Below are 223,774 nucleotides of genomic sequence, written 5' to 3'. Positions count from 1 at the left end.
CGTGTCGGAGCGGTCCCGTTCAGCCCGAGCCCCGCCCGCCGCCGCTCCCCCCCCCCCCCCCGAGCCTCGGTCGCTGCAGACTCACCGTGGCCGTGGCGGCACCGCGGCGGGGAGGGGAGGGGAGCGGCGGAGGCGCGGAGCTGGTGCCGGTGCCGGTGCCGATGGCGCGGTTCTGCGGGTCCCGTGGAGGGGCTGGAGGGGGGGTGAGAACCGGAGCGGGTCCCGGGGGAAGGGCAGGGAGCGGATTCACCGCGGGGCCGCACCGGGACAAGGGCGCACCCGGATGAACCCCGCGGGAAGGGCCGGGCCGCAGCCGGGGAGCCCTGGGGGCAGCCGGGCTCCGGAGCCGGGAGCGGAGGGAGGGAGCCCTGGCTGGTGCCGGTGTCAGTGCCTTTGCCTATGTCAGTGCCTTGTACCGGTGCTTGTGTCCGTGTCAGAGGCAGCGCTGCAGCCTCCAAGATGCTCTGCAGAATTCACCCTCATCCCCAGCACGGGCTGACCACGGGACCAAGGTTTGGTTTGACGCCATGCCAAGCTTGTCACACAGCAGGAAGCTGTCAGTTTAAAGATAGGGCGTTTATTAAAACACTCATGAATAGAGCAGTTTGCGTGTCTGAGTCAGGCATGGTACAGTTAGGACTCATCTGGCATCACAGGTGAGAATTCCCCATCGCAAATTCACAAGAGGCAGAATTTAATTGAGCCTTATTCAAGCCGCAGTCACAAATTAAATAACACTTAGTCCTCTGTAATTGAAGGATCTTGCAGAAGGGTGTAAATCATCTTGCAGACCCAGCAGAGCTCCTGCCCCTCTTTGCCAGGAGGGAAGCAGAAACCCGTGGAGCTTGAAACGCTTCTAAACAGAAAATCCACTCATCTGGGAGGCCTGTGAAGGGCTTTTCCAGGCAGCTACCACAGTTTCCACTAATGCCCCACAGAGCTGGAGGTGCTTGGCACTGCTCGGTGGGGGCATGGTCAGGAGACTCCCAGAAGTTACGGCGTAGCTCAAGCTTGACCTCCAGCCAGGTCCCTGCTTGAAGACATCAGCTTACGCTGCTGCTGGGTTTTCATTTCACTGCTTTTGTTGGTACTTGTTCTGCATGGAGTGATCACAACATGTCTCATCCTGGCTGCAGCTGGAGCGCAGAAATGAGCTTTTAATCCTGCTGCTGTACAGGAGTGGATATAAATAAATGCACCACCAAAAATCTTGCCAGGGTTAAACTTATCCCAGGGTAAATTGTCCTGTTTGCACTGCCATGTCCCCTAAATGGCTGACTTAATGGGACGACCCTCTCCGCCCATCAGGACGGGAAATGCCTTGGTCTCTGCTGCGCCCTGCCCTGCTCTTTCACTGCAATAAGAGCCCTCTCCCAGAGTGGTTTTTAGCCACAGAGATTTACTGCTGGGGGGAAGCTGCTGCACACACAATAAGGCGGAGGAGTGATCTTTGTGCTGCCTGCAGTGGTCAGCAGAGATTGCTGGGCCCGACCCTGGGCCCTATCGGTGGTGGGCTCAGGCAATGGTTGGCAGCTGTGCCTCTGTGGCAGAGGGAAATGACTTTAATCTCACCAGTACAGGGTGCAGTGCAGGAAGCTGTGGTCACCCAGCCCTGCTGTGCCTACAAGCCTGTGACCAAGCTGCCACCCTGGGCTGGGGTCTACATCACTCTGCCTTCTGGCTGTGTTACGGGGGTACCAAGGAGAGCCTTCGGTCCCCAGGAACAGCAGCGTCTGCCACACCGAGGAAGGGAAAGGAAACCAGAGCGACTTCTCCACAGCATCCTATGGTAGGATGCAGGCACACGCACCCCGACAACAGGATTGGCCTGGTTTTGGCTCCTGGGTAGTTGCTGAGGAGAGTCACGCTGCAGGGAGCTGACCTGCATGGCCCGACGGCTGCACGAGCCAGCAGCTGACTGCACATCACCTGCCCCCAGGTAATGGAGTTAGCTGGAAGCTGGGTATGTCACAGCATGAGTCTGCACCGACAGCGGCCTCAGGCTCTGCTGCTCAGCACTCTGTGCATTTGGGTGACTGTTGAAAACGGGATGATCACCACACTGGGTTCTTCACCTAAGAGGTTTGGGGAAGCAGCACTGGTAGCTCCTGGCAAGGTGCAGGGCCAGCATGGAATGCACGTGCTTCATTTCACCCAACACATGGCATGCAAATCAGTTAGGGCTCTCATAATTTACCTGTCCTTTATTAGAAAATAAGGATACTGGGTCCAGTTACCCCAAACTTCTGAAGAAATAAGAGATTAGGAAATAACAGTACGACTGTTTTTCTGCAAAGCCCTCCAAAACCATGTCTCCAGCATCTGGGATGGACTGAGCAAGGGTGTCCCAGGGCATCCCTCCAGTTTCCTGTCTGCTCCAGTTTATCTGCAGGTCCCCAGGGTCACCTTGCCGCATCCTGAGCCGATGCTGCTCCTCCATCCTGTCACAAGTTTTTCCCCAAACCCAGGGAGCCCAACCTCAGTCATTGCTCCTGGTGATGCTTGGGTCACACAGGGAACTGCTGAGCCATGATTTCACAGCCGTGGCCCTGCATGTCCTGGGGGCATGGGTCTGCAGCAGCTGAGGTACTCACAGTGCCTGCAGACCACAATCCCTTTGAGCCACGTGGCTTGATGCCTTAGTGTGAGTTGTGTGCTCGTGCTGGGGCTGGGAGGAGCAGTTAGTGAAGAAGTGCGTTTGTGATGAATGGAGACAGACCTTAAACACGTGCTCTGCACAAAAGAATAGAGAACAGGAAAATGAAATGTGCAGAAGCTGCTCTTTCTCCTTCCCCCAAAGGACACCCTGTCCTGGCCACCCCCATTCTACTATGAGGCCTCAGGGCACTAAGACCTGGGGATGTGCTCAGAAACCCTGACACCCACCCAGCCCTGGTGAAGGGGACTGGGAGGTGCCACCAATAACCCACATCTCCAGCGTGCCTCCGCTCCCCAGGTTCCTATTTTCATGGTGCCAATCTCTTGGGATGGATTTGCCTGGGAGCTCCTGCCTGAAGTTGGTTTTCTGTGTCCTAGATTGAGAAAAGGCAACATATGCAGTTTACATCATTAAAAATCCTCATTACTGTTCTTTGTGAGCAGCTCTGGCCCCTTGAGTGGCGGCACCAGAGACAGGAGGTGTGGATGTGCGTGCTGTGGGTGTCAGCTCTTCCTCTACTCATTCTTCTCAAAATTCACTTAAACTGGTCAAAACTACTACCCCTGAGGAATCTCATTGGAGTCTTGCTGTAGTTTAGTGTCCAGAGGAAGGTCCGGCAGCAATGGTCCCCAGCATGGCCTCTCCCATCACCCTGCTTCGCCAGAGATGCCCAAGGATAGATGCTGATCGTGCCCATGGGACAATCACAGCCCTCCAGTCCCAAGAAGCCTCCTTATGCCAGCAGCAGATGACCACAGCCTGCATGGCACCCAAAGGTTCAGGGGAAAGACAGGGACCTGGCTCACCAGCCTTCCCCAGCAGCTGTGCCCCGGGAGCAGGCAGCAGGCAGGCTTCAACCCAGAGGATGCAGCCTCAGGCCTGGATTTGCCAGAGGCCCTGAGCGTGGCTTTCCAGCATTGAAGGAGCATGGAGGAGTTTACCTCCAGCAAACAACCCTGGGGTCACTCTGAGAATGACCACAACGAGAATGGCCAGGAGGTGACCTCACCGGAAAGTAATCCACGTGTTCTATTTACGGAAGGACCCATTTTCCAGAGATGAATGCGGTGCAGTCATTTCGTGGTTTGCTACAACAAAAAAATGGACTTGCTTCTATCTTTAGAATTTGGGTCACCAGCAGCTTTCTGCCAGGAAACACCAAAACATCTCCTGAACACAGGCTTGCAGCCAGGCTTGCAGCCAGGCAGCGGTGTCCCATTGGGAAGGCTGCCCAGCGAGGCTGATACTTGGGGGGGGGGAGTCAGCAGGGGAGGAGCTGGCCACCTTCCACAGCAGCACCCAGCCGCGGTGGGGTGTCCCTCGCAGCCGGGCACGCTGCAGAGAGCCCCATTGCCACCAGCAGCCCTGCGTGACGCGAGCCCGGGAGCTCTCTGACTCACGGCGCCCTTTGACTGACACGGTCTTGTTTTCCACAGGCTCCTCGCTTGGCTTTGGGACAGAAGGAAATAGCAGCGGGGAGATGAGCCCGGTAATGTAACCCAGGGCGATTTTGGGGTGCGCGTCCCAGCGAGCAGGAACCTTGCCGGCCGGGGTGCAGGCAGCCAGGGGCTGGCACAGGACCACGCACGTCACCTCCCCGGCAGCCTCAGCTCCCCTCCAGAGCCCCACAGTGGGTGCAGGCAGCTTTCAAGGGTAAGGACAGCAGCGAAGGTTTGCCCTCTCCCCGCCTGCACTGTAGGAAAAGGGAGTGGGGAGCCTGCATGCTGTCCCATTAAGAGGCATTGGCCATGGGTCATCTCATCCTTAGTGGTATCTCGGCAATGGGTCCCCTCAAATGTGGCTGTGCCTGTGGTTTCCAGCATCAGCAATCACTTCGAAGCTCTCCCCCCAGCCTCATCCCCATATGGGTGGTGTGCTCTCCATAGTGGGCAGAGGACCTCTTTAGGGCTTCTTTAAGGTCAGGGTTAAATTCTGCCTAAACTGACCCTGGGCCAGTGGAAGATCAAGCCTGCTCCCACCCAAACTGCACAGCCAAAGCCTCATCATGGCTTCATCTTTATCCCAGGAGGTCTGAGTAAAGTGAGGAAAAGTGAACCCATCACCTCCTGCTCCTGAGTTTTCTATCCTGCAGTTTGGTTTTGTCCTAATGCGGAGAGAAAGGGCTCCCCAGAGCATCTAGGAAGGGGCCAGAAGCCTTGTGCCAGCAGCGGCTGGTGGGAGCATCTTTGGGATGGCCACGCCAGGTCACCAGCACCAACTCTGCTCTACTTTCTCTCCTCACCAGTAAGCTCTCTACAGCCTAAGGAGTTTGTGCTGGAGCAGGATCTCCAGGACAAGGATGTGTTTATCCAGCACCCGGTGTGACCCTCAGCCTTAAATAACAGCCTCGGAGGACCTGTTCCAGGCAGTGTCTCAGCCATGCTGGTGGTTGTCCTTGCACTGAGGCACTTCAAAGCTTTTTATGGTGTCTTCAGACTGCAGCGTGCAGGCCAGGAGAGAGGGCAGCTCCCACCACAGTGTCACAGCCCCCAGCTCCTTGCCTGGGGGGTTAGAGGGCAGCCAGGCAGGGACCTGCTCTCTGCAGCTGCCCTGGGGTGAGAAGGGACCTTGCTGCTGCTGCTGCAGCCCCAAGCCCTGGCTGTGCTCTCCCCGGCCCACTGGCTGCCTGCAGTTTCTCCCAGGTGCTGCCCATGGTCTGGTCCATGATGCTGGCATGGTCCCTGCCCCTCCGGGATCCCACTGTCCTTCCCTGGAGAGTCCCTTGCTCTCGGGACGCTGTTGAACAGCTCTTTATCTGCCTCTTGAAGCAAGGTTGTAAACCCAAGTGTGAAAAAGGGAGAAGAGGGACCCAGGGAGCTGAACCCCAGGAGAGCTCCCGATAAGGGAGGTCAGCTATAAATGTCCTGCCTTGGGCAGGTTCTGCTATATCGAGGGGAGGAAGGGAACACTAAAGTCTTCTCTTAATCCCCAGTCTGGTTTTGTGCTGAGACAAGGGGAACAGATCCCCGGCTATCACACTGAAGGGTGCCCACCCTCAGCTTTAATGTCAGTGCGGGTGCCCATGCATTCACACCCCTGCACGCACCGTGCCTCGTGCTCCCCAGCACCACTCCAGTGACCTGAAACATAGAATGCTGCCGAGGTTAAAATTAACTTCAGGCTATATTCAGCCAGGCCACAAACACTGCCTGGGGGCAACACCAGTGGCATGGCTGGATGAAGGCTGGGGAAGGAGCACACATGAGCAATGTGGAACCTGGGAGCATGGCTCAAGACAGCCAGGCTCTGGGAGAGAGGGGCTAAAAACATCCATGCTCCATGTTAACAGAATCCCAGCCTGGTTTGGGTTGAAGGGACCTTAAAGCTCATTCAGCTCCAACCCCTGCCATGGGCAGGGACCCCTTCCACTAGAGCAGGTTGCTCCAAGCCCCTGTGTCCAACCTGGCCTTGAGCACTGCCAGGGATGGGGCAGCCACAGCTTCTCTGGGCACCCTGTGCCAGCGCCTCAGCACCCTCACAGGGAAGAGCTTCTGCCTAAGAGCTCATCTCAGTCTCCCCTCTGGCAGGTTAAAGCCATTCCCCTTGGACTGTCCCTGCAGGCCCTTGTCCCAAGCCCCTCTCCAGGTTTGTTTTAGAAATTATTCTTGTAGATTTTCTGCGCTCCTGAGCACATTTAAAGTCTCTGATGGATCCCTTGGGCTGAGCTACATGGGAACATGAGCCACAGCCAAGGGCATGGGACCAGGGCGGGCAGCACTGCAGCACACTGCCTCTTTAGGGACATTGTGGAGAAACCTCTCACCCCACCACTGTGCATTTGGTGCCTGACACAAGGTGAGTTGCCTGATAGGCATCAGTGCCTATAGGACCCAGATGAACTGGGACAAGGGCAGAACGTTCAGGACGAGCAGAAGGGCTGAGTTCTGGTCCCATCCTGGGTCACGTTGTGGCTCTGCTGACACTGTTTGGGAGCTGCAGGACTGAGGTCACCCAAAGCCAGAGGAGAGATGGCAGCTGTGCCTTTCCCTGAGCCCTGGGCTGACCCCGTGCAGCCAGTCTGACCTCACGCAGGCTGGGATGGTGATAAACAGCGCAGAGCTCAGTGACAGAGGGCTGAAAGCCTCAGTGGCATTTAGACAATCCTCCCCCAGACGAGTGGTGCAAGGCAGCATCTCGCTATGTGTTCCTTGGCACTCTCCTGAAGGAGCATGGCACCCTCCCTGGAGCCAGGAGAGGAGGCAGGATCACGGTGACATTGGAGATAGGGCTCCAGATTGGAGAGGACGAGAGGACAAGGGAAGTTTTCCCTTTGCTCTTTGGGCATCATCCCAAGACCTTTGTCAGGTACAGGAGGTTTAAAATGCATACAATCCCTGGTCACCCCAAGCCTCTGGGTTGCACTGTTTGGATCCTGGCTGTGGATCAAGCACAGGGTGCGGTGGGATACACAGGAACACACAGCTCTGCAGCACGTGCCCTTCCTGGATCAAACCTGGGCTGGTTTGACTTGCAGGAACGCTGGCTGTGCCTGACCTGACTTCAAAGCGTGGTGCCTCCACTCCCCATGGCCTCAGGAGTGGAGCTGCTTTTGGAAGCCTTAGAGAGAGCTCTGACATAACAGGGAAGCAAAGCTCCCCCAACACATTGCTCCGGCCATCACTGGAGGAGAGAGATGTCCCCATACAGCAGTCCAGGGACACATGTCCCTGTCAGTTTGCTCCTTGGATGGTGGCCTGCCCAAGCACGGTGCTTTCCAAGGAGGTGACCTTAAAAAGAGCAATCACAGCCTGTGTTAAAGGTTCCTGCTCCCAGGCGTTTCCATTGGGTCTGAGCAGGCACCCTGGTCCTGCTGGCCAAGTGCTCTCACAGAGCCCGGACGCAGCACCCTTATATGGACCCACCACTGAAACTGCTCTCAGCCCCCTCAATGATCCACACGGAGATGAAACCTTCAAACCCACCCAAGGCACCTTATCTCCTTCTCTCGCACATGAAGCCCAGGTTTCTGATCTCCTGAAGGTCTCACTGGAAGGCAAAGGCCTTTCATGGCTTCCAGGCTGAGCTGCTCCATCAAAATCCTTAAAAAATAATTTTCTCACCTCTTTTGGAACAATAAATAACCCAAACTCCAATTTTTGCAATAATAAAGAATCCAAAAAGCCCATTTGCTTGCCTTCTTCTCAACCCCCTTCCAAACATTTGTGTGTAAGAAAATCCCAAACCCAGAAAGGCTTTGAACCTGTGATAGAGCTGAGCAGAAGAGCAAAAAGGGGCCCTAAGTCAGCATATAGCCCAAAAATAGAATAAGAGGGTTATCTGAAAAATGCACTAAATATAGACAAAAACGTTTCGGGCCCCAGCTGCAGCTCTGGCCAAGCAGGCACACAGCAAAGTGCCACTTGCAGACAGACAGGCTTTTTAAAGGTCCACATCTGTCCCAGCTGATGTGCTCAGAGGAGGTTCATGTCATACCTCGGCTGGATACAGCCCCATGTAGCTCTCGGAGCTCAGAAAGTGGGTGACCAAGATTATCATCACTGCAGAAGCATCCCACCCAAGGAAAGCCTCAGGGATGTCCCCTATGCAAGAGGTACCCATAGGGGATCTGCAGTGGCTTTCTGAAGGCAGAGGCACTGGGTGATCCTGCTGGGATGGTACCAACCAGGCTCTGCTGCTGCCACCACAGTGTGACAGCCGTTTGCACAAGCATCCTCTCCTCTGGCCACCAGATTGCTCAGATCACCCTGAACTTCAGCAATGGCTTTGCTGTTGGTTTAACCCAGGGGGAAGGGTGCAGGCAGGGGCTCCTTTCATCCGAGGCAGGTCATGCTGCTCCGTTTACAACACAGAGTGGGAAACCTTCCAGTTTCCCAGTCCTTCACAGCCCTATAAAGGCCTAACCCTGCCCTCTGCCTTGCACAGCATGGAACAAAGACATACTGCAAAAGCTTTTGGGGTGGGGGGGGCAGCAGCATCCCTGAACCCAGCAGCATCCCTTAACGCAGCAGCATCCCTCAGCCAGAGCCAGCACTGTTGCCTTCAGCCCTTTGCAGTTGAGTTGTCCCCAGTGGGTCTCCTCTTGCCCTGGTTGGGGCTTTAATACCAGACCCAGGGGGTGGCATCCCCCTGCAGCCTGCCAGACCCCTGCCGACTCCCCAGCCTCAGAAATACGCTGCTTCCCCATCTCGTCTCCCATTGAAGTGCACATAAGTTGCAGAGGAGGACGAGCATGGCCAAGGGGAATAGGGGTGAACACCAGTGGGCAGAAGGAGGGGAGGAAGGGAATTTTGCCCTTACAGCTCTGCATGTTTCTGAGATGCAGTGATTCCTGGTCTCTTGTGATTAAAAAACCCCGTCCCCTGAGCATGAGGACCAAGACAAAGGCAGAAGGAAGCTCATCAGATGTGTCTGGCAGGGCCAAGCCTCGCTGCCTTTTGGAAATGAGATAGCAAAGTCTCATTGAAAGAGGTCCAAGATTCTTTGAAGTCCTCACAGTTCATTAACTGCAGCCTGAGCCAACAGCAGATCCAAGCTGCCAAGAAGCAGCCTCACCTGCGGCAGCGGGGTCTCCTCTGGGAACAGAGTCATGTTGGAGCACGAGGCTTCATCACCTGATGCTCGGAGATGCTTTTTAGCCATGGAGTTTTAGGCAAACCCACACTTTGCCAGGCAAGCCTGACACAACCAGCTCAGCTCATGGGGCACGGGAAGAGGCGCCGCTCCCCACGGCACTGCCCTCGGGAGCTAAGGTGTTTTGGGGAGCTAAGGCCACTCCTGCTCCCAGCACTCATCGGCCCTTCCTGACCTCCCGGTTTCAGCCACTGAGGAAGCTGGTTTTGCAGACTCAGGAACACAAACACGCCTCCGAGCTCTGGGAGCAGATCTGCATCAATGTCCCGGACCTTCGTAAGGGCTTCTCTCACGAAAACTGTGTCATGGTGTGGTACAGATAAGCTCTCACAAACAGTGTCAGGCGTTCCCGTCCTCGCCTGTCCGTCACGGGACCGTGACAACCCATCATTATAGTTGAGACCAGGAAGGGGATGGAGAGGCGAGGTCACCCCGGGGCATGCAGGGCTGGTGGCTAAAGGAGAGCACCAAACACGGAGAGGGAACCCAGGCCATCCACAGGAGCTTTATTTCAATAAGCTCTTTCCCTGGTCTCATCCGAATGAGAGCAATGACACCAGGGCAGCAGCAGAGGAGCATGTTTAGGAGCACCACTGCTTTTCTGGCTGCAAATCCTCTTTGAACCAACACAAACTTAGATGAAAGGCTCCTGAGGAGCTGCTTCTCCTGCAACCCCCCCTGTGCCCAGCTGGATAAGTTGTGTTTGTGTATGTGTGTGTGTAACCTGGGCTGTTCAAAAGGCAACAATAGCTTTTTACTTCCTGCTCTTCAGGACCTCAAGGCCACCAGTGAGGTGATGCAAGAGGTGGCCGTGATTACAGAGCCACCAGCGCCAGCGCTGCTCTCCTGCCCTGGCTACACAGGGTGCTGTGCAAGAGGGGATTTAGTGACCTGGTGTGAAGGTAAAGCTGGAGGCAGAGCCAGCTGTTGGGCCTGGCCTCCCCTGCGCAGGGGGGAGGATGGGGAAAGGCAACAGAGAGGACAGAAGTTGTGTTATAAAGTATTAGATGTGCCTGGTTCAGCATTCCAGACACTGCCATTGGGATGGAGCTGGAGTATCATCATTCCACCCTTGGGGCTGGCATCAGTGGGGCAGGTTCAAGAGGTTGCCATTATAAAGGAGCACTTACAGGTATGCTCCAGTTCAGGAAGATGCTTCTCTGGTCAGTGGGACTCCACCTGATCCTGTGCTGCCCTAAGAGCAGGAAGCAAAACATGGTGTTTTCATCACCACCTCTTTCCGTCAGGGATCTGAAGAAACAAAGCTGGAGTGGAATGAAGATGAATACAACTGACACACCGAGGATGGTGGCACATCCCCTGCCCTGCCTCCCTGAGCTCCAGTGCCAGCAGACGTGAGTGAACAGGAACTCAAGCCTGGATCCCCTCTGTGCCCAGGGTGACACCGCACGGTGCCGCTCGGGCTGTGTCAGGGCCACCAGCACCATGGCCATTGAACCCAGCACCCTGCAGCAAAGCAAGAGGTGTAGTGGAGGGGGAAGCAGAGAGGGGACCTCCAGGGTCTGCCTGTCCTCCCAGCCACGTCACCCAGCACCACACTGACCTGCTGGGTGCCATGATGATGGGGGCAGTGTCCTCACCCTCCCTTGGGCTGCCATAAACCACCATGGTCACCATGGCAGATACACCAGTGGTCTCTGGAACACGGCACAGAGGCAACAGAGGTGCCAGGGTGGCATTGACACAGCTTGGAACAAGCAGGGAGGGATGTGAGCCGTGGCCCCATGGGAGCCGATGCTCTTCTTCCCCCTGCACCCTGAGTCCCTCCCCATGAGGACAGGAATAGCCATCAAGGGTGGAGGTGGGCAGAGGGTGCACCTCATTGACAGGGTCCATCCCAGGGGGATATGGGGGGAGCATGCCTGTAAGTGCTCCTCTATAATGGCAATCTCTTGAGCCTGCCCCACTGATGCCAGCCCCAAGGGTGGAATGATGATATTCTGGCTTCCTCCCAATGGCAGTGTTTGGGAGGCTGAACCAGCACCCAGAGCAGAATTGAGGGGCATGGCAGCTCTGGCTGCCAGGGTGCTCCAGCATGGCAGCAATGGGGAGAACATGGTTTTCCAGATGTTGGCCATAAACACCCCATTGCTTCCAACACAATGGCAGCATCAAAACCTTCTGCCTTGCTGAGCACCCCATGCTCTGCACCCATTGCCCAGCCGTGGGGTGAGGAGACCATGGGGCTTGGTCGGCAGCTCAGGCAACGCGTGACGGGCACGAGGGAAGGGTCCCTGGGGCAGCACTGGCCGAGTCAGGCACCACAGGACAGGCTGGGTGTGACTTCAAAGAGCCAGCTCCCACAGGACAAAGCAGCAGCGTGGTGACTCCTCTCGGGGAGCCGGTCACAAGGGTGAGCACCCAGCAACCACGCTGAGCATCCAGAGCAGAGACAGGCGCAACAGGCGAGTTATACATCAGGGAGGCTTCGAGCATGACCACGAATAGCCCCAGGTTCAGGCGGGAGGACCACAGGTCACTGGCTGAGTCACCGGGAGGTCTGAGCGCCATGGTCCTCAGCACCAGCCACCGGCTCCCCTCCCGCCCAGCTCCCCAGAGCATCCTGCCAGCACCATCCCACCTTGACCAAGCCTCTGCCCTCTCCCTGGGAAGGCTTGACTCCTCCTTTTCACCCTGACACCCCCCCATCTGTGACAGGAGGCTCCGCACTGGTGCCATGGGGACAACCCCAGGGTTGGGGTGCCCTGTGCCCCAAGGAGCCAGCCCTCAGTGCTCACCCGGCTGGCTCCAGGAGAGGAAACTGGGAGCCCTCTGCTCTCAGCACCCAACTCACCACGCTGCAGCCTCCCTGTCCCAGCCCACCCAGCAGCCCCATGCAGTGCGGCAGTGCTGCCGTGACACACGGTGGTGCAGGTACCTCCTGCCCCGGCTCGGGCAGTGGAACGGGCTGTGCTGGGCAAAACCTTCCCATGTGGCTCCCTGAGCTGGTTTGCTCATGGCCACCACCTCGCAGCGGAGCTGGAGGAGGGCAGAGATCCCTTTTATTAACCCTGTCTTTCCACTGGCATCCCATAGAAGAAAAGATGGGCAATAAAAGAGAGGGTGATACAGAGCTGCTTTCATAACTCACTTTGCCTTTCCAGCCCCTCTTTGCTCCAGCTGTTACAGACCTGCCTGGCTTTCTTTTGCTTGAAAAGGAGGAAGGAAACGGGGCTGCAGGCTGTGAATGCTCAGCCTGTGTCCTCGGTGTCCTGGATTTGACCCAACCTTTTGCTATAAGGGACTTGAAAGCCAATATTCTACTCGATCAGAACAAACCCCATGTGTTTGTTATAAAGGAGTGAATCTAGAAGGTCCACAAGTCTATTCAATTGCAAAAATACTGCCTGGAATACTGCAGACCTGGCTGTAAATTTGCTGCCACATTAAAAATACTATTAAGCCCTTTGATATATTAAAATGAAAGAGACAGGCAGAAGGCAAAGTGCTGAATGTACTTAGCAGAGCAAACACCAACTGCACTCCGCAAGGAGAGGGGAGGGAATCGATAGCAACGTTTCATTACCGTTTCATCAGCCAGGTTAATCTGCCACCAGGATGCAATCGATGTCACGTCCAAACGCATGATCCCATTGTCTGGGAAAGCATGGACGGCTTCAGGGCTTATCTAGATACGACTGGAGCAGCAACCCAAGAAATGCTGCAGTGACAGTTAATAATGAAATCTGTGAGCCCCAGAGAGCTCCTGAAAGGTCTCGGTCTGACCAAGACTGGCTCAGTCACTGCAGCGCTTCTGGCTCTGAGATCTAGGGACCTCTGGTGATGGACAAGGGGCAGGGGTTGCTGAGATTTTCCAGCAGTCTCATTGCTGTCTCCCAGCCACCTCCATCCACAGCACTCATACTCCTTTTATCCTCTTTTAAATATCTGGTTTTCCTTTGGTTTTTAATGACAACAAGTTGTGTATCTAAAGGCAGCTCCTTGCTCCTCGCTCCTCTCTCAATGCGCAGTTCTAGCCAGGATTTGTCTTAAATCTCAAAGGAAAAGGTTTGAGCTGTCCTTGGCTAAACTACTCTGAACTTCAAGCTCCTGATGGCATGTGGCAGTTGTGTTTGGACTAATCCCTCTATATCAAGTGCTTCAGTCAGTCCCAGCTCCAGGTTGCTATTATGGCAATGACATACGAACCTGATCTGTTGACCGGTGAGTAGGTGACCTGGATTCACATCAGTAACTGGCGGGCAGCTGGAGGTGGGAAAGCTTCATACAAGGGGTGTTACATTCCTAGTGTTTTCATGCAAAGAAGGGGAGACAATTCTGTTCCACAGGTGGGTTTCTCACTGCTGACCATTCTCCCACAGCCTGGACAATGTGAACATCTTAATAATGTGGTGCCTTTGCCCACTGAAATTCCTGACTAAAGAAATGCCCATCTTTTTCCCTGAGCCACGAGGTTGCTGGGGAATGCTCTGTACCCCACTGCTGTTTTAGAAGGTCCTGTTACCTTCCTGTAGGCTTCAATATTGAGGTTGAGGTGAAATGAAAGGTTTGAGAGATGCTATGCAAAATGGCCCCCTGCATAGCGAGCCCTTTGCTAGGGAAGGGACGGGATTTGTGCACTTTTCCCCTGGTTCCCCTGACCTTTTAATTCCTGGGATTTCTGTGCAAATGCAATTGTTTGAAGGCCTCTGCTTCGTGCTACTCTGGAGTTGCAGTACTACAGGCTGTATGTAGATACCTATTGCTCAAGGCCTTGGATGGCCCTGCACAAAGCAGAGGATGTGACGCTGCTCCAGACAAGCAGCCCAGGAGCAGGCAGCCAGCTGCTCTGGACTCCCTCCAGTGCATCGCTCTCTATAACAGCTCACGTGCTGTCCCCTGCCTCTGCAACAGGTCACTGCGAAGTGCCCGGCTCTCGGGCAGCTTTCCATGACAGCCCCTCTTGAGGAAGGCAGAGCTCCAGTGTCCCTGGCATAAGCCCCCATCGCACTGGTTGACGTCGCAGACATCCCATTGCAGCAGAGAGCCAGACTTTAAACACTTGCGTTCTCTTTCCCAGCACTTAACGATTTCCTTCTGGCTGGACCATTCCCAAAGCTGAAAAGAGGCAGAACAGCTACAAATAATTCATCCAAATCGTGCTGACAACAGCAAACACCCAGCCTGTGATTCACTGCTGCAGTGGGGAATTCTGCGCCCCAGCATATGGCTTCTGCTGGAAGAGGTGGACTTGGTACCAGGGGTAAAAACACTGCTCCTGCAACTACCAATGGACTCTGGAAGTGATCAGGTGAAACCAGAGGAGGAGTCTTGGTAATGCTCAGATAGATTCCTTTTCACTTCTTTCCCATCTGATTGTAGGACAGATCCCAGATGGAGACAAACGAGTTGGGTTAGACCTAACTGGGAAAAAGCTGACAAGCTTCCAGGTGCACAGCATGTTCTCCAAGTTCCCTCCTCAGCCTGTTCCCACTCCCCTTGTTGAGTGAGCAAGGCAAAGGAAGGAGGACATTTCGTTTTAACAGTTGCCTTTCCAGCCATCACACCCTGTTGGCTTCGTGTCTGAGCTCCTCACAAATGGAGAAAATCATGTTGATTTGGAAATCAGTATTGTCAGCTTGGCATTGCGAACATCCGAATGCTCCCTCCTCCCCTTTCTGCTGCTTCTTTTCTTTATCCCAGCTGGCAAACACACTTCTATGACACTGGGGGTCTCTGCACATGGGTCTGTGGCCTTGGTAAGCACAGTACGTGTCATAGATCATAACATAGGTTGTTACTACCTGTACGTAGCCCTTAGCTGCTCATCCAGTGGGTGCTGCAGAGTGTCCTCAAACCCTGTGAATGAGCAATACTGTACCAAAGCAAAGCACTGCTGAAATCCTGGGACAGAAATACTCCGAACTGTTAAACCAGTGACTCATGAACGCACCACACCTGCAGTGCTCCTCATTGTATTAAAAAGACCCAAACCACCCACTGCTCTGCAAGTTCATATTTACCCACTGGTCTTTGCTCAGAACTGCCAGGTAAGGCAGCTACAAGGATGAGAAGTGAAACCAACAGTGAATCCATAAACCTTCACGAGCGTGATACAAACCATCACGGCTACCCAGCACGGGATGCAAGGCAGGGACCTTCCCAGCAGAAGGGGGGCAGGTCCATCACGATGTTGTTATCGGGAGCTCATCACACACCCAGGTTGTGCAGCCCTGAGTAAGCTGAGTGGAATGATGGCAAAGTCAACGCCAGCTGATGAGACAGCCTGCTTTAAGCTGCTGCTGTCAAGCTGAGTGGTTTGTAACGCTCTGTTTCGACAATGTCCAAAGGCCAAACAGCGCTGTTTGTCAGAGGCTTTAGATTCATCTTGCCTAACTTCAGCTGTCCAGAGTTTCGGTGTGCAGTTCATGTAATCAGCTTGGCCCTTCTCCACCCAGGAGAGGTGTCTGAAGTAAGTCTGCAGCCCTCTGGACAAGCCCATCTCTCCTTCACGTACACGATGAGCTTCCACTAGCTGCCTGTTGGCATAAGTAGCCAGTGGGAATTACAGCTTTCCTCTGTGGGCATTTTCATTTCCTTAACATGCCTTTTAAAAGTCAAATGTAAAACGTTCAATGTGGCACCAGAAATGGTCTCTGGGGGCTGAGAAAAGCTGATTTCCTTTCTCACAAGAGGAGCTGCCTTTCACGTAAAGGAAGTTCCTGGCATATGAAGCCACACAGAGAAACCTGAAGTGGAATTTATCCACTCCTCTCTCTGAAGCCAAAGAAGAGCTGATCACACAGGCTCCATTTTTGATACAGATGGCTGCTAACCTCCATAAAAGACCACACAGCTCATGCTGTCTGTTGTCAACCAGCAGCAGGAAGACTGGAAGGTAGCTGCACTACTGCTACTGCAGCCTACCCGGAAAATCTGCTGTTTTCCAAGCTGGTAAATAAAAGGCAAGCACTTTTCTCCCAGCAATTTATAAAACCAGCATCACCCTGCAATTTACAGCAGCTTTAATGCAAGAATGCTGAAGAAAAGGAATAATGAGAACTCATGGAACCCAAACAAACTAAACGCATACGAATTGAGAGGTGGGTATTTTTTCATTGTCAGAACAAAAAGCTGGCGGGTGAGGCACTGGAATGGGTTGCCCAGGGAGGTTGTGAATGCTCCATCCCTGGTGGTGTTCAAGGCCAGGCTGGATGAAGCCTTGGGTGGCAGGGTTTAGTGGGAGGTTTCCCTGCCCATGGAAGGGGGGTGGAACTGGATGATGGCAAGGTCCTTTCCAACCCGAACTATTCTAAGATTCTATGTAGCCAATGAACTCCAACAGCAGACAACGTGGAAAAGAAGAGGCAAAACCAAATGAAGTATTTTATCAATAAAGGACCCTGGTACGTATGAGTACATTAAAGTGGACTTCATGGGAAAACCAAACCCACCAAAGGACAGCAATGACGACACCGTGACTATGGCTGTGTGAGGTCTGTGGTAGGAAAGGCAGAAGAAGAGAACATAGTGTAGCACTGAAGTGGTTGACCATAAGGAAATGAAACACGACAGCTTGTCCAAAATAAATGTTGGGTGAAAACCATCCCTTTGGGACATGGGGGTGGAGCAGAAGAGATCCCACGGGAAGAGGAAGCATCTCTGAGCTATGAACGCTGTTGCATAGGGCCCTGATGAGATCTCAGTTAGAATAATAGTTGTGCTCCTCCAAGAGCAAAAAGATGGAATTCGAGTGGAAGAGCTGCCAGGAAGGATTGTAGTGTTCCTGAGGAACCAGCATGCCTTTTGTACAGCGAAGCTAGAAAAGGAGTGGCTTGTTTACCCAGAAAAATGTCACCATTGCGTAATTCCAGCAGGGCACACAAAGAGTGCCCAAACCAGCATCTGTTTGCACGAACAAAGATGAATCATCCCTGGATTGGCTCAGTCTTAAACAGTGTTTTATGAAAGTTCTGTGATGCAACGTCACCAGGTTGTATTCATCATCCAAATTATCAGCGTGGGTGCCTCACATAAGCCGTGCAATCAATGGAGCAAAGAAGCTTCCAACAGCAGCTCTCAGTTGACTTTTGGGCTCCATCTAGATCTGCACTTTTGTGTTAGGCAACAAACACTGGAAGCTTTAGGGTAGGCAGGGAGAACAGACCCCTTCCAAGCTGCATTTGCTGTTGGACCAGAGATCACTTCATTGTCCTGCTGAAGGACTGCTGATGGTGCCACAATAGGAGATGCTCAAACTTCAGATGCTTAAACCACTCCACTTCAGTATACCAAATCCTCTGTGCGTTAGTACCAACTCATATGCATAGCAAGGAATTTTAGGAAGAAAGGATAGCACATCAAAGCCCTGATGCTGCAAAAGCTACCATGTCTGGGGTAACCACAAGGACATGGGAGATCAGGTTTATCTCTCTGCTGAAAACCCCCAAATATGGACTGAGCGAGCCCTTTTTACTGAGTTTTGTGGTTTTCTGTGTGCTGGCTTTGAGCTTCACACCACTGCTCAGCCGCACAGTACATGCTGCCAGGTGATGTGATGGCTTTCCCTAAACCCACAGCAGTCTGGGTCTCTTTAATCTCTTCCTGATTTTCACAAAGCTTGTAGGAACCCTGAGGTTTTTAGAGGGCTGCTCCTGTGTCATTTGGCCAACAGCGGGTTCAGAAGTTACTGCCAAAGGCACATGGTGTGTGTGTGCCTATTGCAACTCCTTACAGTCACAGGTTAACACCCTGAGTCAGTGTCACTCTGAAGACAGATTCCAAGACTCTAGCACCTAACCCACTCACATTTGCCTTACAGATTTGATGCTTTGAGAGGGCTGAACATGTGAACTTTGTTTATGAACCTCAATCCATTGCTGGCCTCAGGATCCCCTGTTGGAGACACATGTGAGCAAACCTCTGCTCCAGAAACAATCACTGCATTTGTCATGCATTATTCTTTTGACCTTTCTTTTCAGTTGCCTTCTGCACTCCAGTTGAACACAGAACAACTGCAGTGGCACGATTTCACGTCTGATTCCAGGCGCTCTCAGAGGCTATCTGAATTTCCCCAGGGCTTCTATTTCCCTGCGCTGCATCAGATGGTGCTGGCAAGCACATGGCACAGCTCAGACAGCAAAATCAGCATCTCAGAGCAGTGCGGCTTTAACCACACAACTGCGTTCCATTTGTTCAGCAGAGCAGCACTCTCAGGCAACCGCTGTCAGCTGGATCAGAACTGTCACTTGGAAAGCAATCAGTGCTGGGGGAAAAAAGCACATTTCACATCAGAAAGCTCACGAGAGTTCTGTTCACAGCTGCAAAGAAGAGTCAGCATTTCTAGCTCCTTTCTTACAGGTTCCTGCACAAATAAATTAACTTGGATAAATCCAGTCTGATTGATCAGAGGATGTGCCAAGCCCCATCAGTCCTGGGGCCATCAAGCCCCGTGGCCAGCTACAGCGCCCATGCCGAAAGGAAATCAGTTCTTACCCCCATAACCAGCACCTTCATAAAAGGTTGAACTTGATGATCTTAAAGGTCTTTTCCAACCTAGCTGATTCTGTGCTAGTGCTGAAAGCAGAAGAGTTGGACACTGAAGCTTCCCTTGCTGCTTCAGGACCAGATTTGCTGTCCTGTGGCAGTGATTAGAACACAATAGAGGAAAGCCCTGCTAAAGGCAGCAGCTGAACAGATGCTTCCCCACCCCAGCAAGGGCGTGAGCACAGTAGGAAACACTCCTTAGCCCATCTGAAGCCGGTTTCGAAGGACAGAGGGATTAGCGCGGTCCCAAACGCTGCTCCCGGTCCCGCTGCGCTCGCCGTAGCTCCGAGCCGTGCCGGGAAGCAGCGGCGCGGCGCGGGGGCTGCTGGGACATGTGGTCCTCCCGCCGGGCCGGCGCATTGGCGCCTCGTTCTCCGGCGCGGCCCGGGAACTACAGCCGGCGGCTGCCGGGGTGCGCCCGCGAGGATGGCGGCTCCTCTGGTGCTCGTGGTGCTGGTGGCCGTGACGGTCCGCGCCGCGCTCTACCGCTCCAGCCTCGCCGCCTTCATCTCCGAGCGGGTGGAGGTGTCGTCCCCGCTGAACGCCTGGAAGCGAGGTGAGGCCCGGCGGGTCCCCGGAGCGGCTGCAAGGGCCTAGGCCCGGGCGGGGGATGCCTGCAGCCTGTCAGGTGCGGTGAGGAGGGCGCCGGGCGGCAGTGCCGGACCCCTCCGCACCCGGGCGCGGCCAGAAGCCTTCGGGGTTGTCCGGGGAAGAGCGAGCGCTCGGCTGGTGCCGGGGAGTGGAAGGGACCTTGCGGAGGCGGGAGGACGGGGTTTATGCCGTGTGTCGGCTGTCCTGCCATGCTGGTTGTGTCAGAGGTGGGCATCCGGGGGGAGAATGAGAGACGTGGTTTTGGCAGCACTGATTGAGTCATAGGGTTATAGAATCCCAGCCTGGTTTGGGTTGAAGGGACCTTAAAGCTCATTCAGCTCCAACCTCTGCCACGGGCAGGGACCCCTTCCACTGGAGCAGCTTGCTCCAAGCCCCTGTGTCCAACCTGGCCTTGAACACTGCCAGGGATGGGGCAGCCACAGCTTCTCTGGGCACCCTGTGCCAGCGCCTCAGCACCCTCACAGGGAAGAGCTTCTGCCTAAGAGCTCATCTCAGTCTCCCCTCTGGCAGGTTAAAGCCATTCCCCTTGGCCTGTCCCTACAGGCCCTTGTCCAAAGCCCCTTTCCAGGTTTAAGCCCCTTTAGGCATTGGAAGCTGCTGTATGGTCTTCCCAGAGCCTTCAGTTGTGTCCATCACACTGTACCTGCACACGCGTGGGAGTTTTTGTAGAGCTGTTCACAGTTTCATCTTCCTCGTTCAGTTTGTGCCCCACACGTTGTTACCAACGTGATTCCCGTTCTTATCTGAAGTCTGAGGTACAGTTTAACTGGGGCTTTTTGGTGGCATCCATCTCTATAGCAGTTAAGACTGTGCGGAACCTTCATTTATTTTAAAGACATCCCCCTGGGAAAGTAATATCTAGTTATTATGCAGGAAAAACATATTTGCAGTTTTAGGGTGGAAAACAGTGGCACAGAGTAATAAAGGTCAAAAGCTTGAATGCATGTCATGACCTGAGGCCTCTGCTCCGCAGTGCACCGCTTCACACTCCATAGTGTCAAAATACAGCTCCCAAGCATCCCCTTGCAGCAGAAGATGCTTTGTAAGTCTTGTCTTAGAGCATCAAGGTAGGCATGGAGGTAGGGAGGAGCACAGGATCACCTGGAAAAGCTGGGCTGCCGTCATACAGGGAGTCTGTGGCAGAGATGGGGTCTTCTCCTCCAGCGTATTGCTGAACCCAGACCCTCCTGTTGCTTCCTGCAGTCTCCTGCCTTTTGCCTCTGAACAAATGGACTCATTTCCCGTAGCTCCTTTCAGTGCACAGCCCCCAGGGAACCTCTGTGTTCAGTGAGGTGGAGAGCCTGTGGAAAAGCCTGTGCATGCATTGCACTACAGGCTGTAATGACATGATCACAAAGGATCTGGATGAAAGCTGTGAAATGTCAGCAATTTTCAGGACCAGATAAAGCTTTTAGCTTTGCCTGGTAATCTCTATTCATTTCTGCTCTTTTGTGTCAGTTTTGGATGTTTCAAGTCTCTTTACATCTAATTAGGCAAAACAGTTCAAATTCTCTATTATGTCATGATTTGTCCTCTTAGAATTAAGTACTTTTTTCAGCATAGATACCGTGTGTCACAGCAATGGTGACTTAAAATCAGTCAGTATCATACATGTGATTTATAAATAGTGAAGTGCAAAACACTTCGGCGATAACATTTTTAGCTGAAAGAAATTACAGCTGCCCATTCAGTTCCTGAAGAGCTTTGTACAGCAGAAGGAAGGAGGCAGTCAGTCAGTTGCAGCTGGCTGTTGGCTTTGTGAGGTTTTGTGTCACCCACTGAGATGGCGATTCAGTGCGAGACTCTTTCAAGTGTGGGTGTAGTTTTACCATCATGAGATCTTGCTCTTCGCACCTTTCAGGATTCTAATGCAGGCATTTTGTATGTTTCAGTGGTTGAAGGACTAGCTCTGCTGGATTTAGGGGTCTCGCCATACTCTGGAGCTGTCTTCCATGAGGTCAGTATGCATGCTTCATTTTGAATGTGATATTCAAGTGGCACGTTTCTCAGTCTTGCTGCTCGCAGCTTGGCAAAGGCTTGTCCCAAAGACTTCAGAGAAATTGGACTCGTATAGTTGTCTGTGCAGTAGTTGTATGTGTAGTGACTAGTACAATGAGGAAACACAGTTCATCACAGAATAACTGTGCAGGTGATAGACATTGTAAGATTCCTTACTCTGTAAGGAGAGACTGAAATAGGGGAAATCTGGAATAAGGAAAATACTCTGTTCACATCCAGGTGTTTCTGTGAGCAGAAGCCAGAGCAGGGAGAGGCAGTGTCATTGTGAATCTGAACACAGTTTTACTGGCTAGCAGCATCATGAGTTTGTGTGTTTGCTGAAATACTGACATTAGCACAGGCAAGCAGTACATTTACCCCTCATCTTGAGAGCACCTTGTGCCTCCAAACACTTCAGCACCTGTGGGGTTTTGTGCCCTTAGGTCGTCTGGTTGATAGGAAGTTACATTCATACCCGTACCTCTGAAAACTTGCATCCCTTCCACAAGTTCTCCTCCTTTACACAGTGTTTTCTCTCCAGTGTTTTCCCTTGCTTATTTACACCATCACATCATTTTAAAAGTGTTTCAAAAGAAACCTGTTTGCTCACAGTGAATTTACACCATGTCAATGTAGTACTTCCAGATGAAGCTTTTCTGTCATAGGGGTAATTCAGGAACATGCTCTTCCTCCTACCCTTGAAGGGAAAAGCTGTGGGAGTGAGAGGATGGTAGGACTGTAGTCCCACTGCTTTGTGTTTTTAACATGCTTTCTTCTTTTTGCTTTATAAAAGGCTCATCTGAACAAGAGGCTCAACAGTGAAAGCAGCTTTCGAAAGTACCTGTGAACAACCTGAAAAAGGATAGATTCTTTAGGAAAAACCTACTTTCTAAAGCTGTTCTTTATATGCTTTCTACTGTAACTCTACCACTAGACTAGCAGAACTGAAAAGTTGGAAGGGAATATGATTTTCAAAGTTGATTGTGTCTTTTATAAAGCGTACTGAGAGCTTTGCAAGAGAAAAGACGAGTACATGTGCTTTGATTAATCACTTTACTCTGAAGTACCTGTGTTGTAGAAGAGGCCAAGGAAAATTACCTTTCACAGTGTTTCATAGTGCTACTCCATTGTTCTCATCACATTTCCAGCTGCTTTATCTGGACAGTATTTGACATGGGTTTCCCTTCTGCTCTTTTTTAGACCCCGCTGATTATATATCTCTTTCACTTCCTGATTGAGTATGCTGAATTGGTGTTCATGGTAAGTGCCTCTGGAAAGCTGCTCTCGAAAGGTCCCTTTCTGTGAAATGCTGAGTATGACTTTTACTCCTGCAAGTATCAGGGACCTTCAGCCTCTCTGTAGCTCAGGTTCCTGCTGAGTTCACAGTTTCATTAGAAAGGCAGCTTTGCCTGTACAAACCCACGTTCAGGCTTTTCCTTTTTCTGTACCTATTCCTTCTTTTTTGTGAGCTCTTGGTTAGGAAAGTGTCCCCAAAGAGGGGCAGGAAGCTGGCATTTGGCTTCCATTTCAGAAGTTACCTCTTCCAGGCCAGAATATTTTGTCCCCTCAGCCTAATCCCTACACTGCAGTGTTTCTCACTGAAACCTGCTGCCAAACCCCAGGCCTGCAGAGAGCACAGGTGGGTTTGTCCTCCACGTGTCTCTTTTAAACTGTTCTCTGACCTCTGCATAATTCAGAAGGACAGAAGTACAACTGGCTGCATGTGACACCAGATCCCTGCTGGGCAGGTCCTGTGCAGACCTAAGAGCCATCTGCCTTGTGCTAGGGCTGCTGACTGTACTGTTGCCTGGTAAGCCTGGGACAGCTCGAGGCAGTATCACACTGCATTAATGGACAGGTGCATTTAGGCAGCTGGGCACTGCCTCAGTGTTGCCTTGTGCTCTAATTAGACCCATGATTCTCTCTATTACCCTCACATCTTTCCATGAACAGTCTGTTTCCCCTTAATTCCCCATTCTCTCATTCTGTAAGTATTAATATCTTTGATACAGCTCGTGGCTTCAGGGTTAAGCGATGAGGTGTGAATACAGTGTCCAAATCAGCAATGCAGTGTTTTTAAAGCTTGTTTTTTCTTCTGATGAGCTGGGTCAGATCAGAGCCCTTATTCAGCATTGCAGTACTGTCCAGTATATTATTTTTCCATTCCTTGATTTTGCTCACAGTCAGTTTGTCTGTGCCTTGCTTTTTTAGATAACTGACGTGCTCACTGCTGTTGCCCTTTACTTGGCCATCCAGGAATTCAACAAAGTCGTGGTAAGCTGATTTGCCAGTGTTGTTGGTCCTCTTCTCCAAGCAAGTATAATTATCTTGTACCAAAAAAAACACATGCCAGAGGATGCAGTGCCAGTCAGTCCTTGTGGTAGTAAATCTGATCATATCTGGATGATCAATAAACATGGGGACTGAATGTGATAAACAGCTGAGGTATTGTAAGTATTGCTGTGGCAGTATTAAAGTGTGAAACAAACAGTGTCTACCATGCTGCACTTGAATGATGATCACAACACCATTTGATGTGAAAGAAGTATAAGGAGTTTGAGGAATTAGTGAGGATGCAATAGCCAGTGAAATGATAGGGCTGAGGGTCACAGCACAAGAGGAGATGTGAGATTTTCGAACGTGTGCTGAAACCCCTCCTTCAGTTGTTGTGGCAGTTTGCAGTACACAAAGGTTGATTACTGGACTGTGGATTTGGCAAGACTTGGGCTTTCCCTTTTCCCTTCCTGGAATGTTTTACCTTTAGCAGGGTTTGTGTTTGCACACAGCATGAGTTAATACGTAGACTGGAAATTTGTAAAGGAAGGAACAAAACCTTCCAAGGGTGCTGAGGTGACATAAGTCATTCTAATGAGCAAGATGAAGGTCTGACCCCAAGTATGACTTGTTCCACTCAAATTGTAAGTACACCGACTTGGAGGTCAGTGATTCCTCCCAGCTCTCTCTCATAAGTAGCTCGTAGAACGTTTTGTGTAAGCAATGCTGTGCTGCCCCAGAGGGGCAGTGGTTCAGTATCAACATGAACAGGGAGGCTGCATCTTCTACAGCATCTGTGGGGTCTTCCATCTAGCTGTGTGCTTGTTCCTTGTCCTCTGACTTTGAGGTTGAAGAAATAACTTGTGATAGAACTGCAGACACATAAAATTCCTGTGTTTGAGGTACTTTGCTCTTTGAGACTTTATTACAGCATCTCTCCCCTCCTGACTTAGCATGGCATAGCTCAGTAGGTTCAAAATTCTCTTTTGTCTCCATAGAGAGGCCCATACGAGACAGATTAAAGGGAGAGACCCTTTAAGAAAGTTCAAATAAGTAGAGGTTATCTGTTTCCTCTTGACTTCCACTTCAGTTGTGGAAGAGAGGGGTTGTTTTTTGTTCTGTGTGTGCAACACCTCACATAACGTGAGTTTTGGCTCGTGCCTGAGGACCATGTATGTTCTATAGTAATGGAAATCCCAAGTAATAAGAAATAATGACTTTCCTCATCTGACAGTCTTTGGTCATTCTCCTTTGTTCAGTTCAAAAAGCAAAAGCTCCTGATAGAACTGGATAAATATGCACCGGATGTGGCTGAACTCATCCAGACACCCATGGAAATGCACTACATCCCTCTCAAGGTAGCACTATTGTAAGTATTGCAGTAGGCTGCTTTGGTTCATCAGCTCCTCTTGGGCTTTATTTGATTTTGGGCTCCAGTATTTGTTGAAGATTTTTTCCCCCCAGAAAGTCTGAATTTCCTGTTACAGGTAAAATTCCCCTCGGCCCTGAATACTTCGCAGCATCTCCTTTCCTCCATTGTGATCCCTGTGGCTGCTGCCCAAGGCCACAATCCAAAGATCTGGGGTTTGCTTCAGACTGGAAACCTGTTAATTTGATGATGATAAGATCCCATCAATTATAAATAGACAGAAAGAAATGGCAAAGTGCATCTGTTCTTCCTTTGAACATCTCTTATTAGATGCTGTCTCCTTTGAATGTAACTCAAGCTCTTCTCTTTTTCAGCTATCTCTTAAACCCCTACACTGTGATGTCTTGTGTGGCAAAGTCCACCTGCGCCATCAACAATACTGTCATCGCATTCTTCATTTTAGCCACAATAAAAGGTAACACAGTGAAGAAAAAATGGTTCTTTATAATTTTCTATGGAGGTTACAAAAGCAGCAGAAATTAAATCAAGGTAGAACTTCACAGATCCGCTTGCTACAAAGACCTCAGTGAAACGCTGCAGAAATGAGACTGGAGCAAGGTCCAAATTCTGCCTGAAATCATGAGATCAAGAGAATTTAGATTCGAGTTTCAACTTACTTTCACCTCAGTGTACCTAGGAGTTTCATCTCTAAAACTGACTCCTTTTCCTGGATGACTTCAAGTAGTTTTCTGTTTACGAAGAAATGCGTGTCTGTGTGTAGGAGGACGTAATGCTCTGATGCTCTTTCTTTTGTATGTGAATATGCACTTAAAGTGTTGTATACAATTTAATTTCAAAGTGTATCTTTGAACTTCTGTTCAAAAGCAAGCAGTTGCCTGCAGCTGTTACTTGGCTTTCACTCACAGTTGTAAACTGGGTTCAAAATGAGCTAATTGAGCTTTGAGGAAGCAGAAACAGTAACCGAAGACCCACACCAGCCCAGCTGAATAGATTTTGACAGAATAGCTGTTCCATTCATTTTGTATGTAATGGCAGGCTTCTATTTCGTATCTCACTCCCCAGCTTAGAGTCTTTTAGCATGTGTGATTTGTATGAGTCACATAAGACTTAGGAGTTCTCTGCTGGATCAGACTAAAAATCAATCTGATTTCCTGTCTCCAGCAGTGCCCAGACCCAGACATTGCAGAGAAAGCTGATACAGATCTAGTGCTTCCAAAAGGAAATTTTCCTCCACTTATTGTCAGATTGAGGCAGGAGGGGCTTTGATTTAAAAGCATTTGCAAAAGCAAATGATTGTGGTCTGTAAACAGACCGCAGTCAGTTAAACTGATTTGAAACTGTTCACTGGTAGCATAAGATGAATAGTTCAGTCATAGACAAATCTGTGCTGTTCTCCCTGGCTAGTAGGGGGCAGCCTCTAGGTTTTAAAGTGGGCAAAGAGGATATCAGATTATGATTATGATTTTTGGGTACCAGTTTTGTAGATGGGTGCAGAACGGAACACTTGACAAATAGAGGACAGGGACATTTCTGTATAGGAGAAGGCAATTGAAGACTGGGCTTGTATTTTTATTGTTTAGCCTGGGACCTTTTGGACTCTCTTTCTGGTGTGGTAATCAGACAGTGTGAGTACTTGGCACTTAGCTCAACCTGAGATACCTCAAATAAAGCTTCCTCAATCTAGGCATTCGTATTTTTAAGACCACTTGGAAAAGCTGTGTTAATCCTTTCTATGCCTCAGCTTTGGTATCTGTAAAGTAGGGCTAATGCTACTCCATTCCTTCAGCTGCAGACTTCTGCTTGCTGTCTTCACAGAGCTTTGCTGAGGGACCTGACACATTTTGGTGACGAGGTTCTCACCCAGTATGTGTATAACAGCTGCTTCATGCGGATGTGACTCGAGTGAATGCTTTCCCATGCATAAACAGCAGCCAGCATGGTCTGTATATAGACTGAATTACACAAATCTTTCTGCATGTGAATGAGAGGAGATAGAAACCAGTCAGTGGTTCTTTCTTATGGGATAATCACCTTGGTATGAGTCATTCTCTGTTCAAAATTAGTAGTTAAGAAAATGACACTCTTCAGGACACATTCTGCTAAACCTTTAAGTGGTGGTCTGATAACTGTAAAGCCCCTGCAGAGGGTTATGCATTTCTTTCCCTGTGGAGTTCCTGTCTTTAAGGCTGTTTGTATTAAATGTTCCTTATAACTGAACATCTTTTCTTTCTTTGCAGGTAGTGCCTTCCTCAGTACTCTGTTCCTGGCCTTAGCAACATACCAGTCACTCTACCCTCTCACACTGTTTGCTCCAGCACTCCTTTACCTTCTACAGGTAGATAATTTCTAACTGTTGTTACCCAGCTGATCTGAGTTCTTGCCATAGAAGGCGGCAGCACAGTATCGCAGCCATCTAAGATAAGATATAAGTGCAGCTGTGAGGAGATGGGTGTAATTCTTACATTGAGTGCATGAGAAATGACCAGCTTAGCTACTGTATTTTCAGGCACGGTTTTGGAAGTCCGTGCAGTGTGTGTGGCTGAATTGGCCAGAGTGAAGAACATCAGGCAAGCTGTGCTTGAGAGCTGGTCCTTCCAGTGCCACAGTGCCACTGTTTGGTGCTTTCTTTCATGGATTTAAAATGATGTTCTGAACACTCAGGCTTTCTTGTGGCTTTCCACCTGATGAGGGCTATCTGCCTGCTTGTATTTCATTTCCAGCGTCAGTTCATACCAGTCAAACTGAAAAGCAAAAGCTTCCAGCTCTACACCATGCAGTATGGGGCCCTGTACCTGTGCAACCTGGGGGTGATCATCTGCCTCTCCTTCTTCCTCCTCAACTCCTGGGATTTTATCCCATCTGTTTACGGGTTTATGTAAGTATTCAGATCCTTACTGGCTTTTCTGTCCAGCCCCTGCTGTGCTGTTTCTCATACATCACACACAGATGCCCCACTCCCTGTGCTAAGAAAGAAAGTGTGTGATCTGTGAGTTTACTGTCAGTGCAAGAAAAGAGAGTGTGGAGGAGAGCAGCGTTAGCCAGCTTCTGTTAGTTAACAGCAAGAATTAGAGAAGGCAGGAGATGCTTTCCACTGAGTTGGTCAGAAATGGATTTGATTGTTGAGCTACCATGGCTGTGAAATTTTTGTCTCTGAAGAAATGTCTGCTTGGGAATGGTTTGAATCCTGCTGGAGCATAGGGAAGTCCCTTTTCTCTCCAGGTTTTCACCCCTTTGGCATCCCTTCCAGGGATTTAAAATACAGGTCCTCCATGCACCACATAAGGATTAATTAATGTAACAGAAGGATTAATTAATGTAAGTGATAAGGTCAGTGAAAAACAACCATTTAAAAATGTTACCTTGACTTTTCTTTTCAAATTTCAGCCTTTCTGTTCCAGATCTGACACCCAATATTGGCCTTTTCTGGTACTTCTTTGCAGAGATGTTTGAACACTTTAGTCTTTTCTTCGTATGCGTGTTTCAAATCAATGTGTTCTTCTACACCATTCCCTTGGCGATAAAGCTAAAGTAAGTATGCTTCTCTGCTAGTTTTGTTCTGTTCTCAGTTGTCTGGTGGAGGTTTATAAGTCTGGTTTCAGATGTCTGGATCTACACCTGAAGAAGATTTTTAATAGGTCCTGTCCTCCTCATTTCCCAGTTTCAATCTGTTCCTCTGAAATCCTTGTCCTGCTTCTCTGCAGAGCTGCTCAGTCTATCCCATCCAGCATTCAGAGGCTCGTTTAAAGAGAACAAGGGACAAGAGCCTCTTCAAGCCTATCCACAGTGCATTTGTGCCCCTTAGGATATTTATTTCCCATTTCCAGACTCTACTGCATCCTCTTATCCTTTGTGTCTGTTTCCTTCTAGGGAGCACCCTGTGTTCTTCATGTTTGTCCAGATCGCAATCATTTCCATCTTCAAGTCCTATCCCACTGTGGGAGATGTTGCACTGTACATGGCCTTCCTTCCCGTCTGGAACCACCTTTACAGATGTAAGTTCTTTGTCTTTGATTTTTTCTTTAGCTGGGATGAGAAAGGGCCTGTCCAATAATCATCGCCACTAAACCAAAGCAGGCCCATGTCTGCGAGCTCTTGTGGCCTCCTTGGGCTGTCTGAAAGGAGGTTTCTTTTAAATGGTGATGTAGTCTCCAACATGTCTTTAGGGTCAGGGTTGAAATTGGTTTAGGAGGGAATTTTCACTTGTACCTTTACCTTCCAGGTTGTTCTGAAGATCAGCTCTTTTGTAAGAACCTTTTAGAGTCCTGCACAAGGGATGTGGCTTATTTAAAGTACATCCATGGTTCAGAGCTTCACTGCCATTGAAGGCTGTGTAATCTGAACACTGCTCCTGCAACTGGGGAGTCCCCAGCAGTGAAACCCTGCACCTTGCAGTAGTTCTTTGTTTTGCATCTGCTTGTTTGCTTAGGGGGACAGGAACTGAATTACTCTGAGCAATTGTCTGGTTTTTCTTTAATGCTTCATAAAGAATCTCTTTAGCTCTGTAAGTCACCAGAGAGCTTCCTAATGATTTTCAGCCTCACTCTAGAACCCACTACATTGGGGGGGATTTGGAAACTCTGTGTTTTTCCTCAGTGTTCTTAAGTAACTGCTTTTGACCTGCCAAAGGACAGCAGAAACAGTTCACAGATGCCAAAATCTCTTCTGGCCTGGCAGTTACTGGCTCTTTTAGACAAAGTTGTGCTTGTTTTCTCTCCATCTGACACATACTCACACAGACTGATGGATTCTCTTCATGCTCAGTTGCACCTCCCGAGGTTGTGTGTCAGTGCATTTGGCCTGGATGAGTTTCCTCCTTTTATGGTGCTTTCATTTCCTTACTACCTCCCAGGAAAGTCTCTTTTCCTATGGCTCACAGGGTTGGGTTTTTCCCTTGATGAGGCTAGGGAATGGCATGCTCTCCTCTCTGAATTGTGATGCTGGTGAAACGCCCTTCTCAAAACTGTTACTGTAGTGTAGGCACTAAAAAGCCAAAGTCTTCTGAGGAGGAGCGTTTGAAAGCAGGACCTGGAAGGACAATGCCACCACTGACTTCACACTCAAGCAAAGGCACAAATATTTATTTCAAAGGGAAGTATAGTGGGTTTCTTATAAAACACTAGCCAGGGGCAGGACATTATTAAAGCAGACTATGAGAGATGAGTGGAGAGAAGTGTGTGCTGGCAAGTGCCCCTGCCCCATTGCACATCGCCTAAATCCCATTGCTGGTTGTGTGAGCATGGCTGCTCAGCAATGCATCATTTTAACAGCTTGGTTTTGTTTTGCAGTCCTCCGGAACACCTTCATCCTGTCCTGTGTGCTCATTGTCTGCTCCCTCCTGTTCCCTGTTCTGTGGCATCTATGGATTTATGCAGGAAGTGCCAACTCCAATTTTTATTACGCCATCACGCTGACTTTCAACGTAGGGCAGGTCAGTAGAGCGAGGAGGTAAAACAAGGCTGCACTTTGGGTAGGTCACTGCATCGGGTGCCTGTCAGCAACAGGGAATTCTGCAGGATGTGCCTGGCTCTTTGCATCCTGTGTAGTTTGTGCGTGGCAGCTTCTTGCCTCTCCTTGCTCCTGCTGAAATCTCACCTCACGTTCTGGCACACTAATGGGAAGGAGTTCTTGCAGTATTTGAGCTATAGCCTAACAATCCAATTTATGGAGCTGCTGTCTCCTTAGTGGACATGCCTGTGACAACATGGTGGTAGTGCAACAAATAGGTTAGTTAAAGTCTTCCTTGGCTTAACAGTGCAAGGCAGTGGACAAGGAGTGTTCATAGATTCAATGTCTCCTCTCACAAAGTGTGCTGAACAGCCCAAGAACGTCTTAAACCCCATCAGGGTCCATCACAAATGCATTCCCTTTTTACCCCTGGTTCTGGAGCATCACTGATGTGTCTGAACATCTTGCTTCTGCAGATCCTGCTCGTCTCCGACTATTTCTATGCCTTCCTCCGGCGGGAATACTACCTCACTCATGGACTCCATTTGACGAGGCCAGATGGGACAGAAGCCATGCTTGTTTTGAAGTAAGGATTGTGCCCACCATTCCCAGGACATGGACCACTCTAAGGAACATGCAAAGCTTGGGATGTGTGGGGTGGGTGGGGAAGGTTCCCTGAATGAGGTCTAACTTTGGGAATGATGCCTGCTGAGAGAAAGGGCTGAGGTTCTTCTGGGAATACCCTCCTGAGCTATGGGCTCAGTGCAGAGACTAAGAGCTACAAGTAGGAGCTGCAGTGCCTCCATTGGAGCATCTCCCTTCTTCCCTAAGCTGTGCTTTTCACGACGACCTCAGCCATCACCTCGGGGCAGTCCAGCAGGAACTGGAGAAAGCATCTGAGCTCAAACCAGGGCTGCATCTCTGGTCCGGAAAGAGCTCAGACCATAAACTGTTCACTTCACTGTCACTGCTTCTGGAGATGTTTGCTTCTCCAGGAAATTTCCCCTTCACTGCTTTGACCACTAACGCTCCTGCTTGGCACAAGGCAATCTCTGGGTACCTGGTTCCTAAGCTCTGGCTGCAGGAGCCATTTGTTGGTTCTACTGCAGTGGGATCTGGAAGAATGATGTGTGCTCAGGTGCAGTGGGTGAAACAAATGGGTGACCAAGGCTGACTGAGCTGTCAGAAGGAGGATGGCTGGAGCTGCGGCCACAGGTAATAATCTTGGTGCTCAGACCCTGCTAAGAACTGGAACTGGGGTGGAAGGCAGGGTGGGCACGAGGTAACTGCTGTATCCTGTTGGAGCAACAGCCACCTTCATCTCAGGAGCTGCAGACAGGAGCATTACAGGGTCCCAAAGAAGGCACTACTGCGCAGACAGAATCCTGCTGCTCCTCCTCTCTGTAAGGTAGATAGCCTGGCGGTGCAGGGCTCACACTGCACCTTTGTGATTGCCTGGATGTGGAGAGCACAAACTGCCTGCCCCAGCTAAGGACCAGGAGCTGCCAGCATTTCCCGAGGTCCCCAGACCAAATCCAGGAGCCTCAGCCACTGCTGTTGTGCAGTAGTTGGGCTCCAGGTTTTCCACAGCCACTTAATACTACGGGATACACACTACCCTGTGTTACCCTCTTGCAAGCAGAGCAGTGGTGTCTGCTGGCTGTGCGTGAAGGCCTCCACTGAAGCACCCCTTGGTTTCCCCATGGCTCCCATCTGTCTGCACTCAGGCCTCCTGCTCCTGCTGCCCCCATGAATGTGAACCTCAGGCACGTCCCTGCTCTGCTCATTGCGTGGTGGCACTGAGAAGCAGTAACTGCAGGGTGAAAGCCTCTTGCTGGCATAGGGGCAGCAGGCAGGCAGCTTCCTACTGACCCTAAGGGCTGGCAATGTGACAATATCAAACCATGGCTGGTACAGAGCACCTGAGAGATGGAACTGTCCCTTATGTGAACACATCTCCTTTCTTTCTGGACAGTGAAAACTTCTGCCTTACTGCACTGCTACTGGCGCTTTGGGGGGTGTTAATCCAAGGCCAGCTCAGCCCCTGCGCTTGGCCCCTCTGGCTGTGTAAGAGGAGCATAATAAACTGCAGTTTTAGACACCTCCTGTGCTCAGTGTTTGGGGGGGGAGATGGGGCTCTAGGAGATGGGGAGAGGCACATGGAGAGGTCATGAGGGGGTCTGGAAGCAAACACAGGGGTGGGAAGGGCAAACAAGTGGCCTTGGGGCTGAAGGGTGTCAGGAGCTGCTGCCTCCTCCAGCCCAGGATGTTCCTGCCCCACTGCTGGAGCTCCTCAGGGGAACACAGCCTCAATCTGCCCGGCCCCCTGCCCACATCCCAGCTCTCTTGCCCCCCGAGCACCACACACACACCAGCAGGTCCAGCTTAAAGTCTGCCTGTGAACAACACTCACAGACACCCAGTCTGGGGGTGACACAGCCACTCATCCCCCCAGGAGCATCCCACCTGCTCCAGGAGCTGCCACCACAGGCTGCGTACCTGCATCCCAGTCTGATCCAGTGCTGGCTCCAAACCCACGCCGGCCTCTGCAGCAGTGATCTGAGGTGATCAGGTTGATCAAGCAGGACTTCACTTTCCCTTCTCCCCCTACACAACAGCTGGAGCAGGGCCTAAAGCCAGCCTGGGCACTGGAGGATGGAGGCAGCTGCACTGTCTCCACTGCTGGTACCATTCCCATAGGATCAGAAACCACCTCAAGACCTGCACTGCCACAGTGCAGCGCTTGTCCTATAGAAATAAATGGGGGCTGTTTGTAACTATTAAAACAGTCTTAAGCACACAAAGTCCACACGCTGCGAATCCTTAAAAGAATAATAAAATCACTGTTTATAAATCTAATCTCAGTCCACAGAGGCTCAGATTAACATGTTAGAGAAAAAGAAATGCAAAACTTAAGTATGAATTTCTGCTTAAACGTAAGCAAAAGATATTTCCCAAGTATAAAGTGCACCTTTTACAACAGATTCAAAACAAACCCAAGCAACAGTAACAAAATTACATTGTGCTGAACAATACTTGATTTTATGCAGATAAGGGAGACAAATGCCTTTATGATGTTCGTTCTTGAAGCATAATAAGTTCTTTACAAGCCTTTACAGAGGTCCTGCCGCCTTCCAGTAGCTACCTGGTACACCTGCAGATGTGAAATACTGTTGAGGATGAACAGCAGAGGCTGCATGGCACCCATCACCTTTAGACATTAGCTCAGGTACAGCAGAGCACAAACCAACGTCTGGTTATTGAAACAAACAAAACCCGAGTTGAGCACATGGATGCTCATCCTCCCTCTGCCCAACGGCTACCAGTTCCCGTGATAAGAAGGGCAAAGGCAATGCAATGATCTGAAGGGAGCTCAGAGGTTCTCTCACGGGGACTTCCCTTTGTGTTAGTTTGCAGAAACTAACCCTGCAGAACAGAGCGCTGATCGCTGCCTTCCCCACACCCCAAAAGCCAAAGCTTGTTCCAGTTCCTGAGCGTTGCTGAACCTTTTCATTTGCCATTTCAGGTTTGAGGGTGGGCTTTTTCGAGCTTCTAGCTTTTTCTTTACTGAAAGCAGCCTCCCTCTTCGACCTGAGTAAAAGGTGAGAGGGAAAAGGTCTTCGTCGCTCACTTTTCCAACTGGACGGACACTTGGCAATACTCACAGGAGAACTGCCAGTAAGGTCAAAATGGAAAAACCCTTATAGTTCTACAAGGGAGAGAAAAATGACACAGGAACAGCAATCAGAGAGGCAGGGGACAAAGGAAGGGACGCAAGAATGGAAGAATACCTGAAGAGCCTGCCGAGCATAATGCAGAACTGGAGCAAGGACGAGCAGCACCAGTGCAGCATCCTGCTGGGATGCACTGACCGCGTCCAGGACACATGGCTGGCTGCCCTGACAAGCATCCAGGTAGCTCTGCTCTCCTGCAGGCACTCAAACAATGGACGGTTTGAGCAGCTTCTGCAGTTCAGTGAGAAAAATATAACATTCAATGTATCAAAAATACCCTATAAAAGAACAAAAGGCTGCATGTCACTGCAATGCATTGTTACTTCCATAGGAACTGTGTCACACTTAGAGCAAGACGCCTGCATCTTCATCAGCTTTTGGAATACCAGAAAAGTAATCTTTGGTTATTAAAAAGATTCTCTTCTTCCTTCCTTTTATGTTCTTCTTTATGAAGAAATTGGTTTTACTATTCGTGAAGATGCCATTTAAGGTTACGTCAATGTTCTGCCACGGCACCGGGGTTTCAGACCATATTTACTCCTCTCTTCTTCAGGTATTGCAGAACAAAACCCAAACAACCCAAAAAAACCCACCCCTGAGCTGGGAGCTTTTCTGCCTGTTCATGCAGTATCACAATCATCTTAAGGAGCGATGGGGACTGGCAGGAACAGTAACGTGCAGTCAGCACTTCTTGTACTAACAATGAATTGCAGTGTTTGAAGTTACTCTCGCTACACAGTGCTAATACATTCAAAAATAAACGAGGATTGAGTCTGCTGTAATAGGTAGTTGGTTTTTTAAAAGTTCATTTGGAATATGCACTTTAAATACCCATGTTAAAACACACTGTATGGTAAAATGCATTTCTGCATTGTGCAACCGATTCTTACAGTCCATCCAACCGGCTTTGAAAAGAGCTGCTGATCACGTTTACTCATCTTCTGAAGAGGCAGACTGAATAGTGCTAAAAGGACAAGGGTTACTTATCAAAAGGAAGCTTCTGTTCACAGCTGGGTTCTGGAGTTGGCCTGTGTCCATCATCCCTTGCATTATTCCAGCTTTCTTTCATTTGGAATTAGATGAGGGGCAACCACATCACTATCCTGTTATTGAAAGTCAGAAAACATTAATGATAGCACATCCACTTTTGCCTTCTATCCTAAAGCAGGGGAAAGGAAGCTCAGCATCAGACTTACTAATAAACAAGTAAATAAAATCCCTGGTCCTAGAAGCATTGTAAATCAACCAACACTGAAGGCTGCATCCTGAAGATGCAGTGGTACCATTCAGTGGTGGGGAATAACATTTGGTGGGGAGAAAACAACCAAACCCTATGAGAGAATCCTTCACCATTAACAGATCTCTTCTTCCTGCATTGTTAGTAGCAAATCTAGGAGCGCTGGCAAGCTGGCAGTTTGGGCATTGGTACATGAATCAGAGACATTACTATACATGTTTTCTCTGAATTTGCCACAGTTCCTCATTTAAAAGTGCTGCCACCCATCAGTCCCAGGTGCATACACATATATATGTGTGTGTGTATATATATATATATATATACACATATATATATATATAAAAGAAGCACTCAGGCAAACACAGACAAGAGAATATGCTTTCTAAGCTTAGAAATAAGCTGGTGAGATGCGTGTTGTGATAACCTGCAACATGCCAAGGCCTTCAGGATGGATATGCCTGAAGTAGAACACGCTTACAGGACACAACTGTACTCTACAAGCCACAAGCAGAGAATGCCTGTTGCTCGATGCATTTGCAAAAAGCCCTTCTGAATTTAACTGCTCTCAAAAGACTGATGCCAAAAGTATGTCATAAGATAACTCACACATGTAGTGGAGTGGCTCCAGGAGCATTTTCTACTGAAGAAAAGCTTACCTGATGTAACTGTAAGTGCTTCCCTACAGGGATGGTTATACTGGAACTATCAGTGAATGGTAATTGTTTTTAGATGAAGGTGTCCACCTTCTTGTAATGAAGGGGGATGTAATGGGGATGCTGTATCACACATCACCAGTTTACAGCCACTACTGGTACAGCCTTCTCCACCTCCTTTGGCAGGAGGAATGCAAAGCAAGATGCGTGGACTCAGGATGCATGGACACCCTGAGTGTGTGCTTTAGAGTCTCCATTTCACTTGCCAGGGCAGCTCTGAGGCTCTTTCCCAACACAAAATGAAACAAACCTTAAGATGAGCTGTAACAGACCCTCTTCCTCCCTCACAGCTGGAAACTTGTATGTTGGGAGTTGACAGAAAAGGGCAATGCAGAGAACAGCTGAGGCCTTGCAGTCAACTCGGACTACAGACTAGCTGCCCAGAGAGCAGAAGTTTGCAATCTTGTTCCCACAGGTATTTTCCACTCAGAGCAAAGAGACTGACCATGAATCTGCTGGAGGAGCAGTGAGTTAAATCAATGCAAATCTATCACTATTTCAGTGAAACCGAAGCACATCCCTGACACGAGCCACAATAAAACCAGAAGCTAGGTTAGTGAGGAGTGGCTCTGCCACAAAGACAAAGCCAACAGACAATAAGCTTTAAGAACAATAAAAATAACAAGTGAATTTGTTACCGGTGGTTTGGTGAAATTCTTCTTCATGCACCACTGAATAAAATACTGTTTTGCAGCTGAAATAATAACTGGATCCTGACTTCTACAATAAACCCGGATAACCTGCTCAGCAAACGTCTTGGGTAACAGCTTTGAAACCTTTGGAATGAAAGAAAAAAAAACACTTTAACATTTCTTGGAATTTAGAGACCACTGAACTTCAATGTTTCCATCTGAAAACAAACTGAAAGCAGCAGAAGACATCCCACTACAATCCACGAGCTTTATCCAAATCTATTTGTCCCGGATTCCCAGTGTATCCAAGTTAAACACTGTTCATATGCAAAGGCTGTCAGGATTCCAGATTATCTTAGCACAACGCACACCAAAGACGTGATGGCAGCAAGTACAGCCCTTGGTGGTAGCTCTTGCAGGGGTTGTGGGGAGGTTGTGGAATCCTCACAAGCTGCAAAGATGTCCTTTAGAAGCCAGTTGAGATAAATTAAAAGACTACCTGCTCTTTACTGATCTTGACTGCCTTGGAAGGATCAGCCTTGCAATAGAAGAGAACGTTATCAATGGGATTCTGTTCTTTCATTCCATAATCCATATTGATAACCTTGCATGTAAAACAAAGAAAATGGCACTTGTTAATGTTTGTCTTTAGCTTTCTCACAATACCTATGAAAGGATATACGATATACTTCTGTAAATGACACTAATGAAACAGGACAATAATAATGCATTGAAACATAACTCCAGTTTTCACTATGGCACACAAGGCCTCTGTCACTGAGAAGTTTTGACTCTGAACCTGCTCCAAGAGATACTTACATCAACTACAAAATCTTCAGCCTTCAGTTCCACATCTGGAGGATCCTTTTCTGGCTTGGATTTAGCAATGCTTTCTGCCAGGCTATTGTTCTGAAAAATGAAGACAGTAACGCAGGTTACATTTATGCACTATCAGGTCTAGACCAAGGCAACAAAGAGCATGACAGAACGTGTCACTAGACTAAAGCTTTCATTTCTTCCTAGCCTGACAGACTCTTCTCGCAGCAACCTGATTGCTTGAACCCTTTCATACCTTAGCCACAAATGTTCTAGCCACAAAAGCTTCAAATGCAGCACAGAGCACCCAGGTCCAGAAGGGAAGGAATTTTTTATGTCCATTGCAAAGACATTATTTGTCCATTGCAAAGAAAGGGAGACTGCTCTGAAGAGCAGGGTATCACACACATTGCCAAGCTGAGGTACGTGTGTGATCTGTTGTGACTCAAGAAGCCAAGAAAAGGTTTAGACTGAGAGCAAACCTAGAGGAAAGAACTGCCAGGAGGCAAGAGGCAGGAGGCAGCTTGTTTGTAAGCTGTTCTATTTCTACTCTGAATCAGAATGTGTCATAGAATCATAGAATCACAGAATAGTTTGGGTTGAAAAGGACCTTAAGATCATCTAGTTCCAACCCCCCTGCCATGGGCAGGGACACCTCACACTAAACCGTATCACCCAAGGCCTCGTCCAACCTGGTCTTGAACACTGCCAGGGACAGAGCATTCACAACCTCCATGTCATGCTAACTTTCTCCTTTTTCTTTGCTACTGTTTGGTTGTCCTTTCCTGAAAGTTACCTCTTCCAGTATGCATTAACAGGAAACCCAGCTCTGAACTTAAGAATTCTGTACCTGGGATGTTCCCCTGGCTCTGGCCAGGCTTGAGGACCACAAAACCAGACAGGGCTGTGAGCAACCTCACCTAGTGGAAGATGTCCCTGCTCACTGCAGGGGGTTGGATTAGGTGGCCTTTAAGGGTCCATTGCAACTCAAACTGTTCTGATTCTAAACATAATGGCATTATGGTCTCTTAAGAAGCAGGACAGACACTACGTCCTATTGGAGGAAGTTGAGCCTCCAATACTACTGAAACAGGCAACTATCCTGAACAGGCTTGCTATCCTGATCCCCTCCTTCACATAAGGGCAGAAACTTGACTATCAATGTACAACCATTTCATGTTTCCCTTCCTCTTATTTCCTCCTACTTTTTTAAATACAGAATCTCTTAACACTACTGCTTAGCTGAAAGAACACAAGCAAACCTCTTCGAACAAAAGGAGGAGCAGAGCAGTAAGACATCGGGTGGTCATTCTCTAACCTTATTCTTTGAGAAAGAAAACCCCAAACCAAACCCACACAGAGATGAGATAAAAAGGTGGTCAGCGACTTCGAGAACATTTTTACAGAGACAGAATCCAGGCTCTTTCAGCAATGGACATTACCTGTACAACTTCACTCCTTGTTTCAGGCTGAGTCTCTCCTAAGAACTTGTATAATTCACGTCGTTCTATTTTACGCAGGATCTCTTGGGCCTCCTTCAGCTCTGGAGAGCTTGAGTGCAGAATTTCCAGGTAGATGTTATCTGCCAAAGTTGCATTGATTGTTAAGTGTGCCACAGCAAAACGTGTGTACAGGGACAAAGGTTAAAGCAACAAGAAACACTGCTGGTTCCGGAAACACACTCGCTTTCAGAGAGTGACTGAACACGGAGTCTGACAACTGACGAGTCACAGCATCACCAGAGTCATAATAGCTGGCAATAAAACCAGCTCAATTCTCCCCCCTGCAATGAGTTTTATCACTGAACCTGCTTCCAGTTTTTATTTAGCCAGTCTTGTTCAGTAGAATATTCTGAGCCCCAGCACTACCTGGCTTCTGGACAGGGTGCTCTATCTTGTAAAAGAATAAAGTACTTCCATTAAACCTTCCGGATTTCTCAGACTTCAGCTGCTAGCATCAAAGTCCCCCTCCTGTCTCCACATGACAGTGAAGTACTCAGTGTGTTTCCCACCATCAAGAGGAGCAGCAAGACACAGGTCTCTTTTGATGTGGCTTCAGAGCAGAGAAGTTATTTTTGGCTGTCATAAGAGACTGCTGCTGTCAGGATGCTGCTGCTGTCAGGATGCCTCTCACAACCAACACAGCTGCACCCGTGTCTATTCACACTCCCAGCCAAAAATACCCTAGGCAGCGTTGACGCGTGCTGCAACATCCTGCCTAGGACCACAACTGGCTTAAGAAGCAACCAACACACTCCAGAAGCAAGTTATGAACCATGTACCCAACACCTTTAACTGAAGGTTGGTTCTATGGACAAGGCTGATCAAAGCCAGGTACTTCTCCATGAGAAATGACTGACTGACAGAGGACACAACACAGCTCAAGCCAGTTTCTGTGACTAAGAATTAAGTAAGTTCTCTGTGTTTCCTCTTCACAGCACTGACCCAGACCTTGAGAAATGGGAAAACATCACAAGTCTCAGCTCGTGTTCGCTTCTCTCTGTAATCACACTGGAGTTCCTCCGCTTGTCTTCAAGCAGGCTGCTGCTCCATGTACTTACCCTACAAGAGCCATTCTCACAAGTTCTTACCTGAGCAACCAGAGCAATAAACTAAGATGTTCATATATTGTTTTCTCCTGTTACATTTGCAACCAGGCTAGCCATGTCTCAAGCAAATCAAATTGGACCCCATCAGAGCCCTTTGAAACCTGGGGTTAGTTTCAACTAACTACATGTAGTTATCACTGACGTACATCCCATGTGTGACAAGTACTCAGGACACAAACAGGATTACTCCTGACAGCACTGCCTGTAATACTCTGAATGTGTGCAGAACATAGGAAATTGGTGCTTTTCTCTCTCTCAACATAGAAGTAATTTAAACTAGAAGGTCTTGCTCTCCCAGCAAGATGTGAATGCTCAGAGACTGGATGGTCCAGATCTGCCCCACCATCTGTGCACAAAAGCAGTGTTTTAGAGTCCTAGGTGTGGGCAATGACCCACTGTGCCAACAGCTGTCAAAACAGCATTTTAATGGGTACTCATGTTGTTTTACTCAAACACAAAAGAATTCTGAGAGCCCATACCAGTTAACTTAGTGTAGGCCTCCATGTCCTCCATTGCTGTGGAAATCTGGTACTGTTTCCCTCCAGAGCCTTCTATTTTAAAAAACTTGTCTGCTTTTTGAAGGGCTTCTGTAATCCTGGTTTGAGACAAAAGTAAGACTTAAGGATAGCACCATTTTGAAACACCTTACTGCTCAAGAGTCAACAGAGAAATGGTTTAGTACATTATAAATATGACAGATGAAACTGCATCCCAAGCACACAGCAGTCCCTGACGCACTGCAACGTGTCCTATCTCCATGCTGTCACTGCACATTTCAACAGAGTATTTCCAGTTACTGAAAACAGGTTCAGATCAGACCTTCACCTTCTGTCAATGAATGAGTGCTTTGCTCTGCTGCAGACTGTGTTTAACATTGCTTAGATGATTACAGAACCTTGCAAGACAGTGACACGGTCCCCGCAGCTGCAATGAGGCTGCCTCACAGATGACCATAGCCTTTTACAGACTCCAGAAGTTAACAGAGAAAACACAAAGCATTGTAAAGGTGAAGCATCATGAACACATGGTATGTTACAGGTGGGAAACACTGCTGTTTCAAAGATCAAGTTCTTCCACAGCTCCCTGTACTCCGTTGTCATTTCCAGCTCCTACACTCATTTGGATAGGCTGCTGGAACTATGGTAAGCCAAGAAATACATTTCTTGGCTGTTTTACTCCTGACATGTTGCTACTGTCCGACCTTGACAGTTTTAGTCTTTTAGAGGATCTCTAAACCAGGAGCTGAAGTTTATGAAACTAAAGCAGTCATGAATCACTCTTGTACTGTGTAATCCTCTGTGTTCTTTTGTTCCAGACTCAGCAGAGGGTAACTAGGCAGCCAAGATCCCAATGAAAATATCTTTGGGGATGTTAAGCTTTCTGCCTTTGAGTAAAAAAATTCTGCAGGCATCAGTAAGAGAGGTACAAATGCAGGTAGCCAGAACAATTCCTGCTGTGGCATAACACAGACACAATGTCAGGCCTCAGCTGAGCTGCGTTAAGCTTACTCCTTACTTTACTCTGTTAGTAAGCAGCCAGTTTGAGCTAAGCACACTCTGACTTGAAGCTAAAGATTTGACCTGCAGCTATCTGCAGTTAGAACAGCATAAGCACACCCTGGCTCTACAACCAAGTGGCTTATTTTCTATGTCACACTTTACTGAGGATCTCAGTATTCCAAACAGATACACAGTTACAGGAATCCAAAGATAAACAGAATGCAAGAAAAGGGAAGTATAATACTTGCATTATTTCAATGATGTTGCCAATCTTATGCTGGTACGCTCGCCGGTGCAGGCAATTCCGTGTGTGGAACATATCATACAAATTTCCAACTTCCTGAATCAAAAAAAAAACCAACCACCTTTTACTTCTGACATCACCTTAACTGGAAAACTACCACAATCAAGGAACCAAATGAGTTGTCTCCTTCCACTTGCTGCATAGAGCAGAACAGTTATCTTTCACAGTGCCTGACAGTGAGCCAGGCAGCTCAAAGAAGAGGGCCTCCCCCTTCTGCAGCCCCTAAGTCACATTTTCCTCTTGCTCAGAAGACTTGGAGCAGGATCATGCCCAGCTGATGCTTTTCCAAAGTCTCCCCTGGAATGATATGCCACAAACCCTTTCAAACAGAGGCTTGCTCTGTCCCTCCCTTCCTTAAACCAGTTGTTTCCTTAAACCAGTTGTGAGAACACTTTTCAGAGCAGCAACTCTATCTTCCACTCCTGGGCTAAAAAAGCATCCAGCAGACAACCCCTGCACCCCCTGCAATACAGTGTACAGCCGTAGCACGCTGCCCAGCCAGGCTCTGCCATGCCCCATACGTTCTCAGTGTCCTGCTCTACCTCACACACATTTTGCTGCTGAGCATCCCCTCTGTTCACACTCACCTTGTCACGGGTACAGATGTGCCTCTGGTTTTTTACTTCACAGACCCGAATGAATTTAAGTAACCGCTTATAATCAAAATTATTCTGGATTCCTAGGTGATGGCAATCCCTAGAAATATCCCACAGAGAGTGTTTAACAAGGAGGTCACATTTGTACATACAGGAGCATGATTTCAGTGGGAATTCATAACAAATGTGGAAGGATTTGTACCTGGCAAAATAATCCCATTTGTCAACGTCAATGCCATTTTTCTTGTTAGCTACTACCTCATACAGGAAACTTTTCTCCTTTGGTCGACCACGGTAGGGCCACTAAGAGAGGAGCCAAGAAGGAAAAAGAACAATCAGAAACAATAAGAAATTAAAGGGTGCAAACAATGCCAGAGCTATTTTTAAAGATCAGGGGAACACATTTTGATTTTGCCTGTGATAAACATCCAACACTGAGGTAGCAAAGATAATAAAGTTCACATTTAAACAACGGGTTCAAACTGAAACAGGGCAAGTTTAGATTGGATATAAGGAGGAAGTTCTTTGCTGTTAGGGTGGTGAGGGCACTGGAATGGGTTGCCCAGGGATGCTGTGAATGCTCCATCCCTGGCGGTGTTCAAGGCCAGGTCGGACAGAGCCTTGGGTGACATGGTCTAGTGTGAGGTGTCCCTGCCCATGGCAGGGGGGTTGGAACTGGATGATCTTAAGGTCCTTTCCAACCCGAACTATTCCAGGATTCTACGAAAAGTGCTTTCAGAAGCTGTCTGGCATTAGAAATCCACAACCAGGGCTTAAGCATCTGACATCCCAGAATACCAGCAAGAATAAAAACCATGTACACAAGTACTTCACTTCCCGTTCCACTAAAGTAACAAAGAGGGGAAAAGGCTGGAATCATTTAATCCCCAGGGAACTAGGTAAACCCATAAACATGTCACTGTCTTGCAGTCTTCTGCAATCAACTACCCAACCTTATAGATCAGTTTTAAAACAACTACTGAGATGTTTTAAACAAAAATTGTTTCAACAGTCGGCTACTTAAACTCCCAGCCCACCAGGGATAACTCTGCCATGAGGCAAACAGGAAATCAATGCCAAAATAACAAGATACAAGTTGCACAGAAACATTACTTCCTTGAAAATGTCATGATTCTCTTGTATATAAGCAGATAAATGGCTGTCATGTTATCTGTGTTACAGAACTATTCAAATTGATATGAGTAACAATGGAAATGTGCAAGCAGCGGGAAGAAAGCGCATCACAGCTAAAACCATCCTGTACTGATCACAAAATGCTCTGCTACTGGGACGATGGTCAGGACATCACCTATGTGCAACACATAAGAATGGCTGCCAGTGGAAGACCCTGCAGCCCCACAGCAGGAGGGTGGCAAGAAGGTTGCCATGTATCTTATCTGACACTCCTTTTCATCCTCCTGGAAAACACACACAGAATCCAACCAAGGAAAAGCAGACATAGGGTAGGAACCAGGCACGAGATCAGTGGAAGTGGCAGGCAGCAAGATGTGTGTGTAAATGAGCAGGAGTGGGTAAACATTAACTTGCAACCTCTGTAAATGAATATCCTCTTCCTGTAAGATCTCAGAATGAATTCTATTATGTCAAGCGCCCCGTGTTTGTCATCCGATAGCTGGAGTACACATGGTTGAACTGCACGCTACTGCAGCAGAAAATGATGGGTAAGCGCTAACATTTGTGGGTTATTCATCTGGGACAACACACAGATTCTGATTAGGACCAGACTGTCATGACACACCTCCCACTGATGGGTTCTTAATTCTGGTAGCAACTGAATGGGTGCCCCTGAAGAGATGACAAGAGCTGTAAAGTGAGGAGAAAGGACTTAATCCTTGCAACTCTATGAATGAATTAATAATCATGATCTCTTCTGCCTTGCCCCTTGAGGCAACACATTTGCCAAGTCTTAACCCCGCCTCTGTGGTTGTTACTGCAATGAATCCAAGCATTTTGCTACTGATGTGGCTCTGCCACTTGGGCCATGCTTTGGATTGCTCATTGCCTAATCTCTGCCAGTTCTCAGTTTTGTTATCTATTATCAGCTCGTCCCCCTAAACTACCTCCACGTTTTCTTCATACGGCCACCTGAAAACACGACCTGCCATCACCACCTTCAGGTTCCAGTAAACAGGCTGTTATCCTGATCTGGTCATTTAAGATTTTGGTTAAAAATGCAGTTCTACCAATCTAGCTACTCAAGTAACATTCTTAAGCTGTCCTCTAATCTGAAGATTTGGAGGTAAGAGCTTCTCAAGAAGAGCTAGGCCAAGTAACACAGTGAGGCTCTCAGCTCCTACCAACATGATAAGAAATAATCATTACACTTCCCCAACATCTCTTGTGCCAGGATACTCATGGGGCTAAATACAGAAGCAGAAATTATCTACTCTTTCAGTAAAATTAAAGACATTCACTGGGATAACCACAGGACCAGTACGCTGACCCACCAGTATCTCACATGCGGCTTCATCTGTAGGTCCTCCTATTTGTTCCTTAATGAAGGCCATATCTTCTTCCAGGACAAGACCATACGACTCCATGACTTCTTCTAGTTTATTGGAAGCAATCAGGTGCTCAAACATTTTAACAGAAGCAGTTTCATGCTGTGAAAAGAACCCAAACCAACACCTAAAAGTTGCATCACAAAGCTTAAGCATCTTTCCTGCAGTGTCACAGCTTTCTCCTAAGCCAGCAGCAGTGCCTGGCAGGGCACCTGGGCATGGTGGGGTCCAAGTGCAGCACCTGGGTTATTTTCTGTTCATTTGCTATGGAAACAACCAGGACACACACTGTTCAGCATAGAGCTGTTACTTCTGTATTCTAACAAACAGCAGTAAGACAGTTACAATGCTGAAAGACAAAATAACCAATTCTACTGTGCAGAAGATTAACAAGTTTACTCAGCTGATTCTGCTTAGTAATTGCAAGGCGTGAAAGGCCCTTCATTCACAGCAAAGAACCCTTGAAACCCTTCAAAGTTTCTGAAAGGTTGAATTCTAAACACTGTATTAAATATCCTTGAACTAAAAACTGGAAACAAGCTCCCTGTTGGTATTTTGCATTTGTAAAATGTATTCAGGGTAAAGCTCACAAGATGCATTTAAAGGCCCAATGCTGGCTTGAAATCAGTGTAGCCCTAACGCACGCTGCTGCCTCGTCAGAGTCACCCTACAGGCACTGATAAGACCAGGATTTCATTTCTCCCCCGTGTCACCCAGCATGACATCTGCAGGAAGAGGACGTGTGCACAAGGAGGTCTCATGAAAGCACACAGGAGCTCAAGAGCATCTGTACTTCCAGGGAAGGGATGCTGGTGACAAGCGCCTGCCCTCTTTTCCTTCGCCCAGCACCTCCTTCTGTGCTGCTAGTAAGGCTGCATCTGCTCATGGCCATGCTGGAGGGGGCTGATGCTCCCCAAAGAAACAGGGAACAAGGGCATCACCACATGATGAGAAGACAACACTCTGGGTTATAATTATGCCATCAAAACGATGCAGTAAGAAAAGCCTAGATGACACCTATATTCTCAGAAGCACTGGCAGTTTTTAAAGATTAATTATTCTCCCTTAAAAAAAAAATCAGTTTTCTACTTTAATAATGAAAAGCCCACCTTCCACTTCCAATCTGGACGAGTGAGTGGAATAAATCTTCCATCAAACATGTGTGAAAATGGCCCATGACCTTAAAAGTAAAGATGACACAGGTTTAATCTGAGGCATGGCTGTCAGTAAAAATATTTTGAGCAAGTTAAGGATCTGGACTCCCTCATATTTGACTTGATCTGGACATACAGAATCACAGACTGGTTAAAGCTCATCCAGTTCCAACCCCTGCCACGGGCAGGGACACCTTCCACTAGAGCAGGTCACTCCAAGCCCCTGTGTCCAACCTGGCCTTGAACACTGCCAGGGATGGGGCAGCCACGGCTTCTCTGGGCACCCTGTGCCAGCGCCTCAGCACTCTCACAGGGAAGTACTTCTTCCTTGTATCTAATCTAAATCTCCCCTCTGCCAGTTTAAAGCCATTCCCTCCTCATGCTAGCACTACAGGCCCCTGTATAAAGCCCCTCTCCAGCTTTCTTGTCTGTCCCCTTTAGGCACTGGAAGCTGCTCTAAGGTCTCCACAGAGCCTTCTCCACACTGATCAACCCCAGCTCTCTCAGCCTGTCTCCATAGGAGATGCTCCAGGAACAGATAAATCCTCTCCTGCAATAGGGTCACGCACTGAGCAGCCCAAAAGAGCTGTCTCAGTCTGATCTCAAAGACAGCTTTTGATCCCGGTTAGCTTTCAAAGAGCAACAATCCATCTCAAACGTAACTCACCCAAATCATGACAAAGCCCAGCAATTTCCACACAGAGGATGTCTCGCTGGGTTATATCCAGTTCTGGTTGTCTCTCCTTCAGTGCACGAACCAGACATCCTGCTAAATAGCCCACCCTGTTGCAGAAGAAGAAAAATTAAGTCCTTTAAGTCACAGCTCTTGTCTAACAGGTAGCATACAACAAAAACTCTAACCTGCAAGAAAGTCACAAAGTATTTCCTGCAGTAGAATGTTAGTCAGGAGTAATACATTTGAAAGCAAGAAAGCATGAGATACCATGCCCCAATCATGGCAACAACAGTAACTGTGTAAGCATTACCAACAGCACACATCCTGAAGCACTACATTTTACACATCATCCCTCGACTTCTAGTCAGGGCAACTGCAAAGGTTCACAACAGTCACCAAAGCATTTTGCTCTTCTTTCAAATTGCTGTTTTAACGGTAGCTTATGACAACTCTTTCCCTTCCTGCCACTCCTTTTATATCTGGTACTTAATTACACAGAATAAGACACACTGTTCCCATGATAGGAACTCCTATAACCTGTTCACAAGCTCTACCCAGCTTCCTTTTCCACCTGCCCCAATCTTGCAGAACACCTTAAAGCAAGGCAAGGTTTCATGTGACAGGGCAGTATCATTGATTAGACCTCCTTTTACTGTTTGGTGGTTTTTCACTAGACCAATAGGGACACAGAGCTTGAGAACTGTCCAAGTTTAATTCCATGAATTGAACAGTTTAAAAGGAAAGGTTGTTGATACCACTGGAGTTTGCAGATTTTTCTTGTGAAATCTTTGTTTCTATCCCTCACATTTTTGTCTTTTCAGGTTTACCAGATACAACCACTTTCAGCCTCACTGATCCAGCCCTCTTGCACCAGACATTTGCATCTTTTTCAGTGTCACGGAGCAGGAGTATACTCCACACTTACTCCACAATATCTCAGCATTAATAGAAGCAAATTTAGGCTGGCCAGACCTCTTGAAAAAACAAACACTGACTAGTTCAATTTTGTTGCACCTTGGGGTTACACCTTTAAAACAAGCTTAGATTTGTCATTAATCAGCTTCTTTGTGGAGTGCAAATGACCTAGAGCAATCTGGGAATCCTTGGGTCCATCATCTGCTTCTGTTTACCGTACAGCTAACAGCCTGACAACCTGCCATCAATTGCGCAAAGCACACACAACTGCAAAGGCAAACACTGCTGATCAAATGGAGTTTAGCTGTGCTGAACAACATAAGGGGAATACAACTGTCTGGCAAGTCATTTATAATAGCTCTGGTACCTTCCCAGGTCTGTGCTTTAAAACTCAAGTTCTGACCAAGGAGAACATAAACCACTCACAGCTAACATTATTCTTACAAGAAGTGGTGGGAAAGGAAACCTAACACTGATCCATCTTGTGGGTTTCTTTGCCTGTCTGTGGTAAAAAAAGTTCAAGAGAACAGCCCATAATCACACAGCACATCCAGAAACATTAGTGAGACCATAACTGCCACCACAGCAGTATTCACCAGTGCTCAAAGACAGCATCCCCCCTTGGCTGGCACTCCACAATGGAACCAGGTTAACAGACTCCTCAGAGGAATGCAAATGCAAGACATCACCACCTTACCCTATAGAGTGTTCAAAGCGGTTGTGAGAGGCTCCTGGAAAAACAAAGTAAGTGCCACCAAGCTGCTTAATGTATCTGAGGCGCTGAAACTGCGGCGTGTCGATGATGCGGACAAGAAGGGGATGTATTTCAATGTGCCCATGAATTGGATCGTTAAAAACCTACAAAAGCCAAACAAAAGTGTAATTAACATTTAACATTTGACTTTGAAAGAAATAGGCACCAAGGTAAAAGATAACTACAATGGTCAGGCTCCTTGTTTTGTTTTCTCTACTAAAGACTTAACACTTGAAAGAACGATGATCAGTAAAGATAAAGTAAATACAAGGCTGTGACAGCCAGTTAGCAGTGTCTGGTTTGACACTGGGCTCTTTAAAATCAAGTGAAATTTTGCAGTGGGGAAATTATGATTCTTACTTTTTTTTGCCATAAACCAAAATGCAAACCCCAAGACAACTGCAATACAAAAGGCATACTCCTTGCTCACCCCTAAGCACGGGTTTTAAGAGACATCTGAATAACTACAGCGACTCACCAAAGAAGATAAACACACACCTTGCCTCAAAACAGCAGATAAAACCAGTTCATCACACAATCAGGTGTTCCTGTGCTCTCTCTGCTCTTGGTCACTGAGCAGACAAGGCTCTAGCAGATAGAGACTACCAAAGAACACATGCAGCCCTGGCCTGAGTTAAACCAACATACACCACTGTGAGAGACTGCTGGAAGCCAGGAGTCTGTTAACCCAAGCCTGGGGCTAAGCTAACAGAAAAACACAAGGAGAGGCTCTACACAAAGAAATGTGAAAGGGGAGCTCCTCTACACACTTCAAACAGCTCATCTGCTCACTCTGTCTCTCACAACCGCCAGGTGCCCACATAAAGCTCTTTGCTGATGATTTTAACAGTACTTCTGGTTAATGTGGTTTCTGTAAGACTGCTCACTACCAAGGGAAAGGCACAACCACAGCTCCAGCCAAAACCAAGCCAAAAGGAGAGAGGCAGAGAAACAGGCATGAGGATAATGCTGTGAAGCCCTGGAAGTGTCCCCCAACACAATGTGACAAGGCACTTGGGCTACCTTCATCGTATCCATGTGTTGCTGTTGCAGTTTGTCCAGGCAGGCCAAAACTTTCAGTCTCTCAGCTGGAAGGCTAGAAAGGAAAAAAAAAGGACCTTGAAAGCAAAGTTTCCAATGCATTTCCCTTTACAATTTGCAGTACATATGGAATTACTTGTGCAAGTTCATCTTAACTCTGATATTCCTTGCCTCGTTTAGGGAAATAGGTATTTCTGCAGCTTTTTCAGGAAAACATTGAACATACTTATCCTTCCAAAGTCAAGTATAGAGGGAAGAGAACAAAGAGCTACAGAAATTGTCTGTAAAGCAGTGTAGGAGCTTCTCCCACTTACACAGAATCAAGAAATAGAACCACCAGGAAGTACACATCTTTTACATCAATTACTTTAAGGAAAAGTCACATCTGGGGATAAATCCTTTAACTTCATGGGAACGACAACGTGCAGTGCCTGAATAACTGACAGCTTGGAAAAAATCCTTAAACTAAAACGTCAAAGTCCCAATAAATGATTCTCATAAAAATTTCTTTCAGTTTGTCAACTCTGTGTTAAAAATTTCATAAAGATACCTTGCTACCATTGTTAGTAAATTATTAAGGGTCCCCTTCACAACACACACATAAATGTCCAGCACAGGTACTCTCTTGTAGCCATGGCAGTCTAAGAGCACAGGCAGGACAAGTCTGGAGGGAGACACGATACACACCCTATTGCACCCATTGCAAGCATGTCCTTGAAACCAAGCAAAGCGTTTTCAACTCAATTTGACAGCAAACACCTTATCGCAAGGAAGTACGATTTGTACCTTTTACACTCCTCAGCAGTTAACCATCTTGAAACCAGTTTTACACCAGCTTTTCAATTTAAACTTTAACAGAAGCAATACAATAAAGGTCAACACATACTGCTCAATGCAGTACCACGTTTTCACCTGAATCATCTAAAAATTCACAACCCATCAACTACTGAACACATGTGGTGTCTGAGCTGCTGCTGAGCCCTTCTTGTCTTAACTGCTCAGCATCCCTCCCCCAGCAAGGTGCTCTTGGGCTGCAGCCTCTGCTCACAGACTGTGTCGAGCCTTCAGCTGTTGCCACTCAGGCTGACGATGAAAAGCACCAGTGGTGATGCTCAGACCAATGTGCTACTTCACATCCTGAGCAGCTCAGTCTGCAGGAGCAGTCACAAACCCCCAGATACATTCCTGACAGAGCCCACTATTCACAGAGCAGTAGGAAGTAGCTGAGGGCACAAAAGGAAAGCAACCTGCATCTGCCCATTCTTCTTGCTCTCCTAAGGAGATGAACTTCAGCATTTGAACCTTGGAAAAGCCAAGGAACCCTTCTGTGGCCAGCAAACCAGGAGTTTGTACACACCTATGCTTACACTCCCAGGAAAAGCAATCACAGCTGCTCTTTGAGGTCCATGCTGAAAATGGGACCAAGAACACTCAACTTTACGAAGAGAGCAGCCTTCCTGACCACAGGTATGGCTATCTCGGGCAGGACCAGTCCTTAGGCTGGTAACCAAGCACCTTCATCACAACCCTCAAAAACAGTTCAGGGACAACAAAGTCAGAAGCAATCTGCTTCCAGCCATCCACATTCATCTTCTGTGGAGGAGTTCTCTCTCGAAACACGTAGTTAACATGCAGAACCACACCTGGACCAGAGCACCTTTGCTCCAGCAGACTTGAAAAATTAACACCCAAACTTGATGTGCAGAGATGACCCCTACATTAATTACAACTGAGGTCTGTGGATGGGTTTTTAGCAAAGAATGGCCACGTTCCCAAGTCACCAAGTGCCTATGTGGAGCTTGACATGAACCGAGGATGAAGAAGCACATGGGTAAGGAAGCAAAAGTAACAGTGCAAGCAAGATAAGAAGAAACTGGAATGTGCTAAGATACAAACCAGTGAACTGTTAGCAAGTTTTAAAGGCTAGGTTCCCATGCGCATATTTGATTAATTGTTACTAGTTGCTGTGTGCTAAAAGAGTATGTATGCAATCTTAATACAGCAAGCTATTGAATATGTATCCAATCTTAATACAGCAAGTTATTGTATATGTATCCAATTATAATACAGCAAGCTATTGTAAGCAGACGCAGACAACAGTATAAAAAGGATAGATGCTTTGTAATAAATGGCTTTTGTCTGATCACACTGATCTCTGACTGAGTCCATTTTCTGCACCAGAGGTCCTCACTGGATACAACCAAAGAGAGAGAAATAAAACCCAAAAAACGTTAAGTGATGCTCCAAACATTTGCTCACCACCCACTGACATGCCCAGATCATCCCTGAGCAGTGATCAGACCCCTTCAGCCAACTCCCCACAGCTTCCATACTGACCATGATGTTCTGTGGAACATAATATCCCTTTGGGTAGTTTGGGTCAGATGTCTGTCCCGTCTCTGCTCACTCCCGGTTTCTTGTGCCCTTCCTCACTGGCAAAGCATAAGACACTGAGAAGTCCCTAATTGGGTAAGTGCTACTAAACAGCAATTAAAACATTGTTGTGTTATCAACATCATTGTCACACTAAATCCAAAACACAGCACTGCACCAGCTACTAGGAAGAAATTAACTCTACCCCAGCCAAAACCAGGACAGGAGATTAAACGTCAACACACGTGCTTTTGAACAAGCTGTAATGCTGCAGGAGGTACAGCAGCACCATCATATAGTCACACAACAGACCTCAGGGAACAACTGCCCCAATATACTCCTGGTCACACACAGTACACAAGGTGTACATTTTTGAGCAGGTAAGATGGTGCAAAGCTCACCTAGCATTAAATGAGGGACAGAGCTGCTGACTACAGAGCACAACTTGCTGGCTTAAAGCACTTGATTATACTTTCACATCCCACAAAATTTCAGGAGAGAGGAGAACATAACTGGAAAATAGGCAGGTACATAAGAGGAAGGCATGCGGGTGCCTACAAGCATGAGAAATTACCAATGACTGCAAGCAGAACAGCAGAGAAAGGACAGTTATGTACTACTGACAGTAGTTTACTCTGCAACTACCTGTGCAAACACTGCCCACAGAGAGCACAGCCTGATCATAGAATCACAGAACAGTTAGGGTTGGAAAGGACCTTAAAACCATCCAGTTCCAACCCCCCTGCCATGGGCAGGGACACCTCACACTAAACAATGTGATATGCTGCTTTGCTCCAGAAACTCACCTCCAGCAGGGCTGAATGAAGCGGTGCTAGTGCAGCTCTCGGCAGGGTACAACACATCTACTGGCGTCACACCTGGGACAGGTCGATGCTGTGCATGGGTCAGAGCAGTAAAGGGAATAAATAGGTCCAGACAGGGAAGTCCCTGCCTGACACACCATGTCAGTGACTTATATGTCTTATCATCCTGCCCTGTCTCCAGGAACACAAACCCTGTAGCAGCTCTGGATGACAAAGAATGCTGTCAGTCCAGTCGTGGTGTGACAGGAATCACCTGAACACCAAGAGTTCTCTGTCCTCCAGACAGAAAGCAACAGCAGGGGATTTTTTACTGCTACATGTGGCAAGACTGCTTCAATCAGGACATTACATACAAATCATGTGTCAGCACCGTGGTTTCCAGGTCTCTGCATGCAGCATTGCTGTAACAACCAAAGAAGCAATACTGCTGGCTGTCTTTCAAAGGGTGAGGACAAGGGTGAGGACCAATACTTCCCCATCCATCCCTCTCTGCTTTGCCCACACCCTCCCTCACGCCACAGAAGACAATGGCAGGAAAATCCCTTTTCTGCACCCATTAGGAACTTAACTGTTCCAGAGATCAGTAAGACAGCCCTACTCATCAGTCGTACTTAGCGTGCAGCATGCTGTGCTTCACACAAAACATCTGCTTCCAGGAACATGAGAATGGGTGGGAAACCCACAGCACTGCCTCCAGGCCCCTGCCATTCTGAGGTTTCCCCACTGCAAGCTCAGGAATGTCAGGGAACCAAATATCAGCATTCATTACCAGCCTGTCACAGAGAAATGATGAAAGTTACTGGAGGACACAGCGTATGGTGGGAAAACGCATGCGAAGGGCTCATTCCTAAGTGCAGAGTTGAGATGACTTAAAAAAGCAGAAGGCTCCAGCAATTTCTTATCCAACTCACAGCGTTTTCAGCACAACAGAAACAAGATGTCAGACCTCACCAAAGGAAACACCTTAGAAAAGGAAACCCACAAGTATGCCCCCAGCACCACCTACCCTTCACATCAACCAAGTGCTCTTCTCAGCCATTCAGTTCCATGGCCTATATCACATACTGCCCCATCCTGCTTGCCTACATCAGCGAGTGTGTCTGAGCCTTCAAATGGGCACATGATGCCCAGACAAACAGCAAGGCATTGAAAGACCCCCCCCGCACCCCCCCTCCCCCCGGGAAGGATGGGGAGGAGAATCGAAAGAATGTTAACTCCACTGGTTGAGATAAGCACAGCCCAGTAACTGAAGTACTGTACACACTACTACTAATAATAGTAACAATAAGGGAAGTAACAAGGAGAGAGAATAGAAAATTAAAAGGGGAAAGATAAAAAGCAATAAACCTAAATGATGCACAGTACAATTGCTCACCATCTGCTGACTGATACCCAGCCCAACCCAAGCAGTGATCAGTCACTTCTGGGTAACATCCCCCAGTTTCGATACTGGGGGTGACATGCTCTGGTATGGAATACCCTTTGGCTAGTCTGGGTCAGCTATCCCATCTCGGCTTCCTCCAGGCTTCTTGTGCCCCTCCTCACTGGCATAGCATGAGACTGAAAAGTCCTTGATCAGGGTAAGTGCTACTGAGCAACAACTAAAACACTGATGTGTTATTAGCATCATTTTCACACTAAATCCAAAACACAGCACTGCCAGCTATTAGGAAGAAAAGATAACTGTTGCAGCTGAACCCAGGACAACCCCCAGAAAAGTTACAAGGTTTTTGGGACCAACCATCTCCATCACTCCTGAGAGGGACCCTGGCAGGTGCTTTAGGCCAGCAGCATTCAGTTCTCCTCTGCTCTTGGCAGGTGCCTGCTGTAAGGCTTTGCCAAGTGCCATGGCCACTGAACTCCACCACGGACCCGCATCCTGTCAGGGCACACATCCAAATCTCTTCTCCTGTGACAGTCCACCCTATTGCAGCAGGCACAACAAAGAGCAAAGTCCCAGCAGCTGCTGCAAGATTAAGATCCCAAAGCTCAGGTCTTATCTCAGGGAGGTGGTGAACCTCAGCCTGTACGGAGCAGCCCCGCTCCTTAAAAACCGTTACTGCTGTCGGTACTGGAATGGAGCAACATTAACTTGAGCCAAGAAGACAGTTCTCATCAACCCCCTGGGGTTTATAATGGTCCTATGATCACTTGATAGGTCACTGCGTTGGTGGCAGTTTCGTTAAAGCTTTTTAGATGATGTTTTTAGTTACCGGGCACAAGCTTCCACACTCTGTATGGCACTGGCTGCGCTGGGGTCAGCAGGGGAAGCGGCAAACCGGGGCTGAGGACCCCCAATCATCCGCACCGGGCTCGCTCCACCATAAACACCCGCTCACGGCCGAGCTCTTGGGCAGCCGGCTCGGAAGCGGGTCAGGACCCGGGGAGGCGAGGACCCCCCTGCAGGGCCTCACCGCCGCGCAGCCCCTCGCGAACGCGCTGCACGGTGTCAGCGGAGCGGCTGCTCCGGAGCGCGGCGGGCCCATAGGCCGGGCAGCACCGGGAGCTCCAAAGGGCCTCAGTCCCTCCTCCCCCTTCCCTCCCTCCCTTCAGCCCGAGGCCTCCCGGGCGCGGCTCTCACCAGACACGCGTGGCCTCGAAGGCGCCGGCGGGCAGGTCCAGCAGCATGCTCGCGGTGACTCCGTGCTCTGCGGGGAGTGAACACAGCGTCAGCGGCGGGGCGGGGAGGGGCGGCCCGAGCTGCTCCCCCGGCGCCAGGCCCCGTGTCCCGCCGTTAACCTCGGAAGCGGCGGAGGAGGCCGGGCTCGCCCAACCCGCACCGCGCCAGGTGCCGGCACAGCCGCTCCGTGTCCCAGCGCCGCGGCTCGCTCCCGTCACCCTCCGCCTCAGGGCCGCGCCACTCCCCCCGCCGCGCGCGCTTGGCGGCAGCCGCGCCCCAGCCGCCCCCCGCCGGGCTCCCCATCCCCGCTCACGGCCGCGCACGCGCAGAGCGGCGCGGCGGGGGGAACCTGGCGCCGCGGTGACGTCACGGCCAGCGCTGCGCACACACACACACACACACACACACACCCCCCACCAAAGGCGGGAACCGCCGTACCGGGACGGGTCAGGCCCCGCGGCGCTGGTGCGGGGCGATGCGGGGTCCCCGTTCCCCCCACCGGACCCGCACCTGCCGCCATACCGGGGAGCGGGGCACAGACACGGCCCGAGGCAGCGGCAACGCCGGCGGCTGCCTCCGCGCTGTGCCCGGCCCCGCCCCGCCCCGGGGCCCTGCGGCACACGCCAGTTATCAGCGCTGACTGAGCTCACAGACACCCGTTCCTGCAGAGGCCACCGCGCTCGCAGCCTGGGCAAGAGGAGGCTTTGTGCAGCCAGCCGCAGGGGATGCCCGTGGAGCTGCGGAACGGGCAGAGCTGCTGCAGCGAGGTAAGCAGTGCTCCCCACGACGGCAGGTCGCCGTGAGGGGTCCAGATGTGAACACCTGGAAGCCAGCACCAGCGAGGCCCGGTCACCATCCTAGCTCAGCCTCCACGACGGCGCTCCCAAAAGATGTGATGCCACAGCGTTATTGCCCTCAAACAGTGCTGCTGAAGATACCCAAAGCCAACCTTCTCAAGATGACAGGCAATGAAAATACATGCACCCAGCTGCCAGACTCGGACAGCAATGAGCACCAGAGATGAAGCATCACAAACTGAACCCAACAACCATCCCCGTGTGCCACTGCAGAGATAGAAAAGTCAAGTGTGAAACTGAGCTTAGGAAGAAGAGGAGATGGGAGGAAGGTGTCATTATCCTACTCTATTTTTAATTGGCAATAAAATAATCTTCCCCAATTCCAGTCTTCTTTCTGTGCTGGTAGGTGGGGAATAATCTCCCTGTCCTTATCCCAACCCATGAACTTTTTCATTGTATTGTGTCCCCCTGTCCTGCTGAGGAGGGGGAGTGAGAGAACAGCTGGGTGGGCACCTCACAGCCAGCCAAGGTCAACCCACATGTCTGGAATTGCTGTGTTCTCATCACAACTTCCCCACCACAGTTGAGACATGAGGGGGGGGGTGGTCTGGGGAAAGAAATCCTTGCCTTAGCAAAACACCCTTTCTTCAGGTTTTCCACGAGGTTTTGGTGTGGAACAAAGCTCACATTCTACTGCCATGCTACAGTAATTTGCTTCTCTAAGCACATATTCAGCTTCCTCACTTCCCAGCTCTTGTTAGGCAAGTGCACTTCAGGGCTGCTGCCTGGTTTTCATTTGGCTCAGTCTCCACATCCCCTCTGGGTTTGTCTGAGATTTTTGTCAGCCCTTACCATCTGAAATGAAACTGGCTGAGAGCTGGTTCCACCCATGAAAGGAAATGCTCCTTTTCTGGGAAGGGAACTGTAAAACAAGAACAGGCCAAATCCCTTAAGGAACACAAGCATTTAAAATCACCTTCTACCTTCTCCATTTCCCCTCTCCCACAAAACTGACCCAAATGGCACTGGTGCATGTCCTTCTAAGGAATAATTCATCACCTGCCCATTCTGTACTTCTACCAGTGTCAAAACCTGCCCTATGTAGCTCAATACTCACATTACCTACCTAAAGGTACCTAAAGAGGTTTTAGGGGAAAGCAAGGAGTTAGATACGTATCTACCCACAGGCCAAATGCATCTGGAGTGCTCGTAAAAATAAAATCATCAAGAGGAATCTCATTGCATTCATAGCCTTATAACGGCAGGGAAGGAATACCCCAAACCAGCAGGACATCCTTCACTGATCAGTGCAAAACCTGCTGATATTGCAACACCACATGCACACACGGTGTAGCAAGAGTGGATGATTACCCCATTTCACCCTCACTAGTAGGAAGAAAAAGAAAATACTACACTAAGCTGGGCGTTGTTCTGCACAAATCTTGGCAACCAAGCAAAGCACGTGGAAAAGGAAAGGAGGAAAAAGTATTTGTTTAGCTTCATGCTTGTTTCTGTGCAGTGAAGGTTGCTGAAGGCCCTTTCAGTTCTCCTCACTGCTGAGCAAGCAGGGAAACCTGGTTTAGCTCTGGGCATGCAGCTCAGCACAGAAACCCAAAATGGATCCAACAGGATCCCCTGCGATGGCAGAAAAAAATGCAAGGGAATGGTGAAAGCCAGGATGGAGAGGGATTATTCTGTTTAGGGTCTCATTTTGGTTTTTTCACTTTACAGGTTTCTGGTAGCACGTTCCTGGTGATGCTGGACTCTCTGAAGCAGCACTGCCAAGAAACTGAAGAGCTTACAGCAAAGCCATCTGTGACTTGGCACCAGTTCCTTCCACAACCTCACTGCTTGACCCCATATCTAGACATTAACTAGCTGAAATTTCTGCAACTTAACTCTTGCAAAGCTTTTTTTCTGTTACTGGGCACTGTGATGGATAACATGTAAGAGAAAGCAGAGGGGATGCCTGCAGTACAGATACCACAGCTTAAGTTCAGCGTGCCTCAGCTGAGAAGCAGCTCCCCGTCTGGGAGAGGAGTGCACATGCAGGGTCAATTGGGCTCCCTGAAACCAAAGGATCTCCGTTACTCAGGTGTATTGACCTTCAAGATGAGGCACTACGTGAGCTTGGTGCCCATCAGCTCTGCCCAGCTTTCTAGCCCAGATGGACCTGGACAGCCATGAGCCCTGGCCAGGAGCAGGTTGGGAACCACAGGAGTAATACACCTCACTCACGTGGCATCTAATAGGCTTCTGGTCACTTGAGGAAGATGAAAAGTTTTATGAGTTTGGCACCCTGTTCATCTGACACCTGTTTGTCAAGAACTGCTACTTGGGTGATGAGTTACATGCTTCTTGTAAACTACAGAGGTTACAGTAAACTCAGATTCTTTAGACTTGAGGCAGATTTAGACATGTTAGCTTCCTTCATCTGAGATCCCAGCCCTTCTTACACCCTTGCAGCTCCTTCACAGCACCTCCTTTTGTGTCCCCAGTTTCAGCTCCTCAGGCATCAAGTAACAGAGAAACCCAAATAAACAAGAACACACCCTCCATGAGTCACAAGATAGAAATAGAAGAGTATTTCCTAACAGGAAACTAAATGGAAAATCAGTTTCGATTCCTCACACTGCTTATATGCACTTTAACCACAAATTTTCTTGGAAGCCACATCTTAGTGCAGCGCTTGGGATGTGGCAACCTAACATTAACATACTGCTTACATGTGAACTGCTAGTAAGTTTATGCCTATTATATATGTATAGAGGGTATTCTCCCTAGTGGTGTCAACCTTTGAACTGACTCAAAACTGACCTGTAGCAGATGTGGAAGCTCTGAATCCACTTCCAGCAGGGTTAAGGAGGTGATATTCTCAGTTGGGGAAAAGGCTGCAGTATGCAAGTCTGGCAAACAGTAGCCTCATTTCTCACTTCCTGCTGCTGCCCATGACATTTTCCCCTCAGTGCCACTCTTGCCTGCAAGAGGAAGTTTACAAAGAGAAGAGTCAGCCACGTTTTCACAACTCTGCCCCTCAACATCCTCCTTTAGGCTGGTAACTACAGTTGAAGTCTTTTGAAAACCGAGATGTAAGCAGCTTTGCCTCCCTGGCAGCTTCATGCCTCTCTGTAGTGACAAACACAGCACGAAACCAGGTGGAACAACTCTGAATCTGTCTGAACCCAGTTTCAAACACCGTTGGCACACCCAGGAAGAAGGCAGCCAGGACAGTGCAGTGCTGAGGGTCAGGAACCAGGAACCATAGAATCAACTAAATTAGAAAAGACCTTTAAGATCAAGTCTAACCACTACCCCAGGACTGCCAAGACCACCACTAAACCATAGCACTGAGAGCCTCACCTACACAACATACAGGAGCTCACAAGTGTGATGCTCGCCCATGCTAGGGGCACAGCTCCTGTGGTGGGCACACTACCTATCACTGCAGGATCTTCTTTTCAGTGCTTTTTGGTTATTTCAAGTAAGGTATTATCTTCTCCTCCCCAAACCCACATCTGACTGAAGCACAAACAGTACAGAAACCTCAGGAGGAGGCTTTAGAAATATCATGTGAAACACTAATTTAAACTGAATAAAAGAAATCCCAAAGAAATTTGAGGGAGAAAAACCTGAGGTCTTTGACATTACAGACAATGAAGGCAGAAGGCACTGTTTAACGATCACCACAGAAAGACCACAACAAATACAGCAACACAGGTTAAAATGCTTTTTAATTGTTTATTATAAAATATGTATTTAGATGTAAAGGCACTTTGAAACCGTTACAAGATTTCTGCCTAAGCTATTGGTTGAGCTGTCCAACAGGTCCAAAAAGAGGTTTTCTAACACCTAAAAAGGTGGAAAGAAAATCTGGACTGCATCCAGTTGTAGCACATTCCTTTCTCTAACACAGAAACACTTCACTGCCCAAAGCTGAATCAATTCCTCACCTCCCCCACCACAGAGGAGGAGTTTAGGGACCTAGCTGTATCCACTGAACAGCACTGAGGAGCAGATCAAGACAGAAAGGTTGTGTCTTTTGTACTTCTTATCTCAAGATCTGAAGACAAATACTAAAAACTGAGTAAAAGGAACTGAACAGACCAATCTACATGAAACCTTGTCCACTGAGTGGCCATCTCCTCGTACTGCAGCTCTCTGCAGTCAAACCTATTAGAAATAAGCACCTTTTCTGATAGTTTAAAGAAAGATTAAGTAGTTAATAATTCAAGAACAAGTTACAGAGTTTGTGAGCTTCCTGCTCACTGCTGAGTAGGATCCCTGCACACGTACACCTTTAAGTACATTTTTCCTCCATCGTTGCTGGCCAGATTCAGTAGCTGAATCTGCTTGAAATCATGGCAGCATCCTTCCCTGGAGCTGTGGTCCAGCAGACCATGCAGCACATACTAAACCAACCAAGCAGTGAAGTGAACAGAGCTCTTTAAACAAGTCCTATGTAATCGTTCATTTTTTCTTCACAGAAAATACTGAACAGCTGATGTTCAATATACACAAACTGAAAAATACAGCGCGGAGAACTCTCTCCATGGCTCTAATCTTAAATGTAATTATGAAATAAGATCAAGGTACTGATGCGCAGTAATGGATAAACCTTGACTTTTCTCCATTTTGGTTAAACAAACCCTACCAAATTCCTCAGCATAAAAAAACTTAGTTGTAAGAATTAGATGCTGGCATTTCCAATGAATCAAAGCCTTCAATAGCTATAAAACCCCCACCCCCAAGTATATACAAACCTGCCTTATCTTATGGGCTTACATTCAGTGTAGATACTACACAAGAGGCTACGATCTTCAGGAAAAAGTAAAATGAAGAGACAACTTGTTAGATGAATTTGTGCATTTGGACAGGTTCACAGGAAGCTGCAATACACACGAACAGCTTCTACGGCAAGGCTGCTCCTAGGCTTCCAACAGGAAAAGAGCAGCTCCATGGCAGCCTTCCCTGACTCCAGAGAAAGGCAATTCAGGCTCACTGAACCGTATCACAGTGCTTTACCAGATGGCAGTGTCCAATCTAAGTCACTGCTACTTGTACTAATTCCTGCCTTTGTTACTGCAGAAGCTGTCCCATCCATGTCACAACATACACTTCTGCTGATGTCGTGGCAGGAGATAGAGCACAGCACAAATCATGCATCAGTTCAAAACTGCTCAGCTCTTCCTGAGGCTAAGTGACGAATTTTTCTCCACTCCAGTTACTCCAGAGTAGAATAATGCATAAAATTCTACATTATTTAAAAATAAGGCACTTTCAAAGTTTCTTCCTCAAATACCAAAAGCTTGAGGAAACTTAACACTCGCTTCCTCATCATTCTTACTTAAAAAAAAACCTAAATCAAAATGGTATTCCTAGAAGCTGAGTTACACTCAGAACTCACAAAACTCCACAACTAGGCTTGAGAACATCCCAGTATGGCTTTCTACACCTCACTCTTCTGCTAAAACAGGTCAGAGTAACCTGGAGCACTGCTGCCCTTTGGGAATGAAGATCACCATCATCTGCCATTCTCTGGCATTCACTACTTAACCCTTGCTTTTTGCATCCTGTGGAAGTCCGGTACAAGTGCAAAGTTAAAGAAACTTGGCAGTTGTCTGTATACAAAAGCAAGAAGTAAATAGCATGACAGCTGTATCTGACTCCATAGCTTTTAGATCCTGCAGAAAACCAGGTTTAGTGATTTGCTCTTTCACTGACAACATCTTGGAGACGTTTGAGTAGAACATCATCGTTCTCCTGGCAGAGTCGCTTCGTAGGAGATTCAGTGTCACTGTCAATCGTTATTGCTCGCTTCTTACTCCTGTGTTCACCTTGTTTTATCATATTGTTGATGTCCTTCAAACTCTGCAACCAGGATTAAAAAAAAACCCATGAGTTACTACAACTCCATTTCAAACTTATTCTGCTTTTCAGTTATCTGAGAACAAAGAGTTCTTCTGAACCTCTTTGCTGACTGAGTGATGGATCCTACCAAAAGAATTCTACCTTTCACTGCAAACTGAGAGCCTCATTAAAGAAAAATCCCTGTGTTAGAACATATCCTATCCTAACTAGGAGATTAATTAACCCTCCCTCAGATTGACTCTTTTCAACCTTTTTGCTCTCTACCTTGGAAGGGCTCCCACTAAATTTATACAGGAGTGCAGATCGAGGTGTCAAGCAGGCGCCGTTCTTGTGGGGTGAAACATAAACTGCATGCTGCTGAGAGATGCGGCGAGGAGACACTGTCTGCTGCCTGATGCTGGGGAATGGAGACAAAGGAGGCGCTTCCATCTGCAAGAGAGGACAAATCTGGTAAGAGCTGAATCTGAAAATATTTAAGAGCAGTAATTTCACAGAAGGAAAGATTAATGAAATTTCAGGTCTTCTTTAGAACATTTTAGCCTGTAACAGTGAAAGAACAGATCAAATTTGGTTTCCAGATGCATTAACAGAAATACAACACAGGCACTTGAGCAAATGGGTATTGCATCAATATAAAGAAGCTGACAGCAGGTTGTAAACAATGCTGCATCTGCATTTGTCCTCTTGAAATGCTGCTTAGGCAGCTCCTCATACCACAGTTTCATAACCACACCATGTGAATAACAGAGAAAAAAGACTGACATGTTTAGCTGTCAGGAATTATTGTGTCTTATCATTTGACAGAGCAAAATTCCAAAATGCTTTACTTACTACATGGTCCTGGTTTGTGATACCGTACTTCAGGGCAAATGATTTCACTCTTTCTACATAGACTGCATTGTAAAACTTGATGAGATCTCCTCTCTCCTCTGTTCCCGACTCACTGGAGCTCTCTTCTGCGGATCGTCCCAAGGAACTGCCAGTTTTCACAGACAAGTCTGACAATAAGAGAGTGCTTCAGATTTCAGATACGGCATCAGCAAACTGGGTGCTTCACATTCAAATTTACATTATCCAACTGACAAGAACTCATCCATAAATACACTAGTTAATGTGGTGAATTAGAGGTGTGCTTCAGGCAGGAGGCAGGGTGTGCTGCATGTGGTTATGAACATTTGGAGCTGTACCAAAAATGGTAGCACAATGGGCCCTTTTTCCCACTTTTATTCTGGGGAGTGGTACAAAGCCATTTGTTGCTCTCAAAACTGACTTCTAAGCAGTCTGGTGACTCCCAGCTTTTAGCTTCTGTGAAAGTTTTTTGTGATCAGTTGGCAAAGAACAGCTTCATGCTCAACTTGGGTCAGCTGCAAGGAAGCCACGGCATCATTAGTTCAGATGTGTTACGAAATAGCTGTTTGGTGGGAAAAGCTGCAGCCACACAGCAAGTGTATTCACATTAATGTTCTCTCTCCCCTAACTAAGTCAGAATACAACCTTCTGTCTTCAGTCCTCTGTACTCTTTACTGCCAAGCAAAAAAAAGGGCAACACAGAATAAAGCCTCTTGCAACCAGTGCGTTATGAAACAGACATCAAAAGCTTCAGCTGATACCCGTACGTGTAACTCCTTAGTGTGTCTGCCTTGTGTCACAACACAAGAGTATGTTCCTGTAAACTGGTGTCAGAAGAGTGGGAGTTTATACTAGATGAAGGAGACACAAATCCATTAACTGAAGAGAAAGTCTGGCAGGAAAAGCAACTCAAGAACTTTGTAACCAAGTACCTTTGTCTGACAAAGCACCAGAGCCCAGTGCCACTTTAGATGCTCTATGACATCCAAGAACTGTGGAGCTGCTGAACCTACAGGAGCTCAGCACTTTCCTGGACCATGGTGAAACCCTCAAAAGGCATTTAAAAAATGGTTCTAATACTTGTTCAAGCAGATGAATCCCAGCCACAAGTGGGTATTCACTGCCTGGAACAGTCTTCTACATTTCAGCATGTGCCCTGGCTGCAGATCTGCTCTGCTCACGGACTCACACATGGGCTTGTGACTTTCCAGGTTCCTGACACATCACTAAAAACAAGCAAGGCACAATTTTCATGCTTTTCTCAAATGTTCTTGTCCCTTTTCTCCTCTAACCGAGAGCAAAAAAACTATCACCTGTTTAAAAGAAACCTGAATATAAGAAAATGGTGGTCTGAGAGAGTCACCATTTCTATTTTCTGAAACAAGTTCTCCCTATTTAAGCCTTCAGGATAGATGAGGTTAAGAAAAAAAACCCTGTCATAGTATTCCAGTTGCTCTTAATTTCCATTAAACATTTGCTGTCCAGAAAGACTCAGGGAATGGTTTGGGTTGGAAAAGACCTCAAAGATCATCTATTCCCAGTTAGATTCAAGAACAACTGCAGTGTCACTGACACAAGGGAAACATTTCAACCAAACATTTCAACCAAACATTTCAACCAAACTTAAGGAAACAAAATGAGCTCATTTTCCAAGTAGGAAGTGTATCTTATGTACCTAACACACAGGAGAGCTACTGACAAGATGGTTTCTCTTCAAACAATACATTTGCTTTTCTTTAATACATTCAAAACTGTAAAACTTGCTTCACTTTTCCTTATTGACAGTTTGGTTCTTTAAAAGCGCACAGGTGTACTTTAAGAAGCACAGATGACTTTGCTGTACCTACCTTCTGTCATCTCCGCATCTTGGTTTGTATTTTTCTCCAACGGGCCATCAGCAGAAATATTTCTCAACAAGACACTCCTATAAACCTGCAGGACATCAGGGAAAAACACTCTGGTCAAGGAAAACAAGGAAGCCAGAAAATCAGGTGAAATCCATCTGAATGACAATGGATATAACACTGAAGGGGACTGACTTTTCCCTTAACAGCAGCATCATCTGAAAAGTCACATCTGAGCTTTCTACAAGGAAAGGCAATACTATTTCCTTACATGGCTGTTTGCTTGGGGCTGATTTCTGTAACTTTTCATGATGTCCTGAAACGTTCGTTCCTCTTTGGTTACCTGGAAAAGAAGAGTCTGTTGAACATCAAGTGCAGCAGCAAGTTTGGTTCAGTCTACTCAATTCACTTCCCTCTGTACAGGTTTTCCTGAGGATTAAATACATAATTTTAAAACTTAGTACTGGTGGTGAGAATATGAAAAAACAACTATTTTTCTTGTTTAGGTATTCCTTGTTAGCTACAAAAGCTTTTTGCTGCTTATGATGCTTAGGAATTACTCATTTTCTGACTTTATATTAGTGACACTACAAAATAAAGTAATAAGCTGTAATGGGGTTTTCAGTTCAGACTACATAGATCATGAAGGTGACAAAGAGGACAGAAAACACAAATATGGGGGGAATGAGACCACACACCACTTGTGTTGCCCAGTGCTCAGGAAAAATAAAATCCTCTCTTAACCAACTGGCTGGTTGATGGGAACTTTTAAAGATTTATCCAAGACAAGGAAAAAAATACACTGGGATTCATCCACTTCTTGGAAGGATTTTTCTCTTCCCTCCAGTAATGTGACACAAAAAAAACTATCAGAACTGTAAACTGGGAAAACAATTCACATTTTCAATTGACATAAAATACCCCGAATTTCTTAGAACGACATGTCACCTTTGCCATGATGTAAAAGGCACAGAGGAGGAGCTGGTCCAAATGTCTGTCCTTCATGAGATCAGCACAGTGGACCAATGTGAATTCAAAGCACGTCCATATCTTCCTGCGCAGGTCATTGGAAACATCCAGTTTTAAGCACAGGTCACGCAAGCGCACACTTGCCAGATGATAAACCTGGAAGACACACAGAAACAAGTGAAGCCAAAACAGCTTAACCTCGCCTGCAAAAGTGATGTCCTCAAAGCAGAGCTGTTCTATATTTGCATAGTCATTTCTGCAAAACTTCTCTCCCTTGCCCAAGACAATGTCTTCAAAGACTAAGGTGTCACCTCTGTTCAGATGTTGGATCTCTAATGCTCACAGGAAACCTGCTTAAAACCATTTTGACTATAGTTTCTACACCTCGCTCACTGCAACGGAACACTTTGAACAAGCACAAAGAAGGGGCACACTTTAATTAAATATAATCTTAGATTAGCAAGATGATGGAATTTTTTCTTCCCCTTTTGATTACCAAAGATCTGTCTCAAACCCCAAGATAAATGTCAAGTGCAACATAAGCCTCTTCTATGTACTTCAGAAGTTCTTGCTTCATGGACAGAAATTAGGCACATTCTTTATGTCAGAAAGCAGAAAGAGTTCATTTCCTTTTCACTTGCTGTACTGAACAGGATCAAGAAAGGAAAGTAGGGAAGAACTATCATTTTGAATATGATGATCACTGTAAAGAAGTCAACATTTAAAGACCAATTTAAGTGAAGATTTTAGTCCTCCTTCTGAGAGGATTATGTTGCCTACCACATGGCTGGTAAAACACAGGGCTACAGCTGAAGTACTCCCCAGCTGAGAGTAAAGTTAATCCATTTTTAATCCATTCTCAGAGAGATACTGTCACTATCAGCATTAAAGAACCAATGGTTCAGACACTGGATGTGGCTTACAAGTGTTTCCAGGAATCAGTTTCTGTATTAAAATTTGCCTTAAAGACTGTTCAATGTAGAATTCTCTAGGGTGACAACACAGATGCCCTAAAAGGGGGAAAACTTCTAAAAATACCTTCTCCAGTAAGAACATAACAGCAAAAAATAGGTTTTCTAATATTTTTGAGAGATTAATGTAGGTGCATATTCTTTTCAGGCATTTAGGCAGCTACCTCTGCCTCCTCCAAAGGGCCCTCGCACACTCCACGCTGGAAATGAAAGAAACTAGAAACAAGTTTCTCTTGTTTCACACCCAGTTCTTACCTTGCCCCTTAAATCCTTCATAATCCTTCTAGAAACTTCTGGACAGTGTGCAATTCACCACTGCTTTCTGAGGCCACATACCAGCAGGATCAGCACTACTGGGGAGGCCTCAGAAAACTGCAAATGAGAGTCTCCAGATGCAGGATTTGAAACAGTGTGGTTTTGAATGAGCAAGACGCAGGAGAATAATCTCATTTCTGATAAGTCTACCCCTTTAAAGTGTGAGAGTTAGTAAAAACAAACAAGAGAAGTAAAAACCACTGGTATTTCTTAGGTAATTACTTATAAAAGCTGTTAATTCAACAAAAAAAAAGAACCCAAACCACAGAACGTGTCATGGGCAGGGGAAGGGGGAAAACTGAATTCTCTGTAACACTTGACAACATCTTTTCCCTTCTCCCAGGTATCTAAGAACTGCTCACGCCAAAGGAAAAGCACATGAAGACTGAAAGGTCATGAAAACTGCACAAGGAGGCAAATTTCAGCACAGCCACAAGCAGCAGCAAAATGTGAATTCCTCATGAAGACACCTACCTTTCTGTAGAACAGTGCCAAGGATCCCGTTCTCTTTGGTTTGTTTCCTGATGACGGATGCACTTCATGTGCTTGGTTCCCCTGAGGGTGGCAGGGAGCTTGTGCCTCTGTCTTACATGGCTGACCTAAATTCATCAAAATGGGTATCAATGTGATCCCACCCATTTCATTTGCAATACCTGGAGATGATACATCCAGAAATAAACCATTTGCTGTCCTCATGCTGCAGAGTTAAACTGCAAATCATTTATTCCTGCACGAACACTTCATACACAAGACACCTCATCCTTCTCTACTGGATGCTAAAAAGACTCTTTGCCCTTTAAGAGTCTTCAGAAATGATTAAAACTTATATGTCTGGTAATGGTTAAAGGAAGAATATGAATGTGAAAAATCATTTCTAAAACTATCGGGAAGTACAAAGTTGACAAGAATTGACAATTTCTCTAGCCACTCTTTTAGGGAAGGTGGGCATTCCCTTTCGTTTTTTTGGCATTATCCTGCAAACCTGACAGCACACGCTATAGTGCGAGGTGTAACTGGAAGAAGCAAGAACTCCATAGCTTTGTTCACAAGGAAGATGCTTGTCAGGTATCAGAAGTCTCCACGGGAAGACATGTCAGTATGAGCTTGAGCTTTTTTTTGGATAAAGTGATACATGTTCTTTTAAAACGAATAAGCAATACATGTACAAGATACACGGTCGGTCTAAGCAGATCTTAAGAGCGAGCATAATACAGAACCACAGAATCATTATGGTTGGAAGGGACCTTAAAGACCATCTAGTTCAAACCCCCTGCCATGGGCCACCTTCCACAAGACCCAGTTACTCAAAGCCCCATCCAACCTGGCCTTGAACACTTAATCTAGTAGAGATTAAAACACTTAATCTAGATTTAAACTAATATCTAGTAGAGAAGACAAGTGGGAAGAACTCGTACCGTGCAGTGGGATGGTGATCTTCTGTCCTGTTTTTCCTGGGACTGTAGCTGTGGTCATGGTCAGCACTGTTTGGCCAGGAGAAGCTGACACATTTTCAGCAGCAATGCTTGATGCTGGAGCAATTGTCAACTTAGTTCCTTCAGTTAAAACTTTTTCCATCTGCATTTCTTTGGGGGTGTCATCTCCAAAGAGCCTTCTTTTTGCACTTCCAGCCATGGGAGAGCTGTAGCGCTCATGAACAGATATTGGGGACAATGGCTGCATGTCTGGTACACAGAGGAGAAACAAAAAACAAAAGGGCAGCAGCTTCATGTGAATGCTTATCCACAGGAGGAGGAAAGTTTAACCTTCAAACTGCTTCTAGTAATTGATCTCCCAGTTCACTATTCCTGGGTGATATAAACAAGACCTATAGTTTAACTGTCTCCTTTTACTTCATGGCTGCCCCAGACAGCTCAGTTTCACAATCAGGTGCCACATGGAAGACAAGAGTAACCAAGCTAGCTTGCAGAAGAAACTGAGGAACACACAGGATTACAGACACTCCAGTCTGCTTAGGAGATAAGTAATATTTGCAAGTGCTATTCCTCTGAACACATACAGTTAGGCTTTCCCTTGATCAAAGAGGCTTCACAATTTTGACTGCTTAATTCAGATTCAAGATGGCTTTTTGCAATTATAAAGAGGTCTAAACCTCCTCTCCTCAAATTCACACATTCAAATTGTATCAGAAACCTTGAACATACCCCGCCTTAGACTCCCACCAAGATCTGTCCGAACCTCTTTTACCCGAGGATGAATTATAGGAGATACTGGCATCATAGGCAAATGCCCAAATCCGGTTCCTCCATTGCTTGCTTCAAAATTACTGGGAAATATTACCTGAGAAAGAAGAAATGTTAATGTCAGTGTTAAGACAACAAATAGATTTCTCTTCTTTGTGCTAATCTATTCATGGAAGGTTTTTCTGCAGCAATTGTCTCATTTGAACAGTTCTCAGTATAAAACAACAGTAAGAAAAAGAGCATGAATTTCCTAATTAAAAAAAAAGAGGTAACATACTTCTTCACAGGTTGGGACCTTGTTATCTGATGCCTGGAGGGCATCCCAGAGCGCTGAGTCCTGAGTCCAGGCAAGGCTCTCAAGAATTTGTTCCTCAATGCTGTTGAGGTGCTTCACCATGTCCCTGGAAAGTCCTTCCTCAGACCGAATCAGAACTTCAATTACCTAATGGTAATAAGACACATGAAAGTCATAGTATTCATGATTAACACTCAGATCCTTATTTTTTTCTGCATTCTGTTTCAAACTTCTCTTCAATGAATGCTCCAGCCTCCTCCTCACATTTTAATCTTCCCCAACCCTCTTCTGATGGTTTTAAACCCTTCCCCAAAAGCAATCAAAGGGTTGGAAGTAGACAGCAAACATCTCATCAATGCAGAACAACCCACTCCCAGGGATTTACTTAAGGCACTGTCTCAAACTGCTAAACATGTACAAAACAAAAGCAGTAAGAACCTGCTTTGCTCACCCAACATGTGCAGCAGACCTAGGATGATACAAGCAGGTATATCCCCTTAGGCTGGAGGATATACCCCAATATTTAAGCTTTCCTTCCGTTCAGACAAGCAGCCCACAGCAAAAAGGGTTGAAAACCAGCATCTTGCAGTCCTAAGGCAGTATTTATTTACCTTATAGAAATAGAATGGCCTGAGGTCAAGAACTTCAATGATCCAGGGGAAGGTCCGAGGTGAGCTATATGCAAAAAGCACAATCTCCAAGCAGCATGCCATGAGAGAGCGGTGAAAGACATCTTGTTCCAAGAGAGCCTGAGGAGATTACAGAAGATGTCAGTGATTTGAGGTTTGGGAAACGGGAGTTTGAGCTTTGTGGCACTAATACTACAGAGCTTATAGCTGGAGAGAGGAGCTACTTCTTTCTCCTACGTTCCACAAACTCCTCATTTTACAGGGAAGTTCAGAACGGTAAAGACTGTAAGAAGACCAACAGCACCAAAATAATCACATTTTTCAGATTATAACCAAATGATCTGGCCTCCTTATTGTGAGTCACAAAGCAGAGCAAAAGCATTTCTATCTAATGATAAGTACATTAGGTAGAAGGAATAAAAGTTATCTCTCCATAAAGTCACAATTCCAGAAGGCAACACAAACTAAGATGGTTATGCCAGAACTATACCATTTTTAATAGCAATAAAAACTGCCTTTAGGCACCTCCCATATGTTCCTCCTTTTTTAACAGTAACAATGCACACAAATTGCTTTCCTGCAGGCTATTCTGTTCTGGAACTGTCTGAAGAAAACCCTCCCAGAGAGGGTTACAAAAAGTGTTGTCCTCTTTTGCCAGTTCTTCACTTACAGTCAAATCTTTCCCATGCAGTCTTCGTATTTCTTGCACCATTATAGTCTCCAAGATTTTATAGTATAAGATCTCTGCCAGCATTAATCTGTTTACAGCAAAATCTGAAATTTAAAACCAAAAGAGATGAAGCCCAATACTGTTTGCAAAAGCAGTCTTAGACTAAATTGACCTTCTGTTTGTCCTTCTGTGAGAAAATAGTGCACGTGTGTATGTACAGACTGCAACTCAAAAAAGTATGGTTAGTAGTCCACTGGTGACAAGAATAGCATGAAACTCTCAAAGTGTTTTGAAGGATTATGTATTTTAATATTTCTAGTGATATAACTTTGCAGACAGTTGCAATTAGAATTTTCCTATTCATGTTCCATTCCCTTTAAATTCTAATCCAAGAAGAAAGCAAGTTTACAATGTTTAGGAGCGGCTAAAGTTTCAGTTATCCCATTCTGATCTTCAGCCTTGGATTTTCTCTGTAGTACATTTTTATTCTTTCAAGTGTTCTGTTTGACAGCAACAGTTTTCTGTTTGGATATGTTCTGGGTTAAAAATAGCTCCACAGTATTATATACTTTAGTGACAGTATATGTATGCATGTCATTTGCCTTGATTTAATATTCAGAAACATCCCAATGCATTTCATGTCCATACCTATATGTGATCCTGGCTGTTCATCTGTTGACTGAGTGTAGCTGCAGCAGAACTTCTCACCTATTTCTTTCACTCTGCTCATAATGCTTTCCATAGGGCTGCGTGCACAAGACCTGCAGCAGAACACAAAGAGAAAAGCCTTGCTTGTATAAACAAACGTCAAGTTTCAAACAAGCCTCAAAACCCAACAACAACAAAAAATACCACCCAAATAAAAAGAAGCAAAGCTGCTTATACTGAGCTTTCCCATGGAGAACAGAGGAAAACACAAAACATACAGGAATATTGTTCCCTTTTTAACTTTCCTAATAGAGTTGAGAGGCTATGCAGATTTTGGAACAAATGCAGAAGCAAGCAAGAGCTCAGGAGAAAAAAAAAAATGTATCTGCTAGGAGCAAGGTGGTAGGAAGGATGCTACAACAGGCAAGCACATATATCCCAACTCTTTAAGTGAAAGACTTAAAGGCTTGCTAACTAACATTACCTTCCACCCGGAAAACCTCTGCCAACAGTTACCGTATCTTTTAATTGAGCCATACTTGTTTTAAGTTTAAGCAAACAAAAAAGCATTTGGCTTTCAAGCAAGCAGCTAAATTAACATTAGCAAAAGCTGAAAGTACATTAATACATTAGTGGTAACAAACTGGAGTGGGTGTGTGTGTTCAGCTCTCCTCCAGAAGATGAGATCATCTATAAAACAGAAGACTGCTCAACAAGAAGCAATACAGAAACACAGACAAAAACATTCTGCACCACACAAAAGTCAAATTTGAGCAAGAAAGCAGTCACAGGAGTGAAAAGATGAGTTTCCCTTTCCATGAGAGCAGCTGCAGTGGATGTACTTACTCAAAAATAGCTATGAGTTGTTCACTCGGTGCATTTTTCAATCCAGCCACAATGCTCTGCAACCGGCTCACACTTTGTGTTGCTGAAGCAACAGGGGTGATGACAGCTTCCTTTTCTCGTAGGTATCTTCTTCCAGTCAGGGGAGTTGAAGGGGCAAATGACCTTTTCTGTCAGAGAAAATAATAACTAAAAATCAGGCAAAAGAACTGTTTCAAAAACCTTTCCAATGAGCATCTCATTATTATGCTACCTGAAGGCTGACATCAAAACTGATCTCAAAACCGACTCACAATTAGCTCAGGTTTTCCCAGGATTCCATCAATAGAAAAAATCCCAAATCTCCTGGCAGACTGAAATTAACTCAGAGGGGTTTTGTCTGGGTTTTCTTTAAGTAAAATATAAGAAAATGAGACTTTAAATCTTAACACCTGTAAATTCAACAATGGCACAGGGTGCCCAGAGAAGCTGTGGCTGCCCCATCCCTGGCAGCGTTCAAGGCCAGGTTGGACGGGGCTTGGAGCAACCTGCTCTAGTACAAGGTGTCCCTGCCCATGGCAGGGGGTTGGAACTGGATGACCTTTAGGGTCCCTTCCAACACAAACCGTTCTATGATTCTCTGATCCTGTTTAAGGAATAGTTATTTACTGAATTTCACAGGAAAGCAGACTGAAGCCTGTGAATAGCATTCATCATCTTCCTCTCGGGAACGAGAAATTCAAAGTCCCCTCAAAGATTCAAATAGCATACAAGGATAAAAATACTTGAAGGAGTACTTCCAGTGAGATCAACAGGTTAAACAAATCACCTTTTCAAAATGCTGCTGGAGATGACTCTCCACATGAGCTCTTGCTGCTGTTTTCCCTACTGGTATATCTACAGGGAATTTTCGAGGTGTGCCAATTTCTTCTTCAGCATCAGCGCCGAGGAAAACCCTCTCGTCGAAGTCACCCACTGTCAGAACATACTCCTCATACTCTTTATTCAGGGCTTTGCTGAAAGAGAAGTCCAGGGTTTACATCAAAGGTTAAACTGCTGAAAATAAAAAGATGCCAGTGGAGACAAGGTACAAAATGGAAACCAAGGTGTGTTCAAAGCACTGATTACTTTCAGCAGCAGTGAACAACAAAACTTCATTACCCCAAGCAAACTGCATGCAAACCAAGTTTGGACAAAGAAACAGAAAGGCTTCCATGCTTCCTTTAGACATCAAGCTACTTAGGAAAGAATAGGGACTACTCATATGCTTCCACATCACAGTATTATTGAAGTAATGCTATTAATTTTTAAGTAGAAATACTGAAAGTTTCACTGCTTCAAACAGATCACAGCAAAAACACTTTATATCTACATTTGAGTGTTATCTACATTGTTAAAATAATGGAGTCTTCACTCAAAATTCTCAAAGCAAACCAGCACTCACCTTGAAAAAACAACTTACTGGGTATTTTTGGAAAAGGAGGAAAAAAAAAACCCACCTTTAAGGGATGCAGAAAAAGCAGCCGTTGTTCGTATTTTGCATTTAAATTAGTTTTCAGAAGTGAATTTAAAATGTTTCTGAAACAATTACACTCCCCGCAGAAAAGCTCTACCTCTTTTTTGTGGTTTTGCAATTGTTGCTTCCTTTTCTTTTGAGTACATTAGTTACATTCACAGATTTATACACACAGCTGGAGACTGACACAGGAATCTAGACTTCCCTACTTAGGTACAATATTTGATGGTGTGTATAGAAACATATCCACGAACTTCAGAGGCAAGGTTCTGATTTGCACTAGATTACTCAAAGGTTACACGTGCCAGAAAATAAGGGCAAGCACCATAAAACCTGACACTAAGGAAGAAACTCCATAGCTGACATTTGACACGTCAGATCCAGAAATAATTTCAGCCAGATAACAGCTTTGACTGTCAAATAATTAAAAACGATTAGTTACGCTAAGGTAAAGGAACAGGAAAACCTGCATTACAGAAATCCCAGACTGGTTTGGGTTGGAAAGGACCTCAAAGTTCCAACCCCCCGCCACAGGCAGGGACACCTTCCATTAGAGCAGGTTGCTCCAAGCCCCATCCAACCTGGCCTTGAACACTGCCAGGGATGGGGCAGCCACAGCTTCTCTGGGCAGCCTGTGTCAGCGTCTCAGCATCCTCATGGTAAAGAATATCCTCCTAATATCTAATCTAAATCTACCTCAAGATTCAGAACATAAGCTGTAACTTACCTATTTTCAGTGAAATTGTAAAGATCCAACAGACATTCTCCTTTTAAAATCTAAGAATAAAAAGCAGAAATATTTTACATAATGAAATGAAAACTGTTCCAACTGTCACAGGGCATGATGGTTTTAGCCAAAAAGAAAATAAAACTTAGGAGCATAACTGGACCTTTTTTTTTTTTGCCTAGACCAAAGGACTACAATACCATTAGGAAGACAAATAGATGAGGACAAAGCCCAGTTCTAACCAAGCTATTGATAAACTCAGTCTTCACAGTGATGCTTTTAACTTCTGCTCCATTGGAAGGTTCGGGACTGCACTGATGAGTGACTACACTAAAACTTCCACAGAGCTTGGAAAAAACTGTCAGGGCCAAAACCAGAGAGAATAAACTGTCCACCTGCAACCTCAACCTCTTCCTGCCAAAGCATTTTGCTGAATGCAAGCAGGAGGACCCACACTATAGTGGCAGTTATTCCACACAATAATTTCACAATGAGATTACATTTTTGCCTGAACAAATCATTATTGACCACAAGTCAGTTTCCCACTGCCAAGAAAGGAAATCAAAGATTCTCTGCTGACAGAAAAAGGCAAAACACAGAGAACTTTATGGCACACATCATTAAGAGTAAAGAGTAAATTCTGCTTCTGCTAAAATACATGCAAAGAAAACCTAGCCCAGCCTCAGTCCACTTGCCTATTAGTACATTTTCCTGCAGGACCCATAGGAGTTGTTTTGAGCATCTGAGCACTACAGTGCATTCTTAAAACTACTGAGATGTACCTTCCTATCAAACAGTTTTGAAATGTATGGCTTAAAGTAGTGTTCCTTTATTCCTTTTGCTTCTACTAAAAGCCCATCATGCAGCTCGCAGAGTGTGGCAATGATGCAAGGAGGATCTTCAGAGGCTTTGATCTCTGTCATCCGGAAGCCCGCTGGTAAACCTGAGAAAAAGGAGGAAGGTGAAGAAAGACTCCCTTTAACTTCATTTGAAAAGCACTAAGAGAACAAAGCATATTTGATTTTAAATTATCTGTCCCCACTATACCTTTGAATGATGGATTTAGCAAATCTCTTCTATTTGGACACAATAGGGCATTTGCAAAAATCAGGTCCAAGCAGCACAGAAGCAAATGATAGGAATTTACTAAATCATCTCCAATCATACGGAAATTACCTTTAAGAGACAGCACATCATGTCAAGCAACACAAGAGCAGTTCATAACTCGGAAGGTGTACAAACCATGCAGCTAAGAAAAGCAGGCCCTACCCTTGGTGTACACAAAGAGAGTCCAGCAGAAGTTGAAGAGATCTTTAACATTGCAGGGCATCCGCCTGTCAAGGAGGAAGAGTGGGGAGAAGTCAGTCTTCAGTTCCAGGAAGCTGGAACCTGTTTTACAGTAAGAATTTCATTCCATTTCCTTGCTCAAAAAACACAGCTGCTGTCTTACCTTCATTTTGCACCAGGTGCATCACAATCTAAGCTACATGTCCTTATTGCAGCTTCCACTGACTGACAGTCTCTTACCTCACTCCATGGAGCATTTTGCATCCCCAACCTTCTGGCCCTTTCCTGAGCTAATGGCTGCCACAGGCCTGTGACCCCAAACACATCATTTTGCTGCTGCCACACTTCTAACAGAGCCCTCCCACGGCCGATTTGGAACTTTACATCACTTTTTAAAGCACAATCATAGAATCCCAGACTGGTTTGGGCTGAAGGGACCATAAAGCTCAACCACGGGCAGGGACACCTTCCACTGGAGCAGGATGCCCATCCAACCTGTCCTTGAACACTGCCAGGGATGGAGAAGCCACGGCTTCTCCGGGCACCCTGTGCCAGCGCCTCAGCACCCTCAAAGGGAAGAGCTTCGCCTAAGAGCTCATCTCAATCAACCCTCAGTTTAAAGCCATTCCCCTTGTCCTGTCCCTACAGGCCCTTGTAAAAAGACTCTCTCCAGACTTTCACATTAAGTATAGCCCTTTACAAAGAAAAGTCACATGAAACCTCAAAAAATACCTCTGTTTCCTGCTTCGCTGTGGTTTTGAAGTTTCTTCGTAAGGGTTTTGAAATACATCCAAAAATATTGGTTCAAATTTTTTGAAAATCACAGTTGACACTTCAAAATTCCTCTCCAGCCTCTCCACTCGCTCTCGGAATTCCTGTGGTAGATTTGACATGTCCATCCACTTCTTCATTTTGCTAAAAAACTGAATTAGACTTAAAAGAAAGAAGGAAAGTCTGCTTTATTTTGAGCTTTATCTCGCTTCCTTTAGTCTAGTTAAAGAAAAAGAAAAGGCCAAAATACAATATATTTGCTCCTTAACAACTAATCTGATCAACATATAGGTTTACTGTTTATTTGAATAGACTCCTAAGCTGCATGTATTGTAAGCTTTTCACCTCCTGTTGTGCTTTTCTCCCTGACCCTTCATGGCACATGCATGGAATCACTGATTGTATCTGAAGGCTGCAAGCACAGCCGTGTCAGGTATAGTAGGGCTGGAAGGGAAAGGCGGCCTCAAGTGTGCGGAGGGGGAAGCAGTGAAACCACAAACACGGGTTCGTGCCTGTTACCTACACAAAACCCATTAGCTGTAGGTGTACGCTGGCAACTCAAGTCTGGATCGCTAATGGGACAGCCAGGTCTTGTTTGTGCTTCAATTAACTACAAAAAGGAAAAGAAATAATTGACGTGGGTGGAACAACTGCTGCGCTGACACGGGTGGTTCTTCAAAGGCCTGAAGTTGAAAGGCAAGGATTTGCATCTTGTTTCCCTTTCCAACAAGAAGATTTATTGCTTTTACACCAGTACCTCAGGACACGCGTTCTGCAGCGCTCGGGGCTGTGGGAACAGCAGCGGGTTCCCGAGCTGGTAGGAACCTTATCACGGAATCCCAGACTGGTTTGGGTTGGAAGGAACTTTAAAGCTCATCCAGTTCCAACCCACTGCCACGGGCAGGGACACCTTCCACTGGAGCAGCTTGCTCCAAGCCCCTGTGTCCAACCTGGCCTTGAACACTGCCAGGGATGGGGCAGCCACAGCTTCTCTGGGCACCCTGTGCCAGCGCCTCAGCACCCTCACAGGGAAGAATTCCTTCCTAGTATCTAATGTCGGCCGTTCACTGCCCGGAGAGCCCTTAGCGGAGCAGGGAGGGGCTCACCTGAGCCTGGCGGAGCGCAGGATCCTGGTCAGCGACACGGCGTTCCCCTCCATCAGGCCGCTGCCCACGGTGGGCACCCGGCTCTTGCGGCAGGCGACGTAGAGGGCACAGGCCAGCCAGTGCAGCGGCTCACCCTGCGGGACACGGACGGCGCGATGCGGGGAGGTGCGGGAGGGGGCCGCGCCCCGCCCCTGACAGGACCCGGCCCCGCCCGCCCCACTCCGCTCCCTGACAGGACGCGGCCCCGCCGCCCGGCCCGCCCGCCCTCACCTCCAGGCTGTAGGTGCCCCGCAGCGCCGTGAAGTCGCGCAGGGCCTCGGCGGCGCTGGCCGCGTCCAGGTTGAGCTCCTGGCAGAGCCGCTCGATGGCGGCGCCGGGCTCGGCGGGCGGCGGCTCCGGGCGGGACATGGCGGGCGCGGCCCTGCCCGGCTCGCGCGCCAAAACTGCTTCGGCGGAAGGGAGCGGCGGCTTCCGCCGTGAGGGGAGAGGGGCGGGGCTTGGGGAGAGGGGCGGGGCCTCGCCCCTGTGGCGCGGTGTCCCTGTCGTGGGTGTCGCCTGTCGTGGGGTGTCGCCGGTGTCGCGGAGCGGCCCCGCGGGTGCTCGCGCTCTGCCGTCGCGCACGCTTGTGTTGGCTCGGCCGGGAGCTCGCTCCGAGGCATCGCGAGGGGCGGATCTCGCGGCATCAGGCCCGGCCTAAGGGCGTCCACGCGGTGCTGGTGGCGGGAGCGCTTCGAGAGCGCCGAGGTTGTGCCTGGAACGCGTGTGGGCACCGTCCCCACGGGCCGGGGCAGCTCCTGCAGCCCCTCGAAGAGGCTGTGAGAGCCGGGGCCCACAGCGCAGGCAGGGGAGGTGGTTCCAGCCTGACCACAGAGCCTGGTTTGGGTTGGAAGGGACCTTAAAGCTCACCCAGTTCCGACCCCTGCCACGGGCAGGGACACCTTCCGCTAGAGCAGCTTGCTCCAAGCCCCATCCAGCGTGTCTTAGAGGGCACTTCAACCACCACCTAATGGTTCTGTTTGGGTCAGGTGCTGCTGCTGCGGGTGTTCCACCTTCTCTCAGCTGTTGGAAGGTGGTGGGGCAGAAACATGGCAGAGCAAGCCCCACGCATAGTTACTCCTTCAGGAACAAAGATGTGCACTCCTTGGAGGGACTCAAGCTTTGTTTTTTGTGCATCTGCTCCCCCGTGAAAGATCGGTGTCCATAAAGAGAATGACAGATTCTGCCTAAATATGGGATGATACTTGCCTGCGTCCTGAGATGAAAATCAGGGACAGGAGTGCAGAGATGAGCAGCTCCAGGATGTTTCAGTCACTCACGTTAAAGGCACCTCTATCCTGCAAAACAAAACCCAGAGCGAGCTGTGCCCACCATGCCCGTCCTCCACCACCAGGTCCACTCACCTCCTACTAGAAAGTGGGCAACACACTCCTCTGATGAGACACAGCACATCAACACCAGCACAACTGCTCCTCTGTACCTGGGGCTGCAGATCCATCGAGCAGATAGCCTGCATTCCCGATGCTGGGGGGGAAGGCTGCAGTGAACTTAAAGGGAGTCTGAGGAACTGGAGAGTTCACACCATCGTTTTGCCTCCTCTGTCCCCATCCAAGATGTCTCTTCTGCCAGTACTTTCCTGCTCCTCCGTCCAAATAAAAGCAGCAGCAAAATGCCAGAACAAGGTATTCAGGCAAGGGCAGGAGGAGCAAGCAAAGACCCTTGTTTTTCCCTCTGTGCCTTTTTTCCTGGAGCTTAAAGCTTTTCCTGTGCATGCATTTATTCATCTCAAAACCCGAATTAACACCTACTCTTCTAGAGCACGAGATCCTTGCTTATGACAAGCATTTATTTGGCACCTCTTAGGATTTTACAAGGCATGGAGGAACTGAGCACCTCTTCTGCTGCGAGGTGCCACCTAAGTGCCAGGACTAACTGGCATGGGGAGGAGTCTCATGCCTGGTCCCTGGTCCTCTGCCCATCATCCAGATGAAGCAGGTCAGTAGAGCTGTTGTGCTCCGTGGTGGAGCTTGTGCTGCTCCATTGGTCAAACAGCCCACGGGGGGCAGTGACTGACCCCACACACATTGAGTTAACCCCCCCAGTGCTGGGTGAGTGAGTGCTGCTGGCCGCAGAAGGAGATTATCCCCGTATAACCTCATTCCATGGCAGGGAAAGCCATGAGCCAGCTGCAAACAGCCCTTCCCTGGAGCAAATCACATCTCACATGCACGAGAATGGAAGAATTCCACTGGGTTCAACAGCTGCTCAATGGATTCGTGCTGAGAAAAAGGCAAGTCACGTTTATCACTGAGTCAGGTGAATTAAACATTCACATATATTTGCTGGAAAAAAGATTATATACATCTGTAGCAAGGCTCTGCCAAGTCTGACAGATAAGCATCATCTAGTCACTAAATTAAAAAAATAAAAATCTGACTTTTAAACCTTGTTTTTTTTCTCTTTTTATCCATGTTCAAGAGCACAGACAGTTTATTTTGTTAGCACATTTGGTGAAGGATGTTATGTTTTGTGTGAGTAGCCATGAAAACCGGTGAGGATTTGGCATTTGGTTTTGGAAATGATGGAAAAGAAGAAGAAGCCACTTAGGCCTTACAGTCTAAATAATCCACAGAGTATATCAGGTTGCGAAAGGGTCACAAAGCAGCAGTCAAAGAGAAGCCTGAACACCCAGAGACGTAGCATACATGTCTGATAAGGAAGAACAAGGTATAGAGCATGCTGGCTAATTAAATAAATGTCACTTTAAACCCTGTTCCTTAACGCGTGTAACCCTGGGAAAACCATCCCGTAACAAGAAATGGACTCTGAAGAGATTGCTGTATCCATTCACAGTAAGGCTTTGAAGATATATGAAGTTTTATAGCATTTGTATTTTAAGGATTTAGGGCAAGTACATGTTCTTCTACTGAATAAAAAGAAAGTTAGTACTTAAAAGGTTCAAAAATATATCAATTGTGATTATTTTTTTTTACATAAATAAATTATATTGATTTTGGATTTAACAGCTGAAAAAACCCTTTCTGCTTCCACTGGAGGCAAAACTGAACAAAATGTTAGTTAAATAGAGATAGCAGCATTTCTAAGAAATCTGTCGATAGTGATACAGTATCTATGCTACAAGGATGTTATTAAATAGAACACATTTAATTATCAGGGGGGTGTGGGGGGGTTGCATTATGATTGGTTACATACTTAAAATCATCCAATCCAGAAAACTGGGAATAAATTCCGTGAAAATAGAAACCAAATGCTTTTTAGACCATGGGTAACAGACTTCTTTGAGATGCTAATTTTAACATGTACATAATTTATAATCCCAAATGTATAAAAGACAATGACAAAAAGCATCATAAATAAATAATGCAAACTGAAATAGTTATGTCAAAACATTTGGACCATCTGATAAATTAGCAAAACTGTAACAGAAAATAAGTAAAAAATACAGTAAATTGTGACAACCAAGTGTGGAACCGATTACTAGCACACTCCCAACTCCCTCACCAGCCTGCCTTTCATCTCACGCTGCACCACTGCGGCTTTGTTTCAAGTCTCAAACCATGAGCTGCAAATAGGAACAAGCCCAAGTGAAAGAAGAACTACACGAGGAGTGAAGGGGAAGGAGAAGTTGCTTGTGGCAGAGTCTCAGTACCCAGAGCTGCGGGGGGCTGACGGCATTAAAATCTGTCCGTTTAAAATGCAGACATAATCATTTGCCAGTGGAGGGCGGGGGGACTAGGAAATACTGTTCAACAGCAAACGGAATGGAAAGAAGAAGCCAAGGTCATCTCTTCACAGTCTAATGCTAGAAAAGAAGAAACTTGAGCTATGGAAGTCTCGACAGTCCTTAGAGGACTCCCCACAGAGGAAAGCTGGCCTACAGCCTGCTCCTCGTCTGCTGAAGGGACGTTGCTTCTAGGGTAAGGAGTGGGAAATATAAAAACTCAGAAAGCCTCCACCAACGTATATATAATGTTCATATACGAGCATTAAAATCAGTGTGGCCTGTTCACGGCTGGAAAAAAAACACCTTTACAGCACTTCTAATGCCATAGATGAGAACTAACGCCATAGAGGAGAACTGAAGACGAGCAGAACGATGAAGAAACCGGTAGCTACAGGTACAGTAATCCCAAAAAAGTCATGCAAGATGTGCAAAACCTTTCCAGCTCAAGCTGAAAAGTTCTTGGAGCTCTCGAGGAAAGGGCAACTAAACTCCACTTAATGCAAAACCAAACTTTGGTTTTAAGAAGTACAAAAGAATGTCTAGGTCATTATTTTCACTCGCTGCAGTTTGTCTCCAAACCTTTGAGGTGGGGGCATGATAAAGAAATTAGATCACTACCAGTTATGCTTATTTTTTTTCCTTTCAAAGAAATGAATATATGCATTTTCAATCATTAGTTATATACTTCTGTCTATACTACTATTCTAGTAACCATGATAAAATAGGGAAATACTTTAAATCAAAAAAATACACATTAGCACTTACTATAGCTGTGCTTTTTACCCCCAAATACAGGCTTTTTCGTTCAGTGTCGCTGTAGACAGAAATACCCTTGTCTGCGTGTAGACCAAGAGGTAAAGACTTTTCTTTTGCTGCTTTTTCTTCTCAAAGGAGTGAGCAATTTCGGGGGGAAGGGGGGGGGCTGTGTGTGACCGAGTACTGGATTTGCTATCGTCGGCTGGGATGAACGACTGGAAAAACAGAATGAGAATTCGGTGCCTCCCATACTAGCTAGACAACACTGTTTATCTAATAAAGTGGCAAGACCCTGCAACTATTAACATGTAGTATGTCACCAGAGGTTTCTTTTTTTCTGACAGGGAATTAGGTAGATAATATTACTCATGGAAACACAGGTTTATGAAGGTGGGGCGGGAGGGGAAGTAACAAAGAGTTTATGGGATAAGAAACTCACAAGCCACAATCTTTTTGTGTTTTTTTTTCATTGAGAAACAAAAAGTTCTAATTGGGATCGCGAGCCGCTTCGCGCTCCGGCTCCGCTGGTCCCTCCTGCTCCTTCTCTGCCGAGGACGGTGGTGTCTGCTCCGTACAGTTTTGACTGTTTGCAGCTTCCTTTTCCGGCAGTGGGACAGTCTCTGGCTCTGGGTTTGCCGTCTCCCCTTTCGCTTTCTTTCTCTTCCGTTTCTGGCTTTCCAGGTTGGCTGCCTCCGAGTGCCTGGTCTGCTGTATGCCGGGCAGCGCCATGCCGATGCCAGGGGAAAGAAACATCGAGGGATAGATCAGTCCAGGAGACATCCCTGGGATAAGGAACGGGTTAAAAGCTACAGGACTACTGGTAGTTATTGCGGATTCTGTCTGATTAGAAAACGAACTAGGACCAGGCTTCTCTTCCGAGAGAGTTTCTTTTTTCACATCCTGGCTACTCGGTTTATCCTCAGAAGCTTTCTCTGCGTTGGCTGTACCACTTTTCGTTGTGCTTGTTAACGAAGTCGGAGCGGTCGCAGTACAAGTAGTTGTCATGGGGGGGTTGAGGAGTCCTCCAACGCCAAACATCTGGGGCACAGTAGCCATGCCCGGCAGCATCATGGGCAACATACTCAGGGTGCTCTTCACGTCCTCGCCGGCAGGCACTGCTGCAAATCCAGCAGGAAACCCAACCAGCCCAGTCAGGGGGATCCCTTGCATGTTTCTCATGTTCTGAAGTCCTACCAGATCCATCCCAGCAATCAGTCCGTTCATGAACAATGGTCCCATTCCAGAGGAAGAATCTGCTACGACGCCAGGGCCTTTAATGAGGTCGCTTCGGGGCCTTCTCCCCCTGCGGCGGGGCCCCGTGTCCCGGAGCACAGGCTCGGTCAGGATGCGATTGAACTTGCTTTCCGGCAAGTAGCCCTGAGAACGAAACACACACAACAGAAAAGACCTGATGGTTATTACGGCACCAAAGGAAGCCTGGCTTCTCTGTGCTTGCATCTGCACCCCAGATGGTGTCAGCACAGAAGTATTTGCCTACATGACATGGAATTTGAGAGGCACACACAACTTTACCCCAAGGGATGCTGCCAAATGCTGCAAAACACCCTCGCTCTGCCCTGGTGTGATACTGCACCATTAAAGTGCACAGGGAGGAAAGGAGGAAGCACATTTGTACCCTGTATTTTCAGCCGAGGCCTCAGCATCAGCTGCTTGCAGCATGAGAAGTGCCGGGGCAGCTTAGCTCCCTTCCCAGCTTTAATCAGGGCTTCAGCAACAGGTCAACAATCCTGTCTTTTAGATGTGAAGGGCCAAATTTTCAATGCTCTGCAGTACAGCAAAGCTGCATGGGATGACTCGCAGAGAGGCGTCATGCTGTCTGAGGAGGTCCCAGCCAGAGATTGCCTGAGACACCAGGAAGGTTATTCTGAGCATTCAGAGGCAGCAACAAAACCCAGCGGCCACAACCAGGCGAGACTGTCCAGTAACACAGAGCAGCTTCAAACTCCATTTTCAGCATTCTTATCACACACATTTAGACATTTCCCTTTGTGGCTCCCTTGAGTTTCAACACTGCCGTTCTTTGAGCCATTTCCAATAATAGATTTAGGTAGGAAAAGTAGTTCCCATTGACACCTGCAGTGCAGAGCCTGGAATCGGATGACCCTGCAGGCTGCACGTCTACTGCCCAAAGAGGGAGAATCTTCTGCTCTGCTCCCACTGGCACATGGGAGAACCAGCATGTGGCCACCACTGTGCCTGGGCTCCATGGGGCAGCCAACCCCATGCTCCTGCCTGCCCAAGCATCCAGAGCAGCCGGATGTCCCTCTGCATGCATGTGCCGGGATGGATGCACACTGCACTCGCCCGAAGCAAAGTGCGGATGGGGCTCAGGGGTGCGAATGCTCACGGGCATGCAGCGGGTGCCCGGGGTGGTGGCCAGGCACACAGCTATTCCTATCAGCAAACAGACCATTCCCTGTGAATGAGGGTGAGGAAGAGCTGCCAGCTCACACAAGTCCGGCTGCCTGGACGGGGAGCTGTTCCCTGGGGAGTGGGACAGACCATGCCAAATCTCCAGCGCTAATTAAAAGTGATTTTGAGAGCAGTACAAACCTCGTAAGCCAATTGATTCCCCTTCCATCCCCCTGCAAGGGCATCACACAAACCACGGCAGCCCCAAAACCAGGGAACAGGAGAGAGGGAGCACAGGGAAAAGTCTGGGTAAGGCCAGCCCGCAGGGTGGGGAAGGGAGATCCAGCAACAGCCATGTGCCGGAGGGGACAGCTCTCCTCTTCCTCCTCTGCCACACACTGGGGCAGGGACTGGCGTGACAAACAGCGTGAATGAACGCGGCGAGGCTCATCTCCATCCTGCCCCTCTCCCTGCCAATGCCTGAGCCTTCAGGCCTGGTGACCAGGCCCAGGGCTGCACAGGCAGTTTGCAGGAGCTGGTGAAAAGCCTTTGCTGAGGGTAGTTTTGAAAATTTGACCCATGAGGATGTGTTTTGTCCACTCCCTGACATCCAGCACCCGCATTACTGCTCCTGGGGCATTTCTATTGCCCCTGCTATTGCTAAGCATCCCGAGCCTTTCTGGACAGCCACCCTGTGGTGCTGAGCCCCGTTCCCAGGGCATTGAACCCCTGCTCTCCTCCATCCTCTGGCCACGCTGTTGAGCTGCGGCAAGTGCCCAACCTCCCTCTCTGCCATGCGAGTGGTCCCGGTGCTGCCGGCCCTGCAGCTCTCCCCTCCCAGCTCCCAGCTCCTCACTGGAGAAAGGTTGTGGGGATGGGGAGGGGAAAGAAAAGATGACATGATACAGATTTCTCCAAAAGCTCTAACTTACTGAAAGCTTAACAATGTCAGCCCAGTCAGCTGCAACAGCATACTCCAAGTTTGCATCAAGCCACCTTGGCAATTCCTTCAATGCTGGTGCCGTGGCTCCCCCTAACTATAAAACACAGCACAAGGATGACCTCTATTGCAGAAAGAGTTATGTAAAATAATACAAGAAATATGATTACACTTCCCCTAGCTCCTTGTTTTGGGCTGCAATTTGGCTGGGGGAGAGGCTCTTCCCTTGCTACACATCTTTGCAGGACTCGGTATGCGCCTGCTGCCTCCAGACACACTGTTCAAGGGAGAGAGGGCAAGTTCAGCCTCTGTGGCCCATCCCATCGTCCTCCCCATGAGCAAGTGATGGGGGCAGAGCTTCTCTAAAAGACACGCTCAGAGCCAGACAAACCCACCCATTCACCCAGGTCTCCAACGGCCATTATGGGTGTAACAGAGGGGAACACAGACATGGCTGGAACAGCCTCTTTCTGCCTCACTCTTTAGTTTTGGGTTTAGATGTGATTAACGTCACATCACCTTCTGACCTACTGCAGTCCTGGGCGTGTTTAAGAACTAAATTTGGTGGAAAGTATCCCTGAACATCCCTTCTCATTCAGAGAGGCGAGCATCAGTGCACTGGGGAGTAAACGGCAGACAAGTAAATCCATGCTCTTTGCTCAGTAAGCAAGAAAAAGCCCTTTAAACCCTCCACTTCCTGCATGTGCAGCCCTTGGGTGGGTATTGGTGTGCTCTGCCTGCACCTCGTAAGGAGGAACAAACTAAAGACATCTGCATGGCAGTATTACAATTTGTAGCGTACTGCAGTGAATCCAAGGGGAACAATCAAATCTGGAACACAAAGCACCAGCACACACCAGGGCTGTGCTGATGGTGGCTTTAAAGCCAAAGGCTGAATCCCTTTGCCACTGCGGGGTCTGTGTGCCCTGGCAAGGGTGAACGCTCAAGACTTCCCTTTACACAGAAAGTCACTCATTGTTCAGGTTTGTGTCCCCTTGGGCACACACATCACAGGACAGTGTAGATCAGTGACGTGCTTGTCCTTTCCATAGGCTCCTCTGGATTAATCTCCCCCAGGTGAGCTCAGGGTGTGCTAAGCATCGCAAGTTACCAAGGGCAGAGCACAGAACAGGCCTTCGCTTACCCGCCGTCCGGTACCCTTATGTACCACAGGCACCCGCTCCTCTCCCGAGAGTGAGCTAATGTCCAATTTGCTGGGGTCCTTGCAGCGTTGCCTCCTCTGCTTGGGCTTGTCTGAAAAACTCTGGAGTGCAAACAAGACAACGTTAATGAGACTGGATGGCTTCATGAGCCTGGGCGGCCACAAGCCCTGCAGGACTGCAGCATGGATGAGCTCCTGAGGGACAGAGGGTCCCTGCAGCCTTGGCCGGGAGCAGCGGAAGCGGCACAGGCTGGTCTCTGCCACAGGGCCAGCTCCCAAATGAGCACTATGGATTTTTGTACATGTAAAGGGGTTTTTGTGTACCCCACTTGGACTGCTCCAGCCCTTTCTAATTCCCCTCCAGTCCTACAACTGCCAATTGATATATGTGCATCTGTAAACACAGCGCTAACCACAGCTAGGAAAGAAAGAGAGAATAGGTCTGCGTGTGCCATCTCGTGTCAGTCTGACATCTGCTCATCTGTTCTTTGGTTTACTCCTATTTCAGCTGTTCCCACAGCAGAGAGGCTGCACCGTGTCTCTTTGGGATCAGAGCCCTTCAGGACCACAATGTACAGAGTTAGAGCTGAGTTGTTGCATATCCCCTACCTACACTGAGTCCCAGCATCAACGCGCCTGTGGGAATGAGGCATTATAATGAACTACTGCAGGCTCTCATTCCTGAGAGTCAAAGAAAAGCCCCCGAGCGTGGTCTGTCCTTCAACAAGCTGAGCTGCTGCAGTGCCCCAGAGCAGCTTCCAATCAATCCCACCTGGAGAGACGACACTGAGGCCTTGCTGGGGACAAGAGGTTCACCAGTAGCACAGCCAGACTGGGTGAGCTCCACTAAGTCCCCATGGAAGGCAGGATGATGGAAATGCACCACCACCATCTGACTCCTCCTTGCAGTGCTCCTGGGAGCCTGGCCTTGGGCACAGAGCTGCCCATGTCTCCAGACTTTGAAAAGCAAGGGCCATTCTGCCCGAGCAAACACTGGTCTCCTCATCTCTTATCTCTAATGAGCTCCAAATCACTACAGGCTTGCATGTACTCCAAGCTTCAGGGAATCCCTGCCTCAGGCATACAATCCTCCAGGACCAAGATGCAGTCTTTTATGTATTATTACAGTTCCTACTCTGTTTTACAGCGTGTACTCTGCCTACCACATGGTCTAATAGGCTAAATAAGCTGAAACCTGGAGCAAACCAACCTATAAAACCAAGAGGCAGATGCTTATGAAACAATAAGAAGAACCAGACAGACTTTGCACCCCACTTTCTTACAGCACCCACAGCCATGCAACCTTTGCAGCCAGCAACACAGCCACTCAGTCCAGTTTTTAATATGAAGAAGTTTCCTTTTGTCTGGGAACCTTGTTTAATACAACAGCACTGCCTAAAATGAGGCAGAGGGAGCAACGCCGACAGACCTTGAGCATCCCAAATCTCTCTTGCCATTTTTCTCCCCACCTTGGCACTTCTGGAAGACACTGGCCTAATAGTGTATTAGGCAGATGGATGCATTGGAGGTGGGGCAGAATAATGCAGCTCAGCAAGTGCCTTTCACTGCAGTAAAGTCCTGCAGACAGCCCTGATGAACACCACGAGCCACGGTATAGGGAAAAAGCCCTGAACTTAGGACAACCACAGAAGAGCTAACGCACAGGGCAGCACACAGGACAGACACACACACACGTGCCACCGAGGGCCACCCTTACTGTGCCAAAGCCAGGAACTTCGAGTGTGTAGTCGGACTGCTGACGGAGCCAGTCGAGGAGACTCTTATTCGGGACAGCCTTCTCTGCTTGGCTGCCTGCAGCTGGGACTGGCTGTGGAGTTGAGGTAGCAGCAACCGGCCCATCGGGGAGGGGACTGTTCTGAGGGGGCTGCGGCTGGTCTTCCTGAACATCCTGGTGTGGAGGGAAGAGCAGAGGGAGCCCATCAGCAGCATGTGGTGATGCACACAGACCCAATAAGAAGAGATCTGCTCCTGTCACATAGATTAATCCACATATTCCCCAGCACCTGTTCCTTCAAGCATCACCACCACATTACACTTGCGCTCTGTCCCCAGCACTGGTGGCATGAAAGGCAAAGAGAACTGGGAGATGCTTCTGAACTCACCTTGAAACACCCTAATCACCAGGAAGACCAACCAGATCACTTATAAAATTGGTCTAGAGGGACTGGTCTTGCACCCAGAGCCCCATTCTTCTTTGAGCGGATCCCAGAGTAGAAGGGGAAAGGACACAGCAGGCTCTTGGCCATATGTCCAATGCAGTCAAGGACCCTTCCTCATGTTCTCTAATCCTAGACACTCCCTGAAGTGGGGCAGCTGCTTTTGGTAACACTTAGCAGGACTCAAACACTCCAGAGTGCTGCAAGGCAGAAGGAAAACTTCCCTTCCTCCCTGAACTGATATCTGCTCTTGCCTGCTCCAGCACAAGCCAAGCTGTCCTGGAGGAAGTCCTGCACTGTTGTGGGCAGCAGAGCTTGTAGGGGAGCACTGGACTATGAGACAAATCGTGCTGAATCCACGTGAGAAGGGGGGAGCATCAACCCACCTGCAGCCTGGTTGGAAGAGGCCTCTCCTTCAAGAAGATGAGGTCCATCCCTTCTACATTTTTTCTCCTGCCCCGTCTCCTCCTCATGGCAGCATCATCTCTCCGGAGGCTGCCATTCACTATTTGTCCCGTGACAGGATGGATTAACCCTGCCTGGAGGATGCCAGACAAGTCCATGCCCAGGGAACCCTGAAGGGTGTTCACAGTCCCCAGCTTGGTCATGTTTGTATTCAGGGGGAAAGGAGAGGAGTTCCCCGGGGACCCGTCAGAGGCTCTGGACAAGTCCACTGCTGTGTCGCGCCAGCCGTTCAGCACAATGGGTGGATGAACATGGGCTGCTGTCAGCTGCTCCAAGCTCCTCTGTTTGGCATCTCTCTCCATCTCAAATTCATAGGGCCTCCTGTGCTTCCGCTCATCCTTTGCAAAGGCAGGGGTCAGGAAGCCTTCCTGTGTGTATCAAAGCCACAAAGATGGTTACAGCTGCTCACACACTGCCCAGGGATCACAGCTCTTAACACTGAGCTAAGTCAGGCTCTTCTGCCTCTGCAGAAACCCTGAAGGATGCCCTTCCCTGGGCACATCAACCTCTCTTTCCCTCTGTGGGGATGGTGCAGGAACACCCTCACATACACTTTGATCCCCTACAGTGCTGGAACCCTGGGTGCTCCAGGCTGGGTTCCAGGCCAGCAGCTTCTCTTTTCATGGTGTCCAACAGCAAGAGGAGATGGGAGCTGGTGATTAATGTGGCAGTGCCTTCTTGTGCACCTACTGTTTTGGGACACCAGGGCAGTGTCTCCTTTTTCCCCTGATCATGCTGTGGGCTCTGGCACTGACTCTGGAAGCACTTCTACAGCTACAGAACAGCTGTCTTCCCAGGAGGGAAGCAGGGCTCACAGGGGACTGAGAGCACAGGAAGCTTACCAGGAGCTCCCAATGAAGAGGACCAAGTGGCTCAAGCCACGTGTTATACAGCGCAAGTGGCACCAAAAGGCAGGGAGAACCCAGATCCCTCTTGGAAAACTCTTGACCATTTCTAGGCAATTCTTCACCCCAAAGTCCCAAGCCTGTCCCTGCCCAATGCCCCCCCCATACCTTTTGTACCTGTGAGATTAACACCCCATTATTGAAGCTGGGGTCAGAGGCTTCTGACTCAGCAAAACTGTTCCTGCTGCCGGCATTGCTGGGTACCGCTGGAGCTGTCAGCAGGGTCGGTGTTTCAAACTGCTGGCTGGAGGAAGGCCACTTGCCCTTCAGGATGGCATGGCAGATGTTGTCTATGCGGTTGATGATCACACGGTCCTGCAAACAGAATTGGATGGTGGCAGGCTAGGATCTGAATGAGTGACTCAGGATTAAAGACAAACTCAGTTGACATGACCTCAGCCTGGCAGAAAACTGCTTTGGGGAAGGCATGTCCCAAATGGGTTCTTGGGAAGAGCACCCCTGTTAGAGCATCCATGGGGAGACATATGGGGAGGACCAGGAGGCAGAGCTGGAGGTGTGTGAGCTACTGCTGGCCAGGACCACGCAGTAACACTTGCAATACACACAGTGTTGATTTTAAACTCACTTTAGGCCACTCAGAGAAGGAGTAAAGTGTCTTCTCCTGCAGCAGCTGGGCTATGGTCGGTGCCCGGGCATCCTGAAGGTCATCAATCTCCCCGGGCAGGACAGAAGCAGAACTCTTGCTCTCTTCCTCCATGTACTTCTCTGAACCATCTGAGGGACCAACAGAGAACAGAGATCATCACCACCCTGCCTCTCTTGCCCTACTGAGGCAAGAGCAACTCTTCACCCTTTCCCACCCCAGCACCCAGCTGGTTCCACAAGGGTCCCTTTTCCCAGCCAGCCACCAAGAAATGCATCAGCCCTGGCTCATGGCAGGCAGCCCGCACTGCTCAGGAAGGGCAAACATTCCCGTGGGCTGAGTCTGGGAGGACTCTGCTGCAGTGGCCACCATCCCCATACCACAGGCTCCCACAGGCAGCTTTCTTTTCTGAAAGCAAGTGCTTTCAGGCACTGTCCTGTGCCAGGAAGGGAAGGGTGTCCTACGGTCCATGGGATGCTCATGGCAGAGGGGCTGCTGGGGCTAACAGTGGGTGGCTGTGGCAAACACAGCCACAACCCTTTGTTCCCCAGTCACACCAGCTAGAGTGAGCCCCTGGGGGCTCAGCACCCCCAAGGCTGTGGCTCTGCTGGGAGGTCAGCAGGTCCCTCCCACCCCAGAGGTGACTGATTAACAGAGGGAGCTCTTAGGAGCATACCTTGACTCTGGCTGCTGCTGGCTTTCTCCCCATCATGCTCTTCTTGCTTCACCCCCTGGGGCTCAGGGTGCAGGGCATCTCTGTAGCCTGCCTGCCCCTCAGCCCCTCGGCCCCAGGCTTCCACCCCAGCACGGGGGTGCTCTGCCCCTGGGCGCCCCAGCATTGGGGCAGGCAGGCTGAAAGCCTGGCCATGAGCCTGTCCCGGTGAGTGCTGCAGGGTGCTCTCCTCATCCAAGCCATGCTCCTCCCGGCCTTCTGTCCCGGGCTCCCCCAGCCCTTCGGGTGTCCCCAGCCCCAGGGACTCTCTCTCGCCATTCACATCTTCTGGGCAAGTGTCCTCGGGTGTGCGGAGGCCAGAGCTCTGCTCCTCACCCCCCAGTTCATTGGCCTCAGGGTCACAGCCAGCCCTGGTTCTGGGAGCACTCAAGATTTCTACAGCATCTGCTGCTGCCTCAGAGTTGTCATCATCCTCCTCTTCCTCCTCATCTTCCTCGCTGTGGCTCTGACTTGGCCCTGACTTTGCCTCCATTCCTTTCTCCTGCAGCAGATTGATGAACCTCTGCTCAGGAGGAACCTTGATTTCATAGTTACGAAGAGTGGGACTGTAGAGCCCCATGCTTATGACCCCTTCCATGGCAGCGTGCTCAGGCAGCACTGACGCAGGGCTGGTGAGGTCTCCCTTCTGCTGCAGGGCTTCACAGAGCTCTGCTGGGATGCTCTGTGAAGGGTCGCTTTCGGGGGTAGAAGGTGAAGGCTCAGCTTCCTCGTTCTGACTGTCCATTCGGTCACAGCCCACCTGCAAACCCTCTAGGAAGGGAGTCTCTCTCATGGCATCAGCATCGTAGCTGGATGGATCCTCGTCCCCCTCCAGCTTGCCCTCAGAGAGTTTAGCAACGCTGCTTCCAACATCTGGGCAACTTGGGCTGTCTCGAGCAAGGGAGCTTTGCTCACTGTTACAGGCCTTCTCGTCGTACATCATGCACACCAACGAGTCCGGCAAAGAGCTCTCGTCATAGTTACTGGACATGATGTCCTGGACTTTAGACATGAAGGTTTCACAGTTTGCATCCAGCGGACTGCCCCCAGCCTGGGACATTGTATTGTCTACAGCTTCCAGCTTCATCTGACCCTCGGCTTCATTCTCCAGGGACTCACAGGTCCGGTCCACCTGGCTGTACAGAGGGGAACTGTAGAGTTTGGAGTTAGTCTGGTAAAGGCAGCACAGGGTTTCTGGGGCTGGGAGCCCCGTTCTTTTGTTCTGGGCATAGTTCCTGTACGCATCTAAAAAAGACAGCTGGGGGTCATTCATGATGTAGTAGTCGGTGCGATTCAGGCCGTGCTTGGCGGTGCCGATGAGCAGGTCCCGGTCGTGTTTGCCACACTCCCACCACACAGGCAGGTAGAGGCTGGGCCGGCACAGCTTGAGCCGCTCGTGGAGCTGCGGACACTTGAGCACTTGCTCGCGCACCTTCCGCAGCAGCTCGATGCGATACAGGGTCCTGGCAGCACGCTCCTCCGTGATGGGCTCCACGTAGATGTCGGGGTCTGGGGGACCTACAGCAGGGATAGAAAAGCCAAGGCCACGTTATACACATCGATGAGAGGTACTCGGAGCAAGGGGAGTGTTTGCAGTTGAGGCTTCTTTTCCCAGCCTCAGCACCTTCCATTCATTTGCCACCAAATGGACGTGTGGGTGTAAACTGCCTTGACTTTAGCAGCTGGACCAGGAGCAGCACTCGACTGCCTCCAACTGTCCCTGAAACCCTTCCCTTGCTCTCCTGCTCCACAAGAGCAGTGGGACCATTTCTGACCTATGGCCATGTGGACCTACTGTTACCCCTCCACAGACCACGAAATTTCCACTCACCATCCTCTTTCCACAGCGGGAGACCACAGACGTTCTTGCACATGGCCACAAAGCTGTAGAAGTACTTCTCCAGGCTTTCATCTGTCTTCTTCTCCAGTCGAGAGATGGCTCGGAACTGAGTCCAGTCAAAGATCTTTTTCTCCTGGTCATAGATAACCCCAAAGGAGGAGACGGTGCGGTAGAAATCTGCCTGCTCCCTCCTGGTCCACCTGTGGGGTATGGAGGAGACATGAACACCACTGAGATACATTCTGGTCCCAGCGTGGGCAAGGCACCAGGCAGAGGCTCAGAGAGGACTATCTAGTTACTGCCTATCGGTTTTGGAGCAGCTGCCAGGAGAATCACACTAGGAATTAGAAAGGAAGGTCCTGCAGACACAGCTCTCATCCAGAGGGAAACTGGGACTGGGGTTCATTGCTGTAAGGGTCGCAGTATCCACACATTCTGCTGACCCCTGTGGACTCCTGGAGTGGGTGCCAGCCCCTCCCCACTGAAGGAAAGCAACCACGCTGCTTTCAGGGGGGCTCAGTTACAGCACTGTTAGAGCCCAACTTTCACTCTGGTTTGGACCCTGTGAGCTTCCACCTCGTGCGAATCTCTCCAAGGAATGATCCAGGACAGGGATGGTGAAGAGTATCCTGGACAAATGCAGCCCTGGGGCAAACAGGCCACGGAGAACAGAGCAGGGTGCAAACTGCAGGACAAGAGCAGGAACAGGTCATGGCAGGGAAAGGTGAGTGCCAGGAGGGTCCCACCATCTTTTCATTTACTGGGATACAAACAGAATGAGAGCAGAGCACCACCAGGATATGCCATGGGGCTCCCAAGGCCATGAGCAAGAGCCTAATTCAGTGGTGTGAGAGACACGAGGGTCAAAAAGGCTGCACACACAGGCTGTGACAGTGCTTGTGTGTCACTCCTCAGCCACAGTGTGTCCCAAGCACACAACCCTGCTCAGCAGCACTGTTCTGCTGGGGCTGGAGGTGATCCCTGGCCCAGCAAATGCTGGATTTGATCCTGGGGAGCTGTCTCCTTGCTTCCTTTCACCATGTCACCAGTACCATGAAGGCTGATCCCCAGCTAGCCTGGCTGCTGGAGCCACCAGGCTCCCTTGTGCATGGGAACAGCTTTCCCTGCCCAGCAAGGACCCCCATGCCAGCCGTGGTGACATCTACCTGGGCGCAAGGATTTCGACTGGCCTCAATCAGCTCTGGAAAGGACATTCTGCTGCGTTACCTTTTCTGCATTTCTTTGTTCACAGAGTCCATCTCGGAGGCTCTCCGGAACATCTCGTCCTGCAGCCAGTATCCATGGTTACCAGGCATGAGCATCTCAGCACGCGGAGGCAGCTCTTTGCGGTTGCAGCGCTGGTAGACGGTGACAAGCCTCCGCAGTCTGGCTGTGAGAGCAGATGAGACAGGCCAGCAGGATCTGTCTGAGTCGGAGCCATCCTGGGCTTCAAACATCAGCAAGGACATTAGTATTTAATGCACACTCAAAGCCATGGGGTCCCGCATCCCTCCAGCCCAGCTCTGAGAGCTCCCTCCTGCCTCTGCCCTCCCACAGGGGATGCCGAGAATCAGTCATAACTGGGGGACTGTGGTGACCATCCCTGGGCCTCTGCACCCCAAAAGCTGCTGTCTCACAGCCTCACCATATCTCAGCTTCCTTCAGAGAGGCAGAGATCAGGGTAGGAATGACAACTCCAGGCCAGGCTGTGCATGGGAGAGGACTGCAGATGCCTGCTCAGCAGCAGAGCCAGCCAGCCCATGCTATCTTCCAGCAATGCTGAGACCAGCATGCTCATCTCACACAGGCAACTGCATGGACAAGGGCAGGCGAATGGCTTTGGGTCACCCCTGACTGGCTTTGGTTGGGACCACCTATTCAGGAGCCTGGCTGCCCTGCCATAGACATGGGTCAGACATGACTCCTCCTGCCCAGGTTAAGCTACCTCACCCATTATCACTAACACAGAGCAGTGTCCCCCCAGCCCAGCAGTGCCCGTCTCAGTGCCCCGGCTGTGCCGTGCCAGCCCTGGGAAGCCCTGCACGATGCTGCAGGAGACACGGCCTCACCTGCCGCTGGCTCGTCCCGCTTCTCACTGGCTTCACCCACCCCAGCGGCCACGATGTCCTGCAGAAGGAAACCATGAGAGAGGGCTGCCAGCCCCGCACACAGCACCCCGTACCCACAGCCACCCAGGTTGAGGGTGACAGGACAGGCAGAGCTGCGTGTCCTGGGCCCTAGGGCTGCGGTTAGGCTGCCCTCAGCACACACAGGGGAGGTGACAGCTCACAGGGGCAGTTCTATCCGTTTTAAGCTTGGAGGGGAGGTCCACCACCATGACACAGGCTGCAGAGCCACTGCCCAGGACAGTTAAAGTGCACAGCTTCTGCTGCCCAAATGAACTCCACACCCTCCTGTGCTGCCTTGTTCACTGCTCTTCCTCTTTCCCCATGGCCATTCCTTTTAGGACACCACCAACTCCTCTGCCAGGGCCCCACGTGGCTCCTGAAGCTGAGTATTGAGATCCAGCCCCCCTTGGCCATTCCCAGCCAATCCCCCTCAGCTGCCCACAAGGGAGATGCTGCCCAGGTCTGCAGGAAACACACAGAGGCAACAACAGAAGCTGAGATGACACAGACTGCAGGGCAGAGCCCACGTATGGCACAGCAAAGCCGGCACAGGGCTGGGTCACCTCCAGTGGAGGTTCCCCAGTGCCTCACAGCAGAGCTGATGGAGCCAAGCCTGCAGCACAGGGCAGGAGGGAAGGCCTGGCGGCAGCAGATGTTCACTGATCACTGTGAATCCCACTCACCTCCTGCTTTGGCAGCCCTTCCAGCTTTTCTCCACTGCCCTCTTCCTTCTCCATGCAGCCCCTGGGTAAGAGAATGAATTAGTCCCTGGCAGCAGCAGCACAGCACCTCTGGCTGTGCCACTCGTTGGCAGGAGGGAGGAGAGAGTGGTGCTCATGTTTCATACTCCCCCTGCTTTCTGCCTTGCCCGTTGTGCTCTGATGCAGTCTGCTTCCTTCCTCCCCCCTGCACACAGCCCTCCCCACTGCCAGCACAGCCCCAGGAGTGACCCAGGCAGCCCCCAAGAGCTCTGCTCCATCCCTGCCCACCTTTCGGCAGTGTCCTGAGCCCCGTCGCTGACACCCTGCTCCGCAGAGAGCAGCTTCTCATCCGGCATTCCCACCTTCTCCAGGAAGCACAGCGCCGGGTCCGCCCGCATGGCGTTGTACCGCTCGTAACCTGCCAACCAGCGCGGCCCATTAGCAAGGAGACAGACAGCACAAAGCCAGGCCTGAGCCTGGTTCAGGAGAACCTCCTGCTCTGTGGGACACAGCTCCCCATGTGGCTCTCACTCTCTGGGCTGCTATGAAAGCAATTCTCACCCTCAGAAATTCAGAACACTTTCCCCAAAGCTGCTAATTGCTCCACAGCCCCTGGGCAGCAGGCAAAGAGAAAGGGCAGCCTCTCCATCCCCCACTGCAGAGCAGTGCCTGGAGCTGTGCATAGCACCCAAAGCAGGTTGTAGCCAAGAGAAAGCAGCCCTGTGGCTCTTGGAAGCCAAAGGGGGACTTCAAGACAAGGCTGGGGATGCCAGGAGAGGCTCTGTGCCTTCCTCCTTGTCCTCACGTGGCAACTGCATGCTGCTCCTGGAAAACCAGGAGCCTGCTATGAGACCAGGTATGGCCCTGGTGGGCACTGCAGTGTGCCTGCCCCACCATCTAAACAAGGCAGCTGTTGGTGCCTGGGAGAGCTCCCATTGGCCCTGTGTGGCTGTGGTGTGTGGCTACAGCTCTGCCCCTTCACACTGATGTGATGTCCCCTCCAGGTGCTCCACTTGGGTCCCCCTCATGCACTGGCACCCACCAGACAAGCTGGGTACACACCGTGCTTGAAGACACCGATGAGCAGGGATTTATCGGCTTCAGCGTTCCACCAGTCCACTGGGATCTCCACATAGTCAATGTCCGGCAGCAGCACGTCCAGCTCCCTGTGGCAGACAAGGTAGGAACACCCCTCTATGAGCCTCACAGAGCTCACTGGGCACTGCTGGGCATGGGCAGCAGGAGACAGGAGCCATCACTTGCTGGCTGGGGGACAGCTAATGCAGGCAAGGCTGTCCTGGGCCCCACATGGCCTGGTGTGCACATCACATCTCCCTGGGCTCAGAGAGCTGCAGCCTTGGCTCCACCACCACCCACTGCCATCCCCATCCTCTGCAGAGATAGGGAGGCTGCACAGCCCCTCTCCTCTCCTCTCCCACCCAAGCAACACCAAAAGACTGGAGATCCTGTCTGATGTCAACAGCATCTCCTGGGGGAAACCACTTCAAAGCCTCAGCCCCAGAGGAACAGCATGTCTGGTGGGGGTGGGCTGCAATGTCCCCTCCACAGACTGGTGATGATGCACCTGTGCTGGGGAAGGCAGCAGCCCCTCTTCTAGTAAATTAAGCCCAGCATATCACACTTCTCTCCAAAGCAAGGAGAGCTGAGTCTTTGCAGGAAGGACAGGAGCAGGCAAGCTGCAGGTTCAGTGGCACTAACAGAGCCTGTTGGCCCCTTATCCTCAGTGCTGGGAAGGGTCTGCAGGCCACAGCGATGGGGCAAGCTCTGCTCCAAGGCCTGGCCATGGCAGCCCTGTTGAGGTCCCTGCTCAGGCAGAGCTGCCCTCTAAGGATGAAGCTTTGTCTGAACACGACGTGGGGATTTGACCACAGGATCTGAACCACCCGGAGCTGCAGTGAGCACAGATGTGCTGGCCCAGATGGCTGCAGCAGTGCTTGAGAACTGCCAAACCCTACCCAAGAAGTACCACAGGGGTTCACTGTAAGGTACCAACCTGGCAGGGGTGCCCTCGAAGGCTTTGTCCGCAGCCTCCCCCAGCACTTCAGCCTTCAGGTAGTAGAGCATTCGCACCCGCAGCAGAACCCTGTGCAGGAGCAGCAGAGAGGAACACACGTTAGCATGCAGGTGCTCAGATGCCAGCCTAGGGCCTGGTCCAACAGCCCTCACCAGAGTGTTTGCAGGGGATGCTCTGAGGGTCAGCAAGGCCAGGGAAACCTGCTTGACACCACATTTCCCTGCACGGGAGGACCTACTATCTCACAGCAGGATGGGCACCAGCCACGTGGTCACACCACAGTGCCCAGCCCTGTGATCTGCTGGGGCTCTGCAGCCAGAGGTGTGCTGCTCAGGATACAGCTCCTTTTAGCTTGGAGGAGCATCTGAGAGCAGTCCAGCAGCTGGAGCACAATGAACCTGCATGGGCTGTGAGCCCTTCACAGCTCCTTCCCACCCTCCCCATGCTAAAAGCCCTCAAGCCCATGGTTTCCACAAGCTGGCTCCTGCACTCACTTGTTGCAGTGCTGTTTGAGGTGCTTCTTGTAGCTGTCATCATGCAGGACAACCTCGGGGTTGCAGGTGGCAAGCCAGTCTGCATTCTTTATCTCGGGAAGAAGCATCTGGTTCTTTGTCTTCTTCCCCTTCCTGCCTCTGGGCACTGGTGCTGACAAGCCTGTAACAGCAAGTGGCAGTCAGTGAGCACTATGGGCCAGGCCAGGCACCACTGCCATGGCAGGAGGGCTGGAACCAGATGATTTTTAAGGTCCTTTCCAACCCAAGTCATTCTATGATCATACAAAAGCATGGAAGGGACCTTGGTCCTGGGCACAGCTCTTAGAGCCTTACCCAGACACTACAGCCAGCTCTGAAGTTCACCCTATTGGACAACACAGTGATCTGAACAAGAGGTCAGACAAGAGGGGGCCAAACGATCAAAGACCAGAAGTCAGTCCTGATGATCCGATCTCTTAAGGGTTGTTTCCTATTCAGGAGGAGGGCTGCAGGATCACTGCAGGGGGCATTTACACTTGGCAAAGACAGCGAGGGGAAAAGGAGCACAGTCCCATCAGGCTGACAAAGATAAAATGAGATCGGGTGGCTGGAGCTGAAAATTAAACACATTTTCAACCTTGAAATAAGATGCAATTTCACAGCAGAACATGGAAACAACTCCTGGTTGATGCCTCCCTGGGCAGCTGCTTCTGAGGCAGGGGCTTGTACATGTCCTCTCCTGCCTATGTGTGTAAAGATGGACAAGGGCTCCAGCCTGCTGGGGCTCTGCAATGAGCACCAGGGCAGCTGTCTCCAGCACTGAATTGGCCTGATGACCTCTGGTCAAACTCAGCCTGTTCTGGGATAGAAGGCAGGATGGGGCTGGATCAGAGCAGAGCTCAGAGCCTGTGCGCTGTGCTTGCCCTTCACAGTCACTCAGATAAAGATTGAGAAGGAATGGCCCCAGGATGCATGAGCACAGGCTGGAGGTTGCTGTTGCTTCCTGCACATCAGGGAAGCCTGGATCCTGGTCATCTCTCTGCAAACACGATTGGTACCTCAGTCTTCTTTGTGAGCCACAGCACAGAGATCACAAGCACCCAATGAGCAGCACAGAGCTGTGGAGCTCTGACCACTCTGAGGAAGGGCCATGGCCTCCCCCAGCCGGCTCTCCCAGCGCAGGCCACAGCCCTCCAGCTGATCCAAGGAGCCAGCACCAGCTTCATATCATTAAAGAAAAGCCACTGTGGCTGCATGATGCTGTTTGTATGGTGGGCTCTATTTGCTGTACTGCTCCAGCCCCAAGGGATGCCTACAGAGAACAGACGCTGCACTGAAGGCAGAGAAAACTCAGCAGTGCTCACTTGAGAGCGGGATGGCATCTCTGCTCCCACCACAAAGGCCCTCTCTGCACCATCCATGGCACTGGGAGGCAGGAAACAGCCTTCCCCACCCAGTCAACCCCTGCTGCTGGCTCTGAGGGTCAGCGTGGAGGTCAGTCCCATGGCAGCCGCCTCCTCTGTGAGGTGCAGAGAGAGTTGTGGTGCTCAAGCACAACTGTTTGCTGGCTGCTTCAATCAGCTCTGAATTCTTCAGCCTCGGTCCTACAGGCTGGCACAGCGGCAACGGGTAGAGGTGCAACAGCAGAGAGAACAGGCAATACCTGAGTGATTCTGCAGAGCCTGGTTCTGCCCGTCCTTCGTTGGCGTGATGAGATCCCAGATAAAACTTTTGATCTTCTCATCCCCCTTGTAGTGTTTGACGCAATAGACCAGCAAGGCCCGACAGATCATCTCCATGTCCTTCTCATTCAAGTGCCACTTGAACCGCCCATGGGTCAGGATATCTTTCCAGCGTCCCCAGCTGGAAACAGCAGGAATAGAGAGAGCGTAAATACACCTGTGCAGCTAGAGACCTTTCCAGCATCTCCCTGCAGGAGCTGCCTAGTGGGGGTGAGACTCACCCGAATATGAGCAGGTTCTTCTCCACACGGAAGCACTCAGCCCGCAGGTACCGGCGTGTCTTCTCATTGAAGCGCCGTGAGCGTGTGGGTCTCTCATCCGAGTCACTGTCCAGCTCGGAGAACTCCATCAGCTCATCCTCTTCAAAGGAGTTGTAGTGTTTGGTTTGCTTCCGCACCCGGGGCCTGTCGATGACCAGGCTCTCCTGTGAGGTTCACAGAGGAGAACGCACTCAGGTATGGGCAGAAATACCTGCCTCCCATCAGGGCACAGCATGTCTTCTCCTCCACGCTACCGCTCTGCTCTGCTTACGCCTCTGTTTCCCAGCCCTGTGGCTAGTCATCACCTTCCCAATAGATACCTGCTCCAAATTACCTGTGTGAGACAATTCCTGGCCAACCCAAACTTCAGTCTGAACAATGGCAGGGTGAAAATCATGCCTTCTGGATTCAAACTGCTGACAACCAGCAGCTGATTCAGCTCTGAATCATAGTCCTGGCCCTCCCAGCACTGCCTGCACAGAACGCTGTGCTGGAGGCTGTGTCATTTCTGTGCTGGGGGAATAGGTGGGCTGGAAGAGGAAAGGTGGCTTCCAAGAAGGTGCAGGAGGCAGCAGTATGAAATTAGACAGCATGTGCCTGCCTCCTCTCATACCCCTGCTCTGCAGAATGATCCGTGTCATTTAGATCTGCCTGGATTTCAAACACAAGAGAAACACACACACCCTCTCCCATTCTCCCCGCTATAGTGGTGAGCTCTGCAGAGCTGCATGGCCTCCCTCTTGCTGCTAATATCATCTCTATGGGCACTGCTGCCTCAGCTGGGAGAGCTGGGGCACCCAGCACGCTTCACCACCTCTTTAGCCATGGAGACCTGCAACGGTGGGAGATGGGGCTGCAGTGCAAAGAAATGTGCCCAGCACTGCAACCTCCAGGGCTCAAAGGGTTGGAGCAACAAACTCAGGTCAGCAAATGAGGCCTTCTCCAGTGCTGCCAGGACAAATGCTCCCTTCTGCCCCGGGTGCCAGGGCTCACATGGACTTTGGTTTGGCCTGAGCCCAAGGGTTTTTCCCTGAGCCCAGTGGAAGCACACAGCTCCTGCCTGAAGACCACACCACGCAGTTTCAGATCAGCTGTGGGGCACACAGGCCATGAACTGGATCCTACCTTTTCATTCTTGGCATCTGTATCGAGCTCTGCTATCTTGGCCCACTTTTGCCAGAAGTTGGGGTCATCTAAGGAAATGTCAGTTCTGTTTCCTGATGCAACGAAGCTGGCCTGGGAGTGGAAGAAGATGAATGAATAGGGTGCAACTCACCATCCAGATATGCCTTCCCCCATACAGCCATCCCCAACACACCTGCAGCACACAACCTGGCTGCCACAGGGTGTTACACCCCATGTTGACACATGCCCCCAGTGGACACCAGTCGCAAGTGTGGCATGGAGCTGGCTCCTTGAGCATTCTCCTGTAGGGATGTCAGGGCCACACAGTGCACAGCTTCCCATGGCACAGCAGTGCCCAGCTTCGGGAAGCAGAACAGGCAGGAGAGCTTGGCCTCCATGCAGATGTATCTCAACACACAGGTGAGAAGACGTCAACCCACCACGTCCCCCACCACCTTGAGGGAATCCCCCTTCCCTTCCAGTGGAGCACAGCTCACCTTGGCAAAGGTGGAGCCCTTCCCCTCGGTCTGGATCGTGATGGTCTGTGTCCTGCGCTGGAGGATCTGATCAATGTCTTCCTCACAGAACTTCGATCCTTCATCCTCCTCATCCATGAGGGCGCCATAGGCACCCTTCCGCAGCAGGTCCTCCACCTCCATCTTTGAGAGCTGCTGAACCTGCCCAAAACATGGGGGCATCACCAACCTGGCCAGCTGCCCTGGGGCACAGCCCTCCCTCTGCCCCAAGCCAACCCAGACCTCCTGCTGCTACAGCAGAGGACTCTTCAAAATGCTGCCTGAGGGACTATCAAGAATGTCAGTCCATGTCACCCAAACACAGCACCACTTGCGTCCCAGGCCAAACAACAGCAATGCCACTGTATGGAAACAGGCCTTCCCTTCCACAAAGCCTGCCCAAGTCTCTGCTCCAGCCTGGCAGTGTCTTGCAGGGAAAGGACGAGAGCTCTCTCACAGCACCTCCCGCTTGGTTCCACTCCATCCAGCAGCCAACCTACCCCGTTGGTGCTGCCCTTGCGGTTGATGTCCTGCAGCACAGCCTTATCCAGGCCCAGCTTCAGGCTGGCCTTGTCGAACATCTCCCTCTCATAGGAGTTCCTGGTGATGAGGCGATAGACCTTCACTGCCTTGCTCTGCCCGATCCGGTGGCAGCGAGCTTGAGCCTGGGAGGGCAGGAGGCACAGCATCAAGCAGTGAGCCCAGCAGCATGGGGACTGTGCACCAGGACCCACCACTCACCCATCTGAGCGACAGTCAGCTCCCACCCACCAGAGCACCCTCACCCAGTGCCTGTGGCCAATCTGGCAGGGCTCCTGGAGCAGGGATCAGAGACCCCTGCACCCCTGGGAAAAGACTCAGGGCTCAGAGTGGAGCCCTGGGTCTCTGCAGATGCAGGGCACCCATCACTTCACCCCCTCCAAAACCACGTATGGTCACAATATTGCCTGGTCTGTGGCCCACCAGTGCTTTTAGAGCCACAGTGTCATCTCCCCATGACATGTCCCCTCTGCCTGCACTCCTGCCAGCTCTCCCAGCAGGACAACCCATCCCATTACAGCCGGAGGCGGCCGCCCTTCCATCCCTGCTGCAATGACAGGCAGGAGCTGTGCTGCAGGATCTCCTGGCTGCCTGTCCCGTTACCTGCAGGTCGTTCTGTGGGTTCCAGTCCGAATCAAAGATGATGCAGGTGTCGGCAGCAGTGAGGTTGATGCCCAGCCCGCCCGCCCGCGTGCACAGGAGGAACACGAAGCGGTCGGAGTCGGGCTTGCAGAAGCGGTCGATGGCAGCTTGGCGCAGGTTACCGCGCACCCGCCCGTCGATGCGCTCATAGGTGTACCTGCTCCGGGAGAGGAGAGAGCAGGATCACAGCAGGGCCTCAACGTGGCTTACAAACCCCTTCCTGCTCCCTCCCCCAGGCTCTGTGTTGGTACACAGGCAGCTGGGATTCACTGGCAGGACCTGTGCACAAGCGGAGGCTCAGGCCCCATCAGCCTGTGTGCACTGTAGTTGTTCCTCAAAGTTGTTCCTCTTAGAAAGGCAAAATCATCAGGACCTCATGCATGGTGCATGGATATGGGAACCAGGACCAAAGGAAGGGCCTATTTCTGCTTGGTCACTCCTAGGACTAGCCCTGGGCAATGCAAAACGGAGAGGTCAGAGCTCTGGGGTCTCTGCACCCACCAGCAGTAGCCTGTAGCTTGGATCCTTTGATACGTGGGCACAGAATGGCCAAATCCCCACCCTGGGCTGTTGCCCCTCTTGTCTCTACAAGTGCAGGATGGAGGTGATGTGGAGGAGCTGTGGTGAATGCTGAAGCCTGTACTAACCGCCTCTGAATGAGATAGTCTTCCAGGATGTCGAGGCAGCGCACCATCTGGGAGAAGATGAGCACCTTGTGCCCACCAGCAATCAGCTTGGGAAGCAGCTTATCAATGAGCACCAGCTTCCCGGCGGCCTGGATCATCGCCTGCAGCTGGAAGTCTGGCGCCTCTGGGCTGTGTGTTTTACGGAAGTCTTCCAGGATCTTCTCCTCTGCCCCTGCCAGGTGAGAAGGGACGAGAGCTCTTGGTGAGGCTGGCACTGCAGCTGCCCCAGCCTCCCATCCAGGGCAATAGTAAGCCACCACATGAGGAACAGGACCCATGCAGTCGATCAGATCAAGGGAGGTTGGCTAGAGACCACCAAGAAGCCCCTCCACTGCTGTTACTCTACTCCTTCTTCAGAGCTTGGCAGAACAAGCCAGACTGGGAACACCCCCAAACACAGCAAGCTTCTAAGACCATAATGTGTCCACCAGTACTTGTGGGGAGTTGGGCTGCCTGTGGGGGCAATAAGGCAGATCACTGCATCCTGTGTGGGGCCTGGATGTACAACCACAACCAGCAGCAGGTGGCATGAGGACCTGAGCTGGCTGCCAAGCTAGGTGAACACTGCAAGTAGGGACCAGGAAATGCTGCAGTAATATCTGTGCCCCCAACACCTCCTGTGCACAGCCCTCACCGTTGATGAGATACGGGTGATTGCAGCACTTCCGCAGCTCCATCATGGTGTTGATGAGGTTGGGCATATTGTGCTGGTTGGCACCCTTGGAGAGGAAGGAGAAGTTCTTCTCCAGGATGGCCCTGTAGTATTTCTTCTGGATATTGGTCAGCTCCACCTCAATGATGGTCTCTTGTTTGGGTGCCAGATTCTTCTCTACATCATCCTTCAGCCGTCTCAGCATCATGGGCTTCAGGATGGACTGCAGCTTCTTCACCTGCCGGAGCAACAACAGAGATTCACTGCCTTTCCTGCATGGCAAGCACACGGTGACAACAGCAGAGGGGCCTGCAATGCTAGAGCCTCCCCACACTGGAAACCCACTACAGATAACCCTGAAGCAGCTGGGACAGAGCAGGTGGGAAAGCCGGGTGAGCTCTGCTGCCCAGGCATGCAAAGGCAGTAGGGAGCCAGGCAGGGAGCAGACCTCTGCCTTGGCACAGGATGGTCTCCTCTCTCCAAGGCTGTGTCGAGGGCTCTGTCACACTTTGTTCTCCCAGCATTCAGAGTCCTATTCACTTCCATGAAGCACATGTCTGACAGTGTGCCTGGCTTGGTGAACATGGGTCCCAGTGGCCTGCACTAACAGTCACCAGCATCACTCTTCCAGGTACCTGCTCCTCTGTCTTCAGGTCTCCAAACTCCTCCAGGAAGGCTGTCTCTGAGGGAAACTGCTGTGGCTCCAGGAAATTCAGGAGGCTGAAGAGCTCCTCCACCGAGTTCTGCAGCGGGGTCCCTGTCAGCAGCACCTTGTGCTCCTGGGTACACAAAGAAAACAGGTTGAGAGCTCACACCTACTGGCTGGGTCTGAGGGGTCCCAGAGCACAATGCTCCTTGTCTTCCTGCCTCAGGAGCACTCTGTGAGTGCTGCACAGAGCTGAACTGGGACACATCTAAGGGAGTGTCCTGGGAGCAACGACAGCTGAATCCAAGAATCCCACATTGCTCCCTGGCACAAGACCCACAGGCAGAGCTGTGCTGGCACTGATGGGGACACTTGGCAGAGCCCAAGATTCTGTGTACCTGGGGCAGGATGTCCCTCTTCAGAGCTCAGGGAGAACAAAAGGGAACACGGCACAAGGCACACCATGACCAGAGGATGCTGTGCACGGCTGGTCAGCCACTGCTTCCATGTGCTACAGCAGCCTAAGCTGCACTGCAAGGCCAGGCAGTGCTCTGCCTGGCAGTGCACACAGATGGGAAGGCACAGAGCAGAAAGGAGTTTGTGATGGCTACAGGGCACCAGTGCCCCATCAATCAAAGGACCCCCCCCATCACTGGCACTGCTTCAGCAACCTGATGGGTCCTGGATGTTTTTCCCTCTGACAGGGAGCTCTCAGCCCTGACACTGGGTCTGAGCAGTACATGGCAATGGCACCTGACAGCTCGGCATGGCCATCTCTGTCCCACCCTGCTCCCACATGAACCGGTGCAGGACATGCTCACCAGGGCCATGAGCTTCAGCCCCTCCAGGAGTTTGCAGTTCCTGTTCTTCAGGCGATGTGCCTCGTCAATGACCACGCAGCGCCACTGGATCTTCTTCAGCTCCGGGCAGTCAGCAAGGATCATCTCAAAGGTGGTGATAACCACCTGGAACTTGAAGATCCCAGGGAGAGGGTTCCCCTGCAGAGACATAAACCATATGCAGCACTTGACTCCTGCAGGGTGGCAGGATACTATCAGACATACCGTATGACAGTATCAGTGTTAGCATCTGGCTCCTAGCTGGGATTTCCCCAGATTCATCTCTCCCAAGCAGCAGGCAGGTTCCTGCAAGCCTCCTTGTTGGCCACAGGCTACATCTCTCCAAACCAGACACTGCTTCAGGGCAGCAAACAGGCCTGGACAAGAACTGCAGTGGGAGCTCTGCTGCTTTTTCCCCTTTCTGCATGAGTTGGGCCTGTTCTTCACTCATACACAGTGCACCCTGAGCCCTTGACAGCCAAGGGGTCTTAAAAGATCACCTGTCCCTCTTCAGGTGAACCAAAAGCTCCACATGGTTCACAAGTAAAGAAAGCCAGGGCTGGGGAATGCATCCTGGGTGTGCTCTGTGTGTCAATCACCTGTGTGTCCCTGTACACCATCTCGTACTGCTGGATCATCTGCCGGCTGATCTGGCTGCCGTGGTACACGATGGCGTTCATCTCCGTCCAGGTGCGGAACTCCCTCTCCCAGTTGGTGATGGTGGAGAGAGGAGCGATGATGAGGAAAGGGCCATGGATGCCCATGAGGAATATCTCTGAGAGGAAGGTAATTGACTGGATTGTCTTCCCCAGCCCCATCTCATCAGCCAGGATGCAGTTTTTCCTGCAGAGATGGACACAGGCGGTTGAACGTGGCTCTGAGAGGCAGGAGCCACCCTGTCTTGATGGGATGTCACCTACTCCCACACCTCTCTGACCCTGCAGTATGAAGGGTGGGGGGACATTGGTACAGTGGCTCAAACTGGTGTGGGTAAGCCAGACCATCCAACTTCCTGCAAGATGATGGACTCAGTGTGAAGATGCTGTCCTTTGGGGGCACACTAGCCGGTAAACCATGCATCTAATGGCCTACTGCAGCTGAGAATATGCATATCCTGCACTCCTGCCACAGGAATGGGTCACTAGTAGCCTGGCCAATACCAAACCTCAGGTGTATCTTACACCCATAGCTAAGCCCTACTATCTCCAAGACTCATCAGCATTTACGAGGGAGAAACATTCCAGAAGACTCAGTTGCAAAGCTAAAACAAACACAGACTTCCTGGCAGCTGCCTGCCAGCTCCAGCACCGGAAGATCCCGGTGGCTGCTCTGTCAGCCCGTGTTTGTCAGCTCTTCTCCCCCAGCTCATGACTGCACACACCAGGGCCCTACTGCCAGCAGGACATCCCACGGGAGCACAGGGTGCCAGCCCCTCCTCACCTGTTATACCAGTTAAAGAGCAGCCAGTTCATTCCCTCCAGCTGATATTCCCGCAGCTGGTTGCTGTTCTTATACTCCCGGGACCTCTCCAGTTTCTGCCAGGACTCAGATGCTGGGCGCTCCTAGGAGGAGAGAGCAGGACCAAGGTCCATGGAGAGGAAGAAGCTAACGCTCAGTGAGGCCAGACCCTGCTTCTGGGGCTGAGCATCAGGACCACGCTTCAGAACAGTCATTGACAGCTGATTCACAGCAAGGTCCTGGCCTCCAGATCCCACCCTCAGGTCCTGCTAACTAACCCATCTGGAGGGGAGGACACAGGGCTTGCACTGCAGCAGCAGGGACAAGAAGGTCAGCACTGCTGGACCTTGGCAAGACACAGACAGTCCCTGCCTGCCCAGGGCAGCGAGCTGCCAGCCGGGTACGTTACCTCTGGGTACGTTACCATGTGCTTGATTTCTGGAGGGATTTGGAGGGCTTCAAACTCTTTAATCTTCCCTGGGTCGACATCCTCCTCCAGCTCCCAGGTGCTCTCCTCGTAGGGCAGGGAGCACCACTTCACCAGGTAATGAGTCACCTCCTGCAGCACAGACGCAGGCTCAGAGACAGGGCAGGGCTCACAGCTCAGCCCCAGCATGCAGGAGTCACAGGACAGTCAGCAGCCCCCATTCAGCCCTGTGCCAAGGGGTCTTCTGGGGACAAGACTCACTTTGTGCAAGGCTGGGAAGGCCTCAGGGAGCTCTGAGATGACACATGCTGCACATCCTGAGTCTGGGGCTCCTGCCAAGCCTCCCTCCCTCCATGGGGCAAGAGATGCTGCCACTCACCTCCCCAGTGTCAGGGTCCTTCGTGTGAGCCACCTCCAGAATTCGATCTACCTCCACATAGTCTGGGTTGAACAAATCCTCATCAGGCTGTGACAGCAAACAGTAAAAAGAGGGAAGTTCAAGGTGATTCCAGGGTTAAACAGATGGTGGGCAGCAGTAAACAGCTGCGGGGCATCTGTCCCCAGGATGCTGCTGGCTGTGTGCAGCACACCAAGTGCCCTGGACGCAGGTACATGACATCTGTCTCTAGGCAGGGAGGATAGAGAAGGCAAAGCTCTTTCTTTAGTGCGGTAGCGAGCTCCACATTGCCCTTGCTGGGAGGCAGGAATGTTCTCTCCAGCCCATATGGCCCCAAGGTACACAGCCCTGAGCTGCATGCTGCTCATGCACAGCATCCAGAGAGCCACACACAGCACCCGAAGAACTCCACTCCTCTGCAAGGGATGACACCTTGTCCTCTGTCTCTGCCTCTCTTTCAGCAGCCACCAGCAGCAACTGTTCATAAGGCAAAAGCTCATCCTCCTGCCAGGAACACCATGGGAGGAGTGGGCTTCAGACTAGCAGTGGTCCTCAGAGAGACACACTGTCTAGGGCTTGGGAAGGAGAAAAAACAGGCTTTGATGTTCACAGCTCCCCAAGCCCCAGTTCATCACAGGAAAGAGCATTTGCTCCTTGCTAAGCTGTTAGTGGTACAATGTGTTCCAACACTTGCCTTTTCTTTGCACCCTGGGAAAGACCCCAAACAGTCTTGGGAGTGAGAAACTTGACACACACCCCCAGCTTTCAACTACATCCATAGAGAAATGTTCACAGCCTACTGGCCTCGTTTACACTTGTAAGGGGCAGTTTGAGGGGATCCAACAACTATCTCTGAAGCAGCAAGATAAATTATAGAACACCTTTCATATTAAACAAGATTAATTTGCTTGTAGAGCAGAGCAGGCAGGTATAAGCCCAGGTATTTACAGCTCCCTCTCCCACAGCACCTCTGCTCCACCACATAAGCACCTCCAGCACTCCACGCTGCCCTCCCTCCCATTGAGCAACGCTTCCAGCGTTGCAAGTGACATTTGTCACCCTGCCCATATCTCTGCCAGTGACACCATGGGTGTTCAGGGTGCTGTCATGGCCCCTTGGCTCCAGGATCCCCACCCGCTCATCTTCTTGTGCTGGTTCAATCCAGCCTGAAAGCTCGAGGAGGTGCCATGCTGCTGCCTGTCAGCAAGAGCACACAGGCAGGGCTCTGGACAGCGCCCAGGATCCCTGAGCTACACCCAGCCCTGCATTTTGGACCTGGAGCTGGCCTGCTGGGGCAGGGAGGTACCAGAGGCATCGCTCAGCCCAGGCTGGGTGTGCTGGGGGTGAACACAGCTCCTTGCTGTGCTCAGCTCTCACCTCTGTAAAAATATGCTTCATCTGAGCCTGCTTGTTGCGGAAGCGTTTTATCTTCTGGGAGATCCTGGGGTCCTTCTCCAGCTCCTCCAGAGTTGCCCATTTACAATGGAGGTAGGAGCTACAGAGGGAAAAAAACAGTATCAATGAAACATGACCAATCCCATCCACCACCCAGACCAGCAGGGATCTCCCAGTGACCCAGAGAACACCCAGCCTATGCCTCCCCATGTGAAACCCCAAACTGGAGGAAGCCATGGCCGAGGTCCAGGCCAAGAGTGAGCACTGCGGCCACAGCAGCTTTCCTGCTTCCCACTGCTGGGGCCTGCTCCAGAGGACAGCAGTAGTGAGACAGGGATGCTGGGGATGGGACAGAGGTAGGAGCACCCAGCCCTTGCTCCTGCACGCACAGTGCACGTGCCACAGCACAGAGCATCACAACGCTGCACGTACAAGTTCCGGTACTTGACGTAGAACTCCTCCATCTCAAACGCCAGGCCCCCAGGATGAGTCTGAAACCAAGGGAAGGAGAATCAGTGACAGTAAGAGCCTGTGCAGGAGCTGGGGGTATCTTCCGTGGCCTGGGAGCAGGCAGGCATCCCCTGCCCGGCCACGGGCTCCAGGCAGGCTGAGCACCACACATGGTGAGGATGGCCAGGCCCTCAGTGTGCTGCTGCCCTGGAGGCTTGGTGGCCCTGGGGAATGTGCTGTGAGGCCACCCTTGAGCAAGGGGGACTCAAACACCTCCATGTTACGAGCACAAGCCCGACCCGTCTCCAGAGGCTTTCTGGTGCCCAGGACAGGAGAGGCACCATAGTCATCCCCAACCCGTACCACAGCATCACCCTGAGAAGAGCAAGTGCAAGGAATGGCACAGCAGCACCAACTGCTGCTCCATCTCAGGTCCCTGCTGCACAAAGCAGCCAGGTCCCATCTCTCCTCTGCCCAGGGACCTCCAGCCCCACTGACATCTTTGCCACTCACCTCCTTCTGCACCATCCTCGAGGCAAGGATCTTCTCAATGATATTGGCATCATCCTCAGGAGGCTCCTGGGGACAGGAGAGCAGAGCTGTTTTCCCTGCTCATCGCATGGCCTCCAGCACCCTCCTCTCACTCCTCTCCCAGCCCAGGAGCCAGGCAGGCAGAGCTGGGAGAGCTGTGCTTGGAGAACCCTTCCTGGGTGTGAGGGTGCAGATGCTACCAGTCTGCCTACACCCACCCTCTGCCATGTGCAACCCAGGCCACCAAGGCCACAGCACTGTCATATTTAGCTGTGTGGGTCCTTCCAGCTAAACCAGGGCAGCCAGCGAGGGTGCAAGTGTCCCAGAAAAGTCTGCACCCCTCAGCTGCAGTCCTGTGGCCCAGAAGGGGATTTCTGCCCTATTTGGGCAGCTCTGCCCCACACCAGGGTAACACCACCAAGGGGAACAGGCAGAGATGCTCCCGCTGCAGCCGCTGTGTTTCCCCATGCCCAGGCATCCACCCTGGTGCTGCTGAGCTCCAGCTTGACCATGGCCACAAAGGGTTTGTGTGAACACAGCCAGGAGCACAGTGCTGCCATCGCAGCCACCTGCAGCATCCCATGGCTGGGAGCTGACCCAGGCTGCATGGCTTACATAGGTCCAATGCTCACTGCTGGCAGGCTGACAGAGGAGCACTGCACCACCTCAGAGCTGCTGAGGAACGTGGCCAGGATACAGGGGGAAAAGCTGCAAGTCCAGGCCATGGGGCCAGCTCTGAGGCCTCAGCACTCCCACTGTGACCTGCTGGGTCAGTCCTGACCCTGGAAGCAGCCACAGCCAGGCCTAGCCAAGCCTGCTGGCAGGAGCCAGAGCAGCAACAGAGAACCTCGCTGCCATCAGACACCAGCCTTAATAATTCATCTGGAGCAGGACACAATGAGGTGGAAGCCCAGGACTGAGTCCATGCTGCAGCGTGGCAGCACAGACACATGCTAAAGGCAACCCATTCCCACCTGTTTCTTTGGAAACTTCACTTAGAAAGATCACTGCCTGAAGCCCAGCTGGGACACGGCTGTGGGCAGCAGCACTGTAGGCACCTCCCCAAAGCTTAGTGAAAAGGGGACTAGAGAGGGACACAGGAACACTATGAAGACAATCAGTGATCATTATTACTATCTGTCAGCTTTGTTGGTGACCAGAGACAACGAACAAGCTGTAGGATCCAACACAGAGACCAGCAGAAAGGAGCTGCCAGCATCCACCAGGGGCCAGGGCTGAACCAGTGAGAAGAGAAGGCCCAAACTGCAGTGACTATGGCTGGTCCCTGCCATGCTGCCCAGATGCCTGCCACACTCCCTGCAGATCAGCCTGGCTGATGGTGTCAGGCTGTGCACCTCTGCACTCTAAGGCACTGATGGAAAGCAGCAGCATGGGCTGAAAACAATGACCTGGTACTGACAAAGCCCTCAGCTGACAGACTAACCTCATGCACAGGAGCTAGAGACAGGAGCCAAAGGTGGGTATGACCGGTCTTCAGGGACAAGTCCAGCTACACAACATGTTCCAGAGGCCTTAGTCTCCAAGCAGGAGGGTGACAGCTGGACCTACATGCCTCCTGCCCATCCCTTGTGCATTCACAGTGTTGCAAATCCAGCCTGCACCCTCTCAGACAGGCACATTCTCTCCTCATTTTCATGCTGGGATCCCCCACTTCCTCAGACCTTGGCACTGACACCCTTGGAAGACCCCGCAGGAGGCCCCACCACCCAGCCCCACATCCAGCCCTACCTCTGCCTGCCACGCCAGAGTGGAGGCTGAGAGTGCAGAGGTTCGCCCAGCTCCCAGCACAGCTATTGTCTCGCCATCGTCATCCACCACCTTGAAATCCAGGTCCTCGTTGTACTTCCTCCTTTTCACTTGCCGTCCTGAGCGGCGTTTCTGTGTGTGGGATGAAGAAGGCACTCATGGGGGAGATGGGCACACCAAGTACCTCTTCCTTGCTTGAGCAGAGCGAGCCCCAAGGCTGCTGATCTCTAGCCCAGCCAGTGGGATGGAGGTGGTGGAATAGGCAGCCCTTGGAGGTAAACCCATTGCTGTGGTACTGAGGTCTCCATCAGCGCCTGACCCACATAGCCTCATAGAAACCTGAGGCAGAGGAGCCCTACAGAGACATGTGCAGCTCCCCAGCCCTGTGGGGCTGACCTGCCTCCCCACACCATGCTGGGAAAGGGGAGCTGCCAGGAGCAATGAAGGAGCCAGCTGAGGGCTTTGGCCATACCTGGCTGTCGGCTGACTCCGCAGACTCCTCTGGGCTCTGCACAGATGGGCTCAGGAGATCCTGATCCAAATCCAAACTGTCCACCGGTATCTCATTTTTCCTCTTTCCTTTCTTCTTCTTCTCCACAGGGGTGTCCTTGCTGCCAAGACAGGCTGACAGTTAGATCCTTACCCTCAGCAAGGAACACTTGAGGGAAAGATTTCAAAGACCTAGTGCCTGCTCCTGGGCTTCCCCACTCACAGCCCTGCAACCCATCCCTTCCACACCCCAGACCTGCACAGGAACAGCTGGTTTCAAAGCTGTGTTGAGGTTTTACCCCCATTTCATGACAAAATTGCCTGGGAGCAGCCATACCCAAGCAGTTAAAACTCTCTTCCCTGGCCATGCAACTGCGCTTTAGCCCTGCGAACACACCGCTTCCAACCGAGCAATAACTCCCAAGATATTGATTCCTAAGTCACAATTAACAACTGCTTCATTCATGAGCCAGTAGTTAGCTATGATTAGAAATAATTTAGAAGAAATTATGTCACCATTATCTGCCACTTAGAGGACTCCCAGCAATCATTTCATCTGCACGGAGCACTCGCCCTGCCTGCTGCTTGCCTCTTCCTCAGGTCCTGACCCCAGCACACAGGGCAGGACAAGGAAAGGCCAAGACTCTCTGGTCCTCTTTTCAATCTGGGGCCTCATCCCCAAAAGGACACCCCCCTGTTCCCGTCTCTGCATGGCCAGAGAGCTCATCCTGGCCTCCCAATCAGTGCATCCAGCCTTCACCAGGAGGCACCTGGGCACCCTGCAACAGGGTGGCCTCAGCTGAAGCTCTTGTGAGCCCACAGCCCCATCCACAGCAGGCACAGAGACAAGGCCACACCACCACCCACCTGCTCTTCTTGGCTCTTGCTCTGGAGCCAGGCTCAGAGCCGTTCTTCTTATCTTTAGGCTCCTTGGGGGCTTTGGGTTCCCGAGGTTTCCGGGGTTTCTTGGCCACCTCCCTCTGCTTGGGCTCCTTCGGCTTCTTGGGCTCTTTAGCCTTTTTTGGCTCTTTTGGTTCTTTAGGCTCTCTCCTCCTCTTTGGTTTCACCTCCACAGCTGCTTTTTCTCCCCCATCCTGCTCTCCCAGATCCTTTTTCTTCCGTTTCTTCTTCACCGTGCCCCCACCCCCAGCGTCCTGCATCCCATTCTGGGTGCTCGTCCGCTTCTGGGAAGCCCCATCGGGCTCCTCCTCCGGGCACTGGCACTGGCCTCCCGTGGCCGTGGCCGTCACCGTCACCTGGTGGGACACCTCATCCTGCTCCTCGCTGCTGGCAAAGGGGTCCTGTGCCTTGCACTCCCAGGCATCCGACATTGGGGAGCGGCTCAGCGCTTTTAAGCTTGGTGGCTGCAGAGAGGGCAGAAAGGCAGCGTGTGAAGCAAATGCCACAGACAGAAACAGCTCTGGGGGGAGCTGCAGCCCCAGCGAGGCTCCAACCACCCAGTGCAGTGGGAGCAGTGTCCCTCAGTGTGGCTATGGCTACCACATGCAGATGCAGCTCAAAGGGAAGGATCTCCCCTTCCCTGCCTGACAGAGGCCCACAGGTTGGAGAGGCCTTTTGGTTCCTTACCAGCACACACAGGTCCAGAGCAGAAGTGGCTGTCCCCTCTGCTGTGCCCCCAAGCAGAGCCCTGCCTTGGGTTGCACACTCCACATCCCCCTCTGCTGAGACCAAGAGTAACCCATGTGCCCAGGCCACCTCCTGCCCATTACCCACAGGGCACTGTGTATGCTTTGATTTCTGATCTGGATTAGATGGAAGCGCTAAATGAAACACACTGCAAAGGGAAAGAGCCTCATTGCCCCTGCAGCCACCCATGAGCAGGGCTGCAGGCACCTCTGGCATCAGCCACCTCCAGTGCTCTGCCCCAGTCCCTGCTGCTGGTCTGATCCAGAGAGCTGGCACGGAGGAGAGCTGCCGTCCCGTCACCCAGACAAACCATCAACGTGCGCCCAAGCAACGAAGAGGAACCCATTGTGGGCCAGGAGAAAATCAGCACTCTAGACGCTGCCTCTGAGCCCACAGGGTGAGCAGCAGGATCAGTCCCAGCCTTTGCATTCCTCAGATCTTGCAAGCTGGGGATCATCTGGAACAATTTACTGGATTAGCTACAAAGCTCATAGACTCCCAAGAGCCTGGACCTCCTTTTGGTTCTGTGCTGAACAGCAGCCAAGTGCAGATACCAGACGGAAAGCAAATCGTCAGCATCCTTGCACAGCAGGAGGGTGAACTATTCCTTCCCAGCCACAGTTTGTAGCCCTGAGTCTCACAAGGGCCTGCCCGCTTCCAGGCAGACCACCAACAGGCAACAGGTCTGGATATCATGATTCTGGTACACCCAAGAGCAGGTCATGTCACCTGTCCTGATGGAGAGGGGCTCCCAGCTCACAGGACTGGGCTGGGGTTGGTGCTGAGCACCCGGGGCAGCTCTGAACCCAACCGCCTGTGCCTGGGGGAGCTGAGCCGCCATGGCCATGCAGGGGTTACAGGTCCCCATCACTGTGTGCATCAGCAATTCCCAGCAAAGCAGCGTGGAGGAGGGACTGCCAAAACTGGCTCATGGTTTCCACTGCTGCAAACCAGTCAAGTGGTCCAAAGCTCTCCCCTACCCCATGTGCTGCCTCACCTACAGCTCCAGCCCAGGCTATGCAGCACAAGCAGGTCTCACTCACCATCAGCACATCCACTGCCTGGCAGGACCCTCAGGCTCCATCGCATGGGACAGGCTGATAAAGCTGTCAGGAGAGCAGGGCTCAAACCATGACCTAGTGAGTGGGTTCTGCCTTCTCTTTGTGTTGTGCTGCTCAGGCAAATCAGAGAGGGCCTTCCTGTGACTGCTGATGAAGACATCCCAGCCTGCCACAAGCCCTGCTGCCATAGGAAGTTAAATGCTTTATACAACCAACCCCGAGCTGTTGGAACGTGTGTGAAAACACAACCAATCCCTCTGCTCCTCCTGCATCCCCTCTGGGCTGCCAACAGCCCCTCCAGCCTCTAGGCAAGCCCATTACGGTGGGAGCACAGATGTGTCCACACCAGCACACCTCCAAGGCAGCCACCGGATCCAGCAGTGACCACACTGTGCCATGGAATGCTCTGCGGGCATCCAACACCATGGCCTGCTGTGTCCAGAAAGCAGTGTGGGGACCAGTCAGCAGTGCCTGCAGCACCCAGAAGCTTCTGGCACAGTCCCTACCATCAAAGGACCATCAGACACCAGCCTGTGGGTCCGAGCAGCTCGTGGCCAGTGCTTGCATAGGCAGCAGAAGCACAGAGGGGCAGGGAAACCAGGATGCTCCACACTGACTGCAGGCGAGGTACTGCCAGCCCAGAAACCTTCTGCACCCAAGGCTGCTTGGTTTGTCTTGAGGAGAAAAAACTCACCATGTTATCTCCTACAAGCCCATGGCAAGCTCCTGCCATCCGCACAGGACTGTGCTGCTGGGTACAAATCTGCAGGTTTATAGATTATACCTACACAGAGCTCGGCACGCTGCTGCAAGCCAGGGAAAGGGCTTTTCCTACTTCTCTTCCATGAGGTTCAGTTTATCCTGGCTTCTCGTCAACAGGAAAAGCCTGAGAAGGCAGTGCCAGTGTTATCTGTGCTCCTGTGTGGTTTCAAAGCACACTTGCAGCTTGCCTGCGGCAGCCCAGCCAGTTCATTATGGCAGGCAGGAACACACTGTCCCCATGGAGCCACAGGGAACCACCACCTCTGCTTCCAAAGGGTGAGGAGCTGAAGCACCGCGGGCGTTGAGCACTATGAACTGGTAAGGGATGGGAAAACCCCTCAGATTTTGTTTAAATCACACTGGCCTCCAAAGCAGCTTCCTGTTCTCAAGGTGTGAGAGTAGAGAGGCGCATTTCCATGTCACCTGCTCTCTCCCATCCACTGTTCTGCCATCCTCCATCACATCCTTCCCCTGCAGAGCTCTCCTGGAGCAGCTAAGGTACAGGTACCCTGTCCCCTCAGGCAGGCTGGGCCAGCTCTCAGACCATCTGCCTTATCCTCTGCTCCACACAGCAGCAGGAGGGTTTCAGCTCTGTTCCTTCTCCCTTTCCAAACCACTGAACACGCCTCTGGGGCAACCTGCAGGCAGATGCCAAACTCTGCCAGCGTTTTACAGGCTCCTTCAGGAGCAGAGACAGCCCTGAGTGAAGATACACACAAGGCTGGTTCCCCATATGCATTACTTGGCACATCTTAAGAGTTTTCTTAACTCTTCAGACTGTTTCCATTTCAGCATCTCAGACGCAGGAATCAGCTGGCACCTTCTCCCTGCTCCACATGGTGAAAGCAAAGATGTTTTTCCTGCACTTTGCTTCCAATTCTTCAACCAGGCACTAAATTATAGACAACTCTCATGAGGACAATGCTTAACCTCTTCAAAAGCAACTCAACAGTTGTTTGGGAGCCCAAACCCAGCTCACCCCCATGGTCTGGCTGGCAGATTGCAAGGATTAGCTTTGCTTCCCAAAACCCACCCTGCCTATTCATCAGTCTACTGCTTTCATAAAGGAAGCATTTAGTACAGTTCCTAACGATTTACACAATACCCAAGTAAACCTATGGGTCTTTGATGTCACATTTACCTCACCTCCCCTTCCATGGACATGGCCCTGATGGGCGACAGCCCTCAATTCCCAACGTCTCATCAGGCTCCTTTGCAATTCCAGAAGAAATAACACCAAAGTGTAGGGGCTTGTGTTACTTTGCTCCAAAATGTCTTTATCAAACCCTTTAAGGGCAACTCATGCCCCTGGCATCAGGGATGGCTCTGGGTTCAAAGCCTTCTGGACCGAGATGCTCTGCTCCATCCCCACGAGCACTCACTTGACTCCTCAATCACTTCTTTACCCTGTGACTCCTCTAAAAGGCCTTTTAGTGCTTAGATATTTGGGGAAAACATTCTTAGGCTCTGTGTCCTTAGCAAGTGGTTCCTAAAAACCTTTTCATTCCTGCCTTGTTACAGGCGCAGTTTTAAATTCCCAGAATGTCTCCTTTTTCTTACTCTAACCCTTTTAAACGGAATTTGACACTGAACAGCCTCTCCCCCCTGTTTCTTACATGCAGGTTGGTTGCTTCTGGGCTATTTTGGAGATTGGGGGTAAGTAAAGATGATGTCTCCCAGATTTTGAAAGGTGATGCCCATCTCTAAGCAACCCTCTGGTCCAGACCCAAGCAGTCTCCATGCACCCACCTTGCTTTTTATTCTTAAAGCTGTGCCTTTGCACTGGCTCTCAGCTGGCAGGTTTTTGGTGATGGTTGTAAAGATTTCACATTTTCAGAATACATTTTTATGTAACCTTTGTACATTTCTTTATTCCCAAAGGAATCTTCTATAAATTACATTTCATACAGGAAATCAAGTCCCTTAGCAGCAGCTGCAGCACAAAGTCTTGTCCATGCTGTCAAAGAGAAGGTCGGAGGGGGAAAAACTGTTTAAAGCTTCCCCAGAGAGCCATGAAGGCCAAGAGAGAGCACTTATAATTGCATGACCCCCAGTAGAGGGCAAAGCCAAGGTTAGGGTGGGCCTTAATGATGTGTTCCCTTAACTTAAAATGGTTTCATTTCATTTATAGTCCCAATTTGACTCCACTTCCCTGTTTTTATCCAGGACTCAGAGGAAAAGCAGATACTGCACCAGCACTGCTGGGTGTTGGAGCCTCCTCACTCACCTGCCAGCATCATAACCCAATCCCTACCCAAACCCTGCAGTACAAAGGTTTGGGAGTGGGAAGGGGAGAGGAGCAACAGCCTCATGCCCACCCCACTGCCCATCCTGTGCCTCAGGGCTCTTTCCTGAACCTTACAGGCTTTTCCCCATAGCAGCACAGTGTTCCCAGCAGGGCAAAGCTCTGCCACTGCCTCAGGTTGGAACAGCAGCTCCGTCCTACAAGGAGGCCATGACTGAGCTCTCCTCATGGTCACTGCAAGAGCAAAGCCAGCTCCCCTGGCCACCCAGCTCAGACAACATCCACACACCACGCAATTGCCAAGCCAAATGTCATCTTGCACTCAAGTACCAGCACCATTCAACCCTGTCCACTGCCTGGATTTGGGTCTAGAGCACGGCTCAAACCCTGCAGAGATCTGTTCTATACACGGAGTGTTCATGGGGACCCTACTGCAGCGGTCATCACAAGTTTCCATCATTTTGAGATAGCGGCTGATGTCCGGGGGATGGTGCCCAGCACCCCACAACTTGGTGTCCTCCAAACAGCCCTGACCAAAGCCCCAGCCAGGCTGCCACCAGCCCATAGCTCTGCCTGCAAAGCGGTCACACTGACAGCCACCAGCCCGCTCTATCTGCACAGCCCCATGACGAAAGGCAGCCTGCTCCATACAGAACGCTTTAGCAGGCTGCGGAGCCAGCCTCCCCACCAGCTGCAGTCCCCACTGGTGGGGTGCACAGCATGGGCTGTTGTCCTCTGGTCGCTGGGTGTCCACACCTCTCGTTCCCAGCTCTTAATGCAATGCAGCAGAAGCTAAAAATACACAAGTGCCACCCTCTGTCGTGTCTCTGAGCAGGCTCCGCAGTCGCCATGGGATGTGCGTGATGGAGGTGGGGCCTGGCTCCCTTCCCGAGACGCTCCACCAACAACCACAGTCGGGAAGCTCCGTCCTGTGACGGAGCCAGCCCCAGCAGCGGGCACCACGTCCTCACCGCCCTGGCACAGGGCATGGCAGGGGCAGAGGGCAGCGCTGCTGCTGACCAGGCTGTGCTCCCGCTCAGGTAGGGTGGGAAAGAAAGCAGGGAAAGAACATGAAAAGAGGAGGGCCTGTGCAGCAGTGTGCTGCCATGAGCAGCAGCAGGGCAAGGAGCCCTCAGGACCGTGCAGGAAGATGCTGTTCCTGGCTGCAGGTGCGCTCTGAAGCTCCCCACTCCCCTGCCCTCCATCCTGCTCATAGTGTGTGTGTCCACATGGCGCTCGGTAGAGCAGAACTGCTCCATGCACTCAGCACTGAGGTCATTGCATGTGACAGACCCAGCCCCTGACCTGACAAAGACAGCCCAAGATGTGCCAGGAGCCCACGGACACAGCAGGGACAGAGCCTCGAGTGCCCTCAGGCTGGGGAGCCCTCATTCCCCTCCCACTGTGTTGAGGCTGCTCCAGCCCCAGGGAGCTGAGCACCAGGAGACATCAAGGCTCACGTTTCACTTTACCAGACACTCAGAAGAGACTTCACCGCCCAGGGAGGAGCAGGACACAGACGGGAGATGCAGCCCAGGGAGCGATGGAGCTCCTGAAGCCCTCAAAGACAACCCATCGCTTGCCACTGCTCCGGGGGGCAGCCAGGTCCCCTGTCCCACCTCCACCGGCAGACAAGGCGCCCTGGCAGGAAGCCTCCAAGTCACAAGGGCAGTGAGAAGTTTCCGAGTTAGTCACAGCCTGGTGGCAAACGCACCAGATTCTCACGCATTACTAAGGAACAAGAGTCACATCAACAGAGCCCCGGCCTGCGCCTGCAGCCCCTCACCTGCTGCACCAGTTGGCTCCACAGTGCGATCCCAATCCGTGCAGGAAGGGTGGCACTGCTGCACGGGAACCAAGGGGGCTCAGAGAGGAGCTGCTCCCAGGACAGGCTGCTGCAAGACCCCAGGCTTTGTAATCCACATGGGCAGGACCAGGCACTTCCTCAGGGCAGCCACAGACTTGGGAAAGGAGAGAGCACATCTATAACCTATTCCCAAAGGAAGCCGACAGCAATCCTGCCATCCCTCACCAACGTGAAGGGTACCAGCATTTGCCAGCCTTTGTACCCAGGGGCCTGAACCTACACCTATGTGACAATCAAGATGGAACTTGTGCAGATGAGAGACTGGCAGGGGACACAAAGGGAAACAGGAAAGCACTGGGAACCACACATCTCATCTTCTCCAGAGAGACTGTTCAATGGGCTTTTGAAGGCAATGGCCCTCCTTGGTGTCATGAGGAGCCCGTTAATGCGGTGTGGGAGCTCCTGGGGACACGGAATGGCACCTCTCTTGCTGGTTTTACCTCCAATGCAGGATGGAGCCACCAACCTCCAGGAGTAACCACCCCCTTCACCACATTGACCAGGCACCCAGAGTACCCCGGAGCCCTGCTTGGGCTCTCTTCCACACACTGACCTCACAGCAGCATCCCCAACTGCTGCCCAGACGCTCCAGGGACACCCCAGCAGAGCTGGTGGCCCCAGGAAGGCTGCAGCATGCCATGCTCTACGGGATGTCCTACACTGCTGCTGACTCAGAGTTCAGGAGATCAGCAGCTCAACCCCTGCCCCTCCTTGCTCACACTGGCATGCGTTTATCTCCCTCCCAGACTACATCTGCAGGGGCTGTTACACAAAACACATTGGCAGCTGAGCCCTCTACAATCTCCAAATGGTGGGGGAGGATGGTTTGGCTGTGCTTAAACCCCACGTCATTTCAGCAATCCCATTTCCAGAGCAATCCCATTTCCACCCAAACCTGCTGTATTAGTCCAGTGGAGTGGCGGTCATTTCTCACCTGAGTTTCTCTGCCAGAGGGGAGAGGTCACTCACCTGTGCCCCAGAGCATCCTGCTCTGCCCCAGGCCTTCCCCCTGCCCCACACCAGGAGTGACCCAGCACTGCTCCTCACCTTGAGCCTGGCTCTGCATCTTCACAGCATCTTTAGGACGCACGGATAAACTCACTGCTTCCTACAGCCTCCGTGCTCTGTACACACAGCACTTGGCTTGCTGCAAGCTCAGAGCAGCACACTCGCCTTTTCCAAACCCTCCCTTCCTCCTCCCCATTAACCTGCCATGACGGCATGATCTGCAGTTGCCCTGAGCAGCATGAAGACGCTGCTTCAGAGCTGGCTAGAAATGGCACCAGCTCACGCTCTCGAACAGATTTATCCCTAGCTCAGTGTTCACTTTAATGGTTTCCCATTAAAAGCAGCACAGACACAAATCAGCTCAGGGTGGACCGGTTTGTTTTATACCTCCGGCCATATTTCACCCCAGCAGGCAGAGCCAGTCTCCATGCGTGTAACAGGTCCTTTCCCCTTCTCAGAGCGCCGATGGTCTGGTTCTTCCTCTGCACAGGGTTAATACAAAGACCACTGGCTCATAAATCTCCTCTGGGAGCAGCAGGTAGTTATGATCCGATGCGGCAATTCAGAAATGGCAGCTTGGTGGGATGGGATTATTCCTGAGCAGGGGAAGATTCCCTGGCCAAGCCCTCACAGTCCTGCAGATGTGATCTTCCCCAGCCTCCCCGCTGCTGTTAGTCCTGGAGCATCATGTTATTAGCAGCAATCACAGCAATCATGCAGTTTTGTAACAAATATATGCAATGAGATTCAAACAAGAACCAATACTACGGACTTTGAGGGAAAGGAAGGGTTGCTCCTCCACAGGGAACAGAACCAAATCAAGAGCATTCCCATTACTGAAGATAAACCCCACCTTGTTTGATTGCCCACATCAGACTCATCTGCTCCAGGCTGCAGCTCAGGTCAGATTTAGCCATGGTGAGCTGCAGCCCTGTTTGGAAATGAAACACAACACACACGCACCCCCCCCAACCCCTTCCCACCACACATCAACTGCACCAATCCACACACAGGACATGGTCCCCAGGCCTCGCCAGCTGACTTGGGAGAAGGAGAGAGAGGGTCACAAACCTGCTTTTCTTTTTTCTGTATTTTCATTATCATCAAATCTGGGACGAATGTTATTTCTGCAAGACACAACACAAAGAGAAATTCACAATAAAGAGAGTGGTGAAGCCCAGGTACTCCATCCTTCCCCATCACCTCGCCAGGAGGCTGAGCCAGCCCCGGTGCTACTCGGAGTAATGGAGCTGCAGGAGTGAAATGCTCTCAGGGACGTTGCTCTGCTGAGCCATGGCAGGGAGCCCAACCACAGCTCTCCTGACAGCTTGGTGGTACCTGAGCCCCACCGTGTTAGACCAGCCTCGCAGTCGTAGTCCCAGCATGGAGCAGCGCACCCAGGGCTAGCAGAGACGCAGTGCACCTTGCCCCAAACCCACCCCAGGAACCCCTGAGAGACGTGTCGGATGCTGCCAGCCCTGCAGCAGCAGAGGGAAGCAGTAAACAAACCAGCCTCTGCCAAGCAGCGATGACAGCAGAAAGAGATGAAGAGAGGATGCAGGAGCTTGAGGCAGGCTGCAAGCCCTAATACCAAGGAAGAGCTGCCACGGGGACAAGGACAGGTCCAACAAGAAGGGGGAAGAGCCACGCTGGCAGGCACCATCTCCCCAGCAAGCCCCCCCCCAGGCCTGGCAAGAGGGGCTGCAGTTGTGAGTCCAGCTCTTAGCAGTACCCAAGTGCCAGAGGCAGAACTGCCTCTGCTACCAGGTCCCCACCAGAGGAGGGGAACGTTGAGGGATCTGTGCCCTCTGGACACAGCTCCCTGCAGGAACACAACACCCAGAACCCTCCACAATTGCCATGCACCCTCAGATGGGGCAGATACACACTTGCCCAGGCCCAAATTCCCTGGGGACTGGGCACAGGTTGGACACCACCAGAGGCAGGAGGAAGCCAGGCTCACTGCTCCCCTGCTGTGTCATTAGAAAGGCCAGGAGCAGCCCCTCCGTGGTAGTCTGCCCATTCCCAATACCTGTTTTTCCCAGGGAGTGCACAAGGACACACACACTGCCCATGAACAAGTTCTCCAGGTTAAAGTTAGCATCAGGGCAAGACTTCCACAGTCCCCTGAGCACAGCAGGGTGCACAACACCCCTGGCTTTAGGGCTGTGCAAGAGGCATGGCACAAACCCAGCCGCTGGGCTGGCCAAGCAGCACTGGCACGCAACCGTGCAGGAGCTCTTGGCCAGCCTCTGGCACACTCTGAATGAGCACAGGGACGAGGGAACAAGGGCACAGGTTCAAGGAAGGCCATGGGAGAGCAGAGCCCATGGGGAGGTTTCTCCGTTGACTGAAGCAGAGCAGTCACTTCTTGGCATACACCCTTGTTCCTGCCCAGACTCACACCCACGGCACAGACTGCCCAGGGTCCTCACTGCAGGCCACAGCCCCGGATACACTGTGCCCAGAAAGTGTTTGGCACAGGCCACAGCCAGCAAGGGACAGGCAGGAACAGAGCAGGCAGACCCTGCCCTCACCCAGCTCAGATGTCTCATCCTGAAGGAGACATCCACAGGTCTTCCTTCTTCTGTCTGTCCCCACATCCAGCAGCTTGAACACGCCAAGCTCTACAGAGGCATCACCCGCTGTGCTGTGTTCACATCCCATCGGTGGCAGAGCCCATGTGCTCAGCACAGTGAGCAGTGCCAAGGCCAGGGCAGTCCCATGCTCAGCACTGGTCTCAAACATCAGCAGACAGCTCTTTTCTAGGCTCCAACCTCTTGTTCCAGCTGGTGACAGGCACAAAACAGTATCACCCCTACCATACACACATGTATTTCCATAGCACTGAACCCAGTGTGTGCATCTGTCTTGATAAAACAAGGCTGGGATACCAGTTAAGACCCAGAGGAGATGGTTTAACATGGATACCTGCTCAGACCATGTGCAAAGTCATCTGAATGCAAGGAGAGGCCCAGCAAAGTCATTGCAGAGCACTTGGTCTCTTGTTCACACACAGGGCTAGCTGCAGTGAGGTCCTCACAGGGCCCTGCAGCAGCTCCTGGGATAACATGTCATCCTGGTTTGTGGAATGTTGCAGTAAACTGCTGGCCAGGGACCAGTGGCCACTTGTGAATCCAGACACCAGGAACCTGGGCCATTTACACACCGTACTGCTCATAATCCCATGGAGCAAGCATGTGTTGCCATCACCTCTTAGGGGACAAGCTGGAGAGGACGAAAGGGACACGTTCATGTTTGCATGGTGCTGTGGTCTGCTTTGCCTGCTGCATCCAAAGCATCTTGCCTGGCCTCAGAGCCAGGAACTTTTCCAGCATCCTGAATGGAAACACACCGCCTGGTAGGGAGCACTGCCACACTGGCATACAGATATATACATTGAGAACCCCATTTAACCACCAATTTCCACGCTAATTAAGTATTTGTAGATTAAAGAGAAACTCTAATCTCAAATGAGACAGCCCAATTTCCTAAATGAGCTTATAGTTTTCATATGGAGATCAACACGTTCCCACCAGCACATCATGCAAGTGCCCCAGGCTGCTGGATTCAGCTTTACTGCCACTGCCACAAGTGGGGAGGTTTTATTCTCCTTTTTTATGCCTTTTTAACCCCAGGTAACTGATGCACGTCTCCCACCAGCCTGCAACACCCCAGCACCAGGCAGTCAGCAGCGCTTATGGCTGCCACAGCCAAAGGCAAGTCCACCTTCATGTCATCGTGGCACCACACACGAGCAGTGAGCACGCCAACGTGGCACATGGCGCTGGCAGGCTGACCACACACTCCAGGGCTGTCTTGTTGCATCTCAAGAGACGAGCAAAGCAGTGCTGAAAGCTGTTTTGTCCCTCTACATGAGCAGATCAACGCGCTGCGGCACGGCCCTCTACAAAGTATCTCCTGCTTGCAATGACATTGCCAGTTACACAATCTGGGGCACATCAGGTTACTACCCTGGTCCCTTGGATTTGTTTTTGCTGTTCTGAAAGCACAAGACATCCCTACACCAGACCAAGTCCACATCATGCCAGTATTTCCTGTGGCTCCTGCCTGGGCTCCTCCAGGAGCTGCAGCATCTGTGCACAAGCCAAAACCAGGATCAGGAACTCCACATCTGAGCTAACGCCAACGCAATACCAAGCAGTGACCATGTGCTCTTCCCCTTGTACCCACACGAGCAGCCAAGCTCTCCTCTGCAGCTGGAGGAGTGATTTTCCCAGGTTAGAGGCTGAGGCTCACTAACATGTGGCTCATGTTCTCCCAGAATCCAGCAGGCACGCACAGCATTCCTGCCATGTAACTCCAACACCGGTCCTGCAAGCACAAATACAGACAGTGCTATGTGAAAGCAACTGCAGCTCACTGCAGGGAGCAATCATCTATTTATGACAGTAACATCTACCCATTCAAACCTGGCCTTGAACACGTCAGTGCATGTGTTCAAGGCCAGGCTGGATGGGGCTTGGAGCAAGCTGCTCTAGTGGAAGGTGTCCCTGCCCGTGGCAGCGGGATGGAACTGGATGAGCTTTAAGGTCCCTTCCAAGCCAAACCAGTCTGTGGTTCTATCTCATTTTACACACACAGCTCCCCCAGTGCACATCCCCGTGGAGTGGTTCATTCTCAGAGGAGAGGTTTTCCCTCAAAAACAGAAGATTTTCTCAAGATGATCTTCAGCTGGAGAAGAAAAAGGGGTGCTGAAAATAAGCTGAGAACATAGGCAAGGAGAAGCCACAGTGGCCCAGACAAGACAATCTGGAAAGAGACAGATCTTCTCCAGGGCTACAGTCCTTTAACACGCATTCCACAAACACGCCAGCCAAGTTTGGGGAATGAGGTCAATGTATGAAGGAAAAGGAATAAAGCTCTATAGATAGCAGCGACAGGGATACACCCAAAAGAATGTGTGAGGTAGTCTGTCTTGGCCTGGATCAGGCACAGCACATGGCTGTGGCGTGCCACCCAGCACCCATTCAGCACGTTAACACCTTCATGTCAGCAGAGACAAAGGAGAACAAGCTTTGAGGCCACAGCACTGGGGGGAGGCTGTGCGCTAGGACTGCCTTTCAGCACCATCACAGACAGCCCCCAGCATGCCCAGGGCTTGCTGAGGATAAACCATCACAGATGGGCCACAGCTGAGGCCGAGGATGCATTTCAGGATCGTACCTGATGGAAAGACAGACTGCACGTTGCCTACATCCTCTGGCATGTCAGAAGGAGAGGAGGGCCCTGGCACAAAAGCCAAAGTGCCTTTCCAAACTTGCCACCATACAACATGTCTCCACACCAGAGCATCCAGTTTCTTGCTTGCTCAACACCATCTGCTGACAATCCAGCTCCGAGCAAGCAAAATGCGCATTTGTGCACTCACCACTGAGTGCAGTCCATGACTGATGCCTGAACTGGGCAACGTAAGCCGAGCACAAAGGACTCCATGTGTACATGCATCTCTACACCACCACTGGACCAGGAAACGTGCACTCCTGCAAAGAGCCACGCAGGAGAATGAGAAGCATCTTGACAAAGCAGAGCCAGGAGATGCTCTAGAGCAGCATGTACACCCTTCTGTACATGGCAGGAGTGGGTACCAAGCGTACAGTGGTCCCCAGGGCAGAGTGCGCGTCTGGAAACACAACGGTGAGCTCAGGGTGTTCAGGGCACAGTCTCCCACATGCCAGGCAAGGGTTTTACAGCTATGCAGGCAACACATCCTTCCTGGCTCATAAAACACACTGAAGCATGGAAATGCAGTGGTAGGTGCTCAGACAGTCCCTTGACAGGATCAAACCACCTCGGAGAGGCAAGTTCACATTGGCTGCAGTTCCCCCTGCGCCTTCCTCCATGATTTTAAACCACCACATTCCCTGAAATTCACTGCCCAGCTGACATTCCAGCCTGGGTGCGTGCTCCCTCTTCCCAGACATCTTCCAACAGCCAAGCTATGGCAATGTTCAACATTAATGCTCCTGTTGATGCCATCCATACACCACACAGCATGTCGCTGCGGCTCTGTGCTGCGGGGAGCCTCCTCTTGCAGCTCTCCCCCAAGCTCCCATAAGGGCCAGTGCTGGAAGGGGAAGTCTGGCTTTCTGCATCTATCCTGCTTCTCTCTCCTTATTATTTTATATTATATTTATATCCTGTACAGGGGGCTAAAACGAGCAGGAGGAATGCTGCTGGAGCCCGGCACTCTGTCGCTGCTCCGCATGCCGGGGGCTGTGCTTTGGGGAAGGCCGGCCCCGAGTCACTGAGGACCAAAGCTGAAAATAATACAGCAGTCACCCTTCCTGCACTCAACCCCTGGAAAATCCAAGACAAAACTCTGCTTGGGGTGACCACCAATTTCATGGCATATCCAATGCTTGCAAGAGCTCCTCTCTGGAGCTGCCTGTCCAGCCTAGGAGATGCTGGGACCCTGCCCAGCATGCCACCAAAACCAGCTCCCAGCCTTTTTTCTCCAACCATCCTCAGCCACCAGCAGGAAGCCATCCCTGTCTCTTCCATTAGGCCTCCAGAAGCACATCCCCAGCCATGCTGTGACCCAGAGCAGCCTCTCTGCAAGTCTGACCTACCCAGAGGAGTTAACTGCGAGGTCAGGCTGACCTGGCAGACTTTGTTCTCGTCACACCTCCACCCAAAGAGCTGAATGTACACCAAATATCACCGCTACTGTCCAACCTGGGACTCCTCGGGCCAGCAGCAGGGCTCAGTGACAGGCATCTGTGGCAGAACCCTCTGAGTATGCCCCCATGATGCCATGAGGGGCCTGCGGAGGAGCCCTGAAACACAGCTGCGGCTGCAGAAGTGTTGCAAGGGACAGTGGTGGAAGCAGGAAATCCAGAAGACAAACTGCCACAGGACACCAAAGAATTCCTCATACGTGGTTTGCAAAAATAGTTGCCTGCAACTGGTAAACAGGGCTTAAACAAGCAGCTCTTCAGGGTCCCCCTTTACCGACCAAACAGATCTCAGATAGCCACAGACACATCCCACAATCAGGACCCAATGAAGTCCCCCTAAATGGGGGGGGGGATAAGCACAGTTTTGGCCAGGTTCTGAAACTTTAAAGATAACAAAGTCCCAAACAGAGTTCTGCAATACTAATTTCGTTTATATACAGCACAGCTCAAGGTCTGCAACCACAGCAAGCAGCGATGCTCTGCTGCTTCGGTCTGTCTGGGAAGATGCTTCCCACAACACACACCGAGTCTTCACATGAAAAGCAACCAGAAGGGAAATGCTGATGCAGCTGCTGATGCACGAAGCTCCCAGACACATACTCCCCATGTGTCACCCCCCATAACCTTGCTTCCAGAAGTGATGGTGCTTAATATTACCACAGAAGAACATACGATTTGTGATACTCATCACCTTGACAGCGAGCTCCATGTGAAGTTCATTCATACATCTAGCCCACTGGGGAACTGCGGGTGTTCAGGTAGCACGGATGAGTGTATGCATGTGGCAATGCGAGCTGCCACTATGGGCACCACTGGTTGTCCCAGCTACACTTCCAGAACCCAGCCTGGGTTTCGGGATACACAGCTCCCATCCCAGACCCCTGCCCAGCCCAGCTGCTGGCTCCCAGAATAGCTCAGATCAGCTGCAGAGGATCAAATAATTGCCCCAGGGATGGGAAGCACCAACTATTTTCAGCTTCCTGGGAGCACTGCTGGGCTAGGGCAGAGCAGTGATAGCGGAGGCAGATTGTGAGCACCCAGCCCAGGAGGACACAGAACTCCCGGCTTGTTGTGCTCTTTGAAGGTCTTGTTTTTCCCCAGGGAAGGGAAGGGTTTCAAAGGGTTTAAACCTCAGACTTGCTTTTTGGGAACAAATTCCAGAGCACTGAAGACCATGCGCTGAGCAGGCAGCCTGGGGCAGAGCGGGCCTCACTGCCTGCACCTCTCATCACAGGCACTCAGCAACCTGCTGTCGGCTCCTTTTCCATGCAATGGCTGCAGATCACCTTTGACAGCCACATGAGAGCCCTAAAAGCTACTTTACAGGCTGCAAAATCAGTTGTGCCCATAAAGATGTTCTTTTACAGCAGCATGCTATGCCAGCTCCACAGCACCTACTGCCCACCCAGAGACCAGCACCTCTCCCCTTGTCTACAGGAGCCTGGGGTGCTCCTGGGCTTTGACTGCATTTCAACCAGAACACATCTCAAGAGCATGTTTAAAGGACACCAGTGGAACCACTCGAAAGCCTGAAAATGCTATAATGAATGCTGCCCAAGCACAACTCAACTGAACTTCTCTAGGCGCTGATTGCTAGCAGCAACATCAGAATCCAACTCCAAATCCAAGTCTGGCTCCAAAGCTGGGCAGAAGCAGTCTGTCTGTGCTAGCATCCGCATCTCCATCAGCCCTGCAGACAGGAGGCACAGCTCCTGTGCCATCCCCTGAGAGTATCTGAAAAGGAATCACAGAATCATAGAGCAGTCTGGGTTGGAAAGGACCTTAAGATCATCTAGTTCCAAACCCCCTGTCACGGGCAGGGGCACCTCACACTAAACCATGTCACCCAAGGGAAAGGGAAGGGGGAAACGGGAAGAGAGATGATGTTGCACAATCCCTGCTTGACTTCAAAACAGCAGTTTTCTGACCTTGAAAAAATAAAATCCAGATATTTGCATATAAAATGTTAAGGTCTGGGAGAGGAAGCCCAGCTAACATCAACTCTACTCTGTTACACAGCAAATCCATGGAATGGGATCTCTGGGTGCAGAGGCCAGCCAGGGAAGTGGGGCTGTAAAAGCATTGCCAAAGCAAAGTGGGAGCTGCCAAAACATCTGGATGGGAGAAGCCTCCTCTGGCAGCTCTTCCCTGGGGTTCAGATGTACAGTTAAGGTTAGGGTTGAGAGAAAGACAAAAGCTGCAGTTCAAGAGGGGCTGGAAAGAGCTCATTAAAAGAAAGTTGGGGGCTGCCAAAGACCTGGGCTTGCAGCAACCTTCCACAGGGATGACTTTGTCCAGCGTTCAGCTGTAAGATATGGGCTGGGATGATGCTGAGACAAATGAAGTCCAGAGCTGCAGCTGGAGCGGAGCTGGAAAAGGGCTGTAAAAGTACCTGGCAGCTGCTGGGAGAAATCACTGGTCCAGGCAATTGGCATTAGACCTTTCTATGGCTTCCCAGGAAAATCAGGGTTACAGCTAAGAAAACAGAGGTGCAGCAGCAGCAGGGTGAAGCAGGGGCTGCAGAAGGCCTCACCTGGGAGGAAGGCTTCATCATGGAAACTGCTGGGTGCTTGGCTGAGGCTCAGCTGGAAAACCAGGGTTAGGGTTCAGAGAAAATCTAGAGCTTATGTGGGGCTGGAGAGGGGCTGCCAAAAGGAAGAGGGGCTGCCAAGAGGGCTGGGAAATGGCTCAGAGGCTCAGCTGGAAAACAGCTCCTAGGGTCAGGGTCTGGATGGAAAGGAAAGGTTACAGGGGCTACTGAGACCTGCGCTGCATCCCCGTTTTCATGGGGGCAATGGCTGTGGGGCCTTTGTTGTTCTGTGAGAAAATGAGAGATAAGAGCCAGGGTTAAGTTAGGGCTGAGGGAGCCTGAAAGCCCAGAGCTGCTGCTGGACTCCGGTTGCCAAGAGACCTGGGCTGGGAGAACACTTTCATCTCAGTTTCCACATCTAAGGCTCAGATGGGAAGTGAGAACTTGGGTTAAGGCTGACAGAAAGCGAAAGCCCAGGGTTCCAGCTGGGACAGGGCTAGAAATGGGCTGCCAAATATTATTTTAGATGGCCAAGAGACTTTGGCTGGGAATCATCTTTTGTACAGCAAGTCTTGTCAGAAGGTCCAGCTATAAAATCAGGGTTAGGGTAACACTGACAGAAAGAGAAAGCCTAGAGGTGCAATTGGAGCAGGGATGGATATGGGCTGCCAAAGGCCTGCAAAGAGACTGGGGCTTAGAGAGATCTGAGGTTTGGAAAATGGCTCAGCAGCCCCTGAGAAGGTGGAGTTTGTGTTCAGAGAAAGCCTGGAGCTGCAGGCAGAGTGGGGCTGGAAAGGGGATGCCACAAGGAAACAGTCAGGAGACCTGCACCAGAAGCCTCATGGTTTTGGGGCCATGCCTACCCATTCCCAAGCAAATGAAGGCCAGGGATAGGACTGAAGGATGAGAGCTGCCATTGGAGTGGGGCTGGAAGGCAGCTGCCAAGAAAGACACTTGGGATGGGAGAAATCTTCACCCATGCGATGCCTGGGGCTCCTTGTCTAAGGCTCAGCAGGAAAAGGAGAACTAGGTTTGAGAGACAAACACATTCTCCATTTAAGGTAACACAGAGCCAGCCGTGGTACCAGGCTTCTGCCCTATGCTCAGGTACAAAGGGAACAGAGCACAGTAACAAACAGCACTTCTAAAAACCAACTGTTTGCTTTCAGAGGCTGCTGTTGTGCTGAGGCTGGCTGAATTGTTATAAGGACAGGTAAAAGATCAAATTTTCCCTTTTTCTGTAACCTCCTCCTCAAAACCAACATCTGTTCTCGTTGAAACCTTACCAAAACAAGGCAGCCTGAGGCACTGCAAAGATCTGCACTGCAAAACAGCGAGAGCCAGACAAGGATTACTCCGACTGCACAGAGGAGCTCCATCACAGACAGCACCAACACCACCTGAGAGAGAGCTGCATTAAAACATATCTTGCGGGAAGGAGCCGTAATTAGACTGGCCACAAGTCTGACGGCTTCCCCAGCCAACGAGCTGAAGGTGCAGCATGTGTTAACAAGCAACAGAGGACTGTGCCCACGGGTTACATATTCCAGGAGCAGGCGGCAGGACGAGGCTGCACCATCCAAGTCATTCTCAGTCGAAGCTTTATTTGCACTTTAGATTGCGCTGGGGGGTTCTCACACCCAAAAGTCCAGCTGATTTTGCCATGCATCCCCCCCTCAGAAAAGGCTGGGCTGATGTAAGCTCATTGATCATCAAGATACACGGCAAGATGTCCTTCATGTAATGCAACGCATACACAGATGAGAGTGAGCTAAACAGCTGGTTCTCGGGGCCCCAGCGGGACATGTGCTCTGGTGGAATGGTGCAGGGGATGAAGCTTTGCTTCAGTTCTGGGCCCCACACTATAAGAAAGACACTGAGGTGCTAGAGTGGGTCCAGAGAAGGGCAACAAAGGTGGGGAAGGATCTGGAGCACAAGTGTGATGAGAAGCAGCTGAGTGAACTGGGGTTGTTTAGTTTGGAGAAGACTTGGGGGGACCTTATAGCTCTCTACACCTACCTGAAAAGAGGGTGCAGTGAGGTGGGGTCAGTCTCTTCTCCCAAATAACCTGTGATAGGACAAGGGGAAAGGGGCCCAAGTTGTACCAGGAGAGATTTAGATTAAATATTAGGAACTGCACTGCACTGCAACAGGCTGCTCAGGGCAGTGGTGGAATCACCATCCCTGGAGGGATTTAAAAGATGAGCAGATGCAGCACTTAGGGACATGGTTTAACACTGGATTTGGCAGCATTAGGATTACAGTTAGACGCCACTATCTTGAGGTTCTTTTCCAACCTAAATGATTCTATGGCTCACAAAAACTGGGAACAGTCCCCAAAAGCAGTAAGGTACATGGCAAGTGAAGGGCTACCCCTGTCTTTCCCTTGGGGACATACCCAGCCTTAGCCTCATCCCTTCTCCCTCCCCAAGATACCTACACAATCACCACCAAGGACAGGCCCCACAGATGACTATAGACATGCAAGGTACAATTTCTGCATCCAGGCTGGCACTCCCCCATTGCAGACTTCCAGCACCATCCCTTCAAGCATTTTGCATCCCAATAGGAACAGATGCTCCAACAGCCACTCAGTCACAGACACACCAAGGCACTTCAGAAAGAAAGTTTTATTCACAGCCTTTATGCAAAGAACAACTTTTCATTTCCTGCAGGGGAATCGCATCTGCAGCGTGGCGAGGAAGGTGGGAGGCAGCAGCTCTGAACGCAGCCCTGCCTTTGCTTTGCCTCATGTCCAAGCTCTCTCCAAGCCCTGCACTCCCCTCTTGGACCCGGGGTGCTTCCCTGCACACCCCCCCCCAAGCCCCATCACACAGCTTACCCCAGGCCAGCCCAGCCCTGCTTGTCCACAGGCTGGTCACCAACAGTCAGTAGCACTGCGAACGCAGACAAAGGAGACCAGCATCTGCAGAAACTGATGGCATTTGCCCAAGAAAGCTCCTTATTCAGCACGGCAGAGGCTGTTTTTACTTTATTAGAGCACATCCCTGCAGTACAGTGCCATGTTCAGCTGCCTGTGAGAGGCAGGTGGCTTCCTTCTTCAAAAGGGAAAAAAGAACAGGTTTTATCTGTAGGAATAAGCTGCAGCCAGGAAACAATGTGTGCAGTTAAAACAAACACCACCCAACCATCAGGTGCTTAAAGACTGCAAACCCTCTTCAGAAGGAGGAACAAAAGGGACATGTGGCTTTCTCCAAGGGAAGAAGGAAACACAACAGGAGCTGGGATTCAATGAGCAAGCAATGCTCACAAGCTACCGCTCCAAGGACAAGGGGCACCCGGGGGCACCTGTAAGCATGCCCACCCATGTGCCAGGAACACTGGTGATAACACACACACAAAACCTGCACTCTTTCTTCTCACTTTCCAAGCGGGAATTCTGCACCAAAGCCCCTCCAAAGCTGCTGCAGCAAGGAGCAGAAACAGGCAGCACCCTTGAGATGCAGCCGCAGGCACCACAAACAGTCACTTGCAAGTGGACATGCGCCACTACACGACACCTTTCAATTCTGACTTTCAGACCGTAGCCATGGCAAACACTTGCTGACACAATCAAGCCACTGTGCACCTATGCATGCACACCACATCGCCATGAAGTGATGCTTTTCCAACATGGAGAATGGAAGATGAACTCATTCTGTGTTTCAGAGACATTCAAGAGCAATAGGAGCCCCACATCTCAGGCTGGAGGCCCCTCTGCTTACTGCAAACCAGAGAAGTATCTAGAACTCTCCTCCCTCCTACAGTTTTGATTACAGAAAGGCATCCCTTGAAAATACAGATCCCAAACAAGTACAGCACTTTGCATGCAGCCCCAAAGGGAAGGTAGGCAGATAAGGAAGAGAACTGCACAGCCAGACCATGAAGTTACTGCTTTTCAGACACGCAGGTCTGCTTTGCTGGAACTCCTCACAAGTGCTGTGTCTCCTCAGCATTTGGGAACAGCTTGAAGTGATAAAGATCAGTCGGGGTGATGGGTCCAAACCTGCTGCCCAGGCCTGCAGGCCAGCAGCAAGACAGGCTCATGCACTGCAGCTAGCCCAAGTAGAGCCAGGCTCTGGTACCACAGCTGTGCTAACCTGCCCTATGAGGGCTGGCAGAGGTCAAAGAACAGACTGATGAGAAGACTCAGACCTCTCTAGAGCAGAAGCCAGCAGCTCCAGAGCCATAGCACAGCACAAGGGCCCTGCTCAGCCCCTCCATGCACAAGGCAGCAGCAAAGAGCACCAGGCAATGGCGCAATCACAAGCTTTCAGAAGACAACCTCACAGGTAAAGGGTCCTGGTCTTTCTTTTGCCCCACATCACCAGCCAGTGTCAGCAGCTATCCTTGCGTGCACACCATTCTGGGGGGACATCCCCACTGCCCCACACAGGCTGCAGGAGCAGCCCTTTGGGGGGAATAGGTGCTGCTCCAGTCTTGGCAGCTCAAGAGCTGCTCTGCTCCCCAGTGCTGTCATCAGGGCAGCAGCCCTTGGCTCAAGCATGGAGGAGCAGTGTCTCATGCCTGACATCAAACCTTACAGCCTTAAGAGGAAAGCAGTCAGTAGTCATTCCCTACCATGCAGAGATGACACCAAGCTACATCATTTTCGTACCAGGGTCAAGCTTTGCAGAGCTGAGGCACTCATACTGCTGCTCCAGCAGGAACTCCCAGACTCCTGGTACTTGGCACTGGTCAGAGGCACAGGGACAGCATCAATGTCTCACAGCAGGCCCCATCCCACAGCCTGGAGAGTCTCTTGCATCAGCACACTGACCAGAATCGTGTGGGGTCAGGCTGGATCAGTGTGCTGGGGTAAGGGACCAGCCTTGGCAAGCAAACAGAGATTGTTTCCAAAGGAGCAAGGGTGCCTGTGTGCCTGAGGACAGCTGCGAGAATAAGAACTGGCCATTGCTCCCAAGAGCTTGGCTGCATTCCCTGCTACTCCTGCCCTGAGCACTAGGAGCACTAGGAGCAGCAGACGACAGGCCAGGACTGATGGGCTCTGGCAGGCTCCTCCAGGCAAGCTGGAGCAGTGGTCCCCAGGGCCTGGCAGCGCCTGCCCATCAGATGGGCCTTCAGAGCACTCTCCACCCTCAGCAGCTTTGCTGTTGGCAAGGCACACAGCAAGCCCGAGGACAACCAAGCATCAGCCACCCTCCCTACCTGATGCATCCACAGATGAGCAGCAGGAGAGGACCCAGGGGTCCGGCTGGGACAGACCGAGAGCAGAACTCGGAGCCTGCACTGTCCTTCATCCACTTGGCTCGACCAACACCCTTCTCCAAGGCCCCAAACAGCAGAGACACGCAGATATCTGCAGTCCCCTGGTGCTGTTTGGTTCTTGCTACCTTATCAATTCCTGTTTCCAGGCAGGGCTGCACAAACACATCTCAGCCGGCAGAGCTACTGGAGCTTGAAGCACTGAGTATCTGTGGTGCAATCCAGAGGGACTCTGGCAGCTACACTCCTGTGGGCTGCACGGAGAAGGGGCTCTGCAGAGACATCACCTTGCCACTGGATTTAGAGAGGTGCTCTGCTCACTCTCAGTGATCCAGGCAGGGGAGACGAGCACCGACAAGACAGCTGCCTGCAAAACACTGAGGGGGCAGAGCTAGGGGAGGGAGAAGAGAAATACAGCACAAGAGTGACAGTGTCTCCCTGGCTCCTCCCAACAAGCTGAATTAGGGAGGGCTGCGTGGCCCAGCAAAGCCTCCTCCACTGGGCAAAACAGCAACCCAGCCGGCTCCCCCACAACCCGCTCCATCACCCCAGAGCTTCTCTGCGGGATGCTCTTTGAAGGAGGCATCCAGCCCTCGTCCACAGGCTGTCACGCAAGCAGCCTGGCAGCCCGGAGCCCGGCTCCTTCCCCGCCGCCTGCTGCAGCAGGATTTGTTTATGTGTCTGCAGCTGCTCCCTGCATCCGCCATGGGAATCCAGGCTGGAACTCCAGCCGTGTGGAGCGGGGAAGCGGCCTCCCCCTCCGCGCAGCCTCGCAGCTCGGCGAGCATGCGGCGCCCGGCAGGCACAGTGCTGCAGGGCCGGGAGCCCCTTGGAAACGGGCCTTGCGGAGCGTGAGCCGCATTCCCAGCCCTCCGCAGTGCCTCCCCCACATCCTGCCTCCAGCCCTCCACTGGGGGTAGAGAATGCAAATCTTGGGTTGTAATTTTTCCAAGTTAAAAATAACCCAGGAGTTTAGTGAGAGAGAAGCAGCAGCAGCAGCGAGGCAGGGGGCTGGGGAGCCTGCGAGCTTGCTGCGAGGCAGACACGGCTTACATTCCTCCTTCCCAAGCAGAGGCAGCCTCCCAGCTCCATGCACGCACAGCGATGGAAAGCAAGACCCCCCCTTCAGCATCCCAGCTGCAGAGGCACTGCTGAGCAGCCAAATGTGCTTCGTTTCAGAGCTGCCCTAACCCTTCCTCGCTGCTCCCCAAACCCCACAGGCAGGGGCACAGGTCCCACTCCCCCAAGCAGGGCACACAGGAGGAAGAAGGGAGCACGGGGAGAAAGGAGCGCACAAAGAGCTACAAATAACCCAGATTCAGGGAGCAAACACCCCTCAGGCGGGTGCACATGTCAAGGGCATGCTGGGCAGAGTATCACACCAACAGCCCCAAGGGGGTCACAGCTCTGCTCCGAGCAATCTTCTGTTCTTAAAATGTTTTAATCTTAAAAAGAGGGGGCCTTGGGGAATTAACTTTGTTCTCTGGGGGTCCAGGGGAGCCAAGAAATCTGCTGATATGAAAACCCAGTGCATGTGGCAATACAGGACATGCTGGCCTTTTGCGGATACCCAACTCCACCATCCCACAGGGCAACAAGACTAATGGGAAGGCAAGGAACAGCCACAACCTCTTTGCTCCATGGGACGAGGAATACAGCAGTGCTGCACAGTGTTTCCCCTCCAAAAAGCCTGCTCAGCACCAACACTTGTGCTCCCAAGCCCTCCCAGGCAAGCTCTCAGCCACGTCACAGACCCCGGGGAGACACTTGGGACAGTGCCACTGCCTGTGCACAGAGGATGCTCTGTTGGGACCCAGCAAGCAAGAGAGCACCCGCAGGCTGGATGCAGCCCCCAGTAACACAGCTTCAGTCAGCTGCACTTCATGACTCTCCTGACAAGCTCACGTGGCAAAACCAGCAATAGCTCCTTTCTGGAGAGTTTTCAAATGCAGCTCCTAACCCAAGACCGTAACCACAATGACCTTCAGCAGCTATTTCAAAGCTGCACAGTGCCACAGGGCTGAGAAGCAAGGGCTCGCTCAGACTCCAGTGAGCACAGCAGCAAGCAGGGACCAGCAGCACAAGGGGTGAGGAAGCTGCAGAGCTTTGGTTTTGTCCAGCGAAGGCACATCATGAAGCACAAAGCCATGCCTGGCCTCGCACATGAAGACGCAGCACTCCAGCTTGTTGCTAAGGAGGAAACCAGGTCTGAGCTCACCCTAGAATGTATTTCATCACCTTCACGGACAGCTCAAAAGGAGGGGACACAGCACTGCAGAGTGGGGATGCACCCAGCATTAGCTGCACCCCCTTATCTCACACCATTGCTCTGCTGCCCTGGCGTGCAGGCACTGCCAGGAGCAAGACAGGTTTCTCAAGCCTATGTCTGTTGTCTTCTGATCAGCAGGCCAAGAGTTGCACTCCAAAGAGCTGCTCACAAGCCCCAAGCAGTGGATTTCAGTCCTCAACATCAGCAAGGCAAAAACCAGAGGAAAAAATGAAACCAGTCTCTACAGCTATGCAGACAAGGAAGGGAGAAGGGAGGTAGGCCAAGTCTGCCCAGCCTTGTGATGCTGAGGGCCAGGATTTCCTGGGTGGGTGCATGAACGCATGCAAGGGGCCCACAGCAGCTCTCTGAAGGCCAGCACTCCACCAGCACAATTTGCCTGCATTGCCAAAGCATCACCAGCTCAAGCTCCTGCCACATCAGCAAAGCCCTGATGTGGCATCTAACGGGCCTCTGCTCCCCATTAAACACAAACATGCTTCGGTGTGGCAGTCGACCCAGGCCACCACAGAGACCAAACTGCCCTGCCTGCCAAATCTTAACAAGCCATTTCTCCATCCCCAGTGCCAGGTTTTCCCTGCACTCATTCACCAGCCCTGGCATGTTGACCAGCAAGCCAACAAGGAAGGGCACGAATGGGGTGTCCAAAGAGCCAGCTGTGCCAATGGCCATAAAGCGTTCCCACTCCTCCCATCACATTCCCACCACATTTGTTAAAGTAAGAGAAAACCCAGTATCCCTATCAATGTGCTACAGGAGAGTCAGGAGCTGCGCAGGCGCATAAAGCCTGTGGGTGACTGCCCCTTCCAAAGCTCCCCTTCCCCTCCAGTACGCTGCTGGGGGTAGGAAGCTCCCAGCCTCTCTCCTCACCTGCTGGGAGCCAGAAGCACGCTCCTCATAACAGCAGCTTAACACAGCTGCAGGACCAGTTTGTGGCACCCAAAATATGCCTGCAGAGCAACCTCCTCTTCCTCAGCTGGGGACTGTACACCTGATCTGCTCCTCCACAAGGCAGGGAGCAAGAGAAGGAGAGCTTGTGCTGAGGCTGCCCAGGAGACTGTGCAAAGCCTCGGGTCAGAGTGACAGCACAATCCCAGCTACACATTAGATGGGTAATTACGGGGCGAAGTAGCTCTAAGGACACACTCAGTGCTAGAAGCAGGCTCTCTTCTCTGAAGGGCCTGGCTCTTCTCTGGGCAGAGCTGGGATCATGGGCTCAGCTTCCTGGACCAGCAGTCACGAAGAGCCAGACTTCCCAGAAAAGCCTCCTCCCAATTACCGTTCCTGTGGGAGCACAGGGGTTACTGCCAGCTGCTGCAGAGGCTCCTTACAACAGGGCAAGCCACCCAGCTGCTCTCCAGCTATCAGGAGGGATACAGAGGCTCCAGCAGAAACCAGGGCCCTGCACACTCTGCACATTTTCCTGCTGCCTTTTATTTCTCACGCACAAGCACGCGGAACTCCACTTTGCTGCCCAAGTCCATCCTCAAGGTCACCGGCCCTGTAAAGATGACACCAGGCACGTAATGTAGCCCACAGCACCTTTATTAGTATGAAAGGTGTACAAAAGCCAGCTCGACCGGTAGACCCTGACAGCTGGCCAATTCAAAAGAGCCTTTTATAAGAGCTACATAGTGAAGAACACCGAACCTGAGCTATCCCGAGGCAGATGGCCAAAAAGTGAGATGGCATTCCTGAAAACACAGATCTTCCCCTCTTGCTGTTGTTATTATCCTGCACAGCAAACTCAAGCTGCCAGAAAACAGCTCTGCCACACTGCACACAGCTCCTCCAAGGCAATCAGAGCCCTTTGTGCCTCTATTTTCCAACTACAGAATAGGGATAAAAATCACCCTTTGCAGCAGGGCCACCGAGAAGACAAACGAACACTTGCAACCACCTCAAGATCTGGCTGTAGACAAATAGGAAGAGCACACGTGACCCCCAGAGCAGATTTCCTGCTGGGATGGCATGACACCACCAGCCACAGCTTCAAACGGCGACCAAGACCCCAGTGCCAAGAGTCCAGTCCTGCTCCAAATCATTCCTTCAGGTGTTTATGTCAGTCTTTTCCAGTTGAAACTCCCTGTGGATTGCCTTTACCCCTGCTAGCATCCAGCTGGTGTCCCCACACCCCTTTGGTTTGCTGCTGGTACCTACCAGCTTTAATATTCCCTGTTGTCCTCTTGCTATAACCACAGCAAAACAAAAGGGTGACACAGGCTTTGCACCCTCAGGCAAACCTCTCCCTGCTTCATCTACCAAACAGACCAGGGGGACCTGCCCCAAGAAACGCACCCAAGCCAGGAGCTAAATGAAACGTGGCCAAGCCACCAGCAGCCGGGCCACAAGAGCAGTCAGCATTTTAAGCACTTCCAGGGCCTCGCAAGCAGCATGGACACTGCTGCTTTGCCAAATGCCTTGTCTGTGCACAGGCAGCAGGCAGGGAAGGCTGTATGGTGCATGAGGTAAGCTCACAGCCAGCCTTGCTCTGCCCACCATGACCACATCTCATGCTTCAGGCACTGAAGGCTGATCCCAAGCAACAACCTAGAGTGCGACAAGTGAGCAGCTCCCCTCTGGGCTTGGCAGCACTGCCAGCCTGGTCCTAGGAGTCTCAAAACCTACATGGCAAAGGAAACTCACCTGGGTCTGTTCTCTCTCATACACAGTGAAGGATGAGGGGGAATAGAAGAGGTCTTCATAAGCAAAAGGACATTTTGCTCCACTGCTCACTCCCAAAGCACAGGACACCTCCACCACCAGCTTACAGAGGTCACTTGCTCCACGCTGCCCTGTTGGGGACAAGCTCCTGGCCATGGACAGGCTGCCCCTGCCCTTCAGCACTGCCAGCCCACCCCAAGAGGGCAGAAAGGTTGGCCAGCAAGGCCGTGGCCTGTGGCAGTGCCAGGCACTGGGGGAAGACAACATCCCAAACAGCCACAGCCTGTTTGATTCCTGGATGCTGTGGTGAGGTCCCATGGCTGTTCTGGTTGTACATCCAAAGAGAAACTAGCAAACCTGTGCCCAAAATAGCAACAGGCAGAAACCTGCTGCTCTCCAGGCCTGACAGCTTGCACAGGGAAGCACCAGACCCGTTTCCCAATTACCTAAAGGACAGGGAAAGAAAGCAAAACGTAGCAAATTCTCCTGATGCAATGCAGAGCAAGAGCACCCTTCACAAGCGGTGCTGCTACCCTACGGTCCTCAACCTTGCACACACCTGCTTCAACTGCTCTGCCCAGCGAGGACTGGCACTGGGGATGCCTCCAATGGCTTCCAGTTTATTTTCAATCTAACTTTCAGGGATACAAGTTCTCCACAACCTCAGCTGAAGCTGCTTTGTAGAACTGTCTCTAGAGTTCAGATGCCCTCTGTAAGGAGCTACTCCTCTCCATCATGTCAATGCTTCCTTGCATTTGTGTCTTTCACATCATGCCAAGAAACACAGGAGGAGGAAAGGAGGGCAGCACTGCCTAGCCCAAAGCAGAGCTGCTCACTTGTCACATGCTGGGATGTAGCCTGGGATCAGCCTTCAGTGCCTGAAGCAGAAGATAGGGATTCTGTGGATGGACTATTCGTTAGGGACTGTAGTGATAGGACAAGGGGTAATGGGTTAAACAGGGGAAGTTTAGATTGGATATAAGGAAGAAGTTCTTTACTGTAAGGGTGGTGAGGCACTGGAATGGGTTGCCCAGGGATGCTGTGAATGCTCCATCCCTGGCGGTGCTCAAGGCCAGGTTGAACAGAGCCTTGGGTGGCGGGGTTTAGTGTGAGGAGTCCCTGCCCATGCCAGGGGGGCTGGAACTGGATGATCTTAAGATCCTTTCCAACCCTAACTATTCTAGGAATCTATGGTGGGCAAAGCAAGAGAAGAGCCAAAAAGAATTTCATTGATTCCTCATGTGGAAATGCTTGGAGTTCAGCAGCACCAGGTTTCATTCCCTCCACAGGATTCTTTTAGACGCTTGGATAGCCTCCTTAAACAGCAAGCAAAGCTCCCAAAGTCCTGCCCAGACATGCTGCTAATAAAATGCTACCAAACACATATATGAAGAAGCAGGCCCTTCTGTCCCAGCTGATAAAGCCCTTCAGTTAGAGGCCAGCTCAGGCAGCAGTGCGAAGAGCATCAGCCTCACCAAGCTGGAGGTCTATGCTTGCACAGGGAGAACGCAGAGCACCAACTTTGTCAAGCTACCCAGCAGGCAAGCACATGGCATCAGCTGCACCAAGCTACCAAGAGACAACTCTTTCTGCTTGCCTGGCAGGCCTACAGACATCAGGCTCCTTTGACATGCAGCAACACGAAAGCTAGGCAGGCAAACTCAGAACACAACAGCAGAGCACGGGTCACACAGACCCGTGTCCTGGTCCACTTTACTGCACGTTCATGTCAGAAGACCATGCCAACATGGATTTCACATCTCCTCTCCCTCCATACCTGGATAAGCCACTTGTTTCCTTACCCCTTCCTTCAATAGATGTCTCTGGAGGAACCAGCACACAAACAAGGCCCCAAAATCCACTTTGCTCTATGTCAGACACCTCCCTCTCCCAGCTCAGGGTGGCAGGAAGAGCAAGAGGTAGAGCTGGGTCCAGGAAAGGGTTTAGGGGCACTGTGCAGAATTAACACCATGCTCAGCCTGTCCAGAAACCAGAGAGCATCATCTGCAGGTAACCACACCTCCACAGACAGTGGGCTATGCCCTGTCAGACGGGGGCACAGCAGCACCCACGGCCCGCAAGCCTGCAGAGTCACCTGGGCTCCTGGAGAGCCCACTCTAAGTGAAATTAGAACTATTAAAGCTTAAAAGAGGCTGTGCCCATAGCGATCCACTCCTTCCTTTGCCTTCCAGATCCAGGACCCTGATCCTCAAAGCACAACGTGGGGCTGACCCAACTCAAACCCAGCAATGTTATTCTCAGGCAGAAATTCTCACCCTCGGGAGCAAGGAGGTGGAGCAGGCGCTGTGACTGACCCACACACAGATCTGCAGGCACTCCTCTGGAGAAATCAGGGTAACCACAAACCTCAGCACCTTCACAGCCAGCGCAAGCCCTGCTTCAGGCAGCCTCCCCACAACATCACCGCGCCGAGAACAAACAGAGCACAGTGTGCTGTCTGCGGTGGAGGAGAGAGACCTGCCTTTATGCATGCATGGAAGTGCATGCCGGGAAAAGCTCAGATACCCTGGTGAGGGGCACCCTATGGGGACTGAGAAAGATCACTGAGAAACAGGGCTCTGCTTGCCCTAAAGCAACAAGCAGAGGAGCATACAAATAAGAGCAATACGCTGTGTGTTCCCACACCCTTCCCAGGCTAGAGGAGCGCTGGGTGCAGCAAGGATGCACCATGTACATATACATCTCTCTCCTCCAATCCACAATTAACAGCCACCAAGCACTTCAGCATCGTTTTATCTTAAGTATGCTTTAAGTTCAACCAGAGCAGATGAAACATTTAAGGTTAAAGGTGCTCTGTGCACAAGACCTGGAGAACTCAAGGCAGTGGCTCACGCAAAAATAGCAGCTTTGACAGCACGTCTATAGCAAAGCACTAATGTTTATTCTTGTATCTAGGACTAACTTTAACTCTGCCTCGATGCACGTATGTAACAAGGCATTAATGTTTCTTAAAGAACCAATACCTCACCTACCTATATGCCAAAAAAGTGAAAATTGCCCCTAACTTTGCATCCCCCTTGTTCCTGCAAATGGCACACAAACACGTTGCTAACACTGGAACACACCTTCAAAGGAAACCATGGACTGCAAGTTAAAGCACAAAATGAAAGCCAGAAAGCACATAAACAACTTGGTTATCTAACTGCCTTCATGGCTTCTGAAGAGGGCTTTAACAACTGGAGGCTCTGTGAAGGAAACTCAGCTACGTCCACACAACAACCAGCTATTTCCAGTGCCATATGGAGGAACCAAAGCACTCAGCAGTGGCTACTGATGTGGAGGGCCTGGTAGCTGAAGTCCTTCCATTAGCTAAAGCCCTACGTCTGCCTTCAAAGAAATGCAACTGAGATACCTCCAGGGGAAAGGGCGGGGGATCTTCCACCCGGATACTGCCTCCTGTTACTGTAATGCAAAGCAGGGCTCCACAGATCCCACACTTTCATGGAAGCATTCAGGAAACACAAATACGATGCAAATTGACACCAACAGGTGTAACTTTCCCCAGCTTTCAGCAGTTACCCCAAAAGGAAGCAATGAGTTACCTGCGTTCCAACCCAGACTTCCCATAAGCGAGCTGAGCAGCAGAAAGAGCCAGACAAGAAGGTGCAGGAGGCTGCACCAGAAGAGAGCTGAATTTCATCTCAGCAGTTAAAACACACACAGAAAAAAAGACCAAACCAAACCAAAACCAACCCCACACCAAAGCAAGCAACCAGCTAACACGACCTATCCTAGTGCAACATGAGGGCTGCATGAAGTTAGGGTGAAGACAGGACTGCACAAGACATGCTGTACCCCCTGGGATAGATATTAACAGTGTCACCATCAGACTGCCACTGAGCAGCATCGCTCAGGGGCAAACAGGGGCTGGAAACGTGCTTGATGTGCAACACACCTCTGCAAGTGCACTTCCAGCGCCCATGTGAAAAACAAAGAGGGACTGGGACTCGGTTCCCACACTTCCCACTTTCTTTTCTGGACTGAAAAAGGGTGCTTTGCTCCTCTTGGAGCAGGATTTATACTCGCTACAGGCTGGGAATCCCCTAGAGGCGACAGGCTGCAGCATGGAAACAGCGCGCACCCCTTAACCTCCGGGCAGCATTTCCTCTGCTGGGGGAAGGATGGGTCAAGCAATCTCGGTGCCAAGACGACCACAACACCCAGCTGCTCCCTGAGCACTGGGCCCACGGGCAGCCTATAGCAGCAGCCTTAACCCAGACACCAAACTCTCCCAGCTTTTAGCTGACTTCCCGAGGAGCCGGGGGAGCTCAGGCATTCCCCAGAGCGCAGCCACAACCTCTTCCCAGACATCGGTCAGGGACCTGCCTCCAACCTTAAAGCCCAGCCACGACGTGCCAGGCATCTCCTACTACTCGGGCTGACTGGACACATCCACCATAACAATGCTAAAAATTAATAGGCACATATTGGCAGATTGCTCGGCTGCATACCAGATTTTCCCATATAAGGGAAAGTTGACGGCATTGTCCTATCGCACGGAAAACACATTGCACCAGCCCGAGACATTAGAAAGCAAAATCAGAGCCTCCTCACGCCACGCGCTGACACCCAGCACCACCCTTTGCCCCTTTTCCCGATGGTTTGGTCGGCTTTCCCCAGCTCTGCTGTGTCCTGAAGGATCGCTGGAGGCACTGGCAGTGCTGGGATCACAGCCCAACGCTGCATGCGGACCCTGCGCTTCCTTAAGAGGATTTTGGTCCCACCACCACCACATGCTGGCAATGCAGGCACTGACACTGCTCCCAGGGTGAAGCGCAACTCTGCTTTCATGGGGGTTTAGGGTGCTGAGGACCACCACACAAGCCCTGTGCATTGTCACCAACACTGCCCACAGCAAACACTGCTATTTGACTAGGCACAGATCATTCGCCCTCACCATCTTCTCCTCCCTTTACAGGGCCTGTTGGCCCCCAACAACAGCTCTGCCTCTGCTTTCACAGACCAGAGCAAAGCCACCAGAGGATGATGCCGCTGGCCCAAGCAGGAAACTGAAGCTGAGAGAGAAGTGCTTTCATTGCTATGTACAGGAGCAATGACAACAAACCCTCTCGGCTTCCCTGAAGCCCAGTGAGACATCCAGCACCGTGCTTGCCAAGCATCTCTTTAATACAACTTTGGAGACACCTCCTTTTCATACTGCTTTCAAGACCAAACACAGAGTCCACATCCCTGCACCAAGGCTGCTCAACCCTCTCCCCTCCTTCACAAGGACAAGCTTCTCCTCCATGCTGATGTGTGTGATACCGGCTCTTATCTCTGCAAACCTGAGACAGGCCAGGACAGCACAGCTCCACATGGAGCACAAAGAGCTGCTCTGGCAGCCGAGCTCTCAGCCGTGCCACCTCACAAAAACAAGTTCACTGGCTTGTGCAAACCCCTCTTGAAACAACAGAAACCATTAAAGTGAGACACTTTGTATGAGACACCTGTAAAAGTTTGTGTGTTTGGATAAGCTCTTGAGAAAACAGAACAGATCTCTCAAGGAAAACTAAACCTTAAAAAGTACTGAGACTACCCTTTGGGATGGGGAAAAGGAGCAGAGATTTGCTTTTGGTAAAAAGTAGTCAGGAAAACAAGATATTCCTCCAAGAGCCTCCTCCACCAAGCCACTAGGAATCACAGACCCCAAAGATAACCACAGCACTGACCTTCTGGGCTAACACTGGCATATCCAAGGCCAGTTGCTCAGAGACCAGCAGCTCAGAGAGAGACAGTCTCCCCCAGTGCCAATACATAAGACAACAAAGGGAGAGGTAAACTCAAGCCCTTTAAAAGCCACATGCTACCAAACCAGTCAGCAGCACTCAGAGCAAGGTACGGAGGGACCCCAACAGCACCTTCCACAAGAAGTGCACATTAATCACATCCTTTAGCTTCTCAGATACCCAAAGGTTAGTTTTCAACACATCCATACTAGCGTGCAGCTAGAAGGGGCTGCAACTGCCTTCTCAGCAACAGGGCAATCAGTGATGCTGCTTGAAGGATTGCCTCCAAGTCCCCTCACTGACTCTGGCTTTCATTTGAAGGATACTTACTGTGAGTTCAGCTGCACAAGGTATATGCAGACATTCTGATGGGATGCAACTCTGCTAGTTATGCTTTACAGCCTGAAGCACTTGAGGGGCAACATTCAGGCAGCTTCACCCCACCACTGCTGCAGGGAAGGAAACCCAACAGCAAGTCCCACACTCCTGAAGAGCCCCCAGGTCCAGGCAGCAGTACCAATTTGGAGACAACAAGCAGAATTAGCTTTTCCAAAAGCAAACAGTCAAGAACATGAAGCTCTGTAGTGGAAGAGGAATCAATTTTCCACTAAACAAGTGGGAAAGGAACACAGTGGCAGCCCTGAACAAACCCAGCGCAGCTGGAGGGCAGAAGCCTCGAGAGAAACAACCTATTTACTCTGGGAAGAATTCACTCCCAGAGCAAAAATATGCTGTTATTGCTTCATACTTCAACAGCTGGACCAAAACAATGACTTCTTTGCAAAGCACCAGAGCAGAGCCCCCGCATGAATGAGGTAAACAAGAGCTAGGAATGGTAGGGAAGCCCCTACTCCTGTGCCATCACCTGAACAGGGCCCAAAAGCAACAGCAACGCTTCAAGGCAGCGGGGAAAACACCAGCAGCACGCAGTGCACCCTCTGCACCACCCTAACCCAGCTCACCCCACAACACTTCAAAGGATACAGGCAGCACCAGCTGCCAAATATCCATAGCCCTACAAGTGAATAGGTGAGGGATAAGCATCCAACAACTCCAACTGCATCTGCCTGCCCCTGAGGAGCCCTGAATGCTGCCAGGGAGGCCAGTGGCTGCAGGGGGGTGTGAGAGACCTACAGGACACTTCGCACAACCCCATGGACCATCTCCACCCCTCTCCCTCCTTCTCCAACCCCCAAAGACATTTGCTGCATTTCCCAAGCAGGAGGGGAACAACAAAAAAAAGGCAGAGCTTTTGGCTAGCACCATCCCAACTTACTGGAGAAGGAAATCAAGCATTTTTCATAGCAAAAACACTGGAAAGCTCTACCACATCCAAGGCCGGCAGCAGACAGAGCAGAGCCTTGTGCCGGCGCAGCCTGCCCGGCCTCCGTGGACCCCGACTTGGCTTCGAGTCCAGCGTAGTTCTCAGGAAAGGAAATCGATAAACGGAGAAAACGCTGCTCCAGGCGGGGTGTGCACCCGGGGCAGCGATGCCGGCAGAGGAATCCTCTTCACCTTCCCGTTTGCGTGCGTTTCATGCACAGCGTTTACCCTGCGACCCTCACGAATCAAGCCCCAAACCCACCCCAACGCCAGCGAGAGCCGCCGGTAAGCGCAGCGGGAGCCCCACCGCGCACACACCGCGCAAACACCGCGCACCACGCGTGAGGCTGCGCGGGGCGGCTGCGGCGCGGCGACTGCAGCGAGCGAGACGCGGCTCCGACGTGACTGCGATGCCTCTGTTGTGACATGGCTGCAATGTCACCAACAGCCCCGCGTCTGCTCCGCGAGCGGCGGCACGGACCCTCCGGGCACAGGGACGAGCCCGTCGCGGCTCTTTAAACCGAGTGCCCCCTTCCACCGCCCCAGGTGCCCTTGCTCAGCGGGGGGCCGGCCCGCGGGGAAGCCGTGCCCCCGGCCCGCACACGGACCCGCTTCTCCCCCGCCCGCCAAGTTTAAAGTCTCAATTATCGATGTTCTTGAGCACTGCGGCCGCGGTGACGGCGGAAAGCTGCGCCCCGCGGGCGGGCTCCGGCCGCCCCGCATCTCGCCCGCCGCCGCCGCGGTCGCGCCGCTCGCTGCGGGGCCGGAGGGCCTCGCTCCCCCCCTTCCCGACGGGAGGAGCCTCCGAGCAGCACAGGGGGGAGCCCGCCCCGCCCCCGGCCCCCCGCACGCCCCGCGGCTACAAGGGGGGCGCCGGGCCCCGAGCTGCCGGCCGGGCCCCGCTCTGCCTGCCAGGCACCGGGTAGGCCCGGCCCCCCCCACCACCACCACTACAGCGCTGCCGCCGGCCCCGGGGGGCGGGCAAGGGCTGTGAGGAGGAACCCACAGGGGGAACGCTGCCGCCGCCGCCGCCTCCCCTCCGCCGGCCCGTCCCCGCGGCCGGAGCCATGACAGGCCCGACGGCCGCCCCGGCCCTGCCGCCCTCCGCCCGGCCCGCGCCGCCGCCACCGCGTTCATTCATAGCGCCGCCCCGGCGCGGCCCCGCCGCCGCCGCCCCCCCGCCCCGCTGCCCTCCGCCGGCCGCACCGGGCGAGCGAACGGCAAAGTTGGGGTCAGAACTTACCTAAAATGGCTCCTCGGCCGCCCCAATACAAACAGCTATTATTTGGTGAAGTTTAGCCCAGCACCCTGCAAGGACACCCTAACCTCGCCCGGGCACGCCCCCGCCCCGCGCCCATTGGCTGCCCGCCGCCGTGCGCCGGCTCCCATTGGCCGGCGGGCCCGTCAGCCTCGCGGCGCCCGCGCCAAGCTTGGCTGCAGCGCGCCCGCCGCTCGCTCCATTGTGCTCCTGTTTGCACCGAGGAGAGCGCGGCGCTGATTGGCCGCGCCGCCGCCCCCGCGCGCCGCCGCCCCGCCCGCGCCCTCCACGTCCGCGCCCGCCGCTCGGTCCCCGGATGTGAACCGGAGCCCGGCCCGGCCCGGCCCGGCCCCCGCCGGGGGCTGCAGCCGGCACCGCCCGCCCCGCCCCGCCCCGCGGCCTCTCCGGCGGGGGTCGCTTGAGGCCTCGGAGGTGCGAGGCCGCCCGGTGGGAGGTGCGGGCCGGGGGAGGAGGCGCCGCTCCCGGGGGGATGCTGGAGCCCGTCACGGCCAGACCCCCTCGGGGCCTGCTCCCGCTGCGCTCCGGCGGCCCCTCCGGCTCCCCACCGGGCAGCACCTTGGCGTTGGGGGCCGGCAGCGCCCGTGTCCGCCTCTGCCTGGAAAGGCGAGGGCTGCTCGGGAAGAGGAGCGGGGCTGGCAGAGCGCAGGCACCCTCCTGCCAGCTGAGGCGCTCCGGGCCGGCTGGCTCTGGCACCGAAAGGAAACTCTGGTGCGGCGAATGAGCTGTGCTGGGCACCGGGGCTGGTGTCGTCCCTGCACTGCACCCACTGAAGCACGGGCTCTGGTGCCCTGCGCTGTCCGGCTGGCACCTTCCCTTTGTGCTGCCCGGCTTTCCCCGGGTGCTGCCATCTCCCGCTGGTCATGGGGGACGCGAGCCCCCGTGGCCTCAGTGGCGGGAGGGCGGGCAGCAGCAGCAGCATCGGCAGCGCTGCTGTGCTCCGGAGTTACCTGGCACTGCGCACAGGTGGATCAAACACAAAGGGCACAGACAAGGGACACGGATCTATCACAGGGCTAACAACCACCTCCTCCATGTCCTCTGCACAGACCAGCACACCACTATGCTCACCCCAGTGAGACAGAGCTTAGTTCTCTGCAGCGTTTATGATTTCTCACTTGCTCCAAGCCGTATCTTCAGATCCTTTTTCTGCTTGTAGGTCAATACGTGTGAAGTATTCCCTAGTCCTACCTACTTCCCTGGCCACCAGGCATGCCTGAACCTAATCCTTCAGTTTTCATCCTGCACTGGTCAGACTCTGGCCAACCAACACCATCCTTTGCTGTATCCTCCCCAGAAGATACAGCAAAGAGTTTCCAGAGCAGCTGTTTGGCTTCTGCACGAAGAATGTCTGTAAAGAGGGAATTAATTGGTACTTTGTGAGCAGAAAACCAAAGCAGCTTATTTTCAGATTAACCACTTTTTGGTCAGTTGGCCTCAAAAGAGAACCTAGGGGTAGTTAAATGACTCATTGCTGTAGGCGGGCCAGTTGTTAGGAAACACTAAAGCAAGACACAAACAAATCCCCTCCTGGATGAGAATTCTGGCAAACAGCATCTTGGAAGTCATTCTAACACCTTCACTACAGAGCTGCAGAAGTGCTGGTGGGAAGGGACCAGAGGAGGTTTGTTAATTTCCAGAGGTCCCTTCCCAACACCACATTCCATATTGGCTTTGCTTACCTGAGTCTTAACACCCTCCGTGGCCAGAGATTCCATCACCTTTCTGCTGTCCTGTGCCAAGGCTGCAGCACCCTGGCAAGGAAAGGGTTTCCCTAACACCTCATTCTGAACCTTTCAGGACTCCTTTGTGGCTGTTGCTCCTTAATGTATCAGCAGACACTGGCAAGAAGGATTTGACTCCATCATCTTTGCTCTTTCACTGCTTACAGAGAGCTGTTAGATCAGCTTCTAGGTAAAACCCTTTACCAGAAGGAACTGGCCCAGCTTTCCTGTATTCAAAGGCCTTATGTCCATCTTGGTCATCTGTCACTGATGCTTCCCACTTTAGACTCTGAGATACATAGTCCCCTGTGAGAGCACACCTTTGAGAGCAAAACTTACTGTGTCTGTCTCTGCCCTAGAACAACCCCATAAACTGATTCAGGAATGCCACAGAAGTGATTCTGATTTTGCAGAGATTTCCTCTGCCTGAAGCAAAGTTCAGTTGCTTTGGGAGATGCTTTGGCTAAACCCATCTCTGCCTGCAGCAGCTACCTCATGCCCGAGAAGGTGATATTCTCTAACACTGAGCATCTGAGGGCTGTAGAATCACACCAGCAGTAAAAGCATCCCTTATGCTTCCAAAGGTCTTTTGGAAGGATTTAATGGTGGGCAGTGACACCCAATCAACCCAGGCAAGGGGGACACGCAGGTCCAGCCACCAGGTCCTACAGGGCCCAGCCCTGCCATGCCGCAAAGCAGGCGAGAAGCAGAGCTCAGCTGCTGAGTGTCTCTGGTGGCAGCAAACCAGAAAGGAGCTGGAGCTGCTGGTGGTGGGCAGGGAACCCCTTTGGAACCCCAGTTTCTGCTGGCTCCCAGCCGGATCCATTGCAGCAGGAAGGAGAGGGAGTTACCCTAATGCAGCAGCACTTCCCTTCCTGGCTATTGAAGCACACCTATGCCCCTGTGAAATACAGAGCCTGCAGGCAGCTGGAGGGGAAGGAACAGACTTGTGAAGGCCTTGCTCAGGCTGTGAGCGTGCATGGGTAATTAACCAGCACAAGCATCCAGGCAGAATTCAGTGCCTTAAAGACCAGCTTGGCAGGTCAGGTTAAAGCTGACTTCCCAGTGCGAGGTGTGAAGAGCGACTCCGAACCCAGGTGAGTGCTTGGACACCTCTGCTCAGGCCCATGGGCACCGCAGGTCCCCCAGCTCCAGGAGTCTTCAAACTCCCATATATCAGATGCTCTTTGCTGGAGCAAAGAGCAGGGAGGTGATGGGGTCCTCTGTGGGCAGCTGAAGCAGTGTCTGAACCCTGCATGGGATCAGAGATGCCCCAGCCCAGATGCTTGTCGGCCCTGGCTTTGCTTGTTCCCCTCAGGGCTCTCCTGCCCGCACTCCTGCTGCTGGGCTGTGGCAGGAGCAGCCAACCTCCAGCCTGCTCAGGGGATCCCATGGATCTGCACTTCCTCAGCCTTGGTCTGCAGAGCCTGTAAGGCATCAGCTGGAAACTCCCTGCTCAGGGTTTCCTTGGATGTGGTTATTTGAGGAAACTCCCCTGCCCTCAGGAGCTTCTATCAGATAAATTACAATTGCTGTTGGAAATCTTCCTGCGGGACTATTTGGGATTATTAAGGGGTTTCCTGGGCTTTGCTGCCACAGGTGATTGATGGCAGAGGAGTCGGGGTGCTCCCAGGAACTGGTGATTTCCTGGACAGCCCCCCCTTGCCATCATGCTTCCCTGGTGCTGGGCTGCTCTGCACGGCCATCACTCACCGGCCCTGCAGTGAGCCCTCTGCTTTGTGCTGCTGTAAACCTGGGCACGGTCCCACGCTGCATCCTGCTCATGGTGCGGGGGAGAGCCTGTGATGGATGATGGAGCGAGGACCCGGGAGCCTGAGGGAGGCAGTCCCATGAGGCTGGGGGCAGCCCACCTCCTCCCACAGAGGGCACGGATTACACACAAACCTTCGTGTCCATGGAGCCTTAATCTTCCTTTCCTGCTGCTCTTCCGGGCTGGGAAGAAAAGGAGTGAACGGGCAGCTGGGATGTGCTGCATCCTGGTGCCCCACTCCTGCATCAGCCCCCGTGACCCTCACCATGCAGACCCCATGTGTCACTGTCATAACACGCGATGCTGGCAGGAGCTGTTATCCTCATCCAGTCAGACCTAACCCAGGGGCACCCTGAGGGCAGCAGCTTTAGCTGAGAGGAGAAGGGTTTGCCAGCAGCAGTTTCCCATTGCTCCCAGTGAAACCCCCAGGATTCACTTTCTGCTCCGGTTTTGTGGCTCCTGTTCTGCAGGGCTGCAGCTCCCGAGTGCGTCTCAATCACTCCTGCAGTTAATGACAGCGCAAGGTGTTTAACATGCTGCTGCTCTTTAGCCAGGTCCCTGAACCTGCCTCCCGCGTGAGCCCTGCTCATCCTGTGCACGCAGCTAAAGCAGAGCCCCCGGCCGTGACCGCCCCTGGATGGAGACGACAGAAGTCACTTCACTAATTCAGGTTAGGCAGCCCTCAGCTCTTCACGCCCTGGTTCCCAGGTGTTTTCCTCTCCCTGACTCCAGCTGATTTTGCTTCCAGCCAGGTTCCCTCGCTAGGCTCCTCTTTCCCCAGGCTGAGCACGCAGCAGGACGTGGGGTCTGCTGCCCACAGGAGCTTCACCTGCTTCCCCTTACCCCAGAGTTCATTCCCGTGGGTTCACTGTCAGTTCCCAAGGGAAGCTGGTTTGGTCTCCAGCCTCTGTGTGGCTCTGTGGGATGACACCGCTATTGCCTTTGTGGTCCCTACAGACCCCTTCATCCCTTTGGGTCTCTAGGGGTTATTCTTGCCCAGTTGTTCCGCCGTCTCCTCCTCACATGAAGCCAGCCTGGCCCGTGTTTAAGGGTTTTCCATACGTGTGCACCCAGAAATGGTAAAGTTCTAGAAATGAGGGAACCTTTGGGAGCAGCCGATGCCAATGCCACACTGCCAGCTCCCCCAGACACCCCGCCAGGGAGACCCCCACCCATGGCTGGGAAGAGTTTTCCCAGTGCCTACCTGGAATTTCCCTGTGATAACCCTGCTTCTGCTTGTGTCATCCAGCACAGGCGGATGAATCCTTTCCCTGTTACAGGAATCATTGACATTCCTGCTGGCTGCTGCTGCAGCCCCTCCGCTCTTTCCTACCAACAGAGCAGTCCCACATGGGGCTGGTTTTTCTTGCTGGTCATGTTTTCCAGGTCTCTGACATCCTTCCCTGGATCCGCTCCAACCAGCCCAAAGGGCAATGTCCACAAGTAGCTGCCTTCTCCAGCCACCGCTTCCTGGTGCTGTGGAGACAGGCAGAGCCAGCTCCAGCACCTCCAAAGCCCTCCTGGTTCCACATCCTGGTGTCGCGTTTGCTCCTTTAGTGCTCTGCTGGGATTTATTACAATATCAGGTCCCTCCCCCCCCCCCCCCCCAATTACTCCTTGCTCCCCGTTTCTTGTGCATGCGATGGCCTGGTGGTGCTGGGATGCTGCTGCCTTGGGCTGTGCTGTTCCCCGAGGCTGTTTATCTGATCTGTCACTGAGGGTGGCGTGGGGGGAGAGCTCAGGGTTAGGAACCTGCCTTCCAACATAATTCCACTCTTCCTCTCTTCCTATTTCGGCTGCAAGTCCCGTATCCCATTATGTTACCTGCTGGCAGCTGCAGCGCGGAGGTGGAACCGAGTTGGGACCAGCACTCATTTCACAGCAGGGCTAGGCTGAATATGAGCTGCAGCGCGCTTCTGAGCTGCCTTTGGGAACCTGTGCCAAAAGCCTCACAAACACCCTGCGTGTGAATAGAGGCAGAGAATGCCCCCAGCACTGCAGTGTCCCCATCAAGGGCTTCCCCTTGCCACCCCACAGCATCAGCCCCAGCTTTGCCTCTTCCCTTCCTTTGCACGTGCTCTCATTGCCTTGCTCGCCCAAGCCTATTTATTTTCCCTTTGGCCTCCTTGATTTTGCATTCCAGGCTCGTGCATTTACATGGAAACCTGCCCGCCTGCAGCCCGCTGCTCCCCAGCCTCCTGGTCCCAGGCTCATGGTTTGGAGGGAGCATGGGATGCTCTCTGCCTTGCCGTGGCCATTGTGGTGTCCTGGTTTCAGCTGGGATAGAGCAGACCCGTTGCAGCCAGGCTGGTGAGATGTGGATGGCAGAAGCAGCCAGTAACAGGGGGTGGGAAAGGGCTGGGGCATGGGGCATGGGGGGCACAGCGACAGGACAAGACCCAGCACTTGGGGAATGTGATCTAAGGACCAGACCATCCCCATGAGGGTGGTCAGCCCCTGGCCCAGGGCTCACAGAGGTACCTGAATGAAGCCCCAAGCACCCTGCTCTAACTGGCCCTGCTCAGAGCACTGTGTTGGACCAGGATGTCCCATTTCTCAGTCTCAAGCTCGGGTTCTTTCCCTCTTCAAGACAAGGACCTCCTCCTTGTCTCATCCACATTCATCCCTCTTATTTCCCACCTTCCTCTGCATCTGTGCCCTGGAGGGTAGAAGCAGAGCCAGAGCCTCCCTCTTCTACCAATCTCTTCCCCCAAACCAGTCGCTTTAATGCCTTGGGGGTGTTTGCTGGGCAGTCTGGCTGTCCCTGCTGTCCTGGTTCCACACCAACCACTCAGGTAGGGGTCTCCTCCATCACCACGATGTCCTGGGCTTTGGATGAGCTCATGGAAAGCCCCTCACTGTGCAGCCACCAGCGCAGGTTCCCCCCTGCATCCAACCCTCATAGACAAAGCAACGCATTCTTCCTTAATCCCCTGCCTGTCTTTCCAGAGCAAGCTGCATCCTTCATATTAATATTCCAGTCATGCGGCTGAGCCCACCAAGCCTTTGTTATGCCAATTAAATCATAATCTTGATCACGCACGGAGACTTCCAGCTCCTTTTGTTTGTCCTTCCTGAGCACCCCGGCGGGGCAGGACTGAGCCCTGGGCTGCTCCGGGCGCAGGGGCTGGGCTGGGAATGCCACCTCTAGGGCTCCTTGGGGCTGCAGGCATGGGGCTGGACACGGGTCCGTGTGCGGATGGGAGCCGGGGACCCTCTGGGCATCGTGTGGCTCCGGGAAGCAGCCCCCGGTGCGGGGGTGATGCTGCCGGGGCACTGCCTGTCCCTGCACAGGCATCACGGCAAGGGGACAGCGAGGGAACAGGACCCCCGGGCCCTTTGTGCTGGCTGCAGTCAGTAATGGTCTATATAAGAATATATACATGTGTGTATATGTGTGTGTGTACATGTGTGTATGTGTGCATACATATGTATACATGTGTGTGTGTACATGTGTATATGTGTGTGTGTACATGTGTGTATGTGTGCATACATATGTATACATGTGTGTGTGTACATGTGTATATGTGTGTGTGTACATGTGTATATGTGTGCATACATATGTATATATGGGTGTGTACATGTGTATATGTGTGCATACATATGTATACATGTGTGTGTGTACATGTGTATATGTGTGTGTGTACATGTGTGTATGTGTGCATACATATGTATACATGTGTGTGTGTACATGTGTATATGTGTGCATACATATGTATATATGGGTGTGTGTACATGTGTATATGTGTGTGTGTACGTGTGTATGTGTGCATACATATGTATATATGGGTGTGTACATGTGTATATGTGTGCATACATATGTATATATGGGTGTGTATATGTGTATATGTGTGCACACATGTATATATGTGTGTGTACATGTGTATACGTGTGTGGGTACATGTGTATATGTCCATGTGTGCACACATGTATATATATGTCCATATGGGTGTGTACATGTGTGTATGTGTGTGTACGTGTATATGTGTGTGCACACATATATGTGTGTATATGTGTATATATGTGTGTGTACATGTGTATATGTGTGTGTATGTGTGCACACATGTATATATGTGTGTGTACGTGTATATATGTATGTGTGTACATGTGTATATGTGTGTGTATGTGTGTCTATATGCATGTGTGCACATATGTGTGTGACAGGAGCACCTTTGTCAGTCTGCAGCAGACCCCCTCACAGCACCAGAGCAGGCAGAAGCCAGGTCTGGGTTATTCCAGCCTCAAGGCAACACCTGTGCACCTGAAGTGCCCGGTGTGAATCCAAGCTCTGGACTCACTCCCTGCGGTGTGAGCCCTCATCCTGGAGCTCTGCGCTTCACTGTCATCGCTGGCCTGCACTAACAACCTCCTGTCCCTGCCCGGGGCTGCCCCAGGCAGCGGGATGCTCTCTGCCCGCCCCGTGCCAGTGCGTGCTGTGGATCTAAGGAGCAGCGAGTCTGCATGACCAGAGGCAAACCATGGCAGCAGAGCCCAGGGAAATCAATGGTGTGAAGGAAAATTAGCTCATTAAACAGCCATCAATGCAAATGCGGGGAGCTCTGCTCCTCCCGCTGCATCCCTGCCACTGCCTGCTGGACGCGGGCAGGGACAAGCCCAGTGGGTGGTGGGACAAGGGAGGGAGACCTCCAGAGGCCCCGTGTGTCACCTCTGAGACAGGGACTCTGCCGAAGGTGGAAATAATAAGGAATATAATGAGGGAAATGATACGGGAAATTCAGGTCTCGCACTGAAGGGCAGCAACGCTGCGCTGGAGCCAAATGATGGGGAAGCTTCCACTCAAAGCAAGAGCTCATTTCCATTTTCCTTGACGCAGTGTCTGTTGGAATTAAAGCCATTTGATTCCTTATTGTTCCCTTACAAACCAGCACAGTTCTTTAGCAGAAACCAGCAGCACTGGAGTATTCCCAGTTCTCCACATGGGCAGAGGCTGAGCTCTAAATCCCCTGCCTCCCCACGCATCCCTCTCCTGCCTGAATGCTGCCTGTCCCCATGCTGGGCAAGGGGCTGGTTTGGTGTCTGCGGTCACTGGTGCCTGATGTGGGACCATCAAGTGATGGGGAAACTGAGGCAGGGGGAGTCGGGGCTGTCACCGCTGCTCAATGCTCCTGCGCAGGGGCCGAGGTGCCGGCAGCATCTCCCTGCCCTGCCAGACAGAGCCCCCCCGAACACATCCCGATGCTCTCTGGTATGGGAGAACACGGACACAGCCACGAGGAGGATTCATTGAGCATCGGCCATTGATGAAGAGAGCGAACCCCAGCGCCACGAGGGTGCCCGTTAGCACCGGTTCATTCCTGAGCCTGGTGCTGGTGCGAAGGAAGGGCCTCGCTCACCCTGCTTTGTCCCTGCTGGGGAGACTTCTGATGCGGTGCCAGCACACGGAGGGCTGCGGGACAGGGTTTATTCGGACCCAGAGCAGATCGGTTGTGCGGGAGGAGAAGAGCAGGGACGGGGCACGGCGAGAGCAAACAACCGCTTCACACACATAGCTCCGGGGCAAAAGCGCCGGTTTCCGGCAGGACCGGTCAGGAGGGAGGGAGGGACCGGGGGATGAGGAGCCGCCACCAGCACCTTCCCGGCAAGGGGAACGAGAGGGGGGATCTGGGATGCGAGTGTGCTTTGGGGGACCCACAGCTCAGCCTGGTGCTGCAGCACGCAGGATGCTCCGTGACACCGCGAGGTGGCCAAAGCGGAGCTCGGGATCGCAGGGAATATCCTGAGCATTGGAGGCAGCGCCCCTGCCCTGTCCCCCCATACAGGAGCCTTCAGCAGGGTCCCAGGATGCTCCCAGCCCTCCTGCATCCCGTGCCCCCGCTGCCATTCAAACAAAGGGACAAAATGAACCTGATTCGGCCCATAACTGTGTTTCCTTCGTGGGAAAGGAAGAGTCCTGCAGTCGATGAGCGGGCGAATCCCCAAGGGCTCTGCGCTGCCGAGGACGAACGGAGCCATCGCTCTGCTAACAAGTGTATTAGCTAATGAAAACAGTGTTTAAAATAATCACAATATTTCTTTATTTGTATGTAAAGATGACATAATAAAAGATAATGAGCAGCGTGTGAAGCCGCTTCTACTACTCAATTTTCTCAGTTTAGCTAATTAATTATCTTAGTAAAATGCATCATTATGGCTAATTTTAGCAAATCGAGCAGCTGCAAGGTCAGAGTGGGAACAATTTCAATTTGTAATTGGAAGAAACAGGAAAGTGAGTCAGATAATCTTTCATTAGCTAATACTAATAATGAATCACACGGGCACGTATATGAAGTACTTTAAGAGGCTGAAAATACGCTAAATCATTTAATAATGCCATCAAATGTGCTTCCATCGGGGGCTGTCGGGGGAACACGGGGGCATCCCAGGGGCTGGGCTGCAGGGGAGCCCCCTCCCATGGGTCAGCCTTTGGGCAGCTGCCCTGCGCTCCTCTGCTCTGCTGGCAGCAGAGCACCCCAGGGCTGGCCACAGGGGGAATCGAGGCTGTGGGTTACCCCAGTGGGTAACGGGTGATGGATGCTGATGGGGATGCTGGGGCTGGGCACAGCGGGATGGGTGCTGGTGTTGAGAGTCAGAGCCCAGTATGGGCAGGGAGCACAGGGCCTGTGTGCCAGCCCTGTACCCCCAACCCCTCTGGGACACCCCAGCTGCTGCCCTGCTGTGGGATGGTTTTACCACCCAAAAGCCAGCAGAGGTGATGGTGCCGATGCTCCTCCTGTCCCACCGGCTCCGGGCAGCCCGGGAGCCTTTCCCTCTGCCATGGGATGAACCAGCCCATCCCTGCCTTTCCCATAGAGCTTTGTAAGGAAACCCGGTGTGAGCCCCGGAGCTGCGGTGCCTCACCTCCTCCCTTCACACCCTGCCCGGGTTACCGGCAGAGCGAGGGCAGGCTGGTTTAACTCAGCACACATGACAAAGCAGATGGTGCCACCGCTCTCGCAGGAGGCAGGTTGAGACCTCACGTGTGTCCTCAGAGCTCTTCTTGGCCACTGCCGTGCCCGTAGCTTCTGGAGCAGCGCTGGGAATGAGGGGTCCCCCCAGTGCGCTGCCACAGTCACCCCAGCTGAAAGCCAGGGCTGAGCCCCCGGTTGCTGCAGCAGCACGCTGCCCTCCTCTATGGTGCTGTGATGGGGGCCGTTGTCACAGCCATGACCCAGCCCACAGCCACTGAACGCCCTGGCAGGGGTCCCCGTGTCACTGGCACAGCTTTGGGGCAGTCGAGCAGCATTTACATGGCCCAGGGACACTGTGGGGGCACAAACATAGTGCAGGAATACTCCAGCAGCACCCGCACAGCCCAGGGATGTCCCATCAGCATCTGCCAGGCCTGGGGACACTCCATTGGCACCCACAGCCCAGTGCACAGCAGATGCACTGCCTGAGGGACCCCCCTTTCAGCACCCACCACCCAAGGGGGTGCACTGGAGTGCACCAGCAGGCACAGCTCAGCCCAGCTCCACCTTCAGCCTCTTCCCCCCTCTCCCAACAGACACAAGTTCGCTGCCAGCAGCCAAATGACATTTCCTCATCGTCAAGCAGTGACTATATTACATTTCACCCTGGAAAATTGTCTGTAATGCAATTTGGTTTCATTTGTGGTCACAACGAGCCCGGCTGCAGCGAGAACGGGCGCGTTGGGCATCGGCGCGTGGGGTTGCTCCTGCTTCCACTCGGCAAGTTCATAGGTATTGAGCTGATGAAGAGGGTGGTGGAGGGCACTGAGGACATCTCCTGCACACCCCATGGCGAAGCTCCACGCCCCCAGGCTGGGCAGGACACAGTGTGGGATGGCTCTGGGCTGCTGCCCCTCCTGCCTCCATCCCTGCATCAGTTACTCCTGCTTTTACAGCCTCCCAAACGCTGCCCTGGTGCCCACCAGCAGCTTGTGACTGTTCAGTGCCTCAGCATCAAACACCTCCAGTGCATGGGAGGAGCTCTCATTGGAAACAGAGCCAAAGAGGTGCTTGGAGCCGCCCCAAGGAGCCACTTGAGCTGCCTTCGAGCTCCTGGGCTTGAAGCTGCGGGTTGGTCCCCACCGTGCACCCAGAGCGCACAAACCAGCTCCCGCTGCCATGGGCCCTGCTGATGGAAAGGCGCTTTCAGCCCACGGCCTCATCACTGAGAAGTCAAATTCTTCATCCTCAGCCTGCCCAGAAACAGGAGCCGTCTCCAACACTCACAGCGCTGCGTAAACCACCCCGCTTTATCCCAGCCAGGACACCAGCAGGGCCCCGCGCCACACATCAGAACCAACACATTGAGCACTTCACACCGCAGGAGCATCCGGTCTCCCTTCAGAGCTGCATTTCCACGTTTTCCTTCCCCACACCATTGAGATGAGACTAAACCCAAGCTGGAGCGCTGTTACCATAGCTGCTGGGTAGCAGAGGATGCACGATTCCACTCCATCCCTCTGCTGTTTCCAGGGGAAACATCTCCATTGGGCAACGATTTCAACCAAAGGCCTTGGAAATATTAACAACTGACAACTGCAACGTTGCTAGATAAGAATCTTTAAAATTTATTGGACTAATTGTGTTACATTCAGTATTTGATGTGTTTCTCCTGGACAAAGAATTGGCATAAATACAAACAAGCCTTTGTGTGCCTTCCCTAAACAAATAAGAGATAAAGTACTAGAGACAAGGGAACATAGTTCACATCTTCCTATTTACACTTTGCCTTTACTTTACAACTTAGCGCCAGGAATATTTACAGAAAAATACAAGGAGAACAAAAAGATCCCGTCTTGGCAACATACAGAAATCCATACAAATTGTACATGGTTTGAAGCACACGGTATCGGGTGCTCCTGTCCCTAATTGCTCCTGCTGAAATCCATGTGGAAAAGGTCTACGTTTGCCTTCAAAGACACTCCTCTGTTACACAGCCATTAAATCACAACAGGTTTGTGTCTGGGAGAGTGAAGTTTGGTTCTTGCGTCTTATCTGGGCATGAGAACCTCACAGGAAAGAAATGGAGTCACCAACGGAGCCCCCAGCACATGCAGTGAGGGGCTGCTCCTTCCTAAAGCCCCGTGCACACGCTGCTGTCCACACTGGCACCATCCTTCCCACCTCCCGTTTGCTCTAAGGTTTAATGCCTTGGTTAGAAGTACCTTTAAGACAAATGCTTTTCTTTACAAGAGAGGCTCTAATAAGGTACTGAAATGTCTGAGTTTCCACACTAACAAGTGACAGTGGTTCTCCCCCACCTCTGCACCATTAAAAGGATGCTGTCAGTTAAAGCAGAATTATGAACCCAACCAGGAAGCCCTTATGCAAAGGGAAAGTCTCCCTTTAGTTCTTGTGCAATGTTTGAACTTAGCTTTTGCAGCAAATGCAGGCAAACATCATACTATGCATGAAGCAAGTGGTCAGTACCTATCACCTCCAGCAAAGAGGAACACAAACCCAAGCCATGTGAGCTGTCAAGGTGATAACTCAGTACAACACCTTGTGATAAAGAACCCCAAATCTGGACTCCTGACTAGCATGTTCTTGCAATCACAACTGGACTACATCTCATTTGCTCTAACCCTGCTGAGGAAAGTACTCAAGGCTATACCCTGGATTAGCTGAAGCCATCGGAGTTTGGCCACAGGCTTCAACAGGACAAGGACTTCATTCCCAAATGGGTGTTTGTTACGGAGTCAGAGACCTCTCCATGCAGACACCCTCCACCAGCACAGGTCTGCCAAGGGGGCTCCTGCTGTAACCAGCATCCAAACCAAGTGGGATGGCAACACACGTCTGCGATCACAACATCCTGACACTGAACTGCAGCCTTCCTGAAGGCTCCCCTTTCCAGAGAGCAAACCCCAAGGCTCAGGGCCAGGTCACACCACTGGTGTGCAACGGGTTCACCAGCTGGGTTACAAATCAAACCAATGATTCCAAGTGCCTGCTCCCCCGAGGGGGGACCACGCAAGCTGCAGTTACCTTCCTTCAATGCTGCTCTCAGGGCTGTTGCAGCACAAGTGGGTGCCACATCCACGCTTTAAATGAACACAGGAACAAACCCAAGACTATTCCTCAGCCTTCATAAAGGTAAATTTCCAGGCAACTCATGTGGCTATCTCAGACTTTGTGGAAAACAGCCAGGGAATCCCCAGACACACACATCCTCACATCACTGACTGCACCCAAGTGCCTGAAAGAAGCATCTTTTGTGGCCCACTGCTACATAGACCAATGACCTCGCATACAGCATACACTTAGCTATGGTGTGTGGGATTTGTGTTACGTTACTGAAGATGTGCAGACGTTTGATTGCTCTGTACGTTTGTTACACATGCACTGGTCATGCCTTTTAAATCAGTGGACTAAAGTGTGGTTGGCCATTCATTAGATCCAATAGGTACGTAGAAAATGTGGATAAATTTAGTGTCCATGCATTAAACGGACACTGGCAAGAGTTTGGCAGAGGAATGAAGCTGTCAGTTTCCCTTCACACCTTTGCCACTACACCCAAGCGCTGCCTTGCAGCCCCTCCTGCCATCTGCAACCTGGGCATCACACAAGTGAGGGCCACTGATCACACAAGTGATCCCTCATACTTGCTGCTGCTGTAGGTTTCTTTATGTGGTTTCCTCCTTCCACTTCTGATGCATCTGGATCAAAATCCAGAGCTCCCGAGTTGAGAGGCCAACGGGCTTGTCCCCTGCAACAAGCACACATCACCTAAACCTAACCCTCCTTGGTTAACATCCTTAAAGTCCTTTCACATGTATTTTTAGGGGCCTACATTCCCATTAACTCTCTGTGAAAAGCCACATGAAGAGGCAGGAGCAGCAGATGTCCCTGGCAGGTTAAGTTGTAACCAAACAATTGAGACTATTTCAGATCTGAAATGTTGCAAAATAACTGAAACAAAAAAACTGCCTGGCAGGTATTACTGCAACACATTAAAAAGCTACTAAAACACTTCTGATGCGAGGAGTTCCCCAAGTTCCTGCTCACATTCCTACTCTTCCATTACCTGCTTACTGGAAGGGAAAGGACACGTGCTGCTGCCAGCGATCACAACCTGCATCTACCCGGCGTGCCAGTGATGATTCATCACTGCAACACAAGTCAGGATGTGTGCCGGGAGCCTGGAAGCGCTCCGAGGCTGCCGGTGCCCACTGCAGCTTTTAGGTTCCCAGTATTAAATCCTGCAGTTGTAAACACCTTTTCCCAGCACATCCTTCGAGTCCTGAGCTCATGAAATCCATGGTCTGAGAGGGAGAGCTTCTGACCTAGGTGAAGGGGAACCACCGCTGTGGAACGAGACAGCACAGTCAATCCAAACCAGTTTCACATTCTGACTCCAGAGGGGCTTTCATGGAATTGCAGAATTAATGGGGAAAAAGAATACTTGGAATGTTTTTTGGACTTGTTTTAGTCTGTTTAACAAGAGCTTCTGAAAAGTGTTGTAGAAGCTGCGAAAACTGCTTATGCTATAAATAAAGCAGGCAGGAGGCAGCCCCAGAATCTCAGATTTCAATCCAATGGAAGGAAAGCAAGGGATGTTCATGCTTTTTATGGACATGGTGAGTAGGTGACACAGACACTTGGAAATAAATTAAGTAATTGCATAAAAAAATTAAAATAATCAAGCTACTAAAATTAAACGTGACATTTTGCAACAGACCTGAAAGCCACAAACCTCTTGTTTCTGTAACCAAGAGCTCTTATCTAGTAACAACTCAGGTAATACCAGGTGTCGTTTGTTGTCAGCATGACAAACCTCGTGGGTAGATGGACTCACTCCCAGCCACGGAGGGAACTGTATCTTGGCTATTTATCCATGACCTGGTGTTTCCAAGCCATTTTCCTCCTCTTGCTTTTGGTACACAGATTGGTTACAAGCAGTGAAGGATCTTCTGTTGAGCTCTGAAGGGGGGCTGAAAATGTCTTTTAAGTTCTTGCAGGAAAATAGAATGCTCTGAAACTGCCTCTCTCCCCTCAAAGGAGAGATCCTGCTCCCTTATCCTGTAAGATGTGGGTGTAACGAGATGTCTGAAGGCAGGTTTGTTTGTATTTTGTTTGCTATCCTTATATGCAGAGATGGCTTTGTTCTGATTGTTTTCCTCTCACAGAATGAGACACAGTTCCTAATTAGTCTGGAATAGATGACTGGGTGAAGGGATTATGCTGCTATAGCATCCAGGAAGACTGGAATTAAGTACTCTTCTGAGGGTAGGTGAATTAAGTCAGTATCCCAACTGCAATGTTCTGGATTCATTTCTCATTCCTCCCACATGGTATCTGCTGACTTGTGCTAGAATATCGTTTCCTGAATTCCAGAGGGCTGAGGAAATTTGTTGTTGTTATTCAACCGTTTTCATTACTGTAGCCACCAAGCTCTGATCTAATTGTCCTGGAAGGATAATGGCCTAGGGGTTGCAGTTCTTGAGCCCAACCTCCTGGAAAAGCGAGGTATAAAACTCTGGCTCCAGCTGCCTGTTGCGGTACTTATTGACAATGTCTGCTATTTTCTGTTTTCGGCGGACATGGGGGGGGTTGTAGGAGTCACTTTCCAGCCTCTTCCTCCGACAGATGTTTATTACTGTTTGCCTCACTAAAAAACCTGGAAAAGAAACAACGTTTGAATCAAGTTTAAACAAATTCAGGTCTACGCCCCTTTGCTGGCTTCGCTGCTGAGGAGGGCTCTGGGTTCTGTCCCATCTAGAAACCCAGGGGAGATGCTCAGCACTACCAAGTCAAGAACTTTCTCAATGAGTCGCTGGGAACAGACAACAAGTGGTCCCCAGACCTTTAAGGACATTTTACTGTGGAATAAATGAGTAAGAAAGGGACTAAGTCAGTGATACCCTGAACTGGCTGGAGGAAGAGGAAGAGGAGGAGGATGATTTCTCTGCTTTGCCAGAGCCAAGCAACTCTGCAGCAGCACACTCAAGACCAAGAGGGGAAAGAATCCAAAGCAGCTAACACAAGAATCACAGTGCTACAGCCCCAGCCATGCTACATGAGAACATGCAGAGGTCAGGTAGTGGCAGGGGAGCTTTCAGGATGGCAAAAGCACCCATCAGTACTTTCTCCAGTAGGAATTGCAAAGCCTTCCCCCTTGGAACAGGGAATGAGGGAAGCCTCTATGGGTTATGGCTGGAAACAAGTTTCCCCTTGCTGCTTTGCCACTGTTGTTACCCCTCTAACTCATGCTGCTGTATATGGTAGGGAGGATAAGGTTGGGAACCAAAGCAATAACCCTTGGTCAAAGCTGATAGTGGACTTTATCCTATTTTATTCTGAAACTGATATGCTTCCAATGAAGTAAATGTCCATTAACCCCTTTGCTGTTTGACAAGCACATTCCTACAGGCAGAAATAGTGTCTTCCTCATCTGGGGGACTTGATCCTGACTGCGCACCAACTGCATCTGCTGAACTTGGAGACGAGACAAACTTCATTATATTGGCAGTCCTCACACAGATGAAAAACCAGCCCAGCTCTAGGAAAACATCCCTGATTCTTTTTCAGTACAGGCCACTGCCATCAGCTGAACTCACAAATGCTATTTAAAGACTGAGTTTGGCTTCAATTTCCCCATCAGTAACCTAAGCATGCAAAACCCAGAACCTGAGAGTCACCACCAACAGATCCCTACAAAGTTAATTTCATGGTGATGTACCAGCATCCTAATGTTTGTTTATTCATTTTGCTGCCCTGTGAATTGCTCCCACTGGAGTGAGACTTCCAGTTACAGAAGCTATAGTAGCACAGGTACCAAGACAGTCCATTAATGCATCCAGGAGCACAGGAAGAGGCAGACAGCACACACAGACCCCTGTTCACACATCTGCATAGCAGGTTAAGTATTTTTATTGAACATATTAGAAAATCCTCAACTGCTGTGGCTTTTAATCCCTTCTAACACAGCATGTCAGCACAGCACAAATTCAGCAGAGCCCTCGGGCAGGCACTAGCACCAGCACCTCAGCTCTTAATGTTAAACATTAAGGTCACATTTCTGATCTCTCTCATCTAGATAACAGGTATTTACCTTTTCCTTCCATTATTACTAGTTCCAGCCTCACTCCAACAATTAAGTGGAGCCCTGTTATGGTGCCAGCAAAGTGCCGACCACCTGCTCCCTCTGCTGTTCCTGCTACCAAAACATACTTTTGCTGCTGCAAAAAGCAGGTTTTTATTTTGCTTTGCCGTGCCCATTGCTTTTCCAAGGAAAGATTCCAGACCATGTGCTTAGCAGATACATTATTATTATTAAAAAGAAAAATATATCAAAACATGAGTGCTCCTAAAAATCTTTAACTCACCAAGAGCTCTCCTACTGACTATCATTCCATCCACCAACGGGATAACCATATTGAATTTCCCAGTTGCTCCTTGTAGTTTTATCCTGAATAAGCCAGTGTTTAAAGGATGGATGAAGATCACAGGAACTTCCTTCTCAGGAATGGTAGACCTTAAGGAAAAAGCCACAACTGTTACATCAGTTTTATAGCACTGTTTCAGTTAATCTAGAGATGAAAAACAACCACTTTAAGTGTTAAAGAGAATGTTAAAAAGAGCGTTAATGAATCAACTGTTCTGTTTCTATGGTCTTCTGTCACCACAGAATGAGAGTCCTTGCAGACAGGGCTTTAAGCCTCATGCACACACAGCATTAACTGCCTCACAAGGGAGCAGATCAGGACAGAGGCTCATCAGACTGAAGACATGAACTACACACCCTCTGTTCCTTAATTTAGGTTTAAATTGCAGTGATATGAAAAGCTCCTTAATTTTTTCAGAAAAAAAAAAAGAAATCCACTGAGGAAACTCATCTGTCTTTAACATAGAGTTAAAGCCTAGGGTTTTCAGGACAGCTGAAGAATGCAAATAATCTCAGCCATGACTTCTTCTAAAGTGCAGCCTAAACTGTGGTCCACAAGAACCAAGAAAAACATCAGAGTAAGAGCAGTCTTACCTTAGGGAAGTGCTACTGTTGGCTGTAGTTTCCACACCAGTGCTCGTCTCGGACACCAGATCAGGAAGGGGGAAGTTTTCTGTAAGAAGAGGATGCACTGAATAAAGTTTATCTACTCCTGGTTTTGGGGTGGGTTTTTTGTTTTGTTTTTGTACAAAGATGATTTATCATCAGTCAAAACCATGCAGTCCTGAAGCATTTACACCATGGATGTTCTTGCACTGCTAGCAATGCAAAGCCTGTTTTTCAGATTAAGAATTCATGGAGTGTATAGACACACCTCAGCCACCCTGCACCCAACAGAGAAGTAACACATGTCCCAGACCCTCAGTTCTCTCAATCCCAAAGGTCAAGTCTCTAGAGGAACAGTGAAAGCAGGAAGGAGATGAAGTACTTCAATCACAGAAAGAGCTTTCAAGTTACTATGCACAGCACCTTCACATATGCACAAGCAGCCAGCCTCAGGAAGAGAGCTGGGAATTCCCAATGATACCACCGCTCACATCTCAGCTCCAGCAAATGTGGCATCTTTCCTCAAATCCAAGCTCTTAGATCCTCATAACCTACAACTCTGATGCCATGCATTTCGTAACGAGTGACTAGATAATGAATGTGCAGGAGGAAGTAAGAACCCAGATCCCTGAAAGTGGATGTCAAAATTCCCATTACCTTGTTTAGGGGCAGGAACTGAGAGATGCTGACAGTCCTTCATAAAGTACAGATCAAAGAGAAGGACAATGCTGACACTTCTTCCAGCAGAAAAAAGTATATGGCCTGAAAACACCTTGTGCTATCAGAGCTGGATGCTAACAGTAGACAAAAGCTGGAGCTAGCATGGAGGGCCACGGAAGTACTTCGAGATAGAGGAACAAGGAGGGCAGGCAGCTGGCACAGGGGTGACAGCCTAGACTACAGAGTGACAGCTTTTCCCTGTCCAGATTCAAAGATGTACCTGAAGCACAAAGCAAAAGCCAAGAACGTAAGAAGCATAAGGCAAAGCCTGTGGGCTAGGAGCCACTTTCAAGAACTCCCCCCACAAATCCAACTGCCATTCTTACTGAGGCTCACAAACTCATTTCTTCACCTTCAGGCTCAGAGCTTTGGGAGATTCCTACAGCTGCTGAAAGAAGCAGCCAAGCAGAAACATGCATGTGTAGCACAGCTGCTGCCTCTGCAGTGAGCTGGCTTTAGCTGACACCCAAGAAAGAAGTGGGTCAGGGACACCAGTTTGGGAACTGAAATGGCTGAGGGACTCCTGAAGCTAAGGGTACACACTCTGGGCCAATGCCTGGATAAGGAAATGATGCTGCAGGACTTAATGTCTGCCTCCTGACCCAGGTAAAGCTCTGAGGGAAGTGCTGTGGTCATCCTGAGAATTTACCCTGACACTTCATAGGAAGCTCCTCATCTCTTGGTTGCTTTCCTCTGGAAGAAGATGGCAGCTGAGAGGAACTCAAATCCAGGGGTGCACACTTTCTTTGTGCATTTAGCCTAAAGTGCATGACAGCATTTCACATGTACTGCCAGAGCTAAAATAATCTCCAGACCTGCATGCCACTGATGCATGCACTCCCAAGGACCACCACTGAAATACCAAAGAACTCTTTTAGAAGACACTCTTTGTGTCAGCTACAGACATTAGCAAGGATTTAGCATTTCACAGAGGAGCAGAACACAGTTTTTTCCTCTGGTTCCTGCCCGGTCATTACTTTAGTGAACAATAAGAACTTCTACGCACCTATATCATCGTAACGTTCCACCCAGACCACATACACTTTGGTTTCAGGTCCCATTGGTGGAATGGTCCGGCCCTGAGGCACCCTCTTGGATCTGGAAGTAGGACTGAGCTGTTTTGAACACAAGGGAAGAGCAGTATTTGCAAATATGAATCCAGTAATGCACCCAACAAGCATTTCCACTGATGCTCTGCAGTCTTCCAGGTCTCACACAGATACAACCCCTACCAACTGTTGAGATGGGGCAGCTCCTGTGGAGCTACCCACAGTAACCTGGGTCTCCACAACATTTAATTTCAACGTAAATTAATATATTGCATCTTAAAAATCTGCTTGAAGTTTTTCTTACTGTTCTCAAAGATCTTAAACCAGTTACTGAAGGTACATTTGGAAGTGAATTCGATATGAGAAATAAGCACTTGAAATCCTTTGCTAACACCAAGAGCAGTTCATGGTTTTTCTGCTTTGCTACCATACAAAAGCAATTTCACATCTGATACTTCAGACAGAATTGGCACATACCATTTTAAACTGGGTAGGTACAAAAAGTGTCCATGCCTATTCATCCTAGATTTCCAAGCACGGATGAATTACTCTGTAAATACGGCACAGATTTTTTCCTGCATGCATTTCAGTATGCAGAACATTACTATTTAGCATATTTAAGTCTTACAATTAATGCAATCTTGCAACCTCCTACTGCAGGTGCAAATTCTGGCAGGATCAAAGCAGATGTCAAAGATTAATAGCTAGGAATGAGGAGCTCCAAATGGTAGGAAACCAAATCATTTGCTATCAGAAAATGCTGCAGCACTGCCAGGGGGAGAAAGAAAAAAGCCACTTTTCTTTTTCAGTGCAAGTTTTTGCTTACCCGCTGGGAGGGATTAAGATTGTCTGTATGATTGGGGAAGAGTTCAAGTGTCAGAGACTGCTGCTTCAATATTCCTGGCAGTAGATCCATGTTGGAGTCACTTTCTTGGTCAGAAACGCTGCTTTCCAGTGAATCAGCTGTAAGCCAGAAGTAAAAAGTGGGGTTTGTCTTTTCTTCTGCCAAAAAACTTCAGCTGTCATCATATGGAAGGTTTTGAACCTAAAAGCCTTATAAGGTTTTTGAAACTCAACATACATAGATTTACAGTCAAGTCAATATAGCACTCAAAAGCAGGAAGAAGAGTCAGCAATGGACAACTGCCAGGTATTCCAGAAACAGACTGCAATTAAAACACTCCCTATGGATTTAGAACCGTTCCATCCATTTGCTAGGGAACAGAGTCTCCTCCTTCCACGGCTATCATTTCCTCACAGCCCTTTTATTCCCGGGAGTGAGCAAAAGATGTGAAAGCTCTTGCTCACCTACACAGCAGTTGAATACATGCTCCTCCATGTGCTGCAGGAGCACATCATCAGGATGGGAGAGGAAAAGGAAATAAGCATCACCAGTTGATGGTGAACCCTGTGTCCAAACTAATGCACCCAGGGGCACAGCAATATTGAGGCTTAGACTGAGAAAAAGGGCACAGAAGACATGCCACTTTAGGAAAGAGTATGAGGATTGGAACGCTGTAATTTAAGCATCAGTAGCTTTCTGACAAGGATCTTGCCAGGCACAGCACCAGTCAATTTAGGTTCTCCTTCTGAAAAAGCTCTCTAACAAAAAACATTTGGGTTTTGCAAGCAGCATGTACAAAGAGGTCTTACTTAGGGACTCCACTGGGGATGGGACAACAAAAGCTATTTCTGTCAGGGCATCCGCATAATACAGCACCTTCTTCTGCCCGTTGAAGATACTTGCCCCAACATCTTCTGAAATAATTAGATCATCTGAAATGGACATAAGAGGAAAGTTTAGTCAAAAGGAAGCTCCACCTCTTTATATGCTGCCTCAGAAACAGCCTTTAAAGATAAGGTGAAAACAATGAGAAGAAATCAGGCAAATCTCATTTTAAAATGAGAAGATTTCACAGTCAAATCTCATAGGTTCTAACCTTTCTCAGATAAGTTTTTATTATCTCGAAGGAAATGGGATTTTGAGTTGGGAGAGGATTTATTCTGAAATCATTTCCATTGTACTGCATACCCTATTTCCCTTGGATTGAGCAGTCTAGTAAGCATGTCTGCCGCAAGAATTCATCTAGTAGCTATTTCTAACCATTCCCTCCAGCAGACATTCAGTTAGTCATTAAATTTCCAAAGGGTTCTAACATTTCTAACTTCACTCTGATGCTATCCTAAAATTCAAGCCAGTTTCTACAGTGTCTCCTCTGTGCCTGTTCTTCTGCCAAGGAGAGTTAGCAAGAGGCTCTCTTGAATCAAACCCAATACGAGAAAGCTCCTCGTTCTCAGCTCCCATTTATTCCCTCACTGCAGTTAGCACATCAGGCTTCCATAGCAGAGGAAGACAATCCAGCTCCCTTTGCCTTCCCCATACCCCCTCCAGAAAGACTAGCAAGGACTTTGAATTATTTCCTTGTTCCAGTTTACAGAGGGTTCCTGGGATAGCTGCCTCAGCAAAACCAATGGAGCAATGAATTCAGCACGCCGATAGAGAGGTGGTCAGAGGCACACAGGAGCCTCCAAGCTGTGCTTCACTGTCAGGGAAGTGCTCCTGCATCTCTAGCCCATAGCCCTCAGGGAGCAGCACCACAACCTGAACCCAACTGTTTCAGAACTTCTTTGGTTTTGGGAGTGAGCAGGGAAACAAACCCAAAGCATAAGCCTGTGAATTGATTTTAATGATGCCTCATGGGAAGCTATTCTAGAATCATAGAATCATTTAGGCTGGAAAAGACCTTTAAGTTTGCAGAGTCCAACTGTAAACCTAGCACTGCCAAGTCCACCGCTAAACCAGGTCCTTATGTGCCACATCTACACATCTTTAAAACACCTCCAGGGATGGTGACTCCACCACTTCCCTGGGCAGCCTGTTCAGTGCTTGACAGCCCTTTCAGGGAAGGAATTTTTCCTAATACCAAATCTAAACCTCCTCTGGCACAACTTGAGGCCATTTCCTCTAGTCCTATTGCTTGGTACTTGGAAAAAGAGACTGAATATCTCACTACAACCTCTTTTCAGGTAGTTGAGAGCGACAAGGTCTCCCCTGAGCCCCCTTTTCTCCAGACTGAACCCCCTCGGTCTCTCAGCCATTCCTCATCACACTTGTGCTCCAGACCCTTCACCATCTTTGTTGCCCTTTTCTGGACCCACTCTAGCACCTCAGTGTCTTTCCTGTGGTGAAGAACCCAGAAATGAACATAGGATTCCAGGTACAGCCTCACCAGTTCCAAGTACAGCAGATAATCACTGCCCTGGTGCTGCCCAGACTATTGCTGATACCAGCCAGGATGTAAACTCATGAATGGATTTTTAATCAGAGCCATTCACAAACAGAAAATCCATTTAAAAAAATAAGTATCTTCAATCATAGCAAAGCTTGGAGGAAAACAAAAGCAATCTTTACAAGCTTGTCCAAGTCTACTTCAAACCTACCATTTGAGTTTTTAAGCCATTGCTTGCTAAAGCTATGACTCCACTCACAGATTTTTCCAGCAGTAGAACCAGGTTAGGAGCATTCCTCCTTCCCACCCCTGAATGCTTTTTCTGTTCCTTCTGTTGAATAAATTCAACTATTTGGTGGTCTGAGATCTAAGCCAAAGGGCTGAAAAAAAACATCCAAATTACAAAGCCCACATCAAACCAAGTCACCTCACCTGGGCACTGCCTTCCACACAGCTTTACTGACAGAGCCAACTGCAAAGTGAAGGGAGAGGGTTTTGCCTTCAAGTAAAGCACAGTCTGATCCTGTCTTCAAATGAAAATCAAAGCAAGACCTGGCCATTTTGTAACCTCTCCTGACTTGTTCAGGGAAAGCCATGCCTCTCAACGTCTCCCCTATATTTCAAGCCTTCAACCGTTTGTAGTTTTATTATACAAATGAATAGAGAAGCCTTTAGTTGCTGAGTTACAGGTGAAGAGCATTTCTAAGGCACAAAGAAGGGAAAGCAAAGTTGCTTAAGTAAATGCAGTAGTAACGGTGTTGTATCTGATGGAAATGCTAGATCAAAGACACTGGACAAGCTGGACCAGCCTGCTCAAGGCCTTCAGGTGGCCCACAGCAGAGGGCTGAGGCTCTGAAGATCACCAAGAAAAGGGTCTGGCCCTTTGGAGTAGTCACCATGAACCACACTGAAACCAACCCAGACACTGTCAATCTCAGGTGATCCAATTCAGCTGTTCTAGGCAGAAACTAAGTCAACCTCCTCCCTGGGATAGCAATTCACCACCCTGAGGATCATTTTGGTTGACAGAATGGGGAGAGGTAGTACATGACAAGCCCAGAGGAGGAGCTGCTCTAGTGGAAAAAAGCAGAGCAAATTAAGCAGGACAGAAGAGCTGTGTGTGGGCTCCAACTACTGTGACCTACAAACAGCAGCTTGCTTTTATTACTCCCTAGCAAGCACAATTACACAGCTAACTTATTACTATGTCTTATTTTAATCTACTTATAGAACACTAAAAACCACACAATATTTCAAGTCTACTTGCCAATATGCAGCACAATCTGTATCTCATTTCACCCAAATACTGGGTAACACATTAAAGACTCATTAAGTCTGCTAAAACCATAGCAGAGATACTCCTTGCTGAGGCTACTTCCTCCCAGTAACAGACACACATTAGTTTTGCTCACTTTGACTTGAAGTTTAATCAAATATTTACACATTCCTTTCTAGTAAGCACTGGCATTTCTCTAATAAGAATATGCAAGTGCTTAGACAGAATTTCTTGCTCCTGAACACCTAAATTAACTGTCTACTAAAGGAGCCTAAACTTCTTAATTTAACCATTTACTATGTCTTACCTTGTTCAGGTCCCTCTTCATCACTGCAGCTATTGATTGACCAACTTGTTGAGACATGGCCAGTCCATCCAGGGTGCTTCCCCACATCAACAGACCAGCCAAGAGACAGCAAGAACTCCAGGAAGTGTGGCTGAACAATTCTGGAAGACTCCATGTTCTTCAGGATCTGAAACAACCAGCATCACCATGGTAAATACAAGAGACCAGGAAGCAGCTCTTTTCTCCCCCCCCACTTTTTAAATTAAGATTTAATGTCACAACATGGTTTTGCTGAAAAACAGCTCTTCAGCAAGCCTGGAACCCCAGGACACTACTCCTGCTGCCCAGCATCCTCCCATCCTGCTTGGCAATGTCCTATTCTATCAGCTTGTCTCTCTGCCATCACTGTCAAAGCCTGTAAAATGGTTACTCAAACAGCTAGAAACAGCAATTTGGAGATTTATCCACTCATTAGGGATAAGCCACAGAACTGTTCAGCGCAGAATCTGCATTAGCACAAAAGGTAACACGAGAATTTTCTGGTCAATTTTCACTACAAAACTGAGGGGAAATTTGAGGAGAAAGGCGTTTTATCACTACTCACCTGCACATGACATCCAGCAATTCAGACTGTGGGCCTTAAGTCACAAAACTGATTTTGCAAAACTATTTAAGCAGGTTCAAGCAAGCACTTTAATCAAATGTCACTGTTCTGTGCTAGTTGCTTTAAACCTTAATCCTACTTCTTAAAAAGATCTGGGATGTTTCCACATCCAAAGGTAATTTTTATCCACTAAGTTGAGACCTTCACCAACTGGCACACGGGGAGACATGGATGGTTTGTGATCTGGTCTACCAGAACCACTGTGATCTGTGGAATAGACAATGCTGTGCAGTGCATCCACCCTCTCCAGCTATGTGAGAATCTATTCTGTGGCAGGAGCACCTTTGATTTTGGTTTGTCCATCCACACAGTCCTGGCACACCACCCTAGTGCCTCATACAGTATTCAGCAATGGCTATACATACTGCACTGCAATATTACGATTATTCTCACCACTAAGCTCACTGAAGCTGTATCTCAATTCATTCTGAAGCATAGATAAATGCAGTTTAGAAGACAACTTCAGAAAATAGGCAGGCTCAGGCTTTATACAACTGTATGGTTTTATATCTAAGCCCATTTAGAAAAAGAATTTACAGTAAAGCAAGGACAAGGGGGGATTTTCAAAGGACATTTAATGATGTGAAGTAAAATGATGTAAAAAGTGTGCAAGCAACTTCATTACCCTGTATAAATAAATGCAATGAGAACCTTCTCAAGTGTAAAAACCTACCACCACAGAAAAATATTTGGAGCTAATGCAATAGCAGGCTAGATGCCACTATTCCAGGCTTTGCAGCATCAGATAAAACACAGCTGACACCACTCCTCGTGAAAGGACAGCAGGTCACCTCAAAACAGAATGAGGTCCTGAGCTGAAGTGGCATGAACTCACTGAGAGAGACAGATGAGTAGGACCAGGCAGCCAGCCCTGCCAGAAGCACAAACAATGTCACAACTTGGCTTCAATCTCCTCCTCCCTTGCTTGTTAATATCAAAAACAATGCAGGACAGAAACAAAACACAGGTCTTTTCAAGGATTGGAGCAGTATCAGTATTTCACTCAGCCCTGATCCCTAGAGACAAGTACTTTAACTTGGCTGCCACTGCGACCTTGCACAACCTGAAAGGCTTAGAAATCACAGCAAGGTGTCCAGGGATCTTGAAGCAGGAGTGGCATCTTCATACTGCGTCTAAATACATCCAGAATCTCCCAAATGCAAGATTTTATTAAATCTACATGGCAAACCCCATGCTAATTGGGTTTCCAAAGGCTGGCAAGTTCTGCAGACTAAGTAATCACATCTGTCTAAATCCATAATAGCATATAAGCATCAGATGGGAAAAAAGCATTCTGCTAGGTCAGCAAGAGCACATTTTAGCTGGAAGGCAAAACTTATATACCTTGTTTGGTAGCTGACTTTGGAGATGGAAAGACTGGGTACTGGCTACTCTGAACTTCAACTTGAAAACTCACAAACAGCATGATCCTGGTTGCAAGAACTAGTGTATTCCACACAAAAGCAGAAGATGCTGCAACGTTCTGTCAACTTTGCATTCAGAAAGACACGAGGAGATGGCACAATAATTTATTATGGAAGCTATGCTTCTACTCTTTGCTATGAGAATTATGAATGGAATGAGGAGAAGGTACTACAGAAATAGCCTTTTCTGATGAGTCCATAAGCTGTCTTTGGGAGTTTCTAGGTCACAGTCTAAAGAAGTGACTATTTAGGTTTGCACAAATCAACCTGATTAACCTGATTGCATTAGAATACAAACAGTGTAATGTAAAGACTTGCAAAGCAGCTGCACTTTCTTACTTGCAGAAGCTTTTCATTCCTTTAACAAGTGTTTAACATTAGAATAAAACTGGACAAAACCAGGATGCTGCACATTGCTGAGAATAAACTGCAACCTGCCCTGCAAGCTGAGCCAATTTGAAATGCATTTCTGATATGAATCTTTGAACTCTACAAATAGTGACAAGGACAGAACAGATAAAAATACTATGAATATTTTAATATATTAAATATGTATTTTATATACATTTTTAATTATATAAAAGAGATGTTACCACAACCCTAGATGTGGGTAACATACCTCAACCTATAGAAGAAAGGAGTACACAGTGACTTGTTATAGCTCACACTGTAACTAAACACAGTGCCCAGAACCCCATGGTCTGATACTCCAACTCTAGTCATTAGCAGAACTTGGGAAACACTAGAAACAAGACGATAAGGGCTATTTGGCACTCTATGACTTCACTTACCTCCTGGCTTGTTTTCTGGCCTGCCTTCATGTAGAAAATGAAAACAGTATCAAAAGGACGACATGGCAATAAATCCAAGTAGCCAAGGTCATCAAAAAAACCAGGAAGAGCTGAGTCAAGTGCAATCAGGTGAGGAGGTAGACGACTGTTAGTAGGTTCCTATCCAACAGACAGAGTTCAACAGCTTAAAACCCCATATTTCCTAACTGGAAAAGTTCTTTGTGATTTCTATATGAATCCAGTAAAATATAAAAAGACAACTTTCCTTTTCTAAGAGCAAAATCATACACAAAGTTCTGACGTATTATAATCCTGTTACTGTGAGTGACACCATAGTTTGAGAAGAGTAGAATGCAACAAATTTTCATTAAATAAAAATGGTATTTTGCCAGTGAAACAGACGTAACATTTTGCACAAAAGGAGTGCTAGCTACCACAACAGAAGCAGCAGATACTTTCAAACTATGACAACTACACACAATCACATATGTAGTTACATATTTATTAACTTATACACCAAAAATCTGCAAAATACTGAACACTTCCAGACATAATTTCTGCAAAAGCTCCATTGTCTGCTTTTGTTGATGGTTTTCTAGAAGAAAATGCAACAAATAAAACAGAATCCACAGAGAAAAGGCAGAACTTCAAATTAAGAATATGGATCTTCTCTACAAGCTGTTATTTTAACTTTAAAAAGAAAGCTATACAACCTATAAGCACTCCCAAGTGTTTATGTACGATTAAACCATTTCAAGCATAATCATCTTGGGAGCAGAACTTTTAAGGCAGTCGTATTTCAGAAACTCTTAAAGTACCAACCCAAAACCTAATTCAATCTTATGGGATGATTTAAAGCACAAGCATAGGAATGGGACAGCTTTGGTACTGAGGGTGTTTGCACAACGCTAAGAAGTATCAGGTCACCTTCAATGCCTCTAGTGAGAGAAACCCGAAGTGAGAGAGGAAGAGGCGTGCTGTCTGGAACTCCTGTGCCGGTGGGGGGGGCTTACACTCCGTGATGGGATCAGGAAAGCTCTTCTTCCGCCACTCCTCTTCACTCTTCTGATCTATGGAAGTCTCAAAAATAATCTGCTGGGCCATGCCATTCCTCAGCTTCTCGTGTCGCTCTTCGAGCTAGAAAACATTGTGTGAAATGCTGAGTCCACCAAGATCACTAAGATCCACTAAACAACAGCTCCATCACTCAGGAACTGGCAAGCAGCAGCTGCAACTCCAATACCAGGATGTTTACTACAGCTCTATCAACAAGACCTTGCCATGTTACAAAGTGAACATCTAAACACCCTCTTCGCATGGGACCACTGTTGCAAGTTTCCATGCCCAGTATCAGCTACAGATTCTCCCTTTTAAGTGAAAGGAAACTAAAACACATTTGGCACTGTGAAGCTTTATTTTTGAGACACACACTCCCTTTCCTCCCAGGATCTCAAAAAAGGCCTTTCCATTTCCCCAGAAGAGGCAACAAAATCCAAGTCATTGCTTCCCAGCAAAACCAGGATATTAGGATCAGTAGTGAGACATGTTGAGCAGTGCCTCCCAAAACCACATCCAAGGCACTGTCATCTGCCTGGAAAAGTGCACAGATTAGTTTGCAGAGATTATTATTCCATTAATATTAAATTAGTCAAGATAAAGAGTAAAACTATTTACAGAAAGACATTAGTGTATGATTCATGAACAGACCAAAAAAAACCCCCAACCCGAGTACAAAATTAGAGACTAACAATGACTTACTTCCTCATTCACAATTTCATGTAAATCAGGAATGCTCAAGTCTGCTTTCACAAACGGGATCTTGTCCACTTCTTCAGGAAAAGGGCGGTGCTTCACACTGTACTTCAACCCAACATCATTTTTAGGAGCTGGTCGAGGCTCTGGCACAAAAGTCTGACAAAAAAGGGGGAGAGTTTTTACATTGAAGGCATCATAACACTAGACAATACTTCACTGCAATAGATGGAAAACATTCCCTCCCACCTCACCACCAGAAGTACACAAATGCATTAGTGAGAGGCATCATTAAAAAACATTGAGTACTTTAAACTAATAGACTTGTATTAAAGACATGGCTGTAAATTTTCAAAGAGACACAGCTCTGCCCATGTTGGCAGCTGCACTCCTGGAATCTACAAACCCTGCTCACCATCTAACCCCTGAGCAGCTGCAAATCCCAGCTTTAGAGCAAGTTTACATGGCAACATCTTATTTTCAGCCCATTATAACTGTATTGAGTGAAATCTACCAACTGTTTGAGAAGTCTCCATTTAAACCCTGCTGACTACGATGATCACAGCAAGTCAAACTGAGAAGTCCTGGAAGAGAACAGCAGCAACGCTGTGAGTCAGGAGGGAGATGCACTGCCAGAATATCAAAAGGGCTTGCATAACACATCATAATGTAATTCTGACATTTCTGCTATGTTATGTTCCAAACTGTTAGTGTGCAATTCAAAACTTGCAGTTACCAACAAAAGATCTAGGTGCACAAGATCCAAGCAAATAAGACCTTTAATTACATCTTGCATGCTGCTTTATGAATTTATTTACTACCACTTACACTTCTAAAGGGCAAAACATTAAAAGTTAGAGAATCACTTCAGGGTGGAAAAGTTCCCTTAGAACTGGTAAGGAGGCCAGGACATGGCTTCTCCTGTGGTGTGGGAGGTCATACACTTGGACTGACACTATCTGGTGAAATGGCTCAGCTCCAGTGACAGCACAGCTCCAAAGGCATCATGTAGAGAGTCCTCCTGAAGGCTGCTTTCAAGAGAGCAGATTCAGCTACATGACAGCTGAGACTGATGGGTGCCGATGTCAGCTACATTATTTCCTTCATTTTACTGAGAGGCATGTGAAGAGTTTGAAGGTTTGGAGCAGTTCACAAACAGACAAAAATGCAGCATTCCATCCTATACCTCCTGACTGCTTCCTCTGCTGCAAGGGCTTGACCTGACATCCTAAAATCAGCATCAACACTCATGCTTACACATTAAATACACTGTCCATTGCCCCATCACCTCAGAAGATACTCTCTGAAAAAACAAGGAGAATGCCCCCTCCCCTTAAACAAGTCTAGAGGCAACAGCACTTTCACAGCCTGTATTTAATATTCATCACAAGTCGTAAAGAGTCACCAGAGATGTGTCACATTACCTACAGCTAAAGGCCCCGTGGCTCAGCCTTAATGTATAATCACCAGCTCTGTGGGGCTGTCTCACATTAGTGGAATTTCTGCTGAACATCTCTAAGTTAAAGATTTCTTTACGGCTTTGATAGAGACCTTTTGATTTGCTTTAGCTCCTCTTGGTAAGAGACAGAGTTGCTGGGCCCATGCAAATCTTCCAGATGTCCCACGGATCAAAACCGTGACAGAGGGGAAAGAGTCATCTGCAAAGCACATGGAGAATAATACATCATCATAAATTGCAAACAGTTCACTGTGCAGTAATTTAACTAGAAAGAAAATGAAAGCATGATGATAGAGGTTTTGTTTTCTAGGTAACTCCTCCATGACCCTGACGACAATTCCTGGTAGAGGAGCAAGTGATCTTTCTCTCTGCAGCAGGGAAGTTCTAGTCTACTCTGTGGTCTGTTCAGTAGTTGCCAGCTCAGGTTCATCATTAACTTTTATCCAAATTCATGAAGATCACTTTTTGTGCCCAAATTATTACCAAGAATGAAAAAAGATTGCCCAGCCACTGCATGTTTAGATAAGAAAAATGACCATATGGAGACATGGTTTCCATGATACTTCCATGGCCTTCTGTAAAGATCCCACAAAAATACAATCATTTTCACAAGGGTCTGTAGGCTCCAAACTGAAAGAGGGCAGATTTAGATTAGATCTTAGGCAGAAGCTCTTCCCTGTGAGGGTGCTGAGGTGCTGGCACAGGGTGCCCAGAGAAGCTGTGGCTGCCCCATCGCTGGCAGTGTTCAAGGCCAGTTTGGACACAGGGGCTTGGAGCAAGCTGCTCTAGCAGGTGTCCCTGCCCACGGCAGGGGGTTGGAAACTGGATGAGTGTTAAGGTCCCTTCCAACTCAAACCAATCTGTGATTCTACGAAATAGCAGCAATAAGCACAGTACAAGGACAAGAGATAATGGTAGAACTAAGACACGGGAAGATGCCGACTTTCCATCATGGAAAATGTTTCACAAGGAATAGGGAGAACAAAAAGAAGTTGTCCTTATAGGTTTTCAAGACCTACTTGGACAATGTCAAGTCGCTCTGTCCTGATCTGAATTCAGTATTAACCTTGTTTAGAGCAGGAGACTGGACTGCAGATCCCTGAGGTACTGCCTTTCAACTTGCACAGTGGTGGTTTTAACATTGCAGGGATTTCAGTCTTCCTTCAAGACTTAAAAGGGCACTGATATTCACCACTTTAGAAGAGGGATCATCATAACTCTAGAGCTCCTCTTTTTAAAATTATGTATCTTTTGTGCACATAAACCACCAATTGACACCATCAGGTAACTAGCAGGTACATATTCCTTCCCCAGTATTTCATGGAACTCCAGGGTGCAGGGTACATAAACACACATAGAAACAAACCAAACCAGCTTCCCACAGTCATTCCCTTCTGTGGCCTTCCCTAAAAGCGGTGTGGCCCTCTTGTGCAATACTGCATTTAATCTTGTCATTCAGAGGGGATTTGTAAGCAAGTTACACACAGTAAAAAAAGATAATTTCATCAGAGATTCTAATAGCTTTACAGGATTCCTCAGTAATGAATTTAGCAGGGGCAGAGTGAGGATTGCTCAGATGTTCAAGCATGCTCTAATCCATTCTAGTCAGCAACATGCTTGCTCAAACACAGACTGTGGGTGGCTGTGCAGCAACAGCTCCCAGCATCAGCATTTTCTGCAAGATCTATTTAGTGATTCGCAGTGAGGCTGGAGCACTCTGGACCACAACTCAAAGTAACTTGGCCAGTTCATGAAGTTCTGTGCAATCTGTTTTCAAGACTAGTATCTAGACTCCATCCTGCCCATAGATAAGGAAAAGGTATCTGTGGCAGATCAGCAGATCTAATATACCTTGGTCTTAAACTGAGGTCGCATATGAGAGAGTTTTCATCTATTCTGTTAGTACTGCCATGATATGTGAAGACTTACAGGGGGATCAGTTATTCAGTTCAAAGCATCATGTAATTTAATACCAGATTTTAATATAATTCTTGTTGGTCAAAGCACATGAAGCTGAAAGGAATGAGGTTCATATGTGAAAGCCAATACCCTGTGACAGATCTCCTTTACAGTAGGTGTCACTGATGGAACAGAATGGTACACGGGAAGGTTGTAACAGCTCTGAAGCAACTAAAACCATTTGAGCTGAAAGCACCCACAGAAATATTTGTTAACAGGAGACCTAAAGCAAAAAAAGCATCCATGCAACATAAAGGCGTCACATCAACCATTTGTTGAGCACTTCTCCCTGTCAAGCCTCCTATATTCTTTATATTTTCATTCTTTCGTGAACAAGGATGTTTTCGAACTGTAATGCTATCACTTTAGACCATCAGCAATAATTTAGATGTCAGTCAGCTGCAAGTATCTGATCTAACTGGATGAAAGGCACAGACAACCGCATGAATAATTTGGATGGGTTTGTACATGTTTGACTATTGGTGACATTAAAGTTATTCCCACCGCTTCATCCCAGAACAACACTCTGCTCAATCATACACCCACAGAACAGATTAAGTCCCTGAAATGCAAGAACAACACTCAATGAACTGCCTTTGTTTCGCAGCTCTGTACAATTTTAACCAGAGGAAGGAGGAAATGGGTAGTACTAACTTACTCTGTTCATTCCCTAGAGGCTGCTCCAACATTGCCAGGATGACACTGTTATCCAGAACAAAGTATCGGAAGCTATGCTTGTTTATGGTGGGTAGACGAGAGTATTTAATTAATGTGGTTTCATTCACCAAGCTGCAAGGAGAAGCAGGGCCACTGGGAGAAGGAAATGCTCCAAGTAACTGCATAATACTGCAAGTGAGAAAAAAGAGTTATGACAGATTAAGAAGATGAACAGGCCTTCACTCATACTCTTTATTTATGTCTTGACACAGCAGTTATGCTGCCAGGGTAAACCTGCCCTCTCCCATCAGCTTGTTTTGAAACAGACCTAGTCACTCCAGAAAAACACACATGAAAACCTAGAAGAAATACTATTAGAAACTGAAAATTTCTCTGGCAGGAACCAATAACGAGAGTTGTTCAGTGTCAGGCTGGAGATCCTAGGATTTATCTCAGGTCTTTACTCGTAACACTACCACCCAGACCAGAAGTAAGTTTACTGAAGTCCTGCCCTCACACTTTCCCACTTTACACCAAGAACACATAGTTTCATCTCTCCAAATGAAGAGAGGCACTTTTAGGCAACAACTAAGGTTTGTCCACAAGTTCTGATAAATGCTTGCTTTTACCTTAGTAAAAGAACTGCGTAATTTTCATGAGCAAAGTTTATCATAGTTTTATTGCAAAGCAGAGCAAGAAAGAGCTATTGCCTTCTGCAAAACATATTTATCCTACCCATCCTCAATCTGTCCTGCCTACCTTCATGCTATTCATCCAGTACGACAGTGCTTTTCGACTTCTCTGGAGCAAATTCCAACTTTCCTCTCTGTGCTTCCCCTTCCCAGCCCACATACTATCTATTATTGAATTTCCAACAGAACCTCTCAAATATATTAAGCGAGCCCAGTGCTGTGGACAGACTGATATCCCTTCCTGCACCAGCTTACATCTGCTGCACGTGCTATTCCCTGCTGCATTGCACATGGGACAGTGTCTAACACTTTCACAGTCAGTCTGGGGATGGCACTTCTCAGGCAGAGAAGGAGAAGGGGAGATGGAAAGACAGGATTGTTAGGTCAAGAGGGATAGCGAGGGAACTGCTGTCTGCAGAGAGAACTGGCTGAGAACAGAACACCATGGGCTGCAGGAAGGAGTGGGTTTTGTTCTCCAAGGAAGAGAACAGGTAGGAGAGGAAGACAGCAATCACAGGGTATTTTTCCTGTTGAACACCTGTAACAGGAGGAGGAAGCTAGCTAAGGCAGAGCACAGAACAACCCTGCCCAAAGGGCAAAACAGAGGGAGCTTCTGGCTCACTGTTCAAATGCTCTTGCTACATCAGAGATCTCACCAGCTGGGAACTCCTGATTAAAACACTTGGGACGAGGCAACACTAAACAGTAAACACGCTCTGACAAATTACATACCACGTTAGTGTAGCTTCAGCAGCATCCTTCACTCTCATGGATGCTGGGTTTGGCTCCTTATCTCCTTTGTACTTGACCTCTTGTTCACTGTTTTTGGATTTGCTTCCTGAAATGCCCAGCTCCACAATCTCCAGTACCTCTTTTAAACAATCCTAAAACACAAGAGGAACCACCTTGAAGCAGAAGCACTCTCATAAATGTCTCCAAGACCTCAGTGAAACACCATCTATTAAAATAAAGCACTGCTGGGAATATGAGCAAATAAAGGCAGAAGATTATACTAACAGACAGTGCTGGAATAAGATCACATTTGCTGTAAGAGTACTTTCTCTGTGTAAAGATGTCTACTTATGTTTGTATTCTAATGGTATAAAGTGCCCTGAATGAATACATACACAAATATATTCCATTACAAATGTACAAAATTGCCAAGAGGACTATTAAGAGTGCAACTGAAAAATGGAAACATATTGAAGAGATAATAAATACATTTCTAAGAGCCTGCAGAACTTCTAATTAAGTTCTAAGCACATCAAGAATGAACTCATCTAGAAAATTCCACTAAATCCTTTTCCAAACAGCTTTCATAAGATATATCATGGGATCTAGTTCAGCAGCAGAACAGTAACAATATTCTTAATGGACACAGCAAAGCTTCAACAGATCTACTGCAGGAGATGCCAGCACTCAGCAGAACTGAAGGTATGACTCAAGTGTTGCTCATCACACAAAGCCATTTGCTCAAACTATCTGGACTGCTACAGCAAAGGTTCAAATCTCATGGCTTGAGCTACAGAACAACAAGGAAACTGCTCTCATGAATCAGTAACTAGCTGAACTCTGAGCACAAGGAAGTGGCCAGGTTTTACAACCAGAGACCAGGTCTGTGCCTTGCCCTGTATCCTTCCTTGCATTCAGAACTGATGTAGAAAAAGAGGTGAAGAGGAAGTTTTCTGACATAGCAAAATTAACCAGCATTGAGATACAAAGACTGGCCATGAAGAATTACAGAAGGAGATTAGAGTGTTGGCTAGTAAAATAGCAGGTGAAATTCAAAGCAATATAAGGTGAGGCACTGGGTAAATTGCAATTCTAATACTTGCAAATGCAATGAAATCTGACTATCATGACTCAGGAATGAGCTACTAAGTGTCCAGAATATATCACACACAGTATGTAACATTATGTCAATATGCCATGATAATTAGAATAAATAACCTAATGGAAGGAAACTAAGCTTTATGCAACCAAATAATCTCATGCTGTGCCACATCATGTCCTAGTCACCTACTGCAATACTGCAATGCCAGCATCCCAAAATGCCTATAGAAAGCATATTTGTTTGTTGTCCTACTCATGGGTTTTCAATTCTCATTTATAAAAACATATATATTCTATAGCATGTATAAAATATGTAAGCAAAATAAGGATATACAAAGCATATATTCTATATAAAACTGTATCGATAATACATACAGATATAAATTATATGTAAAAACCTAGCAAGATCACTGAGCTGTCTCTGCAAGGAGACCAGCAATGAAATGCCTTTCAAATTATATTATTTTTTTTCCCACAGCAGGACAGAAGGCTGTTGGAAACATGCAACTTTCTCTGCCTGCTCTTTTCAAGCTTCCCAAGGAAATTCCATCTTGGATTGAGCTATGCCTTGCTCAGTTTCTACAAAACTGTTTTTTGGTGAAACACACTATGATTATCAGAATAGAAGTAACAAAGGAATTCCAATAAGTGCAGAAGATGCTTTAGTTGGGTAAAAGCTCAGAAATGGGAGGAGACATGACTTTTAGTGAAGATTATCTGCAGCAGGTAGCTACTCTATATGTACACTGTTATTCTCATATTTCTCTTTTCAGTTTTTTTTTTTTCCCAGGTTTCTTCTGCTCTTTTTCCAGCTTCAAAAAGCAAGAAAAAAGATCAAGACATTCTTAGAAACAGAAAAGGTCATTTTAAAGCCAAAAACATTCCTGATGACTAAAGAACAGAGATCAAAATTGAAAACTATTTTGCACAGAAACTAGCTTTGAAACTCCTACTATACTTCTGAAAACTAAGAAATTCACATGAAAGTATCAAGACCAGACAGGCATTACAATCTGGAGTGTTGGAGAGATGCACACCAGAGGTTTGTACCTTCTCATCCAGCATGTCCGGGTGCTCAGTGAGCCAGACGCAGAGGCACTGGAAAGCCGCGACTATCATGGAGTGAAGGTCGCGGGAGTGGAGCGGGGCCGGGCGGCTGCACTGGTACACGATGTAGCTGCACACGGAGCTGATGGCTCTCTTCCGATCAGAGGAATCCACTGCCACTTTCACCTGCGTAAAGCAAGGAGAGGATGAGGATTCCTCCACAAAACAATTTTGGAACAGAAATAGTTTTTAAAAGCACTGTGTGCAGATAAAGCTCTTGAAGGCGACACCTTCCTATTAGAAACACACCACTATTTTCTAAGCTTAGAAAACTATTTCCAAGATGAGACGGAAGGGGAAAAACAGGTACCACGCTTACCAAAAGGGCAATTAAGGTGCTTAATACCCTGACACATGTACCTGAATGGACCACCCTGAGCTTCCTTTCAAGGCAGCAGTCATTTACAGGGCACACATCATTTGAGCCACAGGCATTCACATTAGGACAATACAAAGTACAAAAGGAGTACTGCTTTCCTTGTGTCCAAACAGAACAGTCGCTGACTAATTCAGACAGACAACTGGTGGCATGACTTTCACCTGAACAGGAGTATGATCACCCTTTGAGAAGGGGCCAGAGTACACAAGGCTTCACCTCTCACCTTTGCCAGCCCAGACAGAAGCTCCAGTGCAGCCAGTGAGATACTCATGTCCTGCCTCCACTGCGAGTTGAGTCTTTGAGTTACCAGGTGAATACTGCGTATCAGTAGTCCAGCAGCTGTATCTGTATTAAGAGCTAGGATATAACCCCAATACCACGTACCACAGGGAGGGAAAATAACTAAGCATTAGTGACAATAAGCAAAGCACAGGCACAAGCTAAAGCAGCCACAATACACACAAAATTATACACAGCTCAGAATCTAGAACTTGGGTCGATCACTTTTTCATGGGATAACTCCCGCGTATGCACTACCAGACATTATACAAAAACATCCAGACTAGCTTATACCAGCTTTTTTACTTTAAAAATACTTTTTTGATAATCCCAGCACTCTGCTGCACTTTAGGTTTTGCTGCTGTATTTAAACTGCTGTGATGTCTTGCAGTCTCAGAAAAATTTAGGCAGTGGTAATGTACATTAAATATTAATACTTGTATATTTAGGCCACAATAATGAACTAAGAGTGCATGTAACTTCAGCTACCTATGCCAGAAGCTAGCCACTCTTTCTATACCTAGCGCTTATCCAAAGTTGTATTAGTTTGATAAACACAGATAAGGTAAGAATCAGTCGTGGAGAAAAAAAGACCCAATTATTTCTAGACTTTAATTTTGGTTTTGGTATCAGTTGTTCCCATTTCTATTAGGAACATAAATACTATACATAAAGCAATATACTCAAGTAGGCAAATTAATTTCATAAACAAAAACTGCTAAATGACTATAGAGACATGAGAGCTGTGACACCTAAGGTACATCCTTCCCAAACTTAAATCATCAGATATAACACTGAAGAGGTAAGTACAGTGTTACACTAGTAACAAGTGTCTGGTAGAGTTAAACAGTAAAAATAGACCATCTTATTTTCAATTTTCTCTTGTTTGAAGCATCCAGCAGAAGCAATTTAATTCTTTTCATAAATTTCTTATATCCTTACCTTTGCACATGGGAAATTTAAGAAAATCCAATAAGATAAATGTATTACAGACACATCTTTCAATTTATGTTGTGGTTTAAAGACTTCATAAGTCAGATATATTTTTAACCTTACAAATAGATATTTTTGTAAGCACTTGTCAATGACAGCCCATACGAGCTAAACACACAATTTAAATGGTGTGCTGAAAACTAGCACTTTAATCACTTCAAACAAACCCTGTAGGAAAAGCATCAACATGTTTATATGAACACCTAGAATACACTAAAGTCTTCCCTGCCAATCTCCCTCCTCTCCGTTATAGAGCTAAAGAAAAATACAAAACCAAACCATTTTTGGTTGGCAAGAACAGAGCTATCAGCCTAGGTTCCAACACAATAAAGGTGATCTGTTCTCCCATTTACTTGGTCAGCATCAGTTAAAACTGCTGAAGACCAAAGGAGCACATGAAATTCCAGGATCTCAACATTTGGCCAGCTTACCACACAGATTTATAACATGGATGTTATTACAAAGATTCAAAAAGGCACAGTACAAGACATAGCAAACTGAAGTTAATAACTGAATTCTCTTGTTATAACAAATGACACAACACAAGCATTTTGCTTACTTGCTCAAGAAAAACTGGAGTCCCTCAAATGCTCTTTTAAATATAGTTTAAGAAAAGGTGTTGCAAAAGTCAGGTAAGCATTTGGAATGCTACCAAAGTGATTGAAACATGTTATTTATACCTGGCGTACATTCGTCCCATTGCTGTTCATGAAAACTAAATGTCTTGAAAACAGAAGCTGAAGTAAAGCAGTTTGCAAACACCTTTTTCATAAGCTTTTACATTCTTATTTTTAAAATGTTAACCAAGTCCTTTAGTAGGATTAAAAGCCAATCACTTACAAGGGCACATATGAGGACAAACTGGCGATAAACAAAGGGTCTCTCCACCATGGGTTCATACCACCCATGCACATTAATGTATTAGCAAGAACTAGGTACAGGAAAAAAACCCAAACCACCACCCTGGCATGTAAGGACAAGGTGTTTTCAGAAGAACTCTTCTTACCATAATCCCTCAGAAGGGCCTGTGCTGGTCTCTCACTATCTGGTGTTGTGGGCTCCGTACTGCCTCCACTTGCAGTGCTAATGCCACTGTTAGTACGACTGTGGCTTTTGAAGAGGTTATTTTCACCACCATTCTGCAAATTGAAAGTCAGTTTTGAGCTATGAGCAGATTTTTCTGAGAAGATTTCCTATACCAGAGGATGTTCTCAGGTACAATGGAGGAAAAATGGTGATCAAAGCTCAAGATGCCGAGAGCATTACAACAGCAGATAAATCAACATATTCTTTTGGTTACTTCATAAACAGAAAATACTTACCGTTTCCATCTGACAGCCAATGGCTTCTAACAGTGCTGAATCTTGAACAATATTTAACATTGCACCTGAAGAATCAGATACAAGAAGATAACTAAAAACTGCAGTGGAATATTAGCTTCTAAAATGTACAAAGAAGTGCTGCAGATCTAACATACAGGACTGCAATTCTGGTTCATAAAAACTCTGTGTAAGGGTTTTACAAAACACGGGATTTGCTTCAGGCTTAGCTATTTGAAGCACATGAGAGCTGAGACAGAATGCTTTCAGCTACTTTACGAATGCTTTGAACATAGGTTTTTCAAGTTCCTCAGTTCAGAAGGATTTTAGTTTCACAGAAGGGTTGATATCATTCCTTGACCGATATTCCTTGTCTCCTATCAGGCTGCGCTCATTTAAAATCTCAGGGTACATTTAAGGATATCTACTGATACTGTGAATAAAACAACAGTATTTGTTAGAGAACCGAGTGCAGAAGTGAGCTGTGCTGTGCAAAGCCACCTCCAGGGTTACACAGTGCTGGCCTCGGCTAAGTTCTTGCCTGGCACCAAGGGACCACCCCAGTTTGGCCATTAGGATCACTCTGAAACCAAAAATACCCTCATCCCTTCACCAGCACTGGTACCAAAGCATTCTTTTAACTATTCCACTCTAGCCTTCTGCTGGTAAAAGAACTTTCAGTCGCTGCAAGGAAACTTCCCAAAAGTCTTTGCAGACTGGATTTGTTTCCCTTCACTTCTTTGACCATGCCATTTTCTTGCCCTCCCCTATTAATCGGCAGGCTCTCCATGTCCCAGAACAAGGTAGACATCTCCCATTGCAGTGCAAATCTGGTTCCTTTTTAACCAGACAAAAAGAAAGTGGTATTGTAACTAAAGGACAAGAACAGCATTACATGGAAAAATACACTTCTAAAGAGAGACAAATAACAGAAGAATAAAAGGCAAGGATATTTTTACTTGTCTGAAAATATACATAGCTTGACAGAGTCTGCACTATTCAAGTTTTCAGCTTCTACTTACTTTCTGAGTATTCAGAATAATGATAATACACTCATTACCTCAGTGAAAAGTTTCTTGCCAAACCACAGTGCCTCTCCGGACTCTGTGCCAAAGTTGTTCTCTGAGGATTTACACAGTGCTAAACAAATGTCATCTCTATTTTGTCAGTGCTGGACCACTGGTCACCCAGTAGTACAGCTTGTTTCTAGACATAAGCAAGCCAAAGCTTAAAACGTTCCCTATAACTCATTAGTCAAGAATATTTCTCAATATTAAAACTTTTCCTGTTTCTATTCCTAGTTATAACTGACTTTTCCTGCTGGAATGTCCTTCACTTCCACCTCTGTTTTTCAAGGACTATTCCACATCTGTAAAGAAAGATTTAACAATCTCTTTTGTTAAATCTTAAAAAAGATTTAACAAAATTCTGAGGCTTTCCAAGATGTTTTCTTAGTTTGAGGATTACACAGATGACAACCTGCCAGGAATTTCACTTGTCTTGCAAAGCAACACATTACTAACAACCCACATTATTCCAGAACAGATTAAGACAGACACTTCTCTAAAACAGTTAATAAATAAAAAGTTGTAATAACCTAGAATCATTTGAGTGTTGTTGGGATCTGTTTCCGTTTGCAAAGCTCCTATAAGTATATTCACAAGCCTCAGCTTCAAGGAAAGGAAGGTTACTGGCTTATCATATGTTGAGCTGTCATCATTGCTGAATTTCCCTTCCAGGACAACCTGAGGGTAAAAACACATTTATTTCAGTATCAATTAGAGATCACACCAGCATGGTGCTGGTTTCAAAAGTCAGTGTTGACAGCATACTTGTAATAGTATTACTGCTACAGACTTGCTGGAGAAAGTTTTAACTGCTAAAGAGAACACTAAATACAACCCACAGCTCATCCAAATCCCACCCCAAAACCACCAGGGAAACAAAAATGGAAATGCAACACAAAGTGGTAGTTTACTACCTCAGACTTTATGGTTCCAAAATGATGAGGGAGAGGCAACAGAGACAGCAAGATGTTAATGGAAGCTCTTCTTAGCTCTGTGGGGTTTACATAGATTTTAAACTTTGAGAGTTCTCTGCAAATCAAAGCATTGCACAGTTAATCAACTTTTCACAGGAATCTGCAGCCAAAACTAATTAAGTTAAAATCAAACACACAGCCACCTTGTGGTCTTAAATGATTTGCAGTAAATAATGGAGCTGTTTCTTTCTAGGCTCAGGGTTCTTATTTCTTTTTTAAGCAGCAGCAATAACACAATGAATCCATGAAGGAACCATCACTTGCTAAGGATTTTGTACCCCATATGAAAGCAGTGAGCTGATGAAAATACCATTTGTATACTGCATCTTCAAAGCAGGAAGTTTTAGTCATGACCCTCCACTGGCTTTTTGCAACTCAAATCCACCAGAGATCCTCAGAATATGCTCACATGCATTCTGCACAGAACACAAACTGCTTAGCAAATAGATTTTTTCAGTAGCCACCAGCAAATTCTTCTACTTATAAGACCTATCCAAAAGAAGCAGTGGCTCAGATTTAAACCCAGAAGATAAATAATATTTTATGCATAAGTTCAAAATGAAATGCAATACCAAGACAAAACATAAGCTGAAGAAGGCATGCACAGAGTAGTATTAAACTACTTAGCAAAACATCCAAAAATCTATACAGCTCTGCAAATGATGTTATATCTTCTGGTTTAAAAACCTACTCCAATTTCACCAGCCAGTCTAAATCAATTTTTCTATTTAATGATGTGCAAGATTACCCTCTTAATGAATTCACTGCAGCAACAGCCACTAATGAATGTCCTGTGAAATTTTACTTAAAAATCAGTAGGTTTTCAATATATTTGAACTAAAGCACTCCTTTTCCCTATTCTTACAGCTACTGCTTTCCAGAATGGAATATCTAGCTAACACAACTCACGTATTTCATTTAAAATAAGCACTACTGTTGCTTTAAAGAAAATTGCATTACACAAAAACGCAAATTAGAGCTTATGAAGTGTGTTATTATCACCATCAAACACAAACACACTATGAGGCCCACATACAGAGCTCCTTCAATGAGAGCTACTGACAGAAACCCCCTGAAGATAAAGCACTTCCCCACATTTCTGATGATATTTATATGGAAATAGCAATTTACCTGTCAGGTAAAATAGTTTCAAGAGCCGAAATGAAATAAGGAACCACGACATCAATCCCTTTCAGGTCACAGCAGAACAAAGGAGGGGAGTTTAGAATAACACTGGCAAGAACGGGGTGGCAAACGAAATCTGCTATCTGCAAACCCTGAATTAAAAGCATGTAAAATCTGACAAAGAAAGATAAGATTAAATTATTTGCACATAAAAAGCATCAGCATCCCACATGAACAAGAATGTGCAGCCACTATTTGATCTTTTCTACATAGAATGGTTTGAAATCAGAGCTAGGAAATGTTTCTATGAGCATTCCCCCAAGATACTTCAGCAAAGGCAAACATATTAACCAGCTTAATAGAAAACCCTCACAAATCACACATACTACATGTGAAAAGCCAGTGCAGCACAGTTTTACTGAAAGCTTTGACGTGTTGCAACACAGACTGGGAGCTGTGCAAATACAGCCCGGGCGATTACTAACAGCACTTTGACCACATGCTCTCCCACTGCTCCTTTCCCCACATAAAATCAAGGTCTTACTCCCATCCTTAATTCCCCAACACAAGAAAGATACTAGGAAATCTTTGGTGGGGGGAACAGGACAGGACACACTGATCAACAGTTTGGAAAATGAGACCAACCATAACCATCATAACCAGTTCAGATGAAAAAACTGGGGACAGGAACCTAGCTGGCCATCACCCTGGAGCAGTTAGTTTCTTATCAGGGAATCCTTCTATCCCCTTTAATCTGTTGTTTTTTAAAGGCTTGCAAACACAGGAATCTGACTGAATGGGTAAGAGAAACACAGACTATCTAGACACAAAACACTGCAACATGCAAGAAATAACACAGTTCAGTCTTCCAGGAAGTCTTGATGCCACTTGGGACAGTGTGTACCTGGACAGTTGGAAAGTCATGATTTGAAGCCGAGTCTCTGCCTTTCTATTACACTTTTTAACAGAAATTTGGGAAAAAAAAGTACACTATGATGGGCAAGACTGCCTTATTTTATGAGAAATAAGACTGAAAACAGAGGTAGTTCAGAGCTCAACTGTTTCAAATAGCAGAATATTAGTGCATTTCTATATTTGAAGAAAAAAACCCACTACAACAAACAAATTCCATCCCAGCCTTGTGTTGACAAGGCAGGACTCTTCACGGTCTAATAAAGTGTACATCTTATGTCTGCACACTGATTTTATCCATCTGAACAGTATCCAGTGACAAATTACAGAAAAACAAGAATACAAAAAGCAGAAAAGTATCAAAAAGACAGCATTCCTTACAGCTGGGAGGCACTTTAGAGGACTTCCCTTCAACTGGAACTGGAAGAAAACCCAATGAAAACCAGCACCATGAGAACACAAAAATCACTACTTGGTCTAGCTAGGGATCCCCACCTACAGCATCTCAGGGGTAATCAGGTTTATGAATTGGCAACCCAGAATTCAGTCAGTAACTGAACACTATTCGCTGTGAATTAATTTGCACCATAAAGTTATACCAACAAAGCAACTGGAAGACAGGTTAGTACCGGGATAGGTAAGCTGGTAATATTTCCTCCCCAGTCTTCTTGCTACAAAATATCCTACACAGTGTCCCGCATGCCTCTGCCCTTCCTGCTTCATAGTTGTCTGGGAATTCACTTGCATCAAACATGGGGTTGGAAGCCATTGTGTCTGTGGACATTTGAGATCCTTTCCGGCGGAACTCCACGCTAGCTTGAGTCGCTATAGCTGGGAAGAGAAAAAACAGTGTTTCACTGTGTGTGTTAATGTATAGACAAGGCTCATGGGATCCTGGACACAAAGATCAAGTCAAATTTAGTAGTTATCATGAAGCTATTAGTTCACTGCATTTGAGTCAGTGCCTCTGTATAGAAAGTATTTGTGATCGTAATTAACTTTTTTCTTTGTAAGGATGACAACTGATCCTTGTATTCTAGAGCCTGTACCAACTTCCTGCTGGGAAGAGCATGATTCTCTCCAATATTAGCTTCCTACCCTCTCTGGAGGACAAGGATCTTCCCTCACCTAGTTCCCATCTCCAGAAAACTGAAGTACCACCTTGCCTTGCTGTTTTAACACATCAAAAAACTTTTAGATGGTGACGGTGTAACTTCCAAGCAAGTGCTTAATTTTCAGCTGGCCAAGTTACCTCTTACGCTGCTCTGAGCATCAAACTGCTTTGATCCAGTTTTGTTTCATAAATGTTTGTTACAAATAAATTACAGGGACCCATATCAATGGGTTTCAGTGAACTGTTCTCTCCCCTGATTTGGTCCCTCTCCTCACATGAAACAGCCAAATGAATCTGAGGTTAGGCAGTCTCCAAATGGCACATTAACACTTCGACTTGTTAGTTTATGGATAGGGGTTTTGTTTGTTTGCTTTTAAAGGAAACATCCTAATGACAGGTGTATACTCTTTATTTTTTTGCCTTTAAATTCCTTGTTTAACCTACTACTGTTACCTTACAGATTTTCATGACATAAGTAGCAAATAAGCACAAATCTTTATGTATCTTCCCATGAGCCGTTTTTTGTCCTGAATAAGCTATCCAGCAATATATTGTAGTTGGAAAAAAACACTACATGCACAATGCATACAAATCAAACACTAGGTCTGTAAAATAAGCTTTAAGTAAAAAAAACATGGTTAGTGCAAAGTCCTGAAACTCATGACATGATCACAGACTAAAGTACAGAAAAGATGGGACTGATTCAGGCAGATTAATTTGCTTTTGCCAACAATCCTCCCCATTCAAAAACACACACAAAAAAAATTACTTGTCTTTTTCCAAGTAAAAGTGCAAAAGCTACAAGAGACAATGGGAATGAATTTACAAATAAAATATGGGATAATGGAAAAAGAAAAGCATGACCGCAATTAAGGAAAAGCTACTGGTTCCTACTTACAAGATTTATAAGAAAGAAGAATTTGGATAAAAGATGCTGCAAGATAATAGAAATAAAATGGAAACAAATCAAAGGACAGCAGTAGTTATAAAATACTTTTAAGATGGTGAAATTGTAATATAAGTTAAGAAGCTTTTAGCTTTTCTAAAAAATAGATTAAAAGCTTTATGATACAGCAAGCTCGTTAAACATATAGGAAATTGGCATTCAGGTCCAAAATTATGGCTTTGAAAGTACCATGCAAAACAATGAACAAAAAGTTACAAAATACTAATAAGGTTCAGAGCTGTTCACACCAGTGTACATCAATTCCTCAAACAGATGCATTAACCCTTCCCAGCTCAAGTACACTTCCCTAAGTTGCATTGTACCTGGTGTACACACCAGGCTACCCTAAGGCTCTGGGACTTGGGGTACAATGTCTTGTAGGGGGAAGGTTACTTACCTGCAGGCTCCCCACAGCAATGCTCCTACTTCCAAACCATGAGTTCCTGAAGGTAATACAGCTCTGGCTTCCCTAAGTCAAGCTGCTATCAGCCAGTATACCTAAGCATGCCTCCCCTGTCCACCAGCTCAATCAACAACCTTCCAAAGCAGAAATAAAAGGCAGAGCACTCCCAGAAATACCAACACCTCAAAAATAATCTCCAGAGAAAGAGGAAAGACTCCAGTAGCCAGGGACCAGGAAAGAATGTCACCACCTCATGAGAGTGGCAGCTGTGAATGTGCAGGGTCAGATCAAGACCTATGACCAAGCCCCTCAGCGATGTTCAAAGATGCTCCTAATCAGGGCTTCTTGTAGTTTTCTCCTAGAGCCCCAGAAACAGTCTTTGGGATGTTTAATATTAATGACAGTAGGGACAGAAAACATGAGGATAAAACTATACCCACTGCCAACAGCACCAGCAAGCAGCCTAGGCCAGGCTCCCTCAGCTGCTATAAACCACACAGCTGGCAGGCTCATGACCAACTACTTTTGGTACAAGGATTAAGAGTGAGGCCACCGAATTGGAAGACTCAGTTCCTGAAATGCAAAGCAGGGTCAAGTAGAGCCAGTCTGGTTACCCTTCCAGCCATCCAGATATTTTTCATCTCAGAAATACAAAAAGCTGTACACTTTTTCCACCAGTCATTTTTCTTAACTTCCTTCCTTGAGGTTAAAGAGTCCAAGAAGTAAGATATGTGAGGCTCCAACACAAGGAGAAAAGCAAGAGCAGATAGGTACTCATTCACATTCACCTTGATTAGCTGCTCCTTACTTCCTAAAGCTCATCAAAAAGACTTGTGTCTTAAGATGGGAGAAGGATGATGTGCTGGTCCCTGTGAATCAGCAGGGTTTATTTCAAAGAATTGAACTAAATTCTGAACTAAAATGTGAGATTGCAGCTTGTCTGCAGCATTACTTGTTAAGCAATCACATGTAGTTCATGAATGCTTCTTTATAAATCATGGGTTCTCATTGAGAATGAGACATAACAGAAGAGGAATAAGAAACACACATTGGAAAAAGCAGCATTCCAGAAAGACATCCCAGGGCAGGGGATCTCCCTCTGCAGGACCAAGGAGCAATCTGTACCAAGATATTTCACCTCTTTATCAAAGTGGTCCTCAGTCCTCCAGCCAGACACAGAACAGAGAAATCATATCAGAGAGCTCTGAGAGAAGAAATTCTGAACTGCGTGGCATTGAAACAAACTGAACATTAGAAGGGTTTAAAGCTGTTGAGATCTTATACAGCTGCAGTCCTACGACAGAAAAATAGTGTGTGGGCCAGTAGAAGACAATACTACATAGCAAAGCTGATTTTAAGTGCAGGCACTTCCCAATCATAAAATATTTAAAGCAGCCATAAAAATAGTAGTGCTTCCTGAAGCTAATGCAAAGATTATCAACAGCAGTATCAAACATGGTAAGACTATTCAAGCTATTGGCAAGAAGTGTTACTGTACCAGGCTACAAAGGGTAGCAGATGGCCTGTGATATATACAGGTACAACCAACCTGCTGCCAAAAAGAAGCAGGTTTATTTTTGGCATCTTTCCTAAAGGTTAGGGACTGTGGCACCTAACTGTCCTTCTCTGCTGCCCTCTTTCTGCAAGCCACATCTACACTAGGTAACACAAGCAGAGGCTGGCAGATGGGCACAAATGCAGATCTGATTATTACTGATGGGCTCCACTTGTGTGACAGAGGGGGACCAGAGCACACGACCCTCCTCATTCAGCCTTATTCAGGTTTCATGAATTAAAATCAAAGAAACTTTTCAATTTGGACTTAAACCCAATTTAAAAGACACATACTTCAAGTCAACAGAAACTGCAGGAGCCCTTTACAAATCTTGCTTCATTTTCCTAGAGCAGAGACTGCGTAAAAGGATTTATCCAAAAGGATCAGGCAGTCAGATTTTGGTGCCTCTGGAAACTCTGTAGAGAGTTTCAGCAATATGGGTTTATCTTCAGTTCGCTCTCCTGACAGCCTGCCATAGCATTCTGTCGCCAGTACTTTACACAGAGGGAAGAACACGTGTGGAATCCCAGAAGGGCAGAAAAGACTCAACTAAATTCCCTACATTAATTCTATCTTCCAAATAGCTAGAAAAGCAGGACATAAGAGTTTTCTGGATCTCCAACAACATAACTCCCTCAGATCCGCTGCAGCTAACAAATGGCAGAACTTGTGACAGTCAAAGACTGGTCTCACCAGGCACAAATCTGAAGAGGATGGAGGAGGAAGATAATCAAGTCATTCCTAAATAGGTGTTTCTAGCTTTCAGGAAGCTAGTAAGTTCTTCTCTAGCAACACAATCATTTTCTGACCACTGTTAGGCATACATGACTAGAAGGCCCTGGAACCCCCTCAAGGAAGTCAATCATTTTGATTTAGAATAACTGTACTTCTGCTAGAATCACACCATCTCTGTTTACAGCTGACACTGTCACATAAGCAGCTTCACAGCCGAGATCCTTTTCAGGTTAAACACTTCAATAAAATTGCTCAAGATACAGGCTATGTCAAAATTAAAATGATCCAGTCAAATCTGAAAAGCATTAATACAGAAACACACCAGAAGCACGTGCAACTGAACATAGCATCAAATGATGCCTTACTCCTTCCTAAGCACAGCTATTGCTCTAGTAACATGTCGCAGGCCTTTTACAGGGGGACTTGAAACTTCTACCACAGAAATCCACAACTGAACACTTTCAAAAACCACGTGATCCGTATCTAAAAATACCTTTAACAGACTCCAAATCCTAAATCCATCGCCTCCACACACGGATTTGTGACACAACAAACAAGGAAGATCATCAGTTTAACTATTGCTGTCACATCCCACTGTGAACCCAACTTGCTACAACAAACATCTTCCTCCTATTTCTCTAAGGCCAGCAAGCTCCCGATAGATACATCTCTTGGAAGTGCTTAGCAGACATTCAAAACACTACATGAAGAACAGGAAAAATGCAAGGAGTGAGAAAGTTTATTCTTTTCTGATTATCATCGCCAAAAGGAAGAATGCTAAACCCTTCTTTGACTAGAGCACTACTTCTGCTATCATGTTTCAAAGCATCTAACCTCTAAAGCTGAGCAAAGCATAGGAGATACAAATAAATGTAGCAGTCACAGACTGAAGACCACCAAGGTATCAAGTCATATATGGGAACACACAGCACCCGGCACTGAAAAGCAGCCGCTTCACCTGCTTCTTTTAAGTATTTCTGTTGCCCTAACACTCCCCAACACCCAGAAACACCACTTCGTGCAGTATCTGGAGCAATGTTTGACAGTCTTTCAAATATTAAAGACTCACTATAAAAGTTGCTATTACTCAGAGATAGTCAAGCAGATTTCAAATTAGGCAGTGAGATCTTACCACATCATTTCCATCACTTCGTAAGATTTCCCCACTAGCATGCTCAGGAATGCATTGTTAGAGCAAGAGTGTTTAATAGCAAAACGTGATTTTTTTTTTAAAGCCCCCAAACACCTGCTTCAGCTAATAGCAGGTGCTGGCTCAGCTGGGAGGGGTTAACCACAATACAGCACTTCAGATGATTTTGGTTTGGATTATGCATATGTTAATCTTGCAGGTAGGAAATGTCAGTAAAACAAGAAAAAAAGTGTATGTCTATTTTTCAGTGTTATTTACCAGTCATGCTGCTGTCTCTGTTTATTCCATTATGAAGTTTACAGTGAACAAATGCTGCATCAAATAACCACGATCCAAAGAGGTTCAAGATGCTGTTAACCTTTGGCCTGCGAGGAGCTGGTAGTGGCCGTGGTTCAGAACTTGTCTGGTTTGGGCTAGACAGTGGAGAAGTAGAGGATGGCTGATGCTGCACTTTTGAAGTGTGTGCAGTAGTTACCTATTTGAACAGAGGAACACACAGATCAGCTCCTAGAAGAAAGTAAATCACTTCCTCTAACAGAAGAAACTATCAGAAGGGGCAGCTACTTAAATACAGAATAGGGAGTCTTACAGTGCTGGTTTTCATTGTTGCTTTATTCACAGTCACTGCCCGATGCCTTCGGTTGTGGGGTGGAGTGGTGTTGATAGCAGTGTTCTGGGGCATGCTCAGCCTATTCACTGGCGTGGGTGGTGCACTATCAGACCGGGGTCGTGAAATGCCTGTGGATCAAGAAATAAAGCAGGATTTAAGCAAGGATTCCATAGGCTTATATGCAACAGCCCAGTAAGTAAGCATCTGGGCCTTCTGTAAATAGACTAGCTTTCCTCCCTGTCCCCCAAACCAGCAGCAGTACAAAAAACATTTTTCCCCTTTTACTATTAGCAGAAATAAATGTACATGGAAAAGACAACCCTGCTTACATGTAAGCAAATGATTAAAACCCATCAAAGAACCCCACATCTTAAGAAGGTCAGAAGTGGGACACGGTAGGACCAAGTCTAAAAGCAGACAAGAGGGGAAGGGGCAAGGTTTATTTGCCAAAGCCAACTTAAGAGCTCGCTCCTGCCAAAATCCAGGTGCCTCTCACCTTTGTTCTTTCCCAATGAAAGATCCCATGCGCTAAGACTTCTGACCCTTTAAAGCCATCCTAGCTCACTAAACTAAGCTGAAACCCATCCATCACATAGTTTTCTGCTGATTTTGTGAGGTGAACTGCTTGCTGAATAGCCTAACACTAAGTCAGTACAAGACATGGGGTAAGAAAGCAGAGCAAGCTGTCATTTTTCTGTCAGGACATTAGATCAGTCTTTACCCAGCCTCAGGCAAACACTCATGGTGTATAAAGCTACTCTTCCCAGTCAGAATCAGAAGCAAAATCTTAAGTGACAAATACCACTTCTTCCCATTGTAATGAATACCATCACCCTCACACCCCATTTGAAAAATGACATGTGGAATTGCAGTGTGCTTGAAGATCTGACACAGATTTTTTTGACAATGTTACTTAAGGCAGCCAAGTACTTTTCGTAGCACATTATAGAACAACTAACTCCTGCTAAACCAGTAGTGTTGCACAGCCAGTTTTCTCTCTGAACACAGTTTACATGTCTGCGCAAGTCTTCTGCAGTCTCACATCAGCTCACACTTATGGCAGATGGCTACATTTGTTTGCATACATTTGAAGAAGCAGAAGACAGCTCTTCAGAGTTTACAATAGCACATTTTTCTCTGAACAACTTTAATAAGCCTGAAGCATACCAAGAGCAATGCTTTAGATTTCAGATGCTGTATCGTGTCACTTAAAACTTATCAGCCAGCGCTTAGGTCTACTTCACCTTTCAGTCAAATTTGAGCTACTCACTTAACCAGCAGACACAAAGAAACACAGCTTTTCTTCCCAGCATTACTAGTCACCCACTAACCACAAACTAAGTGAAACTGGCACTTGTAGTATAAAGATCTGAAGATGACAGTCAAAATTCAGTACCTTATAAAAACAGGCACTGCACTCCGCTGCTGCTACAAAGTGGTCAGTACTCACAAGAAGCTAGAAGCCTAACACTTGCATTGGTGATTAGACAAAGAGAATGAAGCTTTTCTTGGGGAAGAGATGGCTGCTTTATTTTAGACTTCAGATTTATTTATTTGTTTTGCGTTTGAAACTAAGGCCATCCACAACTTCATGCATTCAAATGTTATTACTGCATACACAGATGCCCATTTGAAAGTGACCTGAGGTCCCTTTCCTACCAATTCCACGATACACTCGCAAATAATAAATTGTTATGGCTGTATTTATAGAGAAGACATTTAGAAGAGATAACATCATGATTAAGTTACTATTCCTAGCTATACACAGGTAGGACAAAAGCATTACCTAGGAATGCATCCACTAAACAGCTGATCCCACGCATGGCACGAAAGAATATTTGAGGCAGATGTTTAAGGCAGGGGTACTGATTCAGTTCTTGAGTCATCCCACTCACATTCAGAAACTGCTCCTGAAATTTGGGGGTAGAGCTAATAATGGCTGGGTTACTCAAATCCACAGGATTACTGCACACAAAAAGAGCAAAATATGTTTTAGTCAGTTTAAGATCAGCTGTTAGGATTTTAAAAACACTTAAAGACACAACAGTTTAAGGCATTTAAACACCACCACCACAAACCAGCATCAAATATCAATATACTTTTAGCTGTGACTCCATCACAGGAAGTCAATTTTCACTTCCTAGGTTAGCAGTACTTTATTGTCTTAACTTCAAACATTACCCAAATACATGTAAGAATGTTATTAAGATCCAATGAACCAGAGCATACACTTAGAATAGTACAGTCTTAGAACAGTATAATCCCACTGTTGCAGTAATATTATTTATTTACAGTTTTTTGAACCCAGTTTAAAAGGCTCTTGCACTGTTAAAATTCTTCTCAAATTATTATTAGCAATGACTTTGCTATTACCAGTGACAAGAAAGGGAATGGGATGGAAAGTTTGAGCAATTTTTCCTGACTGATGCAAATCCTGTAACAGCAATTCCAGACTTGAAGAGTACAGCACTTGTGACATTACTATCACAAATGAAGAAAAATAATAAATTGGATGAGAATTAGATTTGAAAGTCTAATGTTTCTCCAGCTTTAATTAGTAGAAGTTCTATGTACATAGCTCAATATTCCAGCCATTCAGAAAATGAATGCAATGCCATTCCCAAGAATTATAAAACCAAGCATGCCACTTGGTTCTGTTGTGTATTTAAGGAAGAGTAACATGCATGTTAAAATTAACTGCATAGCTTTCTTCATAAACTAGAGATACACCCTTTGTAAAAAAAAAATCTTTTGTAGGTTATATTTAACATTCTAGAGAATAAATGGGAGCAGTTTATATCTCTAGGAGCTATTGTTCTGCTTTTCCTGTTTGCTGTCTCAGAGAAACAAAATTGTATTGAAGTCTTGTTTTTCAGATCCTTCAAAATACCAATAGCTAAAAACTTTCTAGCTAAATGAACCAGTTTACATACTAAAAGAGTCAAAGAGTTCAAAGTTGAACAGCATAACCTTGCCCTAAACTGCTACAGGGCACTGGTATAACAAGGTTCTCACACTTTATTTGTGTGCTCAACCTTAGGAATCTCCAGGGAAATCTTTCATTTGTCATGCAAACATACAGAGATGATGCAAGAACATGAACAATGGACGGCTGTAATTACAATACCTCAGCATATGTAAAAAGCGAAACCAAGTTTGTGCAACGCACTCATTATCCATTTCAGGAGGAATCAGACCAGCATCTTCATCAGGAATTTTAAATGGAGGAAATGAAGGTCCATATGTAAAACGCAGCAATCTAGAAAGCAAGTCAGGCAGATCTGTCATTCAGTTAATACTCCTCAAATCAGCAATGCATCTGAGCCTCAAAGGAATCAGTGATCCCCAGGTGGGCCCGCAAGCAACAATGCAACATCCTGAGTTTTCCTAGAGCTCCTCACTTTATACAGTCATTTAGTCCTCTTATAGCTTTGAAGGGTACATGCCTTGGAGCCTGCCCAAAGGTCCAACAAAATCAAAGAGTTACGGAAGCCTAACACCTCAGCTCTCTCATCTGATTAGCCAGGGGGTTACTGGTTAGCACAGGCACACTCATAACTGACAAGATGCTGCCTAGGAAGGGAGCAGGGAAAAAGAAAATGAAGAAGGAATTTAAGCCCTTATCATTAAAGCTCTTTAGCTAGTGTCCTATGACAGGAAGTCACATTAGATTACAGGTCTAAATTCCAGGTTACTGATGAGTTACAATTTATACCATGAGAAACACTCAGTGCTGTTCTACAAGCAGCACAGGATTTGCAATCCAGAGAGTAGCAAGCTCTTCAAGAAAGACTCTGTGTTTTGCAGAAGCTGACACAATGTTCTTCTCTAAAAGGATGGAAGAGATCCGAGACACACTTTTCCAATATCCTAGCATTCCCAGAAATTAGTTTTTACCTTTCCCTAAGCTAAACTCATTTGGAGCCTGCCCAAAGGTCCAAACAAATCAAAAAGCTACGAGTTCAAAATACCACTGAACTTAAAGCTAACCTCAGAGGAGTTCAGCTTTCTTTGTATTAGGTGTAAACCAGTATTACTGAACAGCAGACTACAGCATTACAGAAAACATGCAGGTTACTATGCATCAACAGAATGAAGACTGTTAGTCAACAGTGGAAGCTAAAGTGTGGGCACAGTGCATGGAGCAGAACACCAACGCATGTTTTGAGACTGAGCTGTTCTTTTCAGACCAGTGAATCATAAGATATTTTCTGTTATGCAATGCTGCATCTAGTGAGCTAAAAATAACTACAGAAATAGCGTGGGAAATACACAGGACTTGCATTGCAGCTTTATTTCCCACAGGTTTAACAAGGCAGCCCCATAACCTAGAAAAATCTATCCACACTCGGAATTTTGACTGGTAATTCAAAAGCAAAAGTTTCCAAGAGTTAAAATAAACCCTTGCAGAAAAGCGAAGGACTGTGTTTTTCACAGTGCAGCAATTTTCATACATCTTTGAATTTTTATGGAACTGGTTATTGATGTCTCAGGATTGCTGGAAAGAAGAGACCCAGACCCCTGCTCCTCACCAATTAATTTAGTTCCTTCCTCTGAGAGGCTGAGATTTGTCCCACAAAGTCTTCATACAAGGGGAAGTGGCCTCAAGTTGCACCAGGGGAGGTTTAAATTGGGCATTAGGAAAAAATTCATCACCAAAAGGGTTATTAAGCATTGGAACAGGCTGCCCAGGGAATGGTGGGCAACATTTTAAAGTGCAGATATGGCACTTAGGACATGGTGGACTTGACATTGCTGTGTTTATAGTTGGACTCGATGATCTTAAAGGTCTTTCCAACCTAAACAATTCCATGATCCTCACTGTTCCCATGCCCAGCAAGGTCTGGTCCAGCTCTGCTCCAATACTGTCTGAAGCAGAATGCCACCGCTCAGAGGAGAGCCCGCATCACATTCCTACTGCCAGGACACAAGCACCAGGCAGCTATAGCACAGCTTGAGCTCCACAGGGTAGGAGAAGCAGAGTCCAAGAGTTACCTCAAACACAGCAACATGAAGTAGTAACACACACCTAACAGTTTTGGTGGTGACTGTCATTAAACACATAATGTGACACTAATATTCCTGACTCATTTTTCATGGGACATGATAAAGAGTCACAGTGATGGAGACTAGTAAACATACTGTAAAGTGCTAAATATCTGACAGATGATGAAATTACACAGTTACAGAGAAGATCTAACTCAGATCTTCACTTGCAGAATGAAGACACACACACAAGTCAAAACAGGGCTTCGAGCAACCTTGTCTAATGGAGGATGTCCCTGCCCATGGCAGCAGGGTTGGAACTAGATGAGCTTTAAGGTCCCTTCCAACCCAAACCATTCTATGGTTCTAAAAACAGTAAAAGCCACTAGACACAAGATCTCTCACTATGTTTTGCTCATTCACTTTTGGATTGCTGGTGTTCCAAAAATAAGCAACTCCAGAGGAAAAAAACACTATAACCATTATCATCCCAGTACATGTGTGTATGTCCTTGGGATTTCTCCTACCTGGAAGTAAGGGCACAGATGACCTTGCTCCATTGCTCCACTACTGCAGGGTGATGTCGCCAGTTGGCCACCATCTCTTTGGCAGTTTTCCAGTAAGGTGGTGTTGGAAAGCACCGTGTACAAGCCAGTAACCACACCTCGAACAAGACGCCGATTAATTTTTCGGCCAGATTCTCAGCAATGCCACCTTATAACAGAAACAGAGCACACCTTCAGTGAGTATGAGATCTAAATAACCCCAAATATCTCCCCAAGATTTCAGTATGAGTGTGTAAAGACTCTTATGTTTTTTTTCATTTAAGAATGATTCCCAATTGCTTCCTACAGCCAATTCGCCTTTTTACAAGACCAAGCATAATATACAATGTGCAGCCAAATACGTGTGTCACTAAAGGACACTGGCAATTCCCTGATCTTAGCCTGTCTTCCACTGCATTCTATCTATACTGATGTCTTTTATTTAATAGATATAAAGTGACAATATGATTTCCCAAGCAGGCAGGCCAAACAGCAAGACACATGAGGGTTTCAGTGAAACAAGGAGGGAGCAACCATCTGAAACCATTCATCAAGAACTGTTAAGTACAAAGTCGCTATTCTGCAACAACACATTTAGGAAAACTCAGCTCCAAACCATTCAGTCTTTTCTGACAAAGCTTTACTTCAGAGTAGTGTAGCCAAAACAGGAGTGAGCTATGGTGCCTTAGTGGCTACTAAAAGCTTTCAGCAGGTTTCACCCCATTCCCCTGGCAGCTCAACATCAAGCAGAGACAAAGGTTTTCCAGCAATTGAACCAAATGAAAGTGGAACATGAACCTTGCACAGTTGGAGCTGCTAGAAGAGTGTCATTGATCTGAAGAAGAAATAATAACAAAACCTCCCAGGTTTCTCTTGCCATAATTGTCGATTCATGAGCCAGCTTCTGGACAGCTTTCAAAACCTGCAAGCACAATCTGATCTGACTAGATCCTGGATCTGGCCTGCAAGAGAAGAAAACAACACTTGAGTCTCTAAATAAGAACTATAAAGTGATATGTACAATAATCTGAACTTTGAGCGATTACAAGAGGAAACATCAATATTATTGAACAAGAGCCAAGAACATGAGCTAATATGCTTCTATACACCTTAACTCTGTCTCTAAGCATCCTAACTCTGCCTTAGTGAGTACAAGATGTACCATAACATTCTTCTCTAAATGGCACAGAACTTGCCACCATAAGGTGAACACACCCCATTATCTCAAGGGAATTTATCTTAGGCCAAACAATGAGAATGTAAGACATCACTGTTACATACATAATTCAGAAGGAAAGTGTCAAAATTAGGAGAAACATTATTAGCAGACTAATTTAAATTCTTCCTAGTTTTCCTCTTGCTTCCAAATGTAGACGCAACTCTTAAACCCAATTCCTTGGATTTAGGGGGAAAAAATAGTACCTAGAAGAGGGTCATTAAACAAAAAAGTCAGACTAAAGGAAGAGGCGGTAAGTAAGGAAGAAAGGGAACAAGTTGATATTATCAAGGTCTTCCTTATAATAACAACCAGCTCCACACTGCCACTGCTGAGTCACTCAACAAGAAGTCCTGCAGAAGCAGCCCAAAGCAGCACACTCTTTTCCCATCAGTTAGGACAAGGCAGAAGGGGTACAAAACAGTAACATGAAACATTCTGGACAGGATCTGAGGACACCAACGAACAATGCTGAGGAAGCCTAAAAGCTGGAAGGGTGAAAGAAGAGATTTCAAATTACAGCGTGCAATATACACAAGGTGCATTTCAACTTGTGCACTGTTTCGTCCCTCCTACCACTTACGGAACGGATGACAAAAGAAACCATAAAAATATTACCTTCCATTGGACTACTAAGTAGTAGTTCCAGATTCTTCCAAACACTTTCAGTGTGGTATAACCCACAAGTCACACTGCATGGCAAGTATCTCAAGAACATGCTGATCCACTAGATAGAGATCTGCTTTTCTTACACAGCAAGATTATTGTCAGATACCTTTTAAAAATACTATCAACTATTATCTGGATAGAATAAATGTTGCATTACAGTACTGGAAACAAGACTACAAAGACTCTAGATAATATCTAATGCCAAACTGCAGACTAGTCACAGTTCAGGACTTAAGTGAGTTGCTTGATGCTGGTGCTAGATCCTAACAAACAGTTTCTGTAGAACAAAGCTTGAGACCAGTAAGCCCTGCCTTGGTCATAGCACTATTTTTCTCCTGATCAACAACAAAACAGATACTCTAATTGAAAGGTATCTTTAATATTTGACAGACTTGAAGGTTCAAAGCCTGTTTCAAGACTTGTTTCCCTAATAATATAGGGAATCTATAAAAAGGGGGTTTACACATAGGAGCTCTATATACAAGATGACCAGTGGGATACCTTGAGCTGATCAGGCAACTCTAAAGTCCCTCTACATCTACCAGCTCCTGCTGTCTGCAAAGCCAACTGAATTGCAGACTTTGGTTGCAGTATTTTGCAGATTCATGTCTAGATTTCTCAGAGCTTGGCCTTTTGGTTTCCACACTCCTTTGTGACAAGAATTGTTCTCATGATTTCATATGAAATGCAGAAGTTACTACAAAAAAAGCATCTATTACACTTGGACAGTCACACGTTGCATGGTCTCTCAATCAATTCCAGACATTTTAGTTGCACAGAAGACCCTTGTATCTACATCTCAGTCTCCTGGGGAGGGGAAGAGGGAGAGAGTTCCCATGTTTTCTTTCTGTGCTTCCAATAGTTTGTGGCACCAAAACCTTAGCTAACAGCAGTGACTACTACTACTTCTTCAGTAATCTGCACGGCTTACAGAGTTTGTAGGGTTGTTAGAGACAGAAAGCCTAAGGGTTTCCTGGGGACTGCTCAAATACATCAAGAAAAGAAGTGTTTGTTCCACTGGGTTGGGCAGGTCAGTGCAGGAAGGAGGGATGCAAGTACCCTCTCTCTAGTCTCTCCAGGAGATAGAGAAAAGGCAACTTGACTCTTCCATCTTTCACTGTTCTTATTTCTTGGCACCACACCATTTCAAGGACTGTGCATATAAACATATGCTACAGCCAAGCACTCAAACTGGAATGTTTTATACACACCTGCTTTGTATTTAGTGTATACATCTTCCTGAGATGCTATTTAAGTCAAACTGCCCACTTAAGGCTGCTGCATTTCACACCTCAACTCTACATCTGAAACCCTCACCTCAGCTCTGGGCCACCACTTTCAGGCAGCCAAACCAACAGCTACATCGTTTCCTGGAAACCAGGATGAGGAAGGAAGCTATTTTAATCACAACCCTCCATAGGACATAGGCTTATAATAAAGGCTTAGTATTTTCAACACAAGAATAAGAGACTCTTCCAGGAGATAGCTCAACGCATGTTGCTACAAGAGCTCCTGCGCAGGCGTTCTACAGGAGCCCATCAGCACCAACAACCTGTATCAACTAGGTAAAACCAGAAATTATTCTTCTCTTCCCCTCCCCAGGCACATAAGGATTTGCTTTCACTCAAGCGAGGTGCGCACAACCCAGTTCTGCATTTAATTTCCATTACAGAACGTATTCCTGTTGCTGGAGTGAATTCTGAACACAGCTCTCTGGAGTACAAAAAGTTCAGGTTTTCAGCAATGAAAAAAGTGTTTCAAATACATCTCAGAGGCCTTTGAAAGAAAAACAACAGAACAGTTATACTGGGGGAGGGAGGAAGAGGAGTAGAGTGTTTAAAATAATGATTTTCCAGCACTCCCTGTTTCTGGATATTAATTATTTTACTCAAGAGCCACCCTGTGCAGTCTACCACCCTTCACTGAACTCCATCAATGAAGCTGGGAGATAAAGGTGAAATGGCAGTTTGCGCCAACAGATATGCGGCCACTGAACTGCCTGCTACCAGAGCCCCTGGTGAGAAGGCAGTCAGGGGATCACAGCAACAACTATTTCACGGACTAGTGAAGAATTCATTCTTTACTGTGCCAAGGGAATAAAGGTTCCCAGACAGTAGACTCTGTTCTGCATGTATTAAAAGTTTAGAGACAACTTCCTGCAGAAGCCTGCTTTACTCAGGTTTGTGTTGTTGTCCTGACCATCCTTTAATAGGAATTAAAACGCCCTTTTACTCTACAAACCAAGAGCAATGACAACTAAGGTTAGGTGATGCACTCTGAAGCAAGTAATAAAGAGCAATGAAATCCTTGCCTGAATTTGTATCAGTTATTAACAAAGTATTCAAGTAAAGTTCAGTGATACAAGCGCAGCAGAGCACTTTGAAGACCACTTGCAATAATACATTACTAATAGTGACAAAAGCAGGTGATCTGGTACTTACAGACATACACTAAACATTGATCTGAAGTAGTTTCAGATAGCTAATATTTAAGTACTGTTTCATAGGGCACCATTAAATAATTTCCTCTTACTTATCCAATGTGTGTTCAACAGCAGCAGGTAAACTTATCAAATGATATAGGAAGCATGATGTTTGAGCACCCTGACTATGTAACTTTGTCCAAGACCTAAAAGCATGCGAATCTCAACATTACCATCCAAGGATGTTGAATTCCTGAGCCTCCTGAGTGTTCCAGCCCTAACACTCACCTTGGTACAAAGAGATTTTGGAGATGTTTGAGAATGCTTTGAACATAAAGGTTTGGTTCCTTAATAACTGGTAAAGGAATGGAGTCCTTAGGTAATACAAGAGCCATAATCCAATCTGTATATACATCGACGCAGTATTTCACAGTATCGCCATCCAGAGGGAGGGTCAGGCCGTAACAAACCACCTCCATAGTCCATTTTACCTAAAGAAACAAAGCAGAAGTTATTATTACAGATAAATATTAGCAGGTAAACAATGGTCAGAGCACACTGGCTCTACCTCAACAATGCAACAGTAGTTATGTGGTACGGGCAATTCTATTTAACATATATTGGAAGAAAACACCAAGTCATTAATTTGTATATCATGACGTTAAGAAGATTAATAATAAGTGGCAAATCACTCTAAACCCTGAATCCCAGTCTAACCTGTAGAGAGAACTCTTCAGAACACACAAGAGCTGATGCAATGAAAGATTTCCAAATTCTAGTGAATACTTGTGCTATTCAAAGACCTTTCAAGAAGTCACACACTGTTGCTTCCAAAATGAAAGTCAGTAGAAAGGCTCCATGTGTGTTAACTGCTGCATCCCTTGTTCATTTTTTTTACTAGTTTGATGGCGTTTGGTGGGTTTGGGGTTGGTTTTTGTTGTTTTAGCCTGAACTTTCTGGTTCAGTAGCGTTTATCTGAGCTACCAGGTCATGAAGTACACTGTTGCTATGTTAACAGAAGCCTTATTTAGACTATTAACCTAAAAATATAGCATACTTCATACAACTTTGGACTACTACAGAGAAAAATAAAGGAGGCTACAGAAAATCATTACGTTGCCACTCTAGCATGAAGGAAACTATGCTCTGTAAGGAAATGCACTTACTTCTTTGTCCGTTTTCAGTAAACTCTCACTCCCAACAGATGATGTAATTAAAGCTTGTCCAAGAGGACGCACCACTGCGTTTGCCACTTCTCTCCCCACGTTTTCAGGATAGCTGTGAAGTACACTAGTATTCCCCTGATCATTTTGAATGACAAGATGCAAGGATCTCCACTCTGAGTACATAGTGCCTCTATGCTACAATCCAAACACCTGGGGGGCAAGGAAGGAAAAGAACTCATAATTAGTACAAATGTCTGTAACACGAGTTACCAAAACTGAGGCTGTTCGCCATGATATCAGAGCCTTGGGTGACACGGTTTAGTATGAGGCGTCCCTGCCCATGGCAAAGGGGTTGGAACTAGATCATCTTAAGGTACTTTCCAACCCTAACCGTTCTATGATTCTATGATATGGACCCTTATAAATTCAAGACGCATGTGTCCATGTCACACATTTGAAGATCTGGAAGAGATTCCAACAGCTGGCTTTCAACCTTAGTATGCTGTGGTGGGTTTTTGTTTTGTTTTTAAATACAGCTGTGAGCTTGGGTTTGGGGTTTAAGAAAAAGATAACAGCAAGTTTCAGTTTGGAAAACTAAGAGAAACTGCCTGCAGCAGCAGCAGGCTTTTGTAGCCATTCACAGCAACATTAAAACTGCCACTTGAACAACCTAAGCCATGGAACTGGGACCAAACTATCCCCTTTCCTCCTCTTCCACCAACACCAGCAGTGTTTTATCAGCTGTCTGAGCCAGTTGACCACGTGAATAATAACACAAGGAAAACAGGGTTGGCACAGGGGAAAAGCAAGGAATGTTCAACAGTCACAGCTTGGATGAGCTCAAGCTGTCACAAATGGCACCCTGAGGACCATTTGCCAACTGCACTTTGGCGGCACATTTTGGAAGCCAGTTACTTATACAGGAAATATTTTCAATGCCTCCCTTAGACATTCCTTGGCCCAAAACCAAATAAGAAGCCAGGCCTGGAAATACACCTTCTTAGAGAAAAGCCACCATTTAAGCAAGTCTTTGTATTTAGCCGACTCCACGAGTATTTATTTACACCCAAAATTCATGTAAAAGGCCTGATGATTCCCTTCAAGGCAGGAGGGAAAGCGAGGCAGCAAGATCTTGGCTTCCCAAACTACGTCCTTCCTGGTTTGAGGCAGCAATCACGTGTGGTTATCTGACAGCAGATTAATCAGAGCAGCCACAGGCTGCAGGAAGCATATCCTCTCCATCCTTGAGGCGCTTTCCCTCCTCTGGGAGCCATGGCAGGGAGAATGCATGTGCCACTGTGGTCAAAACCCTTAGCTTAGAGCAAAACAATTCCGGGACACTATCTCTTGGGACACAGAGAAGTCACAACAACAAAACAAACCACCATCAAACAAAACCCGCAAAATAAGCATGACCCACAATCATTAGTGATGTAGGTCACTAATTCAGTGAGTCAGTCACTCCTTAACTTCATGATACAGGTTTCCTCAGAGGTATCATTTCCTTTTATATCCTATTTTATATCATGGGGCCTCTGTATCTTCCCTTTCTGTCCCATCAGAACACTGCCTTAGTCTCCAGCTTGTGTTTGGAGTGGAAGAAGGAGGGACAGAAGTGAAGTATCATCCACTTTGTAAGCCTCCCCCTTTCCCTTGCAAACCTCCAGCACTACCTGTACCCCAGAGCAGCATGCCCCTTCATCTGCCCTGGCATTGCTGCTCACCACACAGGAAGGGCAAAGGCACTTTCCATTCTCCCATTTGACACTCAAGCTTGTTGCAGAAGCACATAACACCATTTGAGGAGGGCTGGTTTAAATAAACCGATTTCAGCTGATAAAGCAGCATGTACTTTCCATCACCACGCTCCAGCTGAAGGACTGGCAGCTCACAGGAACTTTATCAGTGTGCTGATAACTGCAAGCACACGTAGTGTGCCTGCCCTTACACCAGAATAGGGTTCCCAGAAGCATGGAACTGTTGCACAGCACAAACTGTACGCAGCACCTGTGTAGGAGCTTCCTTGCACAGACGATAGAAGTCATCAGAGAGGATGAAGATTCACAAATCCTGCTGCATTTTGGAAAACCCACATTGCACTAGGGCAAGGGAAGGGGAGGACACAACCACTTGCCTTCATGCAGTTCGCTGCCATGCTGAAGCAAAGATGCAAAGATCTTTAGTGTAACCTTCCACACTTCTGAGACAGACATAATATGCAATGTTTAAGAGAGGTTTAGCAGCAGGACAGGGTAACCGAAACCTCTGGTGCCTCATATATCCAGCCTGCTGCCTGAACTTCATACATAAATTTAATGATCAAATCTGTATCTTATTCAAGACTTCCTTTGGTCTTGCCAGAAATCTTCTGTTACTCTTATCTATATGCAAGGAACATTGAAACAACTGTTCCAGATGTAAAATCCTTTTGCGGTGGGATTTCCTGGGGTATTGATTTATTTGCCCTGTACATTTAGCAGTAAGAAGCTTTTATTTGCAAGGACTAGAAGTCACTTTTCATTTAATACTCTACTTCAACTGCCATTTGAATTGGAAATTGCTGCCATCTGTTCAGACTGGGGCACAGCTAAACCCATCTACTATTCAGCGTCTTAAAATTGGACGTAAGTTGAAAAAGGCTGGTAAGTCCCCCCACACCACAGTATCTGTTACAATGTGTTTCAACAGATACAACACACTAACAGTTCTGTAATTTGCTTTAGACAAAAAGCACCTAATGCTCTGTAGAAGCAGGGCTCACCCCCTTAGAAGAGGCTGTTACTGATCACAAACTACTTACACAGCAACAGCAAATTGAAGAAAAAAATGCAGCTGTCACACCAGGGAAGCAGCATTCCCTGATTTTTACTTCTGTCTTTGCAATGCTTCTGCATTTCAGCTTCAAACAAAGCATCCTCACTGGCCCAAGGAACATCTAAGTTTCATGCAGCTGAATATTCTGATTTCACTTAAGCATAAGTCTTACTGAGGTTCAAATCACTAAGGACCCTCAGAATGACAAGCAATCTTATTAAGAGGAGGGGTGGGAAGAAGAATAAATACATCCCTGAAGTCTACCAAGCAGCAGTTTTGCACACTCTCAGCCTTGGACAGGGGTCCTGTTCCTGTTCCTGGAGGCTACACTACATAAAACATCCCCAGGTTCTCACAGACAGACCTGGAAGGAAATTGTCAGCATTTACATTGGCATGACAGCTGAGAGAGGTGCAGTTCAAATATTTACCACCTACTATGAAACTGAGCATAATTACAACATTCCTTACTGTGGCAAGTAATTTGGGTTTCAACATATTCCCCCCAGACCCATTTCAGCTTAGGAATTGTAGTAGCTATAACTGTATAAACCACTGAAAATGGGTGTTTCAGCATTTAAGACCAAAGATCCTCAGTTCATAAACACTGTAGAAGTTGGTGAGTGTGAAAGAACTAGCTAATGAGCACATAAAACTCAAAAGTAAGGATATTTAAGTTCTGTTTCACATCCCCAAAGACTTCATACGAACAACTGCAGCCAAAATATTTAAACTCTTGGATCAGTAAAGACAGGCAGTGAGAATTCCCTAACTACATAATAGACCCACGTTCTGCAGTTACTCTCACAGAACACGCAGAAGCTCAGAGCCTAAAGCAGAGATGGGGGTTTGGAGCACATGCAGGGGAGAGGTCAGGGAACCGGCACTGGTGTCCAAAGCAGCTCCTCAGAAAGCCTGTGCTCAGTGAGGGCAGTGCTGGGGGCAACCGCGAATATTGAGCCCTTCATGCTCAGCAGCTTCACACATAAAATGAAATGTTTGCCTACAATGCAAAAGGATTTCAGGCCCAGAGACAAGCTGTCCTGAAAATGGATGCTTCTGGGGTTTTATTAGAACCAAATAAAGCAGAGCTGAGACAATTGTTATGAAGAGAGGAGATGCAAAAAGCCACCAGCAGAGAGGTGCACAAGGAAGGTGGAAGACTTAACAGAGCCTAACCGGAGAAGCATCAATAAAGGATCGACACCATAAAGCTCCGAGATATGAATAAAGTATTTCACATATATCTCTCTCTAACACAATCCCTGCTACATCAGTAGTACTGACATTGCTCTCTACAGGCAACAACCACTGCCAGAAAGCACCTTCCACAATGCACCTTCCCTGGACCATGTACCAGAGAAGTTTATCAGCTATTTTTTCAGACATTCTGAGCCTGGACAAGTGCCACATACCCACCTGGACACTGCTGTCCCTCTGCCCTCCAAGTTTATGCTAGAGAGAACAACTCCAGTCCTGCCAAGACTAACTCAGCACCTCTCATATTAAGCCCAGCAGGACTGAAACAGCATGGACCCCTCCAGGCAGCTCACCTCTGGAGCCCATCCAAGCAGTAGGCTCTGCCCTAAGCACACAGTGTGTGTAAAGGACAGCAGCAGAGCAGAGAGCAGGCAAACAGTAAAAAAAGGCAAAGGCCAAACAGAAAATCCAGCTTTCTGCTGGTGTTTCTAAGTCAGGATTTGGTTAAAGAATAAATGAAGATGCATGTCAGGATTGCTATTAAATGAAAAAAAGTCTAGATTCAAAGCAGGAAGAAATCAGGCACAGAAAAAACAGGAGCTCATGTCATCCTTTCCCAGGCCATCCTGCCCCAGTGTTACTGAGAATTGAATCACAGCCTCCTTTGCCCAGGGAAGGTGTATTTGTCTGATTTTACCACCTAACTGGAGAAGTTAATATGTGATTACAGGGAAGGCTGGATCGCATATGTAAGGTGCCATATAAGCCTCAGGGCTTGGGTCCCACTTTCCCCAGCACTCCTACTCGCTGACTTCAGAGTCATGCTGGTTCTGAGGGCACCACTGGACACCAACATTCCCAAAGCAGGAAGCTGGGCACCCGCCACAAAGAGAGCGTCTGCCTAACACTTACACATTGCAATATCTGAAGATTAACAGAGCCACCAGAAAGCAAAAGCATCAGTTAGTTTTGTATGTTTTGGCTATTACTCTGCTTTTAAGCTTCATTACTCAGCCATCAGTGCTACTCTTCTTCTCACCAACACTCTCATCTCCAAAAGCAGGTTTGAGAAAATTACCTTCCAGGCAGGGGACCTGAGAATTTACTGAGTTTTCTCATCCCTCACTTGTGTCAATGAACCCGCCTGCAGAACAGAGCATTTCCCTGACCCAAAGTAGGAATAGTTTTTATTGTACAGTTTATTTTACACTGGCATTTCTTCCTCAGTCTAGTTCCTTGTGCAACTCCACAAACTACACAACCAGGAAGGGACCTCCTGAAGCTACAGTCCCTTGCACCCGGGGAGCAGAACCTTGCTCTGCTTTTGCTGCTGTTCCCCGGTTTCCAAAGGGAATCTGACCTACTGCCCGCGGACCCTGAAGATCAAACGGACGACAAATCAGCAAGGGAAAGCAAAGGCAGGCCTGCAGCCAGGAACGCAAGGCATCACTGGATGAGTCCTAAGAAAGTCTGCAAGGGAACAGCAATGCAAACTTTTACCTCCCTCCCTCCCGCCCGCACTCCCGCAGGCGAGGGCCAGCCTGCGGGGGGAAGGAGCTCACCGGCCCCCGGTGACACCGCACGCTTGTGTCGGGGACCCGAACCGCAGCTCGAAACCCTCCCCCCGCAGCCGGGACACAAGCCGAGAAGGACCCCAAGACCGCGAGTGGGCGCGAGGGGTCCTCTGGCTCACTCCCCCCCCGCCCTGCAGCGGCTCCGCCACATCGGCCGGGACACCCCGCAGCAGCCGCTCTGCGGCGACCCCCGGGGATGAGTGCGGCCCCCGCCCGCTCTGTCCCGTCCCGCAGGCCCGGCCCCGCGGCGGGCAGCGCAGAGGCCGGCGCGGTGGAGACTGCCGGGCGGCGCCCTGCCGCCACAGGCCCCGCCGCCGGCAGGAGCGGGCCGGGAGCGGGCAGCGCCGCGGCGGGAGGGCCCGGGCAGCCGTACCTGCGCCGAAGGGCCCGGCGGGCATGTCCGGGCAGGGCCGGCCGCTCCGCCCTCAGGCCGCCGGCTCCATGGTGCCCGCGGCGGCCGAGGCGACACAGGGGGGGACGCCGCTCCGCGCTGCCCCGGCTCCGCTTGGCCCCGCTCCCCGCGGCCGCTTCCGGCAGCGCCACAAAGCGCACGGCGGGCGGCGGGGCCCCGCGGCGCTCTGCGCATGCGTGCGGCGAACTGCAACACTGCTCCAGCACGGGCACGCAACCCCGCCGCCGGTAGCGCCGAGTAAGTCGCTGAGGAAGGCTCCGCGCATGCGCGGGCGGGGCGCTCGGGCCGCTCTCTCCTTCTTAAAGGGCCCGCGTCCGCCCCGCCCGCGGTTCCTACTTGTGCCACCCTTTACCTCTGCGTTTACTACCTGTGGTTTTCAGAACCACTGAGAACGGCCTCGGGGCTGCTGCCTCCCCAGCTCGGTGCCGTTTGCCCTGCTTGGGTTCTCAATGTCTTATCACAGGCTTCCCACACCTCTCCATTGTCACGTTCTCTCTATTTAACAAAAGTTAAGATCGCTGTCTCTTCCCTCCCTGCACATGCTGGGTTCCCTCTCCAAAGCCAAGCCACTGCACGACTGCCCCCGGAGCATGCTGGAAGATCAACCGTTCCCATTGATCCTGACAGGGCATCAAGGTGACCCCATGCAAGCTCTGACCCAGTGGCATAACTGTGTGTGCTGCGGGAGAAGCTTGGTCTGGACCCCTGCCACGGGATGAGCTGCACCAGCAAATTGGACTGGAGGAGCCTGTAGACAGCTCCCACTTGGCATCTGGCAATGATGCCACCGGCCTGTCCTTGTCCTTATCTTGAAGTGAAGCAGCATGTTTCCATTAAACAGCCTCTGCTCAACTGCAGAAATGATGAATGGAGTTGTTTACCCTACAAGACCCTGAAGATCACAACAGCAGGTGCTTAAGCCTGTTTCCGCTATCCTCTTTTCCATCTTGTGTTCCAGCGAGGGTTATTATAATCGATTCCTCACAGAGCCGGAGCACGTTTCTTCCACAGGGGCTGTACCCAACACCTGCACCAGGGCAATGAGTACAAGCCTGAGTCAGGACGTAGGCCATGCAGGCTACAGGGTGGCTGTTACCTGTCCTGCTATGTAAAGAGCTATGTATATACACAAACCTATTTCTACATATGCAAAACTGTAAAAATAAGTAAAAACATATTACAGATACAAATTCACTTATATTTTTTGTATTTGCAGAACATAAATATATATATAAAAGTGTATCCAGGAAAAGATTTAATAAGAGGTGAACTTAGTAATTAAAGTTTAACTGAAAACAGAAAGTAACAAGAAGCAAAGGCAAGCTCAGGGACCATGGTTTGCACAGTTCCAAACCCCTAGGGTGCAAAAAAGCCACACACTCCTGGGGCTCGGGGCTGACCAAGAAGTGGCTACCCAACCCCAACCATGCAAAGGAGAGGCCAAGCCTGTGTCTGGCCCAGAGGCTCCCACACATGGCTCCAAGCCAGCCAGTGGCCAGCCTCTATTACTGGGGTAGCCTTTGGTGTTTGTGCTACGTAAAACACAGGCACGCCACCCACAGAAACGGAAAGCCAGGTCTAAATGCCAGAAGGGTGTGTGTGTGGACCATAATTCCCAAGGGACACTGGGCAAAGATCACGTGTACCAGGAGAAGAGAGGGCTGGGCCAGATGGTTAGAGACAGAAAACTCGGGTCGCTATCAGGTGGGGTTTCCCTTTGCCCACAGCTGCCGGTTGAGCTTAAAACCACTTGTACTCACCATTTAGCAATATCAGCTTGTGCTAGCTGTGTTTTCTTATCCTTTGGCCAATGATTTTATGACATGCCTTCAAAACAAGCCTGGCTGACCTGGTAGAAGACAGCAGTGCTCAGTAAAGAGTCCTCATCCATGTTTAGAACCACAGCTCTCAAGGAAAGGACAATGTCAGAGAAAGGCCATTGGCATTCAAAGAACGAAAAGCTTGTTTTAAATTTTAAATTTAAGGCGTTTTTGCATTCTAGAGAATGACACATGGCCACTAATTGGGCTATTAACTCTGGTCTACTAGGTACATTCTTGATGGGGATCTCCAGCCTCTCTGCTTTCCCTCTATAAAACCATCATGACTCATCACTATTTTACCATACGTTTCCCACATTTCCACCAATTACATTCTTTGTTGTAGCTTCCATGCATTTGCCTGATAGAGACATTAAGCTTTGTGGTCTGTAGTTCCCCAAATCACTTTCAAAAAGTGGAATCACATTGTGGTGTCCCACTCTTCCCATATCAAGGGCATTTTGCTTTCTGCTTACATAAGCAGGTAGATGACTAATTTCTTGTTTAGTCTACAACACAGGAGGGGTATGATGTAGAGCTAGCAAATTTTTCTTATGTGCAATTTGTCTTAAGATTTCTTCTGCTTCAGTATGAAACAGATTTTCTGGCTGACTCATTCCCCATCAAGTAAAATCGCAGCCAGGGAATAGCCTGAAGCTGCTCTGTAGTAAACAGCAATGCAAAGGCTTCAGCTGGCTTCTTGAAAGCCTCTCAGATTTTCTGTGTCAACCTCCATGCATTTGAATGGTGAACAGAGAGAGATGGGGGTCATCCTGACCTTGGGACTCATGGAGAAGTGACTAGCCTCCCAGGGTCTGCCTTTCCTCCTGCCTGCTTCAGAGTCAGCTCCCAGCCCTGGGAGTAACAGGATGGCTTCTGCCCTGCTTGATGAGGCAATACATTTGTTACATAGTTCTGTAGACCAGCCAGCATTGTGCTGGGGCTGAGCAGCACAACACAGTCTGAGCTTCAGTAGCTCTGTTTTATATATAAACCAGAGCTCTGTTCTATAAGCTTCAGAGGATGTTTATAAAAGGATGAGCCTTACTACACGGCACCATGCTTTTTTAATTTGCTAATTTTAATTTGCTAATTATTTTAATTTGCTAATTATTTTATACACACTGAGCATACTTAAGTCCAAAGCTCAAGCCCAAACTACTCAGTCTCCAGGACCATGCATTCAGTTAATTCTATATCCATACTACATCAGTTCACTATATATATGTATAATGTATATAAGTAACACATAATGAGATATCCTATATAACATACCTGTGATCATAACCATTTATGTACATATACACGTATAGCTTTTCTTTGCATATTTTGATTACTTCCTTACCCTGCTCTTCTGCATTGAGACAATAGCCCAGGTGTCTTCTGAAGATTTTCTTCCACCCTTTATTGTAACCCTTGTGGTGTTGCCCCACTTAGAGCTTTTTCAGAAAAAAAATGAAAAAATGCTGTACACCATTATATTTTCCCCTTTCCCATTATTTCCTCTGCACACCTCTGATACATAGCTATGCTTTCAGACATGCTAAGCATTCATTGCTTTAGTTACCATTAATACTTACTAGGAAGTGAGTGCAGAGAAAGTAAATGCTAAACAAGTAAATATTTAATGAAGAAAAGGCATGGGTTCATAAAAGAAAAAGGCATTTGATGTGATCTGTTTTCTAGGCTGGAAGATATGGAGCCACCCCTACTTGCACACAAAGAGCCAGCAATCCCAGCTTGGGCAGAAACAGGGTTTGTGCTGAAAACGAGAAGTCTTCCCCATTCAGTGGAACTGCTGAAGAGGTATATGGCCCTTTCATGTCTGTGCTCCTTGACCATAAACCACCCAGACTCAGCTAAGCAGCTTTCTGCCTCAAGAAAATGGAGCAGCTAACCTCTGCTTTGCACAGTAAGCAGTGCTGCCCCACTTAATGTTGTCAGTAGATGCTCAATACAGTGGATGTGCAGTGATGATGTGGAAAGTGGATTTCTACATACCACTGAAATAAGAGTGCTCCTTTCAATTCTTCTACTGTCGTGAAAGCCGCAGAAAGCATGACTGAATAATTGGCTGTGATACAAAGAAATGAGGTTTGCAGAAAACAACTTTGCAACCCTGCCCTCAAAGCATTATTACAGTGTTCTGTCTTCCAGAGAAGCTGCAGCCTTTTGCAGGAGCTCTTCAAGGGCTCCTTTTGATGCTGGCACACCATGCAGCAAGGTTATCGGATTTGAGCTCCAATACACATTGGAAACACACGCTCTTACATCATGTTGTCTTGCACAACTTACCTTATAAGCTTGCCATTCTCCATGATCTCTGGCCTTGCAGTGCAGCATGCTTCTTCATTTCCCATCTGTGACTGAAGATAAGCAATCATGACTTCTGTAGCCTGGGAAGATGCTTGGTAAGTGCAGCCAGGAGGAAAGCCCATCCTGCCGAAGCACTGTTGCTGGCAGTTTCTACAGAAGATCAGGATCTGATGCTGTAACAGCTCTGCCCTCTGGATCCAGACAGCTTTGCTCTCTGCATTAAAAGGCATGAGAAGTCATGCTGGCCCAATGGATCTGAACGAACCTGGTGAGGGCAGCGTATGCAGAGATGGCACAGTTATGTTTGTGCCCTGCTGTTCTCCTGAATACTGTAATGGAAGAGAGAGGTGCCTGCTAAGGCCCAGCCCCAGGCTCTTTACCTGATTCCCGCTGTCCCTTCCACTGTGTTCAGTGGAAACAAACCATCCATCACCTGGGACAGCCCTCAACGATTCAGATGAGTCTCCTGTGGTAAAAACAATGAAGCAGGCTCCCTTTACAGCACTAAAGCTGTATATGCTGTATGCTCCTTACTGTGTGGTCACAAGAGCTGTCAGAGGGAGAAATGTTACATTTTGAACTGCTTGCAGGATCAGGCCACGCACAGCAACCCTCTAGCTCAATCAGATGTTTTGATGCATCCCTCTGCGGGGCTGGGATGACCCCAGCAGCAGTACACTCTAGCGCTGCTCTTCCCTTCCTGCTGGGAACACGCTCGGTTGTGAATTACCGGCACGCTGCCTCAGCTTCGCCTCCCCTCCTCCGCTGGTGTTCAGTAACAGCCTTGCATTACTTAAGGAACGAGTTGGACGAGCTGTGCGGAGGACCACCGGGTGGCGCCAGAAACCACAATATGGATTATGTTTGGGAAACACCTTGGTGCAATCATGTTTGGGGCAGGGCCTTACCCCAGGTAAGGTGAGAGGCGCTGGGAGTGGAGGTGGAGGGAAAAGGCAGCAGAAGGTAGATGATAACACGCACCCCGCTTAGGGGGTAGAAGCGCCAGGCGATGCACGGAGCGTGCTGGCTGTTTGGGATGCCCTCCCTCATAGAGCACAGCCCCGGAGCCAGGCTTCTAAGACAAGGAGAGAGGAATAACAGTGACCTTGGGGAGGGCTCACCCAGCATCCGCACTGCCGGAGCCTCCAGTGGGGGAACAAGCAAACATGGTCTAGCAAGAATTTAGTCTTACCTCTGGAAGGGCAGGGGAGAGGACACTAACAAAACCCACACAGAAGTGTTTGCGGCTTTAGCAGCTGCTCCGAGCATCGCTGCAGCACGCCCGTCTCCGACTCTGGTACTCCCCCATTCCTGCCCCGTAAGCTGGGGCATGCGTTCGGGTCTTAGGGATCACTATGACAGCGAGGGAGCGGAGGCAGAAAGCCCACCAGAGTTAAATCCAGGCGACCGGCACCACCTCCTGCCTGGGCGGGCAGCGTAGGCCCAGCGCTTAAGGCTGAGGGCGGTGCAAACAAACTACCCCCAAGATGGCGCCCGCCCCGCCCGCCATCTTGTTTGTAGCGTAAGAGTGTACTTTTTCCATTCTTAGGGGATGAGCTGTTTTATTTATCTGAGGTGCATTTTTCCTTCTAGTGAAAGTGAGACTGATGGTTTGGAAGAATGCAGTAACTCTTCTTGTCCATAAAAACAGGTGAAGCTGGGGCAAAGATGAATGCTACTTGCTATATCAAATTATCAGTTGTGTAGATTACATTTTAAATTTTATTTCCATGAGCTAATATTCCATTAGGGACAAGAGGAGTTATTCTGCCTCATATATATCTGTAGGGGATTAAAAAAATCTGAATTACTCAGAATGTGGGTGGTTTCATTTAGAGAGAAAGAAAATATTTCAAAATGAAAAGCTTATGTTGGCAGTGGCTCATACACTAATTTGTGGAGATAGAGACTAATTAGTCCCAGCCACACAGTGTATGCCTCTTTCTGGTAACTGACAAGCTTTTGAAATACAAAAGATTGTCTCTTATTTTGGCATTTAATATTTACGTATTTACTGAATA

General features: G+C 48.8%; 5 protein-coding genes across 22 annotated transcripts; 1 reads left to right on the top strand and 4 right to left on the bottom strand.

Annotated features, from left to right (window-relative positions):
* Window positions 1-19,088: 19,088 nt before the first annotated feature.
* PIGU (phosphatidylinositol glycan anchor biosynthesis class U) lies at window positions 19,089-31,929 on the top strand. The gene is made up of 12 exons (XM_057399954.1): window positions 19,089-19,313; window positions 21,262-21,326; window positions 22,568-22,627; window positions 23,579-23,641; window positions 24,901-25,010; window positions 25,385-25,485; window positions 27,269-27,366; window positions 27,752-27,906; window positions 28,416-28,559; window positions 28,899-29,023; window positions 30,317-30,459; window positions 30,953-31,929. Exons 1-12 carry the CDS (start codon window positions 19,184-19,186, stop codon window positions 31,064-31,066), a joined length of 1,308 nt encoding a protein of 435 aa, XP_057255937.1. The 5' UTR covers window positions 19,089-19,183; the 3' UTR covers window positions 31,067-31,929.
* Window positions 31,930-33,296: 1,367 nt separating this feature from the next.
* SAMHD1 (SAM and HD domain containing deoxynucleoside triphosphate triphosphohydrolase 1) lies at window positions 33,297-55,803 on the bottom strand. 2 transcript variants are annotated; one of them, XR_008971018.1, is made up of 17 exons: window positions 55,614-55,803; window positions 55,456-55,522; window positions 49,660-49,732; window positions 48,580-48,740; window positions 46,959-47,074; window positions 46,247-46,317; window positions 45,084-45,239; window positions 42,818-42,918; window positions 42,607-42,715; window positions 41,964-42,055; window positions 40,696-40,811; window positions 39,051-39,190; window positions 37,612-37,701; window positions 37,292-37,396; window positions 36,799-36,936; window positions 36,411-36,615; window positions 33,297-35,313 (listed from the first exon to the last, which is right to left on the bottom strand). XR_008971018.1 is itself a non-coding variant. In XM_057399953.1 (16 exons), the coding sequence occupies exons 1-16, from the start codon at window positions 55,795-55,797 to the stop codon at window positions 35,260-35,262; spliced, it is 1,773 nt and encodes a 590-aa protein (XP_057255936.1). In that variant the 5' UTR covers window positions 55,798-55,803; the 3' UTR covers window positions 33,297-35,259. The 2 variants fall into 2 exon arrangements, 1 of the variants encoding a protein (XP_057255936.1); XM_057399953.1 differs by lacking the exon at window positions 36,411-36,615.
* Window positions 55,804-61,963: 6,160 nt separating this feature from the next.
* RBL1 (RB transcriptional corepressor like 1) lies at window positions 61,964-78,261 on the bottom strand. Of its 4 annotated transcripts, none has more exons than XM_057399950.1 (22): window positions 78,050-78,261; window positions 77,780-77,913; window positions 76,635-76,835; window positions 75,885-75,949; window positions 75,663-75,791; window positions 75,398-75,558; window positions 74,616-74,665; window positions 73,202-73,388; window positions 72,397-72,563; window positions 71,551-71,663; window positions 70,903-71,006; window positions 70,215-70,352; window positions 69,586-69,750; window positions 69,270-69,405; window positions 68,523-68,789; window positions 67,582-67,760; window positions 65,801-65,977; window positions 65,124-65,195; window positions 64,856-64,940; window positions 62,991-63,157; window positions 62,424-62,588; window positions 61,964-62,159 (listed from the first exon to the last, which is right to left on the bottom strand). In XM_057399950.1, the coding sequence occupies exons 1-22, from the start codon at window positions 78,185-78,187 to the stop codon at window positions 61,989-61,991; spliced, it is 3,171 nt and encodes a 1,056-aa protein (XP_057255933.1). In that variant the 5' UTR covers window positions 78,188-78,261; the 3' UTR covers window positions 61,964-61,988. The 4 variants fall into 4 exon arrangements, 3 of the variants coding, with proteins under 3 accessions (XP_057255933.1, XP_057255934.1, XP_057255935.1); XM_057399951.1 differs by having other exon boundaries at window positions 67,582-67,706; XM_057399952.1 differs by lacking the exon at window positions 75,663-75,791.
* Window positions 78,262-80,088: 1,827 nt separating this feature from the next.
* CHD6 (chromodomain helicase DNA binding protein 6) lies at window positions 80,089-149,918 on the bottom strand. Of its 11 annotated transcripts, none has more exons than XM_057399938.1 (38): window positions 149,666-149,918; window positions 123,016-123,071; window positions 114,222-114,718; window positions 113,338-113,476; window positions 112,848-112,997; window positions 111,081-111,146; window positions 110,550-110,608; window positions 110,100-110,217; window positions 108,705-108,791; window positions 108,308-108,457; window positions 107,881-108,002; window positions 107,040-107,283; window positions 106,423-106,599; window positions 105,591-105,734; window positions 104,938-105,193; window positions 104,265-104,475; window positions 103,579-103,774; window positions 102,936-103,100; window positions 102,418-102,597; window positions 101,921-102,031; window positions 100,757-100,959; window positions 100,457-100,656; window positions 98,815-98,974; window positions 98,300-98,389; window positions 97,348-97,451; window positions 96,574-96,703; window positions 96,268-96,328; window positions 95,525-95,582; window positions 94,683-94,902; window positions 93,447-93,655; window positions 91,580-93,133; window positions 90,886-91,034; window positions 90,408-90,614; window positions 89,316-89,762; window positions 88,470-88,661; window positions 86,735-86,854; window positions 85,583-85,687; window positions 80,089-83,654 (listed from the first exon to the last, which is right to left on the bottom strand). In XM_057399938.1, exons 2-38 carry the CDS (start codon window positions 123,046-123,048, stop codon window positions 82,764-82,766), a joined length of 8,205 nt encoding a protein of 2,734 aa, XP_057255921.1. In that variant the 5' UTR covers window positions 123,049-123,071; window positions 149,666-149,918; the 3' UTR covers window positions 80,089-82,763. The 11 variants fall into 11 exon arrangements, with proteins under 11 accessions (XP_057255921.1, XP_057255924.1, XP_057255925.1 ...); XM_057399941.1 differs by having other exon boundaries at window positions 90,417-90,614; XM_057399942.1 differs by having other exon boundaries at window positions 108,323-108,457.
* Window positions 149,919-164,900: 14,982 nt separating this feature from the next.
* On the bottom strand, window positions 164,901-211,846 carry RALGAPB (Ral GTPase activating protein non-catalytic subunit beta). Of its 4 annotated transcripts, none has more exons than XM_057399934.1 (30): window positions 211,619-211,846; window positions 210,741-210,943; window positions 206,944-207,107; window positions 206,128-206,314; window positions 203,742-203,873; window positions 202,401-202,579; window positions 200,594-200,742; window positions 200,263-200,479; window positions 196,114-196,149; window positions 194,731-194,932; window positions 193,196-193,363; window positions 192,005-192,119; window positions 191,621-191,768; window positions 190,027-190,091; window positions 189,711-189,843; window positions 187,656-187,789; window positions 186,997-187,179; window positions 184,846-184,997; window positions 183,423-183,610; window positions 180,898-181,004; window positions 179,353-179,505; window positions 178,522-178,731; window positions 177,595-177,753; window positions 174,737-174,902; window positions 171,577-171,699; window positions 170,750-170,886; window positions 169,881-169,989; window positions 168,143-168,221; window positions 167,490-167,638; window positions 164,901-165,781 (listed from the first exon to the last, which is right to left on the bottom strand). In XM_057399934.1, the coding sequence occupies exons 1-30, from the start codon at window positions 211,799-211,801 to the stop codon at window positions 165,588-165,590; spliced, it is 4,524 nt and encodes a 1,507-aa protein (XP_057255917.1). In that variant the 5' UTR covers window positions 211,802-211,846; the 3' UTR covers window positions 164,901-165,587. The 4 variants fall into 4 exon arrangements, with proteins under 4 accessions (XP_057255917.1, XP_057255918.1, XP_057255919.1 ...); XM_057399935.1 differs by having other exon boundaries at window positions 187,656-187,777; XM_057399936.1 differs by lacking the exon at window positions 196,114-196,149.
* Between the last annotated feature and the right edge of the window lie 11,928 nt (window positions 211,847-223,774).

Source organism: Pezoporus wallicus, unplaced genomic scaffold, assembly GCF_028554395.1.
Source record: "Pezoporus wallicus isolate ANWC-B61680 ecotype Strahan unplaced genomic scaffold, APGP_CSIRO_Pwel_v1 contig_13267, whole genome shotgun sequence".
Classification (NCBI taxonomy): Eukaryota; Metazoa; Chordata; class Aves; order Psittaciformes; family Psittacidae; genus Pezoporus; species Pezoporus wallicus.
Note: the sequence above shows the minus strand (reverse complement) of the source record. Positions and strands in the feature narration are given on the sequence as shown.

Coding starts and splice junctions, on each gene's coding strand:
- CHD6 (XM_057399938.1), bottom strand. CDS start 123,048: ATGATAATGAAAATACAGAAAAAAGAAAAGCAG. Junction 108,792..110,099: donor TGAAGCATATTTTTACAGAG/GTGAGAGCTGAG, acceptor TTGCTGTCACAG/CCTGATGAGGATTTGTTCAA. Junction 107,284..107,880: donor CTCTTTAACTGGTATAACAG/GTGAGGAGGGGC, acceptor CCATCTCTGCAG/GAAAAACTGCATCCTGGCTG.
- RBL1 (XM_057399950.1), bottom strand. CDS start 78,187: ATGTCCCGCCCGGAGCCGCCGCCCGCCGAGCCCGGCGCCGCCATCGAG. Junction 75,950..76,634: donor CAGCGAAGCAGGAAACAGAG/GTATTTTTTGAG, acceptor CCTCCTTGACAG/GCGGATGCCCTGCAATGTTA. Junction 62,589..62,990: donor TCACAAACCAGGACCATGTA/GTAAGTAAAGCA, acceptor CCTCTCTTGCAG/ATGGAAGCGCCTCCTTTGTC.
- RALGAPB (XM_057399934.1), bottom strand. CDS start 211,801: ATGTACTCAGAGTGGAGATCCTTGCATCTTGTCATTCAAAATGATCAG. Junction 196,150..200,262: donor CAGAGACAGCAGCATGACTG/GTAAATAACACT, acceptor ATTATCTTGCAG/CATCTTTTATCCAAATTCTT. Junction 191,769..192,004: donor TTGGAACCATAAAGTCTGAG/GTAGTAAACTAC, acceptor TTTTACCCTCAG/GTTGTCCTGGAAGGGAAATT.
- SAMHD1 (XM_057399953.1), bottom strand. CDS start 55,797: ATGGGGAGCCCGGCGGGGGGCGGCTGGGGCGCGGCTGCCGCCAAGCGC. Junction 49,733..55,455: donor TTCGAGGCCACGCGTGTCTG/GTGAGAGCCGCG, acceptor TTTCCTTTCTAG/CCTTCCAGCTGAGAGACTGA. Junction 48,741..49,659: donor AACACATGGATACGATGAAG/GTAGCCCAAGTG, acceptor TGGCTTTTGTAG/GTTTTTAACGATCCAATTCA.
- PIGU (XM_057399954.1), top strand. CDS start 19,184: ATGGCGGCTCCTCTGGTGCTCGTGGTGCTGGTGGCCGTGACGGTCCGC. Junction 25,011..25,384: donor CCTCTCAAGGTAGCACTATT/GTAAGTATTGCA, acceptor TCTCTTTTTCAG/CTATCTCTTAAACCCCTACA. Junction 29,024..30,316: donor CTGGAACCACCTTTACAGAT/GTAAGTTCTTTG, acceptor TTTGTTTTGCAG/TCCTCCGGAACACCTTCATC.